This window comes from Macaca nemestrina, chromosome X, assembly GCF_043159975.1.
Source record: "Macaca nemestrina isolate mMacNem1 chromosome X, mMacNem.hap1, whole genome shotgun sequence".
NCBI classification, from domain to species: Eukaryota; Metazoa; Chordata; class Mammalia; order Primates; family Cercopithecidae; genus Macaca; species Macaca nemestrina.
The window spans coordinates 31,508,655-31,749,959 of NC_092145.1; the positions used below are offsets into that span (position 1 = coordinate 31,508,655).

General features: G+C 39.0%; 1 protein-coding gene, 2 long non-coding RNA genes, 1 other non-coding gene and 3 pseudogenes across 13 annotated transcripts; 3 read left to right on the forward strand and 4 right to left on the reverse strand.

The window, feature by feature from the left end:
- Positions 1-217: 217 nt before the first annotated feature.
- On the reverse strand, positions 218-59,904 carry LOC139360762 (uncharacterized). The gene is made up of 3 exons (XR_011618228.1): positions 59,734-59,904; positions 57,120-57,308; positions 218-371 (listed from the first exon to the last, which is right to left on the reverse strand). It is a non-coding gene; the product is annotated as an uncharacterized lncRNA (long non-coding RNA).
- Positions 7,496-7,609, reverse strand: LOC112424424 (small nucleolar RNA SNORA40; annotated as a pseudogene).
- LOC105468561 (zinc finger protein interacting with ribonucleoprotein K-like) lies at positions 25,589-42,122 on the forward strand (annotated as a pseudogene).
- Positions 59,905-69,988: 10,084 nt separating the features above from the next.
- On the reverse strand, positions 69,989-70,094 carry LOC112424428 (small nucleolar RNA U13). Its single transcript, XR_003015172.1, has one exon. It is a non-coding gene; the product is annotated as a small nucleolar RNA U13 (small nucleolar RNA).
- A 24,514-nt stretch (positions 70,095-94,608) lies between these two features.
- On the reverse strand, positions 94,609-235,189 carry LOC105468436 (STAG2 cohesin complex component). 10 transcript variants are annotated; one of them, XM_011718596.3, is made up of 35 exons: positions 234,379-234,473; positions 175,950-176,011; positions 174,705-174,844; positions 171,054-171,132; positions 166,222-166,386; positions 159,588-159,684; positions 154,203-154,279; positions 151,473-151,677; positions 149,403-149,554; positions 147,825-147,898; positions 146,582-146,705; positions 145,670-145,768; positions 145,491-145,570; positions 140,654-140,761; positions 139,227-139,338; positions 135,899-136,016; positions 135,373-135,476; positions 134,247-134,339; positions 133,695-133,784; positions 132,864-133,067; positions 130,681-130,751; positions 130,351-130,438; positions 130,177-130,257; positions 127,646-127,738; positions 125,009-125,183; positions 119,855-119,994; positions 118,276-118,377; positions 115,098-115,246; positions 113,085-113,213; positions 109,872-110,095; positions 106,298-106,487; positions 106,098-106,208; positions 103,068-103,194; positions 101,735-101,812; positions 94,609-96,535 (listed from the first exon to the last, which is right to left on the reverse strand). In XM_011718596.3, the coding sequence occupies exons 3-35, from the start codon at positions 174,746-174,748 to the stop codon at positions 96,512-96,514; spliced, it is 3,807 nt and encodes a 1,268-aa protein (XP_011716898.1). In that variant the 5' UTR covers positions 174,749-174,844; positions 175,950-176,011; positions 234,379-234,473; the 3' UTR covers positions 94,609-96,511. The 10 variants fall into 10 exon arrangements, with proteins under 10 accessions (XP_011716898.1, XP_011716894.1, XP_011716901.1 ...); XM_011718592.2 differs by lacking the exons at positions 175,950-176,011; positions 234,379-234,473 and adding an exon at positions 234,947-235,189; XM_011718599.3 differs by lacking the exons at positions 175,950-176,011; positions 234,379-234,473 and adding an exon at positions 234,871-234,949.
- LOC105468560 (transcription factor BTF3 pseudogene) lies at positions 220,446-221,195 on the forward strand (annotated as a pseudogene).
- Positions 234,488-236,577, forward strand: LOC112424398 (uncharacterized). The gene is made up of 2 exons (XR_003015147.2): positions 234,488-234,624; positions 236,022-236,577. It is a non-coding gene; the product is annotated as an uncharacterized lncRNA (long non-coding RNA).
- Positions 236,578-241,305: the final 4,728 nt, after the last annotated feature.

The window sequence follows — 241,305 nt, forward strand, 5'->3', positions numbered from 1 at the left end:
TCAATTTATATGATGCATGTAAAATAGTCAAATTCACAGAATCGACGAGTGAAATGGCTCATTGAACATGGTGGTAGCCTTGGAGATTCGTGCATATTCTTTGCAAGCCAAGCCAAACCTACATGCAAGTAACTGTGTCTAAGGGTATTGATCTTGGCACCACCCACTCTTGTGTGGATGTCGTTTAGCACAGAATATTGGAGATAATTGCCAATGATCAGGGAAATTAGCCAGGCTTGGTGGTGTGTGCCTGTAATCCCAGCTACACGGGAGGTTGAGGCACCAGAATCACTTGAACCGGGAGGCGAAGGTTGCAGTGAGCTGAGATTGTACCACTGCACGCCAGCCTGGGCAGCAGAGCAAAACTCCATCTAAAAAAAAAAAAAGAATTATCAATGAGTCAGCTGTTGCTGCTATTGCTTATGGCTTAGGCTGCTATTGCTTATGGCTTAGACAAAAAGGTTGAAGCAGAGAGAAATGTGCTCATCTTTGTCCTAAGAGGTGGCACTTTTGATCTGTCAGTCCTCACGATTGAGGATGGAATCTTTGAGATCAAATATACAGCTGGAGACACCCACTTAGGTGGAGTTAGATGGAGAAGACTTCGACAAGCAAATGGTCAACCATTTTATTACTGAGTTCAAGCACAAGCATAAGAAGGACAATGATGAGGATAAATAGAAGACTCTTGACAAGTGTAATGAAATTAGCAACTGGCTCAATAAGAATGGTACTATAGAGAAGGAAGAATTTGAACATCAGCAAAAAGAGCTGGAGGAAGTCTGCAACCCCATCGTTACCAAGCTGCACCAGAGTGCAGGAGGCGTTTGAGGGAATGCCTGGGGCCTTCCTTGGTGGCAGAACTCCTCCCTCTAGTGTTGCTTCCTCAGTGCCCTCTATTGAAGAGGTTGATTAACCTAACCCAAGTATAGATATAACATTGCTCCACGTAGTTAAAACTTTAAAGGACCCAAATTTGCAGCAAATTATATGGCAGTATTAAAGTTTGGCTGCTATAGTAAATTACTGGATATTCTCAATACTTGAATATGGAACATGTGCACAGAGGAAGGAAATAGCATTGAACTTTATAAGCAGTGTATTGTAAGTGGAAAATGCAATGTCTTGAATACAGCTGTATTTAAAATTGACACCAAAAACAGAGTGAAATGGTGGTTGCCAGGGGCTGGCGGAAGGCAGAAGTAGGGAGTTACTAATCAACAGGCATAAAGTTTCAGCTAAGCAAGATGAATAATAAGCTCTAGAGATCTGCTGTACAACATTGTACCCATAGTCAACAATAATGTATTGTACATTTAAAAAATGTGTCAAACAGGTAGATCATGTTGTGTTCTTACCACAGTAAAATAAAAAATTTAACTTAAAAAAAACCCTTGCTCTCATATAGCTCCATCCCACCCTGAAGCTGTTCTCATGAATTACATCTTTATATGATATGTACTCACCAACATAGATTATAATTTATACTTTAAGCATTTGTCTTTTAAATCATATAGGAAAAAAGAGGAGTTATAAACAAAAGACACATTAATACTGACTTTTATTTTTGCCCATGTAGTTATATTTAACAGTTTTTTTTTTCATGCAGTTACTGAGTTACTATATATGGTAATTACATTTCAGCCTGAAGGATGCCCTTTAGCATTTCTTGTAGGGAAGGTCTAACAGCAGTGAACTCCTTCAGTTTTTGTTTAACTGGGAATGTCTCAGTTTCTCCCTTTTTGAAAGGTTGTTTTGCTGAATATAGAATTGATTGGCATGGTTTTATTTTCTTTCTACACTATAAATATAACATCCCACAGTCTTCTGACCTCCATTGTTTCAGATGAGAGATTAGCTGTTAATCTTTATTGAGGATCTTTTGTGCATAATGAGTTGTTTCTCTTTGCTGCTTTCAATATTCTGTCTTTGACTTTGTACAATTTGATTATGATATGTGTTGGTGTGGATGTCTTTGAGTTTATCCTTCTTGGAGTTCATTGAGCTCTATAGAGGCAAAAAGTAATGTCTTTCATCAAATTTTCAAAGTTTTGGCCATTACATCTTTAAACATTCTTTCTTTGCTTTTCTCTTATTCTCTCCGGGAGTTCACATTATGCTTATGTTGGTATTCTTGATGGTATCCCACAAGCCCCTTAGTTCTATTCATTTTTCTTCATTTTTTTTTTCTTTCTGGTCCATGGACTGGATTATCCCAATTGACAAATCTTGAAGTTTGCTATTACGTTGTTCTGCCTGCTCAAGTCTGCGGCTGAACCCCTCTTAGGAATTTTTTTGTTTCAGTTATTGTACTTTTCAACTGCAGAGTTTCTATTTGATTTCTTTTTATAATTTTCATTGGATATTCTCCATTTGGTGAGACATCATTCTCCTGATCTCTTCTAGTTCTTCACTCATGGTATCCTTAGATCTCTAAGCATATTTAAAATAGTTAATTAAAAGGCTTTATTGAGTAAGCCTAATGTATGGGCCTCCATGTGAACAGTTTCTATTAATTTCTTTTTTCCTGCATACAGGCACACTTTCTTGTTTTGTTGCATGCCTCTTTTTTTAAAAAAGTGGACATTTTGAATATTATAATGTGGCAACTCTAAAAATCAAATCCCCCTCCTCATGGTTTGTTGTTGTTTGTTTAATGACTTTTATAAGCTAATTTTGTAAATTCTGTATTCTTTGTCATGTGTGGCCACTGGATTCCTTCTTCCATGCACTTAGTGGTCAGCCAGTGATTCAACAAAGAATTCCTAACATGCCTGGAACCAAAAAAACACACACACACACACATTATTTCAGTTTTTACTGAGAAGTTCTGTTTATATTGGGGTACATCTTCAACACTCAGTCAGGCAGTTTAAAACTCTGCCTGAGCCTATATTACCTTCTTGCACAGAGCCTGGAGGTGAATCAGAGGTGAGAGCTTATGGCTTTCTCGGTTCTTTTCTGAGCATGTGCACAGCCCTGGACATATGTATGGCCATTCAGATTCCCAAGAATATGTAGGAGTTTTCAAAGCCCTTACTCCCTAAAGCATCTCACTTTCCAGCTTCTCCTCCCAAGTTTTTCAGTTTTCTATTGTTTGCCTCAAGTGTTATCCCTCCCCATGTGGGAGCACCTAAAACATTTGCCTTTAAATATTTTTGGCTACACTCCCAGAGTAGCCATCTCAACCCTGGGAGATTTTCAAGTTAGATAAAATAAAAGCAAGTCCTTTGAGTCTATCCTCAAGGGAGTCACCAGTCAGGTCAAAACAATCCACCAGAATTCTTTGAGAATAAGCTCTGTTCTACTCCCTCCAATGCTGGGTACTTGTTCCAGGAGTGAGCGCTATTGTCTTCAAAGCCACTGCCAAGCCTGGGTTTGGGAGATAGTTTAAGTTTAAGTGCCACAAAGTTCTCTTACTGAGATCCAAATATATTTTCTTGATTAAGGATTCCCCTGGTTACTGTAAGATTTTTATTAGTTTCCAGAGTTCTGAAGAAGTTGATTCTGACAGTTTTTGCTAGTTTATTTACTGCTTTTATGAAGCAATTAATTTTTGAAGTTCCTTATTCTGACTTTTTTTATTTTTTGAGACAGAGTCTCACTCTGTCACCCAAGCTGGAGTTCAGTGGAACAACCTCAGCTCACTACAACCTCCACCTCCTGGGTTCAAATAATTCTCATGCCTCAGCCTCCCCAGTAGCTGGGATTGCAGGAGTGCACCACCACACTTTTTTTTTTTTTTTTTCATAGAGACAGGGATTAGCCATGTTGGTCAGGCTAGTCTTGAACTCCTGACCTCAAATGATCCGCCTGCCTCGGCCTCCCAAAGTGCCAGGATTACAGACATGAGCCACCACGCCCAACCTCCTTATTCTGACATTTCACTGATGTACTAATATAATCTTTTGGCTTCCCTGGGCCACACATAAAATACACTAACACTAACGATAGCTGATGAGCTAAAACACACACACACACACACACACACACACAAACTCACAATGTTTTAAGACAGTTTACAAATTTGTGTCAGGCCACATTCAAAGACGTTCTGAGCTGCATGTGGCCTGCAGGCCATGGGTTGGACAAGATTGTACTAGGCAATTCTTAAGATGAAAAAAGATGACCAATTGTCATAAATAGCTGTTCAACCTACTAGTTATTGGTGGAGATGCTGATTAAGATGAGATTATTATTGGTCCATCAGATAAGCAAAAATTGAAAAGATTGAGAATATCTAATATCAACAATGTGGGAGGAAATAGGCATTCATATGCTACTGGTGGTAGATAAAATAAGATCTTTGAGTGTGCAATTGGCAGAGTCTCAAACTTTTCAGTGTTTATTCCTTTTGACTTTTTCACTTCAAGGAATTTAACTTATGAACACACACATGCATAATATGTATTTACAAGGATGTTCTTTGCAAGATTGTAATAATGAAAAATCTGAAGACAAACAGGTGCTCAATAGGGAGGTGTTAAGTAAATTATGGCACCACAAAACCCTGCAATATACATCCTGTAGTAACATTCCAACCTTACGTAATTCACAATTGGCTTCTTCCTCCACTCAAATCTCAGATGTGGAAAGCTAATGTTCTTATCTTATAGTGTTGGGGACTGAGGGAGTTTGGGGCTTGGAGGGAAGGGCAAAATCAGACAAAAACACTGCAGGTAGCCACATACAGGGAAGTGGGGGAATTGGGGATGAACCCCCTTCTTCAGTATTATTCTGGCTCAGTCTCCTCAGATTTAGCCCATGAAAGCAAGTCAGAAGTCGAGATAGGTAGTATGATCCCATTTACCCATGAGTGTGTACTATATTCACGTATATGTATTTATGTATATATGTAAATGTATTTTAAAAGACCTGAAAGAAATACACAAACTAATAACCATAGCAACCTCTAAAAAGGGAAATGGGAATGGGGCAGGAATGACAGACTCTCACATTTTACTCTGTTATTAAACCTTTGAAACAGGAATGTTTCTCAAAAAAATCATCTAATTAAAAAACTTATTTAAGAAAAGGTGTTTTGTTTGTTCATTTGCTTTCTAGATAGGGCCTCCCTCTGTTGCCCAGACTGGAGTGCAGTGGGCAATCATAGCTCACTGTAACTTTGACCTCCTGGGCTCAAGCAATCTTCCCACCTCAGTCTCCCAATCTGCTGGGACTGCAGGTATACCACCACACCTGGCTGATTTTTTTATTTTTTTTAGAGACGGTGCCTCCCTATATTGCCCAGGCTGGTCTCAAACTCTTGGCCTCAAGTGATCCTCCTGCCTTGGCTTCCCAAAGTGCTGGGATTGCAGGTGTGAGCCACAACACTGGACCAAGAAAGGGTTTTAAACAACATTAAAGACAACTGGGATAAGGGAATCAATGGCAGTCCCATCACCCTAGCAACAACAACAACAATAGGCATAGAGAATGCCAGAGCCCAGAGTGAATTTGTGAATCACAACTTTAAAAGATAAGACTTGCCCAAGTTGATGTAGTGAGTTAGTGACAGAGTGTACAACCCAGGTTCCCTTAATGCCAAAAGAAAACAGGATTCTAAAACCAGAGGGAAAACTTGAAATGACAATGGGAATCAATGAACCACTAAATCTGAAAAATCTGCAAGAGGTCAGTTGCAGCTTATCCAGTCCTCTATCTCAGTGAAAAGTGAAGAAGAGAAGGTGAAAGTCTTGTTATGAAACCATGGAATGTATGGAGTCGGAGGCATTCATGAAGAAGCTGTGGTAGCTTTTGTCTTCTCTGAGACCTCCAGTGCTGGTACGTGTCACTTAGAATTCCCCAAAAAGCTATTTGACAATTAGAAAAGGAAATTAGGCACTTTATCAGTATCTGTGGAGTTGTTGACTTAAAAAGAGCCCCATGCCACCTTTAGCACTTAGAAGCAGTAACAGCAGCAACAAACTGTTCTCTCTCTCTGCAGTATACTCGTTACTAATTGTTTTACTTGGAAAAGCTAGGAGAAGGGTAGCAGAATCCAACTCTGGCTCATATGAGGAAAAAGGGAACTTATTGGAATGGTATGATTAGTGGTACACTGGTAGATGTTTAGCAACCAGCTCTTCAGAACAACAAAAAATCTGATTTCTAATGTTTGTTGATTTCCATCATATAAATACTCCCACCACGGTCAACTGCAAGCTCCCAGTGTAACATCATCTAGCTCACAAAATTCCTGAAAAGTTAGTGGTAGGTCCTCAGGATCTGATACGGAGAAGTCCACAGGATGGAAGGGAGGCAGAAGAAGATCAACTAGGCAGTACCAGAAGGCCTAAAAAGCAAGAACTACTCAACAGTATTGTCAGGTCACTGCCACATTAGCTTCTCTGCACAAACCTCTATACTGCCCCTACCACCTCCCATAGATTTTTGTGCCCTTTTAGGGGAAAGTCATCCATTCATCTCATTATTCACAAATGGTGTAACCCAAAAGTAGTGGTTCATGCCATATAGTTGCATTTCAAAATATCCTTAGTAAAAGGCCCCAGTTTATATTTGCAAGCCCAACTTGCAGGGTCCTAAACTGAAGAAAACAAGTTTATAACGAGAGATTGGGGCAAAACCTGCACGTAAGTCTTCTTTATTTCTTTGTTTCTTGTGGGTTTTTTTAAGAAACATTTATTGTAGAAAATTCACACAAACACACACACACACACACACACACACAGAGAATAGTATAATGAATCCTCATTCTCAACAATTATCAACTTGGGGCCAATCTTATTCTATCTACATTTCCACTCTTTTTCTTAAGGAAGAAAAATATCACAAGAAAGACCAGAAGAAAGATCAATAACAGTCTCAACAGTTAGGACTCTTATTTGGAATTGGAATAACCTGGTGATACGGTTTGGCTGTGTTCCCACCCAAATCTCATCTTGAATTGTAGCTCCCATAAGTCCCACACATTGTGGGAGGGACCTGGTGGGAGATAGTTGAATCATGGGGTGGTTTCCTCCATACTGTTCTCATGGTAGTGAATAATTCTCATGAGATCTGATGATTTTATAAGAGGAAACCCCTTTCACTTGGTTCTCATTCTCTCTTGCCATCACCATGTAAGAAGTGCCTTTCACCTTCTGCCATGATTGTGAGGCACGTGAAACTGTGAGTTCATTAAACCTCTTTTTCTTTATAAATTACACAGTCTCGGATATGTCTTTATCAGCAGCATGAGAACAGACTAATACACCTTGTAAAATAATAATGGCTACAATTTTAAGAGAAACTATGGGTTATGAGCTTTACGTAAAGTATCTTGTCAGATCTTCACAACAGCCCTGCTAGGTTGGCATTATTATCTCAGTTTTCAGATGGGAAAATTGAGGCTGGAAAAATTAAACACTTGCCCAAGTCAAAAAGCATTGGCAGAGTCAGATTCAAACTTAGAACATAAACTATGTTGTACCCAAAATGTTAACAGTCATTGCCTCAGGACTGTGGAATTACGATTTTTTTATTTGCTTTTAATAATATTCCTTCTTATATGTATCAAAACTCATACTGAGCAGTGAGTTCTGAGTGGCAAAAGATTATTTATTTTTTGCACCCATCAATAAGTCTTTGTCCACAAGTTATATGCGTTTTTATTATCTTTTTTTTTTTTTTTGCTCTTTTTTTTTTTTATTTCTCTATAATTGGCATTGCTGGGCAGCACATCCATCCAGATACGCTGGTGTGGGCTATGATGTTCTTCACAGGCCCAGGCCCAAGTGGTTTGCTGCTAGTGCACCCACCCTGAAACAGCTTCAAGAAAACCCTGTTAAACAAACATCTAGACTTTTTTGTGGGGTTAGTGAGGCTCTGGGTAGAAGTGAGCCCAGCAGTCATCATGAAGCTATTGCTGCCATGTTCCTAAATGTGGCCTGAATTCACTAGACTGCATTCAGATAAGCATACCATCCAAGCCAAAGAAGTGATCGGGCCTCTCTACTGCACCAGTCTTTATTCACTATTGTACCCAATGCTAATCTGACTACATCCAGTAGACTCATGAGGATGGTGATTAGTGCAGAAACCATGATAATGGGTCAATTACTAAACACCTACTCTGGATAGCAAAATGGCTGCTGATTCACTTCTGCCTTTCAAATCTCACACAAGAATCCCTCTTGTGGCCCACATTAAGAGGAAACATATAAGGAAGACAGTTCCAGGAAATGTAGTTCAGCCTACCCAAGCTAACTCCACGGGGAAGACAGAAGTAGAGGCTGGAACCCAAGAAGAGCCTCATGGGTAGAACTAGGCCTAATAGAAAGAAATTACTGGGATGCCTTTCAAATAACTTGAGTTGTCTAATAATCATATTGATGGCATCATAGGCAGGAAGCTCCTCATCTCTGGAAGTATTAAAGCAAAAGTTTATGGACAAACTATGGAAGGTCTTATACCAGCTAGGAACCATACTTTGTTTTTAGAAAGCTACTTTAGTAACCCCAGGTAAAGGTGATGGGAGCTTGAACTAGGGCAGTAATGGTAGAGACGGTGAGGGGAGAATTGATCTGGAAGACATTGTGGAAGTTGATTTAAAGGACTTGGCAACTGATTTGAGGGAGGACTATGTATTAACTTCCTATGACTGCTATAATAAATTATCATAAACTTAGTGGGTTTAAACAATAGAAATATTTTTAAATTTCTATCTCTAAAAATAGAAATTCATTATCTTACTGCTCTAGAGGCCAGAAGTCCAAAATGAGTCTTATGGGGCTAAAATCAAGATGTCAGCAGGGCTAGTTCTGAAGGTTCCAGGGGGGAATCTATTCCTTGCCTCTTTGAGCTTTAGTAGCTACCAGCACTCCTTGGCCACATCACTCCAGTCTCTGCCTCCATAGTCACATTGTCTTCTCCTCTTCCGTGTCAAATGTCCTTACCTCTCCCTTATAAAGATGCTTGTCCTTATAAGGGACACTTGTCCACAGGCCTATCCAGAATAATCTTTCCATCTCAAGAGTCTTAATCACATCTGCAAAGTTCCTTTTGCCATATAAGGTAACATTCACAGGTTCCAGAGATTAGGTTGTGAATATCTTTTGGAAAGCCATTTCAGCCTTGTACGGACAGTAAAACTAAGGAAAGCAGTTATAACTCTAGGATCTCAAATATCAGTGGCTCAGACCATGACAGAATCATTAAACAAAGTAAGACTATCGACAAGAAGAAAAAATAGTTTGGTGAGAAGAGTTTAATTTGGGATATGCTACAAATGATATGAGGGATTGATGGGACAACCATATGGAGATGACCAAAAGAAACTCGTAATACTACAGTTTGAAGGTTTGGAAAAGTATCCAAGCTGAAGATAAAGATTTGAGAGCATCTGCAGAGATACTATAGAAGAAGAGTATAAACTCTTGAATAGTAGAGATTAGATTTGCCTATAGTTCTATTCTGGATACCTAGCGTAGCATCTGGCACATGGTAGGTGCTCAAAAAATAATTGTTGAATGAATGGATAAAGGTAAGATCCCAAAGGAAAACAGAGAGGAAGGGCAGGAATTTTTCTTCTTTGAAACAAGAGGTAATAGAAGACAGAAGAGGTGGCTATGCAAAATAATTTAGAAATGGACAGAATATATTGCAAGATCTCACTTTGGGCAATTTTCATATCATCGAAGTGGAAGATGAAGTCATCAGTGAGGAATGTTTTGAATCAACTGAGAATGGGATTCTCATTTGAGGAAAGTAAACCATAAAATGTCAGTACTGTAAAAGACCTTGAAGAATATCTACAGAGCCCTCATCTTACAGATAGGGAAACTGAGGCTTAGAGAAAAGAAAACAATTGCTCAAGTCCCCAAGCCAAATAGAGTTTTGTTTATGTATACGACAAATATTTACTGACTGCTGGCTCTATGCCAGGCAGACCCTGGGCTACATGTTAGGGACATAGTGAAAAACAAGGTAGTCAGGGACCCTGTGCTCATGGAACTTTTAGTGTAGTGTGAAAGATATTAGAAATAAGCAGGGTGCTAAGTGCTATGGCGGGAAAAGCTTCAAGTGCTTAGGGGAGCATAGAGGAGGAAAAGTAAGAGTTAACAAGAAATGAATAGCAAGATTGGTCAGCTGAAATGCCAGCACAGCTGCGGGTAGACAGGGACTTGGCTGTTAACCCAGGCAGCAGTTTCATGACCTAAATGATATTTTTAATTCCAGGGAGAAGAAAAGAAGGCAACTCCCAGGGCCTGACCCTGGTTCTGACATTCCTTTGTACTTGGCTCTTGTCTTCATGTTCCTCAGGCAAACCAGAGGCATAGGAGGAGGAGCGCTTCAGTAAGCTGAGTGATTTACTACAAATTTGAACAGACGAACAAATATGAGAAAAACTCAGAAGTTTTGTTCACTTTTCCAAGGGCACCCAGGATTAAAGAAGCTGCCAGAGCAGGAATTAGCAGAGCACTTCCTCAGGAAAGTGAGGCTTGGAATGAGATTTGAAGTCTACAACAGGCAAGATTATCAGAGAGAACAGCCCACTTTGTTTCACCAGTTTAATATGTCATTACATTTATGTTAAGGCCACTTGTGCTAGAAGCCAATAATAATCGGAGGCAATTGCATTTTAGGAAAGAACAAATGTGAAGTGTAAAAATATATATGCCACTTACCTAGCTTGAAGTAAAACAAATTTCCATTATTTTTCTAATTAAAATTATCCCTAGCCCTTCGCTTAGCTATCATTAGAATATGCTTCTTCCGTCTCTAGAGTACCCCCTCTCACAAGAGTTCTGTGAATCGCAGGGGTGCATATTCATTACAGAGGGTCACTACTGGCTTCTGCTGCCTTAAGGAGAAAAATCTGGAAGCCTACTCAGTCCACCTAGGAACTGTTTCCTTCAGCTGTTGTCACTGTTGCTACAACACAGTGTTGCTAGGAGTCCAGCAGTCCAGCCCCATTTCTGATGTTTTAGTGAGTGAGGCTTGTGTTGGCACAGTGGAAGGTTCTAGAGGTGGTAGGGGTAACCACAGGATGAATGGCAGACCACGACACCCACAGGCCTCAGCCCCAAAGCCCCCAAGCCTAGGTAGCAGCAAGCCTCCCTCTACCTCTAGACAAAGAAACCAGAACACACTAGAGTTCTTTCTCTTGAGGAGAAGACTAGACTATAGCTTCCCGAGGAAGAGAGTGGGGATGCCAGAGGGACTTTAAGGAGAGAGGTTGAGGGAGAGTGACTGCATGTGAGATGCCCCTCTTGCGAAGGCCTAAAATGGCAAGCCTTTCTCCCATCCCATTGTGTAGTTCTAGTGAAAGATTTAATAAAGCAGAGCTTCCCAACTGAGGGACCTTGAGACACTGGGGTGCTGCCAATGGATTATAAGTAGGGCAAGAATTATTGATTCCCTCAGGGTTTGGGGCAGTTAGGCAGAGCTTGAGGGAGCCAGAGCCTTCATGCCAGTCGCCACCAGCTGCTAGCAACTTAGCTGGGCGTTTTTGCAGAGGGCAGGTTCTGTAGAACAGAATCTAGAATTTTGCCCTCCCGTCTCCACAACCAGCCAGCACTAAAGGAACTTCTGTTCCTCACTGCTTCACTGTTTCATGCTGAGTATACCCAAGGAAGTGATCAACCACCACATCATCTATTTGAGACTAGGGGAGGGAATGAGGAGAGAAAATGCCAGTAGGCCCAGCTCCGGGTACCAGCCCCAAATTCATATCTTCACATATGTCTGTCTGCTGTTGATATGCTGTCTTAGAGGCATCCAAGCTAGCCACATGGTGACTGCCCGTGTGTTCTGAAAATTACAGCATCATCATTATTTTGAAATACTGTGCTTGACAGTAAAAAATTTGGATTGGGTCTGGGCGCAGTGGCTCACGCCTATAACCCCAGCACTTTGGGAGGCTGAGACAGGTGGATCACTTAAGCTCATGAATTCAAGACCAGCCTGGGCAACATGGCAAAATCCCATCTGTACAAAACATATAAAAAATTAGCCGGGCATGGTGGTGTGCACCTGTATTCCCAGCTACTTGGAAAGCTGAAATGAGAGGATGGCTTGAGCCTGGGAGGTGGAGGTTGCAGTGAACTGAGATTGCACCACTGCACTATAGCCTGGGCAACAGAGGCAGACACTGTCTCCAAAAAAAAAAAAAAAAAATTGGATTGAATTTGGAATCCATTTGTGTCATCACGAGATATTTCATCATAGTGCTTATCAGCTGTTGGACTTTTAAAATATACTTCAACTATTGCCAGGACTGGTGGCACGTGACTGTAGTCTCAGCTACTTGTGGAGGCTGAGGCAAGAGGACCACTGAAGCCCAGGAGTTCAAATGCAGCATGAGCAAAAGGACAACAGAGCAAGACCCTGTCTCTAAAAAAATAAAATTTACAAAAAATTAAACTGTTTTTTATTTTTTTACTCTAGCCACCAGTTGTCTAAAAAATTCAACTGTTGTAAGTTTTGGAAAATTTGTTTTAAGTTGTTTTTATCACCTACTTATGGGAACAAAGTTTCTTGTCAATGGTGACAATAAAAGATTCAAAAAATCATCAGTGGGCTAGGTATGGTGGCTCATGCCTGTTATCCCAGCACTTTGGGAGGCTGAGGCAGAAGATTCACTTGAGGCCAGGAGTTTAAGACCAGTCTGGGCAATAGAGGGAGACCCTGTCTCTACAAAAAATTTAAATTAAATTAAATTTTAAGAAATAAAAGCAAATAGTCATAATTAAAACCTTGATAGGGAACTATGTGAAATCATTTTGAGCACAATACTTGATAGAAAACGTTATATTGACAGAACTAAGCTCAGGTTTTTCATTAAACATTTTTGAAAATATTTTATTTAAAAATTTAACACAAATATTGAATATCTTTTAAAATATCTTGGGCCGGGTGCTGTGGCTTACACCTGTAATCCCAGCACTTTGGGAGGCCGAGACAGGTGGATCACTTGAAGTCAGGAGTTCGAGACCAGTCTGGCATACATAGTGAAACCCCGTCTCCACTAAAAACACAAAAATTAGCTGGGCATGGTGGTGGGCGCCTGCAATCCTAGCTGCTTGGGAGGCCAAGGCAGGAGAATTGCTTGAACCCGGAAGACGGAGGTTGCAGTGAGCCAAGATCACGTCATTGCACTCCAGCCTAGGTAACAAAAGCGAAACTCCGTCTCAAATAAATATCTTTTATTTATTTTAATTGTCATAATTACAGATACTTACTGTGGGGTAACTTACAGATACTTAAATCCCCATAAACCCACCATCAGTTAAACATAAGTCAAAAATGCATTTAATACACCTAAACAACCAAACATCATAACTTAGACCAGCTTACCTTTAACATGCCCAGAACACTTATATGAGCCTATCATTGGGCAAAATCATCTAACACAAAGGATATTTTATAATAAAGTGTTGAATATCTCATATAATTTATTAAATACTGTACTGAAAGTGAAAAACAGAATGGTCATATGGGCACCCAATTGGAGACTGTCTGTATATGATGCAAAAAAGGAATGGATGTTGTCAGTGAGTCCCATATAGACATCCACAAATCCCCTCCAGTTTACCCCCAAGTGCTGTAAAAATATCATTTTCCATTTGTGTCATGATATAAAAGAGCTGAGAAACACTGAGATAAGAATAACAATTTTAAAAAGAGTTGCTTAAACCACTTTATTACTCAGGACTCACTTCACTGTAAGTGGCAGAAGTCCAACCAGAACTAGCTTAAGCCAAATAAGCAGTGGGAGTGGGGGAGTACATTGATGGACTCAAGAACCAAAAATGTATAAATGGCAAGGATGGTACTGGCCTCAGTGATGACTGGATGAAAGGACAGGAATACAACTACCTCACTCTCACTCACTATCTCTACATCTCCATTTCTCATTGCTGCTCTCAGAATATTTACTTTCCCACCTCCTCTGCCATCACATCTTCTTTCTTTCTTTTTCTGCCTTTGTGTGTGTGTGTGTGTGCACGTGCGCGTGCGTGTATGTGTGGTTTTTTGTTTGTTTGTTTTGAGACAGGGTCTCACTCTGTCACTCAGGCTGGAGTGCAATGGTACAATCTTGGCTCACTGCAGTGCAGCCTCTACCTCCTGGGCTCAAGCAATCCTCCCACGTCAACCTCCTGAGTAGCTGGGACTACAGGCATGCACCACCACGCCAGGCTAATTTTTGTTTTCCAAAATCGGCATGTAGTTTAGTGTGCCTTTGATCTGAAAGAGAAAGGATTGGAAGGTTTGTGGAAGGGAATGCTATCAGCTTTCTGATTACCTTCCAGGACTCCAGATGTTATAGAACTGAGGGGGCACCAGTCCTTCCCAAGTAAATTATTAACTAGAGCCATCAAATAGCCTTGGAAATCCGTAGATTGACAGATGTATTCTCTAGCATAACAGGCTTTAACATCCCTGACTTCTCTTCCGTATGTGTGTTAGTCCGTTTTTCATTGCCACAAAGAAATGCCTGAGTCTGGCTAATTTATAAAGAAAAGGGGTTTATTTGGCTCACAGTTTTGTAGGCTGTACAAGAAGCATGGCACCAACATCTGCTCTGCTTCTGGTGAGGCCTCAGGAAACTTACTGTGATGGCAAAAGGTGAAGGCCAAGCATGTGTGTCACATGGAGAGAGAAAGAAAGGAGAGAAGTACCAGGCTCCCTTAAACAACCAACTCTCTCATGAACTAACGGAGGAAGAATGCACTCATTACCAAAGGGAGGGCACCAAGCTATTCATGAGGGATCCACTCCCATGACTCAAAAACTTCCCACTAGGCCCCACCACTAACATTGGAGGTCATATTTCACCACGAGATTTGGAGGGACAAAACATCCAAACCACATCAGTATGGAAACAAGGAACACAAGTTGTGAGACAGAAAAGGATGGCTCATGCTGTACCAATGTGTATCAATCAGGATAAGCTAGGATCTGCCAGGGTAACAACCTTCAAATCTCAATGGCTTAAGACAATAAAAGTTTCTCATTTATGCTTCATGTCCATCATGAGTTGGCACAGGTCTCTACTCATCATGATCACTCATAGACCCAGCCTAATGGGAAGAAAAGGTTCCAGAAGGTCTCACATTGGTAATGAAATGCTCTGGCCTAGAAGTGACATATTATTACCACTCACAACTTACATGGCCCAACCCAATCCCAAAGAGACCAGAAAGTGAAATCCTACCATGAGCCCAAGGAGAACAAGAAAAACTTGGTGAATAGCACTAATGTCTACAACATTGATTTACAACTGTATATGTTGGAGAGTGGATGAATGAAACTTACCAAAAAAAATCATATGGATAGGTGATTTCTCAGTATTATTGTCCTTGATCTTAGAAAAATCCAGTATGAAAATGCAAATTATTAAATCAGATCAAGTATGGGTTACTTACTCACAGTGCATGAATTATTTAATTTATAAAATGATTCAGCTTAGGATCTTTTAAAAATTTTGAATTTCTTAAACATCTAAATATTTATTTACAGATCATTTACCAAAGAATTCTACAACCTTTGTGTTGAACCTTAGGTTAACTCTTAATACATATGACTTTGAGTTTTTACTGTATCTTGCCTATCTGTGTGTCTAGGCAAAACATATACATTAATCCATAGTTTCCCTAGGTCAAGGTGTAAAGGTCCCATGGTTACTCAAACCCAAGAAAAAGAAGACTAAAATGCACAGTATAATCAGTACTGTGACATCAATTCTGCAGAATAAGAAATTCAGCCTCAAGAACAGGACAAGAGTAGTCTCTTCTGTGACATGTAAAGCCCCAGTTTTTCTTTCAGAAGTGGCTGGTGGGGTTTTCCAACAAAACTCAATTGGCATGTTCACATGCTAAAATGAACAACAAAGGCCTGGGAAGCAACTTTTTTCTCACAGCAATAATCCAATAATAGTATATGGCAATGCCTTCACCCAAGGGTAAACCCCTTAAACCAAGGGCCAGAGCACACTTCTAGTCCTGTTATCTTTCCCAGTATGCCTCAAAATCATGGGCAACCAATGCATAGCCAAATTTTGCCACCTCTGATGAGGTGAGCTAAACAATGCATTCAGTCTCCCTGCCCACAAACTGTCCATTGGTCGCTGGGGCTGCTGCTTACCAAGTGTTAAGCACTGGGCCAATGAGCTTGGAGATCTTCAAAAGTGGTAGAAAACATGGCATCAGAACTCATGGAATTTATGGCCCACTTGAGAGGGAAAAATTTGATATTTTTTAAATTATAATTGCAAATATGAAAAAAAATAGGCCAGGCATGGTGGCTCATGCCTGTAATCCCAGCACTTTGGAAGGCCGAGGCAGGCAGATTCTCTGAGGTCAGGAGTTTGAGACCAGCCTGGCCAACATGGTGAAATCCTGTCTCTACTAAAAATACAAAAATTATCCAGGCCTGGTGGTGGGCATCTATAATCCCAGCTACTTAGGAGGCTAAGGCAGGAGAATCGCTTGAACCCAGGAGGCAGAGGTTGCAGTGAGGTGAGATTGTGCCACTGCACTCCAGCCTGGCCGACAAGAGAAAAAAAAAAAAGAAAAATAAAGAAAAAGGAAGGAAGGAAGGAAGGAAGGAAAGAAGGGAGAGAGAGAGAGAAAGAAACAAAGAAAAGAAAGAAAAAGAAAGAAAGAAAGAAAAGAAAGAAAGAAAGAAAGAAAGAAAGAGAAAGAAAGAAAAAGAAAGAGAGAGAGGAAGAAAGAAAGAGAAGAAAGAGAAAGGAAAGAAAGAAAGGAAGCCTTCAAGTATGCAGACAATACCACTAGCCCACTAGAAACAACTGCCCCTTCCTCCAACCCCTTAATTTGCTGCCTTGCCCTAAGTGTTGATGGAAAATAGTGCTGCATGCTTAGGACATATCAAAGAAGACGATAGGTGCAAGTTCATTCTCAGGAAAGACAGGCAAATTTACTGGAGGCCAAGGCACCAGAAGAATCCTGACACCAGAAGATACAGAATTTCTGACATTCAGTCATTCTTTTACTTAGTTTTTTGTTCTCAAATATTTTGCTAAGCCATGTCACAAATATTTTGCTAAGCCATGTGCTGGCCATTGGACAAGACATAGTCCCTTCTCATATGGAACTCACATTGCAGTGAGGGAGATAATAAATTATTAATTATGATATCACCAGGTCGTGCAGAAATACTGATGGCCATGGAAGCACAGAGGAGGGACCCCAGCATGGTTGAGGAGGCAAACAGAGAGATTCTAGTGACATGTAAGCCCGCAGGACGAATAGGAGTTTGCCAGACAAACGAGGTGGAGAAAGACTCACAGGCAGAATGAACAGTATGTGCAAAAGCATGGAGGTAAACCACTCAATTCAAGAACCAGAAAAAGAATGCATAGCAGAATCGTAGAGTGCAAGAGGGCAATAGGGGACTAATGGGGAGTGAAGCTAGAGAAATAATCCAAAAACAGGTGTTGGGGAATCTTACAAACCGTGGAATCAGAATTTGGACTTTACCCTAATGGTGGTGGGAGTTGTAAGCAAGGGAGTGGCATGAACCAGTTTGCATTTTAGAGAGATGAGTCTAGTTGCATTGAGAAGAAAGGTGCCCAGTTAGAGGGTAGCATGTAGCCGAGCCTCAAACTCTTTCTTCCCATGTTACATCAAGCAAGTTTAAAACAACCATGTTTTTAAAATGGTACAATTACCGGGTGGTAAAGCCTCCATCAGGCTGACTAGCTTAGTTGATGCATAGAGATACGGTCATGCTAGAAAGTCCCTCAGACCTACATTGGATATGAGAGACAAATAAATACTTCTTGTGTTAAGCCACTAAGATTTGGAGTTATTACTACACCATAACCTAGTGTATCCTCAACTAATTGTCCCTACAAACTTGTGGGGACAGGAAGAGGCAGATGGCCAGGTTTAAATAAATTATTCCTTCTTTTCCTCTGCCTGAGGAAGAGCTGTCTCTCACTCTCCATCCATTCCTCTTCCTGGTGCACTTTATGTTATACACAGACACTTTCACTCCATTTCCCATTCACATTCAATATACATATTTCCTGGTGGAAAGCAAATTGTTCTAAAAGGTGATGTTTTAAGACACTTTCTTGAGATATCTTACATTTCTGTAAGATCATAAAAAAAATTTGCTGGACTATAAGTACCAATTTTCACATTTAAAAACCTATAGACAGTTTCTTCAAGCACTACTCTCTGCCTTCTTCATAAGAGAGTCAGTGTCTCACTGATGTGTTAAAATATCTCAGCTTAAGGTTCTTAGCCAGTCAAAACCCAGATCAAAGTATGCTGAAGCTGAACAGTTGAGTTCATTGTACTAAAGGCCATCAACTAAAATGGTCACATTTCTGGCATGTCCTGATAGAATGGAAAAAGCATCATAGGAATGAAATATTGCCACAGAGGTGCCTGTTTTTATAAGCAAATATGTTGGCAAGATCTATTTATTAGCAAGTAGCTTTTATGAAAGGCAGCATTGTAGGCTATTAACTCTTGTTCCATCTAAACTATCCAAGGTGGGGAAGGGGAAAGATGGAGGAAACAGGCAGTTGGAATCGGCTGTTTTGACGGAAAGTTAACAAGATGTCTAGGATGAATTGTGAGGTCTGAAAATTGGGGGGGAAATATTGATGGATAAAAGTCGAGAAAGCTGTAATTTAAAAAGTACAAGCACCAACATTGGGAAGTAGAAATGTGAATTCATCTTTAGTTCCAGCTGCTGCTTTTATGGGATAGGGTTGGAGAGAACCCCTAAATGAGCCCTTCAGTTCCATACATGCAAAGAAAGTACCTGGCCTTTGTTTTTGTTTTGTTTTAGTTTTTGAATGTTCTTCAATCCTATCCTTCGTTCTTAATGGAAACCATGGAGCAACCTGAATGAAGATGTTTTTAGATTGATGAACCGAGTTTTGATTTGTAATATGAAGTGCTGCAAAAATAGCTGTGTGTAGTTGAACTAGAGTTACTTTATGTTTCTGCAGAACTTATTGCCCTGAGGAAGTGTCCTGTGCCTTATACCTACTGCTTATTCTTATGGAGATATGTCTTCTCCCATTTGAGTGATCACACACAGAAGATGAGGAATTAAGCCAAGAAGAGGGCATGGTGGCTCATGCTTGCAATCCCAGCACTTTAGGGGAGCCAAAGAGGGAGGATTGCTTGAAGCTAGGAGTTCAAGACTATCCTGAGCAACAAAGTGAGCCCCCATCTCTGTAAAAAAATTTAAAAATTAACTAAGAGTGGTGGCACACACCTGTAGTCTTAGCTACTTGGGAGGCTGAGGCGGGAGGATTGCTTGAGCTCTGGAATTTGAGGCTGCAATGAGCCATGGTCATGCAACTGCACTCCAGCCTAGATGACAGAGTGAGATCCTGTCTCTAGAAAATAAAAGTAAATAAATAAGCCAGAAGAAAAAGTAGGGATGGTCTCCACCTTAAACAGAAGAGACAGAAGAGCCTGAATTAAATGCTAGCTTTCAGTCGGACTCAGTGGCTCACGCCTGTAATCACAGCACTTTGGGAGGCCGAGTTGGTTGGATCACTTGAGGTCAGGAGTTCGAGACCAACCTGGCCAAAAGGTGAAACCTCATCTCTACTAAAAATACAAAAATTAGCCAGGCGTGGTGGCAGGAACCTGTAATCTCGGCTACTTGGGAGGCTGAGGCAGGAGAATGGCTTGAACCCTGGAGGCAGAAGTTGCAGTGAGCCAAGATTATGCCACTGCACTCCAGCCTGGGCAACAGAACAAGACTCCATCTAAAAAAAAAAAAAAAAAAAAAAAGCATAAAAATTCTGACAAAATGGTAAGGAATTACTAGGCCAGAATTGAAGGTTTAATATTTACCAGTGAAGTGAATAAGAGCAAAAGAAACTTTTTCTCTGAGGGTTCTTGACAATCATAAATTTTTGAACTTTCACTTTGAATAATTCACAGAGCAAGTGGCATCAAGACAGAAGTCAAAACCTGGAGCCTCCACAAATAGTAGATCCTTCCCTCAATAAACTAGAACCCTACACCCTCAGGAAAAGGATGAACCAGAGTTGGGACAGTCCTCACATGGGATTAAAACCCAAGTCTATTTCTGTGGGTTGATCACAGAACCTCCAGCCTTGAACGAGGTTTAAGGGAATGCCATATTGCTGGTACCCCCAAGTACCTGAGAGAAACGAACACATATGTTTGGAGAAAGATACCTTTATCCTTGATCTCAAATTAGTCTTACAAATAATTTTTAAATTCAGTGAGGAACACATGGTCAAAGACAACGAAGCATGGGCATGGCGGCACACATCTGTAGTCCTGGCTACTTAAGAGTCTGAGGTGGGAGGATCACTTGAGCCCAGGAAGTTGAGGCTGCAGTGAGCCATGATCATGTCACTGCACTCCAACCTGGGCAAGACAGCAACATCGTGTCTCAATACGAGATGACAAAGCACACAAGAAAACTAAACCCCAAGAGCAAGAACCAGTGGCTACAACCAGCACAAAAACAGACCGTCAAAAACCTCAGATAGTGACGACTATTCAGATAATACTAAGTTCAGATAATACAGACTATTAAATAACTGTAAGGTATGCTTACCATTTTTTTTTTTTTTTTTTTTTTTTTTTTTTTGAGACGGAGTCTTGCTCTGTCGCCCAGGCTGGAGTGCAGTGGCGCGATCTCGGCTCACTGCAAGCTCCGCCTCCTGGATTCACGCCATTTTCCTGCCTCAGCCTCCTGAGTAGCTGGGACTACAGGCGCCCGCCACTGCGCCGGGCTAATTTTTTGTATTTTTAGTAGAGACGGGGTTTCACCGTGGTCTCGATCTCCTGACCTTGTGATCCGCCCGCCTCAGCCTCCCAAAGTGCTGGGAGCTTACCATTTTTAATGAAATGAAACATAAGCTAGATCAAATCTACAGAGAATAGGGAACCCTAAAAAGTGACACTGAAGACTTAAAAAGAAACCAAATAAAACTTATAGCAAAACAAATAACTGAAGTTTAAAACTCAACACTTACCAGTAGTCATATGGTACAACTGAAGGGCAAAAAATGAACTGGAAATTAAGTCAAAATAAATTATCTATTATGCTACACAGAGAGATAAAACAATAGAAAAATTTAAAAAGAGAGACTGGTCAAGGTGGCTCACGCCTGTAATCCTAGCACTTTGGGAGGCCGAGGCGGGTGGATCACAGGAGGTTGGAAGTCCGAGACCAGCCTGGCCAACATGGAGAAACCCCATCTCTACTAAAAACACAAAATTAGCCAGGCATGGTGTCACAGGTGTGTCATTCCAGCTACTCAGCAGCTGAGGCAGGAGAATCACTTGAACCCAGGAGGCGGAGGTTGCAGTGAGCTGAGTTTGAGCCATTCAACAAGAGTGAAACTCCAGCCTGGGCAACAAGAGCAAAACTCCGTCTCAGAAAGAAAGAGAGAGAGAAAGAGAGAGAGAGAGAGAGAAGGAAGGAAGGAAGGAAGGAAGGAAGGAAGGAAGGAAGGAAGGAAGGAAGGAAGGAAGGAAGGAAGGAAGGAAGGAGAAAGAAAGAAAGAAAGAGAGAAAGAGAGAGAAAGAGAAAGGAAGGAAGGAAGGAAAGAGAAAGAAAGAAAGAAAAAGAAAATAAGAAAAGAGAAAGTGAGAAATAAGATAGAAGATGTTCTAACACAGTTACTTCTCTTTGTTGACAAGAGTTTTGTTCTATAAAGTCATTGTGAATAGTGGATTAGTGAATACTGAACCATTGTTCCTAGGAGAAATAAAAGGTTAAGTTCCTGTGAGCATCTGTTCACAATTATTTTATTAATTAATCAATATATAACTTTGTTTTATGTGTGTTTTTGTTTAAAGGTAGCTTACTTAACATACCCATGGCCAACAGCACTTTAACTCATGTTTGAATGAAGCTTATTTAACACACGGATTTTCACAGCCTTCTTGTACCAAGAAAGATGCTTGGGGGACATTTTAAACAGAGAAATCACCAACAAAAAGCAAAACATCCAAAAACCAAAATCAAAACACTAAACAGATAGCAAAAAGGACATGTGTGTACAATATGAGAGCTGAAGCAAGAAGGCAGAGCATCACCTTGTTTGACCTCAGCTGGGAACATCTACATCAGGTGACTCCAATTTTTTGCCACTCTGAGCATGTCCATGAAAATAAGATTAATTTGGGGATACAAATAGATTTTAGCAAGTAGGTGAATCTGCACATATGCAGTCCACAAATAATGAGGATTGATTACACTCAGAGTTCCAGAGAGACAAAGAAGAAAGAAAAATGAGAAAAAGGCAACATTCAGAAACATAATGACAGAATTTCTTAGAACCTGTGAAAGACACCAACTGACAGATTGAAGAAACCCAAAGCAGAATAAATGAAAAGAAACCCACTTCTTGATACATAATAGTGAAAGTACAGAAAGACAAAGAGAAAATCTTAAAAGCAACCAGAGAAGAAGACAGAAAATCATCAAGTAACAATGATAAGACAACTTCTTATCAGCAACAATGGAACTTCTTCTTATCAGCAACAATGGAAGCCAGGAGAAAGTGAAATGTTGTGGGAAAAGAAAATAACTCCCAAGAGTGTTCAAAACCCAGTGAAGGCCAGGAAAGGGGGAGGGGAAAGGCGGAAAAAAGAAAAAGAAAAAAAAAAAGAACTTTGGGAGACTGAGGTTGGTGGATCACTTGAGGCCAGGAGTTCAATATCAGCCTAGCCAACATGGTGAAAACCCATCTCTGCCGGGTGCAGTGTCTCACGCCTGTAATCTCAGCACTTTGAAAGGCTGAGACAAGTGGATCACAAGCTCAGGAGATCGAGACCACCCTGGCTAACACGGTGAAACCCCGTCTCTACTAAAAATACAAAAAATTAGCTGGACGTGGTGGCGGGCACCTGTAGTCCCAGCTACTCAGGAGGCTGAGGCGGGAGGATGGTGTGAACCCGGGAGGTGGAGCTTGCAGTGAGCCAAGATCACGCCACTGCACTCCAGCCTGGGTGACAGAGCAAGACTCCATCTCAAAAAAAAAAAAAAAAAAAGAAAGAAAGCCCGTCTCTACTAAAAAACACTAAAATGAAGTCAGGTGCATTGACTCACGCCTGTCATCCTAGCACTTTGGAAAGCCAAGGTGAGCAGATTGCCTGCGCTCAGGAGTTCAAGACCAGCCTGGGCAACATGACCAAACCCTGTCTCTACTAAAAATACAAAAAATAAGCCGGGCTTGGTGGCACACCTGTAATCCCAGCTACTTGGCAGGCTGAGGCATGAGAATCACTTGAGCCTGTAAGGCAGAGGTTGCAGTGAGCTGAGATTGAGCGACTGCACTCCAGCCTGGGCAACAGAGCGAGACTCCATCTCAAAATCAATCAATCAATCTAACGGTGATTGTAAAAATGTCATTATACGAAATAGGAATTTCAGAAATGGTAAATATTATTGAAGCTACTAGTAAAATATGCTCTTTAAAGATATTGATCGACATATATCCTTTCTTAATGCCTCATTGTCAACATTATGAACAGGTAAGTTCTATGATGTCTTGTTAAGATAGCCATAGATCTATGTGGTGTCAAATCTGAGCTCAAATATTTGTCAATACTGCTGGTAGCATTAAAATTGTGCTTTTCTGAAAACAAACCATAAAAAGAATGGAAGTGAGGCTGGGCACATTGGATCATGCTGTGATCCCAGTAGTTTGGGAGGCTGAGGCAGGAGGATCCCTTGAGGCCAGAAGTTCAAGACCAGCCTGGGCAATATAATGAGATCCCATCTCTACAAAAAATTTTAAAAATCAGCTGGGCATGGTTGTGCATGCCTGTAGTCCCAACTACTGAGGAGGCTGAGATGGGAAGATCACTTGAGTCCAGGAGTTCAAGGATGCAGTAAGCCATGATCATGCCACTGCACTGCAGCCTGGGAAACAGAGCAAGACCTTGTCTCAAAAAAATAAATAAAATAAAATAAAGAAAGAAAGAAACAAAAAAGAACGGAGATAAATAATGGGACAAACTTGCATCTCCTGATAAGATGCACAAAGGACATAACATTACCTATGTAGTAGTCTGCCAAGTATTTTTAATTTGGATTTAATCAAAATAAGACAGTCAGACAAATATAAAATAACTAGCTTGGACTTTTGAAAAAGGCAATGTCATGAAAGACTGAAGAAAAAAAAAGTACAGTGGAACTGCTCTAGATTAAGGGAAATTAAACAAACACTGACAACTAAATGTATTTTATGATCCTGAGTTGGATCCTGGATTTTTTTGTTGTTGTTGTTGTTCTGAGACGGAGTCTCACTCTGTCGCCCAGACTGGAGCGCAGTGGTGCAATCTCAGCTGACTGCAACCTCCGCCTCCTGGGTTCAAGCGATTCTCCTGCCTCAGCCTCCCAAGTAGCTGGGATTATAGGTCTGTGCCACCATGCCCAGCTAATTTTTGTATATTTAGTAAAGATAGGGTTTCACCATGTTGGTCATGCTGGTCTCAAACTCCTCTAAGTATAAAATCTTGTGGGATTTACCCACTAACAAAATTAAACAGATGTTACTATTCTGCCTTATTTGCTATACATGTTTATTCATATTTTAATGCTGTATTTGTAAGAAATGAAATGTTACATCTATATTCCTTCATCATCCCTTCCTTCTCTAAACTAACTACTATCCTAAAACTGGTGTGTATCTTTCCCATGCATGATTTGCACTTTTACTATAAATAAATGCACTCATCAACACTAAATAATTTTGTAATATCAGGTTTTTTTTTTTTGTTTTTTTTTTTTTTTTTTGAGACGGAGTCTCTCTCTGGAGTGCAGTGGCTGGATCTCAGCTCACTGTAAGCTCCGCCTCCCAGGTTTAGGCCATTCTCCTGCCTCAGCCTCCGGAACAGCTGGGACTACAGGCGCCTGCCACCTCGCCCGGCTAGTTTTTTTTGTTTGTTTGTTTGTTTGTTTGTATTTTTTAGTAGAGACGGAGTTTCACCGTGTTAGCCAGGATGGTCTCGATCTCCTGACCTCGTGATCCACCCGTCTCAGCCTCCCAAAGTGCTGGGATTACAGGCTTGAGCCACCGCGCCCGGCCTATATCAGTATTTTAACTTATGGGAAATACCAGTGCTTACAGCAAGTTTTTAGCCTTAAATATTAGGATAACCGTATAAAGTTGCCAATATTTGATCATTATTTACCTATACAAAAGAGGCCGGGCACAGTGGCTTACACTTGTAATCCCACCACTTTGGGAGGCTGAGGCGGGTGGACCACCTGAGGTCAGGAGTTTGAGACCAGCCTGACCAACACGGTGAAACCCCGTCTCTACCAAAAATAGAAAAATTAGCTGGGTGTGGTGGCGGGCACCTGTAATCCCAGCTACTTGGGAGGCTGAGGCAGGAGAATCGCTTGAACCCAGGAGGCGGAGGTTGCAGTGAGCCGAGATCGCGCTATTGCACTCCAGGCTGGGCAACAGAGCGAGACTCTGTCTCAAAAAGAAAAAAAAAAAAAAAAAGACAGGGTATTGCTCCAGTGGCAGTCATTTTAGCAGCTCTTGAGTCCATCCAGGCCATCCGAGCTTTGGGAGCGCGTTGTTTGGCAAGAGGGCAGGAAGGGGCGAGGGGAGGGGTTCTCCTGCTGAACAGTGGCGGGTATGGGGGTCGGCGGCGGCGGGGGTGACAGCTTTACTCGGGTCCCCACGCTAGTCTTGGTCCTGGTCCCAGTCCCGCACCGCCCACAGGCTCCGATGGCAGCGGCAGCGGCAGAGCTGAGGGCCCTGACTCAGGTTGCCATGACTACAGAAGCACATATAAATCTCACAAAGGGCTGTTTGAACTTTGAGGACATCGCCATTTACTTCTCACAGGAAGAGTGGGGACTTCCTGATGAGGCTCAGAGACTCCTATACCTTGAAGTGATGCTGGAGAACTTTGCACTTGTATTTTACCCAGGATTTTGTACAGAAATACTGGGTGTGGTGGAGCCTGCAGCAAGCTAGTTGGAATGTGCCTCTTGTAAAAGTAGCCTCACTGGGTTGTGGGCATGGTAAAGAGGATGAAGAGACACCTTCTGAGCAGAATGTTTCTGTGTCACAGTCTAAGGCAGGTTCATCCACACTGACGACTGAACCCTGTGAGATATGTGTTCCATTCCTGAAAGATATTTTGCCTCTGGCTAATCTCTCTGGGAAGGAACCATACTTGGTTGGAGCACGTGCAAACCAGTACCAGCACAGAAACATCACAGTGCAAAGAAATCCTTGAAGAGGAACATGGACAGAGCCTCGTATGTGAAGCGCTGCCTTCTCCGTCTGTCAGGGAAGTCCTTCCACAAATGCGAGGTTGGGAAGGACCTCCCAGTCATCTTGGGGCTTCTAGGTCCCTGGTCTTTCCTAAAACTGAGAAGCCCAATACGATCACCAAATGTGGAGAGGACACTCACAGTCAACAAAGTTATTACAAGTCAGGTCAGTGTGGGAAGCTTCCAGGCACAAACACTCCTGTTCACTGTCTAAGAGTCGACACTGGAAAAAGCCTTTATGAGTGTATCAAATGTGGGAAAGCCGGCCAGGCACAGTGGCTTACACCTGTAATCCCAACGCTTTGTGAAGCCAAGGTGGGCAGATCACCTGAGGTCAGGAGTTCGAGACCATCCTGGCCAACATGGTGAAACCCTGTCTCTACTAAAAATACAAAAAAAAAAAAAATTTGCCAGGTGTGGTGGTGTGCACCTATAGTCCCAGCTACTTGGGAGACTGAGGTAAGAGAATTGCTTGAACCCAGGAGGCAAAGGTTGTAGTGAGCTGAGATCACGCCACTGCACTCTAGCCTGGACAACAGAGTGAAAGTCTGTCTCAAAAACAAAACAAAACAAAAAACGGCAAATGTGGGGAAGCCTTCTGTGGCAAGTACTCATTTGTCTAGCACCAGAGAGTGCATACTGGGAAAAGACCCTCGGAATGCAATGAATGTGGAAAATTCTTTAGCCAAACCTCCCACCTGAATGACCATCGGAGATTCTGCACTAAAAAAAAGGCCTTATGAGTGCAGCAAATGTAGAAAATTATTTAGACAAAACTCCAGCCTTGTTGACCACCAGAAAATACACACTGGAGCAAGGCCTTATGAGGGTAGCCAATGTGGGAAATCCTTTAGCAAAAAAGCCACTTTTGTTAAACACTGAAGAGTTCACACTGGAGAAAGGCCTTATAAGTGTGATGAATGTGGAAATTCCTGTAGTCAAAGTGCCATTCTTAATCAACACCAAAGAATTCACACCAGAGCAAGCCTTAAGAGTGTGGCCAGCACGGGAAATCCTTTAGTCAGCAGAGAGTTCACACTGGAGAAAGGCCTCCATCCTTATTCAATACGAGAGAATTCACAATGGAGCAAGGCCTTATGAGTGTGGCCAGCGTGGAAAGTCCTTTAGCCAAAAGTCTGGCCTTATTCAACATCAGGTGGTTCACACTGGACAAAGGCCTTATGAGTGCAACCAATATTGGAATTCCTTTAGCCAGTGCTCCAGCCTCATTCATCACCAAAAATGTCATAACACGTGGAGGCCTCATGAATGCAGCAAACGTGGAAGAGCGTTTACCTTCAAGATCTATCATCATTTAGCTCCTGAAAGTCCACACTTCAGAAGAGCCTTAGACCTAGAGAGAATGTGCTGTCTCTGTAGTATTGTGGCAGTGGAGAGCATTTATGAGGGAGCCACCTGCCTGAAGTTGAACCTTATGCTTCCAAGTTTCTCTGGTAGAAACCGTCTCCCCTCTACTACCTTGCACAGTAGGAATTGGTCACCCTGATGTTCTGAGGCAAGGCAGACATCTATGTGTTCTCTTCTTTGGAGGAAATCTCGAGCAGTCTGAGCCTTTAGGGGAAATTCATTCCCTTTTCTGACTGATCACAGCATACATCAGACCCAGTTTTGGCCAGGAGGGCCCAGCCTGGGTTCTGCTGGAGGTTTATGTGGAAGGCTTCCCTTCATGGAAATTCTTGGTCTCACACAACTCTTGGTCATTCTTCCAGCCTCCTAGTCACCACCTGGCAACTGACTGCCTCACATTGCTCCAGTTTATGCACTAACAAAGGCTATATATATACATTTTTTTGAGACAGGGTCTCCCTCTGTCGCCCAGGCTGGAGTGCAGTGGTGCGATCTCAGCTCACTGCAACCTCCACCTCCAGGGTTCAAATGATTCTCATGCCTCAGCCTCCTGAATAGCTGCGACTACAAGTATGCACTGCCACTAAAGGCCTTATATTTGAATCTACCTGTGATCTTGGGGTTTTGTTTACTATGTGCAGTGGGTGGCAAACAGACTTGAACTCTATATGAAGGAGTGGACAGCTTTTGTGGGCCTCTACAGAAAAAGTAAAATGACAGAGTAATTCTCATTCTGGTTTTGGTCATATTTGTTTTGCTACCTAAGGTCTCCTAGGAAACAATGCAAGGTTTCGGTTATTCTAATTTGTGGCCTGGATGCCTATACTTTCTGTGAGACTAGAAGTTATCCTGAGGAAAGGCCAGCTGTTATGACAAGCACCTGTGCTTCGGGGAATAGGACAAATTTGTTCCATTGTTCCCAGAGGATGTCATATGATGCCCAGGACTGTTGAGAAGTTTTTCACGAGATTCTATAAGGAGACATGCCCTGATATCAAACATTCCATAGGCTGATGTCACTCAGAAGATTATGGGAGTCAGGTGTGAACTATAATTGGTACAGAAATACTGGATATGGTGGAGACTGCAGCAAGCTGCTTGGAATGTACCCCTTATAAAAGTGCATTTACAAATCTTCCTATGACTGTGGCTTTGAGCAAGTGACAGGACCTAGAAATCTGTGTATCGCCAATAGCTGAGGTCATTGTCAGCAAAAATAATTAACTTTTTTTTTTTATTCTTGTTGACTTTCTAGGTTGTTTACATCAAGTCTGTTGCTGTAGAAGCAGGAAAAGGATAAAGATAATAGAAGTCTGGCTGGGCCCAGTGGCTCACACCTGTAACCCCAGCACCTTGGGAGGCCAACGCAGGAAGATCACTTGAGGCCAGGAGTTTGAGACCAGCCTGGCCAACATGGTAAAACCCCATCTCTACTACAAAAATTAGCCAGGCGTGGCGTGGTGGTGAACATCAGTAATCCCAGTTACTCAGGAGGCTGAGGCACAAGAATCGCTTGAAACCGGGAGGCACAGGCTGCAATGAGTTGAGATCACACCACTGCACTCCAGATAATAGAAGTCCTACAGGATGGGGATGTAGGACTTGTGATTTCCACCAGTGTTGCTATTGTCTCAGACTACAACAGCCTACAGTGCTTGCCGATATTTCCTGCACTTATGGATGCAGGGTTGCCCTTCCTCCAGCCTGAAGGAAAAGAGAGTTCAGTCAACATGAGGTTGCCAAGCCTTCTGGTTTCTAAAAAGTGGGAGATCAGGCCAGGCGCAGTGGCTCACGCCTGTCATCTCAGCACTTTGGGAGGCCAACGGGGGCAGATCACCTGAGGTCGGGAGTTCGAGACCAGCCTGCCTAACATGGTGAAACCCCATCTCTACTAAAGATTAAAAAAAAAAATAGCCAGGCATAATGGTGGGTGCCTGTAATCCCAGCTACTTGGGAGGCTGAGGCAGGAGAATCACTTGAACCCAGGAGGCGGGGGCTGCAGTGAGCCAAGATAGCACCATTGCACTCCAGCCTGGGCAACAGAGTGACACTCCATCTCAAAAAAGAAAGAAAGAAAGAGAGAGAGAAAGAAAGAGAGGAAGGAAGGAAGGAAGGAAGGAAGGAAGGAAGGAAGGAAGGAAGGAAGGAAGGAAGGAAGGAAGGAAGGAAGGAGAGAAGAAAAGTGGGAGATCAGGTATTTTATTTTGAAACATGTTTTACAAACTTCCTTGATGAATAAGTGACATGCCATGGTATATATGTATTTATGGTATATAATTTGAAGAGTTTGTCATATGAGCCCATGAAACCACCTGATATGGTTTGTCTGTGTCCCCACCCAAATCTCATCTTGAATTCCCATGTGTTGTGGGAGGGACCCGGTGAGAGGTAATTGAATCATGGGGGCAAGTCTTCCCTGTGCTGTTCTCATGATAGTGAATAAGTTTCATGAGATCAGATGGTTCTATAAAGAGGAGTTTCCCTGCAGAAGCTCTCTTCATTTGCCTGCCTCCATCCACATGTGACTTGCTCCTCCTTGACTTCTGCCAGAATTGTAAGACTTCCCCAGCTATGCGGAACTGTAAGTCGAATTAAATGTCTTTCTCTGGTAAATTGCCCAGTCTCAGGTATGTCTTTATCTGCAGTGTGAAAATGTACTTATACACCACCCTAATCATGATCATGAACATATTCATGATTCACCTCATGTTGTTTTACAATCTGCCTGCACTTTCCAAGGCCTTCAAGAGTCCAGTGATTTACTTTCACTACAAGAGAATAGTTCGAGTTTTCTAGAATTTTATGTGAATGGAATCATAAAATATTTACTCCTCTTTTCCTAATGTTTTTCATACTGCATAATTATTTTAAGATTTAGCAATGTTGTTTACATGAATCATTCATTTGTATTGCTGAGAAATAATTATTCTGTGGATATGCCACAATTTGGATAAATAATTGGATGATTTCCAGTTTGGGGCTGTTATAAATAATGCTACTATGAACACAGGCATATAATTCTTAAGATGCATAAATGTTTTATTTCTCCTGTTCCAATAGTACAGTGTATGTGAATAGTACAGTGTATGCTTTATTTTTAAAGAAACTACCAAACTATAACCTAACTGTACCATTTGCATTCCCATCAACAGTATGTGAGCCTTCCTGTTTCTCTACATTCTTGCCAATACTTGGTATGGTTAGTCTTTTTAACTTTAGTTGTTTTATTAGCTGTATAATAGCATCCTTCTGTGATTTTATTGCATTTTTCTGGTATTTTATGGTATTGACCATTTTTTGTGTGTCTATTTGCTACCTGTATATCTTCTTTGGAAAAATGTTTGTTAATGTATTTTGCCTATTTTTAAATGAATGTTGGTGATAGTTCCTTTTTCATTAATAAATAGACATGTATAACAAAAAAGACAAATTTATATTGCCTGGCCCAATATATATAGAGAGAGAGAAAGAAGAAAGGCTGAAAATTAGTGGATTAAGCATCCACCTCAAGAAGTTACAAACAGAAAAACAAAAACCAAAAGGTGAAGAGAAAAAAAAGCAAAAATAAATAGAAACAAATGCCATAGTAACCATACATAAAACAGAGAAAATCAACAAGGCCAAATTTTGTTTTGTTTTGTTTTGTTTTGTTTTTGTTTTTGAGACGGAGTTTCGCTCTTGTTGCCCAGGCTGGAGGGCAATGGTGCAATCTCGGCTCACTGCAACCTCCCAGGTTCAAGATATTCTTCTGCCTCAGCCTCCCAAGTAGCTGGGATTATAGGTGCCCACCACCATGCCCGGCTAATTTTTGTATTTTTAGTAGAGACAGGGTTTCACTGTGTTGATAGGGCTGGTCTTGAATCCCTGACCTCAGGTGATCCACCCACCTTGGCCTCCCAAAGTGCTGGGATTACAGGAGTGAGCCACCGTGCCTGGCCAAAATTTTTTTAAGAGTAATTAATAAAATTGGCAAACTTTTGGTGAAATTATTTGAGAAAAGAAGAGAGAAAAAGAGAACATACAAATTACCAAAACAGGATCAGAGATGAAAAGGATACTTCATCCATATGTTGAAAACATATTTTTAAATGAGTAAGGCACAAATTACCAAAACTGAACTAAGAATAAATTTTAAAATATGAACACATTTATAATAAGTAAAGAGAATCAGTAATCAAACACCTTCCAACACCTTCTAACAAAAACAAGTCCAAGAAGGCTACCAAACATTTAAAGAATTTAACATTGATCCTTCTCAAATTCTTCCAAAAACTAGAAGCAAAAGGAATACTTCTTAACTCACCCTATGAAGCCAGCGTTACACTGAAACCACAGCCAAAGACATCACAAGAAAAAACAATTACAGACCAATATCCTTTATGAATACAGATGTAAAAATCCTCAAGGAAATACTAACAAACCAGATTCTCCAGCATATTAAAAGGATTATAAACCATGACCAAGAAGGCTTTACCTACAACAGCAAGAGTGGTTCACATAAGAAAATTAATCAATATGGTAAACCACAACATTAGTTGAATGAAAGAAAAAATCCACATGATCATCTCAATTGACACAGAAAAAGCATTTGACACCCTTTCAGAATAAAAACTCTCAGAAAATTTGGAAGCAAATTTTCTCAACCTGATAAAGGACATTTATGAAAAACCCACAACTGACTTCACCCTCGATAGTGAAAGATTGAAAGCTTCCCACCTAAGTTCAGGAATAAGACAAGGTTCTCTCTCTTTCCACGGTCATTCAACATTGTACTGTAAGTTCTAGTCAGGTTAATGGGACAAGAAGAAAAAACAGCATCCAAAGTAGAAAGGAAGATATAAAATTATCTCTATTCACAGATGACACAATCCTATATACAAAAAATTCCAAAGATTCCAGAAAAAATTTACTTGAGCTAACAAATGAATGCAGCAAATTCACAAAATACAAGATCAATATACAAACATCAACCGTATTTCTATACACTAGCAATGAACAATCCTGAAAGGAAATTAAGAAAATATTTCTATGTACAATAGCATCCAAAAGAATAAAATGCCTAGGAATAAATTTTACCAGGGAAGTCAAAGACTTGTACACTGAAAACTACAAAACATGGCTGAAAGAAATTAAAGAAGACCTAAACAAATTGAAAGACTTTCTGTGTACATGGATTGGAAGACATAATATTGTTTGAGATGGCAATACTACTCAAAGTGATCTACAGATTCAAGGCAATTCCCATCAAAATTTCAATGGCCTTTTTAGCAGATAAAGAAAAGTCACGGCACTTTGGGAGGCCAAGGCAGGAGGATCACTTGAGCCCAGGAATTTGAGCCCAGTCTGAGCAACATAGTAAGGCCTCATCTCTACTAAAAATAAAAAATTAGCTGGGTCTGGTGGTGTGCATCTGTGGTCCCATCTACTTGGGAGGCTGAGGGGGGAGAATGGCTTGAGCCAGGGAGGTTGAAGCTGCAATGAGCCATGATCATGCCACTGCACTCCAGCCTGGGCAACAGAGTGAGACCCTGTTCCCCCACAAAAAAAAGAAACAAAAAAAAATAGAAAAAGAAAAAGTCAGTTCTTGAGTTCATATGGAATTGCATGGGACCCTGAAAAACCAAAACAATCTTGAAAATTAAAACAAAGTTAGAAGACTCACACTTTCCTATTTTAAGTCATAATACAAAGCTACAATAATCAAAAACAGTGTGGTACTGGCATAAAGATATACATACAGAGCAGTGGAATAGAATTAAGCATATAGAAATAAGCCCATACATCTATAGCCAATTAATTTTCAACGAGGATGCCAAATCATTCAATAGCGAGACAACTGTCTCTTCATCAAATGGTGCTGGGGCAAGTGAATATTCATATGCAAAGGAATAAAGTTGGACCCCTACTTCAGAATACATACAAAAATTAACTCAAAGTACATCAATGACCAAAAGATATTCTTGCTATGTAGCCCAGGCTGGAGTGCAGTGGTATGATCATAGCTCACTGCAGCCTCAAACTCCCAGGCTCAAGCAATCCTCCTGTCTCAGCCTCCAAAGTGCTGGGATTACAGGCATAAGCCATTGTGCCCAGCCTCAAAATCTTAAAACTCTTAGAAGAAAGCATAAGGGTAAATGTTAATGTTCATTGGCAATGGTTTCTTAGATGTGACACCAAAAGCACAAGCAACAAAAGAAAAAATAGATAATTTGGACTTCATCACAGTAAAAAACTTCTGTGCTTCAAGGGACACCATCAAAAAAGTAAAAGGAGAACCTGTTAATATTAAATGGAAAAAGCATATATTTTTGTTTTTGTTTTTGTTGTTTGTTTGTTTGTTTCACTCTTGTCACTCAGGCTGGAGAGCAATGGCACAATCTCGGCTCACCGCAACCTCCACCTCCTGGGTTCAAGCAAGTCTCCTGCCTCAGCCTCCCAAGTAGCTGGGATGACAGGCGCATGCCACTGTGTCCAGCTAATTTTGTATTTTTAGTAGAGATGGGGTTTCTCCATGTTTGTCAGGCTGGTCTCAAACTCCTGACCTCAGGTGATCCGCTTGCCTTGGCCTCCCAAAGTGCTGGGATTACAGGTGTGAGCCACTGCACCCGGCCGAAATGTATTTTTTAATTATATATCTTTAATTATGTATTTTTAATTATAATAGTGTAGTATCCAGAATAAACTAAAAAAAGGCTTAAACCTCAAAAACAAAAAGAAAAACAACTCAATTAAAATTGGACAAATTAGCCAGGTGCAGTGGCTCACTCCCGTAATCCCAGCACTTTGGGAGGCTGAGGTGGAAGGATCACTTGAGACCAGGAATTCCAGACCAGCCTGGGCAATACAACAAGACTCTGTCTCTACAAAAACTTTAAAAAATTAGACATACATGGTGATGTGAGCCTGTAGTCCCAGCTATCATGAGGCTGAGGTTGGAGGATGGCTTGAGCCCAGGAGTTGGAGGCTGCAGCGAATTATGATCACACCACTGCACTCTAGCCTGGATGATAGAGTGAGACCCTGTCTCCAAATAAATAAATGAGCAAACAAATAAATAATTTTTAAAATTTAATTTTAAAAAATAAAAATGAATTTTAGGAAAAAGATAAATTAACCTCAGTTGATAGAATGCTTTAAAAAATGAACAAAGAACTTGAGTAGACATTTATTGTGAGAAGATATACAAATGGCCAACTAGCACATGGACAGATATTAGTCATGTACATGCAAATCAAAACCACAAAAAGCTATCACAACACACCCACTAGAATTGCCTTTTTAAAAAAAAAAAAAAGGAAAATAAGTGTTGGTAATGATGTGGATAAATGGGAATTTTAATACATTTCTGGTTGTAATATAAAATGGCACAACTGCCACAGAAACAGGTTTGGTGGTTCCTGAGTAAGTTAAACAGATACTATATGACCCATCAATTACCCTCCTAGGTATATACCCAGGAGGAGAAATGAAAACATCCATTCACACAAAAACTTGTAGCAAACCTTCATAGCAACATTATTCTTAATAGCCAAAAAGTGGAAACAATCCAAATGTTCATCAACTGATGAAGGGATAAGCACAATATGGTATATCCATACAATGAAATATTTATTCAACCATATAAAGGAATGAAGTGCTGATATACATCACAACATGGATATTCCTTGAAAACATTATGTTAAGTGAAAGAAGCCAGACAAAAAAAGGCCATCTATGGTATGATTCCATTTATATGAAAGGAAAAGGCAAATCGATAGAGATAGAAACTAGATTATTACTTGCCAAGGGCTTTAGGGGAGGAGCAATGAGATATGACTGGTTAATTGGCACGAGGTTTCTTTCTAGGGTAATGAAAATACTCTGAAATTAGATCATAGTGATGGTTGCACCACATGGTGAATCTACTAAAAAACACTGAATTGTACATTTTAAAACTACTAAAGTGATTACTTTTTCTCAATTTTCAAAAATAAAAAATCCCTAAAACTGTTAACTCTGATTCCATTGGACTTAACTCCTGATCCAATATAGTGTCTGATAGCTAGTTTATGCTCAATATACATTTATTAAATGAATGCTCAAATTAGTAAATTAATAAATAGAAACACCCATCAAACATAGCCGACTGTAAGCTCCATCAGGCAAAGATTTTTGTCTGTTTTGTTCATTGCAATATTGAAACCTCGTTTGCAAAATTTATAACAGTTAGAAAACTAAGACAGTGAATGAGATCTGACCTAACAAATTCCATCTAGACTTTAACCTCCAAACTGCCCTTGGTCATTCCTGGACATGGGCAAAGCTAATTTTAGGATAAAAGTATAGTTTAACTGATAATAGCCATTCCCAAAACTAAACTGCCTTTGTAAAACTAATGAAAGGGCCACCAGGCTAGGAGGATGAGAGGGACCTGAACTCTGCTAAGACATAGGTATAGTTAAACGATTACCAGCCATTTTTCTGGAAGTCACAAGACTTGAAACTTCCCCAACTATTCCTGTAAATAACATCACTATAGTATAATCTGAGATTGGCCTTTTGAGATGTCTTTTCAGGCTTTCACATTTCTGATGATCAGATGGCCCCAACCAGACCAGCAAATCCTCTGTGGCTACCACATAGAAGCCGACTCAGTGCACAAGGACCATTTTCCAGACGGCTATGATTTGTATCCCCAACCAATCAGCAGCACTATTCCCTAAACTCTGCCCACCAAACTATCATTGAAAGACTCTAGCCTCCAAATTTTCAGAGAGGCCGATTTGAGTAATAATAAAACTCGAGTCTCCCATTTAGCTGGCCCTACGTGTATTAAAGTCTTTATTGCAAATTTCCTGTCTTGCTCTATCTGGGCAGTGGGCAAGAAGGACCCATTGGGCAGTTACAAATTTGGGAGCTCATCTGGGATAGCCCTTGTGGCTACTTGCCCACAGTTTGGCAGCCCTTCACTCGCAACAGATCCGGAGGCCAGCCCAAGCAGCTACTTAGTGCTCTTGGACCAAGGGCTTCCCCTGGCACTGTCTCTACTGCTGGGGTGCTGTCAACCCATAGTGTATGCATCTCATTGCAATGGAGAAATAATTCCCGGAAGACGTCTTGTAACCTGGTTTGGTGAGTATTCCAGGATCTGGCAACACTTGCTTCCTTCTCCTTATCTGTTGGCCTCCCTAGAGGACCTATCTGTAGCCCCATCCCAGGGACTATTGGGCTCTCCCTAGGTTGTAGAAAGAGTCTTGGTTTGGGGAGATTTTTCCCCAGGTAGATGGAGAATATGGGGCCTATTTGGAGGAATACTCTTCTGGTTTCGAATCTAGTCTGGAATTTTGGTTTGGAAGTCCTTTTGTCCATCTTTACCTCATCGTGCATATTTATAAGCATAGACAGGATTCCTCAAAGGAATTGCTGATGGAAGTCCAGCAGGCTCTCCTAGTTTTGTCTGGTTGGTCACATTTGGTGAGCCCTGAAGGAAATTCTACAGTCCTAACTCAGGGACCATCTGCTCTTCCATCTTGCTCACAGACCATCTCTTGAAACTTCTGGTTGGAGGTCATCCTACCCTACTTTGAATGAATCAAGGATGTCAGGGACCAATGAAGGCAAGTTGGAGCCTTGGAAGGTTGATATTGAGTGCTGAGCAGAGTGACTAGTGTCTGTGTTTTGTCACATGATTTTTCTCTGGCCAGAAGGGAAAATGTTAATTTGGTTCCCCCCATGCAGTCTGTTGGGCTGCTGGGCTGCATCCTGCAAAATTGAGAGATTTTGTCTATGCTTCCATGAAACAGAAAAGAATTATTTTTTTTTGAAATGTTACTTGGCTCCATATCACCCAGAAACCTGGCATGCCATTAAAAGGGTAAGAATTTCTTACCAGCCAGGTTTCTGGCCTCTCTCTCTGTGCAAACCAGTTGAGTAAATGCTAAAAGTCACTGTTTATCTCCTCTGCAAGATTTTGTTTAATAGGAAAAAGGATTTGTGAGGCTAATTTCAGGCTCCAGTTAATCTCGTGTATTTTGTGCCAAAATTTTTCTTTCTGTATTGTTCCATGTGATGATTAATACTGAGTGTCAACTTGATTGGATTGAAGGATGCAAAGTATTGATCTTGGGTATGTCTGTGAGGATGTTGCCAAAGATTAGCATTTGAGTCAGTGGGCTGGGAAAGGCAGACCCACCCTAATCAGCTGTCAGCACAGCTACAATATAAAGCAGGCAGAAAAACGTGAAAAGACTAGACTGGCCTAGCCTCCCAGCCTACGTCTTTCTCCTGTGCTGAATGCTTCCTGCCCTCGAACATTGGACTCCAAGTTCTTCAGTTTTGGGACTCAGACTGGCTCTCCTTGCTCCTCAGCTTGCAGACGACCTATGTGGGACCTTGTGATTGTTTGAGTTAATACTTAATAAACTCTCCTTTATATCTATCCTATTAGTTCTGTCACTCTAGAGAACCCGGACTAATACAGATTTTGGTACAAGGAGTGGTTCTAGAGGAACAGAATATTAAGGATGGAGTTCTTTCATTGGTTTGGGTGTTTCTGGAGTTGGCTGCTTAATATGCTTAGACCCAATGCTAAGGACTCCACTTCTAGTAGTATGGAGAACACTGATAGTTGTTGGTGTGAACTGTTTAGAGAGTTATGCAAAATAAATGCATTTGACACTCCTAATTCACTGCTTGTGAGAGACAAGGAGTTAGTGACTCTATACATAATACCTTTGACCACATTTGGAGAACCAAGGAACATAATGAAGCTGGTTGGTTGCTCCTAAGTTCAGTGGACAAAGTGATGAAAGAAAATAATGAACTCGGGGATTCTAACTCCCGGCTTCAGAAGCAGATACTGAGCCTCAAATCTGCTAAGATTGCCCTGAGTGAGAGTCTTATCTCCTGTAGAGAAAGAACTGAAAGTGTAGAAAAACAGACACAAATTCTTATCATGTGAGTAGCTGACCTGCAATGAAAACTGCATGCACAGCCTTGCCAGGTGTCTACTGTTAGAGTGAGGGCATTGATTGGAAAAGAATTACACCCTGAAACTTGGAATGGGGACATGTGGGAGGACTCTGATGAAGTTGGAGACACTGAGTTTGTAAACTCTGATGAACCTTTTTTGCCCAAAGGAACAGCTTCCCATTCCCAGTAGTGGCAACATCCCCTCCCCAATTCATGCTGCTATCAGCCTTTCCACCTTTGTCTGAGGAGATAAACCCTGCACTGCCTGAGGCAACAGTGATGGCCTCCCCTGAGGCAATTGCCAGGTAAGATAATGTTGATTCTCCTCAGGAGCCACCCCCAATACCCCTATTTGCTTCTGGACCTATAACTAGACTAAAGTCCTGGCAGACCCCTAGAGGTGAGGTTGAGAGTATGACCCATGAGGAGGCACATTAGACTTGAAAAGAACTGCTTTTCTAATGTATATAAACAGAAATCTGGAGAACAGACATGGGAATAGATATTAAGGGTATAGGGTAATGGTGGAAGGAACATAGAGTAGTATCAGCCTGAATTTATTGATTTGGGTGTACTAAGTAGGGACTCTGCATTTAATGGTGTAGAGTCAGAGTTTAAAAAAGGTTCTAACAGTTTATTTTCTTGGTTAGCTGAAATATGGATTAAAAGATGGCCCACTGTGAGCAAGGTGGAAATGCCTGATCTCCCTTGTTTTAATGTAGAGGAAGGAATCCAAAGGCTCAGGGAGATTGGGATGGTGGAGTAGATTAATCACTGCAGACCTACTCATCCCAGCTGGAAGGGTCCAGAAGATATATCCTTGACCAATGTCTTGTGAAATAGATTTATGAGGGCACCACTTGCATCTTTGAAGAGCCCTGTAATTGCTCTTCTCTGTATATCACATCTAACAGTGGGAACTGCAGTTATTCAACTACAACATTTAAATACAATGGGAATAATTGGATACCAAGGTGGCAGAGGCCAAGTGGTGGCACTCAACCATCAAAGGCAAGGTGGGTGTGGCTACTGTAATGGACAGCAGAGGCAAAGCGGCAATCAGAATAGTCTGACTTGTGTAGAGCTCTGGCATTGACCAATTAATCACAGTGTTCCTATAAGTGACGTTGATAGGAAGCCTACTGCATTTCTACTTAATTCACACAAGCAGAAAACTTCTAGGTCTAATGGACAAAAGACTAATTTGAATTATAAAAACAGAGAATCCTGGCCCCTCAATCAATTTCCAGACTTGAGCCAGTTTACAGACCCAGGACCCCTTGAATGAATGGGAGGCCGGGTCCCCTTGAGGAAAGACCCCACTACATTACTGACAATTTATGCAGTTAATTTTTCTTCCAGCCTTCCCCAAGGAGACCTCTCGCCTTTCGCCAGGGTAACTGTGCACTGGGGAAAGGAAAATGATCAGACATTTGAGGGACTAGTGGACACTGGCTCTGAGCTGACGTTGATTCCAGGACACCCAAAACATCATTGTGATCCTCCAGTTAAAGTAAGGGCTTACGGGCTGGGCGCGGTGGCTTACACCTGTAATCCCAACACTTTGGGAGGCCAAGGCAGGCGGATCACGAGGTCAGGAATTCAAGACCAGCCTGACAAACATGGTGAAACCCCGTCTCTACTAAAAATACAAAAATTAGCTGGGCATGGTTGCTCGCGCCTGTAATCCCAGCTACTCAGGAGGCCAAGGCAGGAGAATTGCTTGAACCCAGGAGTCAGAGGTTGCAGTGAGCCGAGATGATGCCACTGCACTCCAGCCTGGGTGACAGAGCAAGACTCCATCTCAAAAATAAAAATAAAAATAAAAAAAGTAGGGGCTTATGGAGGTCAGGTAATTAATGGAGTTTTAGCTCAAGTCCAACTGACAGTGGGTCCACTGGGTCCCCAGACTCATCCTGTGGTTATTTCCCCAGTGCCAGAATGTATAACTGCCATAGACATACTTAGTAGCTGGCTGAACCCCCACATTGGCTCCCTGACTGGTAGGGTGAGGGCTATTATGGTAGGAAAGGCCAAATGGAAGCCATTAAAGCTTATTCTACCTAGAAAAATAGTATATCAAAAACAATATTACATCCCTGCAGGGATTGTGGAGATTAGTGCCACCATCAAGGACTTGAAAGATGCAGGGGTGGTGATGCCCACCACACTCCCATTCAATTCTCCCATTCAGCCTGTGCAGAAGACAGATGGATCTTGGAGAATGACAGTGGATTATCATAAGCTCAACCAAGTGGTGAATCCAATTGCAGCTGCTGTACCAGATGTGGTTTCATTGCTTGAGCAAATTAACACATCTCCCGGTACCTAGTATGCAGCAATTGACTTGACAAATGCCTTTTTCTCCATTCCTGTCCATAAGGCCCACCAGAAGCAATTTGCCTTCAGCTAGCAAGGCCAGCAATATATCTTTACTATCCTACCTCAGTGGTATATAAACTCTCTGGCTTTGTGTCATAATCTTATTCAGAGACACCTTGATCACTGTTTGCTTCCATAGGATATCACACTGGTCCATTACATTGATGACATTATACTGATTGGATCCAGTGAGCAAGAAGTAGCAAACACACTGGACTTGGTGAGACATGCCAGAGGATGGGAAATAAATCTGACTAAAATTCAGGGACCATCTACCTCAGTAAAATTTCTAGGACTCCAATGGTGTGGGGCCTGTCAAGATATTCCTTCTAAGGTGAAAGAGAAGTTGCTGCATTTGGCCCCTCCTACAACCAAAAAAGGGACACAGCACTTAGAGGGCCTATTTGGATTTTGGAGGCAACATATTTCTCATTTGGGTGTGTTATACCAGACCATTGATTAAGTGACCCAAAAGGCTACCACTTTTGAGTGGGGTCCAGAACAGGAGAAGGCTCTGCAACAGGCCCAGGCTGCTGTGCAAACTGCTCTGCCACTTGGGACACATGACCCAGCAGATCCAATGGTGATTGAGGTGTCAGTGACAGATAGGGATGCTGTTTGGAGCCTTTGGCAGACCGCCATAGGTGAATCATAGCGGAGGCCTCCAGGATTTTGGAGCAAGGCCCTGCCATCTTCTGCAGATAACTACACTCCTTTTGAGAGACAGCTCTTGGCCTGTTACTGGGCTTTGGTGGAAACTGAACTTTTGACTATGACTCATCAAGTCACCATGTGACCTGAGCTGCCTATTATGAACTGGGTGCTTTCTGACCCATCTAGCCATGAAATGGGTCATGCACAGCAGCAATTCCACCATCAAATGGAAGTGGTATATACATGATTGGGCTTAAGCAGGTCCTGAAGGCACAAGTAAGTTACCTGAGGAGGTGACTCAAATGCCCATGGTCTCCACTCCTGCCACCCTGCTTTCTCTTCCCCAGCCTGCCCTGATGGCCGCATAGAGAGTACCCTATGATCAGTTGACAGAGGAAGAGAAGACTAGGGCCTGGTTCACAGATGGTTCTGCACTGTATGCAGGCACCACTCGACAGTGGACAGCTGCAGCACTGCAGCCCCTTTCCATGACATCCCTGAAGGACACTGGTGAAGGGAAATCTTCCCAGTGAGCAGAACTTCGAGCAGTGCACTTGGTTGTGCAATTTGCCTGGAAGGAGAAATGACCAGATGTGCGATTATATACTAATTCATGGGCTGTAGCCAATGATTTGGCTGGATAGTCAGGGACTTGGAAGAAGCATGATTGGAAAATTGGTGACAAAGAAATTTGGGGAAGAGGTATGTGGATGGACGTCTCTGAGTGGTCAAAAACTGTGTATCCCATGTGAGTGCTCACCAACGGGTGACCTCAGCAGAGGAGGATTTTAACAATCGTGTGGATAGGATGACCCGTTCTGTGGACACCACTCAGCTTCTTTCCCCAGCCACCCCTGTCATCGCCCAATGGGCCCATGAACAAAGTGGCCATGGTAGCAGGGATGGAGGTTACACATGGGTTCAGCAACATGGACTTCCACTCACCAAAGCTGACCTGGCTACATCCGCTGCTGAGTGCCCAATTTGCCAGCAGCAGAGACCAACACCGAGCCCTTGATATGGCAACATTCCTCTGGGTGATCAACCAACTACCTGGTGGCAGGTTGATTATACTGGACCTTTTCCATCATGGCAAGGACAGAGGGTTGTTCTCATTGGAATAGACACTTACTCCACATATGAGTTTGCCTATCCTGCATGCAATGCTTCTGCCAAGACTACCACCCATGGACTCATGGAATGCTTTATCCACCATCATGGTATTCCACACAGTATTGCCTCTGATCAAGGCACTCACTTTATGGCTAAAGAAGTGAGGCAATGGGCTCATGCTCATGGATTTCGCTGGTATTACCATGTTCCCCATCATCCTGAAGCAGCTGGATTGATAGAACGGTGGAATGGCCTTTTGTACTCACAATTACAATGCCAACTAGGTGACAATACTTTGCAGGGCTGGGGCAAAGTTCTCCAGAAGGCCATGTATGCTCTGAATTAGCGTCCAATATATGGTACTGTTTTTCCCATAGCCAGGATTCACGGGTCCAGGAATCAAGGAGTGGAAGTGGAAATGGCACCACTCACCATCTCCCCTAGTGATCCACTAGCAAAATTTTTGCTTCCTGTTCCCATGACATTACGTTCTGCTGGCCTAGAGGTCTTAGTGCCAGAGGGAGGAACACTGCCACCAGGAGACACAACAACGATTCCATTAAACTGGAAGTTAAGATTGCCACCTGGACACTTTGGGCTCCTCCTACCTTTAAGTCAACAGACTAAGAAGAGAGTTACAGTGTTGACTGGGGTGATTGACCCGGATTATCAAGATGCAATCAGTCTACTACTCTGCAATAAAGGTAAGGAAGAGTATGCATGGAATACAGGAGATCCACTAGGGCATCTCTTAGTAGCATCTCTTAGTATTACTGTGCCCTGTGATTAAGGTCAATGGGAAACTACAACAGCTTAAATCCAGGCAGGACTACACATGGCCCAGACACTTCAAGAACGAAGGTTTGGGTCACTCCACCAGGAAAAAAAAAAAATGACCTGTTGAGGTGCTTGCTGAAGGCAAAGGGAATACAGAATGGGTAGTAGAGGAAGGTAGTCATCAAAACAAACTACAACCACGTGACCAGCTGCAGAAACGAGGACTGTAATTGTCATGAGTATTTCTTCCTTCTTTTCTTAAAAACATGTTTGTGCATTTATACACTTGTATTAAGAAAATATCTCCATTTTATTTCCTTTTTCCTTTATCATGTGCCCTAATATTTATTGACTTCATATTGGCATTTAAGTATTGTTAATTTTATGTAATAGTATCTGGGTTGGGAATTGGTGCATTTCTGGTTGTACGAAGGATAGTTGTATTACGTCAGGCATAATTATGACCTTACTATTGTCTTTATTTGAAAATTATGTATGATCTCAAGAGATGTGTATGAGTTCAAGTTGACAAGGGGTGGACTTGTGATGGTTAATACCAAGTGTCAACTTGATTGGATTGAAGAATACAAAGTATTCATCCTGGGTGTGTCTGTGAGGGTGTTACCAAAGGAGATTAACATCTGAGTCAGTGGGCTGGGAAAGGCAGACCTACCCTTAATCTGGGTGGGCATGATCTAATCAGCTGCCAGCATGGCTAGAATATAAGCAGGCAGAAAAATGTGAAAAGGAGAGACTGGCCTAGCCTCCCAGCCTACATCTTTCTCCCATGCTGGATGCTTCCTGCCCTTGAACTGAACTCCAAGTTCTTCAGTTTTGGGACTCGGATTGGCTCTCCTTGCTCCTCAGCTTGTAGATGGCCTATTGTGGGACCTTGTGATTGTGTGAGTTAATACTTAATAAACTCTCATTTAGATAGATAGATAGATAGATAGATAGATAGATAGATAGATAGATAGATAGACAGACATATATATTTATAGAGAGCAAGAAAGTGCAATGTTCCACAATATATCTCATTGAAAGGATGTTTCCCTGAGGCTGCTGTGCAACATAATGCCAATCAGCCCACTCTGTAATCATATCTCACTCTGCCATTCCATAGCTCCTAAGTGTCCAAGAGCATGCATTTCTTATTTAAATGAACAAAGATAAGAGTATCGCCCTGTAGTAATAATCACTCACTCTAGGCAACTTCTATTAAACATTTTTAAAAGTATATGTTTTATATAGCTATTATAAATCAAGGTTAAAATTTTCTCATAATGCAATGTAATTTCTGGTCCCCCTAAAAGTCAAAAAGATTAGATACAAGAGGAAGAAGGAACAGACAGGAGGAAAGAGAGAATCAGACAGAATTCTGTTGACTGAGTTTTTACAGAGGCAGAGCAGGGGCTCTAAAACAGTATCTGTATGCACATAACCCAAATACAGGCCTTAATTAAGTTGATTTTTAACAACACAGATCTCAAAAGGAAAATACTTTTAAATCTTTTATTACTAGATTTTAGCTGAGACAAACAGCCTATATTTCTGTCTTTTCAAATTTTTTTTACCAAAGGTAACTTCGTATGTGAAACCAATAAGCCTTAACTAAACTTGCGAATAACCACAGACGCATAAGATGGCAAGTCATTTTTACAAGATCTGGAATTGCCCCAAAAGTAGCTCAGAGAAAGGCAAATTCAAGACAGGATATAAGAAGCTGTCCCTGGAGGGGAAAATAATCACTAAACAGCAAAAGCTGCACACATATCAATCCAGAAAGGGCTCATTCCCTATCCAGGAATTGAACCCAGGCCACGATTAGTAAAAGCTCACTAGCCTTAGCTAGTGAGTTACAACATGGGGAAGCCACCATCACTTTTCCCATAAGGAGTCTAGCGTAGTCATTTTTGAGCTTGGAAAGGATTTTAACTGCTCAAGAGAATTCTTAAGGCTAGCCATGACATGAACCCAAAAATTCCCACCCTCCAGATGGTGGAAACTAGGAGAAAGCACTCCCACATGGCCATAAAAAGAACTTTATGTACTGTCTCATCCCATAGTGTTTCCCTCTTTTGGGGATTCAGGATTTTGTGTAAAAATGGGATCTTTAATTTTGGGGAATCTGTTCTGCCACCCAGCTATGCCCGCCTATCAGGCCCTAGCAACTACATGCCTTCCTGGCCCTGTTCCTTAAAAGGCTCCACCCTAAAGCCAGTAACCCAATTAACTTACATCCTTAAGGAAATCTCCACCTGTAAAGGTGTCTGCTTTTCCTGGCCATCTTTTTTTTTTTTTTTTTTTTTTTTCTTTTTGAGACCGAATCTCACTCTATCACCAGGCTGGAGTGCAGTGGTACCATCATGGCTCACTGCAAACTCTACCTCCCGGGCTCAGGTGATCCTCCCACTTCAGCCTCACGAGTAGCTGGAACTACAGGCACATGCCACCACGCCCTGCTAATTTTTCTATTTTTTGTGAGGACAGGGTTTCTTGATGCTGCCTTTGAGTAAACTACAGGAACAAAAAGAGGGGAGAGAGAAAAGACAGATTCAATTTGTCTCATGCCATCTTTATTGGCTCTTGTTTGAAAATCTGTCTCCTCTCTATCAAAGTAAAGGTTTTTGCCTTTTCTTAAATTTTTGAGGCGGGGCACAGTGGTTCACGCCTGTAATCCCAGCACTTTGGGAGGCTGAGGCAGGTGGATCACCTGAGGTCAGGAGTTCGAGACCAGCCTGATCAACATGGGGACACCCCGTCTCTACTGAAAATACAAAATTAGCCAGGCGTGGTGGTGCATGCCTGTAATCCCAGCTACTCAAGAGGCTAAGGCAGGAGAGTCTCTTGAACCTGGGAGGCAGAGGTTGCAGTGAGCCGAGATTGCACTATTGCACTCCAGCCTGGGCAACAAGAGCGAAACTCCATCTCAAGAAAAAAAAAAAAGAAGAAAGAAAAGAAAACATTTTTGAGCTGTTACTTCAGCTAAATGAATGACTCATGATCCTATTTTGTGATATCAATTATTTTAAACCTTTGATATTCGACAAACTTTCCAAAATAATATTCTAAATTATGTCTTTTTTTTTTTTTTTTTTTTTTTGCCTCATTAACCTTTTTAAGTGCAAAAGAGACATATTTGGCTGGGCACGGTAGTTCATGCCTGCAATCCCAGTACTTTGGGAGGCCGAGGTGGGCAGGTCACTTAAAGCCAGGAGTTTGAGACCAGCTTGGCCAACACGGCAAAACTCCATCTCTACTAAAACTACAAAAAATTAGCCAGGTGTGGTGGTGTATGTCTGTAATCCCAGCTACTCAGGAGGCTGATGCGTGAGAATCACTTGAATCCAGGAGGCAGAGATTGCAGTGAGCCAAGATCATGCGATTGCATTCCAGAGAGAGACTCTGTCTTAACTTTTTTTTAAAAAAAGAGAGAGACAGAGACATACCCGGCTTATTTGGTATATTAAAATCATACAAGGACCATTGTCAAATAGAAAATGGTATTTAACTTTCCTTGGGTTATATTCATATACATATGTTATTAGTATGTGTTCAAAGTTATATGATTCCTATAATTCTGATATGCCTTGGTATATGCTATCAGTAATAATTATGACTGCTGTATTAAATTATTATGTGCCACAAAGATGACCAGATTTCCTTGTTGACTGCATCTTTAACTGTGGCTGTACTAAGACTTGTCATCCACAGACAATTGTCATCTTATTTTGATCCTTTTCAAAAGGCAGTTTATCTATAGGACTCTGACAAGTGTTTATTTTGTTTTTTGTTTTTTGTTTTTTTGAGATGGAGTCTTTGCTCTTGTTGCCCAGGCTGGAGTTCAATGGCACGATCTCAGCTCCTTGCAACTTCCACCTCCTGGGTTCAAGCAATTCTCCTGCTTCAGCCTCCCAAGTAGCTGAGGCCACAACCATACCTGGATAATTTTTGTATTTTTAGGAGAGATGGGGTTTCAGCATGTTGGTCAGGCTGGTCTCAGACTCCTGACCTCAGATGACCCACTCACCTTGGCCTCCCAAAGTGCTGGAATTACAGGTGTGAGCCACTACACCTGGCCTTGACAAGTGTTCTTGAACATAAGTCTTTGGAAAGTATTCATGAGTATTTTTAACTTTTAGCAATATAGTTATTTGCATAATTGCAATAAAAATCTGTTTTCTTTTGTAACAGGACAAAATTGGAGATACGGGTTATATTACCAAGGCTTTGACTGGAATGATATGCTTTCAGATATAAACAGATTGCTTTAAGGAATCAAAGTTGACTTATAGAGCTGGTAATAGTCCCTTGGGAAAACTGGCCTCATACCTTGTGTATACAGTCCCTGTACACGGTTCCTGACCTGTGGTAAGTAAAGAATGTCACTTTCTGACAGGCCCAGGAGCCCCTAGTTATCTTGAGACTGAGAGGAGAGGAATTCAACTAATTAATACAAATATTTGCAGGCACAGATAAATCCATGGCTGAGCTCGAGGATTTTAAAAGTCCAAGCTGAGATTCCTTATGAAAAAGCAGTTCCAGTAAGCCAATTTTATTAAAAGTGCCTACATGTCAAATAATTATTATTGTTGCCCTTTATGCAAACAACCAGGCAAAGTATAATAAGACTAAAACTTATTTTGCAAATAAATTTTTCCAATTATGATTTGTCTTTAGTAAAAATGGGGACTGGAGAGAGAAAAACTATGTTTCAAAAAATACTATAAGGTCAGGTGGTGGCTCATTCCTGTGATTCCAGCATGTTGAGAGGCTGAGGCAGGTGGATCACTTGAGGTCAGCAGTTTGAGACCAGCCTGGCTAACATGGTGAAACCCTGTCTCTACTAAAAATACAAAAAAAAATTAACCAGGTGTGGTGGCTTGTGCCTGTAATCTCAGCTACTTGGGAGACTGAGGCAGGAGAATCACTTGAACCCCAGGAGGCGAAGGTTGCAGTGAACCAAGATTATGCCGCTGCACTCCAGCCTGGGCGACAGAGTGAGACCCTGTCTCAAAAACACAAAAGAAAAAAAAAACACTATAGTACACCTGTTAGATTCTAGTCTTGTCTGTTTTTAGTTGTTGTTGTTTTTATTATTTTCGCAATTTGAACTAAATCCTGAAGTCTCTCTGAGCTACAAGTCTCCAAACTCATGCTTTCCAATTTTTCTTCCATTTTTCTGACTTGGACTCAATGAAATTGCTACTACCTTTTTCCTGAGGCCCTGCAAGCTGAAGCTTATTCCTTGTAATACAGGCAAGAAAAAATGTGTCAGATTGCCACTGCCTTCTTCCTATATAACTAAAGATGCTTTGAGACCAACATCTGGATAAATTGTGACCCACACCAACCTTTGTTTTTCTTCTGTTTCAATAGAAATGTCTCATATTAAAAATCTGTTTGCCTTCATCACATATAGAGCCCCAGCCCATCTGCAATACTACCTCCTGAAATAGGACAGAGCTGTTTAACTGAACTGATCTATTCTCTGAACTAAAAACTGACTAAAAAAGATATGGCATGGTATATTTAAATTTACTCTTTCCTGTTCATCCCAATTTGTCTACCAACAACCTCTAACACAAATCTTTCTCAACTAGTGACCCTGTGTCTGACTGGTTCTCAGAGCTATTCACCTGGATCCCTTAGGGCTTTAGATAAATTCTACAAGGACTTCTGAAGCTAGGACTTTCACTCGTTATATTAGGACTCATTATCTTATAGTTTGCTGTCAACCTCCAACCAGGCTGTGAATACATCCAGACAGCTACAAAGCAGTTTCACTACGCTTACACTGGAGCCAATCCTATCCCAACAACACCCCCTGTCAGCAGAAAGAAGTTAGAGCAGTTGTTGGCCTTTTCCCATCTCCGTAGCTCACACCTAAGAATAAGGTGTGGTGAAACCCAAAATAGGGGATTGAAACCACCTTTGCAAAAATTATAACAGTTAGAAAATTGTAACAGTAAAAGAGATCTGACCAAACCAACTACATATTGCCTTTAACTGCCAAACTCCCTGGCCATGGGCCAAGCTAACTTTGGGAGATATTTAGTTTATAGTTTAAATGATAATAGCCATTCCCAAAACTAAACTACCTTTGTAAAACTAATGAAAGGGCCACCCAGTTAAGAGGATGAGGGGGGCCTGAATTCTGCTAAGATGTAGGCATAAAAGATTACCAGACATTATTCTAGAGGTCATAAGATTTGCAACTTCCTCAATTACTCTAGTAAATAACATCACTATAGTATAACCTAAGATTGAGATGTGTTTTCAGGCTTTTGCATTTCTGATGATCAGATGACTCCATCCAGACCCACTACCCCAACCTGTGGCCTTCACCCAGAAGTGGACTCAGCACGGGAGGACCGTTCTTCACACCCCTATATTTCCATCTGCAACCAATCAGCAGCACCCATTCCCTAGCCTCCTGCCTGCCAAACTATCCCTGAAAGACCCTAGTCTCTGAAGTTTGGAGGAGGCTGATTTAAGTAATAATAAAACTCTGGTATCCTGTTTAGCTGACTCTACATGTATTAAACTCTTTCTCTATTGCAATTCCCCTGTCTTGATAAATTGGCTCTATCTGGGAAGCAGGCAAGAATAACTCATTGGGCAGTTACAGTATTCCCCAGTGCCTGTAACAGTGCTGACCACATAGCAGGTGTACAATAAATATTTCCTAAATGAATGGATTAATGAGTTCTGCTGGTTTCTTATATGGGCTATTGCCTGGGTGGGATCACAATGGTCCAGGATCTGCCTCACGAAACAGTTCAGTCAGTGTACCAAGATTTACTTGTCTCTGTGGAGCTACCACACACTTACTCAAACTGGCAGGAAGTTCTTTTGTAGTGGAGTAGCTGCTGAGGGGAGTAATTTGAACAAACTATTATTTACTTAAATTTTTAAAAACTGCCATCTTCTTCATTGTAGAGAAGATACAAAAAATTCTCTTGGAGCATATTTATTCAGTGCAAAGGTTTTGAGAGTTTCTCTTGTTCAACGGAGAGGTGTATAAGTAGTTATTGCCCTGAGTAAATTGGTAACAGGAGGATCTTTCAGGTCTTCACTAAGTCCATCCCTCTAGTATGCAGATCTGGGAAGAAAGCTGTAGAGCATAGGGTCTTCTGTGGTGAAGATAAATGAAAAGAATGAGAAGCGAACCTCTCCCTTCAGATTCCAAGCTAAGGAAACCTGTCAACTTGAACTCAACCACAAAAGTCCTTACCAAGGCAGGGACCTGGAAGAGAAAGCAGATCCCAGAAAAAATTACCAAGAAAATAAAAAGAGATAACCCAATAGGTGAGCCGACACTTGAATCATTGTGGAAAATGGGAACCAGTAGTTCTGGGTTAATGAGCTGATAAACCTCAAAACTGATCCTGCATGGTTCCTCCTGAAGGTAAACCATGCCCTGGTCCTGTAACTTTGTGAGATGCTTGGACCGTTTGTCTTAAAGCACTCATATGTCGTTGGTGCTGGAATCTGCCAACACCCACGACAATGACGGGAACAGGGGGTATAACACTGACTTTAGCATTTTGGGTACCATCCACTGAGGCAACACTGCTGTATGAACTCAGACAATTTTTAGAACTTTATCTAGAGAGCTTAGGCCAATGGCTGAACAAACCTCTAGAGAATTCAATACATTTCAGCCCTGATCAAGTGGTTTCTGGTAGCAATATTATCCAGGATCAAAGGTTCCCATTTCAGCACAAGGAGATGAGTAAGTGAGATGCTTTAACACACAATGCCCACCCCCAACCTCAGGTTAGTAAACACTTTGGAGTCAGAGGCATACAAAGGGGAACATATGGGACTTGAAGAGAAAAGACAGGTTTTACACTAATTTATCCAGGTACTTTATAATTGGGAGTGGGCTAGCTTATTATTCATAACTGAATCAAAGTCCAATCATACTATAATCAAAGTACCTCTATTACTTTTTCAAAATAAAAATTTCTTATGGTTGTCTCTTGATTGTAAAAATGCTTCATAGATATGGTAGAAACTTTAAACAATATAGAAATGTATTAAGAAACTAAAAATCACTTCTGAATCCCACCACACAGAAGTGACCACTGTTAACGTTTTGGTAAACATATTTCCAAAAATCTTTCCTTGTATACCGTCACACACCCCCACCCCCAACCCCACAACCCCCTTGTATACAACAACACTCCTTCCCACCCCCACACACTCTTTGCCTTTCAGTGACTGGTACACATCACCATGTTTAACCAATACTTAGTGGTCCACTAAATGGATGTATCATAACTTATTTAACCAATCCTCTATCAATAGACATGCAAGATATCACCAATATTTTGACATTATAGATAGCACTGCAATAAACAACTACTTATATCATTTTTTGCATTTTTAAAATTTTTGTGTATTTATTTACCTTTATTTTATCTGTTCTCACAATCTATTTACTTATTTATTCATTTACTTTTAGAGAGACAGGGTCTCACTCTGTCATCTTGTTATAAATAAAGTTTTGGTGCCACAAAAGAAATAGCACTCAAATACAAAATTTTCTTTTTAATTCTTAGCAAGGCAAGTTACTCCTGTAGAAGGGTGCACCCTTACAGATGGAGCAATGGGGAGTGCACACCTGGACAAGGGAAGGAAAGGGGTTCTTATCCCTGACCCACGTGGGCCCTGCTGCTGTGTCGTTCCCCTATTGGCTAGGGTTAGACTGCACAGGCTAAACTAACTCCAATTGACTAACTTAAAGAGAGTGACGGGGTGAGTGGTTTGGTGGCAAAAATGGTTGTGGCAGAGCAGGAAATCAGAATGAGTCAGGGTGGAGAATGAGTCAGGGTGGAGCAGGTAATTGGAATGAGTCAAGGTGGAGCAGGTAATCGGAATGAGTCAGGGTGGAGCAGGTAATCAAAAAATGTTGCTTTATGAGGAAGTTAAGTTTAAAAGTAGAAGGCAAGAATTAAACATACTGAAATATTGATTCTCTGAAGAGAAATTTAGAACTCATATCTAATAATCTAGGCTGGAGTGCAGTGGTGCAATCATAGCTCAGTCTAACCTTGAACTCCTAGGCTCAAGAAATCCTCCCACCTCAGCCTGCTGAGTAGCTACGACTACAGGTGCATGCTAACCTGCCTAGCTAATTTTTTTTAAATTATGTTTATTTATGTTGCCCAGGATGGGTGGTTTGCTGCACCCATCAACCCATCATCTACATTAGGTATTTCTCCTAATACTATTCCTCCCCTAGCCCCCAACCCCCCAACAGGCCCCAGTGTGTGATGTTCCCCTCCCTGTGGCCATGTGTTATCATTGTTCAACTCCCACTAATGAGTGAGAACATGCAGCGTTTGGTTTTCTGTTCCTGTGTTAGTTTGCTGAGAATGATGGTTTCCAGCTTCACTCATGTTTCTGCAAAGGACATGAACTCATCCTTTTTCATGGCTGCATAGTATTTCATGGTGTATATGTGCCACATTTTCTTTATTCAGTCTGTCATTGGTGGGCATTTGGGTTGGTTCCAAGTTATTATTCCACACAATAAACATATGTGTGCATGTATCTTTATAGTAGATTGATTTATAATCCTTTGGGTATATACCTAGTAATGGGATTGCTGGGTCAAATGGTATTTCTGGTTCTAGATCCTTGAGGAACTGCCACACTGTCTTCCACAATGGTTAAACTAATTTACACTCCCACCAACAGTGTAAAAGCGTTCCTATTTCTCCACATCCTTGCCTACATCTGTTGTTTCCTGACTTTTTAATGATCACCATTCTAATTGGCGTGAGATGGTATCTCATTGTGGGTTTGATTTGCATTTCTCTAATGAGCAGTGTTGATGAAATTTTTTTCATATGTCTGTTGGCCACATAAATGTCTTATTTTGAGAAGTGTCTGTTCATATCCTTTGCCCACTTTTTGATGGAGTTGTTTTTTTCTTGTAAATTTGCTTAAGTTCCTTGTAGATTCCGGATATTAGCCCTTTGTCAGATGGATAGATTGCAAAAATTTTCTCCCATTCTGTAGGTTGCCTGTTCACTCTGATGATAGTTTCTTTTGCTGTGCCAAAGTTCTTTAGTTTAATTGGATCCCATTTGTCAATTTTGAAAGCCTCTGCTTTTTGATGCTCACTTGTGGTTTTGTGTATTGGCTTCACGGTACCAAACAGGGATAGACCCCATTATGGGGGACCAGTTTTTCTGGTAACAACCCTTCTTATTCCCTCTTCCAAGAGGTTTGTTGGCAGGCCTGAAATCTCCAACCCTCTAATTACTTGGTCTTTGTGGTGTACATCCACATCCTGTGGCTACCTAGGGGCTCCATTTTAAGTCACCTCGTTAGCATAAACTCAGGTGTGATTGAAAGGGCTTGTTATGAATAACAAAAGACATTCCTATAATTCAGGAAATTTTTAAAAGAGCTCTGTGTCAGGAACCTGGGACAAACACCAAATATATTATTATACCACAATGATAATGAGCTCTGAATTGAATTTGTAATAAATAGCCTACCAAATGAAAGATGGATTCACAGCCAAATTCTACCAGATGTTCAGAAAACAGCTGGTACCATTTCTACTGAAACTATTCCAAAACATTGAAGAGGAGGGGCTTTCCATAACTCATTCTATGAGGCCAGCAGCATCCTGATACCTAAACCTGGCAGAGACACAGCAATAAAAGAAAACTTCAGGCCAATATCCTTGATGAACATCGATGCAAAAATCCTCAACAAAATACAGGCAAACTGAATCCAGCAGCACATCAAAAAGCTTATTCACCACAATCAAGTAGGCTTTATCCCAGTGAGGCAGGAAAATAGGGACTGGAGGCAGGGAACATAAGACCGATTCACACTTCAACTATGACAGGAAATACCCTCTCCATAGGGTGTAGGCCAAATAACTTTGAAACTTTACTTCATCCTCTTCATTTACATAGGCAATACCCCAAGTAGAGGGTATTTAAACTCACAAAAACTCTGTAACAGGGCCTTTGAGCCTCTATGCTCAGGCCCGCTCCCACACTGTGGAGTGTACTTTCATTTTCAATAAATCCCTTCATCCCTTCCTTGCTTTGTGTGTGCATGTTATCCAATTCTTTCTTTAAGACACCAAGAACCTGGACCCCCTCCACTGTTAATATATTTTGGTAAGCCAGCCAGGAGGAAGAGGTAAGCCCGAATTGTTGAATATAAAATGCTCCAGGAATAAATACTCAGTGCCATAAAGTAAAACCACCACTCAGGCAAAAATTTAATTCTCTCAGCAAGGCAATTTACTTCTGCAGAAAGGTACCGTTTGCGTCAATCAAGATCACAAGAGCACATAGAACAAAGGAGACCAGGGGGGTTTTATCCTTAATGCAGTCCCTCTCTCTGTGTCACTCCTCCGTGGGCCGCGGTCGGACCACACAATCTGAGCTGACCCAACTGGCTACTTGTACATATTTTCCTAAATATAGAAGGGGAGGGGGACATAAGGTACAGAGGCGGAGCACGTGAGATGTGCAGTTTCGGGGGAACAATGGGTGCAGGTAACCAAGGGAACAGATGTGAATTATTGATTAGAACTGATGGGAAGAGGCTGTTTACAGTAACTAGGGGGCAAGGAAGAACAAGAAAGTTGAGTTTGAGAACAAAGGATAAGGAAGTTAACAGGCTAAACCCTTTGAAGAGAAACTCAGAAAGATTTATTGTATCTTACAATTCCTCCCTTTTAATTTTCTTATGATTCCTTCTCTTCAAACTTTTTTAACATGTCTTGGCTTTGCCATTTGATTTGATCTTCTAAAAGGAAGAGCTGACTTGAATAAGGTGGAGGAGAACTAAGGGAGGCTTTAGTAAGTGCTGTTTGTACAATCCTTTGTATTAACCCACGGATGCATGGTATAACACAACACCCAACGAGAATGCGTACGCCTATTATGACTGCAAGGGAAATAAGAATTGAGACCATAATTCCTTTCCATTTACCGAATCACTTTCCTAGCCATCCTGAAATGGGGTCATCGACTCCAGAATTTGTAGTTAATTCATTGCATAAAGTGGTAAGTCCTTGCAAGGCCTTTGTTATGCTCCCATCGGGGACAGTGTTGCTTGGGATGAAGGTACAACATTGGGTTTTAATCATAACACAAACTCCACCTTTTTTGGCTAATATGTCTAGAGCTATTCTGTTTTCCCAAGCCATTTGACTAGTAGGCCCTAATTGGTCAACTATTCCTTTGATAGCATCCCTGGTGTAATTAATAAACCGCTGCTGATTATAATAGATGTAATTTATCCAAGCTACATTTTTATTAATAGTTACCCATGGAAATATGGATTCAAATCCTGCAACTATTTGGTCTTGGGCCTTGAACCTGTCAGGCACTCCCCCTGGGACCCCAGTGGCATCTCTGTAAACTTGAGAGTAAAAAGACCCATAAGGGGCTCCTCTTATTTTTCAGTGTTATGGTTTTTCTTTTTCTGGTTGATGAAATACCAGGGTGAAAGGGATAGCCAATTGGACAAGAGCACAAGTGCTGCTCCAGTTACTTGGTAGAGTGTCCAGTACAGGTCCACCACAATACCACTATACATCTGCTCGAGGATGACTAACGGCAGACTGATGGGTAAGCTCTTGGAAGGACTTAAGCTCACTGCATCCCGTTAAGCCTCCAAGGAACGCCAAATTCTCCCCGTGAGAAATACGAGGTGAAATTGATGTTGGAAGACGGAAGCTGGATGGCCCTTGGGGGCTGACCCTTAGGGTGTTGGACTTTGGGATATAGCAGAGAGACAGCTTGGCATGATTTGTTGCCCCAGGCTGTGGAATCCTGGAAAACAGCTACCATACAGCCCATGCCTGGTCGATTGAAGAACCATCCTAGTGGAAAGGGGACAATCTGGGCCTCTGGTCTGCCACGCGCACAAGCATAACAATTGCTTTTGTTTAACATGCAGATGGAATATTGAATCCATTCCAACCAGGCATTTACATCTTGATATCCTGTTTCAATTGTTAGGGTTTGTCTTAAATCTTTTACTTCTACAATATTTACTTTGGCATTGTTGTTAGGTAGGGTAATAGGTTCAGATGGAGAAGAAGAAGGGGAATCAATAAAGCATATTTTAAAGAAGCCTATATGGTCATATCCATTGGCCTCTGCTCCTAAGAAATACAAGCATTCTAAAGGAGGCGCATGGTTGGTGGAGGTAGGGACATTAATAGAGATAGTTACTGGGTTACAATAGTCAAGTTGACAATTAGAGGGTGTGGTTCCTTTGGTAAGGCGAAGGTAAGATTTTAGGTCAGCACAGCCTTCTGGGAAGGTCCTGCCATGTTCTCTGGTAGTTAGGATGACATCTGCCCATTGAGAACATATCTCCCAACTTGGGGTGCATTGGTACCCCTGCCACAAGCAAGGCGCGGGCTCAGTGACTTCTTTGAAGGGGCAGAGGTATTTTTCTAAAGTAGAGACATATCTTTGCCAGTATTCGTCCTTTTGGCAAGGCATGACAAGGCATGCATCAAAGGTAATGATTTGGGGTGTGTCTGACCTAGTTACATTGCTAACAAGGTCAGCAATAGAATGAGGAAAGAAGAAAGGGTAATAGAATACATAAAAGAGTGTTAAACTTTTCTTAACCTTAGTTTGAGGGGGGGTTTCCGCGACTTCGAGATGGCAGTGCTTTCTTGACTTGGGTATGATGGGTCCATCTTTTCTTGCTGTTTGAACTGCAGTTTCAGGGGTTAGAAGCACTATGCCAGCTCCTCAGGCTTGTGTTGAGGTACTGAAAACTCTAGGGGTGGTGCCTGTACTGGAAAATTGTGAGTTCTAGGGGAAGAGAAAGTGGAAGATAAACCAAGTATGTACGAATGTTGGCAGTGGATTGCTTTGAGAGGTAGTTTGGATTCTTACTAGAGTAATAGGAAGACAGAAGACATTTGATTTATGGCAACCAAGTCTCTAGACTTGTTTGGCTAAGGGTATAAATTCCTATATACGTATAAACTTTGTGCTACACATGGCTTGGGGTCTTTAATGGGTCCTCTAATGTATGTGGGATAGGACTTCCTTCATAAGAGGTTTGAATAACATTTCTCTGAGTTCCCTTTAGTGCCTACAGGAGAAACGGCAGCTGGTCCAGCTTAGCTGATTTGCTAGGTTATTTTCTTGACTCTTGAAAGACAGGCTTTTTGGTGCCTGGGGACATGGACAATAGCTAATTTTTTTCTTTTCTGGTAACTGAAGGTTATTTAACACTTGGGTGATTAACTCCTCATAAACAAGACTTTGACTTTTACTATTAAGTCAGTCTGAAATTTTCTAAATGAATGAGCCACCATAAAGGCGTATTTAGAATTAGCATAGATGGTTCTTTCCAGTTCCTGCAGTACCTTAAAGCTTGACTAAGTGCAAACAGCTTACAAACTTGGCGAGACTAATTATTAGACAAAATTTTGTGTGTGTGTGTGACTTTATTTCTCTACGAACTTCTCTATGAATTACTGAACAACCGTTGAGTCCTTTTTCCCTTAATCACTTTTGAAAGGGATTTCTCTTAAGTTCGGCCAGACATTTGTATGGTAATCAGCTAAATCTAAACATGTGTGCTTTCTTTTTAGATTTGGATCTCTCATTAATAAACTTGTTAGGTGAAGTGAATTATCAATAGTTAATATTAAACCATCCTTTTTAATAGAATAGCCTCATACTTATACACTTTTAATACTTTTCTGGTGGTACATTTTAATATAAGTGACCTTAAAGAATCTAAGTTCTTTTCTGGTGGATATTTTCACTTTTAACACTGGCCTGACCATAATAAATGCTAGTGGATATATCAGCTGAAAGATTATCTACTACTTGCTCAGGAAACTTAGCTGCGGGGATGCCTAGCTGCTTAGAGCCATTGCTGAAGCCCTGTATTACTCGGCCTCGGCAAAAGTAAGGCAAATGTCCTATAAGGCAGTCTGCCTGGAGCACAGGCTGCGGCCCAGTCTGTGTGTCCTGCAGAGCCGCCGTCGATACGGTGCCAGGACCCTGGACCAGCTGAGGGGCAGGAGCACCGGCTTTGCCTGCTGCAGGGGCGCACTATGGGCGGGACAACACCGACTACATGTTGCGGCGGATCCTTGATGTTGCTAGCCCAGCAAAAGACACCTGGCGAATTAGGAGTTTGGAGTTCTTTCAGGGAGGGGGACTTAGGCTGGGGAAGAACAGACTTATGGGGCGATGCCTGAGGGTAAGGGTTGGGTGTATTACGTGGGGGATGGTCTAGGCGATCCTGCTTGCTGTTCTTTTTGCTAGGATCCGCTGAGCCCGTTCCTTCACTGTCTTTTTCATTCAAGATGGTTCTATCTTAATGGGGTGCGTGTGCAACTAATTTTCCTCCAAAGATTAGTTTTTGACTTGCTCCTTTCAATCCTTGGAGGAGGAGAAGGCACAAGTCCTTGCCACCAACATAGGGCATAATCTATTTCCTTTCGGGAGGCAGGTCTTCTACTAGCAACATTTTCTATTAGAAGCTCACAAATCCATTCCTCATTCGACCCAAATTCTGGCCAGAAAACTAAAGGTTCAAGGATTGGTTCTTGAGTCCAGATGGACTCATTTGTTGCTTTTTCCTATGTTTAGTCTTTTCACTATCTTTCCAATGTTTTAACATGAGACCTAGGGGACTATCGGGGTGATATCTTTGTTGCTAACTTTATCTTTTTTGCTTGTAATATTTCCCATACTGAGTCCTGGCTAGGCTCAATCCCTCGTTTTATGAATCTCTTGCCTAGAGGGGTTGCTGTAGCTCAACCCCTCATATTAGGTGTCTCTTGCCTATTTGGGGGGTTCCTTGTGGCTCAACCCCTCATATTAGGGGGTCTTTTGCGTACTCTTCGCTGGAAGCTTTGCTAAGGTTCAATTCGCCTATCCTTTAGCTCCACCTGCTGGAAGTTCCCCGCACCCTTCTTTCGCTTCGTCGGCTCTGGCTGCTTCCCTCGCGGGAATGTTTCAGGTTCCTCTTAGCAGTGATGGCGGGTCAGTATAAACCCCTGACGGGGCCCCCGAAGGGCCACCCTAAGCCATATGAGATGACCACGGAACCTCACATTGGACTCACTCACTCCGCAGAGCAGTAGTGCTTGTTACCATTCACACACTTTCAACCTCCAGAATGCCCCGACCCCCCGCCCACTGAGACCACCAAAGAAGTACTTTGTCAACCCTATGATGTTTCCTACATTGGTCTGTGCTCAGAGTTTACCTGGTCGCCACAGTATTTCAAGCCTTTCTTCCCCGCGTTGCTGAGAATCTGGGTTTATTCGTCACAATGGGTGGATCTTGATCTCCCGTCCCTGAGGCCACTGCAACAGGGCAGTGGGACGCGTCTCCCTTGGGTAGGGTGACCGAAGACCCCTTCCCGAAGGAGAATGGGGATCCCGGATGAGCCCCCAGAATTGTTGGATATAAAATGCTCCAGGAATAAATGCTCAGTGCGACGAAGTAAAACCATCACTCGGGCAAAAGTTTAATTCTCTCAGCAAGGCAATTTACTTCTGCAGGAGGGTGGCACTTGCGTCGATCAAGATCACAAGAGCACATAGAACAAAGGAGACCAGGGGGTTTTTATCCCTAAGGCAGTCCCTATCTCTGTGTCACTCCTCCATGGACTGGGGTCAGACCGCACAATCTGAGCTGACCCAATTGACTACTTGTACATATTTTCCTAAATATAGAAGGGGAGGGGGACATAAGGTACAGAAGTGGAGCATGTGAGATGTGCAGTTCCTGGGGAACAATGGGTACAGTTAACCAAGGGAACAGATATGAGTTATTGATTAGAGCTGACGGGAAGAGGGTAGGCTCTTTATGGTAACTAGGGGCAAGGAAGAACAAGAAAGTTGAGTTTCAGAACAAAGGATAAGGAAGTTAACAGGCTAAACCCTTTGAAGAGAAACTCAGAAAGTTTTGTTGTATCTTACAAAAGTTTAGGATTTTTTCTTCTCCTTTCTCCTTTTCCTTTCTGCTCCATACAGGGGAATCTCTTTCTCTCTCTCTTTTCCTTTCCAACTCAGAACCCTTGATGGGTAGCACCTAAACATGGTAGCAACTGCAGGTTTCTGGTCATAGTCGGTGAAACTAAGGGATTTCCATGTGAAGAAGCCTAACTGCCACCAGTTGGTTAGCTTAAGGAATCTGGGTCTTTTTCATTTTTCCTTTTCCTCTCTTTCTTTTTCAGTTTTTCAGCGGCTGTTTCCTAATAGCTCCTTGAAAATTGAGGGCAAATTGACTGGGGTCACTGCCCAGTATTGCCTGAAGACCAAGGAATGAATGGGAATAATTGCCCTGCCCCAAAGGGCGAATGATTTTTTTAAAAATCTTTTCCACCCGTGGTCCCTGATCCCTACGTGCAGGGCAGCTCAGAGCAAATTCACACATGTTTCAGATGACTTAAACCTTTTTTTATGCTAAATTCTTCCCTTCCACTATTCAACTGGCTAAAGACAAAGGAAACCCACGCAGCCTCCAGTTCCTATCATTAAAGTTCATGGAACAGGAAGCATGGGAAAGCGTGGCCTTATTGAATTATAAAGATGCTAAAAGTTGGGGATTACACCCAGGTTCCAAAGGAAAGCACATAGCAGGCTCTGGAGGGAATGCATGCGAAGTGGCACCAGTGCCCACCTAAGGCCAGAGACGTCTGGAACTCTAAGATTGAACCCCACAGCAGGATGCTCTGGGGGATACTCCAGACCTCAAACTCCAAAGAGGATGCTCTCCACAGAGGTTCTGAGGTGTAGTAATAAGCCCTCCATATAATTTTTTCTCGCAGTTGCAGTGCTGCTTGGCCCCAAAATTGTTTAGAATCTGAAGTTTACTGTCTAATGGGAAAGTGGGATGGCATTGCATGTATCCAGGCCTTTGTGCTGCTGTTCTAAGCAGGGGGCATGGTTAACGTGTGATGCCCTCATTTGGTACTGTTTGGCTCAGTGTTCCTTGGAGTCTGGGGAGGTTTAGTTTTTGAAAATCAAACTGCCATGGAGACTGCTTTACCCAAAATTTTGGTTCACAGCCTTCCTTGGATTATCTATTGGGGCAAAGTAAAACTGGCAAGCTTGCTACCTCATGGCTAAGGTTCCAAGCTATTGGATCTTTGTTTGTGTGTGTATACATGACTAGATGTGTTCGTGTGTACACTTATTGTTATATGTTTTGTCTACCAAATTAGCTTATAAGTAAAAGAGCATTCATAAATTAAGCAAATAAGTCTATTTTCAAGTCAATTTTCAAGTTCACGTGACCTAAGTATAACTTTACTAAAAAAGCTAGCTTTAAAGTTATTGGTGGAATAAAAATAGCAAGGCCTTCAGAACTGTCAGCATACATTTTATCTGAATGTTATGTTAGTCTTTGTTAGATATTTTTAAATGTCAGTGTTAATTCAAGCTGGGAGCTGTTTATGGGGAGCCTGCCTCCCCTTCTATTCAAAGTCTCACTGAGATAAATGCATATCTGATTGTTTCCTTTGGAAAGGCTAATCAGAAACTCAAAAGAATGCAACCCTTTGTCTCCCACCTGTGATCTGAAAGCCCCCAAGTCCCCTCCTTGCCTCGAGTTGTCCCACCTTTCTGTACCAAACCAATGTTCATTTTATATATGTTGCTTGATGTCGCATGTCTCCCTTGTTAAAAGTAAAAATTAACTACAGTGAATGAGATACATGTTTTAGGTAAACTTTTTGTGTAAATTAAAATCTTAAAGTTATTTTTGATGTTCATTTAATATCTGGGTTATTTCCAATTAAGAAAGGTTTGTGATATGGGGAAATGTGTTTCTAAAATTGTGGAATTGTTCTTATCTATAAATGCCCATTTCTGACAGTTCAGAATTTCTTGCTTTTTAGGGTTTCACTAAAGTTTTAGGTTACTAAGGATAACATTCTAGTTAACACGTAATTCGGTATACAAAATGTGCCAGAAAGGGTTTTGTTGTTAGTGAAAAAAGGAATAAATTTTGTCTAATTCAGAAGTTATCTAAAAGTTAGTTCAAATTACAGATTTGAAAAGGTTATTTATGAAACAATGTAGTAAGGAACCATTAAGTAGGGGAGAAAGATGTGGAAAAAGTTTAAATAAAATATTCTTTAAAACCTCATAAAGAATTGGAAACATTTGGCTAATTAACATTTTCATAGTTAAAGCTCTTAGTCTTGATTAAAGTAAAAAAGCATTGGCAGTTTGGCAATTTGTTTTAATATAGTTAACCATGAAGTTGGATTTAGTGTGAGGCCAAATTTCACATACATGCTTACATTGCTTCACACTATGTTTACTGTTTTTCTTAGAGGGTGCTGGAGTACTGACTGGTCATGTGCCTAAAGTGGATTTCCTGATTGCTCGGAATGTATAATGATATTGATGAACTTAAGGATATTTAATTGTGTTTCAGGAATAAAATATTCATTATATGGGGTCTGGGGGGGCCCTAGGTAAAACTGTAGCCTCCTTGGTAAATTGAGTAGGAAAATTTAGGGTTGATTTTTGTTTATTTGTTTTTGCTTCTAGTTTTCATTTGTTTGCTATTTATTTTCCTCTGGCTTTGCTTGCGTATCCATATACACAAAACCATGCTAGTGGAAGCCTTTTATTTGGTTCTGTGAATAGTTATTTTGTTTCCATTGCATTTCTAGCAAGTTATCATCCGTTCTATTTATCCGGAATTCCTAAGCCACCTTTGTCGGGCTGCAGGAATTATTGGAGCACACCAGCTTTTTATCCTTCAACTAACTTTTTGGATTTTAGGCTTCCTGACACTTTACGCTTATTGAGTATATGCTTTCAAATAGAATTTGAGTCATATTTCTCTTTCTGCCTAGTTTCTCCTAAATTTGTAAACTATCTATGAATATTCTTAATTCATAGCAACGTGTTTGTTTGCATGCAGTCAAGCAGGTTCACTAGGGTCCCTCAGGGAGAGAAAACCCAGAAACCTGGCCTGCCAGCAAAAGGGTAAGAATTTCTTACCTGTCAGTCTCTGGCCTCTTTCTCTCTGTGCAAACTGGTTAATCTCCTCTGTGAAGTTTTAAATTAATTGGTTTAATAATAATAAGAGCTTAAATCAAATATTTTGTCAGAAAAGTAGAAAGTGTAATGTCTTTTAGTTCATGTGACTTTAGCAATCTTTGAAAAATAAAGATGGTTTTCAAGATTCTTGGTAAAATATAAATGTCTTCAAAATGTAAACATGTGGTCTGAATTATGTTCGAATATTAGGTTTGCTAAATGCTTTAAGATAATAAACTGCTTCTTTGGCTTTTGAAAATTGTTTAACTTGTCTGCTTTCCAGCTAGGTAAGACCTGGGGACATATGAAGTTAGCCATGCACCTAGCTATGCTGGAAATAGTCAAACCTTATCAGAACATAACTTACCGGGTCTTACATTATAATTCGCTATTATAACATGCAATTAAGACTACTAGAAACAGTTTTACATGAGAGGTGTGTAAGAACAGTAGAATGTGTGGGGTTTTTTTTTTTTTTTAAGTTATAAAAGGTTTTTGCTTCTTTAAAATTTCTGAGTCATCATTTTGGCAAAATAAATAATTTATGGTAATCTGGAATTCCAAAATCAAACTTCAGTTTCAAAATTGTCTTTCCTAATGCCTGGCTTTCTGGATGAATCATAGGGCCCCTGAAAACATCCAGAAAAGAGGTAAACAGGATTATTTGACATGTTTAGATACACGGGATTGCCAAAATGATGTTCAGTCTTCTTTAGGCTATATTTTTGTGAATAATACTAATATATATTCCTAAATTGTATGGGATTTCTAAAATTCTAATGTCTAAGTATATGCTATAAATTATAATTATGGTTATTATGTTAAGTTATTGTAAACCACAAAAATAACCAAATTTTCTTGTCAGTGCTATGCGCCTAATTTGGAAAAACAACTGGTATCCAAGAGGATATAAGTCTAATGTTAATTAAGCGTGGAGACTCATGGAGAACGAGGATGGCCACCTTGTCCACCCTGAGTTCTTAAAGCTTTTATTAGAAAAGTTCTGCATTCCATGACTCATCATGGAAAAGATATAATGATCCAAACTGAACACATTGGTGTAGTGACTTACAAATTACTAAAATAGTTTATAACCAATACTTGATCCCATATTCCTGGGAAAACAATTAAAGCTTCAGATATATCTGGTCACCTGGAGGGTCATTTAAACATTGTATAAAGGGATTTCTTTCCATTGTTATTTTCAATGCATGTTTTCCCATGCAAGAAAACATGGGAAAGAAAAGCTTTCCCATGCAAGAGGCTGATGTTATAACAGTAGATTATTATGCTACAGTGTATTTTCACTAGGTAAAGAAAGCTTTTCATGGTTTGGATCTTCTGAGAACATCGGAGAAAGCCTCGCTTTGCCATTTACACTACAACAAAACTTCAGGACCTTAGGTTTTGGGTTCATGGTCTCGCAACTGAGAAGGGTCCCTCCACATTTTTGGAACTGTGCACCCACTGGAACCCTTGAGGTAAAGCTAACCAGGGGAATTTCTCCCAAGAAGAAGATGGCATCTTTGATGTGAACAGCTTTTCCCAAGTTCACAGATTAAGACTTCTACTGTCATGAAACTCTTATCTTTCAATGTTTTTTCTTGCTTATGCCTCTATGAACAATAGAAGTGGAAAGGGGATCTGTTGTGTGCACTTATGGGGTATACTTTTATTTGTGAAGGAGTTTGCAGCCACCCTTATACATGGATAACCTTATACTTTGATAGATAAAGTCCCATTGTAGGTAAGAAACTTTAATGGTACATGCGTTGCCTCATAATCGGTCAAAAACAAAACATCGGTTCACTCCTCTTAACCCACATCATGGGTTAAAAAGAACATTGCCAGAAAGCCTTCACTCTTCTAAAAGTGCATCATTTGTTAGGTCCTTTCTCCATGGTTTAAAATAAAAGAAGCAATGATTAGAAATGTATCCCTCATGATAGGTTCTATAGCAAATTCTACTGTAAAGGCTACAGTTACACAACAGACTTTAGATTCTCTTGTGAAAGTTATGCTAAATAATGGAATTAGCTAAACAGAAAAGTACCTGTGCAGCTGCTGGCACTTGTGGCCTATGGAGAAATACATCAAATGAAGATTATAGAAATTCATTGGTAGAGGATTGATGAAAAAATTGCTTAGCCAAGTGAGTAAACTCTTTATCTAGCTCATTCTTTGATCTATTTAATTTTAGGAGGTTTGGTTTATGGGAACCTTGAGTAAGGAGAATACTCCAAACTCTTGGTGTTTTCCTCACAATAGTCATAATAATAGTCTCTCTCATGCGTTGTATTCGCTCAAAGATTTTAAATGCTTGCATGCAGCCATTTCTAGAATGTCGTATGGTCTCTCTGCAACTGGAATGACAAGAGCTAAAAGAAATGTGCAACCATGAGGACACTGTAACCTACAAATGACGTGCTGAGACTGGAAATCCAAAATGATGTCAACTGAGAGTGGCGCTAAGGCCCTAAGTTTTTGTCACATGCTCACCTAAGTGAGAACCTGACCAAAAAGGGAAAATGTTTTTAAACAAAATCCTGAAAGCCCATTGTTTTGAATTAAGTTCATGCACTAGGCCCCCCAACAAATCAAACCAAACCAAAATGGAGTCACTCGTGCTAAGGTTTGTGCTAAGGAAACACATAGATTCTAGAACAGACCAGGTTTTGTTTTTTCTCCTGCAAATCTCTACAACAAATATTTCTGACAGCATAGGTATCCACCCCCTGAAGTTCCCATTAAATATTTTAACCTAATTCATTTCCTCTCACCTAGAGACCATCAAGCTTCAGATGAGGTGAAGACACCACCCCTGGTCATCAAGAAGCTGCCCTGCCTCAACTAGATACAGCAGGGCGAGTTCTATGATCCCCAATAGGTAGGGACTACGCTCCAAGCCAGCATGAAGCAGTTACAGAAAAAAGACCATTAGTCCCTCTTCCTCCCATAAAGATTTATGGGGATCATACCTCTCCAGGGGAGATGAGGCAGGAAAATAGATAGGGTCTGGAGGCAGGGAACATAAGGCAGGTTCACACTCCAGTTATAACAGGAAATATCCTCTCCATAGGGTATATGCTGTAAATGACTTTGTAACTTCACTTCATGCTCTTCATTTACATAGGGCATTCCCCAAGTAGAGGGCATTTAAACTCATAAAAACTCTGTAACAGGGTCTTTAAGCCCCTATGCTCAGGTCTGCTCCCACATTGTGGAGTGTAATTTCATTTTCAATAAATCTCTTCATCCCTTCTTTGCCTTATTTGTGCATTTTGTCCAATTCTTTGTTCAAGATGCCAAGAACCTGGACACCCGCCACCATTAACACCAGGGATGCAAGGTTGGTTCAACATATACAAATCAATAAATGTGATTCATCACATAAACAGAACTAAAGACAAAAACCACACGATTACCTCAATAGATGCAGAAAAGGCTTTTGATAAAATTCAACATTCCTTCATGTTAAAAACTCTCAATAAGTTGGGTATTGAAGGAACACACCTCAAAATATTATAATAATAGCCATCTATGACAAACCCATAGCCAACATCATACTTGAATGGACAAAGGCTGGAAGCATTCCCCTTGAAAATTGGCACAAGACAAGAATGTGCTCTCTCACCACTCTTATTCAATACAGTATTGAAAGTCCTGGACAGAGCAATCAGGCAAGAAAAAGAAATAAGAGGCATTCAAATAGGAAGAGAAGAAGTAAAACTATCCCTGTTGGCAGAAAACAGGATTCTATATCGAGAAATCCCCATGGTCTTCAGCTGATAAACAACTTCAGCAAAGTTTCAAGATACAAAATCAACATACAAAAATCACTAGCATTCCTATACAGCAAAAAAAAAAAAAAAAAACCGAGCTGAGAGCCAAATCAGGAAGGCAATCCCATTCACAATTGCCACAAAAAGAATAACATATCTAGGAATACAGCTAACCAGGGAGGTGAAAAATCTCTACAAGGAGAATTACAAAACACTGCTGAAAGAAATCAGAGATAACACAAACAAATGGCTAAACATTCCATGGTCATGGACAGGAGGAATCAATGTCATTAAAATGGCCATATCGCCCAAAGCAATTTACAGATTCAATGCTATTCCTATCAAATTACCAACAATATTCTTCACAGAACTAGAAAAAACTATTTAAAAATTCATATGGAACAACAACAACAACAAAAGCCTGAGTAACCAAGGCAATCCTAAGAAAAAAAAAAGCTGGAGGCATCACATTACCTGATTTCAAACTATACTACAGGGCTACAGTAACCAAAACAACATGGTACTGGTACAAAAACAGGCACATAGACCAATGGAACAGAATAGAGAGTCAGAAATAAGGCTGCACACCTATAACCATCTGATCTTTGACAAAGCTGACAGAAACAAGAAATGGGGAAAGATTCTCTATTCAATAAATGGTGCTACCCATATGCAGGAAATTGAAGCTGGACCCCTTCCTTACACCATATACAAAAATCAAGTCCAGATGGATTAAAGACTTAAATATAAAACCTAAAACTATAAAATCCTGGAAGACAACCTAGGCAATACCATCCTGGGCACAGGAATGGACACAGATTTCATGACAAAAATGTCAAAAGCAATTGCAACAAAAGCAAAAATTGACAAATGGGATCTAATTAAACTTAAGAGCTTCTGCACAGCAAAAGAAACTATCAACAGAGTAAACAGACAACTTACAGAATGGGGGAGAATATTTTAGAAACCATGCCTCTGACAAAGGCCTAATATCCAGCATCTATAAGGAACATAAACAAATTTACAAGAGAAAAACAAACAACCCCATTAAAACATAGGCAAAGGACGTGAACAGACACTTTTCAAAAGAAGACATATATGCGGCCAACAAGCATATGCAAAAAAGCTCAACATCACTATCATTAGAGAAATGCAAATCAAAATTATAATGAGATGCTATCTCACACCCCAGTCAGAATGGCTATTATTAAGAAGTCAAAAAAATAACAGATGCTGACGAGGTTGTAGAGAAAAGGGAACACTGACACACTGTTGGTGCAAGTGTAAATTAGTTCAACCATTGTGGAAAGCAGTATAGCAATTCCTCAAAGAGATATAAACAGAACTACCATTCAGGCCAGCAATCCCAATACTGGGTATACACCCAGAGGAATATAAATCATTCTACCTTAAAGACACATGCATGTGAATGTTTATTGCAGCACTATTCACAATAGCAAAGACATGGAATCAACCTAAATGCCCATCAATGTCAGACTGGATAAAGAAAATATGGTACTTACACACCATAGAATACTATGCAGCCATAGAAAAGAATGCAGTTGTGTCTTTTGCGGGAACATGGATGGAGCTGGAGGGTATTATCCTTAGCAAACTAATGCATTAACAGAAAACTAAATATTGCATATTGTCACTTTTATGTGAGAGCTAAATGATAAGAACTCATGAACACAAAGAAGGAACAACAGACACTGGGGTCTACTTCAGGGTGGAGGTTAGGAGGAGGGAGAAGAGCAGAAAAAATAACTATTGGGTACTAGGTTTTATTTACACTTGGGTGATGAAATAATCTGTACAACAAACCCCTGTGAAATGAGTTTACCTATATAATAAAACTGCACATGTACTTCTGAACCTAAAATAAAAGTTTAAAATAAAGATTTTTACAGAAGCTTCCCAGGGACTGAAATTGCTAGGGGAGCTTTCAGAACTCTTGGCCTGAAGTAAGTGAGGCAATTTCCAGTGTTCTCTCCCCATTTTGTTCTACACCTCATCCTTCACTTTCACAGTCCATCCTTGGTACTCAAGGTCTTTTCTGATTTCTCATCAAAGTTAACCAGTCTTCCCAGGCATGGTGGCATGTGCCTACAGTCCCAGCTACTTGGTAAACTGAGGTGGGAAGATACCTTGAGCCCAGGAGTTCAAGGCCAGCCTGGACAACATAGTGAGATCCTATCTAGGATACTGCATTGTGCTTAGCTGGCCTTCCTTTTAATCAGCAATAGACAACCAGAAGTTTGAGGGCAACCCATCTCTTGTTCAGGATATCCCTTGTTAGAGAAAGGCTGTTCTTACTTTTTACAAAACCATAAAGAGCATTAAAACTGGAAAGTCTGCCTAGTATGTTTGCTGGTTTCTGAGGACATCATTGCTCCACCGGTTCTTCTTCCACCCAACTCTTGAGATCCTGCCTCAGCAACTTTCTCCAACATTTAATGTGGCTTCTTCCATCCAAGAGTGGTTTCCTGCAATTTTTACATCTATACTTAGGGGAAATTAGAAACAATGCACAACCTCCAACAATCATTTAATGATTCCAGTGATGTTTCACCTCTGCAGCCTCTTCTTCTCTAAAGAAAACCATGGTCCTCTCTGGCTCTTCTTATGTTTGGTCTCCTGATCAAGTTCTTTCTTTCTTTTTTCTTTTTTTCCACATCAGATGGGTAATGTGCCAAGATGCCATGACAAGGTTTGAGGGAGACACATCTCACATAAGAGCATGAAAATCCAATCATCACACTTATTAACTACAAAAGAATCTGGTCAAGTTCTTTCATCTTTTTTCAGTTATCTCCCTTTTTTCACTGCAGGTGCACTCTCCACTTAACTTGCCCACCCTAGTAATTTTAAAAGGACCCAGTTTAGATAATGGCAATGTATCAGTGTTAGTTTCTTGGTTTTGAAAATGTACCAGGATAGGCCGGGTGTAGTGGCTCATGCTTGTAATCCCAGCACTTTGGGAGGCCCAGGCTGGCAGATCACCTGAGGTCAGGAATTCAAGACCAGCCTGACCAAAATGGTTCACAAAAGGAAGAGATTTGTGTCTTCTGGGGCAGGGGCGGGGGTGGTATTAGTGAAGGCATGGGATGCTATGTGGAAGTGAAGCCAAATGAAGCAGGATGTTATAATGTTCCTCTGTGTGCCCTTATGGATTAAAATCATCCCAGATACTTTCTAAGTCACATCATCTAGGACAGTTCTGGAGCAGGGGAGAAAGTAAGAGTCAGCTGTAGGGATGCATTGGAAGTTAGCTTTGGAGACAGGCGCGGTGGCCCACGCCCGTAATTCCAAAACTTTGGGAGGCCAAGGCGGCTGGGTCGCTTGAGGCCAGGAAATCGAGACCAGCCTGGCCAACATGGTGAAACCCCATCTTTACTAAAAACATAAAAATTAGCTGGGCATGGTGGCAAGCGCCTATAATCCCAGCTACTTAGGAGGCTAAGGTAGGAGAATCACTTGAACCTGGGAGGTGGAGGTTGCAGTGAGCTGAGATCATGCCGCTGCAATCCAGCCTGGGCGACAGAGCGAGACTCTGTCTAAAAAAAAAAAAAAGAAAAGAAGAGAAAAGAAAGTTAGCTTTGGCCTTAATATTTGGCCAAAATCTGCTCTCACCTTTGGCCTTACCCTTTGGAAGGCCAAATGTCTACCTCAACACTACTTCTGCCATCCCAGAACTGGTGCAAGACGTGATCTTATATGTTATCATCATATATAATCAGTACCAAACTGTCGGTAATATGAACAAAGAATATAATTTAGGTGTATTGTTAATATCTAAGCATTTTCAAATGTAGGGAAGCATTCTAGATGTCAACTGGGGTGAAAACCTCCCCACATGCCTTATATGTTGAAATGTTTCAGTCCTTTGAAGTATAAATATATATTGATTATGGCAGGAGTTAAATGCTACAATACTTAATGGGGATTATGAAAGTATCTAATTTTGTGTACAAACATAGGAACTTACAAAAAGTTATTAATAAATAGGGAAATAGGTGAACAGTCAATACAAATATTAAGGGCCAGACACTGTGGCTTATGCCTGTAATCCCAGCACTTTGGGGGGTCAAAATGGGAAGATTGCTTGAGGCTAGGAGTTTAAGACTACAAAAATTTTTTTTAAACTTAGTCAGGTGTGGTGGCACACATCTGTAGTCCCAGCTATTCAGGAGGCTAAGGTGGGAAGACCACTTGAGCCCAGGAGTTTGAGGTTACAGTGAGCTGTGATTGCACCACTGCACTCCATCCTGAGGCATAGAGTGAGATCCTGTCTCAAAAACCAAGAATAAAATAAAATAAAATATTAGGATAATATGCAGTAGCCAAATACATTTAAGACAATCATATTCTTTTTGAGCAAATACTTTTTTAAATTATAAAACAAAAATAAAAATTAGATATAATTCTAATCTTTGTAGAATTGTTTTTTTGTATCAGCATTTGGAACAATAAACAAAATAACCTTTAAGAATTGTATTGGCTGGGGGCAGTGGCTCACGCCTGTAATCCCTAACACTTTGGGAGGCTGAGGTTGGTGGATTACCTGAGGTCAGGAGTTCGAGACCAGCCTGGCCAACGTGGCGAAACCCTGTCTCTACTAAAAATACAAAAACTAGCCTGGTGTGGTGGCGCATGCCTGTGATCCCAGCTACTCGGGAGGCTGAGGCAGGAGAATTGCTTGAACCTGGGAGGCGGAGGTTGCAGTGAGCTGAGATCACACCATTGCACTCTGAGTGAGACTCTGTCTCAAATAAATAAATAAATAACTTAATTTAATGTTCAGTTGTTTAATTATAAGGCCATGAGTGTTTTAAGAAAAAGTCTTATTTGAAAATCCTTCATAGCTTATGAAGACAAAATAAAAGCTAAATGTCAACTTTTCTGCCTCCAAATTTCATGAGGAAAAAAATCCAAAATCACATGCAACAGCCATGAAAAATCATGTTTCATCCAAATATAGTAACAAAGAATGTAATGACTATAAAGACAAGAAAGTGTTAGAGACAAGTAAGGTAACCAAAGCTCATTTGATTCTCATTAAGCAAGCTTCAAAAAAAACAGACTTTACAGGAATCCTTTAAGGCAATTCCTTATCGTGTTGAGTCTATGGAGTTTAAGAATCTAAACAAAACTTGTTGAAATGATGCTTATAGACTGCCAATCATTTTCAGTAGTTGAAATTGAAGGATTTTTGAAATGTGCCCAAGCTATGAATCTCAGGTACAAAATTCCTCCTAAAAATTAAGTTACTGAAAAATGTTTTGTCTGAATTATATTCTACTGTGCACAAAAATGATTAGCAATACTATTAGCTATGCTACTTTTAAAATTTTGTGCATTGTACCCTTGGAAGTGCAAAATCAACCAGAAATCCTTTTTAAAATCAGAGCACAATGGATTAATGCTTTTGTTGTACTTTGCTTACAGTAGCAGTTAGTTATTGCTATGTTATTTTAAAAACCACCCAAAAACTTAGTGGTTTTAATAAAACACCATTTATTTGGCTAACAATTCTGCAGGTTGTCAGTTTAATTCGGCTCAGCTGGGCAGTTCTTCCGGTCTTAGCTGGGCTCCTTCCTGCGTCTACGGTCAACTGTAGATGAGCTAGGCAAATCTGCTTCCGGAGTTTGACTAGATGCACACATGCAATGAATGCTAAGACACAGGTGGCAATTCGTAGATTTTTTTTTTTTTTTTTTTTTTTGAGATGGAGTCTCACTCTGCCACTCAGGCTGGAGTGCAGTGGTGTCATCTTGACTCACTGCAACCTCTGCCTCCCGGGTTCAAGAGATTCTCCTGCCTCAGACTCCTGAGTAGCTGGGATTACAGGCATGCACCACCACACCCAGTTAATTTTTGTATTTTCAGTAGAGGCGGGGTTTCACCATGTTGGCCAGGCTGGTCACAAACTCCCGACCTCCAGTGATCTGCCCACCTCAGCCTCCCAAAGTGCTGGGGTTACAGACGTGAGCCACCATGCCCAGCCAGTATCTTAAGAGTCTATTACATTGCTCTATTAACACATCTAGGTCCACTGTTCAAAGACAAATTTCTCTCAAAAGATTGTATAAAACATCAAGAGCTGGTTTTCTAGTTAAGTTGTAGAAGCACATTCCACTCTGCCTCTCCCACTGAATGCAGCTATAAAACCTGGATAGAATGCATGGAGCATCTATTTGAGAACTCCATAAAGTATGTGGTAGCAGACATATTGGAAAAGAAGACAATAATTCAAAGTAAACTTGCAGTCCTATCACAGCGTGGACAGCAGCAGTGGCTGCAATAGTCAAAGCACCTCACAGGGGCCTAAAACTCTGAGGAGTTGTGGTAACAAGACGGGGGAGCAAACACCCATTGGTTCATTTCCCTCTCTCTTTCCTTCCAGACAGGAGCACAGTCACAAGAAGTATTAATATATGGCAGAATGAACTAACTAAAAATCTCAGTTTTCTGGTCAGAGGACTGAATATGGAAGCCTTAGAAACCTGAAAGTATCAGAAAGACGGCAGAGAGGGAAAGAGGGAAAGTTCCGAACAACAACACCATAAAATTGTTTATGAACTCTTTAGAGACCTGTACACCAAAAAAAAAAAAAGTCATTTAAAAGTATGTTATATTGACTGGGCACGGTGGTTCATGCCTGTAATGCCAGCACTTTGGGGGGCCAAAGAGGGCAGATCACTTGAGGTCAGGAGTTCCAGACCAGCCTGGGCAACATGGTGAAACCCCATCTCCACGAAAAATACAAAAGTTAGCCATGGGTAGTGACGGACAACTGTAATCCTGACTACTTGAGAGGCTCAGGCATGATGAGAATCGCTTAAACCTGAGAGGTGGAGGCTGCAGTGAGCCAACGTCTTGCCACTGTACTCCAGCCTGGGTGACAGAACAAGACTCTGTCTCAAAAAATATACCTATTAATAAAAATGTTCAATGTAAAAGCTTCTTTTTTTTTTTTTTTTTCTTTTCTTTTTGAGACAAGGCCTCACTCTGTTGCCCAGGCTGGAGCCCAGTGACACAGTCACAGCTCCCTGCAGCCTAGAAATGCCAGGCTCAAGTGATCCTCCTGCCTCAGCCTCCAGACTAGCTGGTGAAATGAGAGAGTTCTCTTATTCCCCTTGCAGGGCATGCAACAGAGGTGCGGTTCCCTTATTCAGTGCCCTGCTGCTCAGACCCCTAGAAGGAGCATGCAGACAAGCAGGTGCAGAGGCTGCAAAGAGTGCTTTTGGGCTCTGGCCCCACAGCAGGACTCCCGAAGCCCAAGTGGGCGTGTGTTCCACGGCTTGTGTTAGTCAGCTCAGTAGACCCTCTGCCTTATCTCAAGAACATGGGGTGAGTGTGACAGCCTGAGTTCTTGCCCAGTGTACCGGAAGAATCAGATCACACATGGGCTGGAAGGTTAAGTGCAGGGTTTTATTGAGTGGTGGAGGTAGCTAGATGGATAGGGAGCCGGAATCAGGGAATAGAGTGGGAAGGTGGTCTTACCCTGGAGTCGGGCCACCCAGCGGTGGGGCTCTTCTCCAACCGCCCTGGGCAGAAATCCCCTTGGCATCTGCGCCATTCCACTGTTGCTGGTCTGCCAGTATCTGCTGGTGTGTTCCTCTGCTCCTCTCAATGTCCGGCTGCTTGTGTCTGTGCCCGCTAGGTGTTGGGTTTTTATGGGCACAGGATGCCAGCAGGGGTGGGGGGCGGTGGCCAGCCAAAAGGCAACTTTTTGGGCGTGAAAACAGAAATACCTGTCCTCATTCAGGTCTATGGGCACAGGCCCGAGGGTGGAGCCCTTGGCCAGGGACCCCACCCTTCTCTACCCAGCACTTACCTGCCCGGCTCCCATATCACTGGGACTACAGGCTGTGCTACCACACCTGGATAATTTTTAAAATAATTTTGTAGAGATAGTGTCTTGCTTTGTTGCCCAGGCAGCCAGTTTTGAACTCCTGGCCTCAAGCGATCCTCCTGCCTCAGCCTCCCAAAGTGTTGGGATTATAGGCGTGAGCCACCTTGTGTAGCTGAAAACCTCATTTTTAAACAAAAGACATTTAATAATGCTTCAATACAATTTTGGATTTACTGTTGCATTCCAGAAATTTTCTGATAGCATTATTTAGTTTAGGCCTTGGCTTCAGGTAAATATTGATTTTAACACTTGACCATTTAGCATTTTGCCTAAATGTATTTTCAGTCACTCCTAGTTGCCAATCAAATAAGAAGGGCAGGATCAGTAGGACTCTGCTCCATTTAACCTGATGGGCATTTTCCGATTCAGTCAACAAGTCATGTGTACTGGCTTTTCCTCAATTTCTGAGGAAATTCTGAGATAAAGCATCTATCTACTACTTCAAAGTGATATTAAGTTATGAAAGTCCTGCTGAAATTGAGCAGTACTTTCATAACTTAATATCACTTTGAAGTAAGAAGATAGATGCTTTATCTATCCCCATTAGCAGAAAGTTTTATTGTCACAAGCTAGGCATGACAGCTACAAAAGAGAAGCTTCAGGCTGGGCGCGGAGGCTCATGCCTGTAATCCCAACACTTTGGGAGGCCGAGGCGGATGAATCACTTGAGGTCAGGAGTTTCAGACCAGTCTGGGTAACATGGCGAAACCCATCTCTACTAAAACTACAAAAATTAGCCGGGTGTGGTGGTGCATGCCTGTAGTCCCAGCTACTCGGGAGGCTGAGGTGGGAGGATGAGCCCGGGTGGTTGAGGCTGCAGTGAGCTATAACACTGAACTGCAGCCTTGGCAACAAAGCAAGACCCCATCTTGAAAAAAAAAAAAATCAAAATCACCATTCTGAGTAGACATTCCCCAACATTTATCAAGTTCGGCAATAACAATCCTGTACAGTACGTTGATTCATTCAGTTACCTAGACATATCTTTTAAACAAGTTTCTCTTTGGTGGCTGGCTCATTAGGAAGTTTCATTGTTCGAAGCTAGGTCTTTCCTGAGCTTTTTCATGACTGACATTTCGTTGCTGTTTTAAATTTTTGCTGCCTAAAATCACTATTGTGATGCTCTCTAATTTAGAGTTTAGGGGTCTGGCTCATCTCTGGCTAAACCAGACCACAACTTGCTTCCCAAGAGTTATATTGGCCCTGACAGTGAATATTCCCTTGGCCTACCTCCACACAGAAGGGCAGTGGCTTTCAATTCAAGGACTGGTTCCTGTTTGGCTCATCCTTCATTTGGGTTGACTTTTAAGACACATAGCTCTGTGCTTTGGCAAACACAGAATAGTTGTGTTCTAAGGATTTGTCAGAGAACATACCCTCAAACCCACAGTTGCTCAATACTTATGGAAAGCTCAGCTGAGAGTATAATATTTATAGAGGATTGCCTGAAGTCTAAGAAGCCTCTATTTCTCTAGTCAAACATGTATCCCTGGATAAAAGTGAGATCAGCAAGAAAACTGTATTTGTGGATTGAACTGATTTGTCTACCCCTCCTCACACACACAAACACACACACACACACACAGAATTACTTTAGGTGTAAAGACTTTATTTTTTTAGAGAAATTTTAGAATCATGGCAAAATCAACAGGAGGGTAAAGAGGCTGGGGGCGGTGACTCACACCTGTAATCCCAGCACTTTGGGAGGCTGAGGTGGTTAGATCACCTGAGGTCAGGAGTTTGAGACCAGCCTGGCCAACATGGTGAAACCCCATCTCTACTAAAAATACAAAAATTAGCCGGGCATGGTGGTGCATGCCTGTAATCTTAGCTACCTGGGAGGCTAAGGCCGGAGAATCACTTGAACTCTGGAGGCAGAGGTTGCAGTGAGCCGAGATCGTGCCATTGCACTCCAGCCTGGATAACAATAGTGAAACTCCATCTCAAAAAAAAAAAAAAAAAAGAAGAGGGTATAGAGATTTCCAATACACTCCCTGCCCCTATACACCTATACATACACAGCCCTTCCCATTATCAACATCCCCAACTAGAGTGGTACATTTGTTACAATTGATGAACATACACTAGTACACTAACACATCACTATTGCCCGAAGTCCATAGTTTACATTAGGGTAACACTTGGTGGTGTACTTTCTATGGGTTTGGACAACTGTATCCACATGTATCCACCATTAGAGTATCATACAGAATAGTTTCACTGCCCTAACAATCCTCTGTGTTTCTCCTATTCATCCTTCCCTCTCCACCAACCCTTGGCAACCACTAATCTTTTTTACTGTCTCCATAGGTTTGCTTTTTCCAGAATGTCATATAGTTGGAATGATACAGTATTTAGCCTTTTCAGACTGGCTTCTTTCACTTAGAAATATGCGTTTAAGATTCCTCCACGTATTTTTATGGCCTGATATCTCATTTCTTTTTAGCATTGAATTTAACATTCCATTGTCTGGATGTACCATATTTCGTCCATTCACCTACTGAAGAACATCTTGATTGCTTTCAAGTTTTGTAATTGGGAACAAATGTGCTATAAATAAACATACATGTGCAGGTTTATGTGTGGATGCAAGTTCTCAATTCCTTTGAGTAAATATCAAGGACCGTGATTGGTATTGGTACCATATGCATCATATGGTAAGAGTATATTTAGTTTTGTAAGAAATGGCCACTGTCTTTCAAAATGGCTGTACCATTTTGCATTCCCACCAGCAATGAATGAGAGCTCCTATTGCTCCACATCCTCACCAACATTTGGTGTTGTCAGTGTTCTGGATTTTGGCCATTCTAATGGGTTATGGTCATTCTAACTTAGATTTATATTTCCCTGATGACATATAATATGAAGCATCTTTTCATGTGCTTATTTACCATCTGTATATCTTCTTTTGGCAATATGTATATTAAGGACTTTGGCCGATTTTTTTTAATTGGGCTATTTACTTGTTGTTGAATTTTAAGAGTTCTTTGTGGCTGGGCGTGGTGGTTCATGCCTATAATCTCAGCACTTCGAGACGCCGAGGTGGGCAGATCACCTGAGGTTAAGAGTTCGAGACCAGCATAGCCAACATGGTGAAACCCCTTCTCTACCACAAATACAAAAATTAGCAAAGCGTGGTGGTGTTCACTTGCAATCCCAGCAGAAAATTGCTTGAAACCAGGAGGCAACGGTTGCAGTGAGCCGAGATTGCACCACTGTACTCCAGCCCGGGTAACAGAGAGAGACTCTGTCACAAGAAAAAAAAAAAAAGTTATTTGTTTAGTGTATTAGGCCACTCTTGCATTGCTATAAAGAAATAACTGAGACTGAATAATTTGTAAGAAAAGAGATTTAATTGGCCCATAAGTTCTGCAGGCTATACAGGAAGCATAGGAGAATATGCTTTTGGGGAGGCCTCCGAAAACTTCCAGTCATTATGGAAGGCAAAAAGGGGGCAGGCAAATCACATGGTGAGAATGGGAGCGAGAGAGAGTTGGGCGTGGGCGAGGTACCACACATCTTTTAAACCACCAGATCTCGTGAGAACTCACTCACTATCATGAAGATAACACCAAGCCATGAGGGATCCGCCCACATGACTCAAGCAGGCCCCACCTCCAACACTGAGGATTACGATTCAACATGAGATTTGGGCAGGGACAAATATCCAAATCATATAACATATTTTTTATAAGAGTCCTTTATCATAAATGCCTTTTGCAAATATTTTCTCCTAGTCTGTGGATAATTACTTTTTTTTAATTTTTTTTTTTTTTTCTTTTTTTTTTTTTTTTTTTGAGACAGAGTCTCACTCTGTTGCCCAGGCTGGAGTGCAGTGGTGCAATCTCAGCTCACTGCAACCTCTGCCTCCCAGATTCAAGTGATTTTCCTGCCTCAGCCTCCTGACTAGCTGGAACTACAGGTGCAAGCCACCACACCTGGCTAATTTTTGTATTTTTAGTGGAGACAGGGTTTCACCATGTTGGCCAGGCTTGTCTTGAATTCCTGACCTCAGGTGATCCACCCGCCTCAGCCTCCCAAAGTGCTGGGATTACAGGCGTGAGCCACCACACCTGGCCGAGAATTGCTTGTTTTAATTGGGATATAACCAACATACCTTAGATTTCAGCTATTTTAAATGTACAGTGGTTTTTAATACATCCTCAGGGTCATGCAATCATCACCACAGTTATTCTTTGAAACATTTTCATCACCCCCCTCCAAAAAACATACCCATTAGCAATTGTAGCCCCTTTTTCTTCAACACCACCCTCATCCCCTAGAACACTAATCTCTTTTGGGTCTCTGTAGTGACTGGATTCTTTCACTAAGCATAATAGTTTTCAAGTTTCACCCATCTTGTAGCATGAATGAGTACTTCGTTTTTTGTGTGTGGTTGAATAATGTTCCATTGCACAGATATAATACATTTTATTCATTCATTCATCAATTGATAGATATTTTGGTTGTTTCCACTTTTTGGCTATCCTTTCATGAATTCCACTTTGGCATTACACTAATGGCCTATACTAAGGGATATCATAAGAAATACTAGAAACATAAAGTTTTACTTACTGTCAGGTTCTTTCTTCCATTGCCAGGATACTATTTTATGACAACCCATAAATGGTAGGCTTAATCTGAAAAACTGTTTTTGTTTTTTATGCTCAGAGACAACCTGAATGCTGTAACTAATTATTTTTCATTCTTGGTGTTCATCTTGCTTCTTTTTATATTGTTGTATTATTTTTTAACAAAATGGGGATAAATATTAGTGGCGATTCAGCTCACTCTAAAGTTATGGCAAATGGGCTTTCCGGTTGATCCATCTTGTCTGATCTTTACTGTACACGTGGCTGACAAAGAGAAGGGAATATGGACCCGTCATCTTGAACATGTCTAGTACCTAGTTCCTGCTGGCATTCACCCTTGCAAGCTCCTAGCTGGTTTGCCTATGCCTGTGGCTTGACCTTACAGGTTGTTCTTTGTTAGAAAATGATTTGGGGCTGCTTTTCATGAAAAACAAAAGCCTTACCAAGGGCTCCCATGCCCTTGCTATCTGCCTAAGTAATTCCTTCTTAACTCCTATATCATCACCTCACATAGTTACATGTTTTGTGGTGAGAACACTTAAGACTTATAGTAAATTTCAAGTATACGTTATTATTAACTATACTCACCATGCTGCACTTTTGATCTCCGGAACTTATTCATCTTATTACTAAAAGTTTGTACCCTTTGATCAAAATCCCATTTTTCTGCTCCCTCTCAGACCATAGCAACCATCTTTCCACTTTCTGTTTCTATGAGTTTGACTGTTTTAGATTCCATATATGAGTGAAGTCATGCAGTATTTGCCTTTCTGTGTCTGGTTTATTTCACTTAGCATAATATCCTCTAGGTTCATCCTTGTCACAATGGCAGGATTTGCTTCTTTTTTAAGGCTTTTGTTCTTTTTTTTTTTTTTTTTGAGATGGAATCTTGCTCTGTCACCCAACCTGGAGTGTAGTGGCCCGATTTCGGCTCACTGCAAGCTCCACCTCCCAGGTTCACGCTATTCTCCTGCCTCAGCCTCCCGAGTAGCTGGGACTACAGGCGCCTGCCACCACGCCCGGCTGATTTTTTGTATTTTTTCAGTAGAGACAGGGTTTCACCCGGTTAGCCAGGATGGTCTTGATCTCCTGACCTCGTGATCCGCCCCCCTCGGCCTTCCAAAGTGCTGGGATTACAGGCTTGAGCCACCGCGCCCGGCCAAGGCTTTTGTTCTTGTTGCCGTTGTTGTTTAAGCTCTCTAATTACAACTATACATATTTTTTCTTTTTTTCAGCACAGCTGTGAAGAATACATATTTTTCCCCCCTGGCTCGAGGACCTAGAAATGTCTTTTAGACAATAGTAAACTAAGTAGTCTTCCTAAACCACCATATACTGTCTGTGTATGATCACCTCAGAGTCTATTTATTTGGTAGCAGGAAGAGATTGTTAGCCTGAAAGGTCTGTTTCCACAGATCAAATCCTCTTAGCTTGTAAGTAATTCTTTCTTTCCTTTCTTCTTTTTGTCTCTTTCTCCCCTCGTCCTCCCATCTACTTTTTTGCTTTCAATATTTTGATACAGAAATTTTCAAACACAAAAGTTGAAGGCATTTTACAATGAACATTCATATACCCAGCACCTGGAGTTCTGGAGCTTACAACTAACATTTTATCTATACATATCTATTCATCTCATCCATAAACTAATCTTATTTTTGATGCATTTTGAGATAAGTTGAAGACATCAGTGTATTTCACACCAAATATTTTAGTATACGTATCAACTAAAGTTAAACTTTTACTTGTTTTTGTTATTAGGTAAAATATAATGTGAAATGCACAAATCTTTTGTGTAAGGGTTTGAGTCATGTAGGCCAAAACTTATCATGTTATAGGATAGTACCATCACCACAGCGAGTTCCCTCATGCTCTCATGTCAATCCTGGCCTCTACACTCCTAAAACAATGTCTGTCACGAGTTTTTCCACCACAGAACAGTTTCATCTGTGTTAGAATTTCATATAAGTGAAATTACACAGTATGTATACTCTTTTATATCTGGATTCTTTTAGTATAATGTTTTTGATATTTGTCCTCCTTGTTGTGTGGATTGGTAGTTCATTCCTTTTCATTGCTGAGTTGTATTCCACTGTATAAATAGACTTATTTATCCATTTTTCTGTTGATAAAACTTGGGCTATTTCCCGTTTGGAACTACTATCAATAAAGCTGCTATGAACATTCTTGCACAAGTCTTTTTGTGGACTTTCATTTATCTTGGGTAAACACCTAAGAGAGGAATTGCTGGATCACAGGGTATGTGTGTGTTAAGCTTAATAAGAAATGGCCAGCCCTTTTCCAAAACAAAATGTGAGTTTCACTTGTTCCACATCCTCGCCAATATCCTGTGTTGTCAGTCTTTTTAAATTTTAGTCATTCTAGTAGATGTGTAGTAGTATGTCTTTGTGATTTTTAATTTTCATTTCCTTTATGACAAATGCTGTTGAACATGTTTTTCAAGTGTTTATTGTCTACTCATCTATCTTCTTTTTTTTTTTTTTCCTTGAGACAGGGTCTCGCTCTGTCACCATAGTGGCAGCTCATTGCAGCCTCCACCTCCCGGGTTCAAGTGGTTCTCCTGCCTCAGCCTCCTGAGTAGCTGGGATTACAGGTGCATGCCACCATGCCCAGCTAATTTTTGCATTTTTAGTAGAGATGGGGTTTCACCATGTTGGTCAGGCTGGTCTCGAACTCCTGGCCTCAGGTGATCCACCCACCTCGGCCTCCCAAAGAGCTGGGATTACAGGCATGAGCCACCGCACCCTGCCTACTCATCTATCTTCTATTGTAAAGTGTATATTCAGATCTTTTGCCCATTTTATTGGGTATTTATTTCACTGAGTTGTCAGGAGTTCTTTATATATCCTTGATAACAGTCCTTTTTCAGATAAATGTTTTGTGAATATTTTCTTCCAGTCTATGGCTTGCCTATATATTTTCTTAATGGTGTCATTTCTTTGGCAGAAGTTTTAAATTTTGATGTTTTGCTTTCGTTTTTGTTTTTGAGACAGAATCTTGCTCTGTCGCCCAGGCTGGAGTGCAGTGGCATAATCTCAGCTCATTGCAACTTCCGTTTCCCAGGCTCAAGCGATCCTCCTGCCTCAGCCTCCTGAGTAGCCAGGACTACAGGCCTGTGCCACCATGCCCGGCTGATATTTTTGTATTTTTGGTAGAGAAGGGGTTTCACCATGTTGGCCAGGCTGGTCTTGAACTCCTGACCTCAAGTGATCCGCCCACCTCAGCCTCCCAAAGTGCTGGGATTACAGGCCTGAGCCACCATGCCCGGCCATTGATGAAGTCTATTTTATCGGGTTTTTCTTTGATAGTTATTTACATCCTAAGAAATTTTTTGCCTACTGTCAAATCACAAACACATTCTCCTATGTTTTCTTCTAAAAGTATTATAATTTTGTCTTTTACATTTAGGTCTGGGACAACATAGTGAAGAGACTCAGTCTGGCAGGGAAGAGACATGGTAACCAAAACCCCAGGGGCCTCACATGCCAGGGCATAAGCCTTCCCCTACTTTCTTGCCTCCCTTAAAGGGTTGACCCAAGTCACGTAGCAGATAGCTGCTGTCTCCTCTGAGTTCCCAACCATAAAAAAAAAAAAAGAACCTAACCATTTATTTCCTTGAGTTACTTCTCTCAAGGCTATTAAAGTGAGACTCTAGCATTCCTGATAAGAACCTGACTAGATGCACCCAGCTAAAGACAAGATGGACTCCAGTGCTGACCTTTCATCAAGGTTTTCCTCCTTATAATGTCGTTATAATGCTAAAAATCACACCCAGGGGTGGAGATTTAACATGCTAATGAGACGTACAATACATGAACCAGCATATTATCAAACTGTGCAGGTGGTACATGCCTATATATCACCCTTTTTCACCTCAGCTTCCTTAAAATGGCAAGAACAAAAGACCTTCAGGGAGCTAGCACCAGGACCCCTTTCCTGTATGCTGCTCGCTTGCTTTGCTTGAGCCACAAGCCTATTAAACCTGTGAAAAATTATCTGTGAAAAATTTGTTTGGCCTGGTGTTAATTTCTGGGTTTTGTTTTTGTTTTTGAGACAGTCTTCCTCTGTTGCCCAGGCTGGAGAGGAGTGGTGTGATCTCAGCTCACTGTAACTTCCGCCTCCCGGCCTCAAGGGATCCTCCCTCCTCAGCCTCCCGAGTAGCTGGGACTTCAGGCACGTGCCACCACGCCTGGCTAATTTTTGTATTTTTAGTAGAGATGGGGTTTCACCATGTTGGCCAGGCTGGTCTCAAACTCCTGACCTCATGTGATCCACCCACCTTGGCCTCCCAAAGTGCTGAGATTACAATCGAGCCACCACGCTCAGCCCCATCCTGGCGTTAATTTCTACTTACACGAAAGCCAAGAACTCGGAGCACAAACTGTGGTGACAGATCTATAATCTGCCTCAAACTGACTTTGTGTATAGTGTGAGATAGCAGTTGAGCTGAATTTTTTTTTATATGGTTATCCAGTTTTTCCAACACTATTTTACTCAGTAAGCTAGCAATATATAAAATTAAGATACAGAAATCAATAGCCTTCATGTACACTAACAATAACCAGTTAGAGAAGATAATGGTAGAGGAAAATCACCTTCAAACAGCAATAATGAAGATAAAATAAACTTAAGAAATATGCAAAACCCATTTGAGGAAAAGTTTAAAACACTTCTGGAAGACACAAAGTAGACTTGAACAAATGGAAACATATCCCTGTTCTTAACTAGAACAACTCACCTTTGCGAGGACCTAATGAGGAGGAGATATCAGTCCTCCTGTAGCTAATTTTTTGTTCATATCTGTGTGTCTGTCTACCTATCTAGTAGAGACGAGGTCTCCTTATGTAACCCAGTCTGGTCTCGAATTCCTGGGCCCAAGTGATCTTCCCACCTCAGCCTCCCAAAGTGCTGGGATTATAGGCATGAGCCACCATTTCTGGCCAAGTTAATTTTTAAATTTAACACAATCCTAATAAAATACTAACAAGGCTTTTAATGGAGCTAGATAAGTTGACACTTTCCATATAATAAGCATGGAACAATAACTTGCAAAACACTGAAAAAGGAAATAATACATGGAATGTTAAAGCCAACTAAAAAGCCTTATAAATAAAACAGTGTGGTACTCCCTACATGGACAGGCTGACAAGTGAAATAGAAAAGAAAGTCCAGAGATGTATGCTAAGTACATAGGGCAATTTATTGTCTGATAAAGGTGACAGTTCAAACCACTGGGGCAAAGATGACCATTTTAATAAACAGGGCTGGATAGCCATTTGGAAAAAGATAAAAATATAGATTCATACCTCACACCTTACACAAGAATCAATTTCAAATGGATTAGAAATCTGAATAAAGAAATTAAACCATATAACCATATAAGTCCTAAAAGAAAATTTGGGTGAATTCCTGTATAACCTGGGTTTCTAACTATGACTCAAAGTCCAGATGAAATAAAAAGTTAATACATTTGACCACATAAAGATTTTTAAAATATTTTGCATGGCAGAAAAATAGCATAAGCAAAGTCAAAGACAAATGACAAACTCAAGGAAAATATTTGCAACATGTATCACAAAGGGCAAATATTTCCAATATCTAAAGAACTCTTAAAAATTGAGGAGAAGCTGGGCAAGGGTGGCTCACGCCTGTAATCCCAGGACCTTGGGAGGCCAAGGTAGGAGGATCACTTAAGCTCCGGAGGTTGAGGATGCAGTAAGCTGTGATTCTGCCATTGCACTCCAGGCTGGGTGACAGAGTGAGATGCTGTCTCAAAAACAAAACAAAACAAAACAAAAAGCCGGGCATGGTGGCTCACGCCTGTAATCTTAACACTTTGGGAGGCTGAGGTGGGCAGATCACGAGGTCAAGAGTTTGAGACCAGACTGGCCAACATGGTGAAACCCCGTCTCTACTAAAAATACAAATATTAGCCAGGCATGGTAGTTGCACGCCTGTAATCCCAGCTACTCAGGAGGCTGAGGCAGGAGAATCACTTGAACCTGGGAGGCAGAGGTTGTGGTGAGCCGAGATCATGCCACTGCACTCCAGCCTGGGCAGCAGAGCGAGACTGTCTCAAAAACAAAAAAATTAACAAACAAACAACAAAAAAAAGGAGAAAACACCAAAAACTTGATAGAAAAATAAGCGAAAGCCGGGCGCGGTGGCTCAAGCCTGTAATCCCAGCACTTTGGGAGGCCGAGGCGGGCGGATCACAAGGTCAGGAGATTGAGACCACAGTGAAACCCCGTCTCTACTAAAAATACAAAAAATGAGCCGGGCGCGGTGGCGGGCGCCTGTAGTCCTAGCTACTCAGGAGGCTGAGGCAGGAGAATGGCGTGAACCCAGGAGGCGGAGCTTGCAGTGAGCCGAGATCGCGCCACTGCACTCCAGCCTGGGCAACAGCGTGAGACTCCGTCTCAAAAAAAAAAAAAAAAAAAGAAAAATAAGCGAAATACATGAACAGACAACAGAAAAGACACAAAATGGCTCTTAAACAATATAAAAACACTCAGCCTCACTTACACAGTAACAGAGATGCAAGTTGAAACTACACTGAGATGTGTAGTTCAATTCAACTCAGTTATTGAATTGGCAAGAATTAAAAAACAAGACCACACATTCAGTCAGAACGGCTGTGGAGAAGTAGGCACTCAAACATTCAGCACCATATGCTGGTGGGAATGCAAATTGGTTCAATCCTTTTAGGGGGGAGAATTTGGCAGTATCTAACAGAAATCCACACACATTACCATTTGAAGAACATTGGAATTTGCCCCGAAGATGTATCTTCAACAATACAAAAATATCTATACACACAGTTATTCAGTGTAGTATTTTCTTTGTAGATGCAAAACAACGAAAACAACCTAAATGCCCATACATAGAAGAGTGGTTAAACTATAGTGTACCCACACAGTGAAGTAATATGAACTGCAAAAAAGAATAAGAATCTATGAATAATATGAAATGGTTTCTAGGACATGTTAAGTTTTAAGAAAAGTAGAATGCAGGCTAGGCGTGGTGGCTCCTGCCTGTAATCTCGGTACTTTGGGTGGCTGAGGCAGAAAGGTCCCTTGAGGCCAAGAGTTTCAGACCAGCCTGGGTAACATAGCAAGATCCCATCTCTCCAATAAAATAAAATGAGTGCAAAAGAGTAATAAAGGGAAAACAAGAAAATGTATACATATCTGCTCATTGTGCAGGAAGAAACACAGAAAATGTTAAGCAGGAACTAAAGAGATTGGTTACCTACAGGGGTGAGTGGAAATAGGATGGAAAGAATGGAGGCTAGGAGGCTGGGCACCATGGCTCATGCCTATAATCCCAGAACTTTGGGAGGCCAAGGCAGGGGGATCACCTGAGGTCAGGAGTTCAAGACCAACCTGACCAACATGGTGAAACCCTGTCTCTACTAAAAATACAAAAAAAAAAAAAAAAAAAAAAAAAAATTAGCCAGGCGTGGTGGCTCATGCCTGTAATCCCAGCAACTTGGGAAGCTGAGGCAAGAGAATCACTTGAACCCGGGAGGCAGAAGTTGCAGTGAGCCGAGATCATGTCATTGCACTCTAGCCTGAGCAACAAGAGCAAAATTCCATCTCACAAAAAAAAAAAAAAAAAGAATGGAGGCTAGGAATGGGATAGAAGGAATCAAGGGTGGGAGTGAGACTTCTTTGAGTATATATTTCTATACAGTTTTGGCTTTTAGAATGTTGTTAATAATTCCTCACATATTCATAAATAAAATCAACAAAAATGGGGGAGGACCCTAAAATGCAATATAAACAAAAACAAACCTAACTATATGTCAAATGAATAACATAACTACATTGTGGTGGTAGTGGCAGTGAAGGAGGTAGCACAGAACATACAGACAAATATATATAGAAGTATGCATATGTATACATACATGTATTTCTCAGCTTAGTCCTCTAAGAAAGCCTGTAGAAGCAATTAAAACCAGTACCAATGAGCATATGTAGTTGCCAAATTCTGGCCTCTAAATATCATTCTCCAATAAAAAGAATAAGAGAGGGGAGGGGAGAGAGGAGAAAAATACAGGATAGGATCCAATATCTTAGAAACAAGGATAGCTTGTCCACTATAACAGAATGAAACACAAACTATACGAATACAGACACAAGTAGGTGCATACATTTAGTAGCAGGAAGATGAAGAGAGAAAGTTACATTCATAGACTGCAGAATCAGAAACTGTGAGTTAAAATCTAGACCTCATCACTTACATGTTATGCATCCTTCAGCAAGTTGATTTAACCTGTGCATCAGTTTCCTTCTCTGTAAAATGTAGATAATATCAACTATAATTTGCTGGAGAATAGTGCTTGTTATACAGTAAACACAACACATATTAGCTATTATTTTTTCAATGTTACAATTTTGCTATAAACACTATAAAATTATTTAAAAGCTAACTTGTCACAGGTTCACTAGAGTAAAATCCTCAGGCATATCCTAAGCAAAAGATAGTAGAGGATAAATAAGTTAATGTAAAAAAACAATCAAGGTACAAGTTCGGATGTAAGCAAGAACAGAATAGAACTTTCCAGTGCTTGTCTCCCCACAGGAACATAAATTTGAACAACTATCCACACATAAAAATACGTTCACAAGAGCTAAAGAAACCAGACAAGAGCTTACAGCACCTGAGTGTAATGCAGAAATAAGAAAAACTGCATTGAAGAGGGTAGGAAGGAGAGTTTTATATTATCCTCATAACCCCTTCCCCAATCCCAGTCAGCACAGTGTGGAGAGAGACCCTCTGCTTGGGGAAAGAGGGAAGCGAGCACCAGACTTTGTCCATCCCAGTGAAACCAACACTGGGCCCATCCCAGTAAATCCAGTGCCCCCATGGCGTCAAACTCTAGGTCAGTATCCCCAAACTGCGCCTCCAGACTTGCCCAGTGCTAGGCCGGCCCCTGCTGGCCCCATTAATTTGGTCTCTGGGCCTACCCTAGCATCAAGCCAGCCCCTATACACAGGTCCATATGAGCAGCCTCAGATTCTGGACCACCTCTACAGCCACAGGCTTCAGGCCCACCCCAGCACTAGGCTGCCCCCACCCTTAGCCCTACTTATCAGGCTGGAATCCATGGTCCAATTGCCAGGTCAACAATCCTGGCTTCAGGCACCAGGACAGCACCGTGGACACAAGTTCCAGGCTTGCACAAGGCCAGGCCAGCCACTGTAGCCCCACCCTCCAGCAGACCCAGGGTCCAGGTTCATCCCAGTAGAGCCTAGCACTGAGCCAGCCCCCATGGACTCAGGCTATAGCACTGCTCCTATGGACTTAGCCTCCAGACCCATTCTAATGCCTGGCAAGCCCCTGAAAATTGAGGCTCAAGGCCCCACCCTGTGGACCGAGGTGCTGGGCCCACCCACCTCCTTACCCAGGTACCTGGCCAGCCTGCCTAAGGACACCAGCAGCAAGCTCACTCATTAACCACATCAGACTACCTGCTAAGAATCTCTGGACAGGCTGAATGTGGAAGGGCTTTCCAAGACAAAGCCAGTCTACAAAGGCTGAAATAAGTTCCAACTTCTTCAAATGTACAGAAACCAATGCACAGCCATAAGGATAAAGAACAATCAGGGAAACATGACAGCATCAAAGGAACAAAGGAAAGCACCAGGAAGTGAACCTAAAGAAATGGAGATTTATGAACTGCCGGCCAAAAACTTTAAAATAATTGTTTTAAGGAAGTTAAGTGAACTTCGAGAAATACAAAGAAACAATTCAACAAAATTAGGAAAAGAATAAACAAAACAAGAAATTTAACAAGAATTGAAATTTAAGAAAAAAAATTCTGAAACTGAAAAATATAGTGAATAAAATGAAAGAGAGAGTGGCAGAATTAATGAAGCAGACAAATATGTGAACTTGAAGACAGGCTATTTGAAAATATAGTCAGAAAAAAGAATAAAAAGAAGTGAAGAAAGATTACAGGATTTATGGTACAGAATCAAAAGAGCATTATATATATATATATAAAATTATATAAATTATAGGTGTTCAAGTAGAAGACAGAGACAACAGAACAGAAAGCTTATTTATGAAAATAATTGCAAAAAGCTTTCTAAACCTGAGAAAACATATAAATACCATGTAAAGGAAGGTCTAAGGTCTGAAATCAAATTCAGTCCAAATAAGACTACACCAAGACATATTATAATCAAACCATCAAAAATAAGACAAAGTGCAGATAATGAAAGCAGCAAGAGAAAAAAATGTGTATCACATATAAGGGAGATCCGGTAAGGTCAGCAGTGAATTTCTTAGCAGAAACCTTACAGGCCTGGAGAAAGTGAGACGATTATATTCAAAGTGCTAAATGAAAAACCTGCTAACCACGAACATGTACCTGGCAAAGCTGTCCCTGAGAAATTAAGGAGAGATAAGACTTTTCCAGACAAACGAAAGCTGAGTGAGTTCATTACCACCAGACCTGTCTAACAAGGAATGCTAACGGGAGTTCTTCAAGATAAAAGATAATGCTAATTAGTAACATAAAAACATATAAAAGTATAAAACTCACTGGTAAAAGTAAATATACAAATTCAGAATACTCTAATACTGTAATGATAGTGTGTAAATCAATTATATCTTTACTATGACGGTTAAAAGATAAAATAATTAAAAATAATAGGGTCGGGCACAGTGGTTCACGCCTGTAATCCCAGCACTTTGGGAGGCCAAGGTGGGTGGATCACCTGAGGTTGGGAGTTCGAGACCAGGCTGGCCAACATGCAGAAACCCCGCCTCTACTAAAAATACAAAATTTGCTGGGCGTGGTGGCATGTGTCTGTATTCCCAGCTACTGGGGAGGCTGAGGCAGGAGAATCGCTTGAATCCGGGAGGCGGAGGTTGCGGTGAGCTGAGATGGTGCCATTGCACTCCAGCCTGGGCAACAAGAGTGAAACTCTGCCTCAAAAAAAAAAAAAAAAGAAAAGAAATAATAATAATAATAGTAACAATAGCTACAATTATTTGTTAAAGAATGTACAATATAAAAAGATATAAATTCTGCCTTCAAAAACATAAAATGGGGGGGAGTAAAAGTGTAGTTTTTCATGCAATCAAAGTTATCACCTTAACATAGCCTGTTAAAATTGTAAAATGTTTTATGTAAACCTCATAGTAACCACAAAGCAAAAAGCTATAGAAGATACACAAAAGACATAAAGGAATAAAAATATCACTGAAGAAAATCACCTAATGACTAAGGAAGGTAGCAAGAGAGGAAGAAAGAACAAAGGATCTACGAAACAACCAGAAAACAATGAACAAAATAGCAGTAATAAGTCCTTACCTATCAATAATTACTATGAGTATAAATGGAAAAAATTCTCCAATCAAAAAACTGGTTGAATGGATTTTTAAAAAAACCTAACTACTGCCTAAAAAAGACTCACTTCACCTTTAAGGACACACAGAGACTGATAGTGGAGGGATAGAAAAATCTATTTTATACAAGTGAAAATCTGAAGAGAGCAGGGGTAGCTATACTTTAGATAAAGTAGAATTTGAGTAAAATCTGTAAAAAGACACAAAGAAGGTCATTATATAATGATAAAGGGGACGATTCATCATGAGGATATAACAATTGTAAATATAGATGTATCCAACATTGGAACACCTAAGTATATATATGGCAAATATTAATAAATTTGAAGGGAGAATACACAATACAGTAATAGCAAAAGACTCCTCTCCACAAAAAATGTGTGAGGTAATGCATGTTAGCTCGATTTAGTCTTTCCACAATGTATATGTATTTTAAAACATATACATATGAATAGTTCTTGTCAATATGTACACACACACACATATATATATAGTCAATTAAAACAAGTAAAAATAAAAAATGAAAAACTCATAGTAGCTGGCCTTTCATTTTCCTCAATGGTAGAATAAGGCCTGATGTGATGAAAACACCCATATTATTAAACAAATCAATTTTTCACAAGTCATTTAAAGGCACCCTGCTACCATTTTGGATCTTCGCCAATTCTGAGCACATCACACATAAAACGAAAACACTTAAGTTACCAAAGGTATCACTTGTGAATGTCTTTTTTCATTTTTAAAGCTGATGTGAGGTACTGGATAGTCAACTATCCTTTCTAGTCTTGCCCCATCCACCCTTAAGCAATTACTAAATAGTTCTCACATCTAAGATGGTCATTTATGTTGTCTCCTTTGCCTGAAATTTTCAGCCCTCGTCATGCAGTCCTCCTTTCACCTATCCCACCTCTCGGCTTTTAAAATGCAACTCAGGTAGCAGCTTTATTCATAACAGCCAAAAAAGCAGAAACAACCCATAACAAATTGTAGTATATTTTTACAATGAAACACATTTAAAAGAATGAACTGTTGATATATGAAACATGGATCTCAGAAACATGCTGAAACCTTGCACAAAAATACTGTTATGATTCCACTTATATGAAGTTCTAGAACAGCCAAATTTAATCTATGATGGGAACATAATAGCTATTGTTTCTAGAGGATAGATGAACAGATTGGTTAAGGAAAATAAAGAAACTTTCCAGGTTGATGGTAATGTTCAAATAAGGATTTGGGTTAAGCAGTCTAAGCATTTGTCAAAACAGCAAATATATATAGTTTATTTACTATATATAAATTGTACACCAAAATAGAAAACAGTAAACTTTTAATGATATGCACACTGAAGTAGTTAGGAGGTAGTGTGCCGGTGTTTGCAATTTACTTTGAAATACATAAATGAGAGACAGATGGATATGTGGTAAAGGCAAGTACAACAGTGTATTCAAAGTAAAATTCTTTCAACTTTGTTGTGGGAAAATTTGCATGAAATGTTGCAGGGGAGAATTCAAGTATCAGCCTTACAGGAAGCCTCCCTGAGCACATCCACTGTTTGTGCCCCTCCTCTGTGCTCCCCTAACACCCAATACAATGAACTTACTTCATTTTATTCTTTTGGCATCTGCATCCTAACCCCCAGTAGAACTGTAAACACAAAATCTGTCTTGTTGGTCTCTGCCTTCTCACCAGCTAGCGCTAGGCCAGGCACACATCAATCACTAAGATTTGTTGACCTGAAGTGACATTTATCTAGTGTACTTCAACACCGAGTTTCCTCATAACCAAAGGCATGGTGCTTTATTGGATCATTTTCTTTTGCTGAATCATTACTGCTACCAGAGTAATATGTCTAATCTGTATTCATCCATGTGACCCCTTAAAGTTCCCTTTGTGGCAGAATATTGAAGACATCTCAGTTATCCTACTCTTCTTCCCCAGTCTCTCAGCTTTATTAACTAAACCACTGATAAGTTCAGGACTCAGATTCAGCTTACATCTTCTTTATGAAAGCCGGTTAGGTAGCATATTAAGGACAGTATTTATTTACACCTACCAAATCTATAACCAGTTGAACTCTTAAGTAGATGCACTATGACAACAAACAATGTACCATTTTATGTGTATGCAATTACAAATGTTTCCCTTATCTATCAAATAGTTTCAATGCTTTCTAGGACTTAATGCAGCCAGACTGCCTGAGCTGGAATACCAACTCCATTATTTACTAGCCATATAACCTTGTCTTAGGCAGCCGTATCCAACCTTCCTGGCACCAGCGGCCAGTTTCATGGAATGTAACTTTTTCCATAGACTGTGGGGGTGGGGTGGGAGGTGGGGTTCAGGATGAAACTGTTGCACCTCAGATCATCAAGCATTTTCATAAGGAATGCTCAACCTAGATCCTTTGCACGTGCAGTTCACTTTAGGATTTGCACTCCTATGAGAATCTAATGCCAAAGCTGATCTGACAGTAGGCAGAGCTCAGGTGATTAATGCTTGCTCACTAGGCTACCACTCACCTCCTGCTGTGCAGCCCAGTGCCTAACAGGCCAAGTTCTGGTACCCCTGGTCTAAGGTATTTAAATTTCTTTGTACCTCATTCTCACCTCCTTCTGATTTGTTAAAAAAAAAAAAAAAAAAAAATTGGTGGGGGAATAACAGCATCATCAACTCGTCATGAAGCTTAATGAGTTATTACACATAAACTACTTAAAACAGCACCCAGTTGTTTTAGCTATCATTTTATACGTTCAGTTCTGAATCACTGATAGAAGACAATTCTAATATGATATACAAACTAGCCCAAATGAACAACGTGCTAGTGTTACACTGACATGAACCTCTTAAAGAGTACAATGCAAATCTTGTTAACACTTTCTTTGATGAGTTTTCAATATGGATTCAATTAGTAAATTCTTTTTCAAATGTTGGTTTTACCTCCATGCCATGAGCCCCTTATTTAAGACAGGTTCCTCTCTTACTCTCTCTCTCTCATTCTCTACCTCAGCATATCCTGCCTGTTTCCTTCCTGGCACTTATTACAAGTTTATTATTTTGTTTTCCCCAATGGATCTATGAAGGAGAGATCTCTTAACACATGCCTAGCACACAGAAGGCACTCAAATGTACCCTGTAGAAACAATGGAAACATTTGTAAATGTGTTTAACCTATACCAGATGAAAATTAAAGCAATAATGGTTACAGATTCCTATTTTAAAGTAATAACCCAATTAGGGATTTGGTTTCATTGTAAATACATATGATTTATTAAAAATATAAACTGATGGCATTCTCTATAAATTATTCCCCAAACACATGAAAAGATGTGATAATAGATATAATTTGCAAACCATTTATAGTCACCCTCCCCCTCTGAGTACAAGAGAAAACATACAACATACTGTAGGTTTATTTTTATTCAAAAAGTTACTGTCTCAAGACATAAATACAAATCAGAAAACAGTACAATTAGGACAATAGAATGTGGAGGACAACAGGTTAGAGTAATATATAAAACATTTTTAGCTGGTTGAAAACAAAGCTGTAAGAACTGCTTTCACAAAGAAGTACTCCTTTCAAGAGTGAGAAAAAAAATCAACTTAGGTTTAAAATCATATATACAGTCCTCTCAGCAGTTCTAGTTAATGCAGTGGTGTGTAAAACAACATAGGCAATACTTTTGCACATAACAATATTTGTTGATGGAAAATCTGTTAGACAAGTCTGGATTCATTTGTTATTAACCATGACTTAATAAAATAATTGTATCATGATCTTTTTAGCTAACCTATGGTTTTTGGCTACCACAGCCCAATGCTTGATTTCTGACTAAAAACTGAAAGCCTTTTGGTATTCACCCATCTGAAGATATTCTTGTATTGCAAGCATATTAAGGCATGGAATGATTAAAATAATATACCTCAAGAACTGAGAGACGACTGACAAAAGATAGATACACATGTAATATAAGTTAATATTTTGTTTTAAACGATGTCTAGCTGCCTAAGCCTCGCAAAATGAGTTGATGTCAAAATGGCAAGTAGCCACTTTCTGTTTTAAACTAATTTATTTGTGAAAGGACATAAAATGAAGTTTAAAGCTTAGCTTTCAAAGAATATTATGGGTTATGAATTCTATTATCCCATCTAATTTACATACAGCGGAAATGTACTGTAACCTGTTAGAAGTATCTTTAACCTGAAGACTGCTTGCAAAGACAGATAGATAAAACAATATAAAATACAAATTTAAAAATCATTTTAAAGCATGAACACTCATGCTTTTCTATTTTTAAACATTGTTAAACTTTCAATATATTTCTGAAACCTCATAATTTTAAGTTGGAATTTAAAAGTAAGAAAAAACTAAACAAACTGCGCAATTATAAAATCAGCACCAATTTATATATATATATAATTTTATTTAAAATTTAGATCCCTATTCCCACACTCTAATAAGCTGTATAATTTTTGTTTAGAATTTTTCTGCAAACATACTACAATAAGCTTCTTTTATTTGGAGACAAAATACAGTGGCACTACTGGAAGGAATATCACAACATTACATTTTTATCTTAAAGGACAAGCAAACTTTCAGGGTTGATAATGGGATAAGCATGTTTGAGACTGGTTACCTTCTGGCAGTTCACTGCATCTGGATATTTCTGAAAAGTATAGAGAAGCTCTTGGATTTTAAAAATATCTTAAAATACTTTTAGATGAAAAAATTGTAAAAGTTCTGCTTATAAGTTTACTTTTCTCCACAATTACAATATTTAAAACAAAGTTTTGTTGATTGATGTTTTAAGCATTTAAATTTAGAATGCTAAAAACAATTCTATCCTACACTTTCTTCAGGGTAGGGGAATAAATACATCCTTAACATTGTTTTCTGGATGTAAACAAAAATCCAGCAGAGGTCATCATTATTTAGTACAACCAGTAAATAAATGTAAGAGAATTCGTATCTGTACCAAATGCCTCTTCAGATTGTTATTTTGTTTTTTTTCTTTTTTTAAAAAAAAGCATGAAATAATTGATTCAAAAGCCAACTAACAGCGCATAAATAAAATATTTACTTTCTAAGAAAAACTGTAGCTTATCATCAAATTGTTTACTTGTCCTTTACTTTTATTCAGGCAAACAAAACTGCCCCTCAATGCACTTGATCTTGGTAAGCATAAGCATGTCATATTCTCCTTAGAGAAAAATCTGTACAGAATTTCACTGTATCTACCACACTTTAAAATTTCCTCTTCCACTTAGAAAATGACTTCACCACAGATTTAATTGTGTACTGGTATTAAAACATTGACACTCCAAGAACCTAATGAGAGAGAGAGGGGGGAGAAAATCTCGTTAAAAGTCATTCATTTATTTAAATATATCTGTAAACATTACATTAATGCTTTATTATGTTAAATAACATGCTAATAAAACCACTTTGAAAACTTCCTCTCTCTTCAGATGTATAATTCTAAAATTAAATCGACCATGATATACAATGAAATAACATCAGGACTAATCAAGATGCTACTTACCTCACAAATATAATTAAAGTAGGAACCTTGGATTAATTATGTTTATATATACCCCTGATGTCTAGATAATGCCCTAAACATAGGCACTCAACATAGGTATTTGTTGAATGAATAAATGATTGTGCTTCTTCACATATATTTCTGGCACAGGTTCCTTGGAAAGAGGTTAAGAAAGTCTTGCAAACTTGGCTATTTGTGCTGGAAGTGGATACAGTTTTTCAAAAAGGCATTTGAAAATGCAGACCAAAAACAATCTAAGAACAATTCAAGTATGTAGAAAGCAGGAAGCTTTCTTTAGAAAATATGGCCAAAGTGAATAGAACAGAACTACACATTTTAAGAAATCAAAAAGGTAAGGTAAAATCAGGGCAAAATGACTTATATTGATGCTTTCTATATACTCCAGCTGAGAAAGGAATGTTAGGTAAAATCTAATAATTACTTGTCTAAAAGTAAAAGCAGATGATGAATGGAGCAACTCTCCCTTGCTCATTAAACAAGAATAGCATGTGACTGTTAGTATATATACTAAAAGTTAGGTTGTTCAATTAAAATTCTAGCACTTATGCCCATTAAGTAATATTTTAGAATACTATAATGAGCTAGTAAGAACTGATATCAAAGCCAGATGTAATGAGCTGAAATATTACAAAGAGCTCTTACTTACAAGTTAAATCTCTCATAAGTTCTATGAACAAAAGTCATAGAACTCATGTATAACCATAAGCTGAAGAAACTGTGTATTTTCAGACCCAGAAACAAGTATCTGATTGCAGCCTCTTTATAATGAATTATCAAGTAGTGTTTGGAATCCCAAGTAATGAAAACAAAGAGGACTCGTGCACCCAGTTTCTTACCTGTCCATTCACAATAACTACCACACTACTAATCCCTTGTCCTCTCCCCTTCCCGCATGCTTCAGGGTTCTCCTTTTTTGGTTAAAGACAAGAGTTTGGGTGGTTAGAATGTTTCCACCAAAGAGACCTAGATAATGTTTAAAGGCCAATTCTTGCCATAACAGTCTATGAATCTCGGTAGGGAAAGGTCTGATGATGAATGAAAGTATAAAATCTTAATTAGCAATTTAGTATAGAGTATGGGATGAAGATGAACTCAAGTTCTTTACAAACAGAGTGCCTGACTAGAAAGCACCCAAACCCCTGAGATTCTGTTTGTTTTGTACAGACTAGGTTATAACTAGATTCTCTTACTAGAACATTAAATTAGTTCCATTACATGGAGCCCTTCTTTACCAATTTTATACTATAAATAATTCTAATAAGAGAATCTCAACACAGGGGAATGAGAGTAGTGACACTCTTTTCTGTGCCAAAACAAACTCTGCCTATTTCTGATGTTAACATTAATAAATACTTTAACATATTTTTAGAAGTACAAATATCAAACTTCAGTATATTTTGGCAATTCTGGCAGAAAACGACTGTTATCAAAATGTTATAAACCAATTTTGTGTCCAAATATAAAACCAGCTATACCATAAATCTAGAATTTTATGTATATGCAACACAAAATGATAGGTTCAGAGTGTTTATATTACCACTTCTTAGAACTGGACATTAAAGAATTTAAATCCCAATTTTGCTACTGTTTTGATGACCCCGTTATTACGGGCTTCAGTAAGAACAGATGTGGGGTATTGTATAAAGGCAAACAGAACTTTACATTTAAAATTTTCCATTATTCCATTTCTTAAGTTATGGTTGAGACAGTATAGAGTATAGTTTAGTGTATATTTTAAAAATAAACTATTAACTTTTAAAAAAAAATTACATTGTCAAAGCCTTCTAAAGAAACCTAAGCCTTTAAAGATTATTGAGCATTCAGTTATGTGACTGCTGCCATCATGTGGTAATGCTATAAAACTACAGTTATAAGTACAAGTGCTCATTTTCCTAATTTTAGTAGCAGAAGCAGCTAAACTATTATCAAATTAAGAATAAATAAAAGCCTCTCAGCTGTAACATTCAATGTACACGAGAACGCTATAAAATCACCATAAATAAAAAATGACTATTAGGACCCTACTTTTCTCTAAATGTTAAATGTCAAAAATAGATACACAGTTAATACTGCTGTTTCATTATTTTAGTAATCTGAAGAACACCTGTTTGCAAATCTAGTATGTAACTAAGAAAACAAATGTTAAAAGTTCTCCTGACATTAGACAAATACATTAAAAAATGGTGATCCTAACTGCCCATATTAATTTTGATCATAGTTAACCATTTCAATTTCTTAATTACTTCTGTTGGTGTTTCATCCAAATGGGGATTACGACAGTAGAGACAGCAGGAGATTATTAAATCAAAAGGAACTGGCATCAAATTACTACTTGGACACTTCCTAACTGTATAACTGAGCAAAGCCACTAAACCACTTCTTCAGTCTCAGCTTACTACAGCATGAAAGTGGAAATTCCCATTACCTTTCTCACAAGGTAATGGGAATGCTGAGAAGATCAAAATAAATCATACCTAGCATAGTGTCTGTCACCCAAGCTCTCAGCTACTACCTTCCATACTTTTCATTTCAAAGTGATAGTCAAGGTGCACTAGAATATGAATTCCTTAAGGACAGGGAGAGTGTCTTATTCACTTCAGCACCAACTTCTGATGTAATAAATTGTTGAATAAATGCATTTCATCACACCTGCTTGAAAATATTCCTTTACCCCTCATCATAATCACTACTTTCATGTTTAACAAACTAAGATGATACATACTGTTAGATTAATTATCAAGAAAACCATAAACTTCAGACTTATGAGTGGGATAGGTCACTTAGGTACTATAAAGTCTTGCTACTCAAAGTATGGTTTGCAGACCTGAAGCACCGACAGCATGTTAGCAATGCAGAATCTTTTTTTTTTTTATTTATTTTTTTTAAATTTATTTATTATTATTATACTTTAAGTTGTAGGGTACATGTGCATAACGTGCAGGTTTGTTACATATGTATACTTGTGCCATGTTGGTGTGCTGCACCCATCAACTCGTCATTTACATCAGGTATAACTCCCAATGCAATCCCTCCCCCCTGCCCCCTCCCCATGATAGGCCCCTGTGTGTGATGTTCCCCTTCCTGAGTCCAAGTGATCTCATTGTTCAGTTCCCACCTATGAGTGAGAACATGCGGTGTTTGGTTTTCTGTTCTTGTGATAGTTTGCTAAGAATGATGGTTTCCAGCTGCATCCACGTCCCACACATAAGACCAATCGAAGCAGATTCTACCTTTTTTTTTTTTTGTTTTTTTGAGACAGGGTCTCGGCTCTGTCACCCAGGCTGGAGTGCAGTATCGTAAACACAACTCACTGCAGCCTCAACCTCCTGGGCTCAAGCGATCCTCCCACCTCGCGCTCCTAAGTAGCTGGGACCGCAGGTACGCATCACCATGCCCAGCTGATTTTTTTTTAGTTTTTGTAAAGATGGGGCCTCACTGTGTTGCCCAAGCTGGTCTCAAGCTCTTGGGCTCAAACAATCCTCCCACCTTGGCCTCCCAAAGTGTTGGGATTACAGGCATGAGCCACTAAGCCCAGCCCCTTGGCCTTATTAATAAACATGTTAGTGTGAATTAGTTTGTCAAAATAGTTCTAAAAGCTATCTGAAAGCAGATTATGAGGTAGGAGAGGGCAAGGAGGGAATGGTAGAAATTGGACATAGAAGGGAGGCCTTAGAGGATGGTATAACCATCACTTGAGGCAGTAGCTGTGAGGAACGAGGAACATAAAATGGGTAGATACTAAAAAGGGAGATGTCAAATTTATTCATTTGACAAAACTAAATATCTACTGTGCTGGGCAGAACTAAAAATGAATAACATCATCACTGCCTCAGGGATTTCAATCTAGTGAAGGACCAGGGCATGTAATATCCTATCTCACTATGCAAGTCTGGTAATTATTACAATAAAGTGTGTACAAGGAGTTAAGGAAGAAGAGAAAAAAAAATCTGGAAGTCAGCAAAAATTCCACAGGTAATGTCAGAATTAGTATCAAATAAAGACTTTACTAGGAGGAAAAATAAAGGGGAATTTCTGGCAGAAAAAAAGCTTATACAAAGTTATGGAGTCAGGAAAGAGCATAGTGTATCTGAGAGGAACTACAAGATTTGATATGGCTAGAGCATAGAATACATGTAAGGAAAAGGCCAAGGTTAAGGTGGCAAGGGAACCAGATCATAAAAGGCTTTGTTTGCTAGGCTGAGGAGCTAGAATTTTCTTCCTAATGGCAATGGGGGAAAAAAATCAATAAAAGAATGGTAAGTGAGAATATCACATCTGCATTTTTAGAAATATGACCCCACAAGAGGTATAAAGGAGCAGGGGAACTGCAATATCAGCTTAAAGGCTTTGCAACAGCCCATGTGAAAACTGAGGAGGACCCGAATCAAGGCACTGTCAAGAAGAATATGGCACAGGGGACTGATAAAAGAGGTATTTAAGAAAAAGAACTGACAAAGCCCAATAATAACCAATTAAGGATGGTGGGAGTGGTAACTGACTCTCATCCTAGACAGCTCAATAACCTTCTCTTCATTATCAAAGCCTTTGTTCAAGTTCTCATTATTTTTCACCATGCCTTTATATTACGCCCCTCATTCACCCTGTCCCATCCATAAATGTCAAGGAAATCTTTCTGAAACACAATTCTCATCATGACATTACCTTATTTAAAAATCCCTCAATGGGCAACCCATTGAAGAACAGTACAAACCTGGAAGAACAGTCCAAATTCCTTAATATTCAAGTCCCAGTCAGCCAGGATTCAAAAGTACTTTTCTAATCTGTCACCACTATTGCATCACTCTCTTCCCCTCCCACTGAAATCCTGCCTGCCTGCCTCTTTTTCTCACGTCCAACTGTTTTCATCTATTCTCAGTATGCTACCCCAGGTTTTCAACCTCAAACTGAGAGAATGCCTATACTTTTGATTTTGCAATCCTGGGGTACATTTAAATTAAACCTACTGATTCATCCATAATTGAAGCTGGATCAAAGAAATCAGGCTTCAGTTCTGTTCTCTCTCGTCTGTTCTTTGATGGTGGCTAAAGGAAAAAAGGAAATAAGTTGACATTAGCTATATCTACAAACCAGATAGTAACTGAAAATATCCAAGTTAAGTGTTCACATGGCCTATGTGATTGCAAGTGTACCTGACACAGTATTTTAAAAACTCATGGAAAATGATTGGCCGGGCCCGGTGGCTCATGCCTGTAATCCCAGCACTTTGGGAGGCCAAGGCGGGCGGATCATGAGGTCAGGAGATCGAGACCATCCTGGCTAACACGGTGAAACCCTGTCTCTACTAAAAATACAAAAAATTGGGCGCCTGTAGTCCCAGCTACTCAGGAGGCTGAGGCAGGAGAACAGCATGAACCCAGGAGGTGTAGCTTGCAGTGAGCTGAGATCGCGCCACCGCACTCCAGTCTGGGTGACAGAGTGAGACTACGTCTCAAAATAAAAAAATAAAATAAAAAATAAAATAAAAAATAAAAAACTCATGGAAAAATTATCCTGAGAGACAAAAACCGGAAAACTCATTTTTCATTTTACTTTAAAAATCATTCTCTCAAATCCGTTTTCCTTTTGAGGCACCTTTATACCATTCTAAAAATTTAATTATTTCTTTAAGAAGAATACACAATATACTAAAAAGAATCATAAGACTTGACTTAGAAGTATCAACTTTACTGTCTGCTAGTTTTGCCTCTTTGGAGAGAGTAAGTTTCAATATTCTCAATCATCTCAACTTACTTCACAAAGTTGAATGAGATATGTAGCAAAATGAAATATGTAAAACCATTTTGTGTATGATCAACCCTAATCACATATTTAATTATTAATAAAGAATACACTCCTTCCTGTATTTAACTTCCTTCAAGTTTAAATAATTTTACTTCATTATCTGATATTGAATTTGTCTCAACAAGTAGTATTAATACATTGTTTTGATAATGGTATACTTTTATACTCATGTTTAATGCATAATTAAATAACAATTGACTTTCATAGTCAAATTAGTATTAATCAAAATATACCCTTTAAACCTATATATTCCTAAATTAATCTCAGAAGCAAACAGACAATTTTTATCATCTTAATCTAGGATCTATCACCTTCACCAACCTTACTCTCTTCTAAATCCCTTCCCATATATCTAAAACCCCTGGCAACTATTTTATTTAATATTTTTGCAAAACTTATTTCTCTTGGTAAGTATTTCTCTACTCTAATAAATATCCAACATAATTTTCAAAAGATCTAAATTGAAAATCTTACAGAAATCATGAAGTTTCTTACCAAATCTATATCCATGGTGTCAAAATCCATTCCCTCATTAAGATCCTCAATCCTCCCTTCTGAGGACATCATAACATCTTCAACAATTGGCTCTTCATCATCTTCCATTAGGCTTGTGCCACGCCGACTAGAGAAATATAAAACAAAGTCAAGATCTGAACTCACGTCATGACTATTAATATATAGGCAGCAGTATGTGGCTCTCTATATTCAAGTATAATGGAAAATGATGGAATTAAAGGTCAGGGAGAATGATTAGGCATTATGTCATCAATGATGTCAAAACCCAATGTTCACTTGTCTAAAAATGCTAAGGAGTTATGTTTATTCTACATTACTTCAGTACATTTAGCTTTATAGTTCTGATATGCCATATACAAGATTCAATGAGAATTTCCCACATGGGAACATACAAGATACCTCAAATCCTTTTTGAAAGTAGGCAGGGTACAAATTAATAAACAAACATAAAACAGAGACCAAAGAAATGACATTTTCAGAATACACATATTTTCATCAATATATAATGCTACTTTTACCCATCACTCCCTCATTCATTCAGTACCTAATGTGTACCAGGCATGTGCACACTCACTCACACAATGCCCACTATGTGACAGGCTTCTACTGTGTCCTATGGATGTTTAAAAAAAAAAAAAAAAAAAAAAAAGATGAATAAGACTAAGACATGATTCCTGCCCTCAAGGAGCTTACAGTCTACTATGGCAAACAGAGATAAACAATTAATTATGACAAAATGTGATAAAAATTACAAGAAAACTATGCATCAAATGTTCTAAGGACATACTAAAATAAGGGATTAATTCTGCCTCAGGAAGAAATGAGGAACACTCATGCTGAAACTTAGATTCGTGTGCCCTATGAAACTCAAACTAAGACATATATAGAAATTTAAAATGAAAAACTAAGACCAAGAGTTATATATGTTATTACATAATTATGGGGAATACATTAAGTTCACAAAGTAGCCCAGATCAGCATAAAGTAGCCAACATAATTGTGAGACTGAGTAGGACTTGTTTTTCCCCAGTTTGGCCAACATTACCTTCTTTTCTCATCCAAAGACACCCCCATAGTCAAGAAAGTTGCCAAAACCCCAGCAATTATTTACCGAATGCTTACAATTTACACAATACTATGCTGGTTCTTAAAAGATATAAAGATAACAAGGTATGATGTCTGATCCATGTTACCTGGACAAATATGTTTATAATGGTCCTTATTTCCTAACAATTCTAGGTAGAAAGACAATTTTACTGTATTTTGTGGAGGCAACCGTGAAGGGAATATACGTGCTGTATGAACCATGTGACAGAAAATCAGAAAGCTGTTCTGCATTTTGTTTGAAATACAAGGAAGATACATGTGATACGAGCTATGAAAAATAAGATAATTTGGAAGTATTTTTATTTATAGGGCAGATACCATTATAGAAAAATCATTGTAAGATGAAAATGCTTTAGAGTCCCACGCAATAGATGACTTATGGTACAATCACCAAAGAATCTTCTGGTAATAGTTATTTAACTGAGATAATTTCTTGTAGTTGCCAGTGGGGAGGGAGGGGGAGGCGGGGGGCGGTTAACTATAATTGGGAATTAAAATGGTACTCAGTATCTTAGGAACTGGTATAATGTTTTATGGGGAGAGATACAGACCAAATGATTGCATGGCAGAATTCTGGAATATATGGACTGGTGACAAGTTGGAAGCCAAGAAATTAGTTGTAGGATCCAGCATAAAATAAGAACTTATAATAACTAAAGTGAATTTATGCAGGCCACCACTCATAGTAAATGATCATTTTGTAAGAAAAACAGGTAAAATTCTTAACATCTAAAAACCAACAAAACAGAACAAAATATGAATTAAAAAAAGAAGAGGGTAACAACTACTATCAGTAAAACATATAGCACATTATAAATACAATGCTTTCAAACTCAAAAACTTAATCATAATCATCACACTTTTCCCTGTATACTAATCAAGACATTTAAAAAAATTATCTAAAGACTGCTTGTCTGCCATTTATTTTAGAGCCAAAGCTAATGAAGATTTTATAAAGATTTATAAAGTTATCATACATAATCCAGTAAAAGCAAAGTATTTAAAAGATAAACTTCAATTTTTTTTAGCATTGAACATTTATTCAATTCAATGAACATTTACTTAGCACCTTTTATGTGTCAAGCACTGACAGGCAATGAATGTGGTCCCTGCCCTTGAGGAGCTCACAGTCTAGACAAACGGGACAAACTCATAAACAAATATTTACAGTACAACGTGGCAAGTGCTATAAGAAATATGGATATACATAGTGTTATGGAAGCATAGATGACCAAAGCTTCAGTTAAAGTGACACCTGAGCTTGTTCTTTTATGATGATTTTACCAGCTGCCAGGGAATACGAAATCATACTAAAATGTGGCAGGGGCCATGGGCCATATTTTGAAACATCTTGCATGCCATGAGCTAAGGAAGTTTGGAGTTTATCCAGCAGGCAATGGGGAGTCACAGAAAGGTTTTAAGTAAGAGTTACATGGTAAGATTTTTATTCTAGAATAGTAATTCTTGATGGTAGTGTGAATGATGGAGTGGGGGGTGAAGGGAGAGGTTTGGTGAGAAGATAAATGGGAGATTTGAGGGAAGAAAACCAGTTAGAAAGCTAATATAATAGTTCAGGTGAGAGATGAGGGCCTGAACTAGGTTGGGAAAATCAATTAGGATGTAACAGAACTGTATTTTTAATGCTGTGTACCAAAATAAACAAGGATTGATATTTAAACTTTTCCAACAGATCAACCTAAGATTGGTCCTTTGGCTAACTGGGTAGTATTTTAATTAAAATATTTTGTTTTTCTGTTGGAAAGACCAATTTTTAGTTCCTTGATTATTTCAGCTCAAGTTACTCTAGAGAGTTTGCTGAAATTTTTAGATAAGGCACACATTAAAATGTTAAAATGAATTAGTGAACTTCCTAGACTCAGACAATAAGGCACTCTCACTTACATGGCATGCTGAAGATTAGTTCGCAGTTTAACATAGCTCATTGCTGCTCTCTCCTGCTGTTGCCTTGCTTCCTCTTGTTGTCTTTGAGCTAACATCCATGTTACCTGCGTGCTTCAAGGAGAATTTTATTCTTCTTTTAACTTAACTTTTTCTATGTAATTAATAAAGTTATAGTACAGAAAATGATCAAATGTACTTACTTATAATCAAGAGGTGTTTGATGATGTTCAGTCTGCATTGGATAAACACTCATGAAGCTATCCTCAGGCCGTAATCTTTTGGGCTCTCTCATAATAGTGGAGGTGAGTTGTGGTGTCTGCATCATAACAGGGGTGTGCAGTGTTTGTTCTCTGCTTAACCACATACTATCACTACTACTACTTTCTTCAGCTGGAAAAGAAAATTAACGACGAGGTTTAGTCACTAATTTTGACTATTCAGGTGTCTAATACAACCTGTTCAGGTCAATAAACATCTGTTGCTTTCCACATGCAAGTCATAGGAATAGGGGGACACAAACCTATGTAAGGGGCAGTCCCTGACCTGGCCTTAGAGTCTAGTTGTAGACACAGAACAACTAGGCAATTAAAATACAATGTGGCAAATGCAAGGAGAGAGGGAAGCATAAGGGGAATGGGGGCAGTGAAAGGGGTCAGAGCCAACTATCCAGAAGCAACTTCTAACTAGAGTAGGTATCAGCTGGGCTAGGAAGGCTTTTTATTCTAGGCAGGGAGAAGAACATAAAGCAAGAACTAAGGCAATTCTCGGCTCACCGCAACCTCCACCTCCTGGGTTCAAGCAATTCCCCTGCCTCAGCCTCCCAAGTAGCTGAGATTACAGGAATGTGTTACCATGTCTGGCTAATTTTTGTATTTTTAGTACAGACAGGGTTTCACCATGTTGGCCAGGCTGGTCTTGAATTCCTGGCCTCAAGTGATCTGCCTGCCTTGGCCTCCTAAAGTGCTGGGATTACAAGTGTGAGACATTGCACCCAGTCGACTGAACCCTATTAATCTGCTGATATTTGACCTACAAAAAGGGCAATTTCGTATGGTTCAAAACTAACAGTTTGCTACTCCTGGGGCACAAAGATTGAAAGAGTAGTAAAAGACAAGGCTAGATAAAGAAGCAGGAATCAAATTGTGGAAAATCTTGTGAGCTCTGCTAATGTAACAAGGAACTGCTGTTAAGGTTTTAAGGCAGGGAAGTAATTTGGTGAGTTACATGTTTTAGTCAATGTGGTGGCAGTGTGGGGAGTAAACTTAAAAACAGAATACTGGTGAACAAACAGACCAGTTAGGAGGCTAATTGTGTGGCCTAGGTGAGTGAGACATGGTAACAGGGATGGAAGTAATAGGAGACTGGTTCCCAATCTATTGGATGCAGACCACTGAGCAGGTAGTAAGAGCAACTGCAAGGGGGCCACAAATCTATATGAATATTAAGCACTGGACTAAAAAGAAAAAAGGTTTCACACCTGCAAAAGCTACTTTTTTCAAATGTCTGTAAATGTTGCCATAGTCAGTCAAATTTGTGTACAATTGTTACTGAATTAATAGTAATTTTTAAAATCACTGACTTGGGAGAAAAAAATTAATAGCACTTTGTGGTTGTGAATTTAGAAGAAAACTATTTCATTAGAAGATTATACAGATGAGGCCAGGTGTAGTGGCTCACGCCTGTAATCCCAGTACTTTGGGAGGCTGAGACAGGTGGATCATAAGGTCAGGAGTTTGAGCCTGGCAAAGATGGTGAAACCCCATCTCTACTAAAAATACAAAAATTAGGCGCAGTGGCAGGCGCCTGTAATCCCAGCTACTTGGGAGGCTAAGGCAGGAGAATCACTTGATCAAGCGAGGGGGAGGTTGCGGTGAGCCAACATCACACCATTGCACTCCAGCCTGAGCAACAAGAGTAAAACTCCATCAAAAACATAAAAAAGATTATGCATATTTGCAAATGTGTGTAAGGTTTTAAGGGATAAGAGTGGAAAGAAAATGCATGAATAGCTAATACTCTAATAATAGATTAAACATAAACTCCACATTTTGCAATATAATTATATCAGCCTTTAAGTTCTACTGCATTCAGGCTCCAATATTGTCTTCAAAACTGCATTGACTTGGCAAACTTATCAGTATTCAAACTTCCTTAACTTATTAACGCCTCAATTTCTATGGTTCTCCCCAAAAACCTGAATGAGAGCATTGACTCTTCCTGTAAAAACTGAAGTATCTGGTTTAATAATCTATTTGTAAAATGTAATATAAATACCAATTCATATCTGTTTCCATGAGGTCTTAAAAAAAAAAAGAGAGAGATATTTCTGTAATATGAATACCCATTCATGTGTTTCCATGATGTCTAAAAAAGAGAGAGATTTGATGGCCCAGCACACATCTATAACTATTAACAACTAGCTCAAATGATAAAAACTTTCAAAAATTTAGTGATATGAGAAAACACCATCTTTTAATTTGATAACATTGTTTTTAAAAAACAGAAAAGTTTCTTTTAACTTATAAACCATGGGCCCTAACTACTTTAACTGGTCCAGGTTAATAAAAGAGATTTCCCTATTAACTATGATGTTGGGACTATATAACTAACCAGTGTAAAATTGTACAAGTTAGAAATATAAGGTTATGCCTTTATACTACTGGACAAAAGATACTAAAATTCATAGGACAATCAAGTTTTAAACATTAAGCACTTGATGATAAATGAAAGCTGATGAGTTATGTGGCAATTTAAAAATATGGCCCCAAAATTCTTTGACATTTCTCACATTAAGAGGTGGAGAATTATGTCCTCTCCCCTAGAATCTCTGTGATTGCTTGGCAAATAGAATATGGCAGAAATTACACTATGCCAGTTTTTGGGCCCAGGCCTTAAGAAATTGGCAGCTTCCACTTCTGGTCTTTTGGGACACTTGCTCTTGGAGCCTAGTGATATGCTGACATGGAGAAGTCACAGGTAGCTGTCCTGGCAGATAGTACAGCTGAGGTCCCAAGTGACAGCCAGCATCAGATATGTAAGTGAAGATGCCTCCGTATGATTTCAGCCACCAGCCTTTGAGCCTTCCTAGCTGAGGTACCAGACACCATGGTCCTGGCTATGTCTTAAGTTTTGAGGTAGTTTGCTATTCAACAATAATAACTGGGACAAATGTTGACAGCTAAGCTAATTTGTTTAATAATTCCTAAGAAAAAAAGTCCCCAGGCCCATTTTGAACCAACTCTGGAGTGCTAGGAGTCTAAGAGTTTCAAGCACCATAATGCATTCCTACCTCTAATATGATAGCACTCTATTTCTATGAAGTTCTTCATGATTAATGGCCTCTTCATAGAAATTCAGAAGTTGCAACCTCTCTAAATCTGTTGTTCCACTTTAACTAGATGATCTGATCTCTTGGGTAATAACTAGCTCCATAATAGTGAGTCCATTTCCCTATGCATACAGTGTGGCACAGATTTTAAAAAGCAGGCACTCTAGAGTGAAACTGCATGGCTCTCCTACTAACTGTGTGACATGAGTATGTTACTTAACCTTTCTGTGCCAAGTACTGTCATCTGAAAAATGAAGATGTACCCAAAACGTTGTGAGAACTGAGTTTATGTATCTAAAATGCATACAACAGCACATTTACACATAACGAACACATTTTTAAGCTATTACTGAACACATCTCAAATAAAAAATAAGGTGAACCTTAATGACAATTCAGTTGGTAAATATGAGGGATAAATATAAAGAAAACAAATCATATCCTTACTGAGTGAAAGCTGCATGCCTTCAACCACTTTCCGTTTTCCTGTAGATGGTTTTGATTTTTTACTCCGCACAGTTGACCCCCGGCTGCTGATTCCACTAATGACTGACATGGTGTCATCATCACCACCAGCTAGCAAAGAATTTCGGTAAGACATCAGTGGAAGCCACACATCCTCTCTTCGGAGTGACATCTGAAAGGTCATGAACTTTTCCAAGTAAACATACCTTGAAAAGAAATCGAAACTGTTAGCTTCGATACAGAAATCTGCAGGTTACATTAACTCCTAGTTGTGTGAGCATGGGCATATTACTTCACTACTCAAACTCAGCCTAATGAACAATGTTGTCTCTGCCAAGATTTTCACATCAAATGAAATAATTCAGAGCATTCAGTTTAACATTTGCTGAGTACCTATTACATCCCAGGCACTATGAATAGATACAAAGATGGATATGATATGATTCCTACCTGCAAAAAAGTTTCAGCCTGGTGGAAATCATAAATCTACCCCTGGATCCAAGTATCTCAAGGCTTATATGTAATTTTGCAATCAAAATTCAACTAACGTTCATGTGACGACTATGTGCTAGGTATTTTTTTTCCTCAGGTTCCTTAACTATTCTTACAATTCTATGAGGAGAATGTTTTCCCAATTTTACAGGTGATGAAAGAAAGGATAATAAAAATTAAGAAGTAATCCCACAGTAATAAAAATGAGTAGAGGCAGCATAACCATGATTCAAGTCCAAGGCTCTGACACCAAGAGTTCAATAAGGCTAAATTATGCTTCAAATAAAGACAATTATTTGTCAATTAACTGTAAAGTGCAACTAAAATATTTGCTGTCATTGTAATGACTGATTTCTATCAATTCAGATTTACTAGTGTGAACAGCATTAAAGAGAACAGGAGACATCAGTTACGAAGCATACTGCTTTGTTAGCTGTTCAGTATGCATTTTTCTTTTTTCTTTTTTTTTTTTTTTTTGAGACATAGCCTCACTCTGTTATCGAGGCTGGAGTGCAGTGGTGCCGTTTCGGCTCACTGCAACTCCATCTCCCAGGTTCAAGCGATTCTCCTGCCTCAGCCTCCTGAGTAGCTTGGATTACAGGTGCACACCACCACGCCTAATTTTTGCACTTTTTGTAGAGACAGGGTTTCACCATGTTGGCCAGATCGCTCTCGAACTCTCTGCCTGCCATGACCTCCCAAAATGCTGGGATGACAGGTGTGAGCCACCGCACCCAACTCCCAGTATGTCTTTCTGTATTACAATACACTTCAGTCATATATAGTAGTACAGTACCCCTCCAAGTGTGGCCTGTGAACTGACTACCACTCCAAAAATTGTTAAGTCTGCAACAAGATGCAAAGCTTGAGCCAAAATATACTCACTGGCAGAGAGATTTACAATTATGTACCCACCACATACCTAAATAGGACATTACAGATAAGTAGCCTGCACTAAAGCTATCCCCATTTTGCTTCCTCCTCGTGCCCAGAGGTTACCACTATTTATCACCCCCAAGCACATTTTATATGTTCAATACATAGTTGTCCGTAAACATCATAGAACAGTTTTGTATTTTGCTCTTTGTACTCAACGAAATCTAGCCATTTTTACTATTGTATGGTATTCCATTATATATAAATCTATTGATCCATTTTCAGTTGATGGACGTTTAGGTTGTTTTGAGTTTTCCACTATTTCAAACAATCCAACAGCCATCATTCTTTTATTAGCCTCATTGTGCATGTATTCAGGAGTCTCTGTGGGGTATCTACTTATGAATGAAATTACTGGATCATGAGGTAGAGAGAATCTTAAACTTTACTAGGCATTGCCAAAAAGCTCCACAAAATGGTCTTGTACTGCCATCAACAATGTATAAAAGGCTCTGCTGCCTCACATCCTTGGCAATATTTATTTGACACTATCAGACTTCTTAATTTTTCCTAATGTGCTAGGTGAGAAATGGTATTTCATTGTTTTAATTTTTATTTAATACTGCTTATGCAATTTTAACTGAGATAAATTTATATATAATAGAACACATAAAACTAAGACCACTGTTGTATCAGTTTTACAACTGAATATAGACCTGTGTGACCCACATGCCTAACAAGATACAGAACTTGGCAGGGCATGGTGGTTCACGTCTGTAATCCCAGCACTTTGCGAGGTCAAGGCGGGCAGATCACCTGAGGTCAGGAGTTTGAGACTAGCCTGGCCAACATGGTGAAACCCTGTCTCTACTAAAAATACAAAATTAGCCAGGCATGGTGGTGCATACCTGTAATCCCAGTTACACAGGAGGCTAAGGCAGGAGAATCTCTCGAACCCGGGAGGCAGAGTTTGCAGTGGGCCGAGATGGTGCCTGAGGGACAGAGCTAAACTTCGTTTCAAAAAAAAAAAGGTACAGAACTCTAGTACCCTAGTGTTCCCATTCAAACTCTCCAATACTAGAAGTAACCATTACTGTAATTTTTATCACCATACATTAGTTTTGTCTGCTTTAGAATTTCATATAAAGTCTATAGTCTTTAAAAGCAAAATACTAGCGGGTTTTCAGACAAGATTATTTACAATATGAGGTATCCATATGCTTCTGCCCTTTTACACCTCAAAGCCATGAGGAAAGGTAGAAGATTTTTGAGAATTTAAATCCATTTTGGGAGCTCTTTTATAAGTCACCATTATAGGAGACTAAACCAGAAAAGTGCCCTGTTTGAGAATTAAAGGATGTTCCTGATGGATTGCCTTTATTATTGTTTTTCAAACGCTCCCTCCTTAGTTGGATTAAGGCACAAATGCAAATAAGAACACAAAAAGCAGCCAGGCACAGTGGTTCATGCCTATAGCCCCAGCTACTCAGATTAAGGCAGGAAAATCACTTAAGCCCAGGAGTTCAAAGCCAGTCTGGGCAACATAGTGAGTCCAGTCCCTTAAATAATACATAAAGTATTCAAATTATACCTCAAAAGCTACAACTATACTGGAGGAAAACTCACAATATTAAAATAGAGTATTTATTATGCATAAAACATAGTTATAATCCTTAAATTATAAAGTTGCTCAAGTATAAACTTTTTCGTGTATTAATGCAATCCTACAATTCTGTGTGTGAGTAGAAAGGAGAGAAACCAAGTATAACAATTGCCCTTAAGAATCCCAAAATGAAATTAAATAGGACATTTCCAGCAAATACATACACTGTTCTTTTGTCTTGTCGGAGTAGTTTAGAAGAAAATTCACTCAGAATATCAAGAAATGCCAAATTTAAAGGTGGATGGCTCTCCCCTTGCGGATTAGGCTCTTTAAAAGCAAATTCTATGCCATCTCTGCAAAGAAAAAAGAAATAATTGAAATAAACATTTGAGGGACTATAATAAAAAAGTCAATAACTTAGAAAATTTCACTCGCTACTTCCTTTGCCAAGCTTTTAATTTGAGGAACAGAAAACAAGGAGGTTGTAAAGAGTGCAGATATATTAACATTTTATGTGACTGTTACTTTCTTTAAAACAATACACACACACACACACACACACACACACATACACACACACACACCACTTAGCTTTCAGTCTGAACATGGTCTGGTATATCTACATTCTTTAATCGGTACCTTTTTCCATAGAAAATAACATAAATTCTCTCACATAATGATCAATACATTATCTGTATTTTTCAAGACATAAAGGAGACCTACTCTAACATATAGAACGTTAAAAAATAATTCACAAATATCTGTAATGAACAATTCAAGAGTAAAGTTTAAAATTAAACTCCATGTAAGGCCCATTTTAACTACATTTATGTGACGATAAATACCTCTATTCATCAAAATAACAACCCAACATTATAACTCTATCAAATATATAACTGAGTAAAAAACAATCCAGATAGAATCAAGGAGGAAACGAAGGAAGGATATTACATGAAAAAAAGACATTATTTCTGAAAATAATATATAGGTAGTCCTTAAATATTATGTACAATTACCATCTAATGGATTAACAGGCATAAAAATAAATTTCAGTTTTAGAACAAAGTGAAAGTTGTTGAGGGAGGAAGCCAGGTGTGGTGGTTCATGCCTATAATCCTAATGCTTTCGGTGGCTTAAGTGGGAGGATCTCGAGGCCAGGGGTTCAAGACCAGCCTGGTGAACATGGTGAGACCCTGTCTCTACAAAAAACAAAATAATAATAATTAAGTTGAGGGAGTATAAGCAAAACTTAAACAAGAGCAGCAAATTTTCCTCAAAGAGACAGTTAACACTTTTATAACTAAATGAGCAAGAGGATGAAGGAGAGTCCAAGACTCCAAAAGCAAGGTTCTTTAACCCACAGGTAACAGATAAAGGGTTTTAATACACAAATGTTGGTTATGTTAAAGGTCTAAAATGTATCCATACTTTAAAAGTGCAATTGATCACTAAATTACATGCCCCGTATAAAATAAAATGACTTCCAATTTTGATAAGGGGAACAAAATATGCAGATGGAAAGAAGGCTGTGGATCAAAAAATGGGAAAAGGTCACTACAAAATAAGAGTGCAGAACCAAAGAAAAAACTTGAGACAAAGGAATCAAACCTCAAAGATTTCTCTATCTGACAATGAGATCATGACAAAAGTTGATAAAAGATGTGTAATGCTTGATGAATTTATGCTGCTTTGATTCACATAATTTATAGACTTTGTATGGTTTAAATTTAAACAAAGGTTTATAAACGGAGTTTTAATCCTAACTCATTTTGCTGTTGTTTTTGAGACAGACTCGCGCTCTGTCACCCAGGCTGGAGTGTAGTGGCGCAATTTCGGCTCACTGCAACCTCTGCCTCCAAGATTTGAGCCATTCTCACACCCGAGTAGCTGGGACTAGAGGTGCAAACCACCACTCCCAGCTAATTTTTCTATTTTTAGTAGAGACAGGTTTCACCATGTTGGCCAGGCTATTCTCAAACTACTGGCCTCAAGTGATCCGCCTGCCTCAGCCTCCCAAAGTGCTGGGATTACAGGCATGAACACCAAGCCTGGCCCAACTCATTTGTTAATTGAGATAGCACTGTAACTGTTCTTTAAAATTAAGAAAGGAGATAGGGTAGAGATTTAGAATAAAGCATAAATTTAATTTAGTTATTCCAAATGAAAGTGCTAGATTTAAAAAAAAAAAGTTTCATGACTAAAAAATATGAGAGCTGAATAAAATATCTGGAAATTACTTGTGTAGCATGGCAATGGCTTCTCTTGTTTTCAACTGATCAAGTCCAAAAGTTAAAGCAAAACGTCGAGCAAGTTCTTTTATGCCACTAAATGTAGAGGATGATCTATCAAAATTATAGCCATTTTCTTGTATCATTTCATTAAAAAGCTGTTTGGAAAGAAAGAAAGCACGTTAAAGTTCTTAATACCTGGAGATTAACATCTTTTAAAATATTACATTTTCATTTAAAATACAGGTGTTCAATAAATGAGGCACTGTATTTTATTGTAAAACACTAAAACATGATACAAATGACCAAAAGTGTAGTACTTTGTATTTTTAAACTGGAGGTTGTTATTAACATCAGAAACTCTTTAGGTTAGTTTTGGCAGAATGCTATTCTGCTGGTATTAATTGGATATTAACACAGCATATAAAAATATAAAGAAAAAAACCCCCAGCAAATTATTAGGCAACCATGCTCTGTTATTTACGTTTCAGTGGTGAATCTTCACATCAAGAACTCTTAACATGAAATAGCGAAAGCTTAAGAATTTTAATCTTCTTTGACAAAGCAATTCTAATTATAGGACTTGAACCAAAAGAAATAATATTTATGCACAATACTATGTACAAAAATGTTTTAGTGCTATTTGTAACAGCAAAACTTGTTTAAAAAAAAAAACCCTCAGCATAAACAAGGAGACTTTGGTTAAATTGTGGTCCATCTACAAAATGGAATATTATATAGTCGTCAAAATGGATATGCTAATCATCCTGCTTTGGTTAACTATACACTGTGTCAAAACATCACTATGTATACCCCATAAATATGTACAATTATGTGTCAACTTGTTTTTGTTTTTGAGACAGAGTCTTGCTCTATCACCCAGGCTAGAGTGCAGTGGCATGATCTTGGCTCACTACAACCTCCACCTCCCGGGTTCAAGCGATTCTCCTGCCTCAGCCTCCTGAGTAGCTGCGATTACAGGCGTGTGCCACCAAGCCCAGCTAATTTTTGTAGTAGAGATGGGGTTTCACCATATTGGCCAGGCTGCTTTCGAACTCCTGACCTCGTGATCTGCCCACCTTGGCCTCCCAAAGTGCTTGGATTACACACGTTAGCCACCACACCTGGCCATGTGTCAACTTTTTAAACTGAGGAAGACTTCTGGGTATACACCCAGAGAAAATGAAATCCAAATGTTGAGGAAATATCTGCATTCATAAAAGCAGAGAATAGAAAGGTGGTTGTCAGGGACTGGGGGTTGGGGGAGGCTGAGACTTTGGTCAAAGGGAACAACGTTTCAGTAGGACAGGATAAGTAAGTTCTGAAGATCTATTGTATAGCATGGTGACCATAGTTAAGAGTAACGTACTGTTTTGTTTGTCTAAAAACTGCTAGGACAGTTGGTCTTCAATGTTCTTAACACAAGTAAGTAAGTATGTGATGTAATGTTTATGTTAATTAGCTAAATTTAATCATTTCACAATGCATACATATCAAAACATGCTGTACACCATTAAGTACACAGAATTCTTACTTTTCAATTATACCTTCACAAAAATCTAGAAAAAAAATAAATGAACCTCTCCTGCTCCAAAAAAAAAAAAAAAAGGTGCTGAGGAAATTATTTAATGGCATAAATGTGTTCATTGTTTATTAGTATTAAAATGCAGTCTTACAAAATGGAATGCACAATTTAATTTTTGTTAAAATTTCAGATTTCATGTAGGCATAAAAAAGAGTAACAAGGCCATTAAAAAATAAAAAGGTTATTGTAAAGTGAAAACATTAAGGATACTCTGCATTTGTTCCTTTTTTATATTTTCTAAACTTTCTACAGCTAGCAGCTATTACTTTATAGCAAAAGTTATTTTTTAAATGCCATCTTTCAACCTTTTAAATTTTATTTATTTTTCTTTCTTCATTTTCTGTAGAGATGGGCTCTTGCTATGTTGCCCAGGTTGGCCTTGAACTCCTGGGCTCAAGCAATTCCCTACCTTGGCCTCCCAAAGTGCTGGGATTACAGGCATCAGCCACTACACCCAGCCTACATTTTGTTAATTTTAATAGAGAAAATTCAAATTCTCAAATAAAATTAAGAACATTCCTATCTGTATTTCTTAAAAGAAAGTTCATTAAGTTGGAATGGGTTATCTTTTGCATGCAAATTTTGTCTCCAAAGACAAAAGCATACTAAGTGGATAATTTTACCTAATTAAACTGCCTCAACACTGCCAAAATGAAAACTATTGGTTTTTTTGTTTGTTTGTTTGTTTGTTTTGAGACAGAGTCTCACTGTGTCACCCAGGCTGGAGTGCAGTGGCACGATCTTGGCTCACTGAAACCTCCACCTACCAGGTTCAAGCAATTCTCATGTCTCAGCCTCCCAAGTAGCTGGGATTATAGGTGCACACCACCGTGCCCAGCTAATTTTTGTTTTTTTAGTAGATACGGGGTTTCCCCATGTTGGCCAGGCTGGTCTCAAATTCCTGACCTCAGGTGATCCGCCCACCTCGGCCTCCCAAAGCACTGGGATTACAGGCATGAGCCACCACACCTGGCCAAAACTATTGTGTTTTAGTTATAAAATTAATATACGCTCACAAAAATAAGTTTGGAAATATACAGAGAAAAAAGTAGAATTCAACATGAAATCTACCAAAGCAAGTTAACCACTGTTAATATATTTTGTGATTATGAAGCTCTTTATACATTAACGAATATAGATCTACACTAATTTTAAGTGCTGTACAATAGTCATTGCAGAAATGTACTATACAGTAAATTTATCTAATATCCTGATAGACTTTTAGATTATGTCTTACTTGCTGTAAACAATGTTGCAATATATAACTTTGTATATCAACTTTTGCAAACTTGTCTTTTTATCACCTTGGATAAAAGAGTAGATTTAAAAAGTAGAACTGCTGCCTCAAATGGCATACACATTATAAATTTTTACATAAATTGCCCAATTGCCTACCACATCTATATTTCCTCCATACCTTAGACACCTATAGGTTTTGCCAATCTTGACAGTTTGAAAGCAAAAAAATAATCTCACTTGCACTCTCTTGTATTTCTACTTTTATAAATTGTCTATTGCACCCTTTGCCCAATTTCAACTGCTACCTTAGTTTGCTATTAGGTGTTAATTGTGTTAGCTAAAGTTGGTACTCTTAATGCTTACCTGTTGCAGACTGAGAATAAGGGTCTTAGCACACTGAATTTTGTCTATCTGTCTTGTTTTACTCATTGTTTCTTTAATGATATCTCCATAGTCATTATAATACTGAAAAGAAATTTGTACAAATTAGAGCTTTATCTCTTAAAACCACTGGACAATAAGACTAATTTTAGGTTAGTCATGTAAACACATAACAAAGTATGTATTTGGCCAAAATTATGCCTTCGAAGGCAGGAAAGAATGTTACTGAAACCTAAAGATCATTTCTAAGCATACAATCCCTAACTTCAGTAAAATCATATATACAAAACCGTTAAGATCTAATCAAATTCAGCTCCAGACTTGGTTTAAAATAAAGAAGGTATAGTGACTAAAAGAACACTTAGGTTATGCAGATTTTCAGAAGTAACACAAAATATACAAACAAAATTCTCTTTGTAAAACAATGAATATAATCTCAGTTATACTTATAACTAATTCATTGATACTGGGTACAGGCCATGAGCAGTTTAAAACTTTATTAATTTGGCTTGTAGAATCTAACAGTCTATAAACAACTTTTAAAAGGAAAGCATATAAACAACTTTTAAAAGAAAAGTTGTTTATATGACATTTACAATACACATGGCACATGAAATTTTTTCCTAATTTAAGATTGTGTTTCAAACACGTACAATAACAATTATCAAAGATAACAGAATAACCATGTCCCTATGACAAATAAGTGACTTTAGAATACCTAAAACTTTAAAAGTTGTTAAATAACTTCATAAACAACCTTAGTTTAAAAACAAAACAAAACAAAAACTGGTAATTATCATCCCAAATGATTTAAGTTCCAAAATAATTTTCAATGATATTAGAGTTCAAGTAGCAAAATATTCCAGAGAGGATTAACTAAGTTTTAATATATTACATATTTTATTTATTGAAAGCAAAGGCTTTAAAAAGTTTACATTTATAATTAGATTTTAGTTGAGGAAGGATTTTTAAAGCTATCTTACCATATTTAGTCACATTCTCTTAGTATAATCAACAATATCCTGTTTATTATTACTTTTAACTTACAAAACCTCACATACAGTTATGAAAATTATGAATAACCTATGGTGAATCAAGTCAGACTTTGAGAACCAAAGGTGGGAACCTTAACAATCATAGTGGAACAGATAAAGGTAGTCAGGATGCAAAATGTTTGGAGTTATTCAAGGTTGCAAAATGCATAGTAACCAAGCCAAAACTACCACCCAAGTTTTCTGACTCCTGAAATTCTTTTTAATGCTACATCAAGCAGAGGAGGATGCCATCCTATTATCTTAAACTGAATCATAAATGCTATTTCTGATAGTGACAAATTAAGAGGCCATCTCTAATATTCCAAATGCAAATGAACATAATAAACCCAAAATGTCCATTAATTGGAGTAAAGGTATAAGGAAATGTTACTGAAAACATTAAATATTTTAAATACAACTCTTTTACACTAGAAATGTAATTTACCACTTAAATAATTCAATGGCAGCCATGTATAAAAACCAGTGTTGCATTTTAAAACTATCTTGCTATCCATTTTCAACTTTACCTTCATATACTGTTTGAAGATATCTGCAGCTGTATTCATCTCCACCACAGTATATACAATTAGCTTACAAAATGCTGCAAGTAAATTTCTTCTCTTGTGCAGAGCTTCAATTTTACTGGCTTCATCCTCTTGCTGACCATCTATAGAAAAAGTCCCAAACATTAAGCCATCTTGTATTTTATTTCAACCATGTATTTTTTAAATTCTCACTATAAAACATGCTTTTGTAAGATAATTTGAAAAGGGAAAAACATTAAAATTAAAATTATAAACATTCATAATTTATTCCAATAGACTACATTTTTGTGACATCAAATAATGATCAGAACAAATGGAATTGAATCACTCTATTTGTTCATATTCTACATTCACCTAGTGAAGTCAGGCTAAACTTGCCTAACATTCATCTACTTCCCTAGCAGGATAGTTTGTTAACAAAATCTGCACATTCAATGTCTGTTAGTTAAGGCTCCTAGATTCCTGAACACTGCCAACCTCAGAATTTCTCCTATCCCTTACGAGGATGATCCCACTTACTTCAAACCCCAAAAATCTGGCTATAAGAGTCCTCCTTTGTACATATATTCTGCTAGACAGGCCCCAGAAACCATTTTGTCTTTTTAAAATAATCTTGCATATTTCTACTCTGATCCATTATGTGAAATCTTGACATTCAATTCTCAAGAAGACAAACTTATTTCCAAATTCATAGTCAGGGAAGCCCCACTGCAGCCTCCAAGTAATGCCAAATAATTGTTTTTACTTATTGGATACTGTAAATAAAACTGGATGAAGCTTTTTATATTTAAAAAAAAGCTACATAAAAAATTTTTCCCTCTGGAGAGATTTTACAAATGAAATTACTTGTAAAAAAAACCACTATCCCGGGCTGGGCACAGTGGCTCACTCCTATAATCCCAGCACTTTGGGAGGCCAAGGCAGGTGGATCATCTGAGGTCAGGAGTTCGAGACCATCTTGGCCAAAATGGTGAAACCCCATCTCTACTAAAAATACAAAAATCAGCTGGGTGTGGTAGCATGCGCCTGTACTCCCAACTAGTTGGGAGGCTGAGGCAGGAGAATCGCTTGCACCCAGGAGGTGGAGGTTGCAGCGAGCCAAGATCACGCCACTGCACTCCACACTGAGCAACAAGAGTGAAACTCCATCTAAAACAACAACAACAACACTATCCCATGTTAAATGAAGTTAAAATTGTTTATGTTTATTAGCCATTTATAATTCCTCTGGTGAACAGTCTGCACATATCCTATCAGCTCCAACATAAGGTTCTCAATATCAAAAACTATTTTATGTATAGTAAGAATGTTCTTTCATTTAATTAATTTTTCATCTTGTCTCTGGTAATCTTTGATAACTTCTAGTAAACTAAAACCAAATTTTAAGAGTAAGAATTTGTTTAAGACAGACCATCAGAGAAAGTTATATCTCAAATATATGTCCCAAGATGCAACACTATTTGCTTAGACACCTAAGACATATCATTACACTGAATACATAAAGTAACCTTTTCTTAATAGCTCTGTCACTATAATGGACAATTTCTACATGACATTGTTTCCAATGACATACAGACATTTTCCCTCTAAAGACTAAACTATCCTATGATATTAAAAGTGTTTAAGTCCTGATTTTTATTTTCCTCCACTAACTGCTTGTCAATAATTAGCCAACTTTTTCTCTTGTGGATATTAAGGAATGCAAAGAAGTACCTAACACACTGGGCCTTTCATTAAGTGTCAGCTGCCATTATTATTATGTATTGTCAAATGAAATGCCTCTAGGAGCATTCCCTATTTTACTCTCCCTTTCTAATCTGATGTGGGCTAACAAATACAATATGCAAGGGTCTACAATACTAGATGTTAGGTGAGGATGAGTAACAATGGAAACTATCATATGCTGCTGAAAGGAGGGTAAAATACTACAACCACTTTGGCAAGATGCACACACACTATATAATCTAGCAATTCCATTCAGGTATACACTAGAAAAGAACTACACATGTGCTCAAGGAGCTAAGCATTGAAATATTTGTTGTAACACTATTTTAATTGAGGAAAAAGTAGAAATAACCTAAATGTCTAAAAATAAGAAAATGGATAAACTGTTGTTAACTTGTATCATATAATACTGGTCGGAATGAATGAATTCTAGCCACATGTCAACACTGTTTTATCTCAGGAATGTAAATTCAAAAAAGAAAATTGCACTGGGTGCAGTGGTGTGTGCCTATAATCTCAGATACTGAGGAGGCTGAGGCAACAGTACTGTTTGAGGCCAGGAGGTTGAGGCCAGCCTGGGCAATATAGCAAGATCTCATTTCATATTTTAAAAATAAGACAAAAGGCAAATTGCAAAAGGTTCAACATAATATCATTTACATGGAAGTTAGCAAGAATAAATGAACTATGTATTTTTAACAGATACAAATTCTTAGTAAAATAAAACCGAAATGCAAAGGTGTAATAAACAACAAATTTGGGGTAGCAGTTATCTCTAGGGAAAAGGGGAGGATAACGGGATAAGGGAGGAATACAAATGAGGGCTTCTTTTGTAACTGTACTTTTATTTCTTTAAAAAAACCTAAAACAAATACAGCTAAATTTGACAAAGACTGATAGAATGGTTATGTAAAAATCTGTTATATTTTCTACTCTTCCATTGGACTAGAATGCACTTCATTTTAAAAGTGAAAATAGTGCCAGGTACAGTAGCTCACATCTGTAATCCCAGCACGTTGAGAAGCCAAGATGAGAGGACTGCTTGAGCCCAGGGTTGGAAACCACCCTGGGCTACACAGCAAGACCTCGTCTCGACTAAAAATTAAATAAATTAGCCAGGCAGAGTGGCACACGCTTGAGTCCCAGCTACTCCAGAGACTGAGGTGGGAGAATCATTTGTACCTGGGAGATTTAGGCTGCGATGAGCTATATGGAGTCCACACCACAACCTGGGTGACAGAGTGAGACCCCCCCGCCACACACACACAAAGTCCAAGGAGATAAGATGCTGTGGGTAATTCTAGGAAGCTCCTAGGTGGTCAAGAGTTTTGGCAAGCGTACTCTAATTCAATTCCCCATGGACTAAATGAAGCTAAGGCAGCCCCAAATTAACAAAAGGGTTATGTACCAAAACTTATTTTGTATCAGGTTTTAGAATCCAATTGTGCTTTCTCATAGACGTTTTAGAAGTTTAAAAAAAAAAAAAAAAAAAGACGTTTTATAAAGTCCTATTCACTTTTTGGATTAATTTCAGATGTTAGCTTCTCAAAAGATGCTTCAATACCTGCAGATCAGTGAGAACTTACTCTACATGCCCAAAACACTTTGTACATGTCTCCATTACTTATCAAAAATTGCACTATAGGCCAGGCACAGTGGCTCACACCTGTAATCCCAGTACTTTGGGAGGCCGAGGCGGGCAGATCACCTGAGGTCAGGAGTTCAAGACCAGCCTGGCCAACATGGTGAAACTCTGTCTCTACTAAAATAACATAACATAACATAACATAAAACAATAAATTTTAAAAAAAAAGAAGAAGAAAAAAAAAAGAAAAAGAAAAATTAGCTGGGTGTGGTGGTTGACACCAGTAGCCTCCCAGCTACTTGGGAGGCTAAGGTAGGAAAGCCATTTGAACCTGGGAGGCGGAGGTTGCAGTGAGCCAAGATTGTGCCACTGCACTCCAGCCTGGGTGGCAGAGCGAGACTCCACCTCAAAAAAAAAAAAAAAAAAAAAAAATTGCACTATAATTACTTGGTTCTTTTCAACCTGAATTTAATTCTTGAAGGATGATACCTTGTTTCATCTTTTCATATCCATACCATCTAGTAAACTGCCTGCTGACCAATAAATGTCAATATTATGAATAAAAGCATAACTAAGCCAATAGCTTACAGTAACAGATGAAAAACTCAAAGTATATAACCTTCACTACATGGATTCTGACAACTGTTTGGGCAACTCTGGGTTTCTCATTTGTGTTCAGAGTAAGTTTTTAGTATGTGAGCACAAAGCTCTCTATTGCTAAAAATAAGCTACATGCCGTATACAGAATTACCTGTTTATTTACACCCTGATATGCAGTGATACATCAGTGTGGATATACACATGTTGATGTTGTATTTTCCTTTAAGTATAACTTCACACTTTGGGAGGCCAAGGCAAGAGGATCACTGGAGGCCAGGAGTTCAAGACCAGCCTGGGCAACATATCAAGACTCCATGTCTACAAAAAATTAGCCAAGCACGGTGGCACACCACCTGTAGTCCTAGCTACTCAGGAGGCTAAGATGGGAGGATTGCTTTGGTCAGAGTTTGAGGGTGCAGTGAGCTATCATAATGCTACTGTACTCCAGGCTAGACAACAGAGTGAGACTCTGTTTCTAAAAAATAAACAAAAAATATACCTTCAAACTAAAAACAAACCCAGAAAGACGCCACCAAATATCACTTCTTTTCCATGACTTCATGCTCAAGTAGGCAATTAGGGTGTGTAAACAATTAGGGTGTGAAGAGTAACTTAACACTAGGTGAGGCTGGTTTGATTCTTTTCCTGTGAACATTCTATACTGCCCCAGACTTTTACATAGCAGTTTCAAACATTTTTCTAACATTCAGAAATCACATTAATACTCCCAAAATTTAAAAAAAAACCTATGGTATACAAGTACACAACAAAAAGTAACATAAATACTTGATTCTTCCCAAATTATCTGCATATTGGTATTACCAATAAATAAGGGCAAGAGGGAGTAAATTTTATTGAGTACCTGCTATATGTCCAGGCACTGTACTAGTCATTTGGCTCGATTTTTAACAGTTTTATGAGGTAGTCAGAAATTAGAAAACAGGCTCAGTGCTAGTGAGAAGCAGAGATCTGACTTGAGAGCCTATACTCTGCAACATCACATTTTCTTCACAATAGTACAAAAAATGAACATAAATGTGCTGGAATATATACCTGTGTTTCACGTTTTTAAGGATAAAATATATTCTAGTGCACTGGAATATATACCTGTGTTTCACGTTTTTAAGGATAAAATACATTCTAGTGCACCAATGTACATCATTGTTACTTAAGTTTGATTTTATGGTGGACACACAGATTTAATAAAAAGATGGCAATAAAATTACCTGCACTATTATTATCATCATCCTGTTCAATGAAGACATGATCCAAAATAAAGCTGAGCAACTCAGACTGCAATGAAGAATCAGGGGTGTAAACTAACGGCTCTAACATGTCACGCCCTCCTGACATAATCTGATGGCTGAAGATCATCAAAATATCACACAGAATAGTGAAGGCCTATTTAAAAAAAAAAAAAAGAGGAAAGCATGCTATAATCCAAGATTTCTCACTAACTGCCACAAATAATTTACATATTTGACACAGAAACAGAATCCAACTTTCTATATTTAAAAATCTTAAGAGAAATCAATGTTTAGTATTTTCCTAAGATTCTAAAGCTGAGAAGTATATATATTTGCATAATGCTTTACTAACTGCAAATTTCACAATTTTTTTTTTTAATTTTCAGCAACATTAAGTGACTTGTACAATATGTTACACACTACCAAAACATGCAGGGTCAGGACTCAAACTCAGGTTTTCTAACTCCAAATCCCCTACTTTGCTCTATATTGCAATGCCCCAAGGTATTCATTCTCAAACATGAAATAATGTATAAACTTGGTACCATTCTTCATTCTACAGAAGAAAAAACATTAAAGAGGTAAGTATTAGAATAGAGATCACAAAATCTGTGGTACTTACTAAGTACTCTCATTGTTCACACGTGTACTGATTAAGTAGAGAAAACATAACCAGATACGGGGCTGCTTACTATTTATCAGGTAAACCTGAACATATTATAATAAACATAAGGCTGAAGTTGTATCTCAAGGAGCTTAATAAAAACTCTGCCACGGGTTTTAAATGGAGTCACAGACTAGTTAATTATTTGTTGGGAAGGGGTAATGAAAATAGAAATTTAGGGTCACAAAGTAAACCAGAAAATACATTTAAAGGAAGCCCATTCCTGGAAAGACAATATAATACAGAGCACAAAGTAGATCTTACTAACAGTTTTGCCATTTTGGAACCAACCATATTTACTTTTTCTCTTTATGTTTTTACCCCTTCCTTCAGTCTCTTCTCCTAACTACTATAGTAGTAATTTATACCTATTAGCATATTTCAGTTTACAAAAACTTGCAACATAAAGAGTAAGGATATAAAGTATTAAGTATGATGATATTTACTAATTAGCTGAACTAGCAAATCAAGTGAGCTGACCAGGACACATTCTGGGAAGCTGTTGGGAAGACTGGGCACACAAGCTGTTTAATAACTAAATAATTAACCTCTATGGCCTGAGCAAGGGATTATATAGGCAGTTACACAGGATAACCCACAAGGATTATGTGTTAATGCTGTAAAAATAGGGATTATTATGCTGAATAACTTGGTGTCCCATGCAAATATAAAGTAATATTTCATGCATTAGGTTTGGATCCGTGCATGTCATTAAAATCCTATTCCAAGAGTTTAAATCTAAATTCAATTTACTACCATCAGAAATCTTGTTCCTTTCATCTGAATTATAGAGATGAAAATTAAAGTACCACACCCTTTATTGCTATAGTTCAAAACAACACATATAAAATTGGAAAGAATTCAGCAATGTAACAGTTATAGCTATATACTTCATACTTTTGGAAAAAAGAAAAAAAAGCAAAATTCAGTAACTGCATCTTGGCCATTGAATACCTTCTAATTCATGTGTGACCAAGCATATATGTATGGTAGGGACAAGAGAGAGATGGAAATACAAAAATAAGAGACTAACAGCTGGGCACTGAATGGACATTTTAAACTATAGAATTCCAAATATGTTTTATTAAAATTAGCTTCGGTATTTTTTAATTAAATAAAAACAAGTGCCAAACAAAAGGGCTGGTATATTTGAACATATCACAGTGTCCAAAAATCATAGTCAGGTTGACTATTGGGATTCTACCTGAAAAAACAAAGGTTAAGCTGTATGAAATGGTTGCAAACCTTGAAATCACCATAATCATTTTGACTATACCATATTAATAGTTATTATGAAATGCTTGTGAAAACATCTTCCCATAAAAGCATTTGAAAAGCATGTTTCCAACGAAGCTTAATCCTCTCAATTAGAGAATTAGAACTGAACATGACGTTAGTTCTAGGATCAAACCAGGTTAACAGTCTATTTCCAGAACTGAAAAGGTTGGAAGTAACGGAAGAATGAAGGCATATGGGCTGGGAAGGTTAACACTTGGAAGAGTGACTATAAATGTTTATTTCAGACAAGGTCCACAGAAAGATCAGGATGAGCGAGAATGCCAACATTTGGTATTCTCAGAGAACAAAACCTTGTGGACTTTTCTATCCTGGAGCAAACTTGTTATATTGGTTGCTTTCAGGAATGACTTTTTGTTAATTTCATACATCTATAATTTGTATGAAGAAGTCTGTTTACCATGTGTCATAAAGGAACAACAACATAAATTAACTAGAAGGGTAATCTATAATGCAATTATAAACCCCACATGAAATTAATCAATTTTATTGTGCACAAGTCCAATATATTGACCTATTTTTTTAGTATAGTACACATAGGCAGATACAAGATATTTCTGCTTCGCTCAATCTTAGTATTATTTAAACTTTCTACATTAGTTCAGATTTTATAAAAGTTGCTTACAAAAAGATTACCATCTATAGTAATTACTAACCTGTTCCTTAACAGTAGTATTCACGTTGGTCAGGTAATGTTGACATATCTGACAAAATACTCTCATTTGCTTCTTTAAACGCAGCAAGTCCTCCTTGAAAAAATTTAACATTAACTTTTAAAAAATATTGTATAAACAATTCAGCATTTCTTTAAAATGTTTTCAATTACGTAAAACATTATCTCATATATATAGCTTTATTAACTCTACTTGTGCATTTGATTTAAATTTCTTCTTTATAATTTACTAGAAATGAAAACAAAGAGACGGTTTGTCTTACAAATCTCACCAAAGTGCAGCCTTAAAAATATGAGGTACACTAATAGATAATATCCTAAGGCTTTAGCCACTAGCACAGAATGCTAATAAAGATTTACACTCCGTGCTCACATCATTTCAAGGGTGGTCAACCCATAAATGGAAGAAAATAATAAAAAAGAAATGGCATCTTCCATTTCTTGTTAGAAGGATACTGCTGTACTTGGCCGGGCGCGGTGGCTCACGCCTGTAATCCCAGCACTTTGGGAGGCCGAGGCGGGCAGATCACAAGGTCAGGAGATCGAGACCACGGTGAAACCCCGTCTCTACTAAAAATACAAAAAATTAGCCGGGCGCGGTTGTGGGCGCCTGTAGTCCCAGCTACTCGGGAGGCTGAGGCAGGAGAATGGCGTGAACCCGGGAGGCGGAGCTTGCAGTGAGCCGAGATCGCGCCACTGCACACCAGCCTGGGCTGGGCGACAGAGCGAGACTCCGTTTAAAAAAAAAAAAAAAAAAAAAAAAAAAAGAAGGATACTGCTGTACTTTATAAAAACTCAGAATGGAAAACATTTTGTGGTGTTACTATAAACTTTAAAACGTCTCAAACTTTTAATTTAAGTTAATTAATTTGTTTGTTTATTTATTTTGAGATAGAGCTCACTCTGTAGCCCAGGCTGAAGTGCAGTGACATGATCTCGGCTCATAGCCCAGGCTGAAGTGCAGTGACATGATCTCGGCTCACTGCAACCTCTGCCTCCCAGGTTCAGGCAATAATTCTCCTGCCTCAGCATCCTGAGTAGCTGAGATTACAGGTGCACACCACCACGCCCGACTAATTTTTGTATTTTTAGTAGAGACAAGGTTTCACCATGTTCGCCAGGTGGGTCTTGAACTCCTGACCTCAAGTGAGTGGCCTTCCTCAGCCTCTGAAAGTGCTGGGAGTACAGGCGTGAGCCACAGTGCCTGGCTTACCATAAATAATTTTATATTCACTCCTTTCCTATACTAAAAATACTGCCTTTTTTCCAGTTTATTTTTTAACTTTCAACATAGGTGAGCAATTATATATGGTAATATAGTCACCGTTCCTACTACAAGCTTAACATTTAGTTAAATTAACTTTTTCTTAACTGATAAAAAGCACACAATGAGCGGGGCACAGTGGCTCACGCTTGTAATCCCAGCACTTTGGAAGGCCAAAGTGGGCAGATCAGTTGAGGCCAGGAGTTCGTAAGCCTGGTCAACATGGTGAAATCCCATGTCTACTAAAAATGCAGAAATTAGTGGGCGTGGAGGTGCGTGACTGCAGTCCCAGCAGCTTAGGAGGCTGAGGCACAAGGATTGCTTGAACCCGAAAGTCAGAGGTTGCAGTGAGCCGAAACTGCACTACACTCCAGCCTCGATGACAGAGCAAGACTCTGCCTCAAAAGAAAAGGGAGAAAAAAAAAAAAGCACATAATGTTAACAATACTATATTGATTTTTCAAGAGGAAAAATCCATTTGTAGATATAAACAGCATCTTAAAAGCCCAGAGAAATTCTAAGTATTTAACATTATTCTCTGGGTTTAGGCAACACAAACTTATTATCAAGAGGATTACTTTTTGAAGAAAATGCCTACAAACACCTAACTCCCGAACTCTCAGAAATTGCGTGATAGTTCTAAAAATGAGCCCAAACAATATTTAAGGCAATATCCAGTACTACAAGTACAATGTTTAAGCTTCCAATTTACAAATGGAAAAGGCAGTCCTGTTTAGTTCAATTACTAAACACATTAAGGATTATCATTATGGGTAAAGCTTTAAAAGCTCTATATGTACTAATAGCTGGCACTAGCACATTATATATTCAATCAGAAAATGATTGATCATGAATTTGGAACATCACTAGAGAGATCTTGAATATGAATAAGGTTATCTCAAAACAATACCAGAGCATAAGAAGATCTAGGGGCAGTTGGTTTATTATCTTCAATTTATGTAATCTAATACTTATATCTGTTTCAAAGGCTCTTGGTCATCAACTTTGAGAATACAGAAAACCACAGATTATGCAACCTTCAAATGTGAACAACAATGTTTAATTAAAAATCATACCTTGAAACAAACCATACTGATGTCCTCCACTGAATATACATCAAACTATAAATAACAGTACATTAGAAACAAGCAACATTTCACTGAAATAACTGATCTCATTAAATGTGTAAGTTTGCTGAAAACCGTTAATGATACTTAGTCTAACAAAAACACTATCGAACCACCACAAACCTTTGTAGAGCTGCTTTCAGTTATCTTAGCAAGTTGCCAAAGGATTACATAGTGAGTACACTGCAGTGCGTGAATAACAATCTGTAAAAAGAATCAAAGGATACAGTTAAAATTTAAAAGTCACAAGACTTCACTTTTCAAAGTTAAATGTGTAACTAGTAAATAAATAAAAACCTGCTCAGGCATGTCTCCATTTTCGATTCCAGTTTTCAAGAGTTTGTAATTACAAGCAAATAGATCCCACTTTGAAAGGTCATGGGCACTGTAAAAATAAATAAATAAATAAATAAATAAATAAATAAGCTTTATTAAAAAGCTAAACCTAATGACAGTTGTTTTGGACTTGACTATTAACAGAATGCAGTAAATGCAGTAAACTTTAAAATGCCCCCACAACAACAACAACAACAACAAATTAGCTTAGAAATTAACATTATAACCCACAAAACATGCAAGTTTATTTCTACAGATTTAAGAAAACAGGAACTTCAAAATTCAACTTACTTATGAAAAGCAGTAATCCTCTTCAATGTTGACAATACCTGATATGCATCATCTTCATCAGGTTCTTCACCCTATGAATATTAATTATACTTAAGAACCATCAGAGTGAAAAATCCTAGGCTATCAAAATGTTACTATCACCCTGAAAAATAAAGAATAACGTAACAAAACCCACAAACGAACTTTGTCATTCAATACCTAGATCTGGCCAAATTTAAGGCAATATGGCTGGGGTAATAAGTCAACACAAGTTTGTTATCATAGAAACATCATAACTAAGAGAAAAAATGGGCCGGGCGCGGTGGCTCAAGCCTGTAATCCCAGCACTTTGGGAGGCCGAGACGGGCGGATCACAAGGTCAGGAGATCGAGACCATCCTGGCTAACACGGTGAAACCCCGTCTCTACTAAAAAATACAAAAAACTAGCCGGGCGAGGTGGCGGGCGCCTGTAGTCCCAACTACTCGGGAGGTTGAGGCCGGAGAATGGCGTGAACCCGGGAGGCGGAGCTTGCAGTGAGCTGAGATCCGGCCACTGCACTCCAGCCTGGGCGGCAGAGCGAGACTCTGTCTCAAAAAAAAAAAAAAGAGAAAAAATGAAAATGACATTCTTCTTTTTCTTCTAAGTAAACTTGACACAAAATTATAAAGGCATCTATTTTTTCACAGTAATAAATGCACTAGGACAATAAAATACTTAAATGACAAGAATATCAGAAAGACAATACCTAAAGGACAAAACCTAAGTACCTTAAATGTATATCATCATGAAGACATATGACACTAATCACAAATAAATAGGGAAAAACCCCCTGAATAATGACTAGATATGCTGGTCCTATTTGGATATCAATATTTATTAATTTCATTCATTTTCAACTTAGGGTAACTTAAGTTTTGAAAAATTTTACCAGTCTTACTACAGGAAACATAAAATTGTTTACACACTACTAAATCTACTGTGTTGAACTCTAGTTCTCTCAAAAAAGCACTTGTTTTTAAACTATAACTCTTCTACAAAGTAATTAAATTTAATTAACAAACCATTGCTTGATTTTAAATGAATTTGTCCTAATCAAAATCATATTCAGCCAAGAGTAGAGCTATTACAATTTTTAACTAAGAATGTAATAATTGTACATCAAAATATTTGCACAAACCTCCAATTAGTAAAACTTAATAAGCCCAGAATAACGATATACACCAAATAAAAGTTAAATGAGTAATTAATAAAACAAGAAAACTAGAAATTACAAAGTCCATATGATTTTACAACATTAATGATAAAAGTGATGTGGAAAAGGCTAACAGCATTAATTTGACAATTATGAATTTTTATTTTATTCAAGAAAATTTAATGTAAATATTTCCAGAAAAAATAACAATCACAACAAAAATACAAGTGTATTTAAGTGCTATGCACTAAGCCTCTTTGGAAATACAAGAGAATAACACAGGAAACTGAAAAAGTTTTATAATATCAAAACCCAGATCGGGTGTGGTGGTTCATGCCTGTAATCCCAGCACTTAGCGAGGCCAAGGCGAGTGGATCACCTGAGGTCAGAAATTCGAGACCAGGCTGGCCAACGTGGTGAAACTCCATCTCTACTAAAAATACAAAAATTAGCCTGGTACGGTGGCACATGCCTATAGTCCCAGCTGCTCGGAAGACTGAGGCAGGAAAATCTCTTGAATCTGGGAAGCAGAGGCTACAGTGAGCTGAGATCGCACCACTGTGCTGCGGCCTGGGCAACAGAGCAAGACTCCGTCTCAAAAAAAAAAAAAAAAAAAAAAAAAAACCATAATGTCCTTCCCTAACCTACACTGCCAAAACACTTAGAAATACTCCACTTTTTTAGGCTATCTAGTCTAAATCCAGCTCTCCTTTTCTGTTCCATTAACACCCTATTCCTTAACAGCCCTGGTTTAACCAGGTAACTGTCCAGACCATTTCTCAAAACAAAAAAGATGTTAGTTTTGCTTTCACCTTCTCTGAGTCACAGATTCTTAACACTTTCTTATTTTGGTGGAGTAGCAGCCTGGTGAGTCATAGAATGAAAAGGCTGAACATCTTTTCAAAATACTGCTAGGGACTATCACCAAGACTAACACTTGGGTGACTAATTGGCTTACTGGAGTAGAGGTGCTCAACTGACAAAATACTTGTAATAGTTATAATATATACCTCTTGCAGAAAATCTTCAAGAAGCCGGTTAAATTTATCTGCCAATTCATCTATCAGTTGACTTCTTGAAATATCTACCCTGTTGAAGATTGTGAACTCTTCATTACAGAGTGCATGGTAAGTTTTAGAACATGCTTCCAAAACATCTGTATCTGTGTGCTTCTCTACAATATTCCGGATCTGTCGCAATAAGGCATCCAAATGCTGCAAAATAATATTTTTCATCAAAACTAAGGCATATGTGATAGGTATAAGGTGACTACATCACCACACCACCATAGAAAAAACTGTCAAATACAGTAACTCTATGACACAGAGCGTACATTTTAAGGTGCTTTTCTAATCATGATAAATAAATACACTGATCCATCCATACTTATTCCTCAACTTTAAGGGAGATATTACCTACCTCATAGGGCTGTGGTGAGAATACTAACATATATTCATAGAACACAGCAAAAGTGTTCAATAAATATTAGTTGATTTTGTCTTATAATTGTTACTATTGTCTATGGCCATACCACCCTGAATGAGCCCAATCTCATCTAATTGTTATTATCTAGTTATCCACCCCTAGTCTCCATAAATGATCAGTGACACAGTCACATAATAGCTAAGAATGAAGGTACAGCTGTGGGCATGAAGCAAAGGGAAGCATCATTACCACCATTCTGTAAGTCAAACTAATCTAAAGTACAGAAGACCTAAGCTATAGGTTTCCTTTCTTAAAATACGTCCCAAAAACACATTTTAAGAAATATAAACAAACACTATGATGAAATGAACTAAAAAATTTTTCTTAAAGGTTTTTTTTACACAAAATAATCTTACCTTTTCTAATCGTCCAGTGGTATATATTTCCAAATCAAAGTACTGAGGCAGCTGCAACAAGTTAGTCACCTTTTCTGCATCTACAGAGTACTGTGAAATACAAAGATCATGTTAAAAATATCACTATAAGGCCGGGCGCGGCGGCTCATGCCTGTAATTCTAGCACGTTGGGAGGCCGAGGCGGGCGGCTCATGAGGTCAGGAGATCGAGACCACCCTGACTAACACAGTGAAACCCCGCCTCTACTAAAAATACCAAAAAGAAAAATTAGCCGGGCGTGGTGGCGGATGCCTGTAGTCCTAGCTACTGGGGAGGTTGAGGCAGGAGAATGGCGTCAGCCCAGGAGGCGGAGCTTGCAGTGAGCCCACATCGCGCCACTGCACTCCAGCCTGGGCAACAGGGCAAGACTCCGTCTCAAAAAATAAATAAATAAATATATATATATATATATATATATATATCTCGCAATAAGCATTATAATATTCTGTGAGGCATTTAGAAAAAAAAAAATTGTGATTTCTTAATAACACTATGATATCAACACAAACTTACTTTTGCTAATAACTGAGGAAGGGCCACGGCAAAAAGCTCAGTGATTTTTGTCCTGTCATCCAACTGTGTCTTCTTCTCCTTTGCTGTAAGCACCTAAAGTAACAGAAAGACTTCTATATTTATTAAGCCCATTAGCACTGTTAAGTGTTCAAGTTTTAGTTAAAACATACAAAATGATTAACTAAAAGTAAACTTCAAGAGATGGACACAAAAATTTCACCATAAAACATTAACCCTAAAAGTGACACGAAAGAGAAAACTACACATTATAAAAACATAAAGCTACCTGAAGTAACAAAAAAAATTTTACATAGTCCTAGAGGGAAAATCAATATCCAATAAGACTCATCAACTCTACCTTCAGATGGTTGGAGAATCGGTTAAAAATAGGAAATATAGTTTAGGAGCTTATATATAAAATATTGGGATTGACCAGCATTTCTGCTTACTCTAGGCTGTGGAACACGACACATAAGTAACAAATTCAAAACACTAAATTGCTATCAGCAATTAGCAAAAAGAAACAGAAATTTTTAAACACAGAAATAGAAAATATAGAAAACATCACCTTGTCTTTGATAAAATTTTGTTTCAGTTATGCACAAACACAAATATATTCATGTGTAATACGTCACAATATAAAAAAGAATTTTTATGCTTTACAGTCAAAAGTTTGAAAGCCTGTGGAATTGTTGGTATAAAATGCAAATTCACATAAACTTTACAAAAATGCACTAAAATATGATCCCAGGAAATAGAAATTTCCTTATTTTAATAAAAAATTATCTCGATTTTTATTTCTGATTTTATTTTAGAAGAAAAAGAAAGCAACTCCATAAATAGAACTGCACCATTCCAAATGGTGTACACTACATTCAGTCATGAAGGCAGGGACTGTCAATCATATCTCCTGCAGTTAACTAAAAAAGTATCTTATAGAGAACTCAAATTTCTCAAATTGCTAATGCTTTAAAATTTACCTCTAAGACATTTATAAGCAAAGGTTGTCTGAAAAATAAAACAAAATTTTAAAAAATTTTGTTTCATGGCTAAAATGGAATTTTTAAAAGATTCTGAAAAAGGAGAAATGGAGTTTAGAATATTGAAAAGACATTGATTGTCATACCCTTTTTCCTGTCCCTCTTCCCACGGGAGGATGACATTCAGCCGCTTGTCTAATGGTACAAAGCATTATTTCAATCAGAGCACTCTCTTGCCTATCTGTTAGTGCTAAAAAACAAAAAAAAAGTCAAAAAGTCAAAAAGAGCCTATTTCTTCTCCCTATATGCCACTTGTAATTATTACATAACAGTTTCTTCTGCCTGTAAACAGAACCTGCCCTAAGGTACTAAAGAAAATCCCATTACTGTATCACAGAAAAGACAACCTTCCTAAAACCCTCAGCATCCCAAAACTATCCACCACAGATTCATACATTTGGGTAAAGAAAATAACCCAGATAAAAAAAAAATAAAGAATGCTGACAGCAATTACATCTTTTTACATAGCATAATATTTACATGAAAACAAAACTATGCACAAAGTAAGACTTTCTATCAAATTGTCTTGACTAAAAGGATAAACAAATGGAATGAGTAAAAATCTACTTACAAAACTGTCTAAACAAAAATACCATAATTAAACATCCTTACCTTCCTCTCCACTAAGTGGCTCTTCCAGCAACAAGCTATTCATACATTCCCAGTCTTTCAGCAGCTCAGTAGCACAGTCCCACATGCTATCCACAAGGTATGCTGCATGCTCATGTAACTAAAATTTAAAAAGAGCAATGTGGTCTTAGACAATAAGCACACTAGCCTTAACTCAAAAGAATGGAAACTTTATTGATACCATCTACAAACTCTCAAACAGCTGTCTATTTTTTGAGGTCAAATAGATGAAAGGACAGAGAAGAAACTGCCTTAGTCTGCTTGCTGTAAGAAAGACATGTTAGGTAGCATCATTACACATTAACAATTATCATTAAAACATTAATATGAAAAATATACATTTTTTAATATTTTTATATATTTATAATAAATTATATGTATTTGGTGGGGCAGACACAGAGTCTCACTCTCGCCCAGGCTGTTGGGAAGTGGTTCGATCTTGGCTCACTGCAACCTCCACCTCCCAGGTTCAAGTGATTCTCCTGCCTCAGCCTCCCAAGTAGCTGGGACTACAGGCATGCACCACCACGCCCGGCTAATTTATGTATTTTTTAGTAGAGATGAGGTTTCACCACGTTGGCCAGGCTGGTCTCAAACTCCTGACCTCAGGTGATCCGCCCACCTCAGCCTCCCAAAGTGCTGGGATTACAGGTGTGAGCCACCGCACCTGCCCTGAAAAGTATTTTATAAAGAAATTATATACATATTGCTTATTTGGACCTAATATTATATCAGTTAGCTACTCTCAATTCTTAGGTATGCTATGAATTTACTTTACCTGAATGGGAATGATAATGGTTAATTAAAACACAAAATGTATGTTTGTCAATTCAATATATAAGCAAATAATTCTCTTCATTATGTGAAGCTTAAAAGACCCTTAAAAGGCCCAGCTTAAAAGCTGGGCATGGTGGCTCACACCTGTAATCCCAGCACTCTGGGAGGCCAAGGCAGGTGGAAAACCTGAGGTCAGGAGTTCAAGACCAGCCTGGCCAACACGGCAAAACCCTGTCTTTACTAAAAATACAAAAATTAACCAGGTGTGGTGACACGTGCCTGTAATTCCAACTATATGGAGGCTGAGGGGGGAGAATCGCTTGAATGTGGGAGGTGGAGATTAGCAGTGAGCCGAGATCACACCACTGCACTCCAGCCTGGGCAGCAGAGTGAGACTTTGTATCAAAAAAAAACAAACAAACAAAAAAAAAAAAACCCTACTGTTTCCCAACTCCTTTGGCGGGGGGAGGAGGGGACGTGCAAATCATAATAATTATACAAAAAAAAAAATCTGTCAAAGCAATTACAAATAATAAAAAAATCTAAATCTAAATGCTTTATGAACATGGAATATCCTCAAAAACTGGCAAACCGGGCCACGTGCTGTGGCTTATGCCTGTAATCCCAGCACTTTGGGAGGCCAAGGAGGGAGGACTGCTTGGGCCCAAGAGTTGAAGACTAGCCTGGGACACGAGACACCCCCATTGTCTACAAGATTCTAAAATAAACTAGCTGGGTGTGGTGGCACACAGTTGTAGTCGGAGCTACTAGGGAGGCTGAGGCAAGAGGATCAATTAAGCCCAGAAGTTCAAGGCTGCAATGAGCTATGATTATGCCACTGCACTTCAGGCTGAGGGACAGAGCAAGACAGTCTCTTAAAAAAATAAATAAAATAAAATATTTGCAAACGGAATCCAACAATATATAAAAAGAATAACATCATGAACAAGTAGGTTGATCCAACATTTAAAAAGTCATTCAACATAACTCAACACATTAACATAGTAAAGGATAAAAATAAAACAATCACCTCAAGGAATGCAGAAGCATCTTACAGAATTCAATTTCCATTCATGTTAGAAACTTTCAGCAAAGAAAGGATAAAAGGAAATATTCTCAATCTGATTATAAATAGCTACAAAACACCTATAGCTAACAAGGTAATTAATGCTGCAATATTGGACACTGTTCCCATAAGATCAGGAACAATCCAAAGATGTCTACTTGAGACAGAGTCTTGCTGTCACCCAAGCTGGAGTGCAGTAGCACGATCTTGACTCACTGCAACCTCTGCCTCCCTGGTTCAAGCGATTCCTGTGCCTCAGCCTTCCAAGTAGCTGGGATTACAGGCATGTACCACCACGCCTGGCTAATTTTTGTATTTTTAGTAGAGAAGAGGTTTTGCCATGTTGGCCAGGCTGGTCTCAAACTCCTGGCCTCAAGCGATCCACCCGCTTCAGCCTCCTAAAGTGGTGAGAATACAGGCGTGAGCCACCGCACCTGGCCCTATTCAACATTCTACTGAAGGTCTTAGCCAATTCAGTAAGGCAAGAAAAAAAAATGAAAAAAAAAATGCTGGAAAGGAAAAGGAAAATTATCTTTCTTTATAAATGACCTGATGGTATAACGTAGAAAATCCTAAAGAATAAAAAACCAATTATATATCCATATATAGAAATAACTAGAAAATTAAAAGGCCCGATCACTAATCAAATAATATGTAATATGAACACCAAAATAAATTTTGAGCCCTCTCAAAATCTGGCTAACATTGTAGGTTTCCAACTTTAGGGAGACTAGTTTAAGTCCACATCTACAATTGCAATGGCAGTTACCAACATTTGAAATCTTACAATGTTCTAGATCTGTGTTAAGTTTTATACAACTTATTTCAGTGTTAACTAAGAATTTATTACTCATCTTTTTACTAAGAAACTGAGGCTTAGAAAGAGTAAGTAGCTAAACCAAGATCACACAAATAGTAAGCAGAGTAATCCAACTGACAAATAGGATTTTGAACTCTAAAATTAATATTCTCAGCACTATACATAAATCCAACTGTTTGAACATCTTACTAAAAGTAGAAAGTGGCTGGGCACAGTGGCTCACGCCTGTAATCCCAACACTGGGAGGCCAAGGCAGGCGGATCACTTTAGGTCAGGAGTTCAAGATCAGCCTAGTCAACAAAAAATTAGCTGGGCATGGTGGCACACACCTGGAAGGCCAGCTACTCGGAAGGCTGAGGCAGAAATGCTTGAACCTGGGAGGCAGAGGCTGCAGTGAGCCGAGATGGTGCCACTGTATTCCAGCCTGGGTGACAGAGCGAGACTCCATCTCAAAAAAAAAAAAAACAAAAACAAAAACAAAAAAAGTAGAAAGCATATTTTTAAAGAAATTTGGGGAGTGGGTAGATCTCCATTCTATTCACAATTTACTGTGCTACAAGGAATATATATTTTCTTAATGTGCCTCATTCTAACCCCTTTTCCAAAATTTTTTGAACCTAAGTATAAAATAAATACTATCAACTAACCTCACTTTCTAGAAAGAAAAAAACCAACGTCTTAACAAGGTTGGCATTTGGACCTTGTCTTCCTCTTCTTTTCATCATTCCATCCTCCTCTGGATCTCTACGACTGAAGAGCCTGTGAAAAAAGTAAAATATTTATTTTATGACAACAACAACAAAAAATTCCTAATCAAAAAAAAATTAAGTGGATTTCGTATCTAAGGATCTAACAAAGGAGTAAAGGAGAACTGGATAAGTACGATATCATCCAACATTATGGCACACCACGCAAATAATTGCTATAAACCTTTTTCATTTCACGTTTGATGGTAATTCTAAGTCCTTTTAAACTAATTTCTCAAGTTAATTGTACCGTTACAAATTATTTGTTTTTAAAAACTTTACTGTATTTTATATAACTGTTGCCTTTCATAAAAGTAATACATTGACAAAGCTACACCATTTATGCTAAAAAATCTATGATACACATTCATCTTGAAAACAAAACACATACTTTCCTTCCATCCTTCTTGCAAAATTACCCCAACTTACTGTCCTTTTACTATGGATAGCATGGGCATTTTTCCTCATAATCAACAAGAGAATTAACACTAAACAGCAATGAATAGAAAACTGTAGTGTAAATGTTTTATGCCACCTACTCTTTCTAATAATTGCTGCACCCCCAACAGGCATTTTAATAAAATCATAGCAACAAGAAAAGTTTAATCTATATGGCTCAAAATGGTCTCTTTGAAAGCCATTATATAACAATCTTTGAGTGTTTTCTGTGATCAGATATTCACACTTCTACTCATACTACCTAATCTCAGTTAAATAGGATCATAAAGTAAACAGACTGTAGAATTCTTGGGATTCTTATGTCGAACTTTATTAAGTACTTGAAGAACCTTTTAATATTTTCTAAAGCAAAGGAAAAATAAGTTTGAAGACTAAATATAGCCTGTAGTCCCAGCTACTCGGGAGGCTGAGGCACGAAAAGCGCTTGAAGAACCTGGGAGGCAGAGGTTGGTTACAGTGAGCTGAGATCGCACCACTGCACACTCCAGCCTGGACAACAGAGAGAGGCTCTGTCTCCAAAAAAAAAAAGACTAAATATAGCATAAGCAATATTTAGAAGCTGAAGCAGGTATTAGAAGGGTAAACAATTAGGAAGGTCAGCCTTAATATTATAATATAGTTAGGTATCTTTCTAACCATGTTCACTGAAAGACGTGGGTACATTTCCCTTTAAAGATCTAACTTAAAAGAACTTAGGAGAAATCTAAACTTGTAAAGGAAAAAGTAAAATGTGAAAGCTTCGATATGATCTGTAGTAATTTTTAAAATAAGTTATATATATATATAAAATCTTAATGTCAAGTGTAACATAACAAATTACTGTTATGAAAGTATGCCTCAGAAAATGAGTAACAGAAATATAGATTTACTTTTTGAAGAGAAATTCTCCAGCTGCTACTGCTACTGGCCGGTGAGCTGAATAAACCAGGTGATAGACATTTTCACAATCTTCTGCAGTAAGAACTTCTTCACTACTCCTAAGAAATAAGCAATAACAGGTGCTTTTAGTAACATCATAATTCTAAGCATATTAACAGTACCAAAATTTATGTTTATACTTTTAAAAAGTTGTAAAGTTTCACAAATTCGTGTTAAAGGAAAAAAAAACAAATCAAGCTTATTTAATCACCATCTACCAAAATCTATCAAAGATAAATGGCAGGTAAAATTAAAAGTGAATGCAGAAGGTAAACAAACGTTTAAGAGAATTATGTCACATGGATGCTAACAGAAGAAGAAGACAAAATAATGAAAACTGATATAGAAAGTAAAGAGGCAGCAAGCTAAAAGCTTAGAGTTAAAAATCGCAGATAATATAATACTTTGCTTATATTTCATAGTAATATTAAGTCACAACATTACATCAAAATATACTAATGTCTGATTTATATCACATCAATCAAGAATGCTTCATCCACCATGTACTGAACACCATATAAGGCAATGCAAGTGGTTTTCCCAAATAACTAAAATCTAAGTGCCAAAGATCTTTAATTGCAATCACTGGGGGAAAAAAAATCTTACTAAAATGTAATGTTCATTTTCTTTTTCTTATCCTTAAAGAACAAAATAAGCCTAACAAAATATTTTCGATAATCATAATCATTATTAAGGTCCATTAACCACAGTACCCCAGAGTAAACACTGTGAATTCTTCCCTTGCAACTTCATTTAGATTCCTGGCCCCTGGGAGGTCTTTCTATCCCAATATGCTTCTAGTCTACTGTAATATATAATCTAGGTTTTTACTATTATATATAAATTCAAATTATAGGACCACTGCCAGAGGAAAAAAGCCTAAGAAGACTGGATAGTTGAAGCACACAGATCCTCTTTTTGGTTTTCTGTTGTGCTGAAAGCTTCCAGAAGTCTGATATCTAAGAAGTATTACTTCTTTTTGAGAGAAAAAGATACTAAATTGTTAAAATTCAAGTTTCAAAAGCACATTGATTTCAATTGCTCTTTATATAATATCAGATTGTTCTTGGAAAAATAACTTTTGTGTTTTTAACAAAATAACCCTGAATCAGGCTGGGTGTAGTGGCTCACACCTGTAATCCCAGCACTTTGGGAGGCTGAAGTGGGTGGATCACTTGAGCCCAGCCAGGTGTTTGAGACAGCCTGGGCAACATGAGACCTCATCTCTACAAACAAACGGAAAGAAAAAAAAATTAGCCAGACATGGTGGGACTACAGTAGCTATAGTCCCAGCTACTTAGGAGGCTGAGGTGGGAAGATGGATTGAGCCTGGGAGGGCGAGGCTGGAGTGTGAGCCGTGATCACACCACTGCACTCCAGCCTGGGTGACAGAGCAAGACCCTGTCTCTAAAAAACAAAACAAAAAAACACTGAATCAAACAAGTTAAAGTATTGTAATTCTACAGAAGTTCACTCATTTTAACTTTTTGAAAAGGAACGTTACTAAGACATTTAAATTATTAGGTATATAGATGGCTGAAAATCAACATGAATGGCTATGTCTATTATCTTTGATAAAAATATCAGAAATAAGATGCTTCTAGTGTACTATGGAGGATGGTGGGAAAGAAGCTATAGAAATATATGTAGCATACTACTACTTTATTTCAGAATTCTTTCAAAAATTTTATATACAACATGTGTATATAACATTTATGATTTTAAAATATAATTAAAAATTAAAGAAAGAATGCAACAGTTAACAGACTGCTCAAGAAATTCCAAGGTAAGTGAATTCCCTGAATTGTCAATATCTGTAGAACTACCTTCTTTTTAACTACTGCAATGTTGTCCGATTCACAGAAATGGGAATAACCACTACCATCTCACTGAGCTATGGTATTAAATGAAATTATCCATATAAAGTGCTTATATTTGCTATTATCTTACATACTAATTTAATTCTTCCTCTATCTTTTTTTTTTTTTTTGAGACGGAGTCTCGCTCTGTCGCCCAGGTTGGAGTGCAGTGCCTCAGTCTTGGCTCACTGCACGCTCTGCCTCCCGGGTTCACGCCATTCTCCTGCCTCAGCCTCCCGAGTAGCTGGGACTACAGGCACCCGCCACCATGCCCAGCTAATTTGTTTTGTATTTTTTAGTAGAGACAGGGTTTCACGGTGTTAGCCAGGATGGTCTTGATCTCCTGACCTCGTGATCCGCCCGCCTCGGCCTCCCAAAGTGCTGGGATTACAGGCGTAAGCCACCGCGCCCAGCCAATTCTTCCTCTATTGATATGCACCCTTGGTTGTTTTCAAAATTCTGCTATTACAAACAATGCTTTGTTAGAGAACATGAGCATTTGAAATTCTGACAGATACTGTCAAGTTTTTCTCCAAGGAGCTTAGACCAATTTATACTCCCATCAACAATGTAAAAGGGCCTGTTATGGCATAGCCTCAACAATATAGTGTAATTACCAAACACTTTCTATCTTTGCTAAGCAAACAGATTTAAAAGTCTCACTTTAATATATATGTTTATAAGGGTGGCCCAACATCTTCTCATGTTTAAATTCGTACTTTTCTATCAATGATCTGATCCATAATATTTGACTGTTTTCCTATTATTACAGATTTCTTTAATTGATTTGCAGAAATTAACTCCTTTGATGCAAAAATATCTTGCCCAATCTGAGTTTTCTGAGTTGGTATTTTATGCCATACAGACATTTTTAGGTTTTTATATAGTTAATTCATTGATCTTTTTATATCTAGCTTTTGTGTCATGCTCACAAAAGCCTTACATGGTCATTTTATTGATGCATATGTGTTTATCTCTATTTTTATTCTGCTTCATTGATCTTTTTTGTCTATTCATGCACCAGGACCAAAAATTTTAAATTACTATGATTTTATAATACATGACTTAAAATTATATTGGGCTAGTCCTCACTCATTAGTTTGTATCATACTCTTCTGGCAACTCTTACATGATAAATTTTCCATATGAAATGTCACAATTTGCTTGCTATGGCCAAAAAAAAAAAAAATCCTTTGCCTTTACTATTTACATTGTGGTAAATATACAGAATAGGAAGACTACAAAGCCTTTAAATACTGAGTTTTTCTAGGTGAGCTTTCCAAATTCAAGGTTTCTTTTATGTCCCTTAGTTGCATTTTATTAATGTTTCTTTGCATATACCTGGTAGATTTCTTATTTCTAGATATTTTTATAAAAAATTGTATTATTTTGAAATGAGAAGACTCTGAGAAGACTCTGATTTTTAACTCTCTCAACATACTACCCAAGTGCTTGGTATAGAGACATCACCTGATAAATATTTATCCTGAAATGCAGAAAACAAGTGTTGGTGAGGACGTACAGAAATTGGAAATCTTGGCCGGGTGCATCACGCCTGTAATCCCAGCACTTTGGGAGGCCGAGGCGGGTGGATCACCTGAGGTCAGGAGTTCGAGACCAGCCTGGCCAACATGGTGAAACTTCGTCTCTACTAAAAAAACAAAAAATAGCCAGGCGTGGTGGCAAGCACCTGTAATCCCAGCTACTTGGGAAGCTGAGGCAGGGGAATCGCTTGAACCCAGGAGGTGGAGGTTGTGGTGAGCCGAGATCATGCCACTGCACTCCAACCTGGGCAACAGAGCGAGACTCCATCCATCTTAGAAAAAAAAGAAAGAAAAGAAACTGGAAATCTTGTACATTGCTGTTGGGAATGTAAAATAGTCCAAGCTTTGTGGAAAGCATTACGGCGGTTCCTCAAAAAAAAAATTTAACAGAATTACCATATGATCCAGCATTCCACTTCTGGGTATACATGAAACAACTGAAAGCAGAGACTCAAACAGATACTTGCACATCTATGTTCATAGCAGCATTACTGACAATAACCAAAAGAACAGTCCAAATCTCCATCAATGCAAAAATGGATAAATAAAATGTGGAATATACATACAGTGAAATATTCAGCTATAAACAGGAGTACATGCTATAATAAGGTATGAAACTTGAAGAAATTATGCCAAGTGAAATAAGCCAGCTGCAAAGAACAAATATTGTATGATTCCACTTACACGAAATATCTAGAATAGGCAAGTTCATAGAGACAGAAAATAAAACAATGGTTACCAGGATATGGGGGAAGGGGACAATGGAGATTCAGTGTTTAGTGGATACAGAGCTCCAGAATAAAAGTGATGAAAAAGTTCTGAAGATGGATAGTGGTGGCAGTTGTACAACAATGTAAATATAGGTAATGCCAGTAAACTATACTTTAAAATGGTTAAAATGGTGAATTTTACATAATCTATATTTTACTATCATTTTTTAAAAAGGAAAAATATGAATAACATAACATCACTATCAGATATTAACATAGAATAGGTCTTAAATTCAGATTGTTTAAAAGTGCTATGAGAAGTATAACAGAGACATTCTTATAAATGCTCATACCCTAAAAGTGTAACAAAATATAATAAGCATGTTTTTTAATACACTGATGTGCTTAACTTATTTCAAGAGCATCAGAAAACAGAAAAATAGGAAATACATAGGCCAAGAGAATGGGAACACATGAATTCCTAGCTCGGTCAGAATTTCCATATTCTACGGTTCCTTCTTCCTGTGTTTTCTCAGCTATACATGAAGAAATTCAACTTCTAGCTGTAAAACTCCATTACTAAAATTTAGATCTAGATGAGTTTGAACCAAATACTCTAATGTATTATTTAGATATCTGAACATTAGTGCAAATATGCAACAAATACATACTTACTGTAAAACAAGAGTGAGTAATTTTATTGCTTGTACTGCAACATCATATTCTTTGTCAAGGGTCATAGACACAATTCTATCCTAAGGACAAAGAAAAAAATTAAAATATTTTTAAAAAGAAAGCAAGAGGAAAGTGTTTGCAAATGACAAGTTATTTGTAAATTCTTAAGTAATACTAACCTTGAACCGACTGGTAAAAAGTTCCAGTTTGGAATTAAGCTCTTTGTTATAATAAAGCCCTTGTAGAGCAGTAAGACATTTGAGTCTTACTTCACCTTGCTAAAAAAAAAAAAAAAAAAAAAAAAGGAGACAATGAATTAAAACTCTATGTATTCTCAACTTCAATATTCAAGATGTATACAATATTTTCTACTTTAAAATTTTAAATATTTCATACCATAGCATTCCTTCAGAAACTATCATCTTTGATAATGCAAAAATAGTAATCAGTACATACATTTACAACTAAATACCTATGGGATTACTGTTTCTGAAGTTCAAAGGATAATTTTTGAAAATTTGTTCAGAACAAAACTATTGTGAAAAACAATAGAATCATGTGTCACAGTATATTTTCCACTATGGAAAGTAATGTTTGGAAAGAATTATATACAATTAACTTCTTCAAGGCAAGTGAAGAGGCAGCCTAAGAGAATGGTAGTTTAATGAAAACATATTAAAAAGGTCAGAAACCAAGCTGTAAGGTATAATCTGGCTAAGATACAGGTTTGTCAAAAGAGAAGATCAAAAATGAAGAATTTTTTTTTAAGTATATAGCTCTCAGATAACAACAGAGTAATGGTTCTTCTTTGTGCCCTAAGAAATGTCTCACTCCTACCACCTTCATGATTCTAATATTTCAGCAAAAAACTGATTCACCATTAATGGTTAAATCAGTGGCCAGGATTCAAAAATATCTAGCAGACTTTATGTGACAGAAAATAAGTTTTTACAGAGAAGATAGAAAACAATAAAGGGGAGGCTTACAGAAATTTGTCACCAGGTATACATACAGGCAGATAACTCATGAATGAGAGCTGCAGGCAGCCACGCCGATGTGTAGAAAGAAGCAGTCTGAAGGGCACATCTTACCTTATCATGCATAGTCCAACCAACATATTTTAAATAACTGTCATTAAGAAAGGCATCACTATACATCTTCATCCAAATGCCAATCTCTTCAATGCATATAGCTCGAATTTCAGCTATCGCATCACTGAATGGAGGAAGGAAAAGCGATGCATAATTAGTGCCAATATACCACAAAACTTATGGTTTATTCAAGAGATGCCAAGTACTTCAGATCTACTATGAATATGATACTATCTTAAGTATTACTAGAGATTAAAAATATATAAATGAAGCATGGGCCTGAATGCCAAAAGCTTACAGTCTAGATGGCAAAGCATAATTATCAACACATAAATACTTAAAATTATATAAAACTACAAACAAAATCCCATCCCCACACCTTTTATACCAAACGTATCCCAGTCTTTGCTCACACCTGCTGGGCATGGTGTGTTCAGAAGACAGCAGGCACACTTGTCTGCTAGAGCATAATTTCCAGGTAAGAATTATTTACACATTACACTGAGGCCAAGTTCAACTGGGATTTGAATGTTAGAATAAATGATTTTAAATTTATCTTGTAAGTACTGGTGAGTCATGGAAGGCAGAGGAATAACACAATAAAAGGATATTTTGGCAAAACTGCAATAATCTCTAGGCATAGAATGAAGAAACAGACTAAGGTAACGGTGACAATAGAAGTGAAAAGGTAAGAATGGACATGGAGACATTACAAAGCAAACATTAACCTGATTCAGTAACTGCCAAGTTGAGGATATGTGAAAGAAGCTGAATAAAAATACTACCAAAATTTAAGAATAGGTTACAGCAGAAATTTAATAAGATTACTATTTCTTTCCTCTATTCATTCAAAACAGCAGAAGAAAACATCTCACTTTAACCTATCCAATTTTTCCCACTGATACTCAATGGAAGGGAAAAGAGTCAAGAGTCAGCATGTGCAGGTTCTACTAACATAGCGCATCCAAAGGCAATTAAGTATTATGTAGCCTGACTCCAAATAGCAGTAACTTCTACGGGCTACAAGTCAAGCACAGCATTATCCACTTTTCAGATGGGAAACACCAAACTCACAGGAGTTAAATAACTTGCCCAGAGTGACTGAGTGGCACAGTGTAGAGTCTAACATTGATTTTACTGTAACATTCTTCCCACTAATTTAGATGCCCTACACCAGTAAAAATGCAAACTTGCTGAGTAGAAATTATATAGTGCTACTTGAGAAAAAACTGTCACAACTTACCGGTATCTATGTACAAACACTCCTTTAAATATTGCATTCATCATATTTTCTATTTCATCTTGATTTTCCTGAAGCTGTAAAAAACACATCATTTCTTTTCAATTGTAAAGGAAGACAACCAAATGAACACCTGTAAGTTGTTATAAGCACGAGAAAAGCAGAATTCCCCAGTATTCTGGTGAATTTTGAATTTTACTAGACAACAGTAACCATATAGAAAAATTAACAGTTATATTATCAGGTAAAGTCCCTTAATACCTGAAACACTTGAATGGGATTTTAATATTTAGCTAGTAGATTTTTTTCCTAATGCTCATAAATTTCCACTAAAGAACTGTAAAGAAGGCCAGATGCAGTGGCTCATGCCTGTAATCTCAGCACTTGGGGAGGCCAAGACAGACGGATCACTTGAGGTCAGGAGTTCGAGACCAGCCTGGCCAATGTGGCGAAACCCTGACTCTACTAAAAATACAAAAATTAGCCAGGCATGGTGGCACAAGCCTATAATCCTAGCTACTGAGGAGGCTGAGGCAGGAGCTTGAACCTGGGAGGTGGAGGTTGCAGTGAGCCGAAATAGTGCCACTGCACTCCAGCCTGGGCAACAAAGTGAGATTCTGCCTCCAAAAAAAAAAAAAAAAAAAAAAAGGCACTGTAAAGAAATCTGTAGTTTATTGTTACTACATATCACTTATTATACAGCATATACATAAATTAAGGGGAAAAGTATCAATATTTCAAATTATATGAAAAAGATGAGGAATTTAGACATGGGGGAAATATGAGCAGGATTTTTCTTAGTTTTCTTGAGTCTGGATATGTTTTAAAGTTATTAACTATTTCGGAAATAACCAATTTAAAATTAGCTACTAATTTCCCCCCCAAAAAAATTCAGAATCAGGTCAATAATTCATAGATTACCACGATAACTATTGAACTCAACTGCATTACTAATATTTTTGAAAAATCAGACTTTGCCTATTTGAAATGAAAACAAACATCTCCATTATGAGATAGCTAAATAGTTTATCACCAATGAAGAAAGAATTTAAATTACAGCTGCAGCATCAAAAGATTTCATTTACTGTTATTTCACATAAGGCTGAAAAAATTATTTTCCTCATTCAAAGTTGAATTTGGTGGTCACTCATTAATGTTAAACAAATGCCTTCTACTGTATAAAAAACACTGATTTAGATAGTAATAAACAGCTTATGTTATTTTTCAAAGTGATTTTATTTTTCAAAGTGATTTTAATTGTGAAACCTCTTTTCATCCTGACAAAAGGTTTTTCACCATAGAGATGAATAATACTAAAGCTTAAAACAACTTGTCAGACTAACCCCAGTCCCCTTACTTAAAGCCAATTACTCTTAATAGTAGTCCACGCAGACTGAAAATAAGAAAACAGTATTGCTGGCATGGATATTCATCAGAATTTTGTTGGGCAAATAGTTTGAAATGTTATTTACATTTAAATATTTCAAAAACAATTATCTGAGCCACTAGCAAAGTTATATCCTAATTAATGGTGACCAAGTTGGTCACACAATAGCCTAAATATTCAATATAAAAGTTTACCTCTTTCCGCTTTTGTAGAAGGAGTTCTAGCCTCTCATTGGCTCGTTTTCCAATCATTTTATTCCGTTCTGCTTCATATTGTCTTTGTGTATTATCCATATTAATGCTAAGATTTAGTGCCACATTCACCAAAGCTGTCATCAACTTCATAGCTATTTTTAAAAGAGTAAAAGTATGGTGAAATTAATCTAACAGATACAAAAATTTACAATTTAATATCAAATAGAAAAATTAAGCAGAAATGAGCTAATCTGCTTCTAACAAAAGAAAGATGCAGCTGCTACAAATGACAACAATAAAATAACAAAAAATAAAACAACTTTTCAGGAATTATCTCCTAATCCTCACAATGGCCCTCTCAAAAGAATTATACCCATTTCATTCATGGCAAAATTGAAGCTCAGGGAAATTTTAAAATTTGCCTCAGTTCATATAAGCAGTCAAATCAGGATTCAAACCAAGGCAATCTGACTCCAGACCATCCTTAAATTCCATTATTCTATAATATGTTCCCTAAAATAATCATTTTCATAGATCATAATTCACCTTCTAAAGTAAATTTTAGTTCACACAGAAGTTATTTAGCTATCTCAGTAATTAAAAGTAACTTGATGGCTTTACATCAAATTATATTTTATGAAAATGTTGAGGAATTTTATCAGTATTTGCTTTCCTTTCATTTTACTCTATAACATGACTGATGAAATTGTGAACAGATCTCCATGGAAAGTCAAAAGTATAAAGGGCAAAATGTCACTTAATTAAAGTGCTTTTTCATAAAGCTTCCTCCAGATCTCTACCTTCTGTTACTAAACTCTTACTCCTGATACAAGATTCTTATTGCCTGGGATTTAAAATTTATTAACTGAAAGATCTGATCACTTTTTGCTTTATTTAGCTTACTCCAGACTACTTCTCAGACTTAGTGCATTGCACGATACAACAACAATAAAATTACATCTTAAATTTGTGGCTATTGGCTCTCTTAAAGAAAGATTCCCCAATTTTCTGCTCTAAGTTAATTTCATGCTCCCAGCAATCCAGTTTGTCACTCTGATCTACAAGTACCCATCTTGCACCATAATCTTTGTTTTAATTTACTTTAGCCATCAAGTTCTTGACATTGCTACCTTAAGTGCATAAAGCAAGATCATATTCATGTTTTCTGACTTCAAACGTAAAAACAAAAACAACATATGGGAAACTGCATTTTCTCTTTAATAATGAAGGACTTAGAAGCATATCTTTAATCATAGATTTAATCATTTGAGAAAATCTTCTAAATGAAAAACAAACCACAGAGAATATAAAATATTTTAGTTAAAAATCAAAATATCATTAAGATTCAGAAGATTCAGAATACTATCATAACAGTGCCTACTTTATTTATTGAAACTCAAAAACAACATATTCAAAAACAGTGTATCACCAATTTCACCTTAAGCACAAAAGAGAAACTAATAGATTTTATGAGTTATAAAAATATACCTCATTTAATTAAACTTTAAAGAACAAAGAATTTGCCCCAGCCTAAAGTTACCCAGAAACATAAGAGAAATCAACTTTTTGCAGTGTGACTGAAAGAACAGGCATCACCCAGTAGGGTCCATCCTACCTGGAGAGGCAATGCACACCAAAGACAAACTATATGGTCATCAGGATCACATATCCAAAATGACTGTGATGATATCTCCAAATCTGCTGTCAATATCTTCCCTGGTAACATATCTTTCAAAAACCCACTACATACCTATCATCCAATTTTCCCTTCTTGTGGCATAGTATTTTTCAATAATCCAATGCATACCTACCATCCAATTCTCCCCTGTTGTGGCACAGTATGCATAATATACAAGAAAATCACCATATACTAGTCATAGTATACCTTCACAAAATCGAAACTGAAATTACCATCCCATTTCCCGTAATTCGCAGGAGGGATGAGGGGACTGTCCTCTTAGTGGTCACTTTATAAATAAAATTAATTAATTTGTATCTCTGTTATTTCCTTTCTCTTTCAATGAGAATCTTTTTCATCTCAAATCTAAGACGAAATTTCTAAATACTGACCTGCCAGGGTGCTTGTATGTCGAAATGCTCTGACTTGTGAGTCAGACAATCCTGTAAGAAGTGAAATGACTGTATCCATCATATACTCATCATATATGATACTATATTGACATTGCCGTACTAACACACCAATGAATTCACAAAAACTGGATTTGAACTTCTTCCACTGAGGACCGGCCATAGTAAGTGGATAATCTCCACTATCCTAAAACAAAAATTTAAAACAGCAATTTCATTTAGAATGCATGACAACATACCACTTGCTTTTGAAATACCCTAGACAAAAGCATGAAAAGGTATCTCTCACCTTTCTTCTCCAATAAATCCTCAAAGTAGGCAAGAGAACAATATATAAAGGTAGGGGTACCTCTGAATACTCTGGCTCTTTAAGATCAAAATAGATATTCTGAATTCACTTTAATCAATGAAAATATATACTAATTACTCAGGTTAAAATTTTTAAAAGCCTCCCTCATCAAAGCAAAACATCCTTGTGATAAGCACAGATATAAAGCAAAAGCAAACCCAAACCAAACCAAAATTATATTTTTAAAAAGATTCAAAATGATGGAAATCATATTCTCAATCTAATAAAATGATGTGATGTATAAATCAACAAAACATTAGCTTCAAATACATCACGCGGTCAACAGATATAAACAATCATAATTTTTTAAAGAAATGGAAATGTAGCTAGTATTGCCTTGGAAGACTGCTACTCTTGTTTTCCTTTGCACAAGAGGGCATTCTCTAGTCTCCGGGTAAATTGAGATTCTCTACAAATCATTAAAAACAATAAAATACTTAGAAATAAAAGCAGAGACTAATACCATATAGAACATCTAAAAGTAATGGTCTCTGACAAGAGCATCCTAGAGATGTAAGGTAATTTTATCAGTATAGTTTAGTAAATTTTAAAAATTAATTTTTGTTAACAGAACATTTTTAAAAATCTTAAGTCATGTCACATGTAAGTGCAGTTGAGTCTCATCTGAGAACAAGGTCTTGATATTCCACAAAAAAGTTTTCTGGGTATTTTCTGATTAGCTAATTTAGAGACTATATTGAAATACAGCATCTTAATTGTTAGTAACTTGGTTTGCTGACATTTTCAAATCATATTTCAGGACAATTATCTCAAATAGCTGTTTCCTTTTAGTGAGAAAGTTCTCACTAAAACATTTAATATTAAAAGGGTAAAAAATACCACTATTCAAAATTACTTCTCAACTACTTGGGGAGTGATTAATAGCACATAGGGATCATAAAAGTATTTTAACTCAACTATCTTTTAGAATAATAGTTCAAAGCTCCTTCATCAGAGTAAGCAAGAAAAAAAAAGACCAAATAAAACTCAAATCAGACAAGGTTTTCTACTTGAAAATCCACAGTGAAAAATTTTGGAAGAGTAAAGCTACTGGCGCTGAAATACAGCAGTGACCCAAACAAGCCCAAATTCCTTCCTTGAAGAAGCTTAATTTATAGTAAATCTATATATGTATTTATTGGTAACGATACTTCAAAGAGCTCACTGTAATAAAGAATCAACTCAATCTAGCCCTAGGGAGGTAAGTGGGGGACAACTCAGTCTAAACTAATATGTAATCTTTGTTGTTCTTAAGAGCTTTTAAAGAATAAAAATATCTATATACTCCTTTGCCCTAGCTATCAAGTTCCCTAAATATTGCTGAAATCTTCCTTTTACAACATTCCAGGATATGTTCTTATATTCTTCCTTGAAATTTTCATTTTTGGCAATAATAACTACCATTTATTAAGTTCTTGCTATGTTCTGGGAACTGTAAAATGTTAAGCAATTTTCAAACATTACTCAATTCAATCTTCGTAACAGCCTTATGAGTAAAGTACTATTAGGCCCATTTTACAGATAATGAAACTGATACTGGCCAGATGCAGTGGCGCCTACCTGCTGCAATCCCAGCACTTTGGGAGGCCAAGGTGGGCAGATCACTTGAGGTCAGGAGTTTGCGACCAGAGTGGCCAACATGGTAAACCCACACCACTCAACCCCCATCTCTACTAAAAATACAGAAATTATTCAGGAGTGGTGGCAGGTGCCTGTAATCCCAGCTACTTGGAAGGCTGTGGCAGGAAAATTGCTTGAACCCGGGAGGTGGAGGTTACAGTGAGTCGAGATCATGCCACTGCACTCCAGCCTGGGCAACAGAGCGAGACTCTGTATCAGGAAAAAAGAAAAAAAAAAGAAAAAAAAAGAAAAAAAAAACAAAAAACTGATACTAAGACAACAACCTGCCAAAGGTCGCACAGGCATCATTTAATTAAATCTAATGCCAAAGCTCTTATTTACAACATTAATGCTCACAATTTTTTTTTTCTTTTTTTTGACGGAGTCTCGCTCTGTTGCCCAGGCTGGAGTACAGTGGCGTGATCTCGGCTCACTGCAACCTCCGCCTCCCAGGTTCAAGCAATTCTCCTGTCTCAGCCTCCCAAGTAGCTGGGACTACAGGCGCACGCCACAACACCCGGCTAATTTTTTGTATTTTTAGTACAGATAGGATTTCACCATATTGGTCAGGCTGGTCTCGAACTCCTGACCTCAGGGGATCTGCCTGCCTCGGCCTCTGAAAGTGTGGGATTACAGGCATGAGCCACCATGCCCAGCCTAATGCTTACAATTTAATAATACTTTCAAAAATAAGTCAAGATAAACATTCATAAGTTATCAAAACACTTAAGGTAGTAAGTTACCTCATCGAATTCTTCAGTCATTTTTCGAATTATCTCAGAGTTCTGCATATGTCTAAACATTTCTGCTGTGACAACTCCTGAAATTTGCAAATGTCAGAAGTTAATATATGGTGTGATAAAAAAAAAATAAAGAAAACTTCCAAGTAAGTCTCTAAGAAGTCTATGGTCACACAATAAAAGGCATACTTCTTCCACCATCATCTAATGATCTTCACCATGATACTCTAATCTATAAATAAATGCTATCTATTCTCAATATGCACAAGAAAACAGCCCCACACTTCTGACAGATCTTTTTTCCTAACACAATTAACTTTGGCCATTTCTACCTGACTTACTTTACTCATGCTGTAATATTTATATTGGCTTTGTCTCTTTAACATAAACCATATGTTATCAAGAGTGAGATAGCATCTAGTATAACACTTAAAACCTTGGGGATGAAGCTGAAGACAAGGAAAAGAGTAAAAGCTAGAGTTCACTTTAGTCAAGCTTCTTTATTAAGCACTATTTCGTGTAAGGTAACTATATCCTAACATCCTCTAAAAGAGTTAAGTAGTAAATTGTAGTTCCCGCCCACCTAGATGCCTGTAATCTAGTTAAAAGTTAAAACTAAAGAATACCAAAAAGAAAAAGAAGTAAACTGTCAAAGGTAGTACATAATCGATGCCCCGATGTGTGGAAATGCCAAAGAAATGCTATAGCTCTGACTCCACCCCCACCAGAAAAATCACACGTTATACGCTAGAAAATCAAGAACTATGTCAAAGAGAAACAATTTGATAAGGACCTTTAGAATCTTACACAGGAGGATGGGAGAGGAAAAAAGAAAGGGTGCACATTAGAAGTAGTAAAACATTAGTCAGGTGGAGACCAAACATCAGAAAGGAAATTTCTAGCGTGCAGTAGGAAGATATACACGAACTTCCACTGATGGGGCATCAAACTGAGAAATAGAGAGATGGGGGCAGGGGTAATCAATGTAAATACTAGATTTTCAAAATCCTGTTTTTATTGTTGAATTATTTGCTTACCAGTCTTCTCAGTAGAAATACCATAAATATAGTAATATCTAAGAGAAGAATGTCTTGGTACGGGAAGATGAGATTTATAAATAAGAACTAGATATAATTAACATAGATTAATTAAATCTAATAATATTTTATTATTAAATCTAATAAATAAGAACTAGATATAATTAACATAGATTTTTTTCAACTGACCAGAGCAATACTTTGTATATGCATGCGTGTGTGTGTGTGTGCGCGCCTGCGTATATACATAGCTGTAAAACCATAATCCCAGCTTCACAGATGAGGAAACTAAGGCTTAGGCTAAAGCTAAAAGAAATTAAATAATTTGTCTGAGACTATTTACCTAAATCATGCTGCCTCCCACTTATCTGGGTAAGATTAATTTCTAGTGGTACCCTAGAAGAATCCTTACTTACCACAACTTAAAAAAAAAAAAACTTAAAAAAAAAAAAAAACACCAGGCCGGGCACGGTGGCTCAAGCCTGTAATCCCAGCACTTTGGGAGGCCGAGACGGGCGGATCGCAAGGTCAGGAGATCGAGACCATCCTGGCTAACATGGTGAAACCCCGTCTCTACTAAAAAATACAAAAAACTAGCCAGGCGAGGTGGCAGGCGCCTGTAGTACCAGCTACTCGGGAGGCTGAGGCAGGAGAATGGCGTAAACCCGGGAGGCGGAGCTTGCAGTGAGCTGAGATCCGGCCACTGCACTCCAGCCTGGGCGACAGAGCGAGACTCCGTCTCAAAAAAAAAAAAAACAAAAAAAAAACAAAAAAAAACCAAAAAAACACCAAATGATTGTTTTAAAAAGTTGATGAACTCAGGAGAAAGCACCATTTATCTGGCTAAAGAAACACTCTCTGCTGGGTACGATGGCTCATGACTGTAATTCTAGCACTTTGGGAGGCTGAGGTGGGCGGGTCACTTGAGGTCTGGAGTTCAAGACCAACCTGGCCAACATGGTGAAACCCCGCCTCTACTAAAAACACAAAAATTAGCCGGGTGTGGTGGTGCGTGCCTGTAATCCCAGCTACTTGGGGGGCTGAGGCAGGAGAATCACTTGAGTCTGGGAGGCAGAGCTTGCAGTGAGCTAAGATCACATCTCTGCACTCCAACCTGGGCAACACAGTGAGATTCTGTCTCAAAAAAAAAGAGGAGAGGAAAGAAGAGGAGAGGAGAGGAGGGGAGGGGAGGGGAGGGGAGGGGAGGGGAGGGGAAGGGAAACACATACTCTCAAAAACCTTTTGAAAGGCTTTTGTTTTTAATCTAGAATCATGTATATCTCTTCAAAACCTTCCCATACTTCATACCCAGGTGCTGTATACCTCGGAATGCTAGAGAAAGAAAAGTAACTAAAGGCCTGAACATTTCTGTGAAATTAACATTTACATATAAATATATCTCGAAGCAAACATACTGCATACTTTTCAACAATCCCTCATTTCTAAAGCTCCTCCCCCTTCTCATAAACCACAAGACATCCAGAAACCCAAAAACAAGCAGAAAAAGACCTCAAAGCAGAAAAGAAAGTAGCTATCACAAATTCCATTCATTTAACTTTTGAGGCAGGTATGAAGCTACCATTAGGACATAAGGCCAGAGCCTGCTGCCTTAAAAATGTGGGGGACTTTTTTTTTTTACCAAGACTGCTAAAATCCGGTAAATCTAAAAGTGATATAGCAAGACTCTGTCACTGTTTTAAAAGAAAAAAAAAGAAAAAAAGAAAAGTGACAGCTGACTAGGAAACAAAGAAGAAAACACTGGCCACAGAATCACCACCCAGCAGTCAGGAGCAGCATAGGGCTAAACATCCCTCCATGCTTCAACAGTTGCAGAAGCCACCACTGTATTATAGAAAAATAACTGATGCTTTTAACAACCTTGGGTCTGCAGGAAATGTTAAATTACAATAAGTATACTTAAAGAAGTTTCTAAGTCATTTATAAAAGAATTATATCAAAATAATTTTGTGTGTGTAAGTAATTAATGGCTTTATCTTTGATTATATAGTAAATTCCCCTTCATGGAGATTTGCCTGATTCCAAGATAAACATTGCAGCAGTGCTCAAATTTACCGCACAATTTAAGTTTTCAATACCTTAAGTTTTTAGAAATCTTGACAAACTCACTTGTGACAAGGTCCAAATGTTGAGTTAGCAAGCTCCTGATTTGTAAACAAACTGATGCCAAAACAGGAATGAATTTGACAAAGGAAACATGCTCTGTGGCCTTGTTTTAAAAACAACTACAACTCAGAAGCCTAATTAAGAAACTCAGGCAGGAGTGGTGGCTCACACCTGTAATCCTGGCACTTTGGGAGGCCAAGGTAGGACAACTTCTTCAGGCTAGGAGATCGAAACCAGCCTGGGCAACAGAGAAAGACCTGTCTCTACAAAAAAAAAAAAAAAAAATTGAATTTAAAAAAAAATAGCTCATGCCAGTAAGGTGGCTCATGCCTGTAATCCCAGCACTTTGGAGGCTGAAGTGGGACGACTGCCTGAGGTTAGGAGATTGAAGATCAGCCTGGGCAACATAGCCAGATCTGTCTCTACAAAAAATAAAAATTAACTGGGCATGGTGGTGCACACCTGTAGCCCCAGCTATTTCGGAGGATGAGGCAAGAGGATAATTTGAAGCCTGGGCAACATGGCAAAACCCCATGTCCACAAAAAATAAAAACATAAACAAAAAATTAGCTGGGCGTGTTGTCGTGAGCCTGTTATCCCAGCTACCCAGGAGGTTGAGGTGGGAGGATCACCTGAGCCCAGGAGGTAGAGGATGCAGTGAGCCATGATCACGACACTACACTCCAGCCTGGGTGAAAGAACAAGACTCTCTCTAAAAATAATAATAATAATAAAATAAAATAAAAGGGGAGACTTAAGATTTAAAATTTCAACTCGTTACATTATTTCCGGCCCCTGTTCAGTTGTATGCACTCAACCTTCCATTTGCAAAGAGTTTAATGAGAAAGGACATAGCCCTTGATTTATGACACAACAAGCAGGTACTTGTATCCATCCTACCCCAGAGAAAAATGACTGGATATAGGCAAAAATAATTTTAGTATGTTCATCTTTAAACAGTCAACCTGGTTCAGAACCTTAAGGATACCATAGTAACATCACAACAACATCTCCTCTGAGCAGAAGTCAACTGAATTTTCTAATATTGAAATAAAGCTACATTTTTAAGGCAAATGAAGTAAACTAGGCAGCTCTCTATATGCTATGATTAAGACAATTTTTTAAATTTCTCAAAAACTTAGTGACATTATAAAGATCACAGGCTCAAGAATTTAATATATTTGTCTCTTTCAGGCCTCACAGACAGGTAACATTTAATACACATACTACACTGAATGTTGTGATCAAACTCAAAATGCCAATGTTACTTGTTTTTCAAAGATATTATGGTATCTTTAAAGGAATACTGCAGAATTGAATTGCTTCTTACAATTCGTTTTCTGCATTTGTTTAAATAAATCATTCTTTACCACCTTAATGTTTTATATCTATTTTTAAGTAAACTTCTCTCCCAATTTCTAATGCTCTAATGTTTTTGATGCCACTTTCATTAAAAAAAAAAAAAAGGTACACCCAGAAATCTCCATAAAATGTATTTGCCTGCGCATCATCTGAAATTTCAAGGATGAGCTAAGTATTAGAAGACACCAGATACATCAGAACCTGCCCGTAATCTTGACTGACTCATTTATTAATCCATGAGGATATATGACTCCCCAACTTACATAATTTTGTCCCCCTGCCAAATGTTTGTCCTAAATACTTCTGTCTTAGGGAAGAAATTTATGTATTTTGTACTTTCATAATTCCCAGTTCAAAATGTTTTTAAAGTAACACCACTACACACAACAAAATTTCTTTACCTTTTAGAAGAAATGTCAATTTCATCAATACCTTATTTAACTTACTTAATGTAACTTGCTTGCTTGCTTACTTACTGTTATTCATGGCACTTTTTAACTCCCTACACTGTATAATTCCCTGTCATCTGAACCTGTACCTCTTCATTATCTTCCTCCTCCCTTCTTAATCCATTTCTTTGTTCCTAAAACCAGATGCTGACAGTGGGAAATATATCTAATAAAAGTAACATAACAATTATAAACTGCTAAGCTTTCAGATAACTTTCACATATGAATAAAACTTTGTCAGTAGACTTTCTCTCTTACTTTGTCCTCTGCTCTTTTTTCCTCACAAATTTTGTATGGATATGATGCAAATAATGCCTTAGCGTTATTTACCATGTAAAGTGCTAACAACATCTCTTTAGATGGAACAATGAAGTGACTATTTGAGAGCTGCTGATTTCAAAATAAATATATCTTACCTTTACAGCCTGAACACTGAATAAAAAAGTTGATAAGGTCAAGAAGTGCTATATCTCGGTCATGCTTGTATGATTCTATCCAATCATCCACCACCGACTACAGCAGAGGGAAAAAAATAAAATCATTAGCTTCTCCTAATTTTCTCAAAATCAATTAAGTCTGATAAAGTCATAAAATTTAAGATTATATAGTATCACATTACTTTAATATAAATACTTACACATTGAAATTTAAAGTTCAATTTTAACAATAATAAAATAGAATTGAATTCAGTAAAACAACTATCTGGTAACACAAAATGACATATCAATATTCTATTTATTTTGCATTGAAAAGAATGTGGAAACTATGGAACTCAATTCCATCAAGTATAATTACTCGTGATTTCTTGGTGACATTAAAGGAAGGAGAGAATTTCAAATAATTAAGACAATACAGGCCAGGTGTGCTAGCTCATGTCTATAATCCCAGAACTTTGGGAGGCCGAGATGAGTGGAAAACTTGAAGTTAAGAGTTCGAGACCAGCCTGGCTGACATGGTACGGTAAAACCTTGTATCTACTACAAATACAAAAATTAGCCAGGCGTGGTGGTGCATGCCTGTAATCCCAACTACTCGGGAGCCTGAGGCAGGAGTATTGCTTGAATCCAGGAGGTGGAAGTTGCAGTGAGCCAAGATCACACCACTGTACCCCAACCTGGGCAACACAGTGAGACTTCATCTCAAAAAATAATAATAAAAATAAATAAAATATTCTAAAATTATATTCTAATGGAGGCTGTACAACTCTGAATTTGCACTCTAAAGGGTAAATTTTATAGTATGGTAAATATAACTCAATATGGTTATTTCTTAAAAAAGAAAATAGGCTAGAACTAAAAAATAAAAGGAATACTTTATTCCTTTGGGGGCAAGAGAGGGAACGACAAAACTGATTTTAAATTTTTAGGCCGGGTGCGGTAGCTCACACCTGTAATCCCAGCACTTTGGGAGGCTGAAGCCGGCGGATCACTTGAGGTCAGGAGTTCGAGAGGTCAACACAGTGAAACCCCGTCTCTACTAAAAATACAAAAATTAGCTGGGTGTGGTGGCGCATGCCTATAATCCCAGCTACTCGGGAGGCTGAGGCAGAAGAATCACTTGAACCCGGGAGACGAAGGTTGCAGTGAGCCAAGGTCACACCACTGCACTCCAGCCTGGGCAACAGAGCGAGACTCTGTCTCCAAAAAACAAACAAACAACAACAACAAAAAACAATTTTTAAATACAGCAAATTAAATAAAATCAAGATGATAAACAAGAGCTAGCGTAAAAAACAAAAGGTTGGGAGAGGGAAATGTTTCTAAGTTATACACCAATAAATAGGAAATCCAGTACAAACAATGACTAAAATATGTAGAATTTAATGTACAAAAAAGATACTATGATTACACAATAAAGATAAATCGAGGAAAAATATCTAAGAAATACCTGGTTCAGATAGACTGACTGGAATTATTCTAAAACTTTACTTAATTTCTACTTTTTTGTATTCTACTTGTTTATATTAATCAACATAATTAACAAAAGAAATGTGCTCAGTATTTTTCCCAAATATAATATAGGCAATAAACAGCAAAAGAATATATCATAGAGATTATGACAGTTTTAAAACATGGCCCCAAATTATTGGACGTTGCTCCCCAGTAAGAGGGTCTACGTCATCTTCTCTAGAACAGAATGCAGTGATGCTTCCAAAATTAGGCCACAGAACGCCAGGCAGCAACTGCACTGGTCTCTTGGAGCACTAGCAAACTGGACACTACTCTCAGGACATTCTCTCCAAACCCAGACGCCATACTGTAAGAAGCCCTAGCCACATAGAAAGGCCATTTGTAAGTATGCTAACAGTTCTGGCTAAGCCCAGCCTTCATATCACTACAGACCAGGCACTAAACATGAGTAAAGAAGCTTCCAAATGATTATAGTCCCTAACTGTGGTAGTGCCAGGCACTCAAATGGCCCCAGCTAAGGCCCTTGACATCATAAAGCAGAGACAAGTCATCTCCACTTAGTTCTGTCTGAATTCCAGACCCAAAGAATCATTAGGCATAATAAAATGATTGTTGTTTCACATCACTAAGTTTGGGGTGGTTTGTTATGCATCATCAATAGATAACTGGAATAATGGCTACTCTCATCAATAAAGACGCAAAATATTCAATGAACTCTTACAAAGAGACCACTACATCACATTAAAAAGTAATTCATGAAGATCAAGTAGAGTTTTCACTAGGAAAATGTCTGCGGTAATAAAAATGATGTGAGCTATTGAAATATGCTTAAAATTTTTAATCAAATAGTACGCTGAGAACCTATGTAACAAAATTCAACATCTGTTATATAATAAAATTAGGGGGCACATGCATACTTTCTCCATTCTTAAAACATAACAATTAGTTTTAAACCAACAGCCATTCTTGTATTTATTGACTATGACTTATAATTACTGAGAAAGCCAGCCTGGCCAACATGATGAAGCTCCATCTCTACCAAAAAATACAAAAAAAAATTAGATGGGCGTGATGGCATGCAGCTGTAATCCCAGCTACTTGGGAGGCTGAGGCACGAGAATCACTTGAACCTGGGAGGCAGAGGTTGCAGTGAGCCAAGATCGCGCCACTGCACTCCAGTCTGGGTGACAAAGTGAGACCTTGTCTCAAATGATAATAACAACAACAACAACAATAATAATAACAACAACTACTACTGAGATAAGTATATCCTGGCAATGCAAAAATAATGAATAATATATGATCCTTGATCAAAAAATTAGCAATCTAAAATCAAAGTCAGGCACAGTATAAGTGCTATATAATGAAAAGATAAGGGTAAAAAACAGGCCGGGCGCGGTGGCTCAAGCCTGTAATCCCAGCACTTTGGGAGGCCGAGACGGGCGGATCACGAGGTCAGGAGATCGAGACCATCCTGGCTAACACGGTGAAACCCCGTCTCTACTAAAAAAAAAAAAATACAAAAAAAAAAAAAGGGTAAAAAACACATTGGAAAGGAAAAGTAGTAGTGTCTGAGAATGCTTTTCAGAAGACTGACACTTGATTCACTCAGTCCTATTTGATATGCAAGGGGGGAGTAAAAGAAAACTATTGCAAACAACAAAAAAAAACAAAAAAGAAAAGCCTAGGGGCTGAGTATATACTGTGACTGGAGAACAGAAAATATAGCATAAGGAAATCTGGGCTAGAAATTTTAGATAAGAACCCTTGGAAGTTTCTAAACAGAGGACTTCCTCCATCAAATTTGGTCTTAAAAAGGGTAACACAACTGGGAACACACATAACAAAATAAAATTGTCTAAAGGATTCCAGGAAATCAATGGAGAGATAGTGCAGACATTCTCTCTTAAGAGGGAAACACATTTCGAAACAGAAAACCAAGCTGGTCACAATGGCATGTGCCTGTAGTCCCACTTACTGGGGAGGCTGAGGCAGGAGGATTGCTTGAGCCCAGGAGTTCAAGTCCAGCCTGGGCAACATAGTGAAACCCCATCTTAAAATAAAAAAAAGAAAAAAAAAAGGCACAGATAGAGGTACAAACTTAATACGATAAGCCATAAGCAACATAAAAATAAAGAAAATATTCGTTTTTAGATAAAAATGGAATAGCCTAATAATAGTGATTATGAGTCAGGATTTCTCATAGCTGTGGTCTGAAGGATTTTGTGTTCAAACTATACGTTGAACTGTAGTCACCAATGTTATGGTATTAAGAAGTGGAGCCTATAGACGGCAATTAGATCATGAGGCCCCTGAGAGCTGCTTTGCCCCTTCTACTATGTGAGGGCACAGTGGGAGGATATCATCTATGAACCAGAAAACAGGCCCTCACCAGATAATGAATCTATAGGCACCTAATATTGAACTTCCCAGCCTTCAAAACTGTAAGAAATAAAATTGTTTTTTATAAGCCTCCTAGTTGATGTTGGTTTTTTGTTTTTGTTTGTTTGTTTGTTTAGACAGGGATTCACTCTTGTTGCCCAAGCTGGAGTGCAATGGCACGATCTCAGCTCACTGCAACCTCCGCCTCCCAGGTTCAAGTGATTCTCCTGCGTAAGCCTCCTGAGTAGCTGGGATTACAGGTGCTAGCCACCAAGCCCGGCTAATTTTTGTATTTTTAGTACAGACGGGGTTTCACCATGTTGGGCAGGCTGGTCTCAAACTCCTGACCTCAGACGATCCACCCACCTCAGCCTCCCAAAGTGCTGGGATTATGTGAGCTGCCACACCTGGCCTATGTTGGTTTTTTACAATAGCAGCCCAAATGGACTAAGACACTGATGTTAAAAAGATAGCAGCAGAAAGAAGATTAGTGCATTTAACTACTTAGAACAAACTATTATAGAGAAAATGTATAATATAAAAATAAGAAGGAAAGTAATGAAATGCAATATAATGTAACTGAAATAATTTATCCTCTTGATAAAAATAACCCAAAAGGAGAACTAGAGAGAGAAAGGTAATTTTTAAAATTGGGAAATGACTAAATAAACCATAGCACAGTAATATAATAAGACATTATTTTTTAAAAGTCAAACATATTCAAAACAGTAATTTAAAACATTAAACAAGAAAAAGAATCCACACTCTAATCATGGTATACAAGCAAACATTAATAAACGGATTTAAAAAGGTGCATTAGAATGGTATGAATAAATCTGGCACCTTTTAAGTTCTTTGCTCCGTAAAATTGGTGAAAGCTCAAACAATTAACAAGTATTTTCACATTTTACATGTAAAACTGTTCTTTATTAGTCTCATTTGATACATTTTATTTACAAAACCACACATATTAAGCTAATTCTGTATTTCTAAACAAGATTTTTGTGTCAATTTTTATTAACAAAAAGCCTGAATGGATAGTTCTCAGAAAACCATTCATGTGCACCCATCACTGATTAAAGTTATTTCTATGAAGAAATACTATTCCTCACAGTCATAAAAAAGAATGCAATTGTGTCTTTCACAGCAACATGGGCAGAGCTGGAGGCAATAATCCTAAGTGAATTAACGCAGGAACAGAAAACCAAATACCACATGTTCTCACTTGTAAGCGGAAGCTAAATATTAAGCACACGTGGACACAAATGTGGGAAACATAGACACTGCGGACTACTGGGGGTGGGGGGTGGGTACTGAAAAACTACCCACTGGATATTACACTCATTTCCTAGGTGCAATATACTCACGTAATAAACCTGTATATGTAACCCCTGTATCTAAAAGTTGAAATTAAACAACAAAAAAAACTATTTCCTGTAGCTTTTATAAATTAAATTAAAACTTTATTAAGCATATATATTCCCTGAGTATAGCATTTATTCCACTTTTTAAAACCATATGGGCTTAGCCAACATTATAAAGCCTAAATGCTTCTATTGTCATAAAAGTATGCAGAGAAAACACAATTCGAATGATTTGACATTAATATGCCTCCAACTTTTTATTAAGAAACAAGCACAAATAATAAAATTTATAATAGACAACAGTAACCAGATTAATTAAATTCACTAAAGTGGATAGTAATTATATTAGGTCACTCAATCAGGAATTCCATATAGGTAGAAGACTTCGTATTTTAATGGCATCTATATAAATTCAGGGAAAACTGAGACCTCATAGCCATGGTTTACATCAGCATATTTTTGACCAAATTGTATTTTACCTTATGCCATTAAAAAAAATAATGGGTTGGGGCTGGGCACGGTGGCTCACGTCTGTAATCCCAGCACTTTGGAAGGCCGAGCAAGGTGGATTACTTGAGGTCGGGAGTTTGAGACCAGCATGACCAACATGGTGAAACCACGTCTCTACTAAAAAACAAAAATTAGCCAGCCGTGGTGGCAGCCACCTGTAATCCCAGCTACTCGGGAGGCTGAGGCAGGAGAATCGCCTGAACCCAGGAGGTAGAGGTTGCAGTGAGCAGAGATCGTGCCACTGCACTCCAGCCTGGGCAACAGAGTGAGACTCCACCTCAAAAAAATAATAATAAAATAATAATGGGCTGGGCATGGTGGCTTACACCTGTAATCCCAGCACTTTGGGAGTCCAAGGAGGACAGATTACTTGAGGCCAGCAGTTCGAGACAAGCCTGGCCAACATGGTGAAATCCCGTCTCTACTGAAAATACCCACAAAAAAAAAAAAAAAAAAAAAGAGAGAGAGAAAAAAAAACACACACTAGTCAGGCATGGTGGTTTGTACCTGTAACCCCAGCTACTCGGGAGGCTGAGGCAGGAGAATCGCTTGAACCCAGGAGGTGGAGGTTGTGGTGAGCCGAGATTTTGCCACTGTACTCCAGCCTGGGCAACAGAGCAAGACTGTCTCAAAAAAATAAAGTAAAATAAATAAGAAAAGAAAAGAAAAAAGAAAAAAAAATGCAGTGGAAAATGAATCAAGACACAGCATAAAAGTCTTATATATGAAGAAATACATCCCAAGAGTTTTCTGATTTTGTTGCTTTTTTCTAATAAGTAGTGTATGTTTAAAATGCAGTTAGAAAAAATCAGAGCTACACTCTATATAAACTCATTAAAGTTTAAAATGTACAAATGAACTGGGAAGAACAACATAAATCTTACCTGCATAGCACTCTTGCCCATTTTAACAACTTCAAACAACATCATGTTTTCCACTCCATTCTGTTGGTGATGACCATTCATTCGGTTTGGACCAGAAGGAGGTTTTCCTCCTCCATTTCCACCTTTGCCCTTTTCTGCTGGGCCCTTTTTGCCTTTTTTACAAGTCTGCAAAAAAAATATGAGGTGGTTAAGTTACATCACTATCCTTGAGAGTTCAAAACACAGCTACAGTAGAAGTAGCTGATAGGGTACATAATTATAACATGCTTAAACTTGCCCTAAAGAATTCCATCCACTTATAACAAAATAATATAACTGTGACAGCCTCTTTGTGGTGCCCATTTTTTCAAGTATACTACCATGTCTCACACGACATAGTAGTTAGAAGCATAGCCTCTGCAGACAGACAGACTCTGTGGGTGCAAATTTCTGCTACAATTAGCTGAGTGACATTAGGCAAATTACTTAACCACACTGTGTTTCAGTGATGTTTTTCTAATTTGTAAAGTGAGGATAAAACTGTGCCTACCTCATAGGGTTGCTGTGACAATGAAGACACAAAGTACTTAGCAACATACCAGCATTTAATAAAGTCAAAAAGTGTCAGCTATTATTATCACTGTAAAATGAAAAAATTATGTCAAAAGGAGTTCAGTAAATGTTACATGAATCTTAATCTGGTAGGAAGACCAACAGAAACAATGACAAAAAATACAGATTTGAATCTATTGAAAAGTAATATAAAATCACAGACTTAAAAGCCCTCAAAATATCAACAAAGTTTGAAAAACACTGCAAAAATCTCTCTCAAGTATAATCAGAGAAATCTCAAGGGCATAGTAAATCAAGGTAGTTGTCTCCAAGTTTTATTACTCCCGTATGCAGCTTTTGGATGCAGACTGAAGTGGGCAGCAAGAATAACCAAACTCGTTATCAAGTATGTACCTTATACTCAGTTCAACATTTCATTTGCATTGTTAGTCTTAGAAATCATTGCAGTGCTCTGAACAAGGAATTCTGAACATTGGGAGTAGGTTTATCAATCTCATTCTTGTTTTAGGCCTCCCTCCAACATTTAGTCATCATGAAAATTCAATTAATGAAAACTATGGAAATGAAGCCCATTATAACAAAAGTTGTCAGTATTTGGGGTGGGGGGGGCATCAAAAAAATCAGGGAAAGGGTTCCCTATATGCCTAAGCTATAAAAATACCTCCCACAGCTCTTATACTTTAGGAAAACAAGCCAATTCCTAACTTGGAGTCCTCATTTCTCAAATGTCAGGGTTGAATTAAAATACTTTACAGAAAGGTATTCTGACCCCTGGATTTGGTGATTTCTTAAAGGTCTCTTTTAGACCAACACATCTCTACGATCTAGAGAGCAAGCGTTGGCCAACTTTCTGTAAAGTACTGGATAGTAAATATGTTAGGCTTTGTGGGCCACAGTCTCTGTAGCATATTCTTTATTTTTAAAACTATTTAAAAATATAAAAACAGCCCAGCATGGTGGCTCACACCTGTAATCCTAGCACTTTTGGAGGCCGAGGTGAGCGAATTGCCTGAGCTCAGAAGTTCGAGACCAGCCTGGGCAACACGGTGAAACCCTGTCTCTACTAAAATACAAAAAATTAGCCAGGCATGGTGGCGTACGCCTGTAGTCCCAGCTACAACGGAGGCTGAGGCAGGAAAATTGCTGGAACCCAGGAGGCGGAGGCTGCAGTGAGCCGAGATCACGCCACTGCACTCCAGCCTGGGCGACAGAGCGAGACTCCATCTCGAAAAATAAATAAATAAATAAATAAATAAATAAATAAATATTAAAACAGGACCAGGAGTGGTGGCTCCCACCTGTAATCCCCATACTTTGGGAGGCTGAGATGGGAAGATTGCTTAAGGCCAGGAGTTCAAGACAAGTCTGGTCAACAGAGCGAGACCCCATCTCTATAAAAAATAAAATATATATAAACTATTCTTAGCTCCTGGACAGTACAAAAACAAGCCACAGATTGTGGACCTCTGATCTATAGCCATGCCTACAAATTTCTTTCCACTGAAAGCCTGTGGTATTTACGTACTTTATTCCTTAGAGGGTCCCTTCTTCCTCCAAGAGTGCAAAACTACTCAACTCTTAACAGTTACTTTAAACCCCTTCCCAACACCTGAAACATATTACTTGTTAATTTGCAATACAGTAGTCCTCCCCTGGGTTTTACTTTATTCAATTTCAGTTACCCTTGGTCTGCTGCAGTCCAAAAATACTCAGTAGGAAATTCCAGAAATAAACAGTTCAAAAGTTTTAAATTGCACGCCATTCTGAGTAGCATGATAGAATCACTCATCATCCTGCCGTATCCCACCCAGGACGTGAATCATCTCTTTGTCCAGCATATCCCCGCAGCTCATTAGTCACTTATTAGCCATTTTGGTTACTATATTGAAAAAATGTAGTATATGCAAGGTTTAGTACTATCCGCAGTTTCAGGCATCCACTGGGGGTTTTAGGGTTTTAGAATGTATCCCTGAGAATAAGGGGGATTGCTATATTCTGTAAATGAGATTCAGTCTCTGTGAACCTAATTCATTAATTCCTAATTGTACAATGAAAGGCTTTTGTCCCCAGTAAAGGGATTTTCAGAGATAAGGTTGAAAGAAAAGATCAACTACAACAGAGTAGACTAGTAAAAAATAAAACATTAATTAACATGGAGCTATATATTTGCAGTTTATCTATCAAATGCCTCAATAGTCCCTGTCAGTATGAAAAACTAATTGGGACAATTAAAATGGCAGAATGGGTATGCTGTGCTAGAAAAAAAAAAATGTGCAAGGAGTGATAACACAAAGGAAGCAATATACAAAAAGCAAATATCCTAACCTGTGTACAATCTTGGAGAGAAAAAAATTTCTACATAAAGACTTTAGGAGGTAGTATAGTATACAGGGTTAAGGGCACAGACCTGAGCTCAAATCCTTTAACCATTAGGCTTTTCTGGACTTCAGTTTCCTACCTATAAAATAATGGTGTTTTCTCATCTACGCAGTTGTTCAAATATTAGATTAACATGTGAAACTGTTAGCACAACACATGGAACATACATAGTATAGTGTCAAAATGCAGTTGCTATTATTATAATAAATCCTTGATCTGTCCCAACACCTCACCCACAGTAGTAGCTATACAACCTTAACCAAACTGTGGCACAAAAACTTCAGAGTCCTCTACTCAGGCGCCACCAAGAATCTTATCCAAACTTGTAAATTAAATCAAAAGCAAAAGTAGGTTAATGGGGGGAAAAAATGATTTTCTAATAAATTAATGTATGCTATCCAACAGAATTAAGGTTATCTTTGAATAGCCATTAAGTTAACATTTCTATTCATATCCCTCTCTCAAATCTTTTTAAGGAAATAAGAGAGCACACAAAATTATGAAACACATGAATTATGAGCACTCAAAAAATATTCCAAGCATTAAAAATTATGTTCCATACATTAAATGTGATGCTGTGCCACAATTAGAAATCAAAAGAGAATGGCTGGGCACGGTGGCTCACACCTGTAAATCCCAGCACTTTGGGAGGCTGCGGCAGGAGGACTGCTTGAGCCCAGTAGTGCAGGACCTGCCTGGGGAACATAGTGAAATCTCATCTCTACAAAAATAAAAAATAATAGAAATTACAGAGAAGCCAGGCATTGTGGCACAGGCCTGTGGTGCCTGTAGTCCAGTCAAGAGGCTGAGGCAGGATAACTCCTTTAGCCCAAGAGTTTGAGGCTGTAGTGTGCCATGACTGTGCCAGTGAATAGTCACTGCACTCTGGTCTAGACAACATAGAGAGACCCCATCTCCAAAAAAACAAAGTTAAAAATTTAAAAAAAATAAGTTACAGAGTTTTACATTCACTTATGGGAAAGTTGTTGACAACATAACATTGAGTTTTAAAAGCACGTTAAACTGCATATTATGACTCCACTTAAAATGTTATAATCATGTTTATACACAGGTGTATGAATAAAAGTATGTGCATCAAAATGTTTAAAGAATAAATTACCTCCGGGTGATAGGGTTATGGAAAAATTTCACTTTGGTCATCGTAAACTTCTGTATTGTTAAGACTTTTTCAAAGTATGTCATGAGACAATATAAATCCAAAATTCATTTTGAAAAACAAATGCTGAACAACAAAAACAAGTTATCTTTTGCATAATGTATTTACACACATGCAGAGTCAAATGTACTTTCCAAAATAACAAAATAATTTAACCATTCACCAAGTTATCTGCAGCTCAGGCTAACCGCTAACCCACTCACACTCTAAACTTACATTATATTGACTCAGAACTTAACTTTGTAATTTTTTATCTTTCATATTACTTATAAAGAGTAAAACTATTATCAATTGTAACCCACTAGCCTTAAACTGGTTGTATGTTACATTTTTAGAGTGCTTTAGAATAAGAGATTTTATATATTACTTTGCTTTACATTTTATTACTTGTGGGAAAACAAAAATAAAGCCAACAGAACATTGCATTCTGCTTAACATACTATGCTTTACAAAATAAACTACTGGAAACAATGATGCATCATCATCATCATTATTATTATTATTATTATTATTATTATTTGCAACTTTACAGCAGTGTAAATAGATCCCAAAGGCTATCTGGTCTAGAAGACAAAAGGACCACATTTATCCAGAAGGCTTACCATACAACCCCCACCCCCTTAAAAAGTCATTTTTAAAAGATAAAACTATCTGAGACATAACCTAAATTTATGTGTGTGAGAGATCTTAGGATACAAAATAAAGTCACATATTTGATACATACTTTGCCTTTGCCTTGCTTTTGGTTTTTTCCTTCGATATCTTCAAAATCTGTGTCAGAAGAAAAATGTGTTTCTGACTCCCTGTGACAGAAAGATAAGCAAGAATTAAAAACCTTCCTTAGAAATTTATATAGAGTTTCTAATTTTTCCCATATTTTCTAAAAGAAAGGCTTGGTCAACTTATTAACAAAACTTCATATTAGCCTTATAAGTAATTAAGATGTTTCCCAAAAACACCATACTATATAACTATAGTTATATATAGTAAAATAATAACTAAAGTACAAATATCTAAACATCTTTGTTAATTTTTAACCGAAGTATGAAAACTAATCCAGTGGGTCTTAAAATTTAACCCTAGGAACTGTGGTATTCCATGTAATGGCTGGTTCCATTTCCTACTTCAAAGATCATAGTGCTGCGGAAAAACTGTATTTTAATACTAGGCATTGAAGGAACTTTTTTTTTTTTTTTTTGGAGACAGAGTCTCGCTCTGTCGCCCAGGCTGGAGTGCAGTGGCCGGATCTCAGCTCACTGCAAGCTCCGCCTCCCGGGTTTACGCCATTCTCCTGCCTCAGCCTCCCAAGTAGCTGGGACTACAGGCGCCCGCCACCTCGCCCGGCTAGTTTTTTTTTGTATTTTTAGTAGAGACGGGGTTTCACCGTGTTAGCCAGGATGGTCTCGATCTCCTGACCTTGTGATCCGCCCGTCTCGGCCTCCCAAAGTGCTGGGATTACAGGCTTGAGCCACCGCGCCCGGCCACATTGAAGGAACTTTATTAGTGAGTTTTATGATTATGGATCCTCTGACCTCTCCTACCTCACTCGAAAAGTATTTATAAATCTAGGTGAGTCAATATACAAAACATGTATTTCTGAAAGGGCACTTATAAAACCTTTTTATAAACTAAATCATTTGAAATACACTAGGGAATTATGCTAAGTGATCAATATCCTTTATGAAGTAAAGAGGTGATAAGCTATAGTCAGGAGAACAGTTTTGGTACTAAGTAACTGTGGATCTTATACAAGTGACAATCTCAATCTTCTCATCTATAAATAATATATATGCAGGAAAGAATTAAATCTCTAAAGTCTCTACAATCTCCAACATATGAATCTATAGTCCTAAACAACTGTCCCTTGTTCTGGGTGGGGGTAAGGCTAGTTTGTATAATCTGGATTTTCTCACAAACATATGGAAGCACACTGATTTAAATAAATACATGTGATGCTTTCCAAATGAGTAAACATGAGTCTATCTAAATAGTAGTAACATACCCTCATTTAAATGCTTAAAGCAAGGCATACTTATATTAGTATTTGGGTCACACTGGATTTTAGAATTGAGCCACATCCATAAAAGATAAAGGTTTTTCCATCCTAAATGTGTAAACCTAGCTCCAGCTTTGCTTAAAATAAATGGAATTGAAGTGAAAGGCTATCTTTATAAAACTAGTATTCTCAATCTAGATTTCTTCTATTTCCATTTTATTGCTACAATAACCAGTTGCCCAGAGGCTATGAGGTAGGAATACTTCATAAATCTAAAATAATGATTAAGACGTTAGCAGGAAAAAAATTACTATTTACATAGCACTTACATACAAAGTAATTTAAACAATGTATGGAAGGTGATGGCAATCCTAACTATATCCCACAATGTTGAGAGGAAAGGGCCTGTAATAAATACCATTCCCTAGAGTTAATGCACCAAAAACTGAATGACTACTATAATATTAACCCTGAAGCTCATGCCTGTTACATCTTAAGAAGATTATTGTCATCAATAATCTTCTCACATGTCTATATGGCCTTGCAAAAAAAATGAAAATTTATTTTTTTTTAATTTTTTTATTTTTTTTAAATTATACTTTAAGTTGTAGGGTACATGTGCACAACGTGCAGGTTTGTTACCTATGTATACTTGTGCCGTGTTGGTGTGCTGCACCCATCAACTCGTCAGCAAATTTAAAATATCTTGATGTATAAGTAATATTTATTTCTTCCCAAGCCTTTTGTGGGACACCAGCTCTCTTAAAGAGCTAAGTAACTGCTTTAAGTCTGAAGAAAATCACTACTCTTCACAATGTTCCAATGGCCACAGTAATCAAGGGCTCAATTATCCTCTTAATACTCATCTCCAAGCTATCCCAGCTAAGAGTGAACCACTAGAGGTTTGGTAACTTACTGAAAAACTTTCCGAAGAAAGCTTGAGTAATCAGAACGAAAGTCTAAAATACTCCCAACCAAAGAAGAAATACTCTCCTAAGCCGTTCTTTAATGCTTTCCTGTGTTTTTAAGATCAAAAGAACAACAAAACTAACCTAGGTGAAATAACATTTATGTTTATTAAACATACTGTATTAACCATTCAGTGACCTGAAACATCCTGAGTCATCTATCACACGACTGAATCTTCCATTCCTCTTTACTGTGCCCCCCACCCCACATACCCAATCAAATACCGGGTCTGTTCTACCCCCACAACATCAATTCCCTTTTATTCATTATGCTATTTCAGGTCCTAATTATTTGAGATATTCTAATAGTCAATAGTCTAGTCCATAATATAAACCTTTTTTATAGTCTCTAATCAAGTATATAAGAAACTTCATAATCTTCTCTTTATGTCTTTAAAATATGAACTCATAAAGGCAGCAGGAAGTACTAACTTAATTCCTCACAGGATCTAATATAACATCCTGTATACAGCAGACATTTAATATTAACAAAGGTAATAATTAACTTTTACAAAGATGAGACTTAGAATACATAAAATCCTCACTAAAAATGCTGTTTTGTGGGAACCTGAATGTATTTGGTCCCAGAAGATTCATAATCTCCACTGAAGATAACAAAATTATTAAAAATATGAAAATCTACATACGATCAAAAGTAGACGCTGCTGCCATTATGTACAAAGGTATTGGTCTGTTGTTTTCAAAATTTTTAGCAACTAAACTATCTTTTCAAGTCAGGTCTCATAAAGATCCTAATAAAAAATACAGTGGTGGGGGGCGGGTAAATAAAGGAATTCACGGGCAATTTAAAAGTTCACTTTTCACTGAGGCAACTCATGAAACTGTACCTTAGTATGAAAATCACTGTTACATAGAGTAGTTCAAAATCTTTCAAAACCAAGCAGTAATTAGAATAAAAGCTAAGGAGTACAGTTAGCTTTTTAGATGGGGGTAAAGAGGATACCTATGTTGAAACCACTTTCTGGACCAATATACACGTAACTTATTTCTGCAATCATCATTTCATTTTGTAACAGAAATCTGACATTACATCCTAAATATTACCACATAGCATACCTCACTAATGAGAAAACTTAATTTTTAAGAAATGTATGATGCTCTCTCAAAACAGTTGCTATTGCAAAACCAAGTATGGACTCCGAACTACACAACAAAAAATAATAAACTGTGCAGCATGTAAACCAAAAGATAAATTTAAAACACAACAAAAAAGTACAAAAAATTATTATTACAGAGCCTTGATGAGTGCTGATATAAACTCTTGCAAAGCATACAGCTATTTTATATATTAGATCTTCTCAAGCAGAAGAAAATTTAACTGAAGTTAATGCATTCCCCATTCTGTGGAATAAACAAGTATTTAAAAATTATCAGAATATAATTCACTTACTGTAGTAGATTAAAATCAGTTGGTATTTCTGGAGCTGCTATCATTTCTTTATCATCTTCTGGAACACCTCAATGTCAGAAATATATTCATATATTTACGTGGGTAAAATGATGGCTTGCTTCTTTCTTCTAAGACAATTCCTTTAAAAAGGAGAAAATGACATCTACTATAAACGAACCAAAAATATTGGGAAAGGATATCCATACTCAAAAGCTAAATTCCCCAGTGCCTACTAATGTGTTTTAGTAAATAAGGATTTCGTTCCCTTGCATTTGACTGCTTATTGTTTTTGTTGGGTTTTTTTGTTTGCTTGTTTTTTGAGACGTAGTCTCGCTCTGTCACCCAGGCTGGGGTGCAGTGGCGCAATCTTGGCTCACTGCAACCTCTGCCTCCCAGGTTCAATCAATCCTACTTCAGCCTCCCAAGAAGCTGGCGCAGGCCACCATGCCCAGCTAATTTTTGTATTTTTGGTAGAGATGGGGTTTTGCCATGTTGGCCAGTCTGGTCTCAAACTCCTGACCTCAGGTGATCCACCCACCTTGGCCTCTAAAAAGTGCTGGGATTACAGGCATGAGCCACCATGCCTGACCTTGACTGCTTAGTAGATATAGATTTGTTGTAACACTCGCAGCCCCATAGTAATAACACATAGGGGAAAAAGAAGCTCATAAAACAACTGTTTTTAATTTTCTTTGTGATTCTCCACCTGGCATTATGTATACATACATTAATACATCCTAAATAGAAACAGGATATGACTCTTACTAGTCCTGAAATCCCTATGAGAACTTTAAACCATAATATGAGATGCCTGAAAATACAACCTTTCGCTGATATCATACACACACAGTTAAAAGGAGCTAATAAAAAAAACCTAAGACATAATTTTAAAACAGGTTTTCCTGCCCTGGAAACATACAGTCCAAAGCCTGGCTTATTAAATAAATAACCACTTCATGATAACAAACTGTGTTGAGAAGAGAAAGGGGAAACAATGTTAGGTCTGATCTATTCCTCCCCCTCAAGGAACTTATGATCAATTTAAACGCCAGTAATGTCATATGAACAACAGATGAATGCCATTTCTGACCAAAGTACATGCAAAAATGGCAGACAGAAAGGGTATTACGTCTATGTTTTGAAAGTCAAGGATGCATTTCCTAAATGAGAAAATGACCTAAAAGCAAACAAGAAAGTTGAAAACAGGCTGAAGCTAAAGTCTAAAGCTCTTAGTCTTATGTATACCTTGCTCTTATACTTTTATGATTTTCTTTTATTCCCAAGTGAATTTAGTACTCGGTGGCCACCTAAAGAAAAAGCAGGTAAGATTAAACATATCCAATTAATATTAAACGTTCAAATATAACATACTGACAAACTCCTAATGATTTATCCCAGTAGGTTAGACATCACACAAGAAACAGCTCAATTTTTCTTAGTAATATTGTATCTCTAGAAAACATCATCAATGGCTACTAATACTTAATATACAAAGTTCAAAAGACTGTATTTCCTACTTACTTAAGCTAAAACAGCAAAATATTAATTTTATATTTTGTGAACAGCAAAATAACAAAAGAGGCAATACGAGAAACAAGAATGAATAATCCACAAATTAAATCCTGAATAATCAAATAATATATACCACCACTTTATTTTTTTCTGAAAGATACTCAGATTTTAAAATCCCGTTTTTGGCCAGGCACAGTGGCTCATGCCTGCAATCCCAGCACTTTGGGAGGCCAAGGCGGGCAGGTCACTTGAGGTCAGGAGTTCGAGACCAGCCTGGCCAACATGGCGAAACCCCATCTCTACTAAAAATACAAAAATCAGCCTCGTGTGGTGGCGCACACCTGTAGTCCCAGCTACTGAGGAGGCTGAGGCTGGAAAGCGAAGGCTGCAGTAAGCTGAGATCATGCCACTGCACTCCAGCCTGGGTGACAGAGCAAGACTCTTGTCTCAAACATACATACATACATACATACATACATACATACATGCATGCATGCATACATAAATTTTAAAATCTTATTTTTGTTGAGACAGGGCCTTACTCTGTCACCCAGGCTGGAGTGCAGTGGCACAAATCATAGCTCACTGTAGCCTCAAATTTCAGGGCTCAAGAGATCCTTCTACCTCAGTTTTCTGAGTAGCTAGGACTACAGGTACTCACCACATCCGGCTAACTTTTTCTTTTTTGAAGTTTGTCATCATAGGTAGGACACACATTCACCTCCTAAAATGCTAACTTCTTTATAAAAGAAAATTATTTTGTTTCTTTAAAAGGAACTGGAGAGGCACAGAACTAATAAATTCTAACGAACAGGTCAGGTCATCTAGACGGCAAGATGAAAATAAAAGTGGTCATGTGATCCTTGCTGCATCTGTCTGTCTCTCTGAGCATTTCATAAAAACCAAAGTTGCTGCTTTCCTTCAATACAGTTTCCTTCAATATAGTTTCTAAGCACACTTTGAAGATAGTTCATAAATACAGTCACCTAAGGAATCACAGGTGATGAATATAAAGCTCTGAAAAGCAGAGAATACTAAATAAAATGAATATTGTGATATACTGGATTCTTCTAAATAGCACAAAATTAATTTCTACTGTAAAAGAAGTATTCCCAGGCCAAATTATTTTGCAAAGCATAGGCTATACTGACATGTATTTCGTAATTAGAAACCAAAGCAAACACAAAAGCAAAACCAAAGATATAAGATGTATCTCTCAAGACAAGATAGATGCGCGTGCGTGTGTGTATTATATCTATATAAAAAATAGAGACAGACAGACAGACAGACAAGGTCTTACTCTGTCACCCGGGCTGGAACGCAGTGAGGTAATCACAACTCACTACAGCCTTGACTTCCCCAGGCTCAAGTGATCCTCCCACCTCAGCCTCCCAAGTAGCTGGGACTATAGGCACACATTACCATGGCCCGGCTAATTTTTTCTTATTTTGTAGAGACAGGGTTTCACCATGTTGCTCAAGTTAGTCGAACTCCTGGGCTCAAGCAATTCACCCACTTCAGCCTCCCAAAGTGCTGAGATTACAGGCGTGAGCCACCGCACCCAGCCAGGTACATATATTTTTAAAAGAAAAAAAAAAATGTTGTGTCAGGGTCTGATAGAAAAACTACTGAAATGGCCAATTCCCTATCCTAGTGAAATGTGATATTTTTAAAGTCTCTAAACTGCGAAAATTCATCCAACCAAGTAAAAGTATCCACCATGTGCCAAATGTAGTGCTGGGCAATGAGAATACAATAGTGAACAGGAGAACAATGATCCTTGTCCTTAATACCTGTTAAGAAATGTGATTATTATTTCTACTAGAAGGTACCTACTTGCTACTTAATATTATTAAATATAAGAATGCTGGCCGGGCACAGTGGCTCACGGCTGTAATCCCAGCACTTTGGGAGGCCGAGGCAGGAAGATCACAAGGTCAGGAGATCGAGACTATCCTGGCTAATGCGGTGAAACCCCGTCGCTACTAAAAATACAAAAAAATTAGCCGGGTGTGGTGGCGGGCGCCTGTAGTCCCAGCTACTTGGGAGGCTGAGGCAGGAGAATGGTGTGAACCCAGGAGGCAGAGCTTGCAGTGAGCCGAGATCGTACCACTGCACTCCAGCCTGGGCGACACAGCGAGACTCTGTCTATTAAAAAAAAAAAAAAAAAAACCCCCCCCCGCTAAATTCCACGTATCTGAGCTGAGTGTTTGCTAGTCATTCTCTAAATGACTTATTTGCCATAAAAACAGTTCATTATAGCTCAAGAAAAATTACAAATATTAAAGTTGCTTTGTAATTGAGTTGGGATTAGTAGTTTCTAAATGTAAACTTTAATCTACAGGAAGAGCTGAGAATGCTTACATCTTTATTTTAAATGTCTACAGCTGCAAGTAAATATAATTTGCAGGCCATGCATGATGGCTCACAGTTACGATCCCAGCGCTTTGGGAGGATGAGGCAGGAGAATGTCTTAAACTGACGAGTTCGAGACCAGCCTGGGCAACATAGTGAGATCCTATCTCAACAAAAAATTTAAAAATCAGTCGGGCATGGTGGCACACACCTATAGACCTAGCTACTTGGGAGACTGAGGCAGGAAGATTGCTTGAGCCCAGGAGGTAGAAGCTGCAGTAAACCATGATCACACCACTGCACTCCAGCCTGGGCAATGGGGTAAGACTCTGTCAGTCCGTCCGTCCGTCCGTCCGTCCATCCATCCATCCATCCATCCATCCATCCATCCAATTTGTTTCCCCCATAGACTTACATTAACAAATTCATAGTATCTTCAAATGTGCTTAATACCATTTGACTTCAGCTGGGTAACCCAAAACTATAAAAACATGTAACGCTCAAAGAAAAGTATCAGTTTAAAAATCAGACTCACCACACAATTTCTGCACTATTGCAGGTTATTAACTTTTTAAAAAATATGCTCAAAGATCACAAGGTGGAGCTCTCTCCTAGTGTCTAGAAAAAACTTTTGAGGTTTTTATCATATGTACCAATTCTCTATACCTACTATAAAAGAGTTAACATTCTAACAGCTTTGGAGGATGAAGCATAGAAATAAAATTTGCATTAAGTCTCAATCACTATTTTCCTTCTGGGAAAAAAAAACGTATCCAGCAACAACTAGCTTCTGCTTCTCCTTACCGAAAACCAAGCAACTCCGTTTGTAGATAAGCTAAACAATACATATTAAAGTAAAACTACTTTCTTAGGTTCACATGCATAGTGTGCTGCCATTAAAGGCTGCTAATTATTAGATTAAAAAGTAGCAGATGATCGTGTATTTCTAATTATAAATATTAAATTCAAGTAACACTGCTTTTAATATAAACAGACGTAAAAGCTGAAACTTAATCACCATAACTTTTCAGGTTATCTATAATTAGTATATGTTTATGGCCTGTTACTCAAAGTTTAGATTACAAGTTAAATTCAATAAGAAACACCTGTCAGATACCTATTACTATAGCATATTAATACAAGCAAGTAAAAATTATGATCATGCTTGCATCTTTCCAACTCCAAAAAAGAATGACTTCCTATATTCATCAAAAGTACCCCCCCACAAAATAAAAACACACACAAAACATCCTAATATCTTGCTTTGGTATCATTTTTTCCCCCCTAAAAGAATTACTGGTTTTTTTTTTGTTTTTTTTTGTTTTTTTTTTGTTTTTTTTTTGAGACGGAGTCTCGCGCTGTGTCACCCAGGCTGGAGTGCAGTGGCGCGATCTCGGCTCACTGCAAGCTCCGCCTCCCAGGTTCACGCCATTCTCCTGCCTCAGCCTCCGAGTAGCTGGAACTACAGGCGCCCGCCACCACACCCGGCTAGTTTTTTGTATTTTTAGTAGAGACGGGGTTTCACCATGTTAGCCAGGATGGTCTCGATCTCCTGACCTCGTGATCCACCCGCCTCGGCCTCCCAAAGTGCTGGGATTACAGGCTTGAGCCACCGCGCCCGGCCAGAATTACTGTTTTAAAGGTCTTTAATTTAGGGGCCAGGCATGGTGGCTCACGCCTGTAATCCCAACACTTTGGGAGGCTGAGGCGGGCGGATCACGAGGTCAGGAGTTCAAGACCAGTCTGGCCAAAATGATGAAACCTCGTCTCTAAAACAAAAATACAAAAATTAGCTGAGCGCAGTGGTGCGCACCTGTAGTCCCAGCTACTCGGGAGGCTGAGGCGGGAGAATCGCTTGAACTCGGGAAGCGGAGATTGCAGTGTGCCAAGATCATGCCACTGCAATCCAGCCTGGTTAACAGAGTGAGACTCCGTCTCTATTAAAAAAAGGTATTTAATTTAATCCCAAGTGGTCTCAAGACAAAAAAATAAAAAGCTACCAACAAAGCCATCACTAAGAAGGTTCCTCAGAATCCATATATTAATAATATATTACTGGAGAGCACGGGGAGGGGAACACTTAAGTAGCTGGTATTTTAATTCTCTCACTAAAATAAAAATGCAGAAATATTCAACTGCTAAAAGCTGGCAAATTCACACACCACATGCCATACCCTTTACACTCCTCCCAAAAGGGTCCCGTACTTCTACATATAAGGATCACAACCAGGAAATGTATACACCCTTCTAAAATGCCACCATCACTATAATACAAACACTTAAAATTAGAAATTACTGAAATATCCAACTACCCAGACTATAGGCGAGCACCATCACACCCAGCTAATTTTTGTGTATTTTGTAGAAACAGGGTTTCACTATGTTGCTCAGGCTAGTCTTGAACTCCTAGGGTCAAGCGATCTGCCCACCTCAACCTCCCAGAATGTTGAGATTACAAGTGTGAGCCACTGCACCCAGACAGGTACATATAATTTTAAAAGAAAAAAATGTTGTGTCAAGGTCTGATAGAAACAGAAAAAATTACTGACCTGGCCAACTCCCTATCCTAGTGAAATATGATTTTTAAAGTTTCTAAATACTAAAAATTCATCCAACCAAGTATCACTGATAGTATCATCAATGTAATTAATGTAATATTCATACACTGAAACTATTTATGACTGTGTACCAATGTGGGTAAATGGACATAATGACAACAAAAAAGAAGCAAAGGAAAACAATAACATATCAGGGTGGGTAATTTTTTAATTTTTTATTTACAATCTTATTGTTAGTACAAAAAAGGAAATTATGAAGGGGAAATTTAGTTTTTAATGTACTCTATTAAAACCTGAACTACCAGCTGGGCAGGGTGGTGCAAGCCTATAGTCCCAACTACTTGAGAGGCTGAGGTGGGAGGATCGCTTGAGCCTGGGAGGTCAAGGCTATAGTGAGCTGAGAACATACCACTGCACTCCAGCCTGGGCAATAGAGTGAGACCCTCCCTCAGGAGGGAAAAAAGAAAAAACTGTTTAAAAACCTAAACTACTTGAGGAATTACAAAACTATGCTGCTAAAATCTATTCATATTTCATGTTCATAATCATATAAAATTAAACGTACAAAAACTGAGTTCTATCATAAAATTACCTTTATTATATTTGTCTACTCAAGATTAGCAGGGAACATAAACTTTCTTACAGGCTCCTGACAACAAGACCCAAAGGTATGTTCCTTTTATTGGCCTATGTACTTTCTTAGGATACAGCATACAGAAGTCTGTTGTTTAGTTTGAGGTTGTGAATGCTAAAAGGTAGACTACTTCCTGCAGTAGTACATTTGATCCAAACAGGAAAGTTACTATCATTTCTATGTCAAATGATGTACATGGGGCAAAAAATGAAAAGCTAACCCAAAATGTGGATATAAATACCTACCTTCAAAAAGAAAAAAACTAATGGCCCTTTGATAAGTAACAATCTTTAAAAAGAATTCGGCTGGGTGTGGTGGCTCCCACCTGTAATTCCAGCACTTTGGGAGGCTGAGGCAGGCAGATCATGAGGTCAGGAATTCAAGACCAACATGGTGAAACCCCATCTCTACTAAAATAGAAAAATTAGCCAGGCATGGTAGCACACACCTGTAATCCCAGCTACTCGGAAGGCTGAGGCAGGAGAATCGCTTGAACCTGGGAGGCGGAGGTTGCAGTGAGCCGAGATCATGCCACTGCGCCACTGCACGCTAGACTGGGCAACGGAGCAAGACGCCATCTCAAAAAAAAAAAAAAAAAAAAATTCTTCTTACCTAAAAAATATTTGTCCTCCCTCTGTTAATCTCCCTAATTTATTCTATACTATTCTAAGTAAATGACATGGTGAAAAGTATGTCAAACTAAGCAATGATCATGTGTACTCAGTCCAGTAGTAAAATCTTAACCTAAAAGTTTCTTGATAACACACTCACATTACAGCTACCACATATATCATTCGTAAATATCTTTTCTTTTACACAAACCTGAATGGAGTCCTACAGAATTCCTAATGGTAGTCCCTGCTCTGGTACAGGAATAGGTAAACCAGAGAAGGCATGCCTGGAAGAAATCTGCATATGTAGGAAGATTAATGACCCTGTCTATATTTCCTAACTAATAGTAGGATAATAGTAGGAAATCTATACTTACAAACTTTAAAAATAATATAAAGGACAGGCCGGGTGTAGTAGCTCAGGCCTGTAATCCCAGTACTTTGGGAGGCCAAGACAGGCAGATCACTTGAGGCCAGGAGTTCCAGACCAGCCTGGCCAATGTGGAGAAATACCATCTCTACTAAAAATACAAAAATTAGCTGGGCATGGTGGCACAGGCCTGTAATCCCAGCTACTCCAGAGGCTGAGACATGAGAATTGCTTAAACCCAGGAGGTAGAGGCTACAGTGAGCCAGTATCGTGCCACTGCACTCCAGCCTGGGCAACAGAACAAGTCTCTGTCTCAAAAAAAAAAAAAAAATTTATACATACATACATACATACATACATATAAAGGACGGAAGGAGGCCAAAGTAAAAGGGCTTTCTAAAATAACTAAGTAGACAAATTGAACAGGCCTAAGGCCACAACACTGCAAAAATAACTTATTTTCAGGAAGAGGGGAAGGAGCAAGCTGGGGCAGTCTACAGATATGGCATCACTACACACTGCCAAAAACTAGAATTTACAAAACGGGAAACATCCACCTGTTCCCTTCCTATTTTTAAGTTTATTATAGTAGGTGCTCAGCAATCTTCCTAGTTTTCTTGTCTACTCACTTTCCCCAATACTATCAAAACATGACTCGAGCCATCACCACAACTGTGATCACCTTGACAAACCTACATACTGGCTGTCCCAGTTCTCAATGACCAGTTTTGATGTCTGTAGAAAACCTAGCACGCTTTGTGAACTTAGCAACCCCCTTAGTTAGGGGTTAGAGGGAGACAAGAAAAGGCTTATGTCCTATTCCCGCAGAGCCAACTTGTACTCAGTACTCAGTTGTAACCTGTACCTGAATCACCCAAAGATCCTATCCTGTCTGACGTGTTCCTGCTGTAATATATCTACCTTCATTCTGGTACTGGAATCCTGCCCATAAACCCACCCTAAAAGTCTCCATTTGTCTCGACTTGCCTTAACCTGAATGCTACAATATTGTCCTCTCATATGTCTGACCATACTGGCATTGGCTGCTGCTCTACACTGGATACCATATTATAGTTGACATATTGGATATGTATCTGCTATCTAATTTGAAGACTACTATTTCCCCAGTCAGCCTCAATAAGCTGCAGCTGACCAGACATTATCTGGCTCTATCCTAAGACAAATATCAAAACAGATATTTGTTTTATCATATACTATCACCTTAAAATCATTTCTCAGTCTGCCAAGGTCAATAGCTAACAATTGTTTTAATACCGTCATTATCCTCTTCATCTCACTTATATGTGAATACCACACTCTACAGTTAGCTTTCTGGACTGGTGTGCATGTGTGTGTGTGCATGTGTGCGTGCACGTGTATACATCTTCATCTTATTAACATAACTTTGTGATGTAACCTGTGATGTAAATTTGCAATGTTAAGACATAACAAATAAACATGGGTAATTACAACTGGGTGTAGTGGCTATCAACATTTCCAATGAGACTGTATTAGCTGGTATAAATGAATATCCAGATCCAAAAATCAAATTTACAAGACGGGTTAAATAGTATACAGCATGATATAAGCACAATATATTATTGCCATCTAAACCATTTCACACTGGGCATCACTGGCTCACTGGCAAATTTCAAAAAAAGGCAGATTTCATAGAAGAGTAGATGAACACAGGACAATCCTGCTTGATGTTGGGGGAAATCTAAATTTTCATTTCACATACTCTCAATAGATTACATCAAAAGTTTCCACATTTACTCAAGGTAGTAAAAAGTATCTCAATGAATTATTGAATTTTATTAATTTGCATGATAATGAAGATAAAACCATAACCAAAAAACAATTCAGTAGATTGAAAACAGTAAAACCAAAGTGAAAAAGAAACCACTTTATAGAGAATAATGAAAAATTTTAACCTGATATTTAAAATTGTGGTGACTATTAATATGCAATGCCTCTTTTTTCATTTTAGCATGACTATACAACAACACATATATGTCACATGTCCAATTTTTTTGTTCCTTTCACTTCTGATTTGCTGACCTTATTAAAATATTTAGCATTACCAGCCACTTGATATTACCCACTAACCTTTTAGCTAACAACCACAGTATACAATTCATAGGTTTGAATTATATGCATATTCAAGTTCAGAAATCAAATATGCTTTCACAATTCAGTTTGTCAACACACTACAGGTACTTTCCAATTCGTATTTCAGATCTAAGAGTTTGATTCTTCACTTGGTAATTCCATGCAGTGGTAACAACGGGAGACACATATGTGGTACTCTAAAATTATTTTAATTATCTCTAATCTTAAACATTCCTAGACAAACAGTAAAGCATGCAAATTACATTTTAAAAATTAAATTCAAGCCAGAAAAAGACACTATAAGAAAACTATAGACCAATATCCCTGAATATTAATGCAAAAATTCCTAACAAAATACTAGCAAACCAGAATTCATCATTTAAAACATTTAAAATATTATACACCATGACCAAGTGAGATTCATTGCTGAAATGCAAGACTGTTTCAACATACAAAAAATCAATCAATGTAACACAACACATTAACAGAATGAAGGACAAAAACCACATGATCATCTCAGTTGACGCAGGAAAAGCATTTGACAAGAAGATTCAATACCCTTTCACTATAAAAAATACTCAACAAGTTAAAACTAGAAAAAAAATCACCTGCTATGGTTTGAGTATTTGTCCCCTCAAAAACTCATGTGGAAATTTAATCCTCAATGTGGCAGTATTGAGAGGTGGAGCCTTTAATAGGTGATTGGGTAAAGACGGCTCTGCCATCATGAATAGGTTAATCCATTCATGGACTACTGGGTTAATGATTTAATAGTCATGAGAGTGGGACTGGTGGCTTTAGAAGAGAAAGAGACCTGAGCAAGCATACTCAGTCCCATTGCCAAGTGATGCCTTGCAACACCTAGGAACTGTGCAGAGTTCCCACTAGCAAGAAGACTCTCATCAGATGTGGACCCTCAAACTTGGACTTCTCAGCCTCCTTAACTGTAAGAAATAAATTCTTTTTCTTTATAAAGCACCTAATTTCAGATATTCTGTTGTAAGGAACAGAAAATGGACTAAGATGCTATCTCTATATAATAAAAGTCAAAAGCCCATAGCTAGTATTATAGTCAAGGGTAAAAGACTGAAAGTTTTTACTCTAACATACAGAACAAGGCAAGGATGCCCACTCCCACCACATGTCTATTCAACATAGTACTTGGAAGGCCTAGCCAAAGCAATTAGACAGGAAAAATAATAAATAAAAGGCATTCAAGTCAGAAAGAAAGAAGTGAAATTATCTCTGTTCCCAGATGACACAATCTTCTATGTAGAAAATTCCAAAGTTTACACACGCATAAAAACTTAGAACTAATAACCACAAATTCAATAAAGTCACAGGATATTAAATCAACACACAAAATTCTCATATATACTAACAATCCAAAAAGGAAATTAAGGAAACAATTCCATTTACAGCAGCATCAAAAAGCTTAAAATACTTAGGATTAAACCTAACCAAGGAGGTAGAAGACTTGTACACTGAAAACTACAAAATGTTGCTGAAATTGAAGGTGACACAAATAGAAAGGCATCCTGTGTTCATGAATTCGAAGACTTAATATTATTATGAAGTCCCTACTACCCAAAGAAATCTACAGATTCAACACAATCCCTATCAAAATCCCAATAGCACTTTTTGCAAAAATGAAAAAATTAAGCTGAAAATTCATATAGAATCTCAAGGGACCCAAAGAGCCCAAACAATTTTGGGAAGAAAAGAACAAAGTTGGAGGACTCATACTTCCTAATTTCAAAGCATTTTAGAGAAAGTCCTCAATATCACCAACAGGTTCTTGGAAACTCCAATGTTAAGCAAAATGACGTATAATGAAACCAATTTTTTTTCTCATAAACATTGTAACGAAACAATATTGAACAAATTGATATTATTCAAGGACCTGCTGTACATCGTTTTGCTTAAAGCCCAAGTTTCCAAGAACCTAAGAATGGCACTAAGTAAGAACTTACTGAGCAAAGCTACAGTAATCAAAACTGTGAGGTACTGGCATAAAGACAAATAGACCAACGGAATAGAACAGATATGGATAAACAAAATAGATACATAAAATGAAATACGCACCTTTTAAAAGGAAGGAACATCTGTACTACACTACAACACGGATGGACCCTAAGGGCATTATGCTAACTGAAATAAGCCAGTCACAAAAAAGAAAAATACTATATGGTTCAACTTATGAGGTATCTGAAGTAGTCAAATTCATAGAAACAGAAAGTAGAATAATGGTTACCAGGGACTAGGTGAAGAGAAAAATGGGAGTTGTTTAATACATATAGAGTTTCAGGCTTTCAAGATGAAAATCTGTAGATCTGTTTTCACAGCAGTTGGATATACTTAGCATTACTCAATTACACACTTAAAAAAATGGTTAAATGGTAAATGTTGTTATTTACCACAACAAAAAATTAAATTTGAAACCTCTTTTATCAAGCAAGCTTCTCTCATATGGTATAAACTCACAGGATTTTACTTAAATCATTGATCATTTAAGAACACCTTTCCACTAAACAAGCATACCACATACCATGTAACTATTGATCTATTGAGATGTCATTTTGTAAATTAAGACACTAATCATTGATATCTATACTCAGAATATTTTGACAGACTTTTTGTCTCCAGTTTAATAAGGTAAAATGCACCAAAGCTTATGTTAAATTTACAGCAAAATATCAAAAGAAATAATCTAGCTTTTCCAAAAAACATGGAAACACTTGGTTGAACAACCAGAGCTAACTCTACATTTTTTAAGTTGCTCACCACAGAATATGAAAACTGTCACTGAAACCTATTTAACAAACGTTCAACATTTCTTTCGCTTGTTCAAAATATGACGGTACAAGTCAAGTCCCATAGTTACCCACAAGAACACACAACTTAAAGCCAGGGTAAAAAGCAGCAACAATCTTCCAGCAGCAACACAAACAAACTGCATCCAACAGTTAGTATACTAAATGGCCTCAAGTGATGACACTAAGATTTAGAAATTAGCCTAAAACGCAACACTTGATTCCATTAAACTCGAGAGGGAGCACACAGCATGAATAAGATCCAGTAAGAAGAGACATGTATCTATCTATCTACCTACCTACCTACCTACCTACCTACCCACCCACCCACCTACCTATCTATCTGGTTAGATTACTGGTACCAGATATCATTAGGGGACTCCCACATTTTGTCCTGTAACTGAGCATATTTCATACACTTTAGCACGCCATCCAAACAGACCAACTCAATCTGAACTCTAAGATGACTGAAGTTTTTTTTTTTTTTTTTTGAGACGGAGTCTCGCTCTGTCGCCCAGGCTGGAGTGCAGTGGCGCGATCTCGGCTCACTGCAAGCTCCGCCTCCTGGGTTTATGCCATTCTCCTGCCTCAGCCTCCTGAGTAGCTGGGACTACAGGCGCCCGCCACCGCGCCCGGCTAATTTTTTGTATTTTTAGTAGAGACGGGGTTTCACCGTGGTCTCGATCTCCTGACCTTGTGATCCGCCCGCCTCGGCCTCCCAAAGTGCTGGGATTACAGGCGTGAGCCACCGCGCCCGGCCCGACTGAAGTTTTTAAACCTTCCCTAGAACTATGACAAAAGACTACGACAAAAGACTGCCTTATTTCTAAACAACAAATACATTAAAGCATCTTGCAAAATCAATATCCCCAAAAGAACTATCAAGATGCTAAGAAAGGAGGTGAAATAATGACTCAATATATATTTAATATTAAGAGCAATATATTATTAAAAACGAATATATACTAGAGCTAACGTTTTTGTTTTGGATAGACTTGAAAGTACACTCTACTACAGAGAACTTGAAACTATCTTAGATTCATAGTTATTGCAACTTTGCTGTTATGATATAATTTGTTTTAACAATGGTTTATTAAGTAATTAGGAAAGAAACTTCTCAATTAGAAAACTCTTTCTAAAAAAAAAAAAAAAAAAGTGTTATAATGATCCTCCAGGCAAAGAGTTATCTGCCAAATAATGTAGCAACACTGAGAACACCATGACTGAAAAGATTATTCATATGCAAGGATCTCCATCTTATTCTATGATTATTCTTTTGGCAAAAATACTCAAAATGATCTTTTCATCATGAAATACAATCTCCCTCTCCCTCTGTCTCCCCCCACCCACCATAAATGACTGTGCTTAGCTATCCTAATTAATAAATTAATTGCAACTAGCGACTTGGCACGGTGGCTTATGCCTCTAATCTAGCACTTTGGGAGACTGAGGCAGGAGGATCACTTGAGCCCAGGCGTTTGAAACTAGCCTGGGCAACACAGCGAGACCCTGTTTCTAAAAAATTAATAATAGGGGTGGGCGCAGTGGCTTATGCCTGTAATCCCAGCACTTTGGGAGGCTGAGGCAGGCAGATCACCTGAGGTCGGGAGTTCCAGACCAGCCTGACCAACAGAGTGAAACCCCGTCTCTACTAAAAATACAAAAACTACCCAGGTGTGGTAGCGCAGGCCTGTAATCCCAGCAACTCAGGAGGATGAGGCAGGAGAATCACTTGAACCCAGGAGGCAGAGGTTGCAGTGAGCCGAGATCGCGTCATTGTACTCTAGCCTGGGCAACAAGAATGAAACTCCATCTCAAAAAATAAAAATAATAATAATAATAACTTGCAACTAGGAAAGGGAAAAACTTTTCTCCTCCAACTTCTACATATAAACTATTCTGAAGATGTTTGCCAAATATGCCATTATCATGTCATTTTACTTGAATGTTTTACTTCATTATGTCCCCTTTCACAGGTTAGTCCTGTGTCACCTACTTTGGCTAACCATAATTTACAAAATATTCAACTACATTTCACCTGTTTTTCTGCCCAAAGTCATAAAGCAAGAAGCAGTTTTTCCAGTGTTATATACTTGAATTTAGTTACTACTGAACCTACTATCTCATGTTGATCATAACTTATAGATCACAAAATAATGTGGAAGTCAGTGTAGCAGATTCAACTCTCACAACATAAATAACAGCATTAACACAACTCTGAAAGTCTTCTGTTAGGTCTGCTACTTAATATCTAAGTTTACATCAAGTTATGTAATGTAAAGTGTGATGCCTTTCACAAAATAAGAACATGTATATGAATGGATGTATTTGTTTGCACAAAAAAATACTGAGGATTAACAAGAAACACTTTTTCCAAGTTGTCCGTAAGAAGCAGGGGATGATAAAAGAAATATAGGCGGCAGGAATCTGTGGAAGACTTCTATATATACCTTTGCATATAATTTTAACTTTTGAATAAGGAAAATGTCATACTCATTCAAGTGAAACTGAATTTTGTTAGGTTATGTCACTGTCATAAAAACAGAATTTTTTAAATTTCTGAAATTGAAGACAAATTGGAAAAATAAACCTTATCATGTACATCAAATTAATAACACAGGCATACAGAGAAAGTACGTATATAATGTGAGGTGAGAACACACTTTGCTTATCCTTAGTGGGAAGAATTTCAAGGACAAAAAGAAGAAAATTTAAAGCATAATGTGATGGCTCACACTTGTAATCCCAGCACTTTGGGAGGCCAAGGTTGGGGGGATCGCTTGAGGCCAGGGGTTTGAGACCAGCCTGGTCAACAGAGTGAGACCTGTCTCTACAAAAAAGGAGAGGGAGGGAGAGGGAAGAAAGCGGGGAAGGTAGAGGGGGAAAGGGCGGAGGGGGAGGGAAGGGGGGTAGGGGGAGGGGGGGTAGGGGGAGGGGGGGTGGGGAGAGAGAGAGATCCCAAGGAAATTATGCTAAATGCAAAACGAAACAAACAAACAAAAAAACATATCAACGGTTATATACAGTATGATTTCCATTTATGACTCCATGAAAATGTCAAAATCATGAATAACAGATTAGTGGTTGACACAGATTAGAAACAAAATAGAGGAAGGAGAGAAGGGGTGGGAGAGTGAGCGTAACTAAATGAGTAGTGTGAGGGATATTTGTGATGATGGAACAGTTCTGTGTCTTGATGGTGATGGTGATGGTGGTAGTAGTGGTTACACCTATCTACACATGATAAAACTGCACAGAATTATACACATAAAACACGCAAACATAGTTATCTAAATGAGTCCATGTATAACTAGCAAGATCTGAATAAATACAGTTAGCCCTCCATATCCATGGGTTCCACATGCTCAGATTCAACCAACCACAGAAAGAAAATATTCAGGGAAAAAATACAATGAAAAAAAACAACAATAAAAAAATACAAATAAAATCAATACAATAACTATTTACATAGCGTTTGTATTATATTAGGTGTTATAAGTAATCAAGACATGATTTAAAGTATACAGGAAGATGTGTGTAGGTTACGTGAAAACACTATTAAGCATCCATGGATTTTGATGTCATCAAGGGTTCTGGAACCAATTCCCCACAGATATCAAGGGACACCTGTATGTGGACTGTACCAATGTCAATTTCCCAGTCTTGATGTCGTACTGTAATTATGAAAAATGTTACCATTGGGAGAACCTGAGTGAAGGACACACGGGACCTTGCTAATTCTGCAACATTCCATAAATTATTATACCAAGATAAAACTTTAAGAATAAAGTCAAAAGGAGGATAAAAGAGAAAAAAATGTAAAAAGCAAAGAACCTTAACATTTTTAATAGAATGCACGAAAGCAAAACAAGGACTCAAAACAGACATTTGTACACCCATGTTCGTAATAGCATTACTCACAACTGCCAAAAGGTAGAAGCAACTCAAGTATCCATCAATGAATGAATGGATGAACAAAATATGGTACATATACACAATGGAAAATTATTCAGCCTTAAAAAGGAAGGAAATTATAACAGAAGCTACAACATGGATGAACCTGGAAGACAGTGCTAAGTGAAATAAGCCAGTCACAAAAGGATAAATAGTCTACAATTCCACTAAATAGGAATATATATGTGAGGTACCTAGGAGTCAAATTCAAAGAGAAAGTAGAATGGTGGTTGGGTTATCTTGGGCTAGGGAAAACGGGAAATTAGTGCTAAATGGGTATAGAGTTTGAGAGCAGTACATCACGTCCCTGAACTTTTTATCTTCTTTGGATTATGGGTAGGGTTAGGAGGGATTAGGATTGGTGGATTAACAGAATTGAAGAGAGAGCAGGATGCTGATAGTCCTGCCCAGGGCTGCACCTTGCCCATGAGGAAGACTCTAGGTCAAATGCCAATAAATATGAACCTCTAGAAAGTTTTTTAAAAAGATAAAGTTCCAGAGATGGATGGTGGTGATGGCTACACAACAAATGTGAAAGCACTTAATGCTACCGAACTGTACACTTAAAAATGGTTCAAATGTATATGTTATCTGTATTTTACCACAAAAAAAGTTAAAACAAAAAATGTTTAATCAGGAATATCAATATAAACTCATCTCTAAAATACATCAAAAACAAATACACATGACTATAGTGTATTAAAATATGTTAAACCAATAAAAATCTATAATAAACCCCCAAAAAAGATAAAAGAACAAATCTATGTTATCATTATAGTTACTAAATTAACACCTTAATTTGAAAATTGGTAACTAAAGGAAAAAATTAAGTATTTACCCTACCTTTTCATTAAGAATTATTTTTCAGGCTGGACACAGTGGCTCATGCCTATAATCCCAGCACTTTGGGAGGCCAAGGAGGGTGGATCACCTGAGGTCAGGAGTTCGAGACCAGCCTGGCCAACAAGGAGAAATCCTGTCTCTACTAAAAATACAAAGAAATAAAAAAAAGAAAAGAAAAATTGCCGGGCATGGTGGCAGGCACCTGTAATCCCAGTTACTCAGGAGGCTGAGGCAGGAGAATTGCTTGAACCTGGGAGGCGGAGGTTGTGGTAAGCCGAGATCGCGCCATTGCACTCCAGTCTGGGCAAAAAGAGCGAAACTTCGTCTCAAAAAAAAAAAAAAAAAAATCAGGTGTATGGTTGACGCAGAACTGGCCATCTTTTAGTTCCCAAGTAAAGCCACACAGGCAATTTTCTCCTCACAAGGTGAAAACCTAGCAGTACAATAAGAAAATTGGACAGTCATCACCCTAAGCCAGGAATTAACTTTATCATCACTAGCGTATCTACAGATAAGATACAACATCAAATATACAAAACCACCTAGGATATATTCTAACCAATAACTCCCCAGTGCAAGCAACGCTCCCGCCTTGGCCTCCCAAAGAGTTGGGATTATATGAAGACTGTGGTGTACCTACTACTGTATGATTTTACTTATATGAAATTCTAAATTATAAAAAATGCAAACTAATCTACCTTGACAGAAAGGAGGCAAGAAGAAACTTGAGGGTAATGGAGACGGGGTTTTATTGTTGTTGTTGTCTTGAGACAGGGTCTCTCTATGTCACCCAGACTACAGTGCAGTAGTATAATCACAGTTCATCACTGCAACCTCAAATTCCTGGGCTCAAGCCACCCTCCCTCCTCAGTAACTGCATCCCACCATGCTCAGCTAATATTTTTGTGTTTTTGTAGAGACAGGGTCTTGCTTTGTTGCCTAGGCCTGACTCAAACTCCTAGCCTCAAGCGATACTCCTGCCTCAGCTTCCCAAAGTGCTGAGATTACAGGTGTGAGCCACCCAGCCACGATGTTCTTTATCTTGACTGTGGTGGGTGGTTGCAAGGGAGTATATATCATAGGTGACGTTTATTGTATGTAAATTATACCTCAATATACAGTCATGTGTTGCTTAACAATGGAGATAAGTTCTGAGAAATGCATCACTGGGCAATTCATCGTTGTGCAAATATCATAGAGTGTACTTACACAAGCCTAGATGGTATAGCCTAGGCTTACTACACACCTAGGCTACATGGCATAGCTTACTGCTCCTGGGCTACAACCGTATACAGCATGTTACTGTACTAAATACTGTAGGCAACTAACACAATGGTAAGTATTTGTGTATATAAACATATATAAACCTAAAAAAGGTCCAGTAAAAATACTGTATAAAAGATTAAAAAATGGTATACCTGTATAAGGTACTTACCATGAATGGAGGCTGCAGGACTGAAAGTTGCTCTGAGTGAGTCAGTGAGTGAGTGGTGAGTGAATGTGAACGTCCAGGACATTACTACATGCTACTGTACGCTTTATAAACACTGTACATTTAGGAAACACTGAATGTATTTTTTAAAATATTTTGGCCGGGCGCAGTGGCTCACGCCTGTAATCTCAGCACTTTGGGAGGCCGAGGCGAGTGGATCACAAGGTCAGGAGATTGAGACCATCCTGGCAAACACAGTGAAACCCCGTTTCTACTAAAAATACAAATAATTAGCCACGCATGGTGGCACGCGCCTGTAGTCCCAACTACTCTGGAGGCTGAGGCTTGAACCCAGGAGGCAGAGGTTGCAGTGAGCCAAGATTGCGCCACTGCACTCCAGCCTGGATGACAAAACAAGACTCCATCTCAAAAAAAAAAAAAAAAAATTTTTTTCTTCTTCAATAACAAATTAACCTTCACTTACTGTAACTTTTTGGCTTTATAAACTTTTACACTGACTCCTAACACTTAGCTTAAAACACATATTGCACAGCTGTACAAAAATACTTTCTTTATATTCTTGTTCTGTAAGTTTTCTATTTTTAAAATTTTTGTTTTGCTTTTTAAACTTTTTTGTTAAACGCTAAGATACAAATATACACTAACCTAGGCCTACATAGGGTCAGGATCATCAATATAACTGTCTTACACTTCTACATCTTGTCCTACTGGAAGGTCTGCAGGGACAGTAGCATGTGGAGCTGTCATCTGTCATAACAGTGCCTTTTTCTGGAATACCAACGGAAGGACCTAAGACTGTTTTACAGTTACCTTTTTTTTTTCCCCTTCCCTTGAAACAGGGTCTCGCTCTCTCACCCAGGGTGGAATGCAGTGGTATGATCATTGCTCACTGCAACCTTGAACTCCCTGGCTCAAGCGATCCTCTTGCCTCAGTCTCTCAAGTAGCTGGGACTACAGGCACGCACCACCATATCCGGCTAAATTTTTTGTGTATTATTCTTGTAAAGACGGCATCTCACTATGTTGCCCAAGATGATCTCAAGCTCCCGGGCTCAACTGATCCTCCCGTCTCAGCCTCCCAAAGTGTTGGGATTACAGGCATCACCCACCATGCCTGGCCACAATTTATTATAAGTAATAGTACATTCTAAAATAATGATAAATAGTATAATAAATATGTAAACCAGGAACATAGTTATTACCAAGTATTATGTACTGTACATAACTGTATGTGCTACACTTTTATATAACTGGCAGGGCAGGTTAATTTACACCAGCATCCCCACAAACACATGAGAAATGCACTGCACTAAGACGTTATAAAGGCTATGACATGACTAGGTGAAAGGAATTTTTAGCTCCATTATAATATTATAGGACGATCATGCTGTACGTTGTCCATCGTTGACTGAAACGTTATTCAGCACATGACTGTAGTTTATATAAAAGGAGGGTGAGGTGTGCTAGGTTATTAGAGTTGAAGCTTAAGAGACCAGATTCACGTGGAAGGATCACTTGAGACCACGAGTTCAAGACCAGCCTGGGCAACGTAGTGAGACCCTGTCACTACAAAAAATTTTATTTATATTTTTATATACACACACACACACACACACACACACACACACATATATGGCCGGGCAGGGTGGTTCACGGCTGTAATCCCAACACTTTGGGAGGCCAAAGTGGGTGGATCACTTGAGCCCAAGAATTCAAGACCAGTCTGAGCAACATGCAGAAACTCCGGCTATACAAAATATATAAAAATTAACTGGGCATGGTGACAAACATCTCTAGTCCCAGCTACTCAGGAGGCTGAGGCAGGAGGATCACTTCAGCCCAGGAGGCAGAGGTTGTTGCAGTGAGCCGAGACAGCACCACTGCACTCCACCCTGAGCAACAAGAGGCAAGACTGTCTCAAACAACAACAAAAAAAATTAGGCATACATGGTGGCACATACCCGTAGTCCCAGCTACTTGGGCGGCTGAAGCCAGAGAATCACTTGAACCCACAAGTTGGGAGACTGTAGTGAGCTATGATTATGCCACTGCACTCCAGCCTGGGTGACAGAGGGAGACCCTGTCTGAGAGAGAGAGACGGGGAGAGAAGGGGGAGGGAGGAGGGGAGGAGGAGGGAGAGAGAAACCACATTCAATGCATGTATGGTTTGGATAAACCAGATATGATAGGTGTTTATGAATACTTGGAGAAATGTGAATGTGGACTGGGCATTAAAATAAATTGTTATTGACATGAAATGGTGGAGCTAAATAAAAAAGGAAGAAAAGGAGGGAAGAAAAAGACAAGACAAACACAAAGGCACATGTATAGAATAATGTCTCTCTGCCTCTACTCTGAAGGGATGTTTCTTTTTTTAATGGCACATAAATTTGTATAGAAAAATGTCTGAAAGATAAAAACAGGATGGTTTTATTTTCTTTCTATTTTTTTAAAGACAGAGTCTCACTGTCACCCAGGCTGGAGTGCACTGTCACCTCAAACTCCTGGGTTCAAGTGATCCTCCTGCCTCAGCCTCCTGAATAGCTGGGACTACGGGTATACATACTACACCATGTATGCCTAATTTTTTTTTTTCATTTTCTGTAGAGATGGGGTCTTGCTATGTTGCCCAGGCTGGTCTTGTGATACTCCCGCCTTGACCACCCAAAGCACTTGGATTACAAGCATGAGCCACTATGTCCGGCCTGGTTTTGCTTTCTTATTTTTAGTTATATGTAGTTTCTACAATGTACATATACAACTTTTATAAGAATATTTAAGACTATATTTTAAAATCTATCCAAAGCACTTGAAAGAGACTCAGGTCACTAATTATTAGGAAAGTACATTTCAAACCACATTAAGATTTGACTTCACATCCATCAGGAAGGCCGGTAGGTAGGTAGGTAGGTAGGTAGGTAGGTAGGTAGATAGACAGACAGACAGACAGACAGACAGATTAAAGAAAATGTTGGTGAGGAAGTGGAGAAACTGAAACTGTGGGGATGTAACTGTGGAAGACGGTATAACTGTTCCTTAAACACACACACACACACACACACACACACACACGGCAGGGCAGGGCATAGTGGCTCACACCTGTAATCCCAGCACTTTGAGAAGCTAAGGCGGGCAGATTACTTGAGGTCAGGAGTTTGAGACCAGCCTGGCCAACATAGCAAAATCCCATCTCTACTTAAAAAAGAAAAAAGAAAAAATTAGCTGGACATGGTGGCGAGCCACCTGTAATCCCAGCTACTGAGGAGGCTGAGGCAGGAGAATCTCTTGAACTCGGAAAGCGGAGGCTGCAGTGAACAGAGATCGTGCAACCGCACTCCAGCCTGGGTGACAGAGTGAGACTCCATCTCAAAAAAAAAAAGAAAAATTAAACACAGTATTACCATATGATCCAGTAATTGCACTTCTGGGCATAAACTCCAAAGAATTCAAAGCAAGCACTCAAAAAAATATTTATGTACCCATGTTCATAGCAACATTATTCACAAGAGTCAAGGTGGAAGCAACCCAAGGATCCATCAACAGATGAATGGACAAACAAAATGTGGTATATACATACAATAGATTATGAATTCTGACATATTAAACAAGGGGCCAGGCGCAGTGGCTCACGCCTGTGATCCCAGCACTTTGGGAGGCCGAGGTGGGTGGATCACCTGAGATTAGGAGTTAGAGACCAGCCTGGCCAACGTGGTGAAACCCTGTCTCTACTAAAAATACAAAATTTAGCCAGGCATGGTGTTGGGGGCCTGTAATCCCAGCTACTTGGGAGGCCGAGGCAAGAGAATCGCTTGAACCCAGGAGGCGGAGGCTGCAGTGAGCCGAGATCATGCAACTGTACTCCAGCCTGGGTGACAGAACGAGACTCTGTCTCAAAAAAAAAAGAAAAAAACCAAGGATGAACCTTGAAGATACTGGGCAAAGTGAAATAAAAGCCAGTCACAGAAGGATAAATATTCTATTATTCTACAAATACAGAATGAAGTAACTAAAGGTGTCAGATTCAAAGAGACAAAGTAGAATGGTGGTTGCCAGGTGCTGGGTGTAGTGGAGGAATTGGGGAGTCATTGTTTATGGGTCCAGAGTTTCCATTTGGGAAAATTTTTTAAGTTGCTAGAAATAGATGGTGGTGATAGTTGCAAAACAATGTGAATATACTTAATGCCACTAAACTGTGCACTTCAAAAGTTAAAACAGAAAATTTTGTTACATATATGCTACCACAATTTTTAGACATCTGTCTAATCAAAATTCTACCAAGATTTTTTTCAAAATCAGCAAGCTGATTCTTAGGTGAAAAGGCAAAGGAGTTAGAATAACCAAAACCATTTTGAAAAAGAACAAAGATGGAGGACTCACACTACTTGATGTCAAGGCTTTCTTTTTTTTTTTTTTTTTTTTGAGACAGAGTCTCGCTCTGCCGCCCAGGCTGGAGTGCAGTGGCCGGATCTCAGCTCACTGCAGGCTCCGCCTCCCGGGTTCACGCAATTCTCCTGCCTCAGCCTCCCCAGTAGCTGGGACTACAGGCGCCCGCCACCTCGCCTGGCTAGTTTTTTGTATTTTTTAGTAGAGACGGGGTTTCACCGTGTCAGCCAGGATGGTCTCGATCTCCTGACCTCGTGATCCGCCCGCCTCGGCCTCCCAAAGTGCTGGGATTACAGGCTTGAGCCACCGCGCCCGGCCGATGTCAAGGCTTTCTATAAAGCTACGGTAAGATAGTGTAAATGGTGATCAAGACAGATCAACGAAATAGAATAGAAAGTCCTGAAACAGACCTACACACATATGGTCATTTGATTTTTGACAAAGGTGCCAAGGTAATTCAATAAAGAAAGATAGTCTTTTCAACAAATGGTGCTAGAATGACTGGATATCCATATGTCAAAAAAAGTTAATTCTTTCCATACCTTGTACCATATGCAAAAATTAACTCAAAATGGATGCTAGACTCAAATGTAAAAACCTAAAACTATAAAAACTTCTAGGCAGCTTTATTTGTAGTCACCAAAAGCGGAAACAACCCAAATGTCCTTCAACTGGTGGTAAATGGACAAGCAAATTATGTTATACTCATACAATAGAATACTACTCAGTAATAAAAAGGAACAAATTTCTGCTAAACACAACACCCTGGATGAATCTCAAATGCATTATGCTAAGTGAAAGAAGCCTGACTCAATTGGCTACTTATTGTATGATTCCATGTATACGACAGTCTGGAAAGAGCAAAAAAAAAAAAACACATATAAATGACAAAGAAATCAGTGGTTGCCAGGGGCTATGTTTGGGGAGGAAAGAAGGACTACCAAGGAATATTGGAGGGATGTGGATATAGGGGTACTGGAACTGATCTATATCTTAATTGTAGTGACGGTTAGACAACTGTATACATTGGCCAAAACTCCCAGAACTATCCGCTAAAAAGTGTAAATTAGACTGTATGTAAATATCATAATTTTTTTTATTTATGTCCATCAGTGTTCCCCTGTCCATACTCAAATGCTTTCTTCTGATGTATTTCATCGACATCTACATTGGAACCTCAAAGCTATCTGTTTCAGTTACCTGAATAACATTTAATATTTAATTCCATGTTGCTGTGATTGTTTTAACCATTTAACATATAAGTAGTCCCTCATACTGACTGAAACATGATTGTTGAAGGCATTGGCCAAAGGCGATATGCATTTGTAATTTTAACAGATGTCAAAATCGCCCTCCATATTTGGGGGTTATATCGAATTATACTTCCACCAGCAATGTATGTACGGATCTGTGAGTTTCTATACAGTCACCAACAGTGCTGTCAAGACTTGAGAGATTTCTGGCAATCTGCTAAGTGAATAGTGGTATTTAGGATATAGATTAACCTCCCTACAAATTCTACTTCACAATCTCAGGAACCAAGCATACACTTTCAATAAATCCCTTGTTATTCAAAACATCAACCAAACAGATTTCGATAATGCAGTATTAATCACTATCTGAACTCCTGCTAAGGAAATCAGGAACAAAACAGGTCTAAGAAGGGATCTCTGTCATTTTAATAAGCACTTCTCTATTTTTCTTTTTTTTTTTTTTTTTTTTGAGACGGAGTCTTGCTCTGTCGCCCAGGCTGGAGTGCAGTGGCCGGGTCTCAGCTCACTGCAAGCTCCGCCTCCCGGGTTCACGCCATTCTCCTGCCTCAGCCTCCGGAGTAGCTGGGACTACAGGCGCCCGCCACCTCGCCCGGCTAGTTTTTTGTATTTTTAGTAGAGACGGGGTTTCACCATGTTAGCCAGGATGGTCTCGATCTCCTGACCTTGTGATCCGCCCGTCTCGGCCTCCCAAAGTGCTGGGATTACAGGCTTGAGCCACCGTGCCCGGCCTATTTTTCTTATTTAAGCACCATTCATATCTTTTTCATAAATGCTGTTTGCCTTTTTTGAACTTTTTTTTTTTTTTTTTTTTTTTTTGAGACGGAGTCTCACTCTGTCACCCAGGCTGGAGTGCAGTGGCACGATCTCGACTCACTGCAAGCTCCGCCTCCCGGGTTCATGCCATTCTCCTGCCTCAGCCTCCCGAGTAGCTGGGACTACAGGCGCCCGCCACCACACCCAGCCAATTTTTTGTATTTTTAGTAGAGACAGGGTTTCACCGTGTTAGCCAGGATGGTCTCAGTCTCCTGACCTCGTGATCCACCTGCCTGGGCTTCCCAAAGTGCTGGGATTACAGGCGTGACCCACTGCTAATGATCTTTTCCTTACTGACTCCAAAGACCTCTTTATATGTTAGGATAAATAGCCTTTCAGGCTTAAGTCAAAAGTTCTCTCCACTGCTTCCACAGAGATGATTTCCTGCTAAAACGGATTCTTCGTGCAAAAGCCCTACCATATCTCCCTAGTCGTAACTAAACCTTTTCCATAAAGGCTTTATCTTGTAGCCCGCTCATCTCTTTACCTGGTCCCATTGTCACATACAAAGGATATTACTGTATTTTGCACTCAAGCTTTCTGAGATCTACCATCTCTGGGCTAGCTCACTATTTTCCACACTTCTTTGATGCACAACCTACCGGCCCATCTACACATTTTTTGTAATCTGTGCATTTTATGTCTCCAAGTGTGCTAAAAATAGGAGTTTGCAGTTTTTTTTGTTTACGTTGTTGTTTCTATATTATACGAGAGGGAAAAAATGCTTTCATACTACCATGGTAATACCAGAAGTGTTACCAAAATACTTATGCAAGTAATAGCATAAAATGGTTTCTACAGCAAATCAACTTCCCCTAAATACTACTCAACACTGAATTTTTTTTTTAAGTTAACATTTTTTCCCAAGGCCACACAGCTAAGAGGCAAAAATCTGGGCTTGAATTCATCTTCTACATGTTTGTCTCACAAATATATAGTTGTCTTACTAAGATAATCCACATAATAGCTCTTCAGAACAAAAATAAGACTACACTCTTAAAGTATTGTGAATCACTCAATTTCAAAACATAAGAGGTCTTAATTTCCTTCCTTTGTACTTAAGGAACTGTCTAAAACTATCACACAGAAACCCCTGAAATATCTTGCTCTTCATTCAACACATGCAATAAAAATAATAGTTTCCTTAAAATTGTGTACACCAAACGATCTTTAGCAAAATCTTGAGCAGCAGAAAATCCCTAACAGCTGCACTTTACCATCAATCTTATTATAAAGCAATAGGCATTTGCTATGGGTTAGACATGGTTTGTTTGTCCCCACCAAAACTCATGTTGAAATTTCATCTCCAATGTGGCGGTGTTGGGAGGTAAGGCCTACTCAGAGGTGTTTGGGTCATGGTGGCAGATCCCTCATGAAAGACTTGTTGCCATTCTTTTGGTAATGAGTGAGGTCCTGAGTTCTCACTCTGGTGAGACTGGATTAGTTCTCCTGGGAATGGATTCATTCCCAAGAGAGTGGGGCTGTTGCTTTAAAGCCAAGCTATTCCTCGGGTTCTCTCTTTGAATGTGTCCACTTCCCCTTTGACCTTATCTACCATGTTTTGACCTAGCAAGTAATCATCACCAGAAGCCAAGTAGATGTGGTACAATGCTTATTTTCCAGACTGTAGAACACTGAGCTAAAACCTCTTTTGTTTATAAATTACCCAGCCTCAGGTGTTCTGTTATAGCAAAACACAAATGGACTAAGACAGCACTTACTGCCTGTAATTATACTTCCTAAAGAGGAGTAGTAGCTCCCCCATAATGCCTATAGGTAGTCGCTTAATAAATAAATTATGGAAAATTCCACCTATATGAGAGCAGTTCTCTTAAATTCCAATATGCATAAAAATCATATAAAATGCTTGTTTAATTGCATGGTCACAGGTCCGACACCCAAGGACTCATTTAGTAGATCTGTACACAGGTCTCAGGTATTTGTATTATTCACAAATCCCCTAATATAAGTGAATCCATACTCCACTTTAAGAAAAGCTATTCTAAGTCATGGAATCAGCAACCTGTTATACATAGGATTACCCAGTTTTAGAGAAACAGAAGGTATGAGTAGCTAGGGAAGAGAAGCAAACACGTTCCCCGCTTCCTGCCCTGGGCCACTTAATCATCTGAACATTATTCACTCAAATGCCAGGAATCCACAGCTCAATGATGCATTTCCCCAGAATGTCCTTAAGAAGCTTCCCAGAGACTAAGCCACCAGTGGCCACCACACTGCTCTTCTTTCTACAAGAAAAAAAAAAAAAAAAAAAAGTACCTTTCCTGAAAGGTATTGCCCAAATTTAAGCTAAGCAAGATTGAAAATCTCCAGGAAGTTCATTCCATATAGATTTCAACTCACCCCTGGGATCTTCCCCGATTCATTTTCTTTAAATGCAATTTTTTTTAATTGTTTTTTGTACAGTCAAGGTCTCACCATGTTGCCCAGGCTAGTCTTGAACTCCTGGACTCAGTCTCCCAAAGGGCTGGGATTACAGATGTGAGCCACTGTGACCGGCTTCTCTGTTCATTTTCTATCTTCTACAGAAACACTAAGCCACCCAGTTTTTAGTCTAAATAACTCAAAACAAAAGTTTACCCAACTAGAAAAATGTATCATTTAAGAAAAATACAAGGTATCATCTTCGGGCACTTATATTTAAATATCATCAACCCCAACAAGACCCTGCAAAAACCAAAGGCCTGCTTTTTCTATTAATAAAATTGAAGCTACAACTTCAACCGCAATGTTTGTCTCATCATTCCATGGAAAGTACTCATTCCCATCTCTGCTTCTCCAGCCTGTAACCATAACCACCCCCTTGTACTCGATGCAGAATCATTATTTAAGGACCGGTTAAAACCATAGGATGGGCGCAGTAGCTCACGCCTGTAACCCCAGCACTTTCAGAGGCCAAGGCGGGCAGATCTCTTGAGCTCAGGAATTTGAGACCAGTTTGGGCAACATGGTGAGACTCCGGTCTCTACAAAAAAATACAAAAATTAGCTGGACATGATGGTGTGCGCCTGTGGTCCCAGCTACTCAGGAGGGTGATGTTGGAGAATCGCTTAAGTCCGGGAGGCAGACGTTTCAGTGAGCCGAGATTGAGCCACTGCACTCCAGCTTGGGAGACAGAGGGAGACCCTGTCTCCAAGAAAAACCTAGTATTTGTTCCATGAAAAACTCCCCCTACTACAGCCCTCAATGAATTGATCCTTTCAAGTGCAGTAAACTTAGACTCAAGTGCACAAAGTAAAAAGGCTACAGAAAATAAAAAATAAAGTAAAATTTAAAAATTTTAAAAGAGATTTCAATTCAATTAAGCACATCTGTACCAGCACTGTGGTAGGCCTGATGATAAAAATAATGCACATTTTCGAATGTAAAAAAGGATTAAAATAAAGAGTTAATAATAAATAAAATCAAGGATTTTAATGCTGAATTCTTCAGAGGTGACATACACGAATGTCTGCACTTACTTTGGAGTGCATTTTTAAAAATGGAGAGCACAAAAGCTAGACGGATGGTACCTGACAAAACAAATACAGTCATCCCTCAGTATCCATGGGGGATTGGTTCCAGCACACCCCGAGGACACCAAAATCCATAGTTGCTCAAGTCCCTTATATAAAATGGCCCAATATTTGCATGTAACCTACGTACATCCTCCTCATCTTTAGATTAGTTGTAATAGCAAATATAATGAAAATGCTATAAAAATAGTTGCTGGGGCCGGGCATCGTGGCTCACGCCTGTAATCGCAGCACTATAATCCCGCTGAGGCGGGTGGATCACCTGAGGTCGGGAGTTCGAGACCAGCCTGACCAACATGGAAAAACCCCGTCTCTACTAAAAATACAAAATTAGCTGGGCGTGGTGGCGTGCCCCTGTAATCCCAGCTACACAGAAGGCTGAGGCAGGAGAATCGCTTGAACCCGGGAGGCGGAGGTTGCGGTGAGCCGAGATCGCACCATTGCACTCTAGCCTGGGCAACAAGAGCAAAACTCTGTCACAAAAAAAAAAGAAAAAAAAGAAAAGAAAAAATAAAATAGTTGTTGGGCCAGGCGCCGTGGTTCACGCCTGTAATCCCAGCACTTAGGGAAGCAGAGGCGGGCAGATCACCTGAGGTCAGGAGTTCAAGACCAGCCTTGTCAACATGGTGAAACACCATCTATACTAAAAATACAAAAATTAGCCAGGCATGGTGGCATATGCTTGTAGTCCCAGCTACTCGGGAGGCTGAGACAGGAGAATCATTTGAACCCGGGAGGCGGAGGTTGCAGTGAGCCGAGATCATGCCATTGCACTCCAGCCTGGGCGACAGAGCCAGATTCCATCTCAAAAAAAAAAGTTGTTATACCATATTACTTAGGGGAAAATGACAAGAAAAAAGTCTGTATATGTTCAGTACAGATTAAAGCAGGTTTTTTCAAATACTGGCTGAATCCACAGATGGGGAACCATGGATATGAAGGGCTGACTGTAGAGCAAACTGCTAAAAGTCAAATCTAGGTGATAGGTATATCAGTATTCACTATACAATTATGTACATTGGAGTTTTTCATAATAAAATGTTCAGGGAAAATGAATAAAACATACTCTTTCCCCCCAATGAATTTAAAGTACAGTGAAGGTGTCACACAAGTGATTACTATAGGGTACACTGAAAGCACACTGGCATGAATATGCTTAGGAAGCCTCAGGGCAACGGAAAGTAGCTCTTCTGGGAAAGGAAAGCTCAGGTATGGTTTTCAAGTAACCTCAATCTAAATCTGGAAGGGCATGTACTGTTATGCTGGCAAGTGGGTACAGGAATATTCCAGGCATTAGAAACAGCCCAAGCAAAGACATATCTAGGCATCAAACAGCCTGGTGTCCCCAAGGAACGAAGAGCAGTTAAAGTTATGAGAGATGGAGGTTAGGTGGTTTGGAATGTCATGATAAACTACTGAACTTCAATCACTACGCCTCCTCTGTAAGACACACTCCTTGAAATCTCTGAGATAATCACTACCTCTTTCTGTTCCTATACTTTATATAAGTTTCCATCATTACAATAATGACTCTATTTTAGTATTTTTGTTTCATTAGCTACCTTCTGTATTAAGACTGTGGACACTGAGAACAAAAACTGCATCTTAAACACAACTCTGAAAAGACACCATCAAAATACGTACATAGTAAAGTTTGTTCTTTTGAGGCAAGAGAATGGGGTCTGGAGGCAGGTGGAATAAGACCTATTCACCCTGACTTCCTAGAACTAAATCAATGGGAAAACCCCAACTCTCCATACCTAAGGAACTCTCCATACCTAAGTACCTCTGTGTGGCAGAGGGAAAACTGAAAGTACCTTTCTTAGGAGTGTAACTTTGTATAGTTACAAAGTTTGCATAGGAGTGTAACTTTGTAACTTCACTTCAGCCCCTGATTGCTTGCTTTCCACAACCAATCAGACTGATCACAGGCCACTACTTCATTTGCATGGGGTGTACACCATGTGGCCAACGGAAACCCTCTAGAGGATATTTGGACCCCAGAAGATCCTGTAACCAGGGCTCTTGAGCTGCTGCTCCAGCCGCTCCTACTCTGTGGAGTGTACTTTCATCTCCAATAAATCTCTGCTTTCCTTGCTTCATTCTTTCTTTGCTTTGATGTGCGTTTTGTCCAATTCTTTGTTCAAAATGCCAAGAACCTGGACAACTTGCAGTCAAGACCCTCTACCAGTAACACTTTTAACATAAAGTATGCCTTAAATCACATCCCCAACACAACAAAGTAACAAATGTTACTACCTTAGCCTAAAAAATGTTTAGGCTAACATAGTATAAAGAAATAATTGCCAGGTGTGGTGGCTCACACCTGTAATCCCAGCATTTTGGGAGGCTGAGGCAGGTGGATCACAAGGTCAGGAGTTCAAGACCAGCCTGGCCAAGATGGTGAAACCCTGTCTCCACTAAAAATACAAAAATTACCTAGGTATGGTGGCGGGCACCTGTAATCCCAGCTACTCGGGGGGCTGAGGCAGAGAACTGCTTGAACACAGGAGGCGGAGGTTGCAGTGAGCCAAGATGGAGCCACTGCACTCCAGCCTGGGCAACAGAGCAAGAAAAAAAAAAAAAGAAAGAATTATACAACACCACTTTTTCTGGAAGAAAAAACACTAAGTCACTTATACATACATATGATATTTTAATAAAATTTTTGCATTTCTAAAAGCCATGGGGATGATTCGATTTATAAATGCAAAGTATATGCTACTTTAAAATATGCTGCTATTTGTGTAAAATATAAGGTACTACAATTAAGTGAAAAGAGCAAGTTACAATGCAATACATATAAATATAATTCAATTCATTTATGATTAGGACATTTCTAGGATACAAAAAACTATCAGCAGTGGTTACCTCTAAAAACTTGGAATGGAAGAAATGAAATCTTTCGCTTTACACCCCTTTTGTACTAAATTTTTGCCATGGGCAGGGATCATTATTTTTACACATTAATAAAATTATTCCTTCTTTTGAAGTAGTATACTCTAAACATTCAAAAACTCTTTGAAGATATGAAGACCATGCTACAAAACTCATTAAGCCTGCCGGATACTAACTACTTCTGTAAAATACACAACAACTCAAGAAAGACAAACATTCCAAGGAATTACAATACAGGGAACTCAGTTGTTTCACTGCGGACATACTCCCTGAAGATTAGTTTAAAACAAAATGATGGGGGCTGCGGGAAGAAAGTGGTGGGAGAGACAGGCAAGACACACAGAAACAGAGACACACAGAGAGAATGAACCTCATCAGTTTAACAATATGCTTAACTGAAATGAAACAACTGAAAAAGCATTCTGTAAGTTTTCAAACCACCAAGACTATAGTACCATTTACCCAGGCAAATTCTTTTTAACAAGCTTCTTTTAAAATCAGAATGTAAATGAGCAATGCAAGAATCAATGGTGCACTGTGTCTTGCAGTAGTACTCACAGATGAATGGAAAAAGAGAAGAAATCAAACTAACACCTCAACCAGTCTTTTTTATGGAAGCAATGAAACAGAAAAGAACACACATACCATAAAGTATATCAACCATAAAATATATGAAGTAATTTGGAAGGCAGACAGCAGTAAAGTATTTGCTTTGCTGATTGACAAGACAAGCTACACAAAAAGCGATGGGCATAGAAGATTATAATGGATGATTTCCCTCATAATACTGCAATGGAACATATATCTCGGGCTTAAAAATGCTTCTTTAATGACACCAAGTTGAAGATTCTAAAAAAAAAAAAAAAGTCCATTAAGATTTACTTACATAATATACAAGTCTACTTATTGTGGCCATAATTCTCAAGAACAAGAAGAAAATAGTAATAGTGAAGTTCCATGGTAAAATGCAATGGGTTGAATGATAGTATGCTAAAAGTTTACTAATAAAAAATTAAAAGCCAGTAGTCGAGACTATTAAAATTCCCCCAAAGTATAAGATACAATATACTATAAGCCATATCATCTAGGTGGAACCCCTGAATGTTTTAATGCCAATGCTCTTCAGTGCACATTATACAGGAAATATATCATCTTGGTTTTCACCCTCTTTATTACACAAAATTATCTTTAAAAATAATCAGAACAATCACATAGCATTCTAATACCCTGATAAATCACCTATTTTCATTTTCCTTCCCAGCCTTTGTCCACATGTATATGCCTGTATGACTCTGTAGATTTTTCAAAACCATAACCACAAAATGGATACAACTGTGCATAACTTTTCATCTCCATATACATTTCTAGGCACTTCTGTAATATTCATAATACAAACTTCTAATAGTTTTATGAGATTCCACCAGATGTGATAATCTACTTCTTATTAGACATTAAGACTAACCCCAACACTTCATTGTAATAATTAACAATGCTTCCTATGTACAGATTTTATGTTGAATTATCCCTTATTTTCTCATTATTAGACCCAAGTAGATTTATTTTAGGGCTCTTGATTAAAGACAGGATGCATCTCTACAATTTTTTCTATTTGTAAAATGCAGAGATTTGCACCTATTCCTTGCAAAGTTATGAAGAATTTAAAATGACAGATGTCTAGCCTGGGAAACAGGGAAATATCACCACAAAAAAATGTAAAGGCCAGGCGCGGTGGCTCATGCCTGTAATCTCAGCACTTTGGGAGGCCGAGGCAAGCAGATCACCTGAGGTCAGGAGTTTGAGACCAGCCTGGCCAACAAGGCAAAACCCCGTCTCTACTAAAAATACAAAATTAGCCAGGCATGGTGGTGCATGCCTGTAGTCCCAGCTACTCGGGAGGCTGAGGCAGGAGAATTGCCTGAACCTGGAGGGCAGTAGTTGCAGTGAACCGAGATCACTCCATTGCACTCCAGCCTGGCGACACCACGGTAGCTCATGCCTATAATCCCAGCACTTTGGGAGGCCGAGGTGGGTAGATCACGAGATCAGGAGTTTGAGATCAGCCTGACCAACATGGTGAAACCCGTCTCTACTTAAAGTCTCTACTAAAAATACAAAAATTAGCTGGGCATGGTGGTGCACACCTGTTTAAAAAAAAAAAAATTTTTTTTTTAATTTTTTTTAAGTAGCTGGGCATGCTGGCACACACCTCCAGTCCCAGCTACTCAGAAGGCTGAGGTGGGAGGACTGCTTGAGTCCAGAAGTTTGAGAGAAACCTGCGCAGGCCCTGTTTCAAAAAAGATATCCTTAAAAAAAAAAAAAAGTTCACTAACATTTAAAATCATAACAGTTATTCATATCAATCTGTATGAATGCAGATATAAAACCTTTGGTCAAATGCTTTCCAAAATTTGTCTTCATCGTAGTTGTCCCTTTCTATACTGTAATGAAGTACATTTCATCTCTGTAACATATTCTAAAACAATGGTAACACTATCGAGCACATTCTTTGTCAGACACTTAACATAATACACTACGTTTAGTTCAAGGTAGATGATACTCTGCCCATTTTACAGATGAGGAAACAACAGGGTCACATAGTCAATAAAGAAAGGTGTCATAGGTGCTCTTAAATTTACTTGTCTCTAAAGTATAAGTTCTTTCCACCATCCCAAGCTGCCTCAAAATAAATTCAAAGTTTTTGGAAGCTATTCACCCTTACAAGAACAAACTTGTGACAGAAAACTATTAAGAAACTCAAATACCTTTGTTATCAGACATTTCATCAGGTAGCATACACATCTCCAGAATCAAACACATGGAAGGTTATAAAGATCACAGGACTGATCTAAGGAAGAGACCTGGGTTGGAATCCTGACTCTGCCACATCAGCTTTATAATGTTAATTTATTATAGATATTATTAACATCATATATATTTGTAAATAAATATTTACCATATATATATATGAAGTTAGAGTACTACTCTTCAAGGTTTCTTCCTGCTCTAAAATTCTATGGTTCTAAAAAACACAGAACCAAAACCAGAGAACACAGGATATATGTCCTAGTGTTCATATTACTAATTCTAATTGTGTAACCCTGTCCTAGTGTTCATATTACTAATTCTAATTGTATAACCCTGGGCCAAGTTTCTTAGTTCCTCTGAAACGCTAATTCCTTGTTTGTAAAGTAGCATGAATACCACAAGAGGCTGGCTGTAGAGCAGGGAGGATGGCTTAAGCCCAGGAGTTTGAGACCAGCCTAGGAAACATAGCAAGACCTCGTATCTACTGAAAATAATAATACTAAAAAAAGTAGCCTGGTGTGGTGGAGCGTGCCTGTAATCCTAGCTACTAAGGAGGCTGAAGACGGTGGATTACTGGAGTCCAGGAGTTTGAGGTTGCAGTAAGCTATAGTCTTGCTACTATATTCCAGTCTGGGCAACAGCAAAACCCTGTCTAAAAATAAAAAAAACCACAGGACCTCCCTCCCTAAAGGATCATTATTATGAAGAAGACAGAGTGAAAGTGCTTTGTAAACTAAAACTATCGTGGAATCATTGCTACTATTACATTTGATTAAAGCACATAATGACCAGCCAGGGGAACAAAGTAAGACACCATCTCTACAGAAAATAAAAAAATATTAGCCAGGGGTGGTGGCAGACATCTGTAGTCCCAGCTACTCAGGAGGCTAAGGCAGGAGGATCCCTTGGGCACAGGAGGCCAAGACTACAATGAGCTGTGATCACACCACTACACTCCAGCCTGGATGAAAAAGCGAGACCTTGTTTCAAAAAAAAAAAAAAAGGAATAAAAAAGGAATAAAAGGTTGTCTTAACTTGTGAAGATAACTCATCAGAAGAAAACATGCTAATAATGAGTTCAGACATAGTTTAAATATAGCGCAAAAAAAAAAAGGTATTTAATGAGCTTCAGACTATTTTTTAATCTTAGCTCCAATTTCTTATATTCTATAGTAATACTGACAAGTCTCTCAGGTCTCAAAACTTTCTCCTGCTTCATAGACTGATTTTTAAAAATCTGACTGATAGGTTCAGAAATGTAGTTATATTCACAACTAGGACTAAATTTATTTATAAATATTTTAATCACAAGTTGGGCACAGTGGCTCGTGCCTGTAATCACAACACTTTGGGAGGCCAAGGAGGGCAGATAGATTGCTTGAGCTCAGGAGTTCGAGACCAGCCTGAGCAACATGGTGAATCCTTCTCTTTACCAAAAATACAAAAAATTAACCAGGTGGGGTGGCACGTGCCTGTGTGCCCAGCTACTCCAGAAGCTGAGGTGGGAGGATCACTTGAGCCCGGGGAGGCGGAAGCTGCAGTGAGTTGAGATCACTCCAGCCTGGGTGACAGAGTGAGACCTCGTCTCAAAAAAAAAATTAAAATTAAATAAAATATTTTAATCAGTATCCAGATAAAGCACTAAATTAAATCATTCAACAAATATTTCTTGAGACCCTGCTAAATATCAGGCACTATTAGAGACACCACCTTTACAACATTGAAGAAAGAAGTTTTTGCCCCCATGGAGCTTAAAGTCTATTGAGGGGGAAGAAAAATAAGAAAATACCAAGCACTGGTAAATGTTAACATGAAAATAACACAAGATGATTATGCTGAAAGGGGAACAGGGCTCTCCATTCACTACATTTAAATGTAATGTAACGTGTATGATCATTTTCAGCAAAACTATAAATAATACATTCTATCTTCCTAAATAAGTCAATCTATAAAGGACGTTTGAAAATTATTTTTTTGGCCACGCACAGTGGCTCATGCCTGTAATCCTAGCACTTTGGGAGGCTGAGGCAGGCGGATCACCTGCGGTCGGGAGTTCGGGACCAGCCTGATCAACATAGAGAAACCCCGTCCCTACTAAAAACACAAAATTAGCCGGTCATGGTGGCTCATGCCTGTAATCCCAGCTACTCGGGAAGGCTAAGGCAGGCAAATTGCTTGACCCTGGGAAGCAGAGGTTGCAGTGAGCCAAGATCGCGCCATTGTACTCCAGCCTGAGCAACAAGAGCGAAACTCCGTCTCAAAAAAAAGAGAAGAAAATTATTCTTTTTCTGACACAGGTTAGAGGGAAAAAAATTAACTGCTGTATAGAATGTTTTCATTTGCCCCTAACTCCTCTTTCTACACCTGGAAAACTTTTCACCACTAAGTTGTTAGTGTCTCTTTAACCACTCTAAAGTTAGCCAGTCCAGAACATTCTCAGATATCATAAAGGATATCTTTTTCCATAGGTTCTGCAATGCCTTGGTACTGACAAATCCCCAAAAGGAGAATACTATGGACTTCCTACCCGGAAGTAGTTTATGTAGACTACTACAACCTGGCATAACAATAAATACAATTATGTAATTATTTTTCAAAAGAATGATGTCAAACAGCCAATTTTACTTTATCCATCCGGCTCATGACTATAAATAACCATTACTATCAAGAAGCAGGCTAAGCTACTAATAAAAATCTCATTTCACTATAGGCTTCACCGCTAAAAAGATTACACTACAGTAAGAAAAAAAAAACATCTGGGCTCTTCCCACTGATTCTCTCATACTCTATTTACAAAACACTTGAACTCAGCTCATCCACGAATTGGCTATCCACTGAATGCAACTTAGCACTACTAGGCTAAACAAGAGGATGGATAGATTACTTCAGGTTTCCTAAGCAGTAAATTGAAATGAACTAGGAGAACCACAAATAAGGTGAACAGAGATTACAAAATACACAAACTCAATTTAAAAGAATTAGATACATCTACTTAATACTAAAAAAAAAAAAAAAAAAAGTGCTAGTAATTTACTAAAAACTACTGTATACTCATAAGACCCTTTCAGGTTAAACCTAAGTTTGTCGGTCACATTCACAATACCTTGCTGAAAAACAAGGGGAAATATTAATTTCAGCTAGTAATCAAAGAAATGCAAATTAAAGAAATCTGAGGAACTGCATGGAGTGTTTAAAATAACATCTCGCAAGCAAGGATAATGTGGTTACCATGTATCACAGCACTGGTGGCACTGTAAAATCAGTACAACCCTATTAGAAAACAATATAACTTCAGTTACCAAGAGCTTTAAAAATGTTCATGCTGACTGACAGCGTGATTCCAACTGCTGGACACAATTAGGGAAAAAGATAAAGCCACTTGTAGAAGTATTGCTACCTAAAAATGAGGATAAAGAAACAGACAAATGTACAAGGAAAGTAGTTGGTTTTGGTTTATGATACAGCAAAAAAAAAAAAAAAAAAAAAAGACAAAAGTCTGTATAGCCCTGCCTCACATCATATTCAAAAGTAAATTCGGGCCGGGCACGGTGGCAAGAACCAGGGCAAGAACCAGGCCCCTCTTTTTCACTACTACATCCCCAGTGCTTAGCACAGTGCCTGCCATATACTAGGTACTCATAATTTGTGGAGCAATTCCACTTCTGGGTATGTACACAAAAGAATCGACTGCAGTGACTTGAACAGATATATTTGTACACCAATGTTCCTGTCACCATTATTCATGCTTGAATAATGGCTATAATAGCCAAAAGGTATAAGTAACCCAAGTATCTGTCAACTAATGAGCAAATAAGCAAAATATGGTATATACATACAATGGAATATTATTCACTTTTAAAAAGGAATGAATTCTGATAAACGTTACAACATGTATCACCTAGAACACATGCTAAATGAAACAGCCACAAAGGACAAATATTGTATCATTCCACTTATACCAAATACCTAGAATAGTCAAATACAAAGAAAGTAGAACAGTGATTACCAGGGGTTGGGAGGTGGGAGGCAGCGAGGGAAGGAGGGAGGAACAAGGCCCTATTGTTTAATGGGTACAGTTTTATTATGAGATGGTAAAAAAAGTTCTGGATATGAATGATGACAATGGTTGCACAACAATGTAAATGTTCTCAATGCCACTGAACTGTATACTTAAAATGGTTACAATGGCAATTTTTATATATATTTTACCAAAATTAGATTAAAAAACCTTCTGGAATGAGGAAAGTAGAATTATGAGTGGTTTTTCATATTGATAATAATTCTCTGTAAAATATTATCTCAAGAGGCAGAAAAATGAAGTGATTTTTATAAGACACTCATCTCCAGCATTATTCCTACCCAAGTTAGCTTTTACACAAAACTTAAAGAAACTAAAGTAGTTGCCTACACACTTATTTCACATGAAGTACAGAAGGAAAAAAGAAAAAAGTTTTTCCTTTCAAAATAGACTCCAGAAATTCCAATCATATTTTTCAGAGCTATTCTGAAGAGGACATCAAATTGCAGTATTGCTTTATCCTAATACTATTTGCATATTTAAGTACAATCAATTCTTTGATCAGCCACACTAACACCAATGTCGCATGTAAAATAATTCCAATACAATTTTATTTGACTTTGTAGAATTCAATAAAGCCAAATATGCCTTCCCTTCCTGTCCCTGACCACTTCCCAGCTTAAACCTATTATTTGTAACCTGGGACCCAGTGTGGGAGAAGAACGCAATTCCCAAGAGATGCGACAAAGAAAACAATCTACATAAGGATAATTGTTGATTATATCAGCTTTAAAGATAATTTTAACTTGACATAATTGGAAGAACAGTTTTTATACTGTATACAATTTAAAAGCATCTCCCAGATGGGAGAACATGCCATCTGGATTCTTTTCAAATTTGAGATGCTTATGGATTGTATGCTATATTATCCTAAATTTTCTCCTACCTCTTTGACCACTCTTATCAGTGATCCTACTTCTTCCTCCTGCCAAGTTAAGCATGATGTTTTCACCTCTGACCCTTCGGCTCTTTATTTCTAATCACCCCCACCAAAAGCCAATGTACACCATGCATAATGATCCCAAAAAAATCTCCTGCTCTTATCTCTGCTGAACCACAGTTACATAATATCAACTTAAGGTTGATATATCTAAAATCCAATGTCTCTTTCTCTCCAAAATCAGCTTGCATTTGGATGCAAGAGTATAGTAAAATATTATTACTACTATGTTCCAACTACATACATTATTGCAAGAAATGTTTTGAGAAGCAGAAACAAAGAAAAGGGTATGCATTCCAAGACGTCAGAAAAACTATGTGCTATCAAAATATTAAGTATTAACCAAAACATAATTATTGAAAGTTTCAGTACAACACATTTTAAAAATATACACACATATTTATGTACCTAGAAACGTACGTATGTATGTTATCTCCTACTAAATTATAAATGGCAAAGCTAGGATCCCCCTGCTCAAAGCTAACCCTCTGCTTCACATCAAGCTCCATGCTGTGATCATCACAAATACACTATAAATGGTCACTCAAAGAATCTTTAGGCAAAATGAGGGGTTGCAAGTTAAGTAAGAAGCAGCAGCTTTAAGAGACCTGTACTAACAGATAAAAGGCTCTACAGAACATAGAAGCTGAGCTGAAGGCATATACTCCTCCTGGAACTCAAGGCAATTCATGAGAATAGGCCTCTAAAAACTACAGGAGACTCGATTGCCTCCCAATTCCCAACCAAAATAGGCCCAAACACCTGCCACAGCATTTCCCTTCTAAGGAATGCCCATTTTGGTTGTTAAATATGAAATTAGTTTACTTCAGGATCAGCTTGCAAATAAGTCCAGCGTATCTATCTCTGGATGCCACATAAGCATTAGCTCAACAAATATTACATACTTACTACACTCCAAGCACTGTTCTAGGTGCTGGGGTTAAAGCAATGTAAAGGCAGCTGAAAAATATCCTTCCTCTCACTTAACATTCTAGATTGGGGAAAAAGACAACTCATGTAAATGTATGTTTGATGGTAATATTAAGCAAAATAAACTGAAAAAGGAGGGCTGGAAAAGCAAGGGATATTATTTTATATGTAATGGCCAAGGAATGTTCCACTGAAAGGGTAATACTTGAGCAAAATATCCTGGAGAAATGAGTAACCCAGTCAGGCAGAGGGATCAGCAAGTACAAAGGCCACAAAGTAAAAACCTACTTGAGCAAATTACTGAATTTCTTTAGGTTGTTTTCTCATCCATAAAACGGGTATAATATCCCCTATCATGTAATAACTAAAGGTAGTATATTACCTCAGGTATTTGACACATGCAATGTACTCAACAAATGGAATTACTGAGCTATCTGGGGGGCCTATCATGCCAGCAAAACCCTCAGCCTATTATCTGGCACACAGAAAAATCCCAGAAAAAGTAAAGGTTGAGTATCCCTTATCCAAAATGCTTGGGACCAAAAGTGCTTCAAATATAAATATTCCAAAATCCAAGTATTAATATTGTTTGGATTTGGGATTATTTGTATTACACTTTGCAGTTGAGCATCACATATCCAAAATGTTATTTGTATTATACTTACCAGTTGAGCATCCCATATCCAAAATGTTCCAATGAATATTTCTTTGGAGCATCATGTGGATGCTTAAACGGTTTCAGATTTTGGAGGATTTTGGATTTGGGATGCTCAACCTGTATTATTATAGTCTCTATAAATAACCTATAAGGCAAATGGGATTACTTACAGCTGGGAAAACTTGAGGATTAGAGATTTGCCCAATCCTCTGCTATCCCCTAAAATTCCTATAAGGATGCACAAACATACTCCACAATTAAATAGAGGACTTAAAAGTACACTGCCAAGATGAAGAAACCACTCCCATTATTGTCCACTGATCAGCAGTATGGCAGTGTAGCATTAAGAACTCAGGAACAGAAAACCAAACACCACATGTTCTCACTTGTGAGTGGGAGCTGAATGATGAGAACACATGGACATATGGGGGGAAACAACACACACTGGGGCTGTGGGGGAGGGGCAGAGCATCAGGAAGAATAGCTAATGGAAGCTGGGCTTAATACCTAGGTGATGGGATGATCTGTGCAGCAAACCACAGGTTTACCTACTACGTTAACAAACCTAGCCATGTACCTCTGAACTTAAAGTAAAAAAAAATAAAAAATAAAAAATAACTCATTAGTGGCCAGGCACGGTGGCTCACGCCTGTAATCCCAACACTTGGGAAGCCAAAGCAGCCGGGTCGCTTGAGCCTACGAGTTCAAAACCAGCCTAAGCAATATGGTGAGACCCCATCTCTGCAAAAAACATGAAAATAAGCTGGGCTTGGTGGAATGCACTTGTAGTCCCAGTTACTCAGGAGGCTGAGGTAATAGTATCACTTGGGCCCAGAAAGTCAAGGCTGTAGTGAGCCGTAATCGTGCCACTTACACTCCAGTCTGGGCAACAGAATGAGACCCTATCTCAAAAAAAAAAAAAAAAAAAAAAAACTTGGGAACCAGATTGCCTGGGTTCACATTAAGGCTCCAACACTTCCTAAGTATGTGTGTGCTTAGAAAAAGTTTAGGCTCACTATGCCTCCATTTCCTCACACACAAACAGAAAATAATAATAGCACCAACACCTCACAGGCTTGTAGGGAAATATAAATGCATTAATTTTTCTATTTTTTTCATTATTTTTAAAGGAAATGTTTCTGAGTCATAAAATGGATTAATTTTTGAAATCACTTCTATTTCAGTGCCTCACAAATAAGGTTGTCTACTCTTAGCAGTAATAGCATAAAAGTAAAATAAGGAAATCACCATCAAAACATTTCTACTTTTTATGAAGAACTATAGAAACTGTAAAGATACTGGAGGAAAAAAACAAAAAGCAGCAGAAAAGGGAGGCTGGAATATGAAAACCAAAACACAAACTGGAATCATAATGCTGCCTAACCTAGACCAGTTTACATGAACAGATTATTCTTATTAGAATTATTGTTCTTTACTATGGAGACAATGCTTTAGATTAACATTTTGTTTCAAAGTTTATTTTCTAAAAAAGTTAATTCCTTAAAATTAATTCAGATACCACTTTACTCAAGATTACAACAGTACAGTATAAGAAACTTTATCATCAGTACAGTGTAAGAAACTTTATCATCTCCCTGCGACTAAGCGTTTTCTAGCTGCTACTTGATGTTTATTATAAAACATGAAACATATCACATGCAACTTTAAACATCCATCAGCTCTCGGTTGAAAATAAGCTTTTCTCCTACTTAATCCCCCAAAAGGTTCCTGATCACTATGAGAAGTTTAACTTCCTCCTCTGTCTTTTCCATTTAGAGTTCTTGTATCCTTTTTATTCTCTTTCCCCAAGGAAAGTATCACTATGAAATCTATAAATCATCCCACTGGGAGGCAGTGTATCACCATGTAAAGAAGTGTTCTAGAATTAGGCAGAACTGGATTCAAAAAGTAAGCTTGGTCACTTATTAGCTGAGTGATCTTGGGCAAGTCTCTTAACAATTCGGAACCTCAGTAAATGACCTCAACAGGGTTGTTGTAAGAAACAAAAAATTAAATGTTAGGGAACCTAGTACAACTTGTCATATAGTAAGAAAATGCTATAAGTGGTATCCTGTCGATACAAACATTATCATTAATGCAAAACCAACTATAGGAAACTATTTTTCTTCCAACATCAGCTTTTAAATATGAATACCAATAATGCAATTATAATGCAGGGTTACATTTCTTTAAAAAAAATCGAAGGTTTCAATTCAATTACCATTTGAGAACCTGTATAATATACACTGTACAATGAAACAAGGATTCAAAATCAGATGAAAACAGTTCCTAGACTGAAAAGTTTAATCTTGTTATAAGTGATAAATCTGGATATTTGCCAATATTGTACATTCAAACACTATATATACATACATGCACACATAATTGCCTCAAGTTAGAAATCTTTCTTTTTTTTAAATTTAATTTCATCTTTTTTTTTTTAAGAGAAAGAGTCACTGTCACCCAGGCTGTAGTGCAGTGGCACGACCTTGGCTCACTGCAGCCTCAACCTCCTGGGCTCAAGTAATCCTCCCATCTCAGCCTCCCAAGTTGCTGAGACTACAGGTGTACACTGCCACGCCTGGCTAATTTTTGAATTTTTGGTAGAGACAGGGTCTTGCTATGTTGCCCAGGCTGGTCTGGAACTCCTGGGTTCCTGCCTCTGCCTCCCAAAGTGCTGGGATTATAGGTGTGAGTCACTGCTCCCGGCAGAAACCTATTTTTCTGTAGTAACTTAGAAAACTGCTTCAGTCTAACTTGAAAGGATTAGCAACGGAATATCCTATTATAGGAACTTTTCTAATAAAATCCCATATTGTCCAAATGATCCCTCTGAAATTTTTCAAGTATATTTAGAATACCCAAATATGAATATAACTACTGAATATTCCTCAATGAATAGTAGCACTTTATGCACTGATATTTAACCAAAACTCAGAAAGTACATATATGGCAGGGCGCAGTGGCTCATGCCTGTAATCTCAGCACTTTGGGAGGCCAAGGTGGGCGGATCACCTGAGGTTGGGAGTTCGAGACCAGCCTGACCAATATGGAGAAACCCCGTCTCTACTAAAAATACAAAATTAGCCGGACATGGTAGCACATGCCTGTAATCCCAGCTACTCGGGAGGCTGAGGCAGGAGAATTGCTTGAACCCAGGAGGCAGAGGCTGCAGTCCAGCCTGGGCAACAAGAGCGAAACTCCGGCTCAAAAAAAAGTACATATACTCACAACTGGAAAAATCCATTTGTAATTGACAAGTTTGCTTTTCAAAAACATACCTTCATGCTTCTGTTTCCCTGCCAGCCATGACTACCACCACTTCCTCAATTCTCCTGCCAGGAGTAAAGTCTGAGGAATGTCTTTTGGCCTGAATGAGTGGTGGAAACAGGGAGGGACATATCCCAAAGGAAAAAATATTATGGTTTTGCTAATAATATTTCCTACACTTTATCTTCTTCTTTATAACAGTGTAGAAGGGAAATTCTCAAAGGTTCATGTTCCTATCTTTAATACTATTTCTTTAGACCACAAAAAAATGCCTCTAGCTTTGTAAGAAGATATTAAACACATTCTTTGTAATAATATTTAGCCACCATAAAGTTTGCAAGTTAGGTACAAGGCAGTAGACACACTGGTGAGTGCAAAAATTCTCCTTGCTTTTAAAAGGAGAAAAAGGTTGGAAATCTAAGGAAAAAGATTATCGTATTTCCCAATCCTGAAATGGAAGTACTTCAAGTATACCAAACCTCAATCATTTTATATGATGGGTGTGTGGGCGAGTGAATGAAATGAAAATCAAATACTAGGCCAGGTGCGGTGGCTCATGCCTGTAATCCCAGCACTTTGGGAGGCCAAGGCAGGTGGATCACGAGGTCAGGAGTTCGAGACCAGCCTGACCAACATGGTGAAACCCCGTCTGTACAAAAAATACAAAAATTAGCCAGGCATGGTGGCACGCACCTGTAATCCCAGCTACTCAGGAGGCTGAGGCAAGACAATCGCCTGAACCCAGGAGGCAGAGGTTGCAGTGAGCCGAGATCACGCCACTGCACTCCAGTCTGGGCAACAGAGCAAGACTCCATCTCAAAAAAAAAAAAAAGAGCTGCCATCTTGCGTCCCCGTGTGCGTGTGCCTGATCTCAGCTGGTCCACCCAAGATCCCCTGAGCACCAACCCTAGTCCCCCGCGCGGCCCCTTATTCGCTCCAACAAGATGAAAGAAACAATCGTGAACCAGGAAGAAACTCGCCAAACTGCAGGCACAAGTGCGCATTGGCGGGAAAGGAACTGCTCGCAGAAAGAAGAAGGTGGTTCACAGAACAGCCACAGCAGATGATAAAAAACTTCGGTTCTCCTTAAAGAAGTTAGGGATAAACAATATCTCTGGTATTGAAGAGGTGAATATGTTTACAAACCAAGGAACAGTGATCTACTTTAACAACCCTAAAGTTCAGGCATCTCTGGCAGCGAACACTTTCACCATTACAGGCCATGCTGAGGCGAAGCAGCTGACAGAAATGCTACCCAGCATCTTAAACCAGCTTGGTGCAGATAGTCTGACTAGTTTAAGGAGACTGACCGAAGCTCTGCCCAAACAATCTGTGGATGGAAAAGCACCACTTTGCTACTGGAGAGGATGATGATGATGAAGTTCCAGATCTTGCGGAGAATTTTGATGAGGCTTCCAAGAATGAGGCAAACTGAATTGAGTCAACTTCTGAAGATAAAACTTGAAGAAGTTACTGGGAGCTGCTATTTTATATTATGACTGCTTTTTAAGAAATTTTTGTTTATGGATCTGATAAAATCTAGATCTCTAATATTTTTAAGCCCAAGCCCCTTGGACACTGCAGCTCTTTTCAGTTTTTGCTTATACACAATTCATTCTTTGCAGCTAATTAAGCCGAAGAAGCCTGGGAATCAAGTTTGAAACAAAGGTTAATAAAGTTCTTTGCCTAGTTAAAAAAAAAAAGAAGAGGGTATCAACCTTTGGGTAACAGTAATTGCATATATAAGATGATCATGGGGCCGGGCACAGTAGCTCACGCCCGTAATCCCAGCACTTTGGGAGGCCAAGACAGGGGTTATCACTTGAGCTCAGGAGGTCAACACAAGCCTGGCCAACACAGTGAAACCCTTTCTCTACTAAAAATACAAAAATTAGCCAGGTGTGGTGACGAGTGCCTGTAATCCCAGCTACTTGGGAGGCTGAGGCAGGAGAATCACTTGAACTCGGGAGGTAGAGGTTTCAGTGAGCCAAGATTGCACCACTACATTCCAGCTTGGCCAACAGAGTAAGGCTCTGTCTCAAAAAAAAAAAAAAGATGATGATCATGGGCTCTTTTAACTTAGTTTATTAACAACCAACTGCCAAAGACTGAAGCATTCCAAGGCTACGTTAAAGCCCTCAGTTGTTTTGTATGTTTTCTCAGTTGTTATTTTTCCCCTAAAGTTTTTCAGTGAAGCCCTAATTTTTCAGTATTTGTCACTAATCTCAAATTAGGAACACAATGTCAAAACTGCATTGATGGCTGGTTTTAGCCCAATATTCTTTAATGTAGAGTAAACCCAATACACAGTATTTCAATAGGTATTTTTTAACACTTCTGTAGCGACAAAGTCCAACTGACTATATTCCCTAAGGGCAGAGACTACATAATCTAGTTTACCATTGTATATCCCATCTTTCATAGGTACTTTTTTTTTTTTTTTGAGACGGAGTTTCACTCTTGTCACCCAGGCTAGAGTGCAATGGCGCAATCTCAACTCACTGCAACCTCCACCTTCCAGGTTCAAGCAATTCTCCTGCCTCAGCCTCCCAAATAGCTGGGACTACAGGCATGCGCCACCATGCCAAGCTAATTTTGTATTTTTAGTAGAGACGGGGTTTCTCCATGTTGCTCAGGTTAGTCTTGAATTCCCGATCTCAGGTGATCTGCCCACCTCAGCCTCCCAAAGTGCTGGGATTACAGGCGTGAGCCACCACTCCCGGCCTATTTTTTTCTTTTTTTTTTTTTTTGAAACGGAGTCTTGCTCTGTTGCCAGGCTGGAGTGCTGTGGCGCAATCTCGGCTCACTGCAATCTCAGCCTCCTGGGTTCAAGCAATTCCCCTGCCTCAGCCACCCGAGTAGCTGGGACAACACGCGCGCGCCACCATGCTAGGCTCGTTTTTTGTATTTTAGTAGAGACGGGGTTTCACCATGTTGACCAGGATGGTCTCGATCTCCTGACCTCATGCTCTGCCTGCCTCAGCCTCCCAAAGTGCTGGGATTATAGGCACGATGAGCCACCGCACCCAGTCCCCCATAAGTACTTTAAATACCAGCTGATTTTAACAACCCTAGAGAAACTTATGAAATGCATGTATATAGTTTGGACATAATTTGACAGGGTTCACAAATCTCTATCCCACCCATGGACCCCAGCTTAAAAACCACCAATATAGTATATTTAAAATCCAACTGCATTTCTTTAATTTTATTTTACTACTGCTTTTTGTTTTTTGAGTGGGGGTCTCACTCTATCACCCAGGCTGGAGTACAATGTCACGATCTCAGCTCACTGCAACCTCCGCCTCCCAGGCTCAAGTGATCCTCCCACCTCTGCCACCTGAGTAGCTGAGACCACAGGTGAGCGCCACCGCACCAGGCTGATTGGGTTCTTTTTTTTTTTTTTTTTGTATTTTTGGTAGAGGGGGCGTTTTACCATGTTGCCCAAGCTGGTCTCGAACTCCTGAGCTCAAGCGATCCACCAGCCTCAGCCTCCCAAAATGCTGGGAATACAGAAATGAACCACCTAGCCCAGCCCATTAATCTTATATAATAAATCAAATCTCCCCAAAATAACCTTTTGTCTCCCATAGTCACTACACAGACCACAAATTCCTTTATATGGTCAGAAATGCAGTCCCCCTTCAAGCTATATCTTGTCTCATAATGGTTTCAATTAACTAAAGACCTTAAAAATTAAACGGACCTATTTAATGATAGTGACACCAACAAAACCTCCAAACGTCAACCAGCTAGGGGGAAAAAAAAACACAAATTACTCAATGAACTATTAAAATAGCCAAGTATGAAAACAAAACTGGAAGTGCCCTTAAGATCAGATACTACCATTCACTCCCAGTCAAAGGAAAAAAAAAAAAAAAAAGATCTTAGTTTACAATATAGTTGTTTCCACAATTGTGCCAAAATCACTTCTCTACATTTGAATTCACCTTCAGTAATATTTTTTGAGGTGACAGCACAAGCATAAACAGGCCAGAAACATAAAATAGCTTTAAAAATCGCAATAAAAGAGGAATATTTATTTTATGAAATGACATATCAACCTCTGTAAGACTTAACTCTCAAACTATGCTACAGAATCAGTTTACCTTCAAAAGTCTCTAAACTGAATATTTTTCTTTCTTTTATAGTAACACTTCTCCCTAGTCACAAAAGGATTCATCTTCTTTCTACTGTCTTCTCAGAAAAAATTTCCACAATCCACATTTCTTCCTAAGAAAATGGTAAAAGGAACCTGAATAATACGTACTGGTTATCTTAGAGTTTTGTTTTAACTTAGGTGGCCCTCAGGAAAGTTGCTTTTCAACATTAAGACAATATAATCACCTCAGTCTAACAGCCACTTGAAAAAAATTCAACTGGAAATTCTCCTGGATTTTAAAAAAAAACACTATCTTGTCTTTTTACTATCGACCACGTACCAATAAAAACTCCCCCAAAAGGGTAAAAGTAAACAAACTCCCAGAATATGGCAATTTAAAATAATTTAAATCACCTTCATTCCCACGGAAATCCCTACAGGTCTTATTTTATTTTATTTTAGAGACAGAGTCTCGCTCTGTCGCCCAGGCTGGAGTGCAGTGACACGATCTCAGCTCACTGTAACCTCCACCCCCAGGTTCAGGGGGTTCTCCTGCCTTAGCCTCCCAAGAAGCTGGGATTACAAGCACACGCCACCACACCTGGTTAATTTTTATGTTTTTGGTAGAGATGGGGTTTCACCATGTTGGCTAGGCTGGTCTTGAACTCCTGACTCAGGTGCTCCACCTGCCTCGGCCTCCCAAAGTGCTGGGATTACAGGCATGAGCCACCGTGCCCAGCCTCTACAGAGGTTTTAAATCCCTTCTTAATGCTTACTAAGTGGGCAAGTTATTTGGTCTCTCTATGCTTCAGTTTCTTCTGAAAAAGAAGGTATTAATTAGGGTCATCATATATCCTTTCTCTCAAACAGTCCTAGTTTCTGCTATTATCTCAGCATGCCATTTGGTGAGTGCCCCCTTTCACTCACTCTTCACTTGATCTTAGCCAAAAGGCCAAGAAGCAATCCCTTTCAGGCTCAAAAGTATCCTGGCTTGAACAATAAATCATATGGTCACCCTACCTCATAGAGTTATGAAGATAAAGTAAGCTAATACACACAAAGCATTTTTTAAGAGTATCTGGCATATGGTAAGAGTTCAGTTAGTATTAGTTCTTGTTAATGTTAGTCACTGTCAGTGACTTCTTATAGAAGATTTTGAACTGTATAATGAACAGTGCTCCCACAATATTCCTTCTTATAAATAAAATGATGCATTTAATGTCCCACATTAAATTCTTCCAAAAAACTAAGCAGCACTGCTTGAAATCAACACTAACCAATTTATCCCACAGCAATAGCAGTATCAACAGCATTCACATTGTATCACGAATTGTAATAGAGGCCATATTAGAGTTACTAACGGGAAAGTGACAGTGAAAAGTAAAACTTTAGTGCCAAACCAAGTCCCTTAATATTCTAGCAGCCTGTCTCAACCAGTGTTCCTCATGTTAACTACAGAACTCAGAAAATGACTTGACTACAGAACTCAGAAAATGACTTGAGTGACTATTTCCTGAAGTCTCCCAAGAATAATACCTAACTAATATCTTTCTAGATGTGCAGGGGAGAAACTAATTTATAATATATGATGGATGCCTTGGGGAGTAATTCTGTCATGGAACACCAGTTCTTGATTTTCTTAGAATACAAAGGGGGAAATATGGACGAAAAGACTCCTCAATGAACAAAGAGTCTAAGACTGCTTGCTGTTCATCACCTGAGAAAAAAGTATTTCCTACATGTTAAAGCTTAAAGGAATGATCAATATAAATATATAAATTTGACTCATGGCAATGAAAAGCACAAATAGATACATTTGGTTTTCCTTGTCTCCACAAATTTATCTTAGGTCAGACGTCCAACATCCAGAATTCCTTCAGATAAAAAAAAACTTCAGTTACAATTTAAAAAAAAACAAATAACAAATAAACAGGAAGACCGGGCGGGCGTGGTGGCTCACGGCTGTAATCCCAGCACTTTAGGAGGTGGAGATGGGTGGATCACCTGAGATCGGGAGTTCCAGACCAGTCTGGCCAACATGGGGAAATCCCATCTCTACCAAAAACACAAAAAATTAGCCGGGCGTGGTGGCACACGCCTGTAGTCCCAGCTACTTGGGAGGCTGAGGTGAGGGAATCGCTTGAACCTGGGAGGTGGAGGTTGCTGTGAGCCCATCGTGCAACTGCACCACAGCCTGAGCAACAAGAGGAAAACTCTGTCTAGGGGGGGAAAAAACAGAAAGGAAAAAGAAAACTGAGACTAAGATACCGATCAGTAATGAACCTAGTAACTTGGGGCCCTGATATTAACTATTTATCACCTGATAACAGTAACAAAAAGAAAACTTAGTAGTGAAAGATGAACTAAAATAGGAAGTATAAGCAAACAACAGGAGACATTAATAGAATAAAAAAGTATTTTCAAGGTACAATTAGATAACAAAAAATCCCCCTAAAGAACCAGAGTGCTGAATTGTTAAAGATTAGCCTGAACGTTTTACTTCAAATCTAACCACTCAATAAAACAAGCTGAAGGACTGGGGAACATTTCTCAGAGACAATCTCCATTTTAAATAGAGCATAAATGACATAAAAGAAAAAATATCTATGAAATCATTTCATGTCTCATATGATTTCACCCAAAAAAATTCAAGAATATAATTCATTATCCCAAAAACTTTAATAAGCATAAGCAAACAAAACCAACGCTTAGATTTATTTCAACTACTTCTATTACTATTAGAAGACAATATAGGCCGGGCGCGGTGGCTCAAGCCTGTAATCCCAGCACTTTGGGAGGCCGAGACGGGCGGATCACGAGGTCAGGAGATCGAGACCATCCTGGCTAACCCGGTGAAACCCCCTCTCTAGTAAAAAATACAAAAAAATAGCCGGGCGAGGTGGCGGGTGCCTGTAGTCCCAGTTACTCGGGAGGCTGAGGCAGGAGAATGGCGTAAACCCGGGAGGCGGAGCTTGCAGTGAGCCGAGATCCGGCCACTGCACTCCAGTCTCGGCGACAGAGCAAGACTCCGTCTCAAAAAAAAAAAAAAAAAAAGAAGAAGACAATATAGACCTCAGGCAGCAACTCATGTGACTCTGGGTAAAAATCTGTATTTACCTTGCACTATACATGAAAAAGAGTCTTGATTTTGTAAAATTAAAATAAGAATGCATGCTCTCTGATGACAGATAGTCCAAGACCTAAACCAGGTAAGGGAAACAACTGAGTTTTAACAAAAAAGCACAAAGGTTTTGAGGCCAGGCTAATCAGAGTGTGAATCCAAAGCCGTCAATTATCATCATGTGACTTGGGACAAGGCATTTACTCTCTAAGAGCGTCAACTTCCCCATGTGTAAAATGATGAGGACCGCCTATCTTGCAAAGTGGTTGAGAAGATTAAACAGAAGATTAAAACAAGGTTACTGATATACAGTAGGAACTTAAATAGCAGTTAAACTAAGTTTCTTAGAATGCTTCAGGTTTCAAAAGTTATTCTTGCAAAAATGTAAATAGGACTTGTTTTCCCCCTCCTTGAATAATGTACAACAGAATTTAAACTTTTTGAGATAAGGCCTTACTCTGTTGCCCAGGATGAAGTGCAAAGGCATGATCATGGCTCACTGCAGCCTCAACCTCCTGGGGTTCAAGTGATCCTCCCACCTCAGCCTCCCCAGTAACTGGGGCCACAGGCTGCACAACCACACCCAGCTAATTTTTAAATTTTTTTGTAGAGATGGGGTCTCCCTACGTTGCCCAGGCTAGTCTCAAACTCCTGGGCTCAACAGATCTTCCCACCTTGGCCTCCCAAAATGCTGGGATTCAGAGGGTGAGTCACCACGCCCAGACAACTTATTTCTTATAAAGGACTTTTATCTTTGAGTTGTCCCTTAAATTAGGCAGAGCTTACTGAAATCTCCCTAGTTTGTCTCATCAAGCCTAGTAATGTATTTCCCAATTAAAATACAGTCATGTGCCATATAATGACATTTTAGCCCACAACAGACTGCATATAAGACAGTGGTCCCACCCGGGCACGGTGGCTCATGCCTGTAATCCCAGCACTTGGGGAGGCCAAGGCAGGCAGATCATGAGGTCAGGAGTTTGAGACCAGCCTGACCAACATGGTGAAAACTCGTCTCTATTAAAAATACAAAAATTAGCTGGGTGTGGTGACACGCACCTGTAATCCCAGCACTTGGGGAGACTGAGGCAGGAGAATCGCTTGAACTCAGTAGGCAGAGGTTGCAGTGAGCCAAGATCTCGCTACTCCACCCTAGCCTGAGCGACAGAGGGAGACTCCGTCTCAAAAAAAAAAAAAAAAAAAAAGACAGTAGTCCCATAAGATTATAAGGGAGCTGCCCTATAGAGGTGTATTAATTTTTCTTTTCTATCATATTTTTATTGTATCTTTTTTGTTTTCAAACGCAAACACTTACCACTGTGTTATAACCACCTACGATATTCAGTACAGCAACATGCTGTACAGGACTGTAGCCTAGGAGCAACAGGCCCTACTATATGGCATAGGTGTGTAGTAGGCTATTCCATCTAGGTGTGTGTAAGTACACTGTATGATGTTCACAAACCAAAATCACCTAAAGATGCATTTCTCAGAAGGTATGCCCGCCATTAAGCAATGCATGACTGTAATAAAAAATAGACCAGCTGGGCACAGTGGCTCACGTCTGTAATCCCAGCACCTTGGGAGGCTGAGGCGGGCAGATCACCTGAGGTCGGGAGTTCGAGACCAGCCTGACCAACACGGAGAAACCCCATCTCTACTAAAAATACAAAATTAGACGGGCGTGGTGGCGCATGCCTGTAATCCCAGCTACTCGGGAGGCTGAGGCAGGAGAATCGCTTGAACCCAGGAGGCAGAGGTTGCAGTGAGCTGAGATCGCGCCCTTGCACTCCAGCCTGGGCAACAAGAGCGAAACTCCATCTCAAAGAAAAGAATACACCATTGACATTATTCATCCTCTCTTTCTTCAGCAGAAGGAATGTAAAACAATTTCAATAATCTCTTCTTGGCCAGGCACAGCGGCTCTGCCTGTAATTCCAGCACTTTGGGAGGCTGTGGTGGGTGGATCACCTGAGGTCAGGAGTTTGAGACCACCCTGGCCAACATGGTGAAACCATGTCTCTACTAAAAACACAAAAAATTAGCTGGGCGTGGTAGCGGGCACCTGTAATCCCAGCTACTGGGAGGCTGAGGCAGGAGAATCGCTTGAACACGAGAGGCAAAGGTTGCAGGGAGCCCAACATCACGCCACTGCACTCCAGCCTGGGCAACAAGAACAAAACTCGTCTCAAAAAATAAATAAATCTTTTCTTGACTTACTACAATAACCATACGTAAAGACTCCTTGGTGTCTACTGGTGAGTATCAAAGATCCATAGCAAGCATACATTAAAAACACAATTCAGATAGCAGATAACCACAGCTGCTGAAGATGTGTAGATTTTTAAAAGGCATATACACAAAAATTAGACTCCACCAAGCAACACCACTTACAATGAAGAAATATAAAATTTGGGTAAATTAAACGTAAAGCAGGCAACTCAAGAGACTGAAAAATCAAACTGATAATTTTCCTTTCTCACATATCTTTGCCGATCAGAACACACGATAACCATCATTTATGATACACAGAAACATAAAGAATTATTACACAGGGACAGTATTGAACCACGAACTAAAGTCCTGAACATATAGCCAATGCAGAAGAATATAAAGAACTTTTTTTTTTGTAGACTGAGTCTCGCTCTGTCACCCAGGCTAGAGTGCAGTGGCGCTATCTCAGTTCACTGCAACCTCTGCCTCAGCCTTCCAAGTAGCTAGGACTACAGACACGCACCACCACGCCCAGCTAATTTTTGTATTTTTAGTAGAGATGGGGGTTTCACCATGTTGGCCAGGCTGGTCTTGAACTCCTGATCTCATGATCCGCGCGCCTCAGCCTCCCAAAGTGCTAGGATTACAGGCGTGAGCCAAGGCACCCAGCCAAACACTTTTAAAATAGCCTGTCTTTAAAGTTCCTTCCTTCCTCTCCAACAATCAGTATATACTGATTGCATATACTCCAACATCAGTATATACTGATGCCCACACCTGAGACTATCCCTCTCCCTTGCTATTCTCCCCAACTCCCAAAATGGTACTCCATTATATAGTAAACTGTAAGTTTTAGTTTTTTAATTTTTTTTGAGACAGGGTCTTGCTCTGTTGCCCAGGCTGGGTGCAGTGGCGCAATCATGGCTTACCGCAGCCTCTATCTACCGGGCTCAGGCAATCCTCCTGCCTCAGCTTCCCAAATAGCTGGGACCACAGGTGTGCACCACCACATCTAATTTTTAAATTGTCTGTAAAGATGGGGTCTCCCTATGTTGCCCAGGCTGGTCTTGAACTCCTTGGGCTCAAGCGATCCTCCCACTTTGGCCTCTCAGCCTCCCAAAGTGTTGGTATTACAGGTGTGAGCCACTGTGCCCAGTCGATTTTGGTTTAAGTTCAAAAGTCAACTTGCAGCATCAAAAACTGAAGTCTGCCATCTATTATAAAGAACCCAAAGCAGAAAGATTATGCTATTCTCTGTTTACTACCTTCCCACATATGACTGTGGGTGGTATCAGTTAAACATGTACAATATTAAGCATTACTAAACTGCATATTTTCACATCTAACCCTAAATTCCCAAAGGAATAGATATGAGCCTTAGCCTGTCTCCCAAGCCCATCCCATTCATTTTAATTCATAAGTCCTCAGGTGACCGCAGAAGTCAATAAAGTTGAAAAAGAAATGTAGAATTTGATTTCAAGAAAATCTTATTTGAGCGTTTGGGCTTTAAAAAATCCTAACTAAATATACTTGAAAGTTACCAAAGTCATCATGTGTTGGTGTATTAGTTTAGCTATTGCCTCACCACAATAAAATAAATCTGATGCCACAATCCTTACCATCTACTAAGAATATTTGTATATGAATAAAAATTTGAAATATGTCACCTATTTTCCTTTAACATCCTTCTAAAGCTAAAATTCTGAATATGAAATACACAAACAGATTAATGATAACAGTCATAAAATGTCTGTTCCCAGATTGGGGTGAAATTTTGCTATAAATTATATATCCATTATTTTGGATTCCTTTCAGAACTGTGATATATATTTTTAAAATGTATCTCCTAGGGGGGAAAAAATAAACCTGACACTGAACGTACAAAACTGCCGGAAAAAAAAAAAAAAAAAAAAAGGCACTTACCTTAATAGAATTTAGGAGCAGTTCACGAATACACTAATTAAGGGAGACCAAGGATTTTCATTGCAACACATTTTTACTGTTTATGGGTAATGGTCAGAATGTTAACAGAGAATACTGAAATATTTTACATATCAACTTCTAACTAGTTATAGCACCAGATCCTTGGGGCATGGGGTGATTTAAACCATTTTAAATGTAAACACTCATTTTCATATCAGTTAAAAAAAAAAAAAAAAGAACCCACTCCACCCTCTCTGCCAGTCTCTGATACACCTTAGAATACTATAGTTACTTCACAGTGGGAAGGAATAGCTAATAAGTACATTTCTTTTCCAACCCGCTTCTCTACCTAGTCATTAAACACCAAATCCTGAAACTGAATTCAGCTACCTAGATCTTTCTACCAGGAATGTTCCCTATGGTACCTCAATCCCTTCCACTGTCACTTACTGCAACTGCCAAAGCCCCTCCTATTAATAGTAAATCCCTTTCATACTGACTCACTGTAACTCCAACTTGATGAAATAGACACCAAGCAGAATTTACAAAATTTGCAAATGGAATTTTCCTGTTTTCAAAGAATTAAAAAGGAAACTAAAAGTAGAGCACATTCAGGCTAAACTATAAACATTTAAAGTTCAACCAATTTGTTGAACTTTATTTATGTTGCCTGTTTTATACTAGTTCCTGTTTAAACGTTTTTTTTTTTTTTGAAAGTTTTGCCAAGTATTGTGTAATCACTTACACAAGGCTAAACTTCCCATGCAAGTAATTTTGACATGTAAATATAAACTTAAGTCATTACCCCCAAGACTGTAAGACAATCTGGAAATTCTTCTGCAAAACAAAATTTCTCTTAAACTATGGAAATTTTTAACAGCATACACAAAAGTAGAGAGAATGATAGTAACAATGAGCGCTTCTGTATTCATCCAGCTACAACAATCAACTCAAGGCCACTTCTGTTTCACACCTACCTCCTACCCACTCCCTCCTCTCATTATTATCTTCAAAAATAATTAAGAGGAAGATACTATGTTCTCTAAGTACACTTCTACCCAGAGATAGCAAAAGTATCAAAAACTAGCAAGTTAAGAAGTCAAAATCCTACAATGTAACTATACAGCCGCCTTACACAATTCCTTGGTAGGTGATAAATTTAAGAACTCAGTTAAACACAAAGATATAACCATCTTTAAGAATTTTAACGAAGTCCATAAAACCCAAAGGGCATATCTAAAATTATACCTAAAAAAACAAATAGGGAAATGTGATGAAAACGGACTTAAACATTTGCAATTAACTTACTTAACGTGGCACCTTAGTTCAAAACGAAAAAAATCGACTATTTAACATAATGTGCCATAAAACTGCAATTCAACCACTTGAAAAACTGCTGAACACTTACATACCTTAAACTGGTCCTTCTGATCCCTAATTATAGATTGATATCAATGTAGAAAGAAAACCAGGCATTTTAACGTAAGTGGTTGAAAATGTTGAAAATTAACCCCACTGTTCATCGTAAAGTATATGAGAGCAAGCCTAAACTACCTGAATTATATGTCATTAAACAAATGCATCCAATTCCCAGGGCCTTTTTTTTAACAAAATAAGTTCACATATACCCTTAAACGTAACGCGCTAGGCTACAGACAGAATTAGGAGACCGCCTCCTGCTTTTGCTCCTAACCAATACGCAGAGAGAGAAGGTTGGCAGAAAAGTGCTGCGAGGACAGTAACAAACACCAGCAGCTCCCGAGCAGGCCCTGCTAGAGCCAGGAATGACGCACTTCGGTAACCCGACTCTTTCTCCCCTCCACCCCCGCCCCCAGCAGCGGTGCTGACACCGCCAACAGCCCGGAGTAGGAAAAAAGACAACAGAAAAAAGGCAGAGGTTGGACCGCACTAGGTTTCATCAAGAAACCTCGATTATTCCTCTTTCGACACTAACCACTAGGACTAAACAGGAAAAGAAGCTTCGTGCTTAAGCAAGTCCCATCATGGTGGTTTAAGAGTCACTAAATTAAGCTGATAATGAGTCCAATCCACAGAGACAAATACAGGGTGTGGCTGCTGTGAAATACGGCGGTCCGTGGGAGAAAAGGGGTATGGAATTTACACTCCAGTGTGAAGGGAAGATGGGGCTTTACGGTGGGAGAAGGGGGTGGCCCGCGCATTTTAAGGAACCATTGCAAACCAACACAAGCGTCTCGTTTACTTAAATCCAACCTTACAGATCAAAAGTTTCCAATAGATATATCATGTAAACTGTAAATTAACATTTAATCCAACACCATGGCCCTCAATTTAAAAACTACATCCAAGAGAAAGAAGGAGGGAGAGAGAAGAGGGGTGGTAAGCAACAACATAAAAAACATTCTAGGCCACGGAAGAGAAAGTCTCACAAACCGGATGAAACTACTAATGCAATATTAAAAATTAAAGCCGAGCACTGAAGCACGAAAATCACACGATAACCCATTACAGTTAAGGATTAAAAATAAAATGACATATGCACCAAGGGGGAGCGGAAACTAAATGTCGAAAGTACAGCGGTTTATAAAAAACTAAAGGCAAAACAAGACATTCTCGCGACGGGGGGAAAAAAGGCCGAAATCAACAATACGTTCACAATTCTAGGCCAAAAGAAAATGGGAACGGGGCTCAAAGTTTTGCGGAACTACTTGATGCTGTTTCCCACACCTTCTCTCTCCCACGGCCCATCCGACCCTTTTCGTCCCCAAATCGCCGTCCGCAGATCTCCGGATCCAGGGGAGAAGAAAAAAGAAAGTCGACCCCGAGCAAGAATAAAAGTGTGGAGTGAAAACGCACAGGCTGCCTACCTGGGGCAAGGATCAGCTCAGTTCGTGCCTTGAGAAAGACAGTGCGGGTGGGGGTGGGAATGAAAAGCAGCACTAAAACTAAAACAAAAGTGGCGCCAAAACCCCCCAACAAACAGCCTTCCACTCCCGCCCTTCCCCCCTCCGCCCATGCCAGGCAGGCAGGGCCCCCTTCGGGGCAAGGTCTGCGCGCGGGGGCCAACACCGCCAGACCCCAGCCGATTTAGAAAATTGTTGCCCGAAGAAAACTGACCGAAGTCGGGCCTCGGAAGGGATGGAGAGATCGATGCCAATCGCCTTCCCCAGCAGTTCCCCCACCACGCGCTGGAGATGATGGGGCGGGGGAGAAGCAGAGGGGCCCGTCACATGAATGTTGTTCCCTCTCTAGGAAGGGAAGAAGAGAGGGAGGGAGGGGGGAGGGAGGGAAGGAAGGAGGGGAAGGGAGAAGGGAGGGGGCACGAGGGAGGGGTGTGATCAGAGTAGATTTTCCCTCGCCTCCCTCGGTCCGAGGCCCAAATATACACAACTGAGCCTCCTTTCTCCCCTCCCCCCTAGGTTCCCAGCACCACCATTTTGCTCTCTGCCTTCCCCTCACCGCGACACCGCGCTCTCCCCAACCCCAACCACAGCCTCCCGGCTTTCCTCCCCCGACTACGGCTCGCACCCCACCCCACCTCCAGTTCGGGCTCTCCTAGGCTTATGAGCCTGCCGGAGAAAAGGAACCTAAATCTACTGCTACACAGAGAAGCGGAGCCTCCATCTTGCGCTGCTCCGCGTTCTCCATTTTGGGCCACCCATGGGGGGGGGGGTCTCCGTAGAGGCCCCGAGGGAGAGTTGGGCGAGGGAAGGAAGAGAAAATCTTCAGCGAGGGTAGTCGAAAAGAAGAGCCCTGCGGTAGAAAGCCACTCTAGGAGTAGGAGGTAGGGAGGAAGGGGGGCTGGAAGTTCCTTGTAAGTGTTGGGGTAGCGACTTGGGGGGAGAAGAGAGAAAGGAGGGCCGGGGGCGCCGCGGGGGCGAGGAAGATCCTCCCGCGTGGACTCTGTCCCCCACTCCATGGCTGCCCCCCATGGGGGCGAAGGAAGCAGAGGGGAAATTCAATGGCAACAGAGTGCCCAACCTTTTTCCCTCCCAACTCCTCTCTCTCGCCCTGTTTCAACCATACACACCTCACGGTGGGCCCCGCGCCCTCCGGGTGCCCCTCCAAACTTCTAGAAGCTTCGCCTCCGCCATTTTATAACTTACCTCCCCCCTCAGCGTACACAGAGGCAGCAACGAGACTGTTCGCCTCCCCCACTCCTCCTTCTTTCTCAGGCCGGGGGCTTCTTCACCCCTGGGCTGGTACAAGATATTTTTCCCCTTCCTCTTCTTTACACCCTCGAATTCTACTCAGGGACGGAAGCTCCCGCGGTTCTAGAGCGGTGGGGGGTTTTGAAAGTGGCGGTCGGATCCGGCGGGGTTTTTTTTTCTTTTTTTTTTTTTTTTTTTTTTTTTTTTTTTTTTTTTTTTTGGTGGCGCTTCGGGATTGTTTGGGGTGTTCGCTCTTCGGCGACTTGGAGGCGAATGGAACGCGCAGGCGCCATCTGTCGGCCACGAACCCGCGGCCGGCTCCCGTTGGGAGGGAGCGGCATCTAGCGGCAGAGAGTTGCCACTGCAACGCCTGGCTCCCAGCCCTCCCACCCAGCGTCCTCCTCCCAGTCACCGACCAATCGTGGCCGACTGACTCCCGGGTTCAGCGTCTCCGACGCCGCCCGCAAACCAGCCGCCCGCAGGGGCGCGCCGCCGAGTGGGGTAAACAAGGTGCCGTGCCCGCGCCTGACTTACTCATTCTTTTGGCCGCCCTTCCGCCGCGGACCCGATCGAACCGCGGTTTTTCTGTCATTAGTAGGGTGTCGAGGGGAGGGCGGTAAGAATGTCCGGCGGACCCCAGGGCCGTGGGAATCCAGAGGCTGGCTGGACTCGCTCGGGGACTCGTTCCCCGGGCCCCTGCGCTCCTCGCGCGGCGCTAAGGTGGCAGCCTAGTCGGGCATCACCCTTCGAAGTCCCCTCTTCTGACACACCCCAGCGAGGGGCCTGTGGCCCCAGTTCCCGGACCTTCAATGCTCCCTTGTCCCTACCCCTTCCCACCAGAAGAACCCAACTCGCTTAACTCTGGCACCTGATCCTAAGTGGTTTAATGGGGCTGCTTGGGCTAGATCGGGGGCGGAATAGTGGTTGGTTTTGTTTTGTTTTTTGCTTCGGGTGTGGAGAGAGAGCGAGCTGATTCTCCACCAGGAAGACCTGGCCCTGGAAAAGAAAGAAAAATTGTTTTGCTTTACAGCCCACTGGTCCCGTCTCCGAGAAAACGTGGTCTGTGTCTCCAGGGTCTAGGAGTCCTAAGGAACTGGACTACTAGGCTAGGCCGGGCGCTCGACCAATTTGTTCGCCACTCTCGGGGCAGGGGAAGAGATACGACCGAGCGAAGTGGAGGGAAATCGAAATGTGGGCAAAGGAGTGTGGGGGGACCCCGCCTCCCCCGCGCATCCACTGCCTTCCTGGGCGGGGGCAGGAGCGCGAAATTGTTGAGAATTTAGGTTACTTCGCATCCTGCCTTCCCAACCCTCCCCCAAGATGTTTGAAGTGCGAAAAGACCCTTTCTGCTCCTCCGACCCCTGTTAACTAAAATCTTTGTCACCCTTATTTTTTTATTTGTTTCGAATCCAGTGTACTGGACCTTTGACCGCCAAGAGCTCTTTACTCGGGGGAGAAAAACTCGGGGAGGGCCTATCCCATCCAAAGCGCCGCTTTTTCCTTGGACAGGAAGAAGTGACCTATTACAGTGTCTCCATTGCTGTTATAGAAGTTCGTAGATTCATAAAATATTGTTTGCTTAAGAAGTCTTCGTTTCTGTTCCTTTTGTGAAATTTTGGTTAAAATATTTCTTAAATATTAAACTACATTTCAATTAGAAGAAAAAGAATAAAACGTATTAATAACAAAACAAATTTTCCAACTGAGAAATAGGGTGAGCCCTGTGTAAATCATGAAGCCTTCACCCCGATATCACTTCTAAAACATTCCTAATGCAATAAAACGATTATTTGCAGTCCTTAAATTATATTCCTTCCATATCTCTTGTTAGTTTCTCTCCCATCCTCTGTGCTTATTGTTTTTACTGCAACTTTACAAAAAGAGTTATAGTATATTTAATCAACTGGACAATAAAAGTTAAACAGAAACATCAAAATATCAATAACAAGAAGTAAAATCTGAGACATTTGTACTTACCTCTAAAGCTTTGGAGAGTGGAATACTATTCAAAATAAATTTCCATTTCTTTTATAGACCATCTTTGGTAGAATGCTATACAGTTTTTAATAGATTCAAGTTACAGAATGATGCAGCTAGAACATTAAATAGAGAGTAGTGGAAAATTTACAGTTATATAAGTTAATGCAAAATTCCACTTGAAGTAATAGAAAAATTGGGCCGTGTACCAAGTCATTTTTACATTAATTTAGTTCAATTGTGCCAATTTAATCTCAATTGATATTAAATGATTTCCTGTCTTAGTATTAGCTGAAAACTACTGATTTTCTGCTCCAAACATCACATTTATAGTACATTGTACAAATAGTTTTTTATCTGTTTTATAAATTTGAGTTCTCAGTTAATTATCTATGTAGCAACTGAGATTTTAAACAATTTTATGCTTAGAACAAAACTGAAAAGTTCTTCTGTTTAGCAAATTAGCTCTTATTTTGTGAAAAATACCACTGAAGATTAATAACAAACTGGTATAACATCAGAAATAAATGTCGTAGCACATTTTTACTAATATTTAAGAATATTTTACAGTAACCTTTTTTTTGTTAGAGCTCTTTCAAAAACATACTTGTCAAGACTTCAATATGTACAGAATGCTAGGTGCTCCAGTCCTATCATAAGAAGTGGAGTTTATTTCATGGGGTACTGTAACACCTAAGCAATTCACCCTTTGAATGTGAGGACAAAGGGAGAAAATGCCGTCAAACGAAATATGAAATAATGAAAAATGAAATAACTGATGGAAAATAATGTTAATCTTGTTTGTAGCATGTCCTTTATGAGATAATATTGTAAAGGCAGAAGCTTTGGGTGCCTAATAAGAAAAAAGGAGAGTTGAATAGTTAAAACTTACAAACATCTGATACTGCAAGACACTATTTGATGCAGAAATGTTCTGGTCACAAGAAATTCATATGCCACAGTATAACAAAGATAATCCTCCAGGTTTACCATAGTTGGACTAAAACATCCCACAGTTCTCTTTGCTTTAACTCCATGCAAATGGAACAAACTTCTGATTATAAATTAGGTTTTCCAGACAGTCTCCTCCTCTGTACAGCATATGTATGTTTTTTATATTTTCTTTCTTTCTTTTTTTTTTTTCTTTCTTTTTCTGAGACAAAGTCTTGCTCTGTCACCCAGGCTGGAGTGCAGTGGCTCCATCTCAGCTCACTGCAACCTCCGCCTCCGGGGTTCAAGCGATTCTCCTGCCTCAGCCTCCTGAGTAGCTGGGATCACAGGCACGTGCCACCACGCCTGGCTAATTTTTGTATATTTAGTAGAGATGGAGTTTCTCCATGTTGGTCAGGCTGGTCTTCAACTCCCGACCTCAGGTGATCCGCCTGCCTCGGCCTCCCAAAGGGCCGGGATTACAGGCGTGAGCCACTGCGCCCAGCCCATTTTTTATATTTTCAAACACTATTCTAACCATAAAACCCAGAAACCAAAAAGTAGATAAATAAATTTAAGTCCACAGAAATTAAAAAATTATGTATACCAAGACACCAGAAACAAAGTCAAAAGATAAGCTAGAAACTGTGAGAAAATATTTGCTGTATGGATGAAAAAAGCTAATTTCTTCAAGATATGGAAAACTGTCAAAATCAATAAGGTAAAATTTAAAACTCCAGGAGAAAAATGGACAAAGGATATAGTCTACTTGTGGGAGAAGAAATACAGATGGCTAGGCCAGGCGTGGTGGCTTACACCTGTAATCCCAGTACTTTGGGAGGCCAAGGCAAGCAGATCACAAGGTCAGAAGATCGAGACCATCCTGGCTAACACGAGGAAACCCCGTCTCTACTAAAAATACAAAAAATGAGATGGGCACGGTGGCACGCACCTGTAGTCCCACCTACTCAGGAGGCTGAGGCAGGAGAATCGCTTGAACCCAGGAGGCAAAGGTTGCAGTGAGCCAAGATGGTGCCACTGCACTCCAGCCTGGGTGACAGCGAGAATCCATCTCAACAAAAAGAAAAGAAATAAGAAATACAGATGGCTAATACATATATAAAATAGTGCTCAACTTCATTTGCCACTAAGAAATGCAAATTAAGGCCGGGCGCAGTGAGTCACACCTGTAATCCCAGCACTTTGGGAGGCCTATGCGGGCAGATCACAAAGTCAAGAGATCGAGACCATCCTGGCCAACATGGTGAAACCCTGTCTCTACTAAAAATACAAAAATTAGCTGGGCGTGGTAGCTCACCTGTAGTCCCAGCTACTCGGGAGGCTGAGACACAAGAATCTCTTGAACCCAGGAGGCGGAGGTTGCAGTGAGCCAAAATCGTGTCACTGCACTCCAACCTGGCAACAGAGCGAGACTCCGTCTCAAAAAAAAAATAAAATAAATGCAAATTAAACACAAACTCTCCTACCAGATTGCCAGAGATTTAAAATGTTGATAATACTTAGCGTTGGTAAAGAACTGAGAACTCTCATATATCATTTAGGGGAGAGTAATTTTTAAAAAAAAAAGAAAACTGAAAAATAAAAAATTTAAAAAGGTCGGGTGCAGTGGTTCACATCTGCAATTCTAACACTGGGAGGCCGAGGCAGGAGAATCGAGCCCAGCAGTTCGAGACCAGCCTGGGCAACATAGCAAAACCCCATCTCTACAAACATTTTAAAAACTGGAGAAAAAGTTGAAAGTATTTCGGAGCAGTTAAATGTAAAATTGATCTAGCAATTCCATTTCTAGGAGTCTGCCATACAGATATGCTCATACAAATTATACAGAAATATATATAGAAAGATTTTCATTATAGCTTTGTAATAGAAACTGACAACAATAGAAATGGTCATCATCGGGGGGACTGAGTAAAGAAATGATGATACATCCATACAATAGATGCATTGGATAATGGTGGGCATACAATAGTCCTATGCCCACCATTAAAACAAGTATATACTTATCTATTAATATTGCAAATATGGGCCGGGCGCTGTGGCTCACGCCTGTAATCCCAGCACTTTGGGAGGCCAAGGCAGGTGGATCATGAGATCAGGAGATCAAGACCATCCTGTCTAACACAGTGAAACCCTGTCTCTACTGAAAATACAAAAAAATTAGCCAGGCATGGTAGCGGGCGCCTGTAGTCCCAGCTACTCGGGAGGCTGAGGCAGGAGAATGGTGTGCGTGAACCCGGGAGGCGGAGCTTGCAGTGAGCCAAGGTCGCGCCACTGCACTCCAGCCTGGGCAACAGAGTGAAACTCCATCTCAAAAAAAAAGAATTGCAAATATGTCTAAGATATGAGAAAAAATCAAGTTGCAATTACCTGTATACTATGATCTCATTTTGGAATATATATATTTATATACACATGTACTTGCTTGCATATGCATAAAACTTTTTTTGATAGAGACGGCATCTCACTATGTTGCCCTGGCTGGTTATGAACTCCTGATGTCAAGCAATCCTCCTGCCTTAGTCTCCCAAAGTTCTGGGATTACAGTCATAAGCCACCAGGCCCAGCCAAAACATTCTTGAATATACAGGAAACCTAACAGTTACTACTCAGAAAAGAGACAGTACAGTTCCATGACTTGTCATTTTACTTTTCATTTTATACATTTCTACCTTATTTTATTTTATTTTTTTTACAGTGAGCATATATTACTTATGGAAGTTTTAAGAATTTATACTGGTTGCTCCAGAAAACAGTTTGGCACTTTCCTACAAAGTTAAATACATACTTACCATCTGACCCAGCAATCTCAGTCCTGAGCATTTATCCCAAAGAAATGAAAATTTATGTTTACACAAAAACCTGCACACAAGTACTTATAGCAGCTTTTATTTGTGATAGCCAAAAACAGAAAACAACCAAAATATCTATCACCTGGTAAATGGTTAAGCAAACTGGTTCCATCATGGAATGGAATACTATTCAGCAATAAAAAGAAACTATTGGCCAGGCACAGTGGCTCACGCCTGTAATCCTAGCACTTTGGGAGGCCAAGGCGGTTGGATCTCCCTAGGTCAGGAGTTTAAGACCACCTTGGCCAACACAGTGAAACCCCATCTCTGCTAAAAATACAAAAATTAGCCAGGCATGGTGGCAGGCACCTGTAGTCCCAGTTACTCGGGAGGCTGAGATGGGAGAATTGCTTAAACCCAGGAAGCGGAGGTTGCAGTGAGCCGAGATCATGCCACTTCACTCCAGCCTGGACGACAAGAGCGAAACTCTATCTCACAAAACAAAGAAAAAGAAACTATTGATACATACAAAAAACTTACATGGGGCCCGGCACGGTGGCTCACGCCTGTAATCCCAGCACTTTGGGAGGCTGAGGT

What these genes read in the sequence shown, in the direction of transcription:
- LOC105468436 (XM_011718592.2), bottom strand. Translation starts at nt 174,748, where the DNA reads ATGATAGCAGCTCCAGAAATACCAACTGATTTTAATCTACTACA. An exon ending in TGGGCAAGAGTGCTATGCAG is followed by an intron (nt 159,685 to 166,221) that starts GTAAGATTTATG and finishes CCTCTGCTGTAG; the next exon opens with TCGGTGGTGGATGATTGGAT. An exon ending in GCCACTTAGTGGAGAGGAAG is followed by an intron (nt 135,477 to 135,898) that starts GTAAGGATGTTT and finishes TTTGTTTTTTAG; the next exon opens with CACTAACAGATAGGCAAGAG.